This window comes from Oryctolagus cuniculus, unplaced genomic scaffold (assembly GCF_964237555.1).
Source record: "Oryctolagus cuniculus unplaced genomic scaffold, mOryCun1.1 SCAFFOLD_92, whole genome shotgun sequence".
Classification (NCBI taxonomy): Eukaryota; Metazoa; Chordata; class Mammalia; order Lagomorpha; family Leporidae; genus Oryctolagus; species Oryctolagus cuniculus.
The window spans coordinates 89146-337000 of record NW_027208381.1 but is presented as its reverse complement, the minus strand read 5'-3'; the positions used below and the strand labels follow the sequence as shown (position 1 = coordinate 337000).

At 47.1% G+C, this 247855-nt stretch overlaps 4 protein-coding genes across 27 annotated transcripts; 1 reads left to right on the top strand and 3 right to left on the bottom strand.

Annotated features, from left to right (window-relative positions):
* Positions 1-16288: 16288 nt before the first annotated feature.
* Positions 16289-52268, bottom strand: LOC127490054 (beta-microseminoprotein-like). Of its 2 annotated transcripts, XM_070067856.1 has the most exons (5): positions 51765-52268; positions 51034-51173; positions 26299-26404; positions 24239-24344; positions 16289-16501 (listed from the first exon to the last, which is right to left on the bottom strand). In XM_070067856.1, exons 1-5 carry the CDS (start codon positions 51886-51888, stop codon positions 16372-16374), a joined length of 606 nt encoding a protein of 201 aa, XP_069923957.1. In that variant the 5' UTR covers positions 51889-52268; the 3' UTR covers positions 16289-16371. The 2 variants fall into 2 exon arrangements, with proteins under 2 accessions (XP_069923957.1, XP_069923958.1); XM_070067857.1 differs by lacking the exons at positions 51034-51173; positions 51765-52268 and adding an exon at positions 30671-31306.
* Positions 52269-56534: 4266 nt separating this feature from the next.
* Positions 56535-68402, top strand: LOC138843250 (TBC1 domain family member 3D-like). Of its 2 annotated transcripts, XM_070067845.1 has the most exons (14): positions 56535-56664; positions 57247-57316; positions 57478-57563; positions 58618-58660; positions 59062-59142; positions 59555-59662; positions 60751-60860; positions 62120-62168; positions 62729-62849; positions 63409-63503; positions 63896-63961; positions 64495-64594; positions 65126-65278; positions 66439-68402. In XM_070067845.1, exons 1-14 carry the CDS (start codon positions 56648-56650, stop codon positions 67584-67586), a joined length of 2247 nt encoding a protein of 748 aa, XP_069923946.1. In that variant the 5' UTR covers positions 56535-56647; the 3' UTR covers positions 67587-68402. The 2 variants fall into 2 exon arrangements, with proteins under 2 accessions (XP_069923946.1, XP_069923945.1); XM_070067844.1 differs by having other exon boundaries at positions 56572-57316.
* LOC127485578 (uncharacterized) lies at positions 57013-147719 on the bottom strand. 21 transcript variants are annotated; one of them, XR_011386133.1, is made up of 8 exons: positions 147315-147670; positions 147004-147117; positions 124687-124730; positions 123775-124008; positions 122690-122765; positions 108984-113794; positions 103696-103816; positions 68423-75320 (listed from the first exon to the last, which is right to left on the bottom strand). XR_011386133.1 is itself a non-coding variant. In XM_070067846.1 (6 exons), exons 1-6 carry the CDS (start codon positions 147653-147655, stop codon positions 75152-75154), a joined length of 1023 nt encoding a protein of 340 aa, XP_069923947.1. In that variant the 5' UTR covers positions 147656-147670; the 3' UTR covers positions 68423-75151. The 21 variants fall into 21 exon arrangements, 10 of the variants coding, with proteins under 10 accessions (XP_069923947.1, XP_069923950.1, XP_069923951.1 ...); XR_011386129.1 differs by lacking the exons at positions 68423-75320; positions 108984-113794; positions 122690-122765 and adding exons at positions 57013-59085; positions 64560-65523 and having other exon boundaries at positions 147315-147693; XR_011386136.1 differs by lacking the exon at positions 108984-113794 and having other exon boundaries at positions 123775-124028; positions 147315-147706.
* A 79725-nt stretch (positions 147720-227444) lies between these two features.
* LOC127488798 (TBC1 domain family member 3D-like) lies at positions 227445-239326 on the bottom strand. 2 transcript variants are annotated; one of them, XM_070067843.1, is made up of 14 exons: positions 239191-239326; positions 238539-238608; positions 238292-238377; positions 237195-237237; positions 236713-236793; positions 236193-236300; positions 234995-235104; positions 233687-233735; positions 233006-233126; positions 232352-232446; positions 231887-231952; positions 231254-231353; positions 230570-230722; positions 227445-229408 (listed from the first exon to the last, which is right to left on the bottom strand). In XM_070067843.1, exons 1-14 carry the CDS (start codon positions 239205-239207, stop codon positions 228261-228263), a joined length of 2247 nt encoding a protein of 748 aa, XP_069923944.1. In that variant the 5' UTR covers positions 239208-239326; the 3' UTR covers positions 227445-228260. The 2 variants fall into 2 exon arrangements, with proteins under 2 accessions (XP_069923944.1, XP_069923943.1); XM_070067842.1 differs by lacking the exon at positions 239191-239326 and having other exon boundaries at positions 238539-238847.
* Between the last annotated feature and the right edge of the window lie 8529 nt (positions 239327-247855).

Here is a 247855-nt window from a genome sequence, read left to right as displayed (position 1 = left end):
AAAGAAAAAAAAAAAACAGAAAAGAAATCAAACCAAGGCATTCCAAAATGGAATGCAGACATCGAAGTGGTGTTAACACTACACTCACATGCTTCCTCTCCATCAGACATTTTAAAAAAGGCTAATTCTCTATGATCTATTCCAGAAGATAGTGGAAGGAATACTAATTCGATGATGCTAAAAATACTCTAATATCAAAACAAAGTAAAAACATATACCAAAAAACTCCAGACCAGTATCTCTCACGAACATGCATAGCAAGTCCTCACTAAAATATTCACAAATTGAAGCCAATAACATTTATAAAGAATCATACACCAAGGCTGGCACCACCGCTTGCAGTGCTGCCATCCCTTATGGGTGCCGGTTCGAGTCCCATTTGAATTGCTGCTCCGATTCTGATCCAGCTCTCTGCTATGGCCTGGGAAAGCAGTAGAAGATGGCCCAAATGCTGGGCCCCTGCACCCACATAGGAAACCCAGAAGAGGCACCTGGCTCCTGGTTTTGGATTGGCTCAGCTCCGGCTGTGGCAGGCAACTGGGGAGTGAACCAGTGGATGGAAGACCTCTCTCTCTATCTCTCTGCCTCTCCTTCTCTCTCTCTGTAATTCTGACTTTCAAATAAGCAAACCTTTTAAAAAAAAAAAGAATCATACACCACAACCAGCAGAGCTTATTCCAGGTATGCAAGGCTACATCAACGTGTCAAGTACCACTCAGTGAAGTACACCACATCAACAAGCTAAAGAATACCATCATCACATGGTGGGCTGAGGCAACATCAGACAACATCCAGCATTCTCTCATGACACAACCCTGAGCTAACTAGGAACAGCGTGGAACTTTCTCAATCTGATAGGGAATGTCTACAAAATGTAAATTTTACATTACACTTTCTAAAATCAGAACAAGGCAAGAATGTCATCTCTCACCACTGATTCAGCACCACCTGCTGGACACTCTACCTAATGCAATCTGAGAAGAACAGAAAATGAAAGCTGTATGAACTGGGGAGGAGAAACACAATGATCTTCGTTCACAGGTGAAATGATAGCATACACTATAAATCTGTAAGAATCAGAAAAGGAAGGAAGGAAGGGAGGGGAAAGGCAAAGAAACTCTTGGAATTAATATGCTATTCTAAGAAGGTGGCAGGGTACCAGGCTAGGAGGAAAAAGACAATTGTAGGGCCAGCTCTGTGGCGTACCAGGTAAAGTCGTGTCTGTAGTGCCAACTTCTCATAAAAGAACTGGTTCGAGTCCCAGCTGCTCCACTTCTAATCAAGCTCTCTGCTATGGCCTGAAAAGCAATAGAAGATGGCCCCAGTCCTTGGGCCCCTTCACCCACATCGGAGACCCAGAAGAAGCTCTTGGCTCCTGGCCTTGAATCTGCCCAGATTCCACCATTGCCGCCATTTGGGGAGTGACCCAGAAAATGGAAGACACCTCTTTCTCTCCCTCCCTCCTTCCTTCCCTCTGTAAATCTGCCTTTCAAATAAACAAATCAATCTTTTAAAAATAATAAAATATAAAGTCAATTTTCCATATTAACAACAATGAACAACGTCAGGTTCTGGTACACTGGGTTAAGTGGCTTAAGCCAGCACCCGTGATGTCGGCACCTCCCTATGAGTACTGGATTCGATCCCAGCTGCTCCACTTTTGATTCATCTCCCTTCAAATGTGCCTTGGAAAGCAGCAGAAGTTGATTCAAGCTCTTGGGCCCCTACCATTCATGAGGGAGACCAGGATGGAGTTTGGCCTAATAGATTTGGCCTGGACCAGTCCTGACTATTGTGACCACTTGGGACATGAACCAGCAGATGGACGATCAACCTCTCTCTATAACTCTGCCTTGCAAATAAACAAGAAAATCCTTAAAATCGACAGAACAACAGAAACAATGAACCATGAAAATGTGAAATCACTCTGTGAAGTTCTCATTTCTTCAACACTGACCTACGGGTTTACTCTAATCCTAACCAGTGTCAGCATGTTCTTCTGTGGATGTCAACAAAGTGACTGAATGTCAAACAGAAGGGCAAAGGATGCAGAAACCTGTATCACACTGCAGGCAAACCAAGAGTAAGAACTGAGACTACAGCTCCACAACCTACTGTCGAGGGTGGGTATCTCACCTGGCATTTGGTTAACAGGCTGGATAAGACAGCTGGCCCCATAGGGAAGTGCCTGGCTTGAAAACCTGGCTCCACCCTTGACTCCTAATTCCTGACAGTACAGATCCTGGGAGGCAGCAGTGATTGCTCAAGTGAATGCATTTCTGCCACCCAATGGGAGAGCTGGAGTGAGCTCCTACTTCCCAGCTTTGATCCAAATTCCAGACACTACAGGCAATGGAAGACTGACCCAGTGAAGGAATGAACTTGATCTCTCTCTCTCAGTATGTAGATAGAACACGAGGGGCAGGTGGTCAGCCTGGCAGGGAACTCACCAGTTCAGATGCCTGCATCCCAGATTGCAGCACTTATTTGATACCCGGCTCAGGCTCCTGACTTCTGGTACCTGTTCATGCAGGCCCTGGGGGGCACTGGTCATGGCTCAAATGACTGAGTTCCTGCCACCTTGGAGGACACCTGGATTCCTCTTCTGGCTCCCACTATTGGCATCAACCTGCCCAGCAAAATAAAAGGCAAGAGATATTAAACAGACAATACACAAACACAGACATTCAAACAGCAAATCAATTGTATACTATCATCAATGAACAAGTAGATACTGATAAAAAATTAAAATAGCATAACAAATGAAAACTCATAAGCTCTTTGAATAAAATACAAAATCTATTGGCTGAAGACTAAAATGCTGATGAAGGAAACGCAAGAGCTACATAACTACGCTGTGTGTAGGATTGCAAGATTGAATATTATTAATATACCATTTCTTCTAAAATGATTCTATTGGTTAACACAATCTAAATAAAAATTCCAGCAAGAGGTTTTTGAGAAATCAACAAAGCTTTCTGTAATTAGGGAAACCCAAGACAATCGACTATCAAGTCCATCATGAACAAAAAGGAACTGGGTGATATCCCAATAACTGTATTTCAAGACTTACAATAAACCTACAACAACCAAGACCGTTTGGGATTCATGAAAGAATAGAAGATCACATTTCAATGGAGTATGATAGTGAGTCCAAAAATAAAGCTCATGCCAAAATACATATACAACAATTGTTACAACTACAAAGAAAAATAAACAAATCCACCATTATACCCACAGGTGTAGAGACATCTCTCTCATTAACAGATCAGCAGTTAGAAAATCAGGAAGGATGTAGTTGACCAGAAAGGCACCTAAATCAACCAAGCGTCAAGTGGATCCTTAGAGGGTGCTCCACCCACAGTAATGGAATACACACTCTTCTCAGACCCACGCAGCACGTCCACTCTGACCATGTTTTTGGGTGTACATCAGATGTCAACCCATGAGGACAGGAACCACACAATGTAAGCTCTCAGATCACAATGCAAGTACCTGAGAAGTCAGTACCAAAAAGCTAGAAAATCCCAAACACTTGGAGAACAATGAACAAACCTCAAAATAACACATTTATAAAACTCAAATGAAAAATATTTCAAACTAAAGTAAAAATGTATCCTGCCAATTTATATCAATGCATACATATTTTAGAAAAGAAGAACCAAGGGGCTGGTGCTGTGGCTCACTTGGCTAATCCTCTGCCTGTGAAGCCAGTACCCCAGGTTCTAGTCCCGGTCGGGGCGCTAGATTCTGTTCCAGTTGCTCCTCTTCCAGTCCAGCTCTCTGCTGTGGCCCAGGAAGGCAGTGGAGGATGGCCCAAGTGTTTGGGCCCTGCACCCACATGGGAGACCAGGAGAGACACCTGCCTCCTGGCTTTGGATCGGCACAGCGCCGGCTGTAGCGGCCACTTGGAGGGTGAACCAACGGAAAAAGGAAGAACTTTCTCTCTGTCTCCTGTCTCTCTCTCTCTCACTGTCTAACTCTGTCAAAAAAAAAAAAAAAAAAAAAAAAACAAAAAAAAAAAAACAAGGCCAGTGAGTTACATTTTCACCCTAGGAAATCAGAGGAAGAAAAGCAATTTCAACACAGAAAGCAAGGTGAAATAAATCATGAAAGTTAGAAGTACAAGTCAATGGAACTGAACAAAGTACAACTCAGAGAAAATCAACACAACTAAAATTTGGTTCTTTGATAACATCAACCAAATTTGTGAACTTCTTACCAGGACCAACCAGGAAAAAAGGTGCAAATTACTAATGGAGCAGTGACACCAGGACTGACTTGATGGGTAAGAGAACTGTAAAGGAACACTATAAACTACTCTGTGACCAAACATTTCATAAGATAATGAACTGCATGAATTCCTTGAAGCATAGAATATACCAAAATTCACAAAGCACAAAATGGATAACTTGAATGGTTCCATAATTACTAAGTAAGTTATAGTTTATGATAATTATAGCAACAGAATTACAAAGTATAATAAAAATTATTAAAGTTACTAGTTATGGAATTTGCATATCCTGTTTCTGCTCAGCTAAAAATAAACAGTGGGAATAGAAGTATTTACAGGGACCTGCGTTGTGACATAGCAGGTTACAACACTGCCTGGGACAATGTCATTTCCCCATAGGTGCCAACTGGCTTCCTGCCTGTTCCACTTTTTTTTAAGATTTATTTATTTGAATGGCAGAATTACAGAGAGGCAAGGCAGAGGTGTGTGTGAGAAATAGAGAGGGGGAGAGGTGTCTTCCATCTGCTGGTTCACTCCCCAGATGGACCCAACAGCAGGAGATAAGCTGATCTGAAGCCAGGAGCCAGGATCTTCCTCCAGGACTCCCACACAGGTGCAGGGGCCCAAGCAATGGGCCATCTCCACTGCTTTCCCAGGACACAGCAGATTGCTGCATCAGAAGTGGAGCAGCTGGCACTGTAGGCGGCTTCTCTGCCTCTCTGTATGTGACTCTGAACTTCAAATCAATAATTAAAGCCTTTTTAAAGAAAGTAAAAAATAAAAAAGGAAGACATAGCTATAAATGAAGTACTACATCAAGGCCTACTACTAGAGTTTATTTAAAATTTGATACTATATACATAATATACACTGTTACCACAGATTTTTAAAAAGAATTTAACTCAGTCTTAGAAAACATTTTACTACCCATTCATTCTCTTCTTCCTTACAAACATTCTGTGTGGGATTATTTCTGACTTACACATGAAGAAATCTTTGTCATCTACTTATTCAAACACTTATGTACCCACTTGCACAAGGACCATAATTTACATAGGACAAATTGTGTGTCCCACAAACAAAATAGAACACATAAAGTTAGTATCTGGGGTCACTGTTGACATTTCCTATGTGGACTTTATATTGTTGGTATTTTTAATATCATTTCTCAGTGTTAAAATACAGGTTAATTTTGGTATAATAGAAGAAAATGGTTCATGTTTATACTGGAAGGTGGGGTTCTTTAGCTATTTAGACAGTTGGAAACTTCTAAAATTAAGGATTTTGTAATGTACATTAAACAGTTACATATGGTATCCTTAAAAATGTATTCCAAGAATGCTGGTATTAAAAACTTTTGTCCTAGGAATAATAAATAAATAAATAAATAAATAGGTAGGTATATACATGAAACACATGTGTACAGAAAAACACACATACAGACATAAGATTGTCCTCCCAAAACACTCCAGAGTTTGCTGGTCACCATCACTTGACCAGAAGGCTCAGGGAAGACCTGATGGAGGAGGAGGTCTTGGTCCCAAAGCAGGAGGTGAAACTGGATCCCCACAGATGGTTCGGCCTCAGCAGCTGGTCCTGGGCATGGGCAGCTAAATGGCGGCCCTAGGTACAGAATGTGCCAGCAGCTGAGACTGTGGCGCTACCAGAGCAGACCACTGCACAGAATGGCCAGGTCGTGATGAGGATCCCTGGGCATTTCTGTGCCAGCAGAGAGCTCAGGAGAGGGTCCCAGATGTCCTGGCCCAGGGCAAGCAGCATGGGCACCAGGGGGGACAGAGTCCCCCCACACAGGCATGAGGCTGTGATGGCCCTGGGCATCCCAGGGCCTCCAGGACACCTCCAGCATATATGATGGGCTGTTGATATGAGGAGCAGGTGTCCAAGGTGGGGAAGATAGATGGGGACAGAGGATCCCAGGTCTGATTGGATGCTGCTGTCCTGAGTCCCTTAATGGCGGGCCAGGCTCAGGGCATCCATGTGGTATCCAGGCGGCCATGTCTCCTTGGATAGAACATAGGGGCCCCTGCTCCCAAGAATTGGTGGGCACAGTCCATACCCACTCTCCCGACACCCACTTTCAGGAGGCCTGGGTGTCGGAGGTTCTTGCTGAGAGTCCAGCCACCCTTCTGACCCTGCTATCTCATCCCATGCCCTTGATACCTGTGGAGCTCATGGTGTGGGCATGCCTGTGCATCAACCTCAGTATCTTCATGGCCAGATGCCAAAAAAGAGCTAGTGTAGCCATCTTAATATCAGACAAAATAAACTTTAACAAAAAAACTATTAAGAGAGACAAAGAGAGGCACTATATAATGATTAAGGGATCAATTCAACAGGAAGATGTTACTATTATAAATGTGTATGCACCTAATTACAGCGCACTGGTTTATTTAAAAGATATGTTAAGGGACTTAAAGGGAGACTTAGACTCCAATACAATAGTAGTGGGGGACTTCAATACTCCACTCTCAGAAATAGATCAACCGGACATACGATTAAAAAGGAAACAGCAGATTTAATCAACACTATAGCCCAAATGGATCTAACAGATAGCTACAGAACTTTCAATCCTACGTTTAAAGAATTTACATTCTTCTCAACAGTGCATGGGACCTACTCTAGGATTGACCACATACTAGGCCATAAAGCAAGTCTCAGCAAATTCAAAAGAATTAGAATCATACCATGCAGCTTCTCAGACCACAGTGGAATGAAGTTAGAAATTAGCAACTCAGGAATCCCTAGAGCATATGCAAACACATGGAGACTGAGCAACATACTCCTGAATGAACACTGGGTCATAGAAGAAGTCAAAAGAGAAATCCAAAACTTTATGGAAGTAAATGAGGATAACAACACGACATATCAAAACTTATGGGATACAGCAAAAGCAGTGTTAAGAGGAAAGTTTATAGCAATGGGTGCCTACATCAAGAAATTGGAAAGGCACCAAATAAATGAGCTTTCAATGCAGCTCTAGGATCTAGAAAAACTGAAGCAAACCAGACCCAATTCTAGTAGAAGAGAAATAATTAAAATCAGAGAAGAAATCAACAGGATTGAATCCAAAATAACAGTACAAAAAAATCAGAAGAGCTGGTTTTTTGAAAAAATAAATAAAATTGACATCCCATTGGCCCAACTAACTAAAAAAAGAAAAGACCCAAATCAATAAAATCAGAGATGAAAAAGGAAACCTAACAACAGACACCACAGAAATAAAAAGAATCATCAGGAATTACTACAAAGAGTTGTATGCCAGCAAACAGGGAAATCTATAAGAAATGAATAGATTCCTGGACACATGCAACCTACCTAAATTGAACCATGAAGACATAGAAAACCTGAACAGACCCATAACTGAGACAGAAATTGAAACAGTAATAAAGACACTCCCATCAAAGAAAAGCCCAGGACCAGATGGATTCACTGCTGAAATCTACCAGACATTTAAAGAAGAACTAACTCCAATTCTTCTCAAACTATTCAGAACAATCAAAGAAGAGGGAATCCTCCAAAATCTTTCTATGAAGCCAGCATCACCTTAATCCCTAAGCTGGAGAAAGATGCAGCACTGAAAGAAAATTACAGACCAATATCCCTGATAAACATAGACACAAAGATCCTCAATAAAATTCTGGCCAATAGAATGCAACAACACATCTGAAAGATCATCCACCCAGACCAAGTGGGATTTATCCCTGGTATGCAGGGATGGTTCAGTGTTCACAAATCAATCAATGTGATACATCACATTAACAAACTGCAGAAGAAAAACCATATGATTATCTCAATAGATGCAGAGAAAACATGATAAAATACAACACCCTTTCATGATGAAAACTCTAAGCCAATTGGGTATAGAAGGAACATTCCTCAATACAACCAAAACAATTTATGAAAAACCCAAGGCCAGCATCCTATTGAATGGGGAAAAGTTGGAAGCATTTCCACTGAGATCTGGGACCAAACAGGGATGCCCACTCTCACCACTGCTATTCAGTGTAGTTCTGGAAGTTCTAGCCAGAGCTATTAGGTAAGAAAAAGAAATTAAAGGGATACAAATTGGGAAGGACGAAGTCAAACTATCCCTCTTTGCAGATAATATGATTCTTTATTTAGAGTATCCAAAGAACTCTAATAACAGACCATTGGAACTCATAGAAGAGTTTGGCAAAGTAGCAGGATATAAAATCAATGCACAAAAATCAACAGCCTTTGTATGCACAGGTAATGCCATGGCTGAGAAAGAACTTCTTTTTTTTTTTTTTTTTTAATTTTTTTTTGACAGGCAGAATTAGACAGTGACTTGGTTCACCCCCAAGTGGCTGCTATAGCTGGCGTGTTGTGGCCAGTGCACTGCACTGATCGAAAGCCAGGATCCAGGTGCTTTCTCCTGGTCTCCCATGTGGGTGCAGGTGCCCAAGGACCTGGGCCATCCTCCACTGCACTCCCGGGCTACAGCAGAGAGCTGGCCTGGAAGAGTGGCAGCCGGGACAGAATCCGGTGCCCCAACCAGGACTAGAACCCAGGGTGCCAATGCTGCAGGTGGAGGATTAGCCTAGTGAGCCACGGTGCTGGCCAGAGAAAGAACTTCTAAGATCAATCCCATTCATAATAGCCACAAAAACAATCCAATACCTTGGCATAAACTTAACCAAGGACGTTAAAGATCTCTCTGATGAGAATTACAAAATGTTAAAGAAAGAAATAGAAGAGGATACCAAAAAATGGAATCAATATCATCAAAATGTCCATTCTCCCAAAAGCAATTTATAGATTCAATGTGATACCAATCAAAATACCAAAGACATTCTTCTCAAATATGGAAAAAATGATGCTGGAAATTCATATGGAGACACAGGAGACCTAAAATAACTAAAGCAATCTTGTACAACAAAAACAAAGCCGGAGGCATCACAATACTAGATTTCAGGACATACTACAGGGCAGTTATAATCGAAACAGCATGGTACTGGTATAGAAACAGATGGGTAGACCCATGGAACAGAATAGAAACACCAGAAATCAATCCAAACATCTACAGCCAACATATATTTGATCAAGGAACTAAAACCAACCATTGCCTCAGCGAAACATTCAAAACCAGGAACTGGGGAGCTCCCACAGACACCAAGACAATGAAGACTCAGGACACTTTGTAACTTCCCCTCCTGAGTTCTGTGCCCTCAGCTTGTTTGCTCAGAAGGTCTATCGAGGACAGGGTTCCCTATTCGGCTCTGCTGGAAGCCCTGTGGAAATGTTTTCCAACCCCAGGCCACCCACACCAGCTGGGTGACTCGACAGCTTCCTTTTTCACACTGTCAGCGCCTGTTTTAAGCAGAAGGTGTCGCACGGGTGTGCACTGGGCACACACTACAGGGAGTCTGAACACCACCTGCACAACACAGGTGAGAGGCAGCCTCCGAGGTGCAGCAGGAGGGTCACCTCCTTGGGCAAGCTGCTTCCTCTGCACTCGCATCAGCCATGCAAGCTATGTCTAGGCATGGGTCAAACGTGTGAGCCAACCGTCTTCATCTACGACAGATTTCCCTTTCTTGGGTCTTCAGCATCTATGTGGAATGCCACAAAGGCTGACAGATGCAACATTTAACCAACAAAATCTGAGTGCTGCTTCACAATGTCAAGAAACCCAACGCATGGGGCCGGAGCTGTGGTGTAGTGGGAAAGCTGCCGCTGGCAGTGCCGGCAACCCATATGGGAGCCGGTTCTAGTCCCAGCTGCTCCACTTCTGATCCAGCTCTCTGCTATGGCCTGGGAAAGCAGTGGAAGGTGGCCCAGGTCCTTCCCTGCACGTGCGTGGGAGACCCAGAAGAGGCTCCTGGCTTTGTAAAGGCACAGCTCCGGCCACTGTGTCCAACTGGGGAGTGAACCAGCAGGTGGAAGACCTGTGTGTGTGTGTAATGCTGACCTTCAAGGAAATAAATAAATCTTAAAAAAAGAACCCCAGAGCTGTAGTATGGGAGCCAAACAGGCATACAGTGCCTATGCATTTCCAGGTCCCCAAAGAAGCCCTCTCCATTCAATCACAGGAACTCCACTCCACACTGGGAAGGGTAGAGCACGGCACACACACTGGCTTTCTCCCTTATCAGCTATCGACAGAATGTAGGATGAGATTAAAGTTACCCAACTGTTGTTTCCACAGAGTTAGCAAACATTTTTAAGCTGGAATGAGTGCTATCCTTCAAAACAGTCACATTGTTAGAATAAGGGTCTCTGGAATCCATTCAGTGTTTCTTCACGGCCAGTCCCATCTGCTTGGGTCTCCGCGGTTCTTGGCTTCCTCCTCCTTCCTTGCGGAGCAAAGAGGGCTCCACTTCCACAGCCCAGCTCCCGAGACCAGAGCTGTGTGTAGAGGCTGGCCCTCCTGTCCTGTGATGAGGAGGAAGCCTTCAGAGCTGGAGGCAAGAACCCCATCACACAGAAAAACTCCCAGGACAATGAGCTGCAGCTGAGTCCCTCTCTCAAGGAACTGGTTCACGTGACTGTTTGTGGCAGGCTCACAGCCAGCATGGCAGGCCTGGTGGTCAGGAGACCACTCTGGAGTCTGATAAGCCTGAGTTCTGTCTACGTCTGCAAGCTCGAGACTCCCTGAGCCAGTCAATTAACCTCTCTGGATCTCAACTTCTTCTGAACAATGGAGACAGGAGTAGTGCCAAAGGACCAAATTAGAACCATCTGAAGACCTTAATTAGATTCAGGCACCACTTCATCACATAAAGTGGAAGCTCTCTGATGGGCTGAGCAGAAGAGGTTGGTTTTATGGGCTGGGAAAGGCTGAAGACAGCAAACAGAAAAGAACAAAAAGACCGATCATTTCCAAGTTACTTTCCTTGTAGAAAAGGCAAGAGCGCTACGCCAGCAAGAAAACAATGGTTAGTTAACACCAGATTATTTCAGGCTACCTCTCTGGTCTAAGGATTCAAGCAGAGGGAACTTCACTACTGTACCAAAGAAACCTGGTCCATTTGGATGCTCCCTAACTCTCATTTCTTGGCAGGCCAAGCAACTTCCTTTCAGCCTGAGAACATGGAACTTTAGCAGGGATGACTACATGTTGATTTTTGGCCTTGTCTGTTGTGGCCTAGTGCTGGTGACTGGTCAAAAACAACGGCCTCCAGTGACTTTGACACAGCGGCGGCCACAGAGGGCTGCAGCGAGGGTGACGTGAGCCACTCCCCATCTAGGAGCACTTTGCCCAGCCTCTGAACACTGAGGGTTTGGGTCAACGATGGTGGCTTGGAATTTCCCCCTCAGGAGTATAAAACACAGCACAGAAACTGGGAGCAGGAGGTCAGGGGGTCTGCAACGAGAAAGCCATGAGTTAGCGTCCTTTAGTCACTACTTACTCAGAGCTCTGATGTTGGACCACCATTTGCTCCTGTTGATCCTAACTTCCGAATCCGTTCAGTGAGGATATTAATATAGACTCACACACTTATGGGGAAGAGGTGGTGCTTTGATAAATATCAGCTTTTTCTTCAATCTCCCACTTAACAATAAAAAACTCAATAGTCAAAACACTCTAATATAACCCAAGCATACATACTTTTGCCAGTTCTGCTACCTGTAAAATTGGACCAAATTGTATCTAAAAAACTCAAATTAATAAAAACTTACTCAAAGTTCTACTTATCTTCACATTTATAATCCAACCTATTCAGGGCCAGCACTGTGGCACAGTGGGTAAAGCTGCTACCTGCAGTGCCAGCATCCCTTGTGGGCACCTGTTCAAGTCCCAGATGCTCCACTTCTGTTCCAGTGCTCTGCTGTGGCCTGGGAAAGCAGTAGAAGATGGCCCAAGTCCTTGAGCCTCTGCACCCATGTGGGAGACCTATAAGAAGCTCCTGGCTCCTGGCTCCAGATCAGCACAGCTCCAGGCATTGCAGTCAACTGGGGAGTGAACCAGCAGATGGAAGACCTCCCTCTCTTTGCCTCTCCTTCTCTACATAACTCTGACTTTCAAATAAATAAGTAAATCTTTAAAAAATAATAATCCAAACTACTTCCTACCACCTCCAAGTGAGGGTTGTCTTAAATGTTTATTTTTTTTAGAAGAAATTAGAAAGTTTAGTGCTTTCTAAAACTTCCCTGCCTCTAGATCCATGATCATTGTTTAAGTGTGGGGCAGGGGGTGGTTGTTAAAAGGAGGGAGAGAGAACTCTGTCAAAAAAAAAAAAAGAGGGAGAGAAAAACACACACCCTCAAACAGAACCTAATATCTCCTCAAAGAGGAGTTCTATAAACAACATATACCATACTTATACTATGGTTTGCATGAATACAATTCCGAAGTTCAAACATCATGGAACCAAAATTGAGCAATTAACCACAAAGCAAGCTAAGTTATTATCATAGGGTTTAACCAAAAAATTTCCAAAGATCTCTAACCACCTGTGACCCACACACACCATAATTTGAAGTTGAAAACCTGAGTATCGGTTGATTACAGCACCCTCATTTTGTAAATGAAGCCACAAAGGCCCACACAGCTTAACTGACCGTTCTAAAGGGCCAGAGCTGCCACGGGGAACATTGGGGCTTTGAACTAAGGCTCCCAATGTCTAGTCCCAGGTTCTGTACCCAAGACCGGCGTGGTCTTCCTGTACTGTATTAATACATTTTCAGTTGCCAACACTCCATCTTAAAATGAACGTTCTAATGGAGTAACTTCCCTGAAGATCCTCAGTCCACATTCACACTCCTCAATAACTCACAAAGTATCAGAACCTTCTGTCTTGGATAACTCTAACAAGGGCCACTGAGCACCATGATAGGCTCAGAGAAAAGAACCATTGCCATTTACCAGTGCCAAGTGGTTAGGACAGGTGCAGGAGCCCACGATCCAGTATCGGCACTGTGGAATGAAGGCTTGGACTAGGTCATCTGTAGCTCCACCTTCCAGCTCTCACACTCTTTGTTGTATGTTCCTTCCCCACCAGCACCACCCCCCCCACCAAGATCTCCAATCTGTACTTCTTTTCCTGGCATCCAACTTACTGGTAAAAGGCCAAGTTGGTCAGAATCAATGTAGGACTTAGTAAACTCGAAATACTAACTGTCAATTTGGTTTTCTTTCATGCAACAACCTACACTAGGCAGTTTGTACAAATCTTCAGTAAAAGGAATTGTAAATTGGGGCCGGTGTTGTGGCAAAGCAGTTAAAGCACAGCCAGCTGCTCCACTTCTGAGCCAGCTCCCTGCTAATGTGCCTGGGAAAGCCATCCGGAGGATGGTCCAAGTGCTTGGGCCCCTGCGCCAGCATACAAGACCCGGTAGCAGCTCTGGGCTTGGGCCCAGATCAGGCCACTGTGGCCATATGGGAGTGAACCAGTGGATGGAATATCTCTCTCTCCCCCTCTCTGTAGCTCTGCCTTTCGAATAAAATAAAATAAATCTTCATTAAAAACATTACAAATGAAAAAAAAAAAAAACAAGAAATTGCACTTTCTTGAGACTTTTTTATTGCCCCCTTCTGCAATAATCGACATGTTGGGATGTAAGCAAAATTTCACGGGTCCCCACCAGTTATCACCCAGGCCCTATATAAAGGTGGTGACTACCAGGGCAGAAATGTGAGTAGCGTCAAGCTTTAGAATTTGTTGGGTTAAACTGAAGAGCGCCTGAGAAAACTGCCCATCCAAGAGCCCCAATACAGGCTGACAAGGTATGGGACCAAGTTTCCCAGTCTAAGACAGGCACGCTGGAGACAGAACCATCTGTGAAGCCAACGTCACACTGGGGGTGCATGGTCTGCCAAAGCAGTTCAATCTGTTTCTGATGTGAATCCAACCCCTGTTCCAAGGCCAGGATCGCTGTTTTGATCTGACTGGTGGCTTGGTTTTGGGTAAACAGGGGAGTGGCCGTTAGCTGAGTGACGTTGTTCACCAGTCAGCTGTTTGAACACTTTGGACGAGGGAAACGATGGCGACAGCCGCACCAGCTACCGCAGCGACAATGGGTATAACAGAGCGATGATCAGTCGAAGGGTCCTCTTAGTCCGCTCTACCAGCTGCCTGACTGCATCCTTGAAGGGCTGGTCCCAGGGTCCAGTCCAGTTACTGTGTGCCCGGACAGAAAGCCAAATCACTGGGCCCATCCTGGAACCCAGCCTGGTCACCGGCAGCCTGAGTTTAACGTCAGGGGCTGCACAGATCAGCACCACCAGCAGCAGGCCCATTGGACTAGGGGTCAGGGACAGGCGTTGTGCTTGGTCCACCAGACCCTTGAGGTCCTCCATGTCACCCGATGTTGGGAGGAGGCAGGCCTCTTCCTTGTCTCTTCATGGGCGGCTTGTTTAGGGAAAGGTGCTGAGGTTGGCTGTTAGAGGGTCAGCCTTTGGAGACTGGGGTCCAGGGTTTGACATTTCGGGCCGGTATACACACAGGCTGAGGAGCGATCCCTGGAAAGACTCAAGTGAAACCTCTTCCCATTGTTATAAGGGCATAGGGTAAATAGCTAATGTCAACCCAGATTCCAACCCCCTGGAACCACTCCCAAGGCACACTTAGCTGCTCCCTAAGGGCCATCTTGCACACCCTGCCTGCCCTGTGGTGCCTCCTCACACCAGCTTCCCAGGGTCGCGTTACCACGTTGGGATTCTGAGTGTGTTTGTAGCCAGATGCCTGAGGGGGCTCCACACTCACTGACAACTGCTTCCACTTTTCCCAGCCAAGTGGAAGATCGTAATAGGAGCTTTAAAACAATTAATTCATTTATTTGAAAGGCAGAGTTACAGAGAAAGAGAGAGAGAGAGAGAGAGAGAGAGAGAGAGAGAGGTCCACCACCTGCGGGTTCACTACCCAAATGGCCTCAATGGCTAAGGCTGGGCCAGGCTGAAACCAGGAGCCTGGATCTTCTGGGTCTCCCTAGTGGGTGCAGGGGCCCATGGACTTGGATCATTTTCTACTGCTTCCCCAGGACATAGCAGAGAGCTGGATAGGAAGTGGGGCAGCTGGGACTCGAACCAGCGCACCACAATGACGGCCCCCAAAAGGGGGTCTTATGGGTCCCACTCAAGGGCGGCTCCTACAAGGGGCAAGGCAGCCCGAGTAGAAAGTGGCGGAGGCACCAGCAGGGATACAGAAGGGGAGCTGTGGAGAGGGGCTCAGTAGGGGGATGTTCCAGAAGCCCACGGCTATGTCCGTGACGCAGGCGCGGAGTCTGCAGGGAGGCTTGGACATAACCGAAGTCACTATCTAGAGTGGACAAAGACGCCGAGGGGCCCGGCTGCACTGCTCAGCGTGTCCACGCGGCCCGTTTGCACAGATGGGGCCGGGCCAGAGGGGAGAGAATGCTCTTTATCAGCTGCCCACATGCTGTGAGGCCGATGGCCAGTGGCTTGTTGGTGACCTGTCACGTATACCCAGCCAGTGCCCCTTCACTGCCTGGCCCAGCTGAACAGAAGTTGACAGTGCATTTTTAAGTCACTGTTTTCAGTGGTCTGGGAGGGGAGCTGGCTGCCCCAGGCCACGCCCTTCAGCCCTCACTCCCCAGGCCATGCCCCTCAGCCCCAGCTGCTCCTAGGCCACACCCCTTCAGCCCTGGCTGCCCCAGGCCAGGTCCTCAGCCCAGGCTCCCCCAGGCCACAACCCATTGGCCCTGGCTCCCTCAGGCCACGCCCTCTCAGCCTTGGCCTCTTCAACCCTATGCTGCACCAGGACTTGGACACTTCTCCCGGCTGCCTTGCTCTGACCTGTTCTATCCTCAGGCAACCACTTCAGCCTGTGGGGAGCCACAGCAGAGAGAGAGGCCCCTCGCCCATGAAGGGGAAGGGAGGATAAACACGAACACCCCCAAACAGGGAAAGGATCCATCTCATCGCAAAGACGCATAGACTGTGTTCATTGCCCAGCAGAGAGCAGGCTGCGGGCAGAAACCACAGGGGTGGCCCAGCGCTGGGACGGGGGACGCAGGGTACGGGCACATGGGCATAACCTTTATTCCACTTTTCATCTCTTCAGTTCACATACTTTAAAATGTGCAATCAATGCATACACAGCCGAGTGATTGCTCCACACATGTTTTACTGATAAGCAGGGCTGTACATCGGGCTGTCCGGGCCCGCGGGAGGACCTGGGCCCGCTAGCTCTTCACAGGATCCACGAGCTGACTGGACATTCCTTGTCCGGGTTCTCCAGCTCCACCACGGAGTAGCTGCAAGTGTCCTTGTGGAAGATCGTCTTGCACTTTGTGGTATCAAAACCTCCGGGGATGGCAGCACTGTCATCGAGAAAAACCAAGCCCTGTTAGACAGGAAAAGACTCCCCCATGCTACCCCCACCCCAGCCCAGCCAGGGCCACACTGCAGCAGATCCTCTCCCCCCACCTTGCAACTGCCATCATCAACGGGATGGCACCCTTTGCTGTCAGCCCCACAGCGTGGCCCCCGGGGAACCTGCACCTGCCCATTCTGCAGAGTCATACAAACCATCCCTGCCATCCATCACACAGCCTGTCTGGCCTGCCCAGGATGGCCAGGAGTTCTGATAGCCCCAGAGGCAGGCCTGGGCTGCTCTGGGGCCAGGCAGGTGGCTCCAGCCTGGCTGTCCCTGGTGTCCCTGTTCAGGAAGTGGTCAGGTTGTCCCAAGCTTGGCAGGAAGGAAGTTAGAAGAGGAGCCATCTCAACCCACAGGAGCAAAGAGAGCCACTCCAGGCTGGGGTCATGGGGCCCAGGACGGAGTTGAAGACTGGGGACCATCTCCCTCAGAATATTCACCCCCACATTCAGTGGGGCAAATAATTTGGGGGCCCATTGGTCCCTTGAAGCTCATGCGTAAACCCTAAATTTAAACTGTCTCTGCCCAAAAGGTGCATACACACAGCCGCTCCCCACCACCCTCTGTGACAAAAGATGACCCTCACTTTCCTTTCAACTGGCCACCAACAAAGCCAGGGCCTTTCTTCTATCTCAACTGCCTGACTCCTCCCAAGACACCTGAGGATGGCGCTCCCTCTGGGCCAGTGGTGTCAGGGCACTCACACACCAATCTCCTGCTGGCTCATGCTGCACGCGAGTGGAAGCAAACGCTCGAGACTTGACTTCAGCGCTGGGGTTCAGCACTGAATCTGTTTGAAGACTAAGGAATGACTAGCAAGAGTTTTGATGAGGTGCGAGAGTGTTAATGCTAGACTATTGAGTGGAAAACCCAGACTACACAATTGCAACCTAGAGTTTGGTATCTGTCATGTAAAAAAAAAAAAAAGTGTAGAAAGGAGTTGGGGGGCTGGCGCTGTGACATAGCAGGTAAAGCCACCACCTGCAGGGCCGGCATCCCATATGGGTGCCGGATTGAGTCCTGGATGCTCTACTTCTTCTTCTTCTTCTTTTTTTTTTTTCTTGACAGGCAGAGTGGACAGTGAGAGAGAGAGACAGAAGGGTCTTCCTTTTCTGTTGGTTCGCCCTGCAATGGCCGCTGCAGCCGGTATGCTGCAGCTGGCGCACCATGCTGATCTGAAGCCAGGAGGCCTGGATGCTCTACTTCTGATCCAGCTCTCTGCTGTGGCCTTGGAAAGTAGTAGAAGATGCCAAGTCCTTGGGCCCCTGCACCCACGTGAGAGACCTGGAGGAAGCTCCTGGCTCCTGGCTTCGGATCAGCACAGCTCTGGCTGTTGTGGACATCTGGGGAGTGAACCAGTGGATGGTTGACCTCTCTCTCTCTCTCTTTCTCCTCTCCCTCCTCTCTCTCCATCTCTATAACTCTGACTTTCAGATAAATAAATATTTAAAACAAAACAAAAAAAGGAGTTAGAAGGAAATCAGGATAAGATACTAATCGTTGTTACCTTCAAGCAGTGAGATTATAAATATATTTTATTCCTGTACTTTCCAATAGTGCTATAATTACTATGTGTTATACTGAAAACTTGGGAAATTATTACTGAAACTTTTGATGTTAAAAATGGTTGTTTGGGCACCAGTGTTGTGGCGTAGAGGGTTAAACCGCTACCTGTGATGCCAGTATCCCATGTGGGCACCAGTTCAAAGTCCATTTCCAATCCAGCTTTCTTCTAATGCACTTGGGAAAGCAGTGGAAGATGACCTGAGTGCTGAAAGAAGCTCCTGGCTCCTGGCTTTGGTCTGGCCCAGCCTGGATGCTGTGGCCATTTGGGGAGTGAACCATTAGATGGAAGATCTCTCTTGCTCTCTCTCTCCCTCTCTCTCTGTAACTGCCTTTCAAATACATAAATAACTTTTTTAAAAGAATACTTACTGATAAAATTGAATCCAACAATATTTTAAGTTAAAAAATATGGTTGCTTACAGGATGGAATGTGAATGTTGTGACCACTGTGGAAAACAGATGGGCAGTTTCTCAAAGAGTTAAAAAAAATACACACTATGAGACCCAGCCACTCCACCCCAGGTACACGCTCCCAAAGAACTGACAGCAGGGACTCAACCATACTGTAGAGCAGGACCCACTACAGCCCAGAGGTGCAGGCAACCCACAGGTCCGTCAGCACAGGAACGGAAGTAAAATAGGCTATTCCGATAACACAGAATATTTTTCAGGCTTCAAAAGGAAGGGGTTACTGAAAGAGGCTGCAACACGGATGAACCCTGCAAACGTGCTGCTGAGCGAAATATGCAGAGTGCAAAAGATAAATGTGCAATTCAGTTCCAAGAAAGATCTACACTAGGCACATCCACAGAGACAGTAGATTAGTTGTTCTCAGGGACTGGGGGAGGAGGAGGGGGAGGTAGGACTGCATACACGGGGAGTTTTGGTTTGGAGTCCCTGGAAAGTTCTAGAAATGGCGGTGATGGGTGCCTCTGGCTGTGCATGAACTTCACGGCCCTGAACTGTATGCTTTGAAGTGGTGAAACTGGCAAATGTTTGGTCATATAGATTTTACCACAATAAAAAAAAAACATTAAAAAGAAAAGTGGTTGTTGTTCAAGAGATATTCTTAGTTTTTTTTTTTTTTTTTTTTTTTTTTTTTTTTTTTTTTTTTTTTTTTTAAAGTCTGTTGGTTTTCATCTACTTGAAAGGCAGAGCAACACAGAGAGAGAGATGTTCCATCTGCCGATTCACTGCCCCAGATGCCCCCACAGCCAGATCTGGGCCAGGCCAAAGCCAGGGGCCTGGAACTCCATTTGGGTCTCTCGCATGGGAGTCAGGACCCCAAGCACTTGCTCTGTTATCTGCTCTCTCCCAAGTGTACTGGAACTAGAGCAGCCAGGACTGGAAACAACACTCCAGTATGAAATGTGGTTGTCCCAAGTGGCAGTTTAACCTGCTGCATCTCAATGCTGGCCCCTAGGTGAGATTTTTTTTTTTACAAGTTTTTAGTAGGAAATGAAATTGTGTAATTCTGTTGTCTGCGTGCAGGTACAAGTTGCAGTGGCAAAGGGCATATTACTGGATGCATATTTTCATTTAAATCAGACCCAATTCTGTAGCTGAAACAGCTAAAGAGAGAATGAGAAGGGAAAACTGGAACATTAGGGGTGTCTCAGCGCTGGGGGCTGGATGACCTTGGGCCTTTGCCTCCACAGCTCACTCCCTCGCTGCGGTCAGAGAGCAGGGGCTGGGAGGTGGGGAGGCCAGATCTTCCACCCCCTGATGGGGGCAGCCTCTGCCTGGGCCTCCAGCCCCAGGCTCCACTGCTACTGCCACTTGGAAATCTACCTGTGTCTCAAGTAAGGTGCAAGGATCCAGGAAATTCTCCCAAAGAAAGGTTAATCAAAATCTGTATTTTGCTCTGGTCAGGAGAGGGAGAGAGAGGAGTTCATGAGAAAAATGAACTTGGTAAGCAATGGAGCAATTCCAGGGAAGGGGTTGATTCTGAGCAGTAGAGAGAAGTGAGCATACTTCCTGTGGACAGGCAACATAGCAGCAGAGAGGGAGAGGGTACCCTCACCCCAACCACGTGCTAGTTGCCATTCCAGGCTCAGGGCGCTCAGAACTGACACAGAGAAGGTCTGACGTGTTTGCTGAGCAAATGGATTTTTATCTTTTGAGAGGCAGAGATATGGGGGAAGGGAGCGATTCCACCTGCTGGTTCACTTCCCAAATGCATGCAACAAGCCAGAGCTGAGTAAGCTCACTGAGACTCCTGCATCGAGGCTCCTCCCACCTCACTGCCTGGGGCAGCCCTGGCTGCTTTCTACTCGGGGTCCATGGGAACCTTAGAAGAGGGTCCCATGGATGGGACGTGATGATACAGCACTGATGGGATGGGGATGCCACCACGGAGGTGCCCTCGGTGGGAGTAAGGCACAGTTCACCAGCCCTTAACCCAGCCAGGCACACCAGGGTCCCACTGACACTCGACACAAGGGAGAATTCAAGGTTCTGGGGCCACAACATCAAGATTCAAATGGAACACACAGTGCCCCAGCCAGTAGATGCCTGGGAGCCTGCTCTGGGCGGGCAGCCAGCTGGAGGCCCGGTTCCATATGCCTTTTGTTCCAGTAGGTACTTAGCATTGGCACCTGCTTCACAAATGTGAGTGGCACTTGCCAGCCACGCGAACTTCAATGAGATTCAAGTGTTCTGGTTTGGGTCAGAAGATCACTCCCCTACTCCCTGGAGTTGTCATCAGATTCTTGGAAGCCCTGGTTAAAATGCAGGTTCCTGGGCTGGTGCTGCAGCACAGTAGCCTAAACCTCTGCCTGTGGTGCCAGCATCCCATGTGGGCACCAGTTCAAGTCCCTGCTGCTCCACTTCTGATCCAGCTCCCTGCTAATATGCCTGGGAAAGCAAAAGAAGGTGGTCCAAGTGCTTAGACCCCTGCACCCATGTGGGAGACCTGGAAGAAGCTCCTGGCTCCTGGTTTCAGATCTGCCCAATCCTGGCCATTGTGGCCATCTGGGGAGTGAACCAGTGGATGGAAAACCTTTCTTTCTGTCTCTCCTTCTCTCTGTCTGTAGCTCCACCTCTCAAATAAATAAATAAAAATATTTTTTAAAAAATTCAGGTTCCGTGGTCTCTCCTCTATGGATTCTGATCAGAGGCTCTGGGGTAGGGCCCAGGAATCTGCATTTCACCTGGCCTCCCAGAGGACTCTGTGACCAGCAAGTGTGGGAAAGCTGCTTTACACACGTGCTCCCGTCAAGGCCACTCACGTGCTTGTGAAACACCACAGGCCAGAGCTGATGTGGATGGCAGATGGATTGGGGCAGGGGGCTAGGAGTAGGGTGGCTGGTGTGGACAGACCTGTGGGTATTTTGTGTTGTCTCCTCCCCAGTCTAGACTTTGGTGTCCACAGCACCCCAGCAGAACACATTTGCATGACCTTTGAGCTGACGTGGGTGGGTAGAACTCCCAGCAGCACAACATAGGGTTGACAGCACAAGGTACACACGCTGCGCCCTCATTCCTTACACCTCACATCCAGCACCGCCTGCTCCTCCTAGTGGCCAAGGCCAAGGCTGCACTGATGGCTGGGCCAGCTTCTCCAATAACATCGACCACTGCATAGGCTTTCCTGTCTCCAAGAACCCCTCTGGATACAGAGATTTAAGGCTAATGATACTGTGGCCAGCGCTGTGCTGCAGCAGGGAAAAGTGACACCTGCATATGGGCATCTGGTTCAAGTTCCGGCTGCTCCTCTTCCCATCCAGCTCTCTGCTAATGGCCTAGGAAAGCAGCAGAAGATGACCTGAGTGCTTGGGAGACCCAGATGAAGTTCCAGACACCTGGTTTTGGCCTGGCCCAGCCCTTGGTATTGTAATCATTTGGGGAGTGAACCAAGGGATGATTCTCTCTCTTTCTCTCTCTCTTCCCTCCCCTCTGTAACTCTGCCTCTCAAATAAATAAATATAATAATATAAATTATATTATATATTTTATATTTTAATAAATATTTTTTAAAATACTTATTTATTTGAGAGGCAGAGTTACAGGGAGAGACAGAGAGATCTTCCATCCATTGGTTCACTCCCCAAATGGCCGCAAGGGCTGGAGCTGGGCCAATCCAAAGCTAGGAACCAGGAGCTTCATTCAGGTCTCTCATGTGCGTGCAGGGGTCCAAGCACGTGGGTCATCCTCCACTACTTTCCCTGGCCATTAGCAGGAAGCTGGAACAGAAGTGTAATAGCTGGGACTTGAACTGGCGCCCATATGGAATGCCAGCATGGCAGGTGGAGACTTAACCTCCTACACCACAGAGTCAGCCCCAATAAATAAATCTTTTAAACAAAGAATAAGGAAACTGGGGTGGGCATTTGGGGGCTTAGAGGCTAAGCTGCTGGCTGAGTGGCCGCATCGCACATTTGAGTAGTGGGTTGAAGGCAGCTCTGCTCTCAATTCCAGCTTCCCGAGAATGGACACCCTGGGAGACAGCAGCGGTGGCTCAAGTGGTTGAGGCTTGCCACCAACATGGATTGGTTCCCACTCCCAGCATCTGTTGGCCTAATCCCAGACGTAGCAGACATCTGGGAAGTGAACCAGCAGGCAGCAGCTCGCCCTACCTGTCTCTCAAATAAATAAAACAGATACTTTTTAAAGAGAAGGCGTTGACCAAGTTCCAAAAGCAACATAAAGGAAATAAAACTGAAGCAGCCAAGTGTACACCAGCAGACGAATGGCTAAGCAAAATGTGCAGAATGAAGTGTTAGTCCACCTTCAAATAGGAAGGAAATTCTGATACCGGCCACAACATGGGTGAATTCGGAGGACACCACACTCTGTGAAGAAGCCAGTCTCAGGAGGACAAACAAACACGTGCATGATTCCACTTACATTTGGAGCCTGGAACAGTCAAATTCATAGAGACAGATGGTGTTTGCCAAGCCCCAAGGGCAGTGTTTTTTTTTTTAATTTAAGATTTATTTTATTTATTTGAAAGACAGAGTTACAGAGAGGTAGATACAGAGAGAGAGAGAGAGAGAGAGAGATCTTCCATCCACTGGTTCACTCCCCAGATGGCCGGCCACAACCACTGGAGTTGCGCCAATCTGAAGCCAGGAGCCAGGATCCTCCTCCAGGTCTCCCACATGGGTGCAGGGCCCCTAGGACTTGGGCCATCTTCTACTGCTCTCCCAGGCCATAGCAGAGAGCTGGATTGCAAGAGGAGCAGCCCAAATTAGAACTTGTGCCTATATGGGATGCCAGCGCTTCAGGTCAGGGTGTTAACCCGCTGCAGCACAGCACCAGCCCCTGCGAGGGCAGTGTTGACTGGGTGCAGAATCCCAGTTCTTCAGGATGAAGGGCATGGCAGGGGGGTGGCAGCCACATGAATTTATTTAACGCCACTGAAGTGTATACTTACAAATGGCTGAAACGGTACGTTTAATGTGCTACGTATTCCACCACAAGCCAAAGAAGGAAGAGAGGAGTGGGCATTCAGCCTAGTGGTTAAGATACCCCTGGGATTGCCTGCATTCCATGTTGGAGTCCCTGGGTTGGGGTCCCAGTTCAAGATTCCAGCTTCTTGCTAATACACACTCCGGGAAACAGCAAGTGAGAGCTCAAGTCCTTGGGTCCCTGCCACCCACATGGGAGTCTGGCAGATCTGGATTCAGTTCCTGGCTCCCTGACCCAGTCTTGGCAGGAAGGCATTTAGGGAGTGAACTGACACGTGGGAGATCTCGATCTCTCTTTCTGTCTCTCTCTCTGTCTCTCTCTGTGTGTGTGTGTGTGTGCAATTAATTACATAAAGAATAAAAGAAATAGGACTAAAAATGACTTCCATCCCTCAACCCCCACCACCACATCAAGAGTGAATGTGAACTGTGGCCATTGGGTGACAAGGATGAGTCCATGTGAGGTCAGTAACCAATGCACCGCTGGTGGAAGACACTGCTAACAGGGAGACAGTGCATGTATGGGGGCAGAGGTGTATGAGAAATCGCTCTAGCTCTGCTCAATTTTGCTGGGAATCCAAGAGGCTCTTTAAAAATGCCTATAAAAAAGCCTATTTAAAACAAACAAGGATGCCCCCAAAATACAGGGTTTTCAAAGAAGGAGCAGTGCTGTTCCTCTCTCCGCCACTACCCGTGTGACTCACGTGTTGCAGCAATGAATTCCAGTCTCATCACAACTACATGTGCAACAGTTCTCAGTCTTCCACTCCACGTTCAGCTTGTGTGTGACTCCATCAAGGTCCCTGCATTCTAAGACAACACAAGCGACATCATCGGGAGCATTGGCGGGAGCAGGGCACATGAGGACAGGAAGGCCAGCCCCCTGCCATGTGACCATGGTGTCCGGGAAAGGTGCTGCCGTGCAGAACCTGCCGTTGGTGACATTTTGTCACAAAGCTTGAATCCCTGCAGGTTTTATTTCCGGACAGACATTTGGAGATATAAAGCCCTCCTCTTTAATCAGACAGCTAGGACAAGCATGGGGCTCTGTGGGACCAAGTTCTCTCCTGCTGGCTTCTCTCTGCAGAAATACCTCAGCACAGCACCTCCCTGTGTTTTTCATCGGCGGTCCCTAACCCTGGGTGAACATGTGACACATACGGGGCACTTCAAAGCCACCTACAGGGACCTGTGAGAGGCCGGCATCCCACATGGGTGCCACTTTGAGTCCCAGCTGCTCTACTTCCTACCCAGTGCCCTCCTAATGTGCTTGGGGAAGCAGTGGAAGATGGCTCAGTTAGTTGGGCCCCTGGCACTCAACATGGGGAAACTCAGTGGATGGAACGTCTCTCTCTCCCCACTCTCATACTTTCTCTCTGTCCCTTCCTCTCTTTCTGTAACTCTGCCTTTAAAATACATAAGATAATTTTTTTTTAATTGAACACTTGGAGGTGGGCATTTGGGCTATCTCAGGAGTGGACCAGTCAGGGTTTGGAAGCTCATTGTTTCCGTCTCTTTCTCTCCCTGTTCCATTTCCTATCAAATAAACAAAATAGATAATGGAAAATTTGAAATAAAAAAATTTACATCTGGGACCCACCCCAGAGCAAGGAAATCAGAGTCTCTGGGTGTGAAGCCCAGGCCACCACATGTTTAAGAAACTCCCCGGGGCTGGCGCTGTGGTGCAGCGGGTTAATGTCCTGGCCTGAAGCGCCGGTATCCCATATGGGCACCAGTCTGAGTCCCAGCTGCTCCCCTTCCAATCCAGCTCTCTGCTGTGGCCAGGGAAAGCAGTGGAAGATGACCCAAGTCCCTGGGCCCCTGCACCCACGTGGGAGACCTGGAAGAAGCTCCTGGCTCCTGACTTTGGATCAGCCCAACTCCAGCCAGTTTAGCCATTGGGGAAGTGAACCAGCAGATGGAAGATTCTCTCTCTCTCTCTCTCTGCCTTTCCTCTCTGTGTAACTCTTTCAAATAAAATAAATAAATCTTAAAAAAAAAAAAAGAAACTCCCCAAGAATTCAAATGTTTAACCAAGGGTACAATCCTCTGCTTTGCATCCATGTGGTCCCAGTGTCCCGGAAGGACCAGTTGCAACATCACCTGGGGTGGCATGAGACATGCAGACTCCCACATCTGCCTGCAGAGCCACTGACCCAGGGCTGTGCCCCACTTCATAGTCAAATAAGGAGCTTTTATTCTATTTTATTTTTGAGCAACATATGGTGCTCCCATCTGCTGATTCACTCCCTAAATGCCCACAGCAACCTTGGTGTGGCCCAGGGCCAAAGCTGGGAGCCCAGAACTCCATCCAGGTCTCCCACATGAGCTGCAAGGACCCAATGAATTGAGCCGTCATCTGCTGCCTCCCAGGACGCACAACAGCAGGAAGCTAGAATTGGTAGCAGAGCTGGGACTTGAACCCAGGCACTTTAGTATGGGATACGGGGTCCCAAGCCACAGTGTAACTATTAAGCCAAATGCTCACCCCATCAAGGAGCTTTTAATGTGCAGCTCATACCCCAGTGATTCTCATTTGCCTACCTGGTTTTAGATTGGATGGGACTTGAGCGCTGGTAAGTTTCAAAAGAAGAACAAAGTCAACTCTCACCCAGCTAGGGTTAAGTTGGAATCCTTTTGACACCATCTCTATATTTGCCCTGACCCTCTTTCTTATGCAGATTCAAAGGTGTTCAGCACCAGTGCACAGGTCACATCTCCCAGGCTGCAGTGACATAATCAACGCTGGAGAATGGGGACTCACCATCAGGGGGATCCTCCGGGTTCTTGTCATAGAGTTCGACATAGCACTGCGTGTTGCACAACACCAAGAGGCTGGCGAAGACCACAAGGCTGCCCAGCAGAGTGTTCTGTAACATGAAGAGGAGTGAGGACGGAGCATGAATGAACCCAGAGGGTTGGGTCCTGGCAGGTGTGCAAAGATGGAGCTGCCACCCTCATGGAGCAAGACCTGTGCAAGTGCAGAGCATGAGCCAAAGAAAGACTGAGTTGTGAGTTCAAGGTCCTGGAGCTATGATGCCCATGTGCTACTTATCACAGAGCGGTCGGGGAAGCCTTTCTGGGTAGGGTCGTTTTTAGCAAGAATCTGCAAGAGTGAAGGGGTGGAGGAGTTTCAGGAAGAGATAAAGGGGAAGAGACTCTGGCTGGGGCTTTCTTGGGCTAGCTGGGTCAGCTGGGGGTCCCAGAGGAAAGACAGGTGCAAGCAAAGCTGTGAGCATGAGGATCAGATGATTTTTTTCATTTTCTAGATGACAAAGGCATCGCTGCCGACCATATGAACAGACCAAGGGATCTAGGCTGAAATCAAGGACAAGGAGAAGGATCAGGTTACGCTTGTCATCGTTCCTAGATAAACTGCACAAACTAACTTTAAAATGATAATCCCCAGGAATCTTCTAAAAACAAAGATGGGGTGAGAGTACTTAAGAATATTTATTTGAAAGGCAGAGTGACAGAGAGAGAGAGAGAGAGAGAGAGAGAGAGAGAGAGGGAGAGACCTTCCATCTGCTGGTTCACTCCTCACACGGCCCCAACAGCAGGGGCTGGGCCAGGCTGAAGCCAGGAGCCAGGAACTCCACCTGGGTCTCCCATATAGGTGGCAGGAGCCCAAGTACCTGAGCCACCTTCCACTGCCTTCCCAGGAGCGTTAGCAGGAAGCTGGGTCAGAAGCAGAGCAGCCTGGACCCGAGCCAGCACTGGACACGGGACACTGGCCTGGTAATCCACAGTTGAATCCTCTTGTGCCACAACTCCCACCTTGTACTTTCTCTTTTGGCACTAAAGTTATGTGTTTTAAAGGCTTTATATGTAATGTTCACACATAAAAAAACTTGAAGTGCTTTTCTGTAATTGAAAAATGCAAAGAATTAAAAAATAAGGTTTTCAATATTTGAAAAAAGTACAGATTGACAAAAATGTGTGTAGTCTGTCATGAGAACTACACCAACAAATACAAACAGGATACATGACAGAATTATCCTGCAATAACTTAGGTTACAAAGTACATTAACTAAAATGCACAAACTTCTGTGCATTCTAAACTACAGGTTTTTTTTTTTTTTTTTTTTTTTTTTTTTTTTTTTTTTGTTTCTGCAGAATCCTTAAAACCTGTGACACTTAAAAGTTGTTAGCCTGTGGCTGGCTCTGTGGCATAGCAGGTAAAGCCACCGCCTGCAGTGCTGGCATCCCATATGGAGGCCAATTTGAGTGCCAGCTGCCCCACTTCCAATCCAGCTCTCTGCTACGGCCTGAGAAAGCAGTAGAAGATGGCCCAAGTCCTTGAGCCCAACTTGGGCCCCTGCACCCACGTGGGAGACCTGGAAGAAGCTCCTGGCTTCAGATTGGCCTAGCTCCAGCTGTTGCAGCCATCTGGGAAGCGAACAAGCAGATGGAAGACCTCTCTCTCTCTCTCTCTCTCTCTCTCTCCCCATCTGCCTCTCTGTAACTCTGCCTTTCAAATAAATAAATAAATCTTAAAAAATAATAAAAATAAAAAATAAAATAAATTACAAAGAATAGAAGTGCAAATATACATAACCAAATAGAGAACCCAGAAAGTACTCATAAATCTGTATGAAAGTTTGTTACAAAATAAGCATGGTCTTTGAGGAGAGTAATGATTCATTAAATGGTTTTAGAACAAGTGAGGCACTGTGTGGGGAAGAAATAAGTTTCTTACTTTAGTTCCCACAATGTAAGAAGCTTGAAAAGGATTCAAGGCTCAAATGTTTACAAGATAATAAAATAACCACAGAAAACATTGGCAAATATTTATCTTATGCAGTATGAAAAAAATAGATTTGAGTATGTAAAAAATTGCAAAAATATAAATAAAATTAAAAAGATATCAGATTTGGAAAATAGTATCATTACAGGAAGACTGTCATCTCATAGAAAAAGAAAAACATTTTAGTATAAAAATGGCATTTTGGGGCCAGCACTGTGGCGTAGTGGGCTAAGCTTCGCCTGCAGTGCCAGCATCGCATATGGGCACCAGTCTGAGTCCCAGCTGCTCCTCTTATGATCCAGCTCTCTGCTGTGGCCTGGGAAAGAGTGGAGGATGGCCCAAATCTTTGGGCCCCTGCACCCATGTGAGAGACCTGGAAGAAGTTCCTGGCTCCTGGCTTCAGATCTGCCCAGTTCCAGCAGTTGCAGCCATTTGTGGTGAACCGGTGGATGGAATACCTCTCTCTCTGTCTCTCTCTCTCTCACTGTAACTCCACATCTCAAATAAATACATACATCTTTTTTTTTTTTTAAAAGGCATTTCACACCCATGCATAGACACAATGAAACATGATGAGCAAGCACGAAAAAAGTTCAACTTACTGAAAACAAAACAAATGTAAAATGTGTATAAAATAGAACCATAATGGTATGGCGAGAATAACCATTTAATTTATAACACCCGGAGGGAAACAGACACATGGGTGAGATGTGAGAGGCACAAGGGCCAGTCGGCTGGAACAATGGTTAGGGCATGCAATTTGAGAGCGTGCATCAAACTCCTTAACACCGTTTACAATGCCAATCTTCACTTCTTCACTTCCCAGACTTGATCTTCAGAAAAGACTCCTCCCCATAGCAGTGGGAAATGGAAAAACACTACTCGCCCAAGAACAGAGCTGGTTAAGAACCAGGGATGATTCAGAAAAGCACCTGGCAAGTGGGCGGGGCTGGTGGTGGCAGGACCTGGGGCACTCAGGGAGATGAAGACTTTGCAGGATGTGACTCCTGGGGGTGCTGGAGATGCACGAGACTGAATGACAGTGACCCATAGGAGATCACCTTACTAAGAGGGTGCATTACCCAGGTGACAGTGTCTCAGAAACAGCCCGCTCCCCGGCCCCACCCAAAAGTTAGTTTGTCTTGCATGCATGCTATGCTTTGAATGCCGTCACCCAAACTCCTGTAACAATTCAACCCAGATGGGAAGGCACTAACAGGTAGGACCCCCCCCCCCAGAGGTGATTAGGTCATGTGGGTGGAGCATTCATGAGTTCACAGACTAAGGGATCTGGGGGCTGGCACTGTGGTGCAGTAAGTTAAGGTGTTATTTGGGACATCCTCTATCAGAGTGCTGGTTTGAATCCCAGCTGCTCCACTTTTGATCCACCTCCCTGCTAATGTGCCTGGGTTCCTGCCACCCACATAGGTAGACCTAGATGAAGCTCCAGGCTCCTGGCTTTGCCTGGCCCAGCCTTGCCTGCTGCAGATATTTGGAGAGTGAGACAATGGATGGAAGAGCTCTTTCTGTCTCTCCACTTCTCTCTGTCACTCTGCCTTTCAAATTAATAAGATAGGAGCTGGTGTTGTGGGGCAGGGGGTTAAGCCTCCACCTGCAATATTGGCATCACATAGGGTCATGGTTTGAGTCCTGGCTGCTCCACTTCCAATCCATCTCCCTGCTAATGTGCTTGGGAAAGCAGCAGAGGGTGGCCCTTCAAGTAGTTGGGCACCTGCCACTCAATGGGAGAGCCGGATGAAGTTCCAGACTTCTGGCTTCAGCCTGGCCCAGTCCCTTTGGGGAGTGAAACAGCAGATGAAAGATTCTCTCTCTCTCTCCCTCTCCCTCTCTCTGTAGACCTTGACCTTTAAAATAAGTAAATAAATGTTAAAAAACAAAAACCCTGTTCTCACTGCAGACCAATTACATCTGAGTGTCTGGGAGCTCCTGTCAGTATTTTTCAAGGTTTCCCAGGCGATCCTGCTGCAGAGAGCAACCCCTGGCTTTGCACTCAGCTCCCTATAGGCTTGTAGTCTCTTCCAGTCCCCAGGCTCAGTTTATCTATAAAATGGTGCAATGATTGGTCCGGCATTGCATTCCATCTCACCAGCCACTCAAATAGGCCCCAAGAATCAGAGACACCAGAGACCTCACTGAACCCCAGAGTTTCTAGAGCAACTCAGATCTTAGGGAACTCGTTAGGATTTCCCAGAGTCCCCAGACCCTTTTTCTACTCTACACGTTGAACTGCAAGTCACATGCGGAAGATTCCTAACTAGATCCACTCACCATTAAATGCACCCCGTGAGCTCCAGTACAAGTAGAAGTGAAATAAGGAAGACACTTCCCCCCTCCTTTCTGGTCTCTATGTACCCACTCAGTTACCTACCATTGTGGTGAGCAGGGTTCCTTACAGACAGGTGCATCCAGGACAAGTCAGGCCACACTTTTATATAGGAAGGGACAATTATATACACACACACACACACACACACACACACACCTGCCGCCCCGCCACCAGCACCACGCAACATCATTCAAGAAAGTAACACGCCAAGAACACCTCAAGTGTTTGCAGAGGGCTGCGTTCAGCTGAGTTACGATGATTCATAAAGCAAGCCTCCACCCCAAATAAGTGTTTACCTTTGTCCCCACCCCAACTGCATTTCCCCTTGACCTGAAAGGGTGGGGGAGGAGAGCACTGCCCTTCACAGAGCCGTCACTCTGTGCTGGGCATGTGACACCTTCTTACTTGATTTTATGCACAAAGAAATGGAAGTCCAGAAATGCCAGCCCCGAGAGCCAGGTCATGAAGCTGGGTTTTGTGAAGGAGTAAGAACAGCCCAAGGAATCAACGCCATCCCCCACCCTGGCCCACCAGGCCTGCAGCTATGGTCCAGTTGGCACTGCCTTTAGAGTGTGGCAGGAGAGAGCAGCAGTGTTCCAGGGCCGGGAGCACAGCTTCCCCTTGACAAGCCATGTGGCTCTGTCCACTTGGCCTTGACCTTTCTAAAGTTCAAGTTTCTAAAGTTTTTTTTTTTTTTTTTAATTTTTGTACAGGCAGAGTGGACAGTAAGAGAGAGAGACAAAGGTCTTCCTTTTCTGTTGGTTCACCCCTCAATGGCCCCTGCAGCCGGTGTGCTGTGGCCAGCGCACCATGCTGATCCAGAGCCAGGAGCCAGGTGCTTCTCCTGGTCTCCCATGCGGGTGCACAGCCCAAGCACTTGGGCCATCCTCCACTGCGCTCCCTGGCCACAGCAGAGAGCTTGACTGAAAGAGGAGCAACCGGGACAGATTCTGGCGCCCCGACCGGGACTAGAACCCGAGGTGCTGGTGCCACAGGTGGAGGATTAGCCTATTGAGCCGTGGCACCAGCCTAGTCCATTTGAACTTTCTAAAGCTCTTGCTGAGTATTCTTTTTTTTTAAAAAAAAATTTATTATTTTTAATTTATTTTAAAAGCAGAGTTACAGAGAGGAGAAAGAGATTTTCCATGTGCTGGTTCACTCCCCTAAATGACCACACAATCAGGACTGAGCCAGGTCAAAGCCAGGGGCCTAGAACTCCATCTGTCCCTCCCATGTGGGTGGAAGGGGCCCAGCCCTTTCCAGGTGCATTAGCAGGGAGCTGGATCAGGAGTGGAGAAGCTGGGATTTGAACCAGTGCCCCTATGTGATGCTGGCATCACAGGCAGCAGCTTTGATGCTGAGCCACAATGCTGGCCCAGAGTCTTCAGTCTTGGCTCCCTGCTGTGTCATCCCAGCCTTCTTTCGCGCTGCTCAAGAATGATCTCCTTTGAAGAATCCCTGCTCACCCTCACGATGGCCTTTCAGGAGTGGCGACGGGCAGAACCACCTGGTGTATTAGCTATGTATTGCTCAGGCTGCCGGGACAGAATAGAATGGACTAGGCGGCTTGCACCACAGTCATTTATTTGCTCATGGTTTTGGGGACTGGGAATCAATCCAGAGTCAGGCAGTGAGGCAGATGCGGGTCTGTTCTTGGTCTGCAGAGGCTCGCCCTCTTGCTGTCTCTTCCCATGGTACCCATTCCCTCTTCCTATAGCAACCCTGGTCCTATCCAATTAGGGCCCACCCTGACTATCTCATCGCTCCTTAATCACCTGCTTAGAGGCAGCCATATGTCCAATGCAATCATATTCTGAGGTCCTGAGGGCTACTTTTCAATCCATGGATTTTGGGTGGACACAGTGGAGGCCATGATACCATGTGATCCCCCACCCCCACCCCTGGAGCTCCCTAGTGTCTGAGATCCAATCACTGGTTCCCCTCTGTCCACAGATGAGAGCTCAGACTCAGCCAGTGGCTCCACAGAGGTCTGTAGAGCTGGCCAGGCGATCTGCCCCAGTGCCAGCCTCAACTCCCCCCAAATCCAGGCTCAGCACCCAATGCAGGGTAGGTTCACTTCCTGCTCTCATGCAGAGCTGCAGAGTTGGCTGCCTCTGAGAAAGAGAGAGAGAGAGAGAGAGAGAGAGAAGGGAGAGGTGGGGAGGGGAGGAAAGGGGAGGGGAGCTGGTTGCCTCTGTAAAGATGGAAGTTGAGATAGGATCAAAGCTAAATGTGAGTGGAGCACTGGCTCCTCAAACAGGGGGTTTCTGGCACTCAGTTCGTTTGTGGGAGTCCAATGACGGACATGGTAGCAGGGTTGTACTGCCAGAGCCATGTGGCAGTGGGGTTTCAGTGATCTACCCGGCCTTCTGGCAACCAAACCAGGGTCTCCGGCCTTTCTCAGAGCCTGTGAGCTCCCTGGCATTCTTTAATAAAATTCCAGCAGGTTCTGTTGTGTGCAACCCTGTGACCATCAAGTTCTCCCTGCTGGTGTCCCTCCGGTAATTGGCACCTTGCCCAGTGAAGCACAGCTGTGTGGGATAGGCCGCCTTCTGGGTTAGTGCAGAGGTTCTCAAGCAGGAGAGAGGTCTCCAAGGCCCCATAGCCTTGCTACAAGGAGCCCATCTGCCTCTCAGCAGGCACTAGCAGGAAGGCAGTGGCCAGCTGCCCCAGAGCAGCCCAGGCAGGCACTTGTGAGGGGAGACGGATGTTGGAGCAGGGGTGTGCAGGTGCCCATGCAGGGTGGGGGGCAGGAAGATGGAATGAGGGCCACCGCCCAGTGTATGGCGGCTAGCTCTGCCTGACTGATGTGCAGCTTTTATCCCATCTCCACTGTCATCTTTACAAATAGACCAGGCCTTATTTTTTCCCATGAGTATATTCATGTATCATACATGTTTGCATGTATTGGCTGATGTTTAAGAAACTTAGCACCCACCCCAACCAATCCACCTTCATTGTAGAAAAAAAAAGGAACATGCAAAGAGGCAAAGAAAAAATATCATGGTCGGACTGTTCCAAGAGAGCTACTGTTAGCATTGTGGAGAATTTCCCTCGAGAGTGTTCTGGGTGTGTTTGCATTCAGGAGAAGTGGAAGTCGAGAGCTGTCTCTCCAAACGCGGGGTCTCACATGCACTGTTGTACAGTCTGCTCTTCCCATTCAGAAAAGCTCCTGGGGGTGGGCATTTGGCTTCATAGTTAAGATGCAGGTTAAGAAGCCCACATCCCACGTTGGAGTGCCTGGGTCCGATTCCCAGCTCCAGTTCCTGATTCCAGCCTCCTGCCGGCAGCAACCCTGGGAGGCAGCAGGGATGGCTCAAGTCACTGGGTTCCTGCCACCTACGGGGGAGATCTGGATTGAGTTCCTGGCTCCTGACATCTGCCCTCGACCAGCCCATCACCTGTCATTCTGATAGGTGGACACTATTTTGTTCTAGTAACTTTTCTTTGGTGGTTGGCAAGGTTCAGACAGTTTTGAGCACTTATTAACCAACTTTCGCAAGTTGCCTGTTTGTTGGTATTCATTACCCATTCTTCTGTTAGGAGGAAGCTGGAGTCAGGAGTTGGAGTGGCCGGATACTCAGACAGGCCTGCTCTTCCACCAGATCCTGGATGTACCCTCTTTTACATGCCTGTGCTCTTTGCAAGACAGCCCCTAGCACAATGCCCACGGTTCTGCACTTGCTCTCTCCACTGTGCTCCATCCTAGCTGCTCTAGGCCATTTTGCTGTCCCCAGAGAGCCGAGTTGCCCCGGAGTCATTTCCTCTGTGTGAACAGACCTTTCCCCAAGCCTCGGCCGGCATCACTCCCATGCTCCCCCAAGCTGCTACTGCAATGCCATCTTCTCAATACATCCTGCCTTGAACGACCTGAACAACCTCTCACCATGCACCTGCTCTCACAGTCCTTGCTTCCTGTCCTCTTTGCTTTTCTCTCTCTCTCTCTTTCTCTCTCTCTCTCGACACTAACCCTGGACTCACTGGAGGCACAGCTCCCCGTTCATTGTCTGCCTTCCCTTGACTACAATATCAGCTCTTTTAGGACAAGAACCTGTCTGTTTTCTTCTGGACTTTATTCCAGAAAGCTCTGGACCCATGGATGAGTCGCGACATATACAGTTACCACAATGTCCCAGGCAGCGATGGACCACACAAAGACAGCAGTCCCACAAGGCTATAATGGAGTACTGCCGGCATCTCACATGGGCACTGGTTCAAGTCCCGGCTGCTCTTCTTCCAATCTGGCTCTCTGCTGTGGCCTGGGAAAGCAGTAGAAGATGGCCCGAGTGTTGGGCCCCTGCACCCACGTGGGAGACCTGGAGGAGGCTCCTGGCTCCTGGCTTTGTATTGGCCCAGCTCCAGCCACTCCAGCCATTTAGAGTGATCCAGCGGATGGAAGAGTCTGTAACTCTGCCTCTCAAGTGAATAAATAAAATCTTTAAAATAAAAAGAAAACTAAACTGCATACAATTATGCACAGTACATAATACTTGATAATAAAATCAACACCTATGTTCCTGGTTTAGTGTTTACCATACTGACACGTCAGCCTTCTTTTACAGTGTACTCCTCCTTATGTAAAAGTTCACCATAAACCAGTATTTTGTGTGTAACGCTGGCAGCAAACCTCACCCATCCAGTGTCTGCTGCATCTCCTGGTCCCCTCAAAGGATCACATCAGTGACTGAGCCACACCATCCATGCTGGATCCATGTCACCCAGGTGCAGCAATGGGAAGGGGGACCACGGCAGGCATGGGGTAGCTGAGGAGGGAGGAATCTATTCAGGGTTTCCAGGCGGCGAGACAAAGGCAGGATTTGTACCCAGGCCTGTGCTTCTCTTAGGGCAGATGCTTCCTCCCTCACACACCTGCCCCTGCATCTGAATTCAAGCGAAGGGACCCAAGCACGGAGAACAGCAGCAGGAGGGCAGCCGCCACCCCGGCGGGGCCTTCGGAGCAGGGGACGTGCCTGCCCACCCTCTTCCTAGCCCTCCTTCCTAACCTCGACAACGCACTGGGAACATTCCCTCATGACCACTGTCACGAGGAAGCTCCAGCAGACGGTGGGTCCTTGACCTGCTGGTTAAGATGCCAGTTCAGATGCTGGGTCCCACATCACAGCGCCTGGGTTTGGTACCTGGCTCTGGCTCCTGACTCCAGCTTCCTGCTGATGCATTTTCAGCAGTGACAGCTCAAGTCACTGGGCTCCTGCCACCCACGTGAGAGGCCTGGTTGTGTTCCCAGCTCTGGACTTCAGCCTGGCCCAGGCCCTTCCCCATACTCCTGGGCATTTGGGGTACCTGCAGATTTCCATGCTGGTTCTCTCTTTCTCTCTCTCTCTCCTTCTTGTTCTACCTCTTAAATGAATAACATTTTTCAAAGAAAGAAATATGGCCTGAGAATGGACTGTGTCTGCAGCCTCAGACAGAGGATATGATGGCCATCTCCACCCTAGTCAACAACAGGCCTATGGCGGTGCAGGCTTGGCCTGCGGTCAGTTTACCCTGAGTGCTGGGAGACCCTGGGGGCTGCCACAGCCAATGCGCTTCAGCTCTGGGCTGTGGGGGTTTTCATGCAGTGTTTCCTGGACCACATCTGCAAGGGAGATGCAGAAGATCTGGCCAACTCCCCCAGAGTTCCCTAGGGGAAGCAGATGTCACTCTCAGTCATCCAAGCATCCCACTGATGTAGACGGCGCAGATTACACAAGCCTGGCAATGAAGAGGTGAAGAGTCTGCCTCCTCAGAGCCCCCAGAGAGTCCAGTGTCCCAGGAAGCCAGCAGAGACCAGCCTGGCCCTCGTGCTGAATGTCAAGGTGACCCAGCTCAGCATGGTGCAATTCTCATTTCAGGTCCAAGCAAAAACATGCATTTTATATTCCCTGATAGGCTGGGCCACAAACTCACAAGCTGTGCCCCAGCTTGGGAAAATTCAGCCATGAACTTTACAAGTAGACCCTCAGTTAACCCACGGATGACTTGATACAGACCCTGTTGCTGGCAAAGGGGCTCTGGAGAATGTGACCTTGACACACGTTATTCCCAGCCTGTTTTGCTTCATCCTGATTTGGATGGAGATGTATGTCCGAGAACCCTTAGGTAGGTAGTTGGTTGAGTGTGGAGGCAAATGCCTGCTGAATGCTGGGCCCAGCTGGGGAAGACAAGAGGCCCGGTAGGCAGCCCCTCAGCAGCCAATTGTTTCAAGGCCTCTGTCCCTGACAAGCAGGAAATGCAGATGCTTTGGAAGTCTTCCCACTAAAAGATAATAGCTGTTTAAAAAATCTCTTTTGAGATTTTTTTTTTTTGAAAGTCAGAGTTACACAGAGAGAGGAGAGGCAGAGAGAGAGAAAGGTCTTCTGTCCTATGGTTCATTCCCCAATTGGCCGCAACAACCAGAGCTGTGCCAATCTGGAGCCAGGAGCTTCTTCTGGATCTCTCACACGGGTGCAGGGGCCCAAGCACATCTCCTGCTGCCTTCCCAGGTGCATTAGCAGGGAGCTAGATCAGAAGTGGAGCAGCCTGGACTTGAACTGGTGCTCGTATGGAGTGCCAGCATCGCAGGCTGTGGCTTAACCCACTGCACCACAAGGTCAGCCCCATCTCTCTTGAATTAAATCAGATATGTCTGTAGGCTAAATCCTGCTTGGGAGGTGGTGACTTTGTGATCTTGCTCTTAGATAATCTCTAAGGCCCTGTCTGCCTGGTTCTTTAGAAATCAAAGAAAAAAAGGCTGTCATGTTCACATTTTCTTGGGGGTGCAATCCCAGGGAAATAAAAGAGTAGGGGGTACTGAAAGTGAGGCAGGCTGGGAAGAGGCGTGCAGGGCACAGGAGTGTGTTGTGAGCTGGCTGCTGCCCTGCAGGCAGTGAGGGTGTACTCCCATGGGATGTCTTCATGGAGGGTTTAGGAAACAGTCCTGTGCAGTGTTGAGAAGGAAGGCATGGGGGAAGGGTGAGTAATAGGAATAATGCCAGTTTCTTCCCATCTCTTCTATCCTACTGGTTCTGATCTACCCCATACCACAGTCAACCCCTGGGCTGCATCATTCATCCTGCCTAGGTAGCATCTGAGGAAGCCCAGGTCTCTATGGAGATACTGAGAGGGCCTGGCTCTCTCCTGGTAGAGGGTAACAGGCAACTCCTGGGGGCTGGTGGGAAAGCAGGTCAGGGCCCATGTGAACATGATGTCCACTTCAGCTATCAAACAATTCAGCATGAGACTGATCACTCCTCAGCATCAAAATTACAACTCTGCTCTTAAAAAAAGGCCATTTTCCTCTTCCTCGCCATCTGTTCATTGTGTTACCCCAGGATCCTTCGGATACACCTTTTCCTGTATACAAACAAGACACAAGAGAGCTGTGTGGTATCCAAGGGCTCACATTGGAGCATCAAGAAAGAAGAGGAGGAAGAAAAACTGGCCCTGCAGAGTGCCTGACCGCATGCAGAAAATCACAGGGGATCTGCCAACCATTCTCACTGGTATTAGTAAGAGAGCTGAGCAAGGTTCAGGATACAAAACCAATAAATAAAATCAATGAACAATCTGAAAATATAATCCAGGAAACAATTATATTCATTTAGGGATGACTTTAGCAAAATAAGGGCAGGATTTTACTCTGAAAACTACAAAATTTTGCTGAGGGAGATTAAAGAAGACCTAAATCAGGACAACAAACTACAGACTCTCGGACTAATCTGGCCCCCTGCATGCTTGGTAAATAAAGTTTTATTGGAACACAGCTATACTCACTTATTGGCATATTACTTACAATGGTAGATATGAATGGTTCAGGAAGCCAAAAATATTTATCCTCTGACCCTTTATAGAAACTTTGCCAACCCTTAATCTAAATACACCCACGTTCACTTTATAGTGCTAACATAACAGTTCTTCTCAAATTTAGCTACAAATCCAATGCCATTCCTAAAGAAAAGTCATTTGTAAAGAAAGAGTGCATCAGACTTCCTAGAGAAATTGGCAAACTTCGGCTAGCATTTATATAGAAATACAAGTAATTTAGAATAGCCAAAATACTTTCTAAACAGGACAAGATGAAAGAGGTTACACCAGCCAATTTCAAAAGTTAAATTCTGGGGCTGGCACTCTGGCTTAGCCGGTAAAGCTGCCGCCTGCAGTGCTGGCATCCCATATGGGCACCGGTTCAAGTCCCGGCTGCTCCACTTCCAATCCAGCTCTCTGCTATGGCCTGGGAAAACAGTAGAAGATGGCCCAAGTGTTTGGGCCCCTGCACCTGAATGAGAGACCCAGAAAAAGCTCCTGGCTCCTGGCTTTGGACCAGCACAGCACCAGCCATTGCGGCCAATTGAGGAGTGAACCAGCAAATGGAAGATCTCTCTCTCTCTCTCTCTCTCTCTCTGTCTCTCTCTCTCTCTGTCTCTCTGCCTTTCCTTCTCTCTTTGTGCAACTCTTTCAAATAAATAAATTTTGGAAAAAAAAGTTAAATTTTGTCCCAGGCACTTGTTAAAAAATGTCAAAGACAGGGCCCGGCGCTGTGGCTCAGCGGGTTAACGCCGTAGCCTGAAGCGCTGGTATCTGATATGGGTGCCCATTCTAGTCCCAGCTGCTCCTCTTCCAATCCAGCTCTCTGTAATGGCCTGAGAAAGCAGCAAAAGATGGCCCAAGTCCTTGGGCCCCTGCACCCGCATGGGAGACCTGGAAGAAGCTCCTGGATCCTGGCTTTGGATCAATGCAGCTCCGGCCATTGCGGCCAACTGGGGAGTGAACCATCGGACGGAAGACCTCTCTCTCTCTCTCTCTCTCTCTCTCTCTCTCTCTCTCTGCCTCTCTTCTCTGTGTAACTCTTTCAAAAAAATTCTTTAAAAAAATTTTCAAAGACAGATTGTATTCAGACTACCGGTGGTTGGAGAGGGACCCTGTGGTCTGAACTGGGCTCTACTCCACCCAAAGGCAGGAGACGTTTTAAACGCTGAGCCATGCCAAGGGAAGCGTGTTTGAGGACACTCTCTAGGGGGAGGCTGGGTAAAGGTAATCTTGGTATCCGGGTTTGCTAACCAGGTGGGGGCCTACCCTCCTATCAAGGGCTGGAAGACTGAGGGATGATTGCTTTTCAAAGGGATGTATCCAGCTCTGTACTGGCACGGACACATTTCAGAGAGACAAAGAAAGGAGTCCCAAGGACGAGTTTTCTAAGAACCGAAGGGAGGTTCGGGGCCCATGCTCCATGGCATTGAGCTCTCGTGGGCAGGGCCTTTATGGGGCTGAGGTCAGCATACAGCTCATCATCCTGAGTTCACGGCCATGAGCTGTGAGATGCTAGGCTAGTGTTTGTTGAAGCCTCTTTGTGTTTGTATGTGTGTGTGTGTGTGTGTGTAGGGGGACCTGGTGGTGGCCTTTTCATGCCCACTTCAAAACCTCTTGCTGTCAATTGTTTGCAGAACAGCCAGCACAGTCACCTTCACCGTGACCCCCATACACAGAGCAGGTGCACCTTTGCTATCCCCACCCTGCCCCCACCCACAGCTGCATACCACACTTGTAGAACAAAGCCCTCACCAAACTCTCGGGGAGCTGGCCTCCTGCTTACGCCCCATGTCCTGCTATATCTAGGTCCTAACATTGTCCCCTTCATTACTCAGAGAGGGTCACTTTGTCCTTTTTGCTATTCCTCACCACACCAGGAAAATCCTCCCACCCTGGCTGGTGCACCCACAGCTATCTGAGTGTCTGCAGATTGAGAGATTCATCCCCCACTCCAGGCCATCGCTCAGAGCGGCATCCATGCCCACACTCCCTTCCTTCCTGTTGCTTCTTACTCACAGCATTTGTCATCCCCCAAATTACTGTGCATATAGCAGGTACCCCCGTTTCCACAGGGGATCTGTTCCAAGATCCCTCAGCAGAGCCCTGAAACTGGAGATAATGTCAAACCCTGTGGGCACTTCTTCTTCCTATACGTACCTATGATGAAGTGTATCAGGCACAGTAGATTTACAACAACAACTTCACAACACAATAGAATGATTATGACGATTTAAAGTAATAAAAGTTATGCAAATGTGGCCTCTCCCTCTATTTCCCTCTCTCTAATTGCACCACACTCAGCCTTCTTGGACTGATGTGAGATAATGCCCCATTGTGAGGAGATGAGGGGAGGTTGAATGATGTAACTCCCTCTCTCTCTAACTTGGCCTCTTGAGTAAATAAATAAATCTTAGGAAAAAAAGAAATGAAAAAATAAAGCCCCCACCTCTCTGTGCTCCAGCTCTCCCCTCCCCAATGGCGCTGCTCTTACTGTTCATTCGTTCGTTCACCTACTGTGTGTTGGGCACTGGTTAGGGACTGGTTAGGTGCATGCCCCCCACCCCCAGCACAGACTGCTTGCTCGGCCTTGATTTGCAGCCAGCTGGAAAGGTTGTGGCTTTCTTTCCCCAGAGCCTCTCCATGGCCAGCGGGTTGGAGATGATTATGTGCAGGCCCTGCTGCAGTTGGAGCTCCTGACACACTTTGAATTCCTTTCAGTCACCAGGCCAGTAAGAAGTGGGCCGAGGAAGGGGAGGGGGTGATGCCCTTCTGCCCCTGGCGTTCAGTCTCAGGGTGGCGGCTTCGTAGCCCCCAGTAAATGAGCAGATCCCTAACTGGGGCACTAATCTTCCTGCAGAGCCCTTGACATTTTCCAGAACTTTCTTTTTAAATGTTTATTTATTTATTGTTTGAAAGGCAGATTTACAGAGAAGCAGAGGCAGAGAGAGAGGTCTTCCACCCACTTGTTCACTCCCCAAATGGTTGTGACAGCTAGAGCTGGGCCAATCTGAAGCCAGCAGCCAGGAACTTCTTCCAGGGGTCCAAGGACATGGGCTATCTTCCACTGCTTTCCCAGGCCATAACAGAGAGCTGGATCAGAAATGGAGCAGCCAGGACTTGAACTGGTGTCCATATGGGATGTCAGCACTGCAGGTGGCAGCTTTACCTGCTATGCCACAGCACTGGCCTCCAGAACTTTCTCTTAGCTACCCAGAGCAATCACACCTGCTCCCTCCTCCCAATCCAGTTTCTGACCTCAGAATTAATGTCTTTAAAAGAGGACCCATCAGGGCCCAGTGCTGTGGCACAGTGGATAAAGCTGTCGCCTGTGAAAGGGACATCCCATAGGGCCCTGGTTGGGGTCCTGGCTGCTCCACTTCTAACTGTGCTCCCTGCTAATGTACCTGAGAAATCAGCAGAGGATGGCCCAAATGGGATTAGGCCCCTGCCACCCATGTGGGACACTTGGAAGGAGCTCCTGGCTTTGGCCTGGCCAACCGTAGCCATTGCAGTCACTTGGGGAGTGAACCAGAGGATGGAAGGTCTCTGGGTGTGTGTGGGTCCCTCTGTAAACTCTGCCTTTGAAAAAAGTAAACAAAATCTTAAAAAAGAGGCGCCATCACACACCCTGGGAAACAGCAGGTGCTGGCATTAGTGCCTGGATCCCTGCCACCCATGTGGGAACCCCGGATGGAGTTCCTGGCTCCTGCCTTCAGTCTGGCCCAGCCCTACCTGTTGTGGGCATTTGGGGAGTGAACCAGCACATGGGAGGCCTCTGTCTGTTTCTTTCTCGTGTGTCTTTCAAATACTTTTTTTTTTAAACAGGAAACAGACACCAGACAACTCCTTCTCCTTCTCTATTTCCCATCTACTGCCTTCCCTTTCTTTAAATATTCTATTTATTTATTGAGCAGCAGAGTTACAGATAGAGAGAGGCAGAGAGAGAGAGAAAGGTCTTCCAGCTGCTGGTTTACTCCTCAAATGGCCACTACAGCTAGAGCTGAGCCAGTCCAAAGCCAGGAGCCAAGAGCTTTTTCCTGGTCTCCCATGCAGGTGCAGGGACCCAAGCACTTGGGCCATCTTCTACTGCTTTCCCAGCCCATAAGCAGAGAGCTGGCTGGGAAGAGGAGCAGCCAGGACTTGAATCAGTGCCTATATGGGATGCCGGCACCACAGACAGAGGCTTAGCCTACTATGCCACAGTCACGGCCCCCTGCCTGCTCTTTTCATGAGGAAGCTCTGTGAACACACAGGGAGGTGGCACTCACCACCTACAAACCCAGAGGAGGGATCTCAGGAGGAGCGGCCCCCTCAAGTCCCTTGATCAGAGACTCAGCCTTGGAGGCTGCCCATGTGCATTGCACTTGGCCATGGTGACCCCAGCACACACCACCACCACCACCACCAGGGAGAACACCAGTCCCCTAGCGTCCACAGGAAGTGGGCAGGTAAGCTTCCTGGACCGTTACTGCATCTGGCACAGCCCGCTTTTAAGATCCCAAGGCGGGTTTAGTTATGGCTGCTGGCAACCACGCAGCTTTCCTTTGTAGAGCACTTCTGACTTTCCCCCTGGGATGGCACGAAAATGGCACAGAGGGCGAGTGGCCGCTTCTGATGGGCCACTTGGGTGTAGTCTCCCTTGCTCCTGGTCTAGGGCTGCTGAGTTAGTGATGGAAACTTACTCTTAGCTTCCTGGGCTTTCAGTATTCTGAGTCCTCAGCAGGCAGGAGCGAGCCACAGTGTGGAACTTGAGGACAAATGCTTTCTGGTCCAGGAGATTTGCTTTATAGCATATTCTTTTATGGAAACTCTTTTTTCTTACAGAATTTTTTATTTTTAATTTTATGTGAAATGCAGAGAGCGAGAACAAGAGAGAGAGAGATTCTCCATCTACTACTGGTTCACTCCCCAAATGGCCTCAACACCAGGGCTGCACCAGGCTGAAGCCAGGGCCAGGAGCTTCTTCCAGGTCTCCCCCATGGGCTCAAGGGACAAGCACCTGGTCCATCATCCCCTGCTTTCCCAGGAGCCTTAGCGGGGAGCTGAATTGGAAGCAGCGCCTCTTGGTACTTGAACCATTCCCCCACCCCATGGGAGGCTGGCACTGCCAACAACAGCAGCTCACCCTGCTACACCACAGCGCTGGCCCCCAGCAGGGCGATTTCAATGAAAATGTAGACCGATTTCAACAATGGGAGGAAGAGGCACCCCTGTCACCCCTGTAATCCATTCCTTGAAGCTCCAGGCTGCATAAAGGAGACACCAGACAGATGTTTGCCAAATGAATGAGGCATTCATTTCTTTTTTTTTTTTTTAAGATTTATTTATTTGAAAGGCAGAGTTATAGAGAGGCAGAGGCAGAGGCAGAGAGAGAGAGAGAGAGAGAGAGGTGTCTTTCATCTGCTGGTTCACTCTGCAGATGGCCACAATGGCCAGAGCTGTGTGAAGAATTCATTTCTGCCACACTGGTTTGTCTGTGCTCCCCAAAGGCTCATGGGTTGAAATTTGATGCCCTTGTCAGGTGTTAGGAGGATGGAAATTCAATTTGACCCTGGTATTTAAAGGTCAGATCTTTGGAAGGTGACTAGGATTAAACAAAATCATAGAGCTACTAGGACTAAAATACTGGTGGATAATTGGTAGTGGGGTGGGGGAAGAAGAGGAGGGAAGAGGGAGAGGGAGAGGGAGAGGGAGAGGGAGAGGGAGAGGGAGAGGGAGAGGGAGATGCACAAGGAGGCAGCAGGTGCAGGTGCAGACATTCAGGTCTCCCTGCCTGGAAGAAATCTGTCACCAGACGCAGGCCCTTGAACTTCTACACCTGTGAGCTAAATAACCCCTTTCCTTTATAAAGTTATCCAGCCTTGGGTATTTTGTGATAGTAAGCAAAATAGACCAATATATGACATAATCCAGTTTTCTCTCTTGTGTCTCTAGAATTTCTTTGGATCCAGTAGATCCTGGGAATCCTCTGGGGGAGCATAATTAGAGACCCTGTGTGTTGCTTTCACATAAACCTGACTCCTTTGAGTCTCATATTGAAATGATTGCATTGGAGGGAAGGTATTACTGGTTTTTTTAAAAAGATTTATTTTTTTATTTATTTTGAAAGAGTTACAGGGAGAGAGGGAGAGAGAGTCTTCCATCTGCTAGTTCACTCCCCAAATGGCAGCAACAGTCAGGGCTGGACCAGGCCAAAGCTAGGAACCAGGAATTTCTTCTGGGTCTCCCATGTGGATACAGGGCCCAAGCACTTGGGCCATCTTCCTCTGCTTCCCCAGGCACATTAGCAGGGAGCTGGATCAGAAGTGGAGTATCCAGGACTTGAACCAGAGCCCATATGGGATGCTGGTGCCACAGGCAGAGGCTAAGCCTAGTATACCACAGCACCAGCCCTAGGTATTACTATTTTTGTAAGAAAATAGACATAGAGAGAAAATACAGCTTACTCTAAGTTAGATGTCTAGCTGGTCAGTGTTCAGAAGCTTAAAGAAAATGGCCTAGGTTTACTCTAAGTTTAGATGTCTAGCTGGTCAGTGTTCAGAAGCTTAAAGAAAATGGCCTAGGTTCATCAGACACAACTGGGATCAAAGTTCTTTTGGGGGGATGAACTGTCTCTTTTATTAATTTTTGATGTTTTATTTTTTTATTTGAAAGAGTGACAGAGAGGGGTGTGCGCGCGCGCACACACACACACACACACACACAGAGATCTTCCATTCACTGGGTTATTCCTCAAATGCTATGCATGGACCAGGCCAAAGCCAGGAGCCAGGAACTCCATCCGGGTTCCTACATAAGTGGCAGGAACCCAAGTACTTCAGCCATCAACTACTGTCTTCCCAGGCACATGCAGCAGGATTTGGATCAAAAGCAGAGGTGGAGGCCCGTGCTGTGGCACAGAAAGTTAAGCCTCTGCCTGCAGCACCCACATCCCAGGTGGGCGCCAGTTCGAATCCCAGCTGCTCCACTTCTGATCCAGCTCCCTGCTATGGCCTGGGAAAGCAGTGGATGATGGCCCAAGTCCTTGGGCCCTGCACCCATGTGGGAGACCTGGAAGAAACTCCCGGCTCCATTCTGCTGATGACCTTGGACTGTCCGAGCCACTGAGGGAATCCTGGGCAGCTGTCCTTTCTCCAGAGTGCCATCCTGCTTCTCATCTGCTACACCCGAGTGCCTGGAGATCACTTTCTGCGGACTGCATGGAGCCATGTCTCCAATCTCACGGTGCAAAAGTGAAGCCACCACAGTGGCTAGGACTCAGCCCGCACACCGGGGGTCTCTGAGACCGACCCACAGCATGCTGGGAGAAGCACAAATGGTGTTGGAAAGGAAACTTTGTCTGCTCAGAGACCAGCTCTCTGTTGCATCTTAAACAACCCTAGGTTGAGGTGAAGGTTAGACATGGCCCCTTCCCATACCCCTACCCCGTTACCTTCACGCGGCCCAGCCAGCACCTGTGCCATCCCCCACGCTGCCCGGAACATACCTTCCCTTCCCTGAAGCCCATGTGCACGCCCCAGGACAGGATCTAAGCTCCTACACCCTCTCCAATCATCTTGACCTTGTCTTTGTCTCCCTTCTCACCTGCTGCACTACCAAAAACAATCAGATTAAAAAAATCGACAAGAACTTGCCCTTATCTTGTTTGTCTTAAATTCAAAAGGATGAAGGATTAAGGTAGACAAATATTTAATTTGCCTCTTGGCCAAAACAGGGGAGACCAATGTAGAGAAATACTTAATAAATATTTAATCTGTCCTGTTTCCAAAGGAAGAATGATTAAGGTAGACAAAGAATGATAACATTTAAGGTAGGTCAACATTAAGTTCTTTTTTTTTTTTAAGATGTATTATTTATTTGAGAGTTAGAATTACAGAGAGATGGAGAAGAAATGTCTTCCATCCGCTGGTTTACTCCCCAGATGGCCACCATGACTGGAGCTGGGCCGATCTGAAGCCAGGAGCCTCCTCTGGGTCTCCCACGTGGTGCAAGGGCCCAAGGACTTGGGCCATCTCCTACTGCTTTCCCAGGCCATCAGCAGAGAGCTGGATTGGAAGAGGAGTAGCCGGGACTCGAACCAGTGCCCATATGGGATGCTGGGCCAATTCTGTGTTTTTTTCTTCCCAAATCACCTGTCCGACCATGGGAAGGCATTGGTAAGTATTAGCTAGGGAGGTGTGTTTCTCCCCCACCTTCCTCTTCTGCCTGGTACCCTGGGCTGAGGGATGGGGCTTTCTACAGCCATTGATTAAGAAAGGACTCAAGGCTCAGCCTTTAACTTCCAAACAGACTTTTCCCAGCTCATGGCAGGGATGGCAGCTTTTGAAGAAGATGGCATGAAAGAACAGCCACCATTCAACCAGACTCAACATCCAGCCCAGGGCCAGGGCAAAGGAGAGGCAGCTGGGGGAGTGGGTCCCAGAGACACAGTGCATGCCCTGCCTGTGACCACACCAGGGTGGTGCCCCAGGAAAGGGGGCAGGCAACAGAACCCCCAGGTAAGTAGGGGGGTCGTCGAGCAAGGAAAAGGACACTGTGCTCCCTTCTTGCGGTACCCAGGAAAGTGACTTCTCTGTGGGTCCCCCTACTGCCCACAGCTCACCGTGACAGCAACAGAGGAGACACCAGCGTTGTCTCCTGGGCTCCTAGGGGTGCATGTGTCCAAGAGGAAGGAGACCAAGTCCCTTAAGATTAGAGTGATGCATGTCTGGTTATGTATGTAGTCCTGAATTATGATTTAAAAGTGTGTTCCCCCTGCGTGGGAGACCCAGAAGAAGCTCCTGGCTCCTGGTTTCCGATCAGCACAGCTCTGGCCATTGTGGCCAATTGGGGAGTGAACCAGCGGATGGAAGACCTCTCTGTCTCTCTCTCTCTGTCTCTCCTCTTCTTCCTGTGTAACTCTGACTTTCAAGTAAACAAATAAATATATATTTTTTAAAAAAAGTGTGTGCCCTTTTCAACCCATTCTGAGTTTTTGTCAATGATGTGGACCTGGCTCTACACATTTGGCAAAACTCATCTAAGAGACACTTGGGTGAATTTTCTTCCATGTATCTCGCACCTCAGGTCTGATTTAAACACACACACACACACACACACACACACACACACACTATGCTGAACCTAGTGATAAGAAAAGGAGAGAGAGACACCTTCCATCTCCTCATTCTCTTCCCAAATACCCACATCAGCCAGGGCTGGACCAGGCCGAAGCTAAGAGCCTGCCACTCCATCTGGGTGTCCCCCATGGTGGCAGGGCCTCCAGTATTTCAGCCGTCATCCCCCTCTTCCCAGGAGCATTAGCAGAGAGCTGGATCAAAGCCGAGCAGCCGGAGGGGCACTCTGGTGTTGGATGCAGGGATCCCAAGCAGCAGCTGAACTCACTGCACCGCAACACCCACCCCCCAAACTTCTTATTAACTACAATAATTTTTTGTACTGCCTTTTGTCCTGGCTGCTTAACCCCTCAACCCATAGGCCGCACCTTAGCCAAGTGACAGAGCTGATCGCCAATGATGGGGCAGGAATGAGTCCCTGCCCACCATGCCTGGGAAGCACGTTTTGCCTGTTGTTCCTGAGTGTTAAACACGTGTGCTTTAATAGAGCCCCAGGGAAAAGCAGGCAAACTCTCCCAAACTGTCACGAAACAGCGGGCAACTCTTCTACCAAATCACGGTGCAAACTCTCCAGGACAGGCAAGGTCGTGCACCTGCCAAGGATGGGGTGAATGCTGTGGCGCTGCAGGTTACACCGCCACCCAGCACTCCCGCCTCCCATATCAGAGTGCCGACTTGAGTCCCGTCTCCTGGGCTTCCAATCCAGCCCCCTGCCAGTGCACCTGGGAGACAGCAGACAATGGCCCATGGGGGAGGTCCAGATGGAGTTCTGGGGTCCCGGCTTTGCCCCGGTCCAGCCTGGCAGTTGCAGGCATTTGGGGAGTGAACCCATGGATAGTAGCTCTGTCTTTCTGTCTTCTTCTCTTTCTCTGTCCATTGATCTCTCAAATAACTAATATTTCAAAAAATAATAAATATGATTAAGGAAATCTGATGAGCAAGCTGTGGGTCTAGCATATGGGGACGATTGATAAAGTCTAAACACAGATTGGATATTACTGGTTATCAATGCCGTGTGTTCTGATTTTGAGAAGTGTACTGAAATTACATGAAAAGAATCCGTGTTCTCAGAAAATCTATGCCAAAGTATTCATGGATAAAGGGACATGATGAGTCCAGCTACTTTCAGATTATTAAATAAAAATGTGTGTGTGTGTGTGTGTGTGTGTGTGTGTGTTTGTATGGATGTGTGTAGACAAAGACGAAGACCAGAGAGAGGGAAAAGGGAGAGAATACGAATGGGAATGCAACTCCAATAGGGCAAATGTTAATGTCTGGTGAGTCTGACTGAAGGAACTACAGGACTTTTTCAAACTATTCTGTAACTCCTCTGTAAGTGCAAAAACTATATCATAATCAAAAGGTTTTAAAGAGCCTTATTACTGGTCTGCAAGCACATGAAGAACTGTCCAGCACCATCAGACATTAGGGAAATGCAAAGCACAAGGGGACACCCTGTAAGAAGTCCATTGTCAAAAATATAGACAACCCTTGTCGATACAGTCTTGGAGAAACTGGACCTGCATGGCAGTTTCTTAAAAAGGTAGGCACCAAGTTATCATTTACCCCAGCAATTCCACTCCTAAATATACACCTACGAGAACTGAAAACAGATACCAAACATACCCTTCTGAAACACAAATGTTTATACTAGCATTATGCATATTAAGTAAAAGGTAGAAGCTAACCAGATGTCCATGGATGGCTAGGCAAAGTGCAACATATTCATACACTGTGGTATTCAGCAATAAAGAGAAGCACTGACACATTGCACAACACAGGCACACTTTGGAAACACCTCTGTAAGAAAGAAGCCAGGGGCCAGCATTGTGGAGTAGCAGGTAAAGCCACTGCCTGCAGTGCACACATCCCATGTGCACACTGGTTGGAGTCATGACTGCTCCACTTCCTATCCATCTTTCTGCTATGCCTCGGGAAAGCAGTGAAGGATGGCCTAAGTCCTTGGGCCTCTGCACCCGCATGGGAGACCCAGAAGAAGCTCCAGGCTCCTGCTTCGGATCACAGCAGCTCTGGCTATTGTGGCCAACTGGGGAGTGAACCAGTGGATGGAAGACCTTTCTCTCTCTCTCTCTCTCTCTGCCTCTACCTCTCTCTGTGTAACTCTGATTTTTAAATAAATAAATAAATCCTCCAAAAAATATTGGATGAGACCAGGCTGTGGTCCCTGGTGGCAGCACCTATGTATTCACCTACATCATCCAGAAATCCCCCCCACCATCAACACACGCTCTGAAATAATGTTCAGTAAGCTATCTAGTCACCCTTATCCAGCCTGAATGTCCACCAGAATTACACATCACAATCACATGTATATTGTCATATCTTTCATATTTTTATATTGACTTCTTCTTTTTTTGGACAGGCAGAGTGGACAGTGAGAGAGAGAGACAGAGAGAAAGGTCTTCCTTTACCATTGGTTCACCCTCCAATGGTCACCATGGCCAGGGCGCTGCGGCCAGTGCACCATGCTGATCTGACGGCAGGAGCCAGGTACTTATCCTGGTCTCCCATGGGGTGCAGGGCCCAAGTACTTGGGCCATCCTCCACTGCACTCCCTGGCCACAGCATAGAGCTGGCCTGGAAGAGGGGCAACCGGGACAAAATCCGGTGCCCCGACCGGGACTAGAACCTGGTGTGCCGGCGCCGCAAGGCGGAGGATTAGCCTAGTGAGCCACGGCACCGACCTTGACATCTTTTTCATACTCTGAAATTACAGATGATCTCCAAGGAATGGTAGGGACAAGTCCTGATCACTTCATGGGGGGAAACCTTCCTGTGTATGACACAATCGCACTGACACTGCTCGCCTCTTTGATAATCTGAAACTTGGTAGTGTTTGTACAGCAAATAATATCTAGAAGGTGCAGCAGGAGGGAGCTAAGATGTTCTGGCTGTCAGCACTGCACTCAGACACTGATGAGAACAGCTATTCCTACACCACACCACAGGATCTAAGGAAGCAGGTGAGTGACCACAGTGCCTGGCATGAGAACAAGAAGAAAAGACACTCTGAGGAATGCAGGAAGAAAAGAGGACAGCCATACCCACCTCTCAGATCCAAGTAGCAGGGAAAGGGGTGTCTGGTTTTCTGCTTGGAGGAGAGAGGAGGAATTGCACCCAGACCTTTGATGTTAAACCCAGTACCAGGCTCACTACTATGAAACATGGTGCCAGACAGGGCCCCAGGGCCATTGCTCCCAAGCCAGTGGCTACAGACTGAGCCCAAGTGTCCTCTTTAGCGAGGTGTCAAGGGGACTGCCTCAACCATCCCTTTCTCAATCTTGGAAAGAATACAGAACAAGACCCCAGCCACTGAGAAACAAAGTGATTTCAGGATTGTGCCCTGTGACTCAGTGCCCGTCTGATAAATACCTGACACTGTTCCTATCCCAACATTTCCCTTCCCCAAGCCCCTGCTTCTTGATTGACCCCAGTGCCAGGAGTGCCAGGTGGAGACCTGTGACCCACGTTAATCAGACTTACATTCCAAACAGCATCACTGATGGATGATGGAAGTGAGTCCACTTCAGGACCGGAAGCATGGGTCTTGGGCTCCAGAAGTGATTGCCATTTTGGCACTGGTGGCGTGGTACTTGGCATCTGGCTCAGCACCAGGAACAGGACTGCAATGATAGACTATCCCTACTTAGGCACTTCCTCAGTTAACTTTGAACAAAACACCAACCGCAGCATTAGGACAAACCTGGGCTTGGAGCACTCTCTAGTGCTAAAACAGTGACAACACATCAACAGCAGACTTATGTTGCAATCTAGAGCTGAAACAGCCCAAGTGTCCATATGCTCTGAAAATAGACTGCTTGGAATTTCTGGAAGGAAAGTTAAAAACAAAGCCACAATTTGAAGGCTCAAGGAAACAATCCCTAAAGTTGAAGATGATGTAGTGCACTTACAAGCATCAAGAACTTTCAAGTAACCACAACCTCACTTAAGGAACAAAGTAAGTTTTCAGAGGTCAGACAGACGGCAACTGACATGTACAGATTCTCAGATGTAGAATTAAAAAGAGCTGCTGTATTGCAACTCACTAAGCTTCAAGAGAAGATGGCACAACTATTCAATACTCAGAGGAGGAGGCTTACTAGAGATGAAGGTAGTTTTCTTTTTTTAAAAAGTATTTATTTATTTGAGAGGTAGAGTTACTGATAGTGAGAGGGAGAGACAGAGAGAAAGGTCTTCTTTCATTGGTCACTCACCAAATGGTTGCAATGGTGGGGCTGTGCCGATCCGAAGCCACGAATCAGGAACTTCTTCCAGGTCTCCCATGCAGGTGCTGGGGCTCAAGGATTTGCCCCATCTTCTACTGCTTTCCCAGGCCATAGCAGAGAGCTGGATGGGAAGAGGAGAAGCCAGAACTAGAACTGGCGCCCATATGGGATGCCAGCACCTCAGGCAGAGAATTAAACTACTGCACCACGGTGCCGGCCCTCAAGAAATGAAGGTAATTTTCAAAAACCAAACAGAAATCTTTAAGCTAAAATTATACTAACCAAAACTTAGAATATGATAGAATGTATCAATGGGAAACTATATCAAACAGAAGAAGCAGTAAACTCAAATATAGGCTATTTGAAAATGAACATATGGAGGAGCAAAAAATAAAAAAAATTCCAACAAGTATGAAAAGGCTTACGTGTATTTTAGGATTCTTTGAAAGGTACACACATCTGGTGTATCTCTTCAGTGCAGTGGTTAAGACACTGGTGAGGATACTCACATTTCATATTGCAGTGCCTGGGTTTGAGCACTAGCTCTGCTTCTGAATCCAATTTCCTGATAATGTACACCCTGGGAGGTGTCAGATGATAGCTGAAGTATTTGGGCCCTTGTCACCTATGTGAGGTACCTGGATTGAGCTCTGGGCTCCTGGCTTTCACTTGTCTCAGCTCCAGCTGTGTGGGCATCTGCAGAGTGGACCAGTTGATAAAAGATCTCTCTACCTTCAAACAATAAAAACAAACAAACATATCTACATTATTGTGGGTCAATAGGAACTGAGAATATTAAATTGGTAGTCAGTACACACAACTAGATAATACAGAACCATCCTGAAGTCTGCAGAAAGGTACAGTGATCCAAGTGACAGGAAGGCATGGGGTCACCAATTAGATTTGATTCAACCAAGTCCATCCCGGGATGTATTAAAATCAAATTTGTCTCCAGGGAAAAGATGAGGCTCAACATTGCAAGAGAAAGGAAGTGAATGACACACCAGACTGTCCCAGTTCACTTCTAGAGTGATAGGGCAGGATTTACAGATGGCACGAAAAGAGATGTGATTCTCACAATGTTCTTGGAGAACCTGCTGACCAGGGATATTGGATCTAGCAAAGTTATCATTCTGTTATGGAGGACAGATAATGTTATTCTCTGAAAAACAAGAGGTGAGAGAGGTTATTGTCTTATAGATCTGTCCTACAAGAAAGGAAGTTTTTTAAACTGGAAGAAAGAGATGCTAATGAGTAAGAAAAAATATTAGAATGTGGAAAACTCACTGGTACAAGTCACTAAATACACAAATTCAGAATGCTCCCATATTGTAAACAAGGACATCCACAATCCATATGTTTAGTATGAAGAATAACAAGCAAAAGAATTAAGAATAATAATTCCACTAAAAATAATAGATAATATAGATTTAAAAGTAGACTTCAAAAATTCAAAATGTAGGAAGGAAAGGAGTATAATTTTAGTGTTCTTTATTAGTATGTATCTCTTGTTTTTTTTTTGTTTGTTTTTGAAGAATTTATTTGAGAGGTAGAGTAAAAGACAGTGAGAGGAAGAGACAGAGGGAAAGGTCTTCTGTCCGTTGGTTCACTCCCCAGTGGCTGCACTGCAGAGCTGCGCGGATCTGAAGGCAGGAACCAGGTGCTTCCTGCCGGTCTCCCAAGTGGGTACAGAGGCCCAAGGACTTGGGCCATCTTCTACTGCTTTCCCAGACCATAGCAGAGAGCTGGATTGGAAGAGGAGCAACCGGGACCAGAACTGGCACCAATATGGGATGCTGGCACCGCAAGCAGAGGATTAACCTAACATGCCATGGACCAAGCCCCTTGTTTTTTCCTTATGCCAAGATGTCTACATGTCAAACAAGCTTTTGATAAGCCAAAAATGTTTTAGTAAGACTCATGGTAAACACAAAGCAAAACTCTATAATATAATAACCAAAGCCAATAAGTGGAAAATTAAAATACACAACTAGGTAAGATCATTTAGCCACAAAAAAGATTATAGAGAAGAAAAATGGTTCAAGTCCTTGGGCCCCTGCACCCACATGGGAGACCTGGAAGAAACTCCTGGTTCCTGGCTTCAGATAGGTGCAGCTGAGCCAATTGGGGAGTGAACCAGCAGATGGAAGACCTCTCTCTCTCTGCCTCTCCTCTCTCTGTGTAACTCTGAATTTCAAATAAATAAATATTTTTTTAAAAAAACCTTTCAAATTTGAACAAGTGGTATTAAGGCCCATGAGCAGTTTGTTTTGGTGAAGACTACAAGTGCTCACTAGAAAAAAAAAATGTGTACACAGTGTAACAGTGTAGTGATATATATATATATATATATATATATAGTAATAGAAAGGCTCTACAGCTCCACTAATTAATGTTTTTATATATGTACATATATATGATTTGTTTATTTGAGAGTAAGAGTTACATAAAGAGAGCAGTAGAGAGAGAGAAAGAGAGAGAGAGAGAGAATCGTCCATCTGGTTCATTCTCCAACTCTCCCGGATGCACAGCGTTGTGGGCCAGACAGCATCCACTCCCGAGTCTTGGCTCCTGCCCCTGAGCAGGGCCCCCAGGTGTGAGAGGTGTTTCCTGCTGGCTCAGTAACTCTTCTGTCCCCTGATAGCTGTGGAAGAGGAGGTCTGGGGATGAGCATTTATCACCCTCGGTCTCTTTCTGGACTAAACAGGCCATCAACTCCACACCGAATGTGTGAGAATCCCATGGTTTTCAACTTATTGGTATTTATTTGCATTCTATTGTTTGCTAGCAAGTCTGCAGGGCAGGGAGACTAAAGAGAAACTGCCCACGCCCGTGACCTTCAGGTGATGAGGCGAACAAGGCTGCCATGAGGACTGGGAAGAAACTGACAGGCAGGACAACGCCATGGCCGCATGGCTTTAAGGGGTGCAGGGAGGCCTCCTGCCCCCGTGTCTGGGGAGAAGTTTCTCCAGGGGTTGGTGAGTGCTGTGTCAAGGTAGGGCAGGACAGCAGAGGGGGACACCTGCATGGGTTCCTGGGCACAGGAGGGGCTCCTTACAACGAGGAAGTGGAACAGAGAGTGCTGTGGTGCATGTGCAGGGGATGGGGACGCTGGACTCTGTGGTACCAGGCAGGCTGCAGATGAGACTTGGGTTGTCACTGCCCTGACCATGATGGGGTGAGCAGGAGAGGCTGTCCTGGGGCCTGAGGCAGGGCAGGGAGGGGCTGGAGACAGGTGCATCTTTTGTTCCTCATCCACCTCCAGGGTCCTGACAGAGGAGGAGATGGCCAACAGGTGGGATCGTCACCTGACAGTAGGGGACAGAAGCCACGTTGCAGAGGTGAGTTCATCCCTCCCCCCGGGCGTCCTCCATGCTGGGCCAGGTTGGCAGGGGCTGTGCAGCCAGCTGCCTTGTCACCCAGAGCAGATTCATCCCGGGTGCCTCCTGAACCCATCAGCCTGGGGCCATCGTGTCAGCCTCACCAATGAGCACTGCTCTGAAGGCAACAAGAGTTCTTGAAGGAGTGCAGATTTCCGCCTTGCCATGGGGCTGTGCCCGCTGCAAGCCCACCTGACTGCACCAAAGCAGCCCAGCAAGGCGGGGTGGGAAAATGGGGGGACACTTGGTGCCATCTCAGTGTAGCCTGCATGCCATGAGGTGACAGTGACAAGGACCGGGTGCTTCAGGCGTGGAGCTTCTAGTCCTGGGGGAGGCCTGGAGCACACCCACCTTGGGCACACACGTATGATGCACATAGAGAAATACATGTGCACCCCACAGTAGAAGACAGCTCCCCCTCCCCGGAGTAAGCAGCGAGGAAGTAGCAGGAAGGCAGCCAAAGCTGGAAGCCTTGAGGCTGGGCCAACCCTGCTGGGGTCCCTGGGCTCTGCAGAGCCCGTGCTGACCACGAGCAGCCCAGGGGCTGGAAGGGCTGAGCTGCTGCTGGCAGTGACCCCTGCATCCCTCAGGGGTGGGTGTCCCGGTGATCAGCACCCCGGGAAACTGTGGGCCTGTGGCTGCTCCTGCCCGATGCATGCTGTCCCTGTCCTTATGGTCAGCAGCAGCCCGGTGTTACCAGCGTGCGGCTCAGGAGCTGGTGCCCAGGAGTTCTCAGTGCTCTGTGCCTGAAGCCATGGTCAGTGTCAGGACAGGGCCCTGGCTCCCGCTCTGGACAGTCTGGACCACGCTGGCTTGAGGTCCTATGCAGGTGGTGCTCAGCGGGCTGCTCCCCTCCCCCCATCCCAGGAGGATGCCGGTGTCCACCTCCTAAAACTCCTGGGAAGAAGGGCTGGAACAGAGCAGGAGGGGTCGGCAGGGGTTGGGAGTGCTAGGGTGGGGCCTGTGGTAGGACAGGAGGCTGCAGCCTTGGGAGTCTCCATTCAGGTCATTGCAAGGGCAGTCCCGAGTGTGGGGACCTCAGGGAGATGGACAGGCCATGATGGGGCTCCCTGTGCCACCTTGTATTCATAGAGAAAGGCTTTCACAGTTGTGCTGTAATAAAATTGCAGAGGAAGAAAGGAGGGGCAGGAGGTGCAGGTTGCCTGAGACTTGGGACCGTTACGGCAGGTGGCAGAGGGCCCTGGCACCCCTGGTTCTGGGGCAGTTCTGCCAGAGCCCTGCCCTCTTCACCTGGGCCCTGGGGAGAACACAGGCCCCACTTCTGGTGACTTTTTATGAAGCCGGGATGAGAACCCTGACCCCTTGCCAGAGCTGTGTGTCACTTGGGATTGGCTGGCAGGATTCTGTGACATCACAGTCACTGAGAACTGTGCACTCTGGGTTGTCGGCAACCAGCGGTCAGTAGTGCATCTACTGCCCAACTGACCAGATGTTGGTAGCGTAGGCAGGAGGCACTTTTGCTAGAATCCAATGGATTCGCGATGGAGGTGAGTGGGACTTGCTCTGTGCATGAGCTGTGACATGGGGAAGGTCACGCCAGGTGGGTGGCACTGGTCTCCCACGCCAGGTTCCATGAGTGATGTGGCTGAGCTCTCAGTGGGCCCCTGTGTGCAGAGCGTGTATACAGTCGTCTCATTCCTCCCACTCTGCTGGTCATCAGTGTCGAATGGGCCTTGGTGTGAGTCTGTGTCAGACACGGGTTCAAGACTAGGTGTTGGATCAGCTGGTATCAGGTGGGGCAGCGAGGCTGGCTCTGAGAGCCCTAGAGACGCGGGGGCTGGGAGAGGGCCAGGGAGACCCTTGGACTTGGGCTCCCTGGAGGACACATGGATGCCAGGCTGGGAGAGGAGCATCCTTTCCCAGGGCAGGGGAGGCAAGGTGGGGGCTGTCCTTCCCCAACTGTCCCTAGTCCCTGTGCTCTGGACAAGTCATCCTCCTGGGACCCGACCACCAGGTGCCCGCCCACCTGGCTGTGTGGCTGTCCCCCCTCTGACCAGGGGGACAGCCCTCAGGGCAGCAGTTCCCGTGGGCTCCCTGTGCTGGCTCACATGTGCGTGTGTGTCTTACAGATTGGATATGGACGCCCTGAGGTCCGGCAGGGCCCAGGAGCGAGCAGGGATCATCTTGAAATATGAGCAGGTACGGGCCAGGGTGCTGGGAGAGGAGGTAGGACCCTGCCTCAAGTACTGTGCCTGTGAGAGCCAGACCCCACCTCCCTGGGGACACAGTGGGGAGGGTGGCTCAGCTTCCCTCAGTGACTGAGACCCGGACTTCTCACCTGGGTCCCCTCTCCCCTGCAGGGTCCCCGTAAAGGGCCCCAGTTTCACCTGGGAGAAGAGGACAACGAGAGTGGAGCCCTTGTCCCAGACAAACTTGGCTTCCTGCGGTGAGTCCTCTGCACCCCGATCCACCCAGGGGAGGGACCAGGGTCAGAAACCCCACCATTAGGTAGCACACCTGTCCCCAGGCCCCCTCCTTGATCCAAGCTGTTGTCACAGTGCAGGCACAGGTCAGCGTGTGGCCAGAGCTGATGACCCAGTGAGTGAATCCAAACTGCAGGCAGGGACAGAACTGGACATGGGGCAAGCACGGGGCACACTGCCTCTGAGGCCTCTGTTCATGCTAAGTAGAGGGGGTGGCTTGAGGGTCTTGCCCTGCTCCTAGGGGACACAACCGGGCCATCAGCATTCCAGAGCTGTGGCCACAGGGTTGGGGCACCAGCCTAGAAGGTGGCAGTTGTCCAGGAGGTACCTGGGTCTCAGGGGCCAAGCTAAAGGCTTAAAGGCCTGGCCTGAGGGACGGCCAGGGATGTGACCTCAAGGCTCCGAACCTGCCTGCAGGCTTCCCCAGTACAGACCGGGACAGAGGGGTTTGCAGCGGAGGGCACTGTGCTGGGAGGAGTGGGACCTGAGGGCAAGAGACAGACTTGGAGGCCCCGTGGCTGGAGGGTGGGCTCCGGTGACCTAGAGGGATGGAGCCGTCTCGGCCACCTTAGCTCTCGGGGATGGGGGTTCTGGCTCCATGTTGTGCCAGAACCTGGAGAAAAAGCAGGAGCCGATTGGTGGAGAGATGGCCACGGTCCGGGCTGAGGAGGGTGAGGTGGGGAGCAGGCACCTCAGGCAGCCAGTGCATAGGGAGGAGGGTGGGCAGGGGGGTACCCAGGGAGGTGTGGTGGTCCCAGGTGCTTCGAGTCCCAGCTGCACACTCACAGCACTGGCAGCAAGGGCTCCTCCCTGGCCCTGGGCTCCCTATGCTCACGGTCACAGCCCCTGCTGGGTGTCTGCCTGCAGCATGGCTGCCCCCTCCCTGCCCTTCTCTGTGCCCTGGGCTGCACCTCAGCAGGGTGAGGAGGACACGGGTCCTGTCCCAGCCTTGCTGGGGAAGTGGACCATGCATGGTTCAGTGCCCATTCTCATGGTGTTGTCTCTCTTGCCTTTCAGTAAGCAGAAGCCGCCCAGGCATGGATGCCTGGCAGTGCAATGGGTAAGCTGACCTTGGCCATGGACTCTTCATCTAGGAGGCAGAACTAGCAGGCCTGTGGGTATAGGCAGTGCTTAGGGGAGTGCCATATGGTCCTCCAGGGACAGCAGTCCCCAGGAGATCTGTTGAGGCCCACATGCCCCAGAGCAGGCCTGCAGCTCTGAGGTCCCCACCTGTGGGCCACTGTGACCCACTTTCCTGGATGAGATGGGACTGGCTTGAGGATGGCTTGTCCTGTGGGCAGAGCCCAAGCCCCTGAGGCTCCCCTAGTTGGAAGGTCTGGGTGCTGTGGTCTGCCCCTTTGCTGGCTCCTCCCAGCTGAGTTGTCCACAGCCTCCTGAGCTGCATCCGTGGCTTCTCCAGAGGACACTGCTGGGCTCACACCATCCTGTCTCCATTCCCAGCATAAACATCAGGAGGGCCGCCGACTGCAAAAATGGAACAAGATGCTGCGAAATTTCACCAAGTACCGCAGCAGTGAGAAGGTACCTGGACCTGAGGGCCCCTGGGGACCACTGAGGGTGGAGTTGGGATGGACAGTGCCCATCGCTGTGCCTCTCAGACACAACTGTCCTGCCCTGAAAGGACACAGGTCATCTCAGCCCAATGCCCTTGCACCCAGGACACTGTCGCAGTAGAAGATCCAGTCTCCCCTGGGGCCACTCCCAGATGCAGGGCAGGCACAGTTCCTGGTGCCCTGTGTGGGCAGTGAGTGCACCACAGAGCCTGCACTGAGCCCTCGGCCCTCCTCTCACTGTTGGGTCAGGAGGCCCAGGTCCAGGCAGATCTGGGGACACAGCACAGAGCCCAGGGCTCCCCTTCCTGCTGTCTCACCCTACGCTCCCCCCCAACAGAGGGCCTGGGGCGGGTCTCACCAGAGCCTCCTCTCTCCTGTAGTTCCACCGGAGAATTGAGAAAGGCATCCCTGCCCAGGTGCGCGGCAAGGTGTGGGCCATGATGCTCTCCGTGGATACCAGGAAGGCCCAGAACCCTGGCAAATTCGAGGTATGGCTCTGCGTGCAATCTGAGGCAGGCCGACCCGCTTGGGCCTGCTCAGGAGCGCAAGGCTCCCGTGTGGTGGACAAGTAATGCCAAGGAGGAGTGGTCATTTGGTTGGGGCCCCCACCCGGCCCTCCCCTCTGCCTCATCCACGTCTCCCCAGAAGCCTCCTCCATGTCTCCCCACACACAAATGGGCCTGGACACAAGGATCCGGTCAGGGCCACAGCCCTCATCCCTGTGGTCCTGCCTTGCCTCTAGGCCCAGGACTGCCCAGTGCCATTGTGCTGGGTCCTGAATGGATAGAGACGGCCTGGAGTGAGGTGGAAGTCCTGTGTGCTAGGGCCCTCAGCTGGCTCTGTCCCTAACGGCCCTCCCCACACCTGACCCTGCTTGTGCGTTTCTTATGCTCGCTGGGCCCTGCCCTCACCTGGGCCTTCTCATGCCTGGCCTGGCCTCAGCTCACCCAGCCCCCACCTGGCCTGCTGGTTCCATCGGTCAGAGTCAGCTCTCAACTGCTTCTGGGAATGAGGGCTGATCCATCAGAGGGCTGGCCCCGGGCTGTCACCTCCCTGGCTGACATCAGGGAGCAAGGAGCAACTGAGCCGCCAGCCCCGCCCTCGCCCAAGTCTTCAAGTGGGGGCTGCCCCTGGGGCCAGCTCCAAGTCCAAGAAGGGTGTCCACTCTCTTGATGGAGCTGGGGCTCTCCTGCAGGGGGCAGCCCTGAAGGCTGGTCAGGGTGAGGCTGACTCCTGTCCTGTGGGGCCTGAGAGCCCAGTGAGGAGGCTCGGAGGCCTGATTCAGTCTCTCCTGCTCTGGGAAGGCAGAGGTAGCACAGAAGGACATTGGCAGAGCCCCTGGCCTCAGGCTGACTGTAGCGGGTCCACAGTGGCCCCTCTGCTGGGCACTGGGGGTGGCGTGGACACTAAGGTGAGTGGGGAACCCATGACCCTCCGTGGATCAGGGGAATGAGCTTCCCTCAAGGGGAACTCTCCCTGCCAACCAGAAGAGCTGATGTGGCTTTGGGGTGCTTGTGTGACAGTGGGGGTTGGCTCGTCCTGAGGCTGGCCCCTCCCCCTCGGCCCTGCCCTGCAGGAGATGAAGGAACGGGCCAGGTTGTGCTCAGATCAAGTCCAACAGATCGATGAAGATGTAGCACGCACGTTCAGAAGTCACATCATGTTTCGAGAGCGATACGGAGCCAAGTGAGGCCTCTGGGCTGGAGGGGCCCTGGGGGAGGGAGGTGCAAGGGTCCTGGGACACATGGGGTCCTAGGAGAGACGTGGGCTCACACCTAAAGCATAATTCCTGTAGGACAGAAAAAAATGGATCCATGGCCTTCTATTTATACTGAACAGTTTGCTTTCCCAAAGACACTTTGGTGGGAATGAAATGAAAAGGAACACAAGGGGAGACAGTATTTGCAAAATACAGAAAATGAAGTTTGTAAATCTCAATAACAACAAAGCAAATGAGGGTTCCCTGCCCTGACATGGGCCAAGGCTCAGGAGGGCCCCTGCATGATGGCACACACAACTCTCCTACTCAACGCGTGAAAACATGCTTAGCACCTAAACCACAACGGGGCACCAGCGCACAGCTGTGAGAATGGGGGAACTAAGACCACTGAACGCCGGGTGCTGGGGAAAACGTGAGGTGAGCGCAATTCCGGTTCGTTGCAGGAACAGAGCACAGCACCCAGGCCCCCAGCAGCACCCAGGGCCATTTCTCACAATGAGAGACACACACCTTCCACACGAACCCCAGCACACATGCACATTTACACAACCACCAGAACAGCTGAGTGCATAAAACCCTCACGCAAGATTCAGGGTTGCGTTCACAGTCACTGGACGCAGGACTAGCCTGCACGATGCTCAGTGGGGAAACGGATAAGCAACCCGTGTCACAGCTGAATCCGAGAACGGGATTCAGTGAGAGGCAGGACGAGGCTCGGCCCTGGGCTCACCTGGATGCATCTCAGGTGCATCCTGCTAAGAGAGAAAGCATCCCTCAAAGGCTACACGTGCTATGATCCACTCACAGGACGTCTGCAAGAGGCCAAACTCCAGGACACACAACAGGGCAGTGGTGGCCACGGGCTGGGGGAGGTGGGGAGTTTGGCCACAGAGGCTCATGGGGAACACATAGGCCACAGGAGCTGCTCCCTATCAGAATGAACGTGCATGGGAGGCTGACTCTCCATGGCTTAGACCCACGGGACTGCACTTCCCACAGTGGGACGCTCACCTCTGCAATGAACACCCACCTGGGGAAACGAAACTGCACATGACTGCACCCTGGGAGATGTGCATGTCCCTGCAGGCAGCACTCACCCACACGGTGGACTGCTCATGAGCAGAGTATCAAGGGCCCTGCGTGTGGCTGTCAGGCTCTGTTAGGCAGAGCCACACTGAGAGCCTCGGCAGCACTGGACGCACAGCCTCTGTCCTCTCTCTTCCAGACAACGCTCCTTATTTGAGGTGCTCCTCGCATACTCAATGTACAACCCCGTGAGTATTCTGCGATAACGTTCCAAGGTCATATCCAGAGCTGTCCATGCAGGGTGCCCCTGGTCACAGAAATCCTAGCCTGGGTTGAGGGGGCCTCTCTAATCCACAAGGCAGAGACTGAGGGGTAGAGTTCAAGCTCATGGCCTCCTTGGCCCCAACCTCAAGTTCTGGGGCAGAACGGAAGCCTTCTCCTGGGCTGGGCTCTGTTCTGGCCCAGGCAGGCCTTACTATGGTGCTTCTTCCTCACGTCTGCAGTGGGGCCCAGCAGGGCACCTGTGCAGCAGAGAGCTCCAGAGGCCATCACGGGTGTGCAGTCTGCACTCCCACAACAGTCTTCCCCTTCCTGACATCTGGGGTGGGGCTCATACCTCTTCTTAACCCTGCACAGCCTGCGCTCAGACCCTGCAGGATTCTCTCCAGGAACTTTGAGAGATCCTGACACCCAAGGGGCAGCAGTGGGGCCTGGTGGTAATGCTCAGCTCTCCCAGGAGAGGTCACCCTTGCCACGTGAGATCATCCCAGCCAGGGAGGTCCCTCTGATGTGTTTTGTGTTCTTCCAGGAATTGGGCTACAGCCAGGGCCTAAGCCACGTGGCAGCCCTGCTGCTGATGTGGCTGAGTGAAGAGGATGCTTTCTGGGCCCTAGTCCAGCTCATGGGGGACAGCCAGCACGCGATGCATGGTGGGTGATGGGTGTGGTGGGCGTGGTCCTGCAAGTGCAGGGATGGGCATGCAGACAAGTGACTGGGACATTGTCCCTCACTGGCTGCTGCGTGCATAGGGCAGTCTCCCTCAGAATGCTTTCTTAGAAGCCAGGGCCGGCAGAGGACCCAATACCAAGCCATACCCCTCACTTCCCATCACACAAAGGTCCTGTGCCTTGTCTTTGACAAATGACCCTTAGGTCTCTACTGGCCTTACTGATTCACATCTCTACTCAGACTCCCACCCACTGAGCCACACCCTTGCAGAAGGAGCATCCATTCTAGGGTGACCCCTCCTCACCCTGAGTGTCCAGATGGCCCTGAGGCACCCAGTGTGACTGCAGTCCGCCCAGAGGTCACCTTAGGCAGCCTGCCCTGGGCTGTCAGCTGTACCCCCCCCTTCCCCTGAGGCTCCCCTGCCTGTTAGAGCTTCCCCTGACCCTCCATGTTCAGAAAGAACCCGCCCCAAGCCTTTGACTTTCCAGCCTTCCCGGGAAGACACTCTGAAGTGAGGGCCGGGGGTTTGCTATTACTCAGATTTCTACACACCGGACTCCCCAAAACTGGAGCGATTCCAGCACCACCTGGGAGCTATCATGCGTCGCGTGCTCCCCTCCCTGGAGAAACACCTGGTAAGTAAACATCTCCTTTCTCCCCTCGGGGGCTCTGTGCTGAGGGAGGGGAGGACAGAGAGGGGTCCTGACTGCTTCCTGGGCCAGGGGAGGCTACGTCCTCACCAAGACTTTCCTTGTTACTGGGGTCTGTGGCAGCTTGGGTGTTGGTGTGTTTTCCACCACTTGTTCCCCCAGAGTTTGTGTAGATTGAAGGGAGATGCTGTCCCCAGGGTAGAGTGGACTGAGGGACCTGTGTCCTTTCAGGAATCTGCATCGCTGGGAGGGGGGATGCACCTGCTGCTGGGCTTCCTGCACCCAGGGGCTCTGCCACAGGGCTCAGATTAGAGGGAGTCAGGCCTGGGCCCTGGGCCCTGGGCCCTGGGCCCTGAGCCCCCTCTGCCTCTTCTCAGGAGAAGGAGGGTGTGTGCCTTGAGGACTACACCGCCCACTGGTACATCCAGTGCTTCCTGGATGGGGTAAGTGCCCCAGGGACCCCTTGCCCAGGGAAGCTCCTGCCCCAGTACCTGGCTCTCTTGACCTGGTGGCCTCTGACTCTGAGCTCCCCCAGCCCCAACAGACACAGGAGGGAGCCTGCTGTGCAGACCAGGCAGGCCCTGCTCTGCTGAGGGTGGTCCAAGCTGAGGCTGAGCCTCAGGGACAGCAAGGAGGGGACAGGTCCCACCAGGACCCATCCTGAGAGCCTGGCAAAGGCCAGAGCCCTACAGTGAGAGGCAGCAGATCCATAGACCCTGGGTGCCACAGGCTGGTTTCAGCACAGCCCAAGGGCTGACCCCTCCCCCAGGTCCCTGGGCTGTCTGGCATCTCCAGGGTGGCTTCCAAAGTGTGCAGAGCAGTCCGCGTGGCACCAGGGTCCTGGATAGGCCTTGGTGCTCTTTCTCTCTGGGCTTCTAGGGCACAGCTAGGATGCCCTATGACACTGCACACCCACCCACTGTGGGTCCTACTGAGGCCCTGACGCGCGGGGTCCTCCAATGCCTCTGTTCCCCAGGTGCCGTTCCCCCTGGCACTTCGGATGTTCGACATTTACATTCTTGAGGGCGCGCACGTACTCACCGGCATGGTGTACACCGTCCTCAAGGTCCACCGAAGTAAGTCCTCAGGGCCCACAGAGGCCTGGGTGCTGGGCATGGCGGAGTTGGGGGGGGTCCCATGCTTGGCCCGGGTGAGCAGAACCTAGGGGAGGGACGAGTTTTCTGAGTTCTTGGCCAGCTTAGGGGGCATTGCGAATCCCGTTTCATCCCCAACCCCCAAAAATGGCGCCTCCCAGCCTGACACCCACCCCCATGTCCAGAGCCCATGTTGAAGATGCCCCGGGACCACATCCAGGAGTTCCTGCATGCGCTCCTTCCCCACTGCCTGGCTCTCTTGACCTGGTGGCCTGTGACTCTGAGCAGAGCTGAGCTTCCCCAGGCCCAGCAGACACAGGAAGGAGCCTGCTGTGCAGACCAGGCAGGCCCTGTCCTGCTGAGGGTGGTCCAAGCTGAGGCTGAGCCTCAGGGCCAGCAAGTGGGGGACAGGGCCAGGGTCAGGGGTTGCAGCAGAAACAAGGGTTGGAGCAGCCATGGTGGCTATGCCATGCCTAGGGCTCCTCCTAGCCTGACACCCACCCCCATGTCTAGAGCGCCTGATGAAGATGTCCAGGGACCACATCCGGGAGTTCCTGCAGGTGACCCTGAAGCAGGCCTGGTCACTGAGCGAGGATGCAGTCATCAGGCAGCTGCGGGCCTCCATGCGTGAGCTGGGGAAGCTGCAGTGCCTCCTGCCTCCCGAAGGTGAGTCCAGCACATGGGCCCCGTCCCATGCTCCCTTGGGGGAGTCAGTAGTGGGAGTGCCAGGCCCTGGCAGCCCCACCCAGGGACTCACCTCTTCCTAGTCCTCCTTGTCCTCCCTGGGCTCAGCAGTTCTGCTTTCAGGAGCTTCTGACAGCATGGCCTGGCGGGGCCTCGGGCAGCTTCCCTGGATCCTCCTGCGGGGTGGTCCAGCCGGCACTGGATCTCCTTCAGCCATCTGAGGACCCCTGGAAGGCCCACGTGCCCTGAACCCAGTAGTGGGGGCCGAGTCCACTCCTGTGAGCAGGGTGGGCGCAGAGGCAGGCGCTGGGGGCCCCCACGGCAGAACCCAAGTTCAGCTGAGTGTGGGCTCTGCAGTCCTAGCCTTGGGCCAACAGAAGTCAGCAGGACCCGGAGCAGCAGTGGCCTCTGGGCTCTGGTGCAGAGGGGTCCCCGTTCTTGTCCCCTGCTGACAAGGACCTGAGCACCTGGGTCCCCATGTAGAGCACAGATGGCTTTGTCCCAGCTCTAGAGGCTGGCAGTGGGGGCCCAGGGGCAGCCTGTTCAGACACTGGGAAGTCCCCACTGTGCTTCCAGGTGCTGCCTCCCCTGGGTGCTCGTGAGACAGAAGCAATGACAGCCCAGTTTCACCGGGAAAGGGACTGTGGCCCAGGGGCAGAGGACACAGGGAACCCCTGCCACCTCTTTGGAAACCACATTCCCTGTCCCCGAGGGCCTGGCCAGACCCCATGTCTGCCACACACCCCCAGCTCTCACCGCCATCATCTTAGGCTCAGTTCCCTTCCTACAATTGAGGAGGGACTCAGATGCGGGTAACTCAGCCAATGCACTGTTAGGGCCCAGGATTTCAGGTGGGGTAGGTAATGGGGTCCTGAGTTGGTGCCAGCAGTCTCCAGAGATGAGAGAGTGAGGTGGGGGGGCTCAAGGCCTGTCCAGTCTGTGGGCTTTGAGGGGAGAACCAGAGGTGTCCCTGTCATTCCCATGGCCCAGGCTGCATGCACCATTCCTTCTGCGGCCAGCAGGCTGGAGGTGTCCTGAGCATCACACCGAGTAATGGGGACCCCAAGGGTCAGGTCAGGGCAGGCACCCTGCAGGCCAGATGGTGGCCGTGGAGAAATTAAACCCATCTGTTCTTTTTCCAGATAAGCCAACCGAAGATGGCAGCCCGGCCCTGCAGGTGCCGCCTGGCTCTCAGGAGCGCGCTCCCCCACCAGTGTCCATCAAGACCATCGTTGAGCGCAAAGGCTGTCACCCTGCTGCTGCAGCTCCCCAGGAGCCAGCGGGGGCTTCAGCTTCTGTCCCCGGGGAGACCGGTCCTCTCAGATCTGCCGTCCAGCCCGACTCCAAGCAACACACCAAGGAGGAGAAGGGCAGTCGTGGCGAGAGCAGCACCCAGCCCCGCGGCCAGGGCTCCTCCACGGGGGCCTCAGGGTCAGGGGGCGCCACCCACCTCTCGGGCCCACAGTGCTCCTGGCTGGACGAGCCAGGCCCCCTCCGGCGCTGGACTTCCCTGACCAAACTCAACGTGACCTTCCAAGATGACTCCGACTCCGAGGACGAGGAGTACTACAGCGGCCTGGAGAAGCAGGAAGAGGACGAAGAGGAGGAGGAAGGGGAGGAAGACCAGGCTGCTGAGTGTCCTGCGTCTCCCTGGCCAAAGCTGCTTCGGGACCTGAGATTCGTCCTGCCCGAGACAATTTTTGAAGAGGACGAGGAGGGAGGCTGTGAAGAGGGTGCCTCCCCAGAGCCCTCGTCCCCAGCCCTGTCTGTGAAGTCCTCAGAGTCTCTGCGTGGCCCAGGCCTCTTGGCCCCACAGAGCTTGCAGAGCAGGGGAGACCTGTCCCGATGGGGGGGCCTCCCAAATCTCAGCCCGCCTGTCAAAGGCGCTGATTTCTGGCCCCTGGAGCTGGGTGGCCAGCAGGGTCTCAGGACCCCTCCCCCACCTGCCTCAGAGCCCCTGGATCCCGGGCCCATGCAGCCTGTGCCAGCCCTGGGAGCAGGGCTGAAGACGCCCTCCCTGCATGGGAGCCCCATGCACTCTGGGGACACTCACGGGCTGGAGCCTGCAGGAGCCAGCTCTGCACTGGGAGACCAGGCCTGTGTGCCCTCCCTGGCTCGAGGCCTCCTTGCTGCCCATTCCATGGAGGAGCTGGATGTGTGTGGGCACCTGGAGGGGAAGAACAGCCCACCAGGTGTCCAGCTCAGACGGGCCAGAAGCTTAGGCTGTCTGAGCACAGTGGCCTCCCCGATGGACAAGGCTCCTCTCTGGAGCTCCTCTCCCCCATCCTGAGGCTTCACCCATGCTCATCTCGGCCAAGGAGGCTAGCTTGTCTATGCCCGCCGGCCTCCCTGATGGTCAAGGCTCCTCTCTGGAGCTCCTCTCTCCCTCCCTGAGCTGCCTCACCCTAGCTCAACTCGGCCAGCATCTAGCTTCTCTTTGCCAGGCATCCTCCCTGATTGACAAGGCTCCTCTCTGGAGCTCCTCTCCCCCACCCGAGCTTCCACACCCTAGCTCAACTCGGCCAGCATCTAGCTTCTCTATGCCCGCCGGCCTCCCTGATGGACAAGGCTCCTCTCTGGAGCTCCTCTCCCCCTCCCTGAGCTTCCTCACCCTAGCTCAACTCGGCCAGCATCTAGCTTCTCTTTGCCTGGCATCCTCCCTGATTGACAAGGCTCCTCTCTGGAGCTCCACTCCCTCACCATGAGGCCTTATCCTAGCTCAACTTGGCCAGAAGCCTAGCTTCTCTATGCCCAGCGCCTCCCGCCTGACAAGGCTCCTCTCTGCAGCTCCTCTCCCCTCCCTGAGCTTCCTCACCCTAGCTCAACTCGGCCAGCATCTAGCTTCTCTATGCCTGGTGGCCTCCCCAATTGACAAGGCTCCACTCTGGAGCTCCTCTCCCCCTCCCTGAGTGGCCTCACGCTGGCTCATCTCGGCCAAGGAGCCAGTCCACTGCCACAGTTGCTATGGGCACCCTCAGAGCAGGAGATGAGATAGGACATGAACCCAGGCACCTGTGGGCTGCCACATACCCCTCCCGCCTTTGTGAAGGAACCCTCGGGAACTTCTGCCCCTTGTTGATTGTGTATTAAATTGTTTCAGAATGCCTTTGATTTTGTGACCCCTGGAGCCGAGCTGCCACACAGGGTCCCTGAGTCCCTTGCAAGAGGCTGGAGGTGCCACAGCCTCCAGATGCAGTCAGAGACCCGGCTCAGGGTGCTCCATCACTTCCTGAGATTGACCTGTGCCCAGCGTGGACCAGGGGAAAACTGGAGGAGCAGCAGTGGCTGGGTACATGTGGTCTTTGGGACAGTTCAGGAGTGTGGGCCCAGCCAAGGGACCAGGCCCATGATCACCTCTGTGCACTGTCCTGGGTGTGTGGGCACCAGGTTCCCACTCTTCTTTCCTCCCTGCCCCATCTCACAATCCAGCATCTCATGGCCTGAGCCTGCAAGAGGACCCCAGGGCACTTCTGACCACAGACCAGGATGCCAGTGGGTGGAGGCAGCCCCAGAATGTCCAGGTGGTCCTGGTGGCACACCTGGCTGGCCAGATGCCCACATGCCCTCTAGCAGCTCAGGCCTCCTGGGCTGCTGTCACAGTGGGTTCAGCTTCTCCAGGTCATGCTGTCACTAGGGGTCATTAGCATGGAGAATGTGTCCCCTGACGTTGGGAGAAGAGACTCCTGGCTCAGAGGCTCCTGGCCTGGAGGCTCCACAGGGAAGGAGTCTGGAACCCTACCTTGGGCAGAGAGAGCATCCCAGTTCTCCAAGGGTCCCTGACACTTGTAGCCTCTTCCTCAACCCACACGACCTCCAAAAGGCGACTAGGCCCTGTTCATCAGAAGCCACCTGGGTCATCCCAATGGGGCAGGTTAGGCCATAGCCATTTTCCCCTGGGTCTGGAAGGCCCAGGATTCTCTAGCTGTTGAGTCTGGTTTGGAGTTGACCACTCTGTACTCCGTTCTTGAATGAGCCATGGCTGTGTCACTGGCAGGACCCCAAGGGCTCAGAATCGCTGGTCCCCACAGGGTGCTTTTTGCAGAATCACACTGAGGCCAGAAGCTGACGAGATAGAGGGTGACAAGTGGCTACTGTGCTGATGACTCATCTCTCCAGGGTGGGGAGCCACAGCCATGGGCCAGTCCTGAGCCTGCTCCTGTTCTCCAGTGCTCGAGGCTGGTCCTCTTGTTCCTGGGAACCATAAGGCCATATTTTGGACTCTTCACCTGCTTCTTCTGCTCCTTATCTGGGGGAAGATGTGAGCCTGATGATGAGCTTGCAGGCAAGGTTGCTACAGGGCAGGCAAAGTGGATGGGAAGGCCCCTGTCCAGGTCAAGCCTGTCCTGTGCTCCCTGCTCTGCCCTGGCTTCCTGGGTGGACCGCAGTGTACTCAGAGATGTGCAGGCATCCACCTGTCCAGGCGCATGCCCTAAACAGTGTTACTAATGGGAACGCACACCTAGAGACTTTCCTGGTGCCTATGGCCTCGAACCATCCTCCCCTGGTCAGCCATGTGCAGGGTGACCTGCAGACATCCGTCTCCATTGAAAGCCACCTGCCTTTGGTGACAGTCCTTTGCCCTCTCCTGGAATGGAGATTTCACAAACCTGGTGCTCTTTCTTAAGATTTTCTCCTTTGTATCACTTTGCTTTCTTGTCAAAGATCTGATAACTGTATTCCTGAAGGTCTCTTCCGGGGTTACCATTCTGACTCTCACCAGTCCCACATTGCCATGACTGGCTGTCTCTTAAGTTAGTGAAGCTGTGACACGTCAATCCTCCAATATGTTCATCTTCAATTATGGGTGGTGGGATCTTCGGCGTATCTTCATCCCCACATACATTTTAAAATCAGTTTGGTAATTGTAAAATATGTTGATAGGATTTTTTTTTAAGATTTATTTCAAAGAGTTACACAGAGAAGGAGAGGCAGAGAGAGAGAGAGAGAGAGAAAGAGGTCTTCCATCTGCTGGTTCACTCCCCAGTTGGCCACAACAGCTGGAACTGTGCTGATCTGAAGCCAGGAGCCCCAACCTTCATCTGATTCTCCCATACAGATGGTAGGGGCCCAAGCACTTGGGCCATCTTCTATTGCTTTCCCAGGCCATAGTAGAGAGCTAGATTGGAAGAGGAGCAGCCAGGACTTGAAGCAGCGCCTATATGGAATGCCAGCACCCGCTACGCCACAGCACTGGCCCTGTTGATAGGATTTTGATTAAGACTGTGTTGGTCTATCAAGTGAAGAAATACAGCTATCTGGGCTAGAATGAGTCTTCCAATCCATGACCATAGAATGTGTCTCCAAATGTTTAATTCTTCCTTGAGACTTTTTTAGGAGCTTTGTGGTGATCCTCATAGAGATTTTTCATATTTTGTTGCAAGTATACCTAGATGTTTCTTTTGTTTTGCTACAGAACCTTTTATTATTTCCATGCATAGTTTTCTCATCAGATTCATTTTCCAAGAGCCCTCATATGTAGTGCAGTTCTTTTCTTACGTGCTGCTCTACACATCTCTAGTTCTGACTTGGTCCTGCTCATGCACTTGCTCATCTTTTTCTCGACACACACACACACACACACACACACCCTCTTTCCTTCCTCTAGATTCATCATGGTGCCTCCCTGCATCGTAAGTAAAACAAAACAAAAAAACCACAAAAGTCAAAAACACACCCTCCTGTCTCCTGAGCAGACTAAAACATCTGTTTCAATACACATGATGCCAAGCAAGATTACAGAAGGAGTTTTCCAGGTGTGCTGAAGAATGAATCTTCTGTCTCCGACAGATGCTCAACAAGCAAGAAGTGGGGTAATGTTTTTAAGAGAAGGAGAGAGACTGAGAGACACCTTTCATCCACTGGTTCACTCCCCCAGTGGCTACAACGGCCAGAGCTGGGCCAATCCGAAGCCAAGAGCCTGGAGCTTCTTCTAGTCTCCCATGTGGGCGCAGGGGTCCAGGGACTTGGGTCATCTGCTGCTGCCTTCCCTGGTGCGTTAACAGGGAGCTGGATCAGAAGTGGAGAAGCTGGTATACAAACCGGCTCCCACATGGGATGCTGGCACCACAGATTGCAACTTAACTCTGTGCACCACAGTTTCAGCCTGGGTAATTAGTTGTTTTAAGCTATGACCACAAAAGGAGACTGCTGGCCATCCCACTTAGATGAATAGGAAATAGGAAATGTTCACCAAGTGTCCCTAGTGGCTACTACACTAGGTGTGTGACCCTGGGAAACTGAATGTTACCTGCCTGGGTATATAAAATGGGATGATAAACAGATTAATTGTAGGACCTTTATGAGAGTGAAATGGAAAAAGGCACCCATCCCCCCTTATTTTTTGTTAAGATGTATCTATACTTGAGAGGCAGAGTTACAAAGAGGCAGAGGCAGAGGCAGACAGAGACAGACAGAGAGAGCTCTTCCATCTGCTGGTTCACTCCCCAGATGGCTTCAATGGCCGGAGATGTGCCAATCCAAAGCCAGGATCCAGGAGCAGCTTCCTGGTCTCCCACACGGGTACAGGGGCCCAAGGACTTGGGCCATCTTTCTACTGCTTTCCCAGGCCCTAGCAGAGAGCTGGATCAGAAATGAAGCATCCAGGATATGAACTGGTACCTATATGGGATGCCCGCACTGCAGGCAGCACTGGCCCCAGCACCCATCCCGTGTACAGGTAGTGCTAGATGTCACGATTTTTGTTTCTGAGCTTAAAAGAATGCTGAGTTTACTGTTACAGGAAAAACGGAATCAACATATGTTTCACAATTTACATTGCAGATCTGCTGCTCTTTTGACAATGTGGTAATATTTCCAAGTGCAGGAATGTTGGCCCCTCTGGGTTTGCATGGGCATTCGCTTGAGGTGGTGAGGAGGGTTTTCCATTTCCCTAAGACAGCACAAGGGAGCCATGGGCCGCGTTCAACCTAATGCGTCGAGCAATCTGTCCTGTGCTTTACTCTTCTACAAAATGAAATGTGAATGCTTGAAAGATCATTTACATGTGGCCTACTAGTTATTTAAGAAAACAACCATTAAACATGTTGAGTTAATTAACAGTGCGCACACGATTAACAATGGTTTTTCAACACTAGACGTTAATGGAGTAGATGCCAAATAAATGTAATCCTGTACTTGAGTTAGAATTTCTTTGTTAATTATATTCATTTACAAATTTAAAACAATAATTGCATTCGTTTGAATAAAACAAGGGATTTTAAAAGCGGAAATAACCAAGGGGGTCTTGGCCCTAGGGACAGACTGTAATGGATTAACCTTATTTTCCATCCCCAACAGAGGCCAGAGTAATTACGGACAAGAAATGACCCGCTACACTCAGGGCTGTCCACAACGGACTCATCCAACCCTTCTGTAAGCATAACTTGCTTTCAGGCTAACTCGCCTGCTAGCATCCAACAGAATGGAGTCATTCTGCAGCTGTGACTCATGTGCCCTTCCCTGGATCCGAGTCCTGCGTTGATCCCATGATACAACACACACTCTAAATGAGACACATGGACACATCATATGAACCCTCTCCGGGCAGCCCTAGGCTATCTGGTCTCAGGTCACAGAACCCATACCCAAGGCAACATTTCCTCATCTCAGGACTGTTCCAAGATCATCGGAGTCTGTTTCCATGGGTGGTGACCCAGACACCACAGCAACTGGGGCATCTGAGGTCATATAGACGTCTCTGCAGTGTCTACTGAGCCACAGGCATAAGAAACATCCTCACTAAAAGCAGCCCAGTCCAGGGTAAACTTGGACAGATCAGTTCCAACACTTGGGAGCTGAGTGGTCTTGGGCAAGATTACATGCCTCAGTGTTTCTAAACTTGTAAAATGGGAATAGTATGCTATTACCTACTTCATAGAGCTATGCTGAGGGTTGAAAGGAGATAATCCCTTGAATGTTAATTCCTTGCATTCGTTCTGAATGTGTTTCAGCCCTCAGAATGCAGACAGCTGCAATGCGTTCATTTAATGTGGAAGGGAGCAAGGAAGGAAAGGAAGGAAGAGAGGGGGACATTTCAATGCTTTTGTTGACTGTCCCATGGATCTTCACCCAACAGTAAGAGAGGCTCTCACTAAAGACAAGAAGTCAAAGAGAAGCAAACAGTGCTAGTTACCACTGAAATCTGGGTTTGGCTCCCAGAGCGTTAGCACGGAAAGGGAGCTGTGGCCAGGAGGGGAATTGGCATTGATCACCTATATCAAACTTGGCCTTGTGTTTGGTGTTTTACTCAGACTTTTTCTCTTTCTCATGGTTGCTGGGTTTCAAGGCTCTGATATGAACCCATGTCTCTGACTCCATCTCTGATACAGAGCTCCAGAGACTGACATCTAGAGTGAGTCTAGTCCCTGTAAGGTCTCCTTTTGCCTTTTGGGTCTGTTTGCTTCCTGAGACATGGACTCTCCATCCTGTTGGCTATCAGCCTCCTCCATGTGTATCCCTATGTCACAAGGCTCCAGGGGCAGGTTGTTTGACTGCTTGTCCTGGGTGAAAAAATCAGAAGTGACCTTGAGTAGACCTCCATGTGCCAGGAGTCCCCAGACTCAAAACAGTGCATTCATTTGCTTTTTGCTTTGTGCTTTTCTGTTCAGACTGTAGCAGCCTTTAGGGTCTCTGTCCACACTGGAAATATTTTGGGCTTCAAGCCCAAAATTAAGCATAAATCACCCTCCTGACTCTCCACAAAAGAAAACAATTTGAGCTTCTAGGTCCAAAAAAAATTTTTTTTTTTACAAACCCTGAATATAAAAAAAGAGAAGCAAGATTTCCAGAAATTTCATGCCTCCAGACTTTGCTCTCTCTCTTCCCCTTGTCTGCTTAATGCCCCCTTGCCCTTTCTCATCCTCACAGCCTGGGGAGTTAACAGGAATGACTTGACATGATCCTGACAATCACCTTCTCTGACTGTGAACCTCCTCCGAATGTGGTCCTGGGGCTTTCCTTCTGGGGTTTCCACCACTCTCCTCATACTGGGCATTAAGTGTCTCTCAGAGCCTCTGTCCATCAAGTTTCTCCAAGGAGGCCCTCTTCATCTCTATACCCTAATGCCTTCTTAACCATGCCCGCAATAAGATCGGCTCACACAAATAAACGGCTACACACAACTGGATTAATGAATCTGGTTTATATGCTGCGGTGCCATGGACTCCACACAGCTTCAGCCATGCAGGCAAGACACTGCTGGAGAAATCCCAGCACGGCCACGTTAGGATGGGCACAGATGAGGCTCATTAGTATGTCCCATCCACACTCCAGGAAGGGAATGAGAACTGTTTTGAGCAGCCAGTTAACCCGGCTCCCATCACTGAGTTCATCTGTAGCCACGGGCACAGGGAGGAAGGTCGGCAATTAGCCCATGATTTGATCAATGCGGGAGCTCATCTTGACAATGCAGACAAAAGGAACCACCTGTTCATCAGCAGCCTTGTCTTTGGCTCTCGTTACAGTTGCTGTCTAAACCTGAAAATTTTCCTTTTGTTCTTGTTTTCTGCTCCTCAGCATTAAACCCTGCTGGAGAGCAGTACTTCTCAAACCCCCATGTGTCTAAGAATCAACCAGGGATGTTGTGAAAGTGCACTTCCCATGCAGGAAGCCCGAGGTAGGGCCTGGGATTTGGAGACTGTAGCAGTTCCTAGGTCATGCGCTGTTGCTGCTGGCCCAAAGAAGACACTTAGAATAACAAGGATTAGAGATGTAGCTCTCAGCCTCAGCTCTGCCCTTGAATTATCTGGAGAGTTCTAGTAAGTGTCCATTCCCAGTCCCCACCTTAGTCAATTTACATCAAAATCTGGACGAAACCAAGTGTATTTTTGTAAAGATTTATTTATTTATTCCAAAGGGTTACACAGAGAGAGGAGAGGCAGAGAGAGGTCTTCCATCCGATGGTTCACTTCCCATTTGGACACAATGGCCGAAGCTGAGCCGATCTGAAGCCAGGAGCCAGGAGCTTCTTCTGAACTCCCACGTGGATGCAGGGGCCCAAGGACTTGTGCCATCTTCCATTGCTTTCCTAAGCCATGGCAAAGAGCCGGATGGGAAGTAGAGCAGCCGGGTCACGAACCAGTGCCCAGCTGGGATGCTGGTGCACAGGCAGAGGCTTAACCTACTATGCCACAGCACAGGCCGGCAATGACCTTTTCAGATTAACTTTTTCCACTAGCCATAGTGCCCTTGAGATCTATGCACAGCCTGTCCCCTTTTCATTACTGCATAGTATTGCATGGTGTGAGTGTAGCATGGTTTAGCTATTCACCCGCCAAAGGGCATTTGGGCCCTTTCCAATATTTGGTTATCACAAATAAACTGCTTTGAACATTCCTTAGCTAGCAAGAGTGACCTTGTACATGTGATTTCAAGGTTAAAGACCTTGGGGCCTACGTAGTGGCAGCACAGTGGGTTAAGCTGCCATCTGTGATGTCAGCATCCCATATTGGAGTGTTGGTGCCAGTCCGGTTGTCCTGCTTCTGATCCAGCTCCCCCTTTCCCCCATGTGGGAGACCTGGATGAAGTTACAGGCTCCTGTCCTCAGCCTAGCCCCTCCTAGCCCAAGCAGTTGTGGCCATGTGGGGAGTAAACCAATGGATGGAAGATCTCTCTCTCTCTCTCTCTCTCTCTGCCACTTTGCTTATCAAACAAATCAATAAAATTCGTTTCAAAAATAATTAAAAACCTTGGTAAGCATATTATCCTGGATAATCCATTTCTTAATGCTTGAGTCCTCAGAAGCAAAGAATCTTTTCTGAGTATGGTGGGTGGGTGGGTGGGTGTGTGTGTGTGTGTGTGAGAGAGAGAGAGAGAGAGAGAGAGAGAGAGAGAGACTAGGGAGAAAACACGGGTTGGAGAGAGATGACATTATTGGCATTGAACATGGCTGAATGGAGTCATAATCCAAGGAAGACAGGTACTTCCTGTTGGAAAAGTCAAGGAAATAATTCTTACCTAGAGTCTCCAGAAAGAGCCCTACTGCCATTTCTTGTAGTCTGTGTGACCATTCACTGTGTTGGCCTGTGTGACCACTCTGGACCCATGAACACTAAGATGTCAAGAGAGTAAGTCTGCGGCATTTGAGTTTCTTAAGTTTGTTTTGGCAGGAATAGAAAACTAATGGAGCATATTTATAAACTAAGTATAGACACAGTAATCACGCCCCCATGTTGTGTTTTCCCATCCCATCATGTCTATAAAATGTCCATCTGTGTCTGTTACATGAGATACTCAACACTGTATGGTAAAACAGGACTTGTGTTTTTTTTTTTTTTTTTTTTTTTTTTTTTTTTTTTTTTTGGACAGGCAGAGTGGACAGTGAGAGAGACAGAGAGAAAGGTCCTCCCTTTGCCGTTGGTTCACCCTCCAATGGCCGCCTTTGCCGTTGGTTCACCCTCCAATGGCCGCCGCGGTCGGTGCGATGCAGCCAGCGCATCGCGCTGACCTGAAGCCAGGAGCCAGGCGGCCTTCCTGGTCTCCTATGCAGGTGCAGGGCCCAAGGACCTGGGCCATCCTCCCCTGCACTCCAGGGCCATAGCAGAGAGCTGGCCTGGAAGAGGGGCAACTGGGACAGAATCCAGCACCCTGACCAGGACTAGAACCCGGTGTGCCCACACCGCAGGTGGAGGATTAGCCTATTGAGCCGCGGCACCGGCCAGGACTTGTGTTTTTGTTCAACTGACAGCTCACATAGGTGTTTGGAGCATGTTTAAGACAGGCAAGGATGAGCTAGGCTGTTCTGTAGGGTAAATAGATTAAATGCATTTTCAACATGGTATTTTCAACTTATGATGTATGGGTTTATCCAGAGGTAACATCATAACCCAAACAGCATCTGTAGTCTAAGCATGAGTCCTTTGTGAGATCTCAGCTTTGCAGATTATTTCTCGGAGTATGTAGTCTGTCTTTCTAATCTTTTAACAGGGCCAATTGCAGACAAATGTTTCATTCTAATGAAGCCCATTTTAACACTATTTCCCTTTACAGTCATGCTTTTGGGGTGTATAGGATGTTTTTTTCTTGCCATGTGTCCTGAAGAGTTTCTCCTATGTTTTCCTTTAGAAGACTTTTTATGTTTTCTATTTAAATTTGTGATCCACTTGATTTAATTTGTAGATAGGATGTGAGTTTAGGTTAAGATTTTTTTTTTTTTTTTTTTTTTTTGCCTATGTCTGTCCAATTGTTCCAGCACCATTTGTTAAAAGGATGTCCTTCTGCCCTGAATTATTGTTTCTCCTTTGTCAAAAATCAGTTAGCCGTATTTGTGAGGAGCTATTTCTTGGATCTCTACTCTGTTCCCTTCATCTGTGTGCCTCCCTTTGCCAATACTATTCCATGCTGTCTTGATTTCCGTGGCTATATAACAAATTCTAAAACCAAGCAGACTGATGCTTCCCATTTTATTCTTCTTCCGAAGGAATCATGTGGGACAGGCATTTGGCCCAGCTGGTAAGTCACTGCATGCCCTCATCCCACATACGCGTGTCTGTGATGCAGTCACAGCTCCACTCTTGATGCACACCATGGAAGGCAGCAGGTAACGGCTCAAGAGTTTGGTTCACTGCCACCTACGTGAGAGCCTTGAACTGAATTCCTGCCTACTGGCTTTGGCTGGGTCACTTCCTGATATCTGGGACATTTCAGGAGTGAACCAGCAAAATGGGAGATTCTCTCTCTCTCTCTTTCTTCCTCTTTTTCTCCTCTCTCTTTCCCTCTCCCTCTCTCCAAATTTATAAACATGGAAAAAGGAGCAATGAGTGAATTCCAGCCTAATCAGACAGTAAAACGTGTCCTAAAACTTCTATGATTAAAACAGTGAGGTACTGGCAGGCCAGTGAAACAATAGGAAATATGTAAGTAGAAACAATTGCACATGGAAATCAAGTATATGATACAGGAATAATTTCCAAAATACAGAGAAAAGATTAAAATTTAAATTAGCAGCTTTGGTCCAGCTGGAGAATGATAACATTGGATCGTTCTTTGTAATTATCAGGTTTTCAAATGTATCTCAAATTTTAAATGAAATCATGCACCTACCAGAAGAATACATGGATAAATCCATCATAATCTGCGAGTTGGGAAATCTTACTATGTTACTCAAAATCCAGAAGCAGCAAATAAGGAATAAAGATAGATACATTTTTATATTTTTAAAAGATGTGTGATAAGAAACAAATACTACATGTAAGTTAAAGGGCACATTCCATATGGAAAATAAAGAGTCATACTAATAAGGCAAACAAATCTGAATTTTCTTAAAATAGAGATTCAAATATAGAAAAGAAAAAAGCCATCAACTTTGCAGAAACAGAGGCTAAAGAAATAAACAGAATTCACAGAAAAAGAAATGAAAATGACTTGTAATCATATGAAAAGATGCTCAAGCTTGTTTATACAGTGAGGGAAATGTAAATTAAAATTATAATGAGATATTATTTTCAACCACCAAAATGGCAAAAAAAAAAAAAAATCCTCCTAGTTGCCCAATATAGCCTGGTACGAATCTGTGTGGTGTAGGCACTCTCCTACAGCACCAGCAGAAAGCAAAGGGCTCATTCTCTTTGGAGGGGGACTTTGGCGATACCTAGAAAATTACATAGGCCCATTTACCCTCGGACCCAGCAATTCTACTTCTAGACTCTCTCCTGAAGGTACACACTACAGTAATTACAATTTTATAGCTTAAAGACTTGATCTTGTTATTGAATGGCCAAATAAAAAAGCAATCTACCATAATCTCACAAATTAGCTTTTTACAAATATTTTAATACCATCTTTCCTCATTATTTCAAATTCAGAATAAAACAAGTATCACTCCTAAGGGTGTATGTAGCTAGTGTACTTCTTAATATCTCTGACCCACATCAACCCACAAATACAGACATTTTGAGAATTCTTAGACTGCACGTGGGAATCTATCATCGTAGGGCAAGAGAAGGAATGATCTGGGTTATGCACCACAGAAAAGTACTGTAACCAGTGAGCTGAGGACCATGGGTAGAACTGAGGTTACAGGGTGGCTGGAGAACATTCACATAGCCTTTCTGAAGTGGAGGGAAAAGGCAGTATGCCCTTCTGTTAAAAGAAAAATGTATTTTTGGTCTCCATTATCAAGCATGGCTCTTATCCAAAATCAACTGAATACATTTAAATCTTATTTTGGTTGTGTGTTGTCCTAAGCATTAGTTTGGGTCATAAAAAGTTAATGCTAGGATTATGGAACCTACCTCCTTACTATATAGATGACTACAACCTGAACTTGGGCAAGTGAAGCCCTGGGGTGCAGCACTTAAGGAACCGGTGCTCACAGTATTATGAAGGTGCAGGGCCAGCCCCAAGGTGAGTGCCTTCTGTACTTCTGCGCCTTGAGCACTTTATTCATCTTGCCTTAGGGTGAGCTCTAAAACGGATGCCCACAGAGACAAAAGGCTTGCTCAGCTCATAGCTCATATGGTTAACTGGTGACAGCAGAATTAACACAAGTTCTCTAAAGAAGTCTGGAGTCTGCCACCTCCACCCTTGCCCCTGTTCCAAGGAAAAGCCTGTAAGACAGAGTGGTCAGCCCCTCCGTCTGCATCAGACCACAGGCTCCTACTTGGTATTGGCAGAGTGACCAACAAGAGCACACCAAGACTTCATCTGCAGCAAGACTGTCACTCCATTCCCGTAGTAGGACAATGTCCATCAGGTGAGTCAAGTAAGCCAAAAGAATATGTGTCATCTACATTGACAGCCAAGACACTTTTTAAAGTGCTAATGAAATTATTATGAACAGTGACTTTGCTAGTGAACAAAACATTCCTCTCACTGATCGAAACACATGGAAAAATCTCCTGGGAAGAAAGTACTTTCACCTTTGAATATGGCGTTTGTTATGAATTTAAAAGAAATAGTTGTGCATTTTCAAGTATATGCTAAAACTTGGAGTTTTCAAGCAAATAGATGCAGCAATCCTTATTTACCCAAGAGAAATGAAAACTCGTGTTCACACACAAAAAAATCTGTATATGAATACTTATAGGGTCTTTATTCTTAATCACCAAAAAGCCTGGAAGTAACGGAACTGCCCTTCAGGGAATGAACGGACAAGCAGATTCTGGCACATTGATATACTGGAATACCACACAGAAACAAAAAGGATTGAACTACTGATGCTATATGAGACAACCTGGATGAATCTTAAGTGCAACACACAGAGTAGAAGAAAACTGACCAAAAAGATGACATTGTAGAACAGAAAAAAATTCATAGGAGAAAAGATAGACCAGTGATCACCACGATTGGAAGTTGAGGGAAGGATTGACCACAAAGAGACTGGGGAAGTTCTTGCATTGATAGAACCGTTTCTTACATCTTGTCTATAGTGTTAGTCGATGGGCTGAATGTATTTGTCAAACATCACAGAATAACAAGGATACCTTTCATTGTAGGGCACATTTTGATAACTTCTTTAGTATAACTGCTTTCTTTTGTAGTTCTGTATATTTCATTTCAGACATGTAAAACAAAATACGGTGAGGGGCAGGTGTTTGGCACACTGTTTAAGAAGGTACTTGGAATGCCTACATTCCATCTTGAAGTGTGCGGGTTTGGCTCCTGGCTCCATGTGCAATTCCAGCTTCCTGCCATTTCAGACCCTGGGAGGCAGTAGTGGTAGCTCAAGGACTTGGGTCCCTGACACCCATGTGGGAGATCTGGGTTGGGTTCCTAGCTCCTGGCTTCAGTCTAGCCCAGCACTGGTTTTGTGGATATTTGTTCAGTGAAACAATAGGTTCTCTGTCTTTTGAACAAATAAATTTTTTTAAAAAAATAAAAATTTACTGTGAGAAGAGCTCCATGAAATTCACCAGACTTTCAAAAGGGTCCATGAGGGGAAGAAAAAAAAAAAAAAACACCAGAAAGAATCTCTATAAAATGAGGCATTGTCCTTGGCTGCTACCTTTGGTGGTGCTGAGCTCCACCTTCCACTCCTGTCAACTTTGCTCAAGCTGAGCCATTTCTTAAGAGATGCACAGAGGAGGAACATGACGTGTACATGGGTGTGTGCATGCATGTTGAGGTGGATTCATTCTGAGAGGAGAAGTGTGGTGGGGGCAAGAGGCACGGAGTCACCACATAGACCCTGGGAGTCGGGCGAAAGCAGGCCAGAGGAGAGCAGCTTGCACACTCGTTTACTTCAGTTGGTGCAGCAGCTTATATAGCCAACACAGCCAATCAATCCAGTCAAGGGGTGGTTTATGCCCTAACCAATCACTGCCTGTTGCCAGGCAGGCTCCTTTGCCAGGTGGGTTTCAAAGCCATTCCTGCGTAACTGATGCTCGCTCGCCAGTGGCCATCTTGGCATGGCCTTCTCATTCCACCACATTTCCCCCGTTTCGTTTATTTTTGAGCAATGGGAGGCATGATTCTTGGCCATACCATTGTTGACCCCGTTTCCATGTGGTCTCCGTATGCAGCTGTGCCTGTCTTAGGTTGTCCCCCAGGGGATCTTACCCGTCATTGACTAACCAGCGCTCAAAACAGGAGACCACAGGAGTGCTTGCTCAAAAGGGGGTAAGAATAAGGAACAATGGTAATCAGGAATAGCATGACTGCACACAGGCTATTGGCTGTTTGAATGACTGACCAGAGCTAAGTGGGATATAAAGCAGTAGTGGATGTGGCTATGGGCAGTCCCTCAGGGTAGGATGATAGGGCAGCAGCTTGACAATTGGTACAGGTGTGTCCACTAATAAAGCGGACTCTCAGTCTTGTTCAGCTGGTTCTGGTTGACTGTCAGTTGCAGGCTTGATGTTTCTGGCTGCTACCCAAATGGGCTGTCCCGCATTCTCTGGAAAGACACAAGCATATCCTCAGCCCTTGGTTAGCAGAAGCCTTTCTACAGGCACTGGAATCCAGGGCCTGAATTCTGCACCCGCTCCTACATTAACGGCAAACATGCGGGTGGGATGCGGTTTAGTGGCTGCCCTGAGGGCCTGGGGTGCCTGGGGACTGCCACAAACGTGGGAATCCTCACTGGGTACGGATGGGATGAGCTCATGTGGGTTATCATCTTGAGGTCGTCTAAGTTCATCCCACAGGTATTTGGGGGGTGGCTGACTAGGCATTGCTGCATTGTCTGCTGTCATGCCATTTTCACTGTCAGGGCTCTCTCTCCCTAAGTCAACTGTTGCCTGTGAGGCAGAGGCCTGGAGTGACAGGCTCTTATCAGTCTCCGATTCATTATGTTTGGTAATCTGTGTGGGCTTCTGAGAGGGGGGTATCTTTCCCATGTTTGAGCACTTAAGACTGGTGTGCCATGCCAATTCTAGCCAAAGGAAAGACACTCACAGCACTTCTGCCATAACTAAACAAATTCCTAGCACCTCAGATGCTGATGGCACTATGCAGGGGGTTCCCTACGTTAGACGAACAGACAGTGGTGTATCAGATCGTTGGTATGTCCTCTGCTTATGGGGGACCTCCTTGATTCATTAGGTCAAGGCCGTATGCCCACACGGTGTCTCTGGAGAGTCACCTCTCTCAAGTGAGGAAAGATGACTTGGTTCTGAATTCTGGGATGATCAGTCCCTTATGTGAATTTGTCAGGTGAACCAAAAGTAAAAGAAGGAACCGAGAAGCGGTGTTATGCTTCTGGGCGGTGTGTGCCTAACCTGGGTTCACTTCGACTGAGGATATATGAGATGCCGGCACTGCAGGTGGCAGTTTCACCCACTATGCCACAGCACTGGGCCCTCCAGTCTTTTGAGTTATTGTGAGAGAAAATTAATTTAAAACATGCAATCTGCCTTTGCATAACCATGTGTTAATGGTGTGTGAGACAATGCCACAGCTGAGAAAGATCTTCTAGGATCAGTCCCATTCATAATAGCTACAAAAAAATCAAATATCTTCAAATAAATTTAACCAAGGATGTCAAAGATCTCTATGATGAGAATTACAAAACATTAAAGAAAGAAATAGAAGAAGATCCAAAAAAAAAAAAAAAGGGAAAAATCTTCCATGTTCATGGATTGGCAGAATCAATATCATCAAAATGTCCATTCTTCCAAAAACAATTTACAGATTCAATGCAAAACCAATCAAAATACCAAATATATTCTTCTCAGATCTAGAAAAAATGGTGCTGAGGGGCCAGCCCTATGGCTCACTTGATTAATCCTCCACCTGCAGCGCCGGCATCCCATTTGGGCGCCGGGTTCTAGTCCTGGTTGCTCCTCTTCCAGTCCAGCTCTCTGTTGTGGCCCAGGAAGGCAGTGAAAGATGGCCCAAGTGCTTGGCCCCCTGCACCAATATCGGAGACCAGGAGGAAGCACTTGGCTCCTGGCTTCGGATTGGCGTAGCTCCGGCTGTAGCGACCATCTGGGGAGTGAACCGACAGAAGGAAGACCTTTCTCTCTGTCTCTCTCTCTCACTGTCTAACTCTATCTGTCAAATAAAAAAAAGATGCTGAAATTCATATGGCAGCACAGGAGACCTCAAATAGATAAAGCTGGGGTATCACAATACCAGATTTCAAGACATACTGGAGTAGTTATAATCAAAACAGCCTGATACAAAGTACAAAGACAGATACACAGACCAATGGAACAAAACAGAAACACCAGAAATCAATCCAAACATCTATAACCAACTTACATTTGATCAAGAAGCTAAATCAATCCCTGGAGCAAGGACAGTCTCTTCAACAAATGGTGCTGGGAAAACTGGATTTCCGAAATGCTGCTCTCTGTTCCTCCCATTAGTGGTCTCAAATGGCTTACAGACACTTGCTCGATAAAAGACGTGCCATGCTTATGGAAGTACCACCACTCAAATATAAATATTACTCCTGATATCAAAGAAGATGTCCCTGTAAGTGCCACATAGAATTTGGGTGTCAATGAATTTAAAAATACTGTCACCGCTGCCAAGTTCTCGCACAGCCTCAGCGGGACCCTCAGAGCGTAAAGCAGCCCCAACCCCGCCACGAACCACAGCGAGGCCCCAGTCCCCGCCAGCCCAGCCCACAGCCGCTCCTTCCAGCCCAGCGGCGGGCTCAGGCCGGGAGCGGCAGCAGGAGCAGTCGCCGCCGCAGCCCTGGCTTCACACGAGCCGTAACCGTCCCAACTCAAGGGGCTTCCATAGCCTTGGAAACTCATGACTGGTGCATAGGGAGATTACTGATGCCATAAACGGGAGTGTCAATTGGTAAAGTCAACAACAGGAGTCACTGTGCACTTACTCCTCATGTAGGATCTCTTTCCTTAATGTGCTGTACATTGAGACTTAATGCTATAACGAGTACTCAAACAGTATATTTCACTCTGTGTTTCTATGGGGGTGCAAACTGTTGAAATCTTTACTTAATGTATACTAAACTGATCTTCTGTTAAAAAAAAAAAAAGAAATTAGAAATTCCCAACTTGACTCTCACTGGGATTAAACATGACAATAGGTCTGATCTGATTTCATCATCATTTAAAAAATCATCTATTATTTTTCACTTTATGTTTCTGTGTGGGAGCAAACTGTTGAAATCTTTACTTAATATATGCTAAACTAATCTTCTGTATATAAAGAGAATTGAAAATGAATCCTCATGTGAATGGAAGGGGAGAGGGAATGGGAAAGGGGAGGGTTGCGGGTGGGAGGGACGTTATGGGGGGGAAGCCATTGTAATCCATAAGCCGTACTTTGGAAATTTATATTCATTAAATAAAAAAAATATTTTAAAAAAACTGGATTTCCACATGCAGAGGTATGAAGCAAAACCCCTACCTTACACCTTACACAAAAATCCACTCAACATGGATTAAAGATCTAAATCTATGACCTGACACCATCAAATTATTAGAGAACACTGGAGAAACCCTGCAAAACATGGGCATAGGCAAAGAGTTCTTGGAAAAGACCCCAGAGGTACAGGCAGTCAAAGCCAAAATTAACAAATGGGATTACTTCAAATCGAGAAGTTTCTGTACGGCAAAAGAAACAGCCAGGAAAATGAAGAGGCGATTGACAGAGTGGGAAAAATTATTTGCAAACTATACAACTGATAAAGGATTGATAACCAGAATCTACAAAGAGATCAAGAAACTCCACAACAACTAAACAACCCAGTTAAAGAGACAGGCCAAGGACTTAAACAGATGTTTTTCAAAAGAGGATATCCAAATGGCCAACAGACACATGAAAAAACGTTCAGGATCACTAGCCGTCAGGGAAATGCAAATCAAAACCACAATGAGGTTTCACCTCACCCCAGTTAAAATGGCTTTCATACAGAAATCAACAAACAACAAATGCTGGAGAGGATGTGGGGAAAAAGGTACCCTAATACACTGTTGGTGGGAATGCAAACTGATAAAGCCACTATGGAAGACAGTCTGGAGGTACCTCAGAACCCTGAACGTAGTCCTACCATACGACCCAGCCATGCTACTCCTTGGAATTGATCCAAGGGAAATGAAATCAGCAAATAAAAGAGCTATCTGCATCTCCATGTATTTTGCAGCTCAATTCACAATAGCTAAGACACGGAATCAACCTAAATGCCCATCAATGAATACTGGTTAAAGAAATCATGGGATATGGACTCTATGAAATACTACACATCAATAAAAAAAGATAAAATCCAGTCATTTGCAACAAAATGGATTAATCTAGAAAACATCATACTTAGTGAAATAAGCCAGTACCTAAGGGACAAAAATCACATGTTCCCCCTGATCTGTGACAACAGACCACCTAAAAGAAAACCTGAAGAAGTTACATTTACACTATGAGAAGCAGTGACTTGAACAGCCCTTGTCTTGACTGTTGAGAAACCGTTTATTATTTTTTTTACTAGTTTCTTTTTCTACTTAATACTATTGGTTGAACTATTATTTAACACAGAGGAGGAGGCCGGTGCCACGGCTCACTTGGCTAATCCTCTGCCTACGGTGCCGGCACACCGGGTTCTAGTCCTGGTCGGGGCGCATTGCCCCTCTTCTAGTCCAGCTCTCTGCTGTGGCCCAGGAGTGCAGTCGAGGATGGCCCAAGTCTTTGGGCCCTGCATCCTCATGGGAGACCAGGAGAAGCAACTGGCTCCTGGCTTCGGATCAGCGTGGTGCGCCGGCTGCAGCGGCCATTGGAGGGTGAGCCAACGGCAAAGGAAGACCTTTCTCTGTGTCTCTCTCTCTCTCTCACTGTCCACTCTACTTGTCCAAAACAACAACAACAACAACAACAACAAAAAGGCAGAGTTATACAGAGAGAAGGAGAGGCAGAGAGAAGAGAGAAAAAGAGAGGTCTTCCATCTGTTGTTTCACCCCCCAATTACCACAATGGCCAGAGCCATGACAATCCAGAAATGACTGCATCCCACTGGAACACGGGTCTTCACCTGATATCAGGGCAAGCCAACAGACTCCATCCATAGGCACCGGCCTGGCTTTCCAAGCTCTTTGGAGGGGCCTGGGTACATGAATAGCTGTCCAAATTGCTGTCTCTGCAAGGAGATTCTTGCTCAAGCATCTTATTCAGCCACCACCTTACTCCACCCTCCTAGAATTCCAAATTAACTGGTTTTTATTTTCTCTCTACACTTTCAACTGATGATTCTGCATTATCCTCTTTTCCATTATTTATGCTGGGACATTATCTGTTAGCCTTACTGTTGCTCCATTAATGAAAAGACTGCTATTGTAAAGATCAGTCTTTCCCATGGTTTCAGGGTGGGGTGAGGGGGCTCCACAGGGCATGGCTAAGGCAGTGAGATGCTGTGTGCTATAGCAGCAGTGCTTACCATACGTTATGTATTTGTCATAACTCAAAACTATACAAAGGGAAAACTCTAATTTAAACTATGGGCTTTCGGTCATAAAAATGTGTTGACATCTACCCACTGTTGTAACACACGTTCTACACAAATGCAAAATGTTAATCACAGGGGAACTGGAGGGAAGGAAGGGCAGTAAATGGGAACCTTGTACCTTCCGTATGATATTTCTGTAAACATAAATTTGCTCTGAAAAATATTTTTAGAGTGCACAAAAGACTTGACCAGACACTCCAATAAAGATGATATAAAGATGCTAAATAAATACACAAAACATGTTCACTGATATTAGCCATTAGGTAAATGCAAAATAAAACAATATAGACGTATAAAAATGTCTTTAAAAAAGATGTCTACTGTTCTATCTTGAAATAAGAAAAAGAAGAATCTGGAAACACGCAGGATAATGTGATCCCATCTTTTTAAAAATCTCTATAATTTATATTAATGTTATATAAGAATATACTTATAAGAATACACAATAAATTCAGCATTATCTCTGAATAGTAAATTTAAAAAAGTCTTTAGGAAAAAAAAATTACTGGCGATGGCAAGAGCTAACAAGGATGTGGAGCAACTGCCAGTATCACACATTGCTGATGAGCAGGTGAATGCAAAATGTTACCGGCCCTTTGAAAAGAGTTGGACAGTATTTACAAGGATAAACACACACAGTTTGTTCCCACAGCTCCCCTTCTAGGTACCAACTCTATGATAGTTTCTAAACATTTTTTAAAAACAACATTCATGTGTCTCTTTACAGAGCTTTGGTGATTATTCCCCCATGAAATTTAATACTACAGATGGACTGTGCATCAGTTTATGTACCTATACAAGGCACTTTATATATAGGAGGAGTATGATATTTTTTGCCTCCTAAAACCAATTTTCCACCTTGGGATTATCCCTTTCTTTGAGAACATGTGTTCTAGAAAAACACAAACCCATGTTTGTACAAAAAAAATCAGTTCATGGACAGTTGTAGTAGTTCTATTTATAACTCCTAAATAATGCAAATGCTCTTCCATGGATTAAAAAGAAGTTAGGGTACATCTGATACAACAGAAGGCTATTCAACAAGTAAAAGGAACAAGCCACTGATATCCAACATGTATTAATCTCAAGATACTATGCTGAGTGGACTAAATCAGACACAAGACTGAATCACGTATGAGTCTCTCTAGTGATCTCAGAAAGACAGAGTCACTGAGACAGAGGATGGAACACTAAGTGCCTGGGATTAGAAGTGGGGTTAAATGGACGTCCACCAAGGACACAGACACTTTGGGGTCAAGATTACCCTGCTTCCTCACCATGTTGGTGGCTTCTGTACACCACAAATCTTAGCATAGAGAAACTAAGAAAACATTTTCAACTGACGAAAACAAAAAGGATTCCACACAAATAAACCCAAGACAAAGCATTGTTAACAGGTCTAATCAACAAAAGATATTCACAGAAGTTTTTGAGACAAAAGGAAATATCACTGGGAAATTCAGGGATAGAAAAAATGAAAAATCATTGGACATGGAATGAATATCTGTAAAATATTTTCTACTTATTTTCAATTTAAAACTTTAATTCACTTAACTTTAATTGCTTTACTTTTACTTACTGTCATCTTAATTTATGTATATTTTTACTTTACTTTTATTTAATCATTCTAATTAATTTTAAAACATCAAAGATATCTGACATTCAAAGGTAGAAGCAGTATTAATGTAAATGTGGTTTTTTTTTTTTTGACAGGCAGAGTGGACAGTGAGAGAGACAGAGAGAAAGGTCTTCCTTTTCCGTTGGTTTACCTCCCCCCCACAATGGCCCAAGCACTTGGGCCATCCTCCTCTGCACTCCTGGGCCACAGCAGAGAGCTGGACAGGAAGAGGAGCGACGGGGACAGAATCCGGCACCCCGACTGGGACTAGAACCCAGTGTGCTGGCGCCGCAGGCGGAGGATTAGCCTAGCGAGCCATGATGCTGGCCATAAATGTGTTTGTAGTATGTAAAAAAGTAAAATATATGAAAACAATACCACAACGGGTGGTGGGGTATTGGGAATACCTAAGACCCCTGCTCTAGAGTGCAGTGGATATGTTATTTTAAGGTAGACTTAGATGCATTAAAAATATACATTTTAAATATTTGAGTAACTCTCAATATACCTTAAGTGGTATAAGTAGTAAGTCAACAGAGGACATGAAATCCTCAAACAACCCAAGAGAAGTTCAAAAAAGAGGAAAAAGGAAAAAGAACAAATGGCTAAAACAGCAGCAGGAGAATAGATATGAAGCCAACCACACCGGTAATCACATTGACGGTGATTAGGATATGTGAGTTACTTAAAAGAAGAGATTGTGAAGTTGAATATAAGGAAAAACCCAAGTACTGCTATCTGTACAAAGTCTAGTTTAAGTTGCCACACAAAAAAAGTTAGAAGTAAAAGGATGAAAAAATATGCACCATGGCAACAGGAACCAAAAGCAAGCTAGAGTATATACGGGGATTCAAGGAAAGCTTATTTAAAATCAAGGGATATTATCAAGGACAGAGATGAACATTAGTTAAAGGTATAAAAAAACCTTAATTCTCTAAGAAGACGTATGAACCCTAAAGGTATGTGCACCTAACAGAGGTCCAAACCGCACACAAACAAAAACTGGGAGAACCAACATGAGAGAGAGAAAAAGCAGCAGGACCTCAGTGGGAACACTGCTGGGACCCGAGTGAAGGCTGTGGCTGAGTTACGAATACTGGGCCCACACTGACTTAATGGTTTGGATCAGGGCACCACAGGTGGATGAAATAGCAGCATTAGGAGAAGGGAAGTGAAAGTTATGCAGAGAGAACATTTGCAGCTCTTCTGTTAAGTCTGAAATGATTTCAAAATGAATTAAAGAAAAAAACCAATACAGAATCTAATAGTATTCTATCCTGGAAAAAAAAAAGGCCCCTAGGTGGATGGCCTGTTTTGTCTTCCTGTGTTGCATTATCTCCAACCGTTCGTCAAACCTCCTGGCTTCAGTATTTGAAGATTACAGAAATCCTTCCCTCACTCTGAGTTCCTTTCTAGTAACTTCCCAGTTGGGCTAAATTCCATTTGTCAAAACTTTTACCCAGCTGCATCTAGTTGGGCTGCTGCAAACATGAATCCTAAGTCTCACCAATTTAAAAATAAAAAGTCAGCCTTGCAATGGTTTGTTACATCTGTCATGGCATTTGGGTGTCGCGCAAAACAGAGTGACTCTTTTTCCTCCTAAATCTTCCAATAGCCATTCCCTTTGTAATCCATCACACATGCCACACATGAGACACGAGTCTCATTAAAACAATTTTGTTTTGTACTACTGTGGGACGTCGTGTGACTTACGGCTTAAATGGTGTACATGTATTTACATACTGTCTTGTATACTTTATTGCATGTGTATGCTTTTTGCTTGACTTGTGATTAATCCTACAGTTAACATTTCCAAAACGCATGCAGACAAATTCAGTGGCCTTTCTCTGTCTCCGCTTTTGAGTCCATCCAGGTCCTAAACCCCATCTTTGTATGGTTGTAGAAAAGTTCTTCCAGCAAGGAACCTTATTCTCTGAAGAAGGTACCAGATTGAAGAAACCCATGATCAAAAGACTGAGGAAAACTAGTGCACTTTTATATTCGTTTCCTAGAGATTTTAAAGCACATTGAAGACCACAAAAAATCAACAGAAAATATGATTATTTAACAGAGATGCTCAACTTATTTTCCTCTTAACTGGGGAAGCCACTTTGGAGAATACACAATAAGGGCCAGACTGCAAAGGTACTATTTTAGGCTGGCTTGTGTGTACATAGTGACAGAAGAAGAGAAGAAGGGGCAGGCATTTGGTGCAGCACTTACAAGCCTGGCTGCTTCTGATTCTAGCAGTTGGCTAACGTGCATGCCTGTGGTGCCGGCATACCCTACGGGCACCAGGTTCTAGTCCTGGTTGCTCCTCTTCCAGTCCAGCTCTCTGCTGTGGCCAAGGAGGGCAGTGGAGGATGGAGCAAGTGCTTGGGCTCCTGCACCCGCATGGGAGACCAGGAAGAAGCACCTGGCTCCTGGCTTCGGATCGGCATAGCTCTGGCCGTAGCGGCCATTTGAGGGGTAAACCAACGGAAGGAAGACCTTTCCCTCTGTCTCTCTCTCTCACTGCCTAACTCTATCAAATAAATAAATAATAATAATAAATGTGCCTTTTATCCAAAACAAGGAGAAAGAGGAAACAGAGTAGGGGAAAAATCAGATGGGACATTTGAAAATGAATGGTATGGCAAATTTACACTGAAACATATCAATAAACACATTTGATATTAATGGTCTAAACCTGCAGCTTTCCCACACAAACAGAAAGCAGCACATACAAGATTGGAAAAAGCAAGATCAACATATAAGCTGACTACAAAAGAACTTTAAAAATACTGACCCAAATAGGTCAAAAGTAAAGGGTCAAAAAAATATGCCATGCTAAATAGAAGAAATAAAAGGAAGCCAGCTATATTAATATTGGGTAGATTTCACAGAAAAGAATTTTATCAGAGATAAATAAACTTCAATATGTTTCAGGGGTCAATTCATCAAGTATATATAAGTATATATATATATGTATATATATGAGTATATATATATATATGTGTGTGTGTGTGTATATATATATATATAAAGCTAAATACTTACACACCTAATAAAAGTGATCCAAAAGATGTGAAGCACAAAAGCCAATGTAAATGTAAAGACAGACAAATCCACAAGTGTAGTCAGAGCCTCCGTACCCTTCTGTTGACAATGGATGAAACAGCTGGAAGAAACTGAGTGTGGAAGACCAGGGCAGCCACACCAAGAGTCTGTCCTAGGTGCATCCGTCTGACACTCCAGCCCACAACAGCAATGCGTGATTTGTTTCCAGGCACATGGAACCTTTACCAAGATGGGACACAATCTTGGCCACAAAACTAGTCTTAAGACAATTAAAATGACCAAAGTCATGCAAAATGTGTTCTCTGAACACAACAAAATTATATTTGAAAACAATAATAAAAAATAAAATCCCCACATAGCTGAAAATGAAGGTCTAATTTCCCTCTAAGTAGTGAATGGGTGGAATGGAAATTCAAAGGGAAATTAGAGATCACTCCAAACTTAATGAGATGAGAATTTGATAAGTCAGAATGTATGGGGCATTGCAGGAGCTACTGTCATGGTATAGTGGGTCAGGCCTCTGCCTGCAGTGCCAGCATCCCATATAGGTGCCAGTTAAAGTTCAAGCTAGGCCCCTGCAACCTGTGGGAGACCCAGATGAAGCTTCTGGCTCCTGGCTTCAGCTTGACCTAGCCCTGGCTGTTGCAGCCATCTGGGGAGTGAACCAGTGGATGGAAGATCTCTTTCTTTCTCTCTCTCTCTCTCTTTCTGTAACTCTTCCAGATAAATCTTTAAAAAAAAAAAAAAAAGAAAGGATAGGATATTGCCAATGCTTACAGTGCTTACAGGGAAAATTGTAGCACTAAACATTTACATTAGAAATGAAGAAAGAGGGGCTGGCATTGTGGCGTAGCAGGTAAAGCTGCCGCCTGCAGTGCCAGCATCCCATATGAGCACCGGTTCGAGTCCCGGCTGTTCCAATTCCAATCCAGCTCTCTGCTAATGGCCTGGGAAAGCAGTGGAAGACAGCCCAAGGCCTTGGGTCCCTACACCCACATGGGAGACCTGTAGAAGCTCCTGGCTCCTGACTTCAGATCAGCACAGCCACAGCCATTGCAGCCAATTGGGGAGTGAACCAGCAGATGGAAGACCTCTCTCTCTCTCTGTCTCTCCTTCTCTCTCTGTGTAACTCTTTCAAAAATAAATAAATAAATAAATAAATCTTTGAAAGAGCTCAAACCAATGACTTCAATTTCTACTTTTGGAAACTAGAATAAGAAGGGGCTGGGGTTGTGGTAGAGTGAGTAAAGCCACCACTGGCAATGCCAGCATCCTATATGAGCATATATGACCTAGCTGATCCACTTCCAATCCAGCTCCCTGTTTATGGCCTGGGAAAAGCAGTGGAAGATGGACCAAGTGTTTGGGCTCTTGCCACCCATATGAGAGATCCAGATGAGGCTCCTGGCTCCTGGCTTCTGCCTGGCCCAATGTGGGCCATTGTAGCCATCTGGGGAGTGAACCAGCAAATGGAAGATCTCTCTCTCTCTGTCTCTACCTCTCTCTCTGTAACTGATTTCAAAATAAATAAAAATAAACAAATAAATACATGCTTTTAAAAAAGAAGAGAAACTAAAGTCCAAAATAAGTGGAAGAAACATTGGCAGTTTCTTAAAAAGTTACATATTCATATACATTTGCCACATGATCTAGCATTACATGAGCCACAACTTGCTCCCACCCAGAGTGTGCGTTAGTAGGAAACTGGATTCAGGACCCAGTCATTCTGACATGGCATATAGGTATCTGATCCACTAGGCCAAATCTTCCCCTAACAGTATTGGAAACATATGCTTTATTAATGAAAGCATTCATAGAAGCTTGGCTTGAAATAGCCAGAAAATAGGAACAATCCAAATGTCCACTCATAAGCTAAAAGATAAGAAGTATATAGATATCCATGTAATGGAATACCATGTAAGAAAATACATGCAATAAAATGAATTACCGAAACAGTTATAAAGCTTAGATAAATCCAAAATAATTATGCTGCAGGGATGGAGCCCAAAACATCCCTACCCTCCAGAAAATCTCCACCTACTGTATTATTCCATTTACAGGACATGTAACAAATGCTAAATGCATAAGCTAACAGTGACAGAAAATAGATCAGTGCTAGAGATAAATGGTGACAGATGGTGTAAGTAGTTGAGTGTGTCTGGGAAGGTTAACGAGGAACTCAGGAAGCCCCCGGAGGTGCTGACATGTTCAAGACCGTGACTGGGGTAGTTGGTTTCACAGGTGCACACATGTCGAACCTGGTCAAATGCTGCCCTATCAACAGGGACATTTTCTCATATGCCAACTAAGCCTCAAAAGGCCTGTTATTAATATTATAACAACTAGAAAACAGGGAAACATCTTCAAGACATGAAAGAAGCAAAAGTATTTTTAAGACACAACATAAATCAATAAGCTTTGGACAGAGTAAAGAGTAATAGGTAGAAGCCTCAGAGTGTAAGGAAATATCACACAACAAACACAGTAACCACAAAAAGTTTATAGAAAATGGAATTAAAAGATAAATATATTTCGGTTTTGAAATGTATTTTGGAATTAAAAGATAAATTTATTTTGAAATCCATGCCTCGTTTTTTATATAATTCATTTTCCATAAACCATTTGTGTGAAAATAACTTGCCTTTAAAAAAAAAAAAAATCATTTGCGTGGCAGAGAGAGAGAGAGAAGAGAGACGCACACATAGTGAGCTCCCATCATGCCCAAGCTGGGAGCCAGGAATTCAACCCAGATCTCACGTGTGTGTGGCAGGGACCCAACTGCTTCAACTGTCGCCTGCTGCCTCCTAGGATCTGCCTCAGCGGGAAGCTGGAATCAGGAGCCAGGACTCAAGCCCAGGCACTCTGACACGGGATGTGGCTCTCTTAGGTGCTATATTTAATTTTTAACGCCATTTTCCATGAACTTTTCAAAGCACCCTCCTCTAGTGAACAAACAGACATATCCAAAACACATGAAGAATTCCTTAAAATCTTTGAGAAAAACACTGACCATATAACAAAAATGGTGGCAAGAGGTAATTTTACTGATTCTGTGATGGCCATATAAGCTACTGCTGGAGTCACGCAGCCTGCAGATAACAAGTCTGCCTTCCTTGAAGCTTAATAGGAAAAACACAGAAACAAAATCACACAAAGGCACTGGAGAATGAAGAGAAATGCGCCGTATCTGGAAGGGACTTCAAAATTTGGGAAACAAAATAATACAACCAGAGGGAAGGGCAAAGTTGTGTGGGCAGCTAAAACTCTTAACAGTTAAGAGGATGTTTCTGTCCTACAAAGCCCAGGACAGATTGGAGTAACCACAGCCACTACGACTTGATTAGGAAAACCTACCCTCTCCCTCCACCAAAAAGAAAGCCAGAAGAGGGAGCACTTTTTCAAACAAAAAGCTAAAAAGAAGCAGTTTAAATGTTGCATGAACCAAACTCTCAACCCCAGAGGTAGAGAACAGACTCAAAGCCATACCGATAGAAAGTTTTAGAAACTGAACTGTTGGGGCTGGCACCGTGGCTCACTTGGTTAATCCTCGGCCTGCAGTGCCAGCATCCCATATGCCGGGGGTGCCGGGTTCTAGTCCGGTTGCTCTTCTTTCAGTCCAGCTCTCTGCTGTGGCCCGGGAGGTCAGTGGAGGATGGTCCAAGTGCTTGAGTCCTTGCACCCACATGGGAGACCAGGAAAAAGCACCTGGATCCTGGCTTCGGATTGGCGCAGCACTGGCCGTTGCGGCCATTTTGGGGGTGAAACAACGGAAGGAAGACCTTTCTCTCTGTCTCTCTCACTGTCTGTAACTCTACCTCTCAAACAAAAAAAGAAGAAAGAAAGGAACTGAACTCTTATTGGAGTCAACAAACAAAGAAACACAGTTATCAACTGAGGTACAACCTAGTTAATATTCCTCAGGGGAAAATCTAAAATCCAGCATCTCCATATTAGTACAGGATACCGTGAAAACAAAATGCAACAAAGATCAGTGAACAGTGACCTATTCTCAAGAGACAAAACAATCAGCTGAAACTTTCAGATCCCAAGATGATTTCGATACTGAAATTAGTAAACAAAGGTACCCAATTAGCTATGATAGTTATATTTCATAGATAAAGGAAAATGTGCTCATACAAGTAAAAGTTATGAAATGTAATCAGAAAATGGAAACTACACAAAGAATCTGAGAGGGCATTCTACAATAAAAATGCAGTATCTACCATTAGGGACACACTGTGTGTTTACATCAGAATAGAGATGAGGAGGACTAAGTGACCCTGAAGACAGGGTAATTGCAGCTATCAAATATCAGGGATGGGGGGAGATTTACAGGAGGGAGAGGTGGAGGCAGAAGTGTACACACACACACACACAGGAGAGAGAGAAGAGAGAGAACAGGGAGGGGAAGTTCAGAATAAAAAAAAATGTTGGAGATGAAGTTTTCTAAATGTTTCAAGTTTTACTGACATCTAATGAATTGTTTAATTCCATCTGTGATGTGTGATTGATACCTATTTTTAAGTCATCTTTCTTCTGTGTCCTACATCTGGACGAGCAAACAGGAAAGTCCACGTGTGCTCTCTTTTTGCACCAGGGAGTGTTCAATCCATGCAGGATCATTCATCCTGGCCTTAATCCCTCCACACAGTAAAATACCCAAGCCAATCCCTTGCCTTGCTCTTTCACGTCATTTCATATCTGCTTGGGAAACCTGCCCTACTCTCTCCAGAGAGTTGCATTAGATGAGTAATAAATTCAAACTCCACTGGTGTGTGTTTGGCATTATCAGACTTCATACATGCACTAGTTTTGTTTTTGTTTTCAGATGGAGACTTCATTCCACTTCTGTGGGGAATGACATCATGCATTTACAGAATTAATAAGCACATTTAAACCAATACAATTTAAACTCTCCCCCTCTCTCTCCCTTCTCTCTCTCTCTCTCTCTCTCTCTCTCTCTCTCACACACACACACACACACACACACACACAGACTCCTAGGAATACCAGCTAACATGCTGAAACAAAAAAAGGGAAAATTTTAAAGACATTCAGAGAAAAATAACACAGTACATATGGAGAATACTGATTTGATGACCACGATGGAGTTCAGAAGACAGTGTCAACACATTTTTAAATTTATGAGAGAAAAATATCAATACAGAATCCTACCACTTTAAGAGTAACTATAAAATACGCACATTTTCAGAGGAAAAGGTAACTAAGAAAATCCACTGGCACTGGATCCCAGCTAGAACAACTACCACAACTTTAATAGGTGTGCACCATCAACATTTAGTCTTTAGAATACCAGGGTGGTGCTAAACTCCCTACAAAGCACAGGACAGTCACAAACAAAGAATACCCATCCAAAATGCCAGTGGCAGAAACACTGGGTATCACTAAGTTGAAACCTTTGTGATGGTAGAGTGGTGGTATGAGCAATGACAGATCAATTATGTTAAATATTAGGCTTAGTATCCCACTAATCTCTATGTATGCTTTCACTGTCATGCAGTTAAAAATAGTTTCCAATGTCTTCAACATGACAAGTGGCTTCTATGGAAACCCTACTCCCCATATCATACTCAAGGATGGGAGACTGAATGTGGTCTCCCTAGGATCCACAGCAATGCATAGATTTCAGCTCTTGCCACTCTCATTCTACATTGTTCTAGAAATTATATCCAGTACTATCACACTGAAATAAGCTCTATTCACAGTGGAAAACAGATGTAAGGCTGTCTTTATTTGCATGTACAATCTCATATATGGAATGTTTTAAGAAACACAAAGTGACCAGAACTAAAAATAGAGATCAGCAAGGTCTCTGAGTTCCAAATCAGTATATAAAAATCAAGGTTAACTACATATGTGAACAATGAATAATCCAAGTGTGAAATTAAGAAAACGGTTCTGTTCACGACAGCACTGAAAAAAATATATGAGAAAAATAAATACATTCCTATACAGACATCCTTTAGTAACTGTGGGGCATTGTTTCCAGGACTTTCCGAGAATACTAAAACCGTGGCTGCTGAAGTCCTTCAGTACAAGGGCATAGTCTTTGCATACAACGTATGCACGTCCTCTTGTATACTTTGTCACTTCTAGATCTTATATTACCCAATACGATGTAAATGCTATGTAAACAGTTCTTGGACCATGCTGTTTAGGGAATAATATAAAGGAAAAACACTGGACATGTTCAATACAGTGCAATTTTGTTTTGGCAAATATTTTCAGGCCTTAATTGATTCAAGTCACAACTGCAGAATCCACAGAAGTTGGAGGACTGACATGGAAAACTAAAAACATGACCAAAGGAACCTAAGAAAGACATGAATAAACTAAGAGCCACTCCATGTTTATGGATTGGGAGACTCAATATTGTCCAGATGCCATTTTACCAAAAATGATCAAAGGATTCAAACAATCCCTAACCAAATCTAGCAGAACTTTTTTTCTTTTTTCTGGAAAACATGGCCAGTTTGTTGTAAAATCATACAGAAATGCAAAGAACCTAAATAGGCAAAATAGGCAAAGCAGCTTTGGAAAAAAGGAACAGTTCTATGCATATAATAGATCCTACTAAAATGTGTTCTAAATTGATAATGAATTTGGATGCATGCATACGAGTAGTCTTTCATAACAAAGAAACTAAAAATAAAACAAATTCACATTAAAATTCTCCAATTCCATATATGTCTTCTGGGAATCTGCTACATGCCAGTTCATCCAGGTGCTAGAGTTACAGCTGCGAACCACACAGACTAGGGCATGGTTAATAAGCAAATAAATACCCACCACGTCAGAATGTAGGAACAATAGGAAAAATAAAGCAGTGCAAGAGAGACTGGACATTATTTTAAAGTAATCACCTGGGAAAGGTTCTCTCACAGAGAAGTATTTGAGCAGAGAGTTGATGACAATGGGAAAAGGAGCCATTCAAGTGCAAGTACAAGGAATATTCAACAATTTCAGAGCAAGTGCCTATTTATGGTAAAATTATGCATGGGCTCCAAAAACTCTATGCACCAACATTAACTTTTCTTGCACTCCACTGCTCCAAGAACATTTTGAAGGACTCTGTCTGTATGGGGAGAAGAAGCATCCCAGGCAATAGAACAGCAAACAGCCAAACGCCAGAGGTGAGCCTGCCCCTGGGGAAGGACTGCCCTGACTCTGGAAGGAAGCAGGGAACAATGGTAGGACGCAGCAGAGGAGCACATCACGAGCCTTCTGAGCTAGAGCTGAATCAGTCTCTGAGAACAGGTTATAGGTGAAATAAAATGCAATCTAGAAACTCCGATGTGTCTGTCATCTAGAAGCCAAAACCCAAGAACTTCCACTATGCTTGGTTTTATGGAAAACATATTCATTGATGTAGGATCCTCAACTTGGATCTTATTCATTGGAAAGTCAGTAGTTTATTTATTCTAAAGACAGAGTTACAGAGAGAGAAGGAGAGGGAGCGGAAACAGGAGAGGGAGGGAGAGAGAGAGTGACTTTTCACCTGCTAGCTCACTCCCCAAATGACCACAACAGCTGGTGCTGGGCCAGGTCGAAGCCAGGAGCCTGTAACCCCATCCAGATCTTCCACGTGGGGGACAGCAGCCCAAGCACTTGGGCCATCCTCTGTTGCTTTTCTAGGTGTGTTAGCAGGGAGCTGGATCAGAAGTGGAGCATGTGGAACTCAGACCAACACGCATCTGGGATGCCAGCACTACAGGCAGAGGCTTAACCAGCTCTGCCACATACTGCCCTCCTCCCTTTCTCAACAGTCCACTCCCACCACTGCTTAGGGGAATAGGCCTAATTAATAATGCATCACAGATCTGCCCCTTGCATGGTCACTGGGGCTCTGTACAGAAACACAGGACAAAGGCAATCTCCATCAGAATATAGTACAATCATGTGTTGCTTAATGATGGGGATATACGCTGAGCAATGCATTATCAGGCATTTCTTCATTTTGCTGTCATCACAGAGGGTAATCACATGAACGTGGATGGGATAGGCCAACCACATAAAGTGATCTTTTGATGCAGTAAAGAGACGTGGTAACTACAAGATGTATGAAGCTGCAACAAGCCCAACACAGCATGCTATTTTAAAGATTCCTTTGCAAGTCAAAGGAGTACACTCTAAAACAGTGTATGACATAGTACATAAATCAGTAACATGGTCGCAAATTTTCATTATCAGTATTATGCACTGTAGGGACAGGTGGTTAGCACAGCATATCAGATGTCACTTGAAACTGCGTTTCATTTCTTATAATTGTACCTAGGAAACACATGAAATCTATTTTCTGTGTATTAAAAAACTTAAAAATCAGAAGAAATAAAAAGAATAAATAACTAAGTAAAAATGTAAGCCAAGGAAGGAAAAGATGGAGGGAGGGGGAATAAGCAGTGCCTGTATAATGCAATGAATCATTTGAAAAATGCTCTTGGAGAATAAAAGCAAGTCTTTAAAAGAGGATGTCCCTGGGAATGCCCACATCCCATATCACAGTGTCTGGGTTCAAGTCCCATCTCTACTCCTGATTCCAGCTTCTTTTAAATGTGCACCCTTAGAAGCAACGGGTGATGGCTCAACTGGTTGGGTCCCTGCCACCTACATGGGAGAGCCAGACTGAGTTCCCAGCTCTTTCCTTTGGCTCGGCCCAGCCTTGATGTTGCACACATTTGAGGAATGAAAGAAAGGAGGAGATAGCTCCCCCTCTCTCAAATAGAATGTTAAAAATTGTATATAATGTACACAATTGTGCTGTACAACTGGCAGTGCAGTAGGTTTAGCTATACTGGCATCATCACACACACACACGAGTAATGTGTTGCATTCCTATGCTACAATGGCTAAGACACCAACAGGTGATCAGAATTGTCGAGCTCCATTATAATCTTGTGAAATCCTGGTACATAATGTGGGACTAGAATTGCTTCAGACATGAGCAAGAAACTCAAGTCAGTACAACACGACACAGGGAACACACCTTACTTGTGTGAGTGTGTGTGTGTGTGTGTGTGTGTGTGTGTGAGAGAGAGAGAGAGAGAGAGAGAGAGAGAGAGAGAGCTGGCAATCACTGGGTCACTCCTCAGTGCCTGCAATAACCAGGGGGCTGATGCCAGGAACTGTAAACTGACACCCTTTGAAGTTCCCTGAGGAGGAAGGCCCAGAGCATGTGTTCTGCCTCAGGACCCAGGACCACATGTTGGAGAAGATGCCCATAAATGTCCTTTCCAGAGAAGAGCTGTTCTGGAAGGCAAGTTGGCAGCAGTGAGTAATTCTCAAACATGTCTGGAACCACTGCTCCCCTAACTTCACTGCTGAGGACTTACTGAAAGGAAATCACAAAACTCATCAACAGAGATGTATTTCAACATTGATCTTAACAGTGAAACCTCAGAAAGTAACTAGAAAGGACAGCAATGTGGGATTAGTTAAAGAAATTACAATGGGGATAATTGATTGAAAAACTATGGCCCCATCAAAAATGACGTTTACAAAGAATCTTTAACAACACAGGAAGATGTTGCTGATGGAATTTTAAACAAATCCCAGGACATGAATCTAAAAGCACAGAGAGATCTCAACTGTTTTATCTCCCAGTTGATGTCTTCATCTCACTTAAAAACTCATTGGAGATACCTAAAAGTTGTAAATAGTGGTTCTTGCTAGATTCTGAACGTTTGGTGAGTTGAGAAGCTCTTCCGTTATTTTATATACCTTGCACATGATCTGTAAAGGAAGTGCAATGCTTTGATAACCCGAGGGGAAAGCATGCATCCTTTGGAACAAGGCGTAGGTCTCTCTCCCCTGGTGCATCTCTCACGCCGAGTGGACTTTCCTCTGCAGCCAACGCTTTCCCCAGCTCTCAGAAAAAGGCATTTAGAGGCCCTATGATGTGGCTTCTCTGAGGTTCTTCAGGACCTGGCTCATGGATTGCTCTCTGCCTTCACATGGTCAGCTCACCTGCTCACTCAAAGCACTAGCTTGCAGCATGTTCAGAGCTACCAAGATGAGGCAGTGACACAAACCTTCTATTGAAAGTGGTCTTTAATCTCAAAATGGACACTGATGAGACAAGGGTTGCACCTCCAAGTGATGTCCTAAAAGCTAAAGTATATGAAGTGTCAAGCCTGGGTCCATGGCATCAGTATCACCCAGGAGCTACTGAAATGCAAGTTCATGGGCCTCACCCCAGACCTACTGCATGAATCTGCATTTAACAAGCTTCACAGGTGAATCTGCACACATTGAAGTCTGAGAAACAATGGAGGTGGCGGTAAGGCACAGAGGGTTAAGCCTTTGACACCTGCATCCTATATTAGAGTGCCGGTTAGAACACTGCTGCTCTGCTTCCACTCTAGCTCCCTGCTAATGTGCCTGGGGTGGCAGTGGAGAATGGCCCAAGTCCTTGAGCCCCTTTCATCCATGTGGGAGACACAGATGGAGTTCCAGGCTCCTAGTTTTAGCCTGGCCCAGCCTTGGGTGTTGTGGCGATTTGGGGAGTGAATCAGCAGATGGAAGACATGTCTTTATCTCTCTCTCTCCCTCTCTCTTTCTCTTTAATATCCTATCACTCTGCCCTTCAAATAAATAATAAATCTTTTCTTAAAAAAACTACAGTTTCAGAAACACTGCTCAGCGAGATAAGTGTGTAACAACCTAACATCCTAACACAAACACTGGGGAGATGCTAACAGCACACCTCACCGTTGATGCCAGCTCTGTAATCAAAAAGCTACACGACCTTGAAAAGTTGACCATCTTTGTCTAAGGGAGATAAACTAACTATCCAGCTTTTAAGCTTGTGCATCTGCAAAATGGGAACAATCAGATATCTCCATCCTAGGATTCATATGGATTAAGTTAGGCAGCCTAAAACCCCTAGGATACTCGGTGGAACAGAGTAAGAATTAAATGATTTTTATCATCATGGCAAAGATTACGTATGACAGCTGTAAGGATCAAATGAGCTCATGAGTACACAAGGCTGCAGATGAAGAAGATTCCTGCACAGATATGCAGAGAGATTGTCTTGCAGATGTGCAGAACCATTCTTTACCCAGAAAGCCAACTGTGAAATGACAGTTGGAATAAAGAGTGAAAATACAGGCTTCCAAGAGGATTTGGACTCCGTGAGCCTCACTCCATGGTATCAGCAAGGGCCGGAGTTCCGTTTCCCTCCTTATTCCACTTCTTCCCTCTCAGAGAGAAGGCAAAGGGATCCTTTGTTAGGAGACTTAGGGGAGGTGTGGTACATCTGCTCTGTCACTCCCCCAGGCATCATTACCAGGCAATCCCTCACCTACAGCAACTGCTGAGTCATTTTTGAAAAGTTTTCCCATTTCCAGATGTTAGGAGGCTCTGCTTTTGTGCCACTGACCTAGGAGGAAGGGAAGTCAGGGCTTTCTACCTGCAGCATCAGCTGTCAAGCAAAGTGACTGACAGCCTTTGATGGAGAAATAGGTAAGAGGAAAGCTTTCAGATGGTTCCCATCACCTTGGCCTTGAACAAATGCAGCAGGAAGATGTCCCAGGGAGACACAACTGAGCTTAAAAGGGGAAGAACAGAAGGGGCCCAGGGTGGGGAAACGTGAAGAGGGTCAGGGAAGGAGCAAGGAAGGAAACCCGTGGGGCAACAGGAACCTACTGTCCCCCTGTGGATTCGGTTCTTGACCATGTGAACAAAACTGCAGTTACGCTGATCCGAATTCTGATGATCACGAAGCAAACTGACTGTGACGTACATGGTCCTTAACTTTCCAAATTCTTAACAACATTCGGTTGTCTATTAGCCCATTTCTCATTGCTATACTGAACCACTGAGGTTGAGGAACCTTACAGAGAACAGAGAAGCACTCACGGTTCTGAGGTTCCAGGGGGCGGTGGCAGCACTGGCTTTGCTTCAGGGAGTCTCGTGGCAGATGGCATCACAATGCAGGGATGCTTGGCAGAGGGAGAAACCACATTGGGAGACAGGAAGCCTGAGAGAGAGTCAGAGGTCATGTCAGGCTTTAATGACAACTCATTCTCACAAGGACTCACTCCAGAAAACCAGCATCCTCAGGCCCTTCCATGTAGCCTCACCTGTTAAAATTCCATCGTACCCTGGGAGCTAAGCTCCTAACACATGAACACTTGGGGGAAAGCACAATCAAACCCGGGCTGACTGCTCTTCTGGTACATTCCCTAGACAGGGCCTGCTGTGGTCTCATTTAATGCAGCACACAACACAGGCTTTAAATGTACATCTGGGGGCCACGGTTGTGGCATAGCGGGGTAAGCTGCCACCTACGGCCACAGCATCCCATGTGGGTGCCAGCTCAAGCTTTGCTGCTCCACTTCCAACCCAGCTCCCTGCTAATGCACGTGGGAAAGCAGTGGAAGATGGCCCAAGTGCTCGGGCCCCTGCACCCACGGGGAAGACCTGAATGGCATCCAGGATCCTGCCTTTGGCCTGGCCCAGCCTTGGGCCTTGGCAGCCATTTGGGGGATGAGCCAGCAAATGCAAGATTCTTTCTAACTCTGCCTTTCAAATAAATAAATAATAAAAATCTTTTTAAAAGCAAACCAAAATAACAATAAGCGATGCAGATAGAATGTGGCTCTCAAAAGCCTAAAATATTTTATAACTGCTTCCTGCCTGATCTTCCTCTGACATGGAACCTACTCTTCATAGCTCCCTCTCCGCTTTGTCCTGGCTGCCCTCATATCCCTTCAACTGATCTTCCGTGGACTTTTTTTCATCTGGCCTTTGCTGAACTGGCCTGGAGCCTCCTAGAGTTTCATTATCTACTCTCTTCCAGAGGTCAGACACTCCAGGTCAGGAAAGGAAAATGAATGTGGGAACAGGTCAGAGGTCAATAGGGGTTGGTATGCAGCTTGGAAAACTGAGACTAGACGTTCTGCTAAAAATAGCTCAGGTTTCTTTTTTCTGGAGCCATGTTCTGGGCCAGATTTATTCATCCCCAAAGTCTAGCCTTTGTCCCTTCAAATGTCCAACCCCAGTGCCTGTGTCTCAAACAGGAAGCGAGCTTCAGTTTCTATGCAGGTCCTCAGGACCCCACGGGGCCTGCAGGTTGCACAGGAACAAGGCCACAGCTGTTAGATTTGTCTCCATTTTCTTTGGCCATTGGGCTGCACTGGATGAGGCCTCATCCCAGTTTCCTCTTCATCTCAGTTGGGCCTCCTGATCATGGTGGCAATCAAGGAGAATCTAGTCCCCGAGTCACACTGTGAGCCATGGATGGCAGATGCCTTGGGGTTCTGCACTGCCCCCTCTGGCCTGTCTCTCAGGCCAGCTACCGGGGTTGGCTTCCTGCAAGCTCGGCCTCACCTTGCAGAGCAGTGCTGTCCTTCACACAGGAGCCAGCACCTCTCAGCTCTGCTGCTCCGCCAGGGCCGTGCTGCATATCACAGTTCCCTGCTGCTCAGGCCCTGTGTGCTCAGCGCATGTGGGCACAGACAGAGGCACAGGGAAAGGCGCACTTTCCACCTCCGTCTCCTGATTCGTTTCCAGGTGTCACTCAGTCATACTTGAGACTCTCCTTGGCCCCTGGAATATCAAGTCTCAGAAGCTTGTGCTTTTACCTTCCTTTCTTCTTGGTCCACCTGGCTGATTCCAAGTCACTTCTCACACAATTCCCATCCAAAGCCTCTCCATTCTCGCACCTCCTTCTGCCATTCATGTTCGGTTCTGTCTTTGTGTATTCTTCCCTAGACTTTGCCAACAGCAATGCACTTTCTATTTTCTTCTCTTATAATCAATAATTTCTCATTTTCTCACACCCTATTAGAAGGTTTATAAGGGACAGAAAGCTTGCCAATCACCTCTGTATTTGCATTCCTAGTGTGACACAAACAGCGAACACAAACATTTGCTGAATGACTGAATGAAGGTACGAGTGGTTTGCAATTATGCTGAAATCCTGCTGTCACCAAATATATCATTTTGCATTCAAATATTAAAATTAGTAAATACTTTCTGAGAATTTATTTGCCACATAGAAATCATTCAATAAATGCTGAACCCTTATATAAACTTCAAAAAAGATAAATAATGGCACCAAGGGTGAAGCCACGGCTTGCGATGTCACATCTCATATTGGAGTTCTGGTTCCAACCTGGCTGGCCTGCTTCTGATCTAGCTCCCCGCTAATGTGCCTGGAAAAGCTGTGAAGATGTCCCAAGTACTTCAGTCCCTGCCACCCACGTGAAAGACCCAGGCGGAGTTCCTCATCCCTGGTTTTGGCCTGGCTCAAACCTGGTGGCTGTGGCCATTTGGGGAGTTAATCAGACCCCTTTTTCTGTCTCTCCTATCTCTGTCACACTGAATTTCAAATAAACAAATAAATAAAATATCTTTTTTAAAGCTACCCAAAGAAATCCCTCAAGAGAGTGAGGGAAATGAATACAAATGCAACAAACCTGACTGTAAGGGTTTTAATTATTTAAAAAGTCAGAGAGTGCTAAGTACGTGACTGATGGTTTCATGGAACCCATGGGGTTGTGGGGGAAAGACTGGAGTTGCCTAGAGACCAACTGTATTAATTTCAGGCATACTTATGGTGTGCCTGGTTAATGTCAGGTGAAGTATGTGATAAGACTGAGCTTAAATGATGAATATCTCAGTATTCATCAGGCAGTAATTATTTTGAAATCTATTCATTTGAATAGATTTTACAACTTGTGATCTCCTAAAGCTAAAATCTGAGTTCAGGGTAGTAGGAAATTCTAGCAATCAACGGTACCCAGTTCCATCTTGGGCTTGGGGTGAACACAGGCTGCTTAAGTCTGACTTCTCTCTGCTTCATCTGAACCTTAAGTCAGACCTCTAAGGATAATCCTGATAATTAACTAGTAGGACCAATACCAATTCTGTCTGTGAATATAGAAGGAACAGGGTTAAAGCACCTAAGAACTTTTTAATCCAAATCATGGATTTGTTACTACCTAGTCTGAGCCCTCAAATCATGTTTACAGAGGCGGATCTGCTCGTTTTCTATTTGTGATTTGGGGGAACTAGGCAGGAAGATTATGGAGAAATATGTGAGTGGGGCTTTCTGCCAGCCCTGCACTGTAACTCCATCCCTTCCCTGTCAATCTTGTACCCCACTTTCTCAGGATGCACCTGTGTCCCATCCAGAACCAGGAAGAAGACACTATGATGACCAGGTGGAAGTTAACCTACATGTGGAGGTACCAGCGAACTCTCAGAGAGCCTCACTCAAGCTAAACTCCACCAGCCCGATCTCGGGAAAGACACTGATACTGAGAGGGCTGCTGTTAGGCCTTTGACCGTGCCCGTGTCCTCTCTGAACTCCTCCTGCCCTCTCTCCTCATAGGCAGCTCTCTGCGTGACAGGTATCTGTGTGGAGTAACCACACTCACCTGTGAATGCACGCACTCTCTCTGTTAAAGGAATCCTGCTCTCACTGGGGCACTGTATATATGGCTCTTTATGACACTTGAGTCCTTATCTCTGTAGGGTCAAGAAACTGGAATAAAGATTAAGAGACCTAGGCCTGTAACATCTTCATCACCTGTCACCTTGGGCTATGTCTGCAGAGGCAGAATGTGTAAGGGGGAAGTCATAGGCTTGGGAGCCCAATGGAGTTGGACCTTCATTTGCGTGCTTAGCAAACTTGAATAAATTGCCTTTCCTTTTTGGAAGCCAGGTTTCTTTTACTGACATACAGAGGGAAAACTGCTGCTGCCACAGAATTGCAAGAGAAAACACAGAGTGGCTTGGATGGGGCCTTAGCAATGGGCCTGCCCAGTCACCCCATTTTCCCGTTCACAGAATCAAGATTCCTGTGATTGGGATCCTTTACACGGACTGCTGAAGTTCCTGGCATTTCTCCTCCCTTCTTTCTCCTCTGGCCAAAAGAGTGGGAGAATTAATGACACAGCAATGTGGAGCCAAGAATCCAAGAATGAGAATCCCTTGTCTCTTCCTCGTACTTCCCAGGTGCTCAGAGCTATGCAGTTACTTGTGTGAGCTAAATGTGGTTTGAATAAGAGGCTGGGTGTCCTGCAGAGACCTGGAGATTCTGGAATTTTCCCTTTGGGTTATATAAAATGAGATTTTTTATAATGGATGTATAAGTGTCCATTTGTTATTACAATCTTACACTTTATCTTCATTTCTGATTGCTGTTTAATCAGCAATAGCTTGGAACAACTGAACTTTTAGTTTCGTCCTCTGTTAAGCAAGTAATGATGTGTAAACAAACACTTAAGTAAGTGCTACTTCAAGGGACCTTTTTTCCCCTTTGTAATGTTAAGAATCCTTATCTGGGTAAATGAGTCCACCCTCTAATTTGCCAGTAGGATATTTCTGGACTCCATTTAGCTATTCTGTTTCAAATTTAATTACACATGAAGGTAAATGGTTTAGACTGGGCCAGACCAAAGCCAGGAGTCTGGAATAGTATCTGGGTCTCCTACAGGGGTGCAGTGGCCCAAGGACTTGGGACGTCTTCCACTCTATCCCAGGCATATTAACAGGAAACTAGGGGCCAGTGCCGTGGCCCAGTAGATTACTCCTCCACCTCTGGCGCCAGCATCCCGTATGGGCACCAGTTCTAGTCCCGGCTGCTCCTCTTCCAAACCAGCTCTCTGCGATGGCCTGGGAAAGCAGTAGAAGATGGCCCAAGTGCTTGGGCCCCTGCACCCACGTGGGAGACCGGGAAGAAGCTCCTGGCTTCAGATGGGCGCAGCTCCGGCGGTTGCGACCATTTGGGGAGTGAACCCGCGGATATCTCTCCCTCTCACTGTAACTCTACCTCTCAAATAAATACAATAAATTAAAAAAAAGAAAGAGGAAACCAGATGGGAAACAGAGCATCCAGGACTTGAACTGGCATCCATATATGATGCCAGCATTGCAGGCAATGGCTTAATACACCATACCACAACACCAGCCCCAGAAGTTTCTTAATTTAAACTGCTTATTTCTTTATATAGTTATTTATAAATTTATCTTACTTAGTTATATTTAAATATTTGCTACAGCGTGTGGTAGTTGTGTAGACAAAATCTCCACTACTCATTGCAATCATTCATTTTTGGGAAATACTGAGGGTTCATCATGTGCTCAACACCGATGTGACTATGAGAGAGGCAGCAGCAGACTAGCTGTGCCCGTACCTGTATTCACAGAATTTACACTCTCCAGCCCTGGAGAGTGGCTGGAGTGGCTGAGTGGCTGCACAGGTACAGATGTCCCAAGTGTGTGACCATCAGGAGTGATGCCCACGGCAGACAGCTGCTGGACACCATGGGGCAGGTCCAGAGTTAGGTCAGGGGAAGGTGAACGCTAGGGCATCACCCCTGCTTTCCCAGGGAAAGTGCTCTGCTGCTTTCCTCAAGCTTCAGGGTTCAGTGGAGCCAGCTCTGGGAAGACAGATAAATTTAAACAGGAAGATTTAACCAGAGACATCAAGTTTTATCTAGGGTGTATATGAGCTCCATATCATTTAAAATGCATAACAAAATTCTGTCATGCATAGGACTTTGAGTAGGCTACTGACTTGAGCACAGGGGTCAAATGCCTTTCTCTCCATTAGAAGGACTGATGGGACATAAACATGCAGAAAATTTTCATCAGCCCTGGGTTGCAATCAAAAGTGAAAAATCAACTTGAGAGATTTACAAGCTACACCTTATTGTCACTGAGGGGAAAATAAAGAGGCACGCCTGCATCTCCACAGGGGCATCACATGGCTGATACAGCATTAGTTAGAGTGAGTTGAGAACATCTTGGCTGCCTGGGATTTTCAGACTCCAAGAGAAGGGAGTCTCACACCAGAGGGAGAAGGGTAAAGAAAGGCCCCATGCCCAGAAATGAAGCACAACTGTCCTCATGAGGCTGGAGTATGTGCCCCTTACCACCTCAGAGAGAGGCAAGCCTAGGAGGCAGGAACAGCTAGAGGCAGCTCTCCTGTTCTGTTTCTTTTCTGTGCTATGCACCCCCAGGGCCATGAACTTGGAGAAAGCAGTCCGTATAGGCAGTGAGCAGCAGAACCAGCAAGGAGGACCCCCAGCCAGCACACACTCCATAGGGACTACCAGTGATGCAATTCAAGGGAAGCCGACTGAGGCACGGACTTAAGTAACTGCCCAGTGGTCTCTAGTGAGATATTCAAGGGGTCTTCAAAATTTTCATGGAAAGTAAGTTTCTAAAAAAAAACTGTGCCTAAGCTGCAAAATTTATTTGCACCAAAATAAATTCATACTAACTTATTATACTGTGCCTGAGTACAACCTAGTTTGAGGCCCTAGGAAAGATCAAACATCATTTGAATCAGGCACCGAATCAGAGCAGCATGGATTCTGCTAAAATTGAGGCAAGAACAAATGCCAAGTTTATGGAGGTTGGGGAGAATGGTGAAATTAAGACAATGCTCCAGTGGAATTAGCAATTTACAAATGGTAAATTATTTCAAAAAGGGACAAGAGGATGTTAAAGATAAGCCCACAGCAGAAGACTACGCACATCAATCTGCAAGGAAGCAATTAAACTTATTCAAGCCCTACTTGACGAAGACTCACAACTGACAGCAGAACCAGCAGCCACCACTGCAGACACCTCAACTCGTTCAGCTTAAACAGCTCTGGCCACAAAAAGAAAGTGCAGCAAACTTTCCACTCAACAGGTGCCAGAATGTGGCATCCAACTCGGCTGCAGACAAAAGCGGAACTTTCAGTGGAAACTTTAAATAAGCGACACCAAGATTCTGAAGCATTTCTTTGAAGAGTTATAACAGGAGATGAAACCTGGCTTTACCTGAAGGACTCTGAAGACAAAGCACAGCTAGAGAAGTGGCTACCAAGAGGTGGATGTGGTCCAGTCAAAGCCAAAGAAACCACTGTGTTCTGCATCTAACAGTCCACCTTGCATATGACCACGTTTTCTATTTCCAGTCATCAGCTGATGGACATCTTGGTTGAGTCCATTTCTTTGCTATTGTGAACTGATCTGCAATTAACATGGGAGTGCAAGAGTCTCTTTCATATGCCGACTTCTGGGTGGAACTGGAGATCATTATGTTAAGGAAATAATGCAGATGCAGAAAGACAAATATCACGTTTCCTCTCCTATGTAGAGGTTAATACACACACACACACACACACACACACACACACACATAGGAGAAAGAAACAATTAAAACTGTGTGGGTATCATATTGTTTGGTCCATAGTTATAAATATTATCTCCATTGAATTCAACCTCTACAATTTAATAATATACCATTATTGGGGCTGGAGCTGTGGTGCAGCATTTAAACACGCCACCTACAGTGCCAGCTGGTCTGAGTCCCAGCTGCTCCACTTCTGATCCAGCTCTCTGCTATGTCCTGAGAAAGCAGCAGAAGATGGCTTAAGTCCTTGGGCCCCTGCACCCAATGGGAGACCTGGAGGAAGCTCCTGGCTCCTGGCTTTGGATCAGCACAGCTTCAGCCATTGTGGCCATCTGGGGAGTAAACCTGCAGATAGAAGATTTCTCTCTCTCTCTCTCTCTCTCTCTCTCTCTCTCTCTCTCTCTGCCTCTCCGTATTTCAAGTAAATAAATAAATCTTTTTAAAAAAAGAAATAATAGACCATTATTTCCTCACTTGTGACAACTGTTATGAATCCTACATCATGTGATCCTTGTTTTCAAGAAAAATAGTAGGCATGTGTATGATCTCTACATACGAAGTGAACATGGAAAAATGTTGAAAAGATTAAATCTAAGAACATAAATATGATATTTAAAATACATAGACACTTGAATACATTATATAACTCAAAGTAATTCTGCACCAATGGAACATTACTTCCTATAGAAAGAAGGCTAAAAAGTAAATATTAAAAACATGAAATTCAGAAAAACAAGTGGACTGATCAAAAGCAAAGATCATGGCAACAGTATTGGAGGTGCTCAAGGCACTGTGCTGTTGACTTTTTAGGGAATAAAGCGGGGTGACATCTGCTTCTTACGAGGCTGTTTCGAGAAAGTCACCCAAAAGCTTAGCAGAAAAATGCCCAGGAAGCTTTACAAGAGAATCTTCCACGACGACAAAGCTCCTACTCATGCCTCTCATCAAAGAAGGTGATTTTGTGAGAGGTTCAGTGGAAAATAGCCCTGATTTGCTCCTTCTGAATTCTTTTTGTTTCCTAATTAAAAAAAAAAAAAAAACATTATGGAGCCGGTGCTATGGTGTAGTGGGTAAAGCCACTGCCTGCAGTACCAGCATCCCAAATGGGCGCCAGTTGAAGTCCCAGCTGCTCCACTTCCGATCCAGCTCTCTGCTGTGGTCCAAATCCTTGTGCCCCTGCGCCCACGTGGGAGACCCAGAAGAAGCTCCTGGTTCCTTGCTACACACTGGGGCAGCTCTGGCTGTTGCGGCCATCTGGGGAGTGAACCAGTGGATGTAAAACTCTCTCTCTCTCTCCTTCTCTGTAACTCTGGCCTTCTGGCCTTCAAGTAAACAAATAAATCTTTTAAAAACATTTAAAAGACACCAATGTTTCTTTGTTTAATAATTAAGTAAACTGAAAATAGATCTTTGTAAAAATTAAGAGTGGGAATGTGAGAAGGAAGGGTTGGAGCACAGGCAAGAGGAAGGTAGGGGGCGCAGTGTCACTACGTTCCTAAATCTGTATCTAGGAAATACACAAAATCTGTATAACTCAAATAATTTTTTAAAAAAAGATTTACTTATTTATTTGAAACTCAGAATTACAGATAGAGGGGGAACGACAGAGAGAGAGAGTCCATCTGCTGGTTCACTCCCTAAACAGCCAAGACAGCCAGGGCTGAGCCAGGCTGAAGCCAGGAGCCAGGGGCTTCTTCAGGGTCTCCCACATGGGTGCAGGGGTGCAAGCGTTTGGGCCATCCCCTCTGCCTTTCCAGGCACACTAGCAGGGAGCTGGATAGGAGGTGAAGCAGCCGGGACTCGAACCGGTGCCCTTATGGGATACTGGCACTGCAGAAGGTGGTTTAAACCCCGGTGCCACAATGCTAGCCTTCTGTGTTTCTTACACCACACTGTAAAGTCCAGTCTGCTAGTCCTCAAGGGCCAGATCAGTGCTGGCACACACAGATAATCAATGAATGTAAAGTTCCTTTGACCTCCTGTTATCAGCCCCCAGCCTCTCTCACAACTACAGCATCTCATTTCAGAAGATCTGAAATTCAGAGTTGAGTTTTCCTAACTGAAGGAGTCATACCACCCCATGCCACCCTGGCTCTTTTTAAATGCATGCATAATGTATACATTATTTAAATGTATGTATAATGCCTCTTTTTAAAATGTATGCATTTGCTGGCCAGCACCATGGCTCACTTGGTTAATCCTCTGCCTACAGTGCCAGCATTCCATATGGGCGCCGGGTTCTAGTCCCAGTTGCTCCTCTTCCAGTCCAGCTCTCTGCTATGATCCAGGAGGGCTGCGGAGGATGGCCCAAGTGCTTGGGCCCCTGCACCTGCATGGGAGACCGGGAGGAAGCACCTGGCTCCTGGCTTCGGATCGGCACAGTGTGCCGGCCGTGGTGGCCATTTGGGGGGTGAACCAACGGAAGGAAGACCTTTCTCTCTGTCTCTCTCACTGTCTAACTCTGTCAAATAAAAAAAAAAAATGTTTGCATTTGTTCAAAGAACTGGAGGGGAGGGACAGCATTTCACAGTTTTGTTCCAGCAAAGGCATGTTGGCTAGGTGTCTGAATGCCATACAACAACAAAACGCATGGGGCCAAAAACTGGGTTCTGTTCAAAACTAATGGATCCACTGTGCGATTCCAATTTTAGAACAAACTTGAAATGACAAAATTTTAATGATGGAGAACAGACCAGTGGTTGCCAGAGTTAGGGTCAGGGGGAAGGTGTCATTATACAGAGGTTGATTGAACGAGTTCCTTTGCAGTGATGGAGAGTTTTGTGTCTTGATTGTGGAGGTCTCAACACTGATTTACACCTGTGGAGAAACCCCACAGTATTACATACCAGCAGCAGCAACAACAAAAACTGATGAAAACCAAACAAGTGCCACAGTTTAACCAATAGTATTGTACCACTGCCAATTTCCTGACTTCGAAAATACGCTCAGGGATATAAGGTGTTGCTGGGAAAAGCTGTGTGAGGCACACATGTAAAATTCCTATGTGATTTTTGCCTCTTTAGTGGGCTTTAAATTAGCTCAAAATTTTAAAAAGTTTTAAAAATGCAAAACGGAAGTGCACTATTGGTACAAAGGTGAAGATGCTGCTTGGGATGTCCACACCCCTAGTCAGAGTGCCTGGGTCTGAGTGCAAGTTCTACTGCAATGCCAGTTCCTCGCTGATGTCCATCCTGAAGGGAGCGGGTGGTGGCTCAAAGCAGCTGGGCCCCTGCCACCGATGCGGCTGACCTGGATGGGGTTCCCAGCCCCAGCTTCAGGCTGGTACAGCCCTGGCTGCTGTGGACATTTGGGGAGTGAAGCAGCAGACGGGAGCTTTTTCTCTGTGTCTGCCTGTTTCTCTCCTCTCTCTCTCCCTCCCTCTCTCACAAATAAATAAAATAAATGAATTTAAAAATGTATATACTGTATCTGACAGACCATGAATTGAGCAAATAGGAAGAAAAGAAACTCCATAAAAGTATTCAACAACTCATGGACTCACCTTCAAGCTGGCCATGAAGGGATCTGATTCTGCTGAGTGTACAAGAGATTTAGAACTAAATCAACCAACGAATCATTGCCCAAGTCTCAGACTGACCACAAGGTGGCACACATGTGGGCTAAATCTGAATCACAGTCCAAAGAAAATGAGTTGAAGCTTGCGGTAGAAATGCAGCCTGGTTATCCGCCTTTAAAAACGACCCAGAGTACAAAATATAATATTTGTAATATTCAGGAAACAATCCTGGATTATGCAGCACTGGAGATTCAGGAAACTCTCAACCTGAGTGGGAAAAGACTATTATTAACAGGCACAGACGCCAAGATAACACAGATGTTAAAATGACTTGGTAGAGACAGTGGCACAGCTATTGTGCAAATGGCCCAACAAGCAATAGTAAACACTCTTGAAAAAAAAAATGACAAATCAGAAGGCTAGCAAATAAGAATGTGTAGGAAGAATCAAATAGGAGTTTTGGAACTGAAAAAAAATTAACAACCAAAATGTAAAATTCGTTGGATGAAGCAGAGAATGATAACAGAGAGAAAAGAAAAGAAAAAAAAAGAGTGGGAGGAAAAGATGAACAGAGTTTTGGTGATCTGCGTGACCACAATGAAGAATTCAGGCCACTAGAATTCTAGGAATAGACAACTGACAAATATAACAGGTTTTTACTTTACAAGATTTATTTATTTATTTGAGAGTTAGAGTTACAGACAGTGAGATGAAGAGACAGAGAGGAAGGTCTTCCATCCTCTGGTTAACTCCTCAAATGGCCACAATAGCCAGAGCTGTACTGATCTGAAGCCAGGAGCCAGGAGCTTCTTCCAGGTCTCCCACACGGGTGCAGGGGCCAAGGCACCTGGGTCATCTTCTGCTTTCCCAGGACACAGCAGAGAGCTGGACCGGAAGTGGAGCAGCCAGGACTCAAACTGGCACCCATATGGGATGCCAGCGCCTCAGGCAGAGACTTAACCCATTGCACCACAGTGCCGGCCCCAAGAGGTTTATAAAATGGATTCAATGGGGGCTGGAGCTGTGGCATAGCAGGTAAAGTTGCCACCTGCAGTGCCAGCATCCCATATGGGCACCGGTTTGAGACTCGGGTCTCACAGAGAACCCTGCCCTGGAGCAGGAGTATCACGGGGCATCATGGTCACTGAAAGGCCAGAGTGGCTGAAGCAGAAACTGCAGTGAAACTGTACAAAATGAGACTGGGAATTTAGAGCCAAATACAAAAGGAACTGCCTCTTTTTTAAGAATATTGGCAAGGCAGAAAGAGAGGGAAAGAGGGGAGAGAGAGAGATCTGAATTCTGAAAAAAAAAAAAAATTTTGGCTGCAGAGTGGCAGCCAGCTTGGCGAGGAGCAAGGGCAGGTGCAGGGGAGGCTGAGGCAGCTATGCCAATGTCCATGGTAGGAGAGGGGGATGATCTCTTGAGTCAGTGTGCTGGGACGAGAGACAAGGCAACAGGACGGTAAGTTATTTAGAAGATAAAGTCAGCCGTGTGCTGATGTGTTGACCACGGGAGACAATGGAGAGGAGGACCTCGAATCAGATCCCCACACAGATTCCTCCTCTTGTAATTCAGTGGGTGATGCGGCCATTCACTGACTCAGAGAGCAGGGGAAGGGTATGTGATGGAGAAGAGGGTGGAGGTCTGCTCTCAGGAGATTTTGATCTCAGTTCTGGACAGATTGGTTTGCAGGGACTTGCAGGCTTCTAAGAGGAGATATGTATTGCAAGTCTGAAACTCAGAGGAGAGATGTATGCTGTCTGCCTATTGATGATAACCAAAAGTCATGTTGTGTAAGAGAATGTCCAGGAAGAAAAATCTGAGTGAGTTGAGAAATGAGAGCCTGTGATTGAATTCTGAGAACGCCAACGTCCGCTTGCTGCGTAGAAAGAAGGAGTTCAGAGAATAAACAGAGAAGACGTGTCCAGAGAAGTAGAGGAAACGCCAGGAAAATGCTGTCGTGTGGAAGCCAAGGGAAGAGTGCTTCGAGAACCACGAGTGACCATTATACCAAAGATGTTGCTGAGAGTTTGAGAAGCAGAGCAGGTGGGCGTTCGATGGGCGGGTCAAGGCACTTCTTCAGGCTCCTGTGTGCCGTATCCGAGTGCCTGCTGCAAGTCTGACGATTCCACGTCCCACCCAGCTCCCTGCTAACACACACCCACACCCTGGGATGTGGCACATGATGGGTCATGTACTTGAGCCCCTGCTACCCCCCGCAAGGGAGACCCAGAGGAAGTCCCTGGATCCTGGACTTGGCCTGACCCAGCCCCAGCCCTGGCTGTTGTAGATATTTAGGAAAGTGAACCAGCAGATGGAAAATCTACATTTTTAACATTTAATAGAAGAAAGAGGGCACTAAGAAATATCTCTCTTCAGCAGAGTTAACTGGATGTGAAATTATGGGAACCAAAACCACACTGGAGTAGTTGAGGAATGAATGGGGGATGAATAAATGAGAACATTTTGAGAAGTTCAATGAACGAAGCAGGGAGACACCGCAATTGCTAGAAGGAATTTGTGGCTAGGATTTGACTTGTACTTAATGGAAGAGCTTGAACACAATTTTAAAAGCCAATGGGAAAATCTAGTTAACAGGATGAAGCTATGGATAAGAGAGAGTACATATAATTAATGTGTTCCAATGCTCCCAGGGAAGCAGAACTGAATAGAATCTATTATTCAATATGAGCTGTGGCTTTAGCTCCTGCGAGAGACGTCTCCCATACTGCAAGGAAATTGAGACACACACACACACACACACACAGAGAGAGAGAGAGAGAGAGAGAGAGAGAGAGAGAATGCAGATGCAAGTCACTGGCAGATCTGGGAAGACAAGCAAATTATACAGAAGCTATAATTTCAATGTGGTTTATTTCTGTGTAATGGATCCGGAATAAAACGACTTGAGCCAGGACTTCGGCTTCTACATGGCAGAGCAGATGTGCCTTCCCGCCCCCCAATGACAACTTGGAGCCCTGGATATCACATAGGGAAAATAGAAGACTCTGGAAGGTGGAGAGATGGAAGGAGACTGGCTGGACCTTAGGCTGTGAGGAACACATGTCAGATGAACCCCCCAGGTTTTCTATTTCTCTCTTATATCCTGGACTCGGAGCTGAAGAAGCACACAACTGGGCAACACCAAGGGGCACAGAGCAGCCCCTCCAGCAGAGTACTATTCTCTGTATCCAAAGTACTAGGAAACATGCAGTCTTGCAAGACAGAAAACTGGGTAATAACTGTTTCACTACGGCAAAAATTACAGAGAAAGGACCATGGTCCACCCTCACCTGCACCAACAAAAACCAAGAGGCAAGCTTAGACGTCCACCTTTGTGGCACTCAAGTGAGGCTTGTCTCCAACTAGGGCGCTCACAGAGAAGGGAAGGATGAAAATCAGCCCTCTCCATCCATAACTGCCAGGGCAGCGTCAGAGGCATCGTGGTGGGAAACCAGACTTTTATGACTACCCATCAGGGGTAATGAGCAACCCCCCTCCCCCTGCCCCACATCGTGGTGTCCGTTAGGACCCAGGGAGGAGCTGGAACTTCCATGTCCAAGCACAAGTAACAAAGAATTCACCAATTTTGGATCTCAATGGAGGCTGAGCAGGGAATGTGGACCTCTACCCCTTATGTAGCAGTAACTAGGCAGCATCTACACCTTTTCCGACCAGAGCAGAGAGGTCAACCACACAGAGGATTTCATAATCCAGGGCACGTTTATCGCACAGTGGGTTAAGGCACACTAGGGACACAGCCACCCCATATAAGAGGGCAGGCTTGCGTTCTGCCACCTGCACCTCCAGTCCAGCTTCCTAATGCAGCCTGGTTCAGGATGCAGTGCCCACATCCCGTATGGGCACCAGTTCGAGTCTCAGCTGCTCCACTTCTGACCCAGCTCCCTGCTGATGACCTAGGAAAGCAGTAGAAGATATCCCAGGTGTTTGGGTCCCTACACCCACATGGGAGACCCAGAGGAAGCTCCTGGCTTCTGCCTTCTGATCAGCCCAGCTCCACCCGTTGAGGCCATTTGGGGAGTGAACCAGCAGATGGAGGACCTCTCTGTCTGAAACTCTGCCTCTCAAATAAATCTTTCAAAACAAACAAACAAACAAACAAATAAATAAATAAATCTGGTTTCAAGAAACAGCTAAAGTAAGAAAACTGTGTGGTGTATGTAGATGGGTACGTGGATAGACGATGAGAAGAGAATAGGGAACTAAGAAATAAAGCAAAGATGTTCAACTTATTTTGACAAAAGTGAAGAGCAAGTCGACAGCAGAAAGGTCGACTTTTTACACTTGATCTCAGTGAAAAGGCCAAGAAGCGATAAAGGTAAGATTTTTAACAAATAGTCCTGGAGCAACAGGCTACCCAGAGGAAAACAATTAAACTCAACCTAAGTCTCACAGCTTGTTTAAAACGGAGCTCAAAATGAATCACAAACTTAAATATAAAATGACAAAATGTCCAGAAAACTATAAAGCAGTAAAGAATGAGGTAGGGGCCGGCACCATGGCTCACTGGGTTAATCCTCTGCCTGCAGCACCGGCATCCTGTATGGGTGCCGGGTTCCAGTCCCGGTTGCTCCTCTTCCAGTCCAGCTCTCTGCAGTGGCCTGGGAGTGCAGTGGAGGATGGCCTAAGTGCTTGGGCCCTGCACCCGCATGGGAGACCAGGAGGAAGCACCTGGCTCCTGGCTTCGGATCGGTGCAGCGCCGGCCGTAGTGGCCATTTGGGGAGTGAACCAACGGAAGGAGGATCTTTCTCTCTGTCTGTCTCACTCACTGTCTATAACTCTACCCGTCAAATAAATTTTAAAAAATGTAAAAAAAGAATGAGGTAAATACTTTAAGACATGTATTTACAAACAACACAGATGACAAAGGACTAGTATCTAGAAAATGTAAAAGACTCTCACAACTGAACAGTAAAATAGCAATCCAGTTAGAAAACACACATTCCACCTAAGAAGTATGCAGTCGGCATATATGCCCATGAAAAGATGTTCCATGTCATTACCCATGAGGGAAATGCAAGTACAAACCACCCTGGGATGTCAGTATAGACCTATCAAATTGGCTCAAATAAAAATCACTTAAAATATGCAATGCTAGCAAGGATGTGGAGAAACTGGATCAACCCTACCTTGCTAATGAGACTATGAAATGGTACAGCTACACGGGCAACCAGCTTGGTAGTCTCTCAACACTAAATTAATAATAAATTAAATTAAAGTGCCAGAGGTTTTTATCCCTCAAAAATTAATTCCTACATTCATGTAAAATACTTCATGTCTACAGCAGCTTAATTTTTAATAGGCAAGAACTGGAATCAACCCTGATGGACCTTAGTGGGCAATACCAGACCATCCATCCCACGGATGTTAATACAAAGGATGGAACTATGGGTACACACAGTGACCTATAGGAACTATGGGTATGCACAGTGACATATAGAAACTATGGATACACAGGGACCTATAGGAACTATGGATACACACAGGGACCTATAGGAACTATGGGTACACACAGGGACCTACAGGAACTATGGGTACACACGGTGACCTATAGGAACTATGGATATGCACAGTGACCTACAGGAACTATGGGTATGCACAGTGACCTATAGGAACTATGGGTATGCACAGTGACCTATAGGAACTATGGGTATGCACAGTGACCTATAGGAACTATGGATACACACACTGACCTACAGGAACTATGAATACACAGTGACCTATAGGAACTATGGGTACACACGGTGACCTACAGGAACTATGTGTACGCACAGTGGCCTATAGGAATCTCCAGAGACCCATGCTGACTGATAAAACCCAGTCCCTGGGGCACCTACTCTGTGTGACTGCACACAAATGACATTCAGGATGTGACTCAGTCATGGAGCTGTGGGACAGACTGGAGCCTGTCAGAGGAAATGGGTGTGGCTCTATGAGGATGACGTGAAGTCTTGTGAGGTCCAAAACATTCTCTCCCTTGGTTGTGCCCATTGTGGTCTCCTGGCTTTGGAACTGTACTGTAACTCTGCAAGAGGCTGGTTCTGCAGGAGACTGGATACAGGGTCCAGGGACCCTCTCTGTACTGGGTCTCACCCCATTACGTGAATTTATAGATACTGCAAAATAAACAGGAAAGTTCGACTTTAGAATTACTGAGTGAGGGAGAAGAGGCATGCTTCCGCACATTAAAAGTGTGAAAACTTTCTAGGGATAGTAAAGGAAAAGTCAGCCCACAAGTTCTGGTAGGACCCCTGCTGTCTTGGAGATTGGTGATCAGGAATTTAGAATGCGGCAATCTGCTCTGTTGTGCGAGTTTTCATCACCTGTGCTGTGCCGTCTGGGTATAGAAACAGAGAAAACAGGTGGTGGGGTTTGTTCAGGACAGGGGCATGACAACAAGGTGCAAGAACAATAAGCAACCAAGGACAATTTTTCTCAGATCCCTCTGTTCTCTCCATGCTGCTTGGGCTCAGAATCCTGTTTGCACTTCTTATATGGGCCGAGTGTATGCTCAGGGCCACACGGGTCCTTGGTCTCTGCCACACTGCACTGTCTGCCCTCAGCGACCGGAAACTAGCCTGGGCTCAGTCCTCCCGCCCTGTACTGCTACAGGTGCTGTGGTTAAGGATGAAGATGAAGGGGATCACAGCGACCCAGGTTGCAATGTGGACTGAAGCAGGGAACAGAAATTCTCCTAGTCTCTACTATCTGATTTCATGGTGTAGTGAGAACTAAATGATAAAACACACACACACACACACACACACACACACACACATGAACACAGAGCCAATCATTATTGAGTCAGCCCCCAGTATCTATTGACCCAAAGGGCTTGAATCTGGCCCCACCCCCACTGCCACACATCCCTCCTGGGTGGCCGTTCCCTGATTCAAGTTTTACAACCAGCATCTGCGTAAAACAAAGCCCTGGTTTATAGTGCCTGTGGATCTCCATGGTGTACGTGGCCCGTACAATGTACTAAAGTGACCACACATAAACACACCGTAGGCTCTTGTGAGTTGTTAGCAGCAGGTTCCAGCACTGACACTGGAGCTACCCTGGGCCACAGGTTAAGCCCTGCCTTGGCCCTTTCCTAAGAATTCCTTACTAGCCCATGCCCAAGAGGCCACCCGAACATGATCTGTTAGAAAGCTGCCCCCTTTTCTCTCCCAGGGATGACTCTGGGTAAAGGAGGCAGTAGTGTCATCTCTAGACACAAGAGAATGCCAACAATTCTGATGGACAGAGAAACACAACCTCAATTATAGCCAGGGGTCATCTCATTACTTGGATGGCCAACACTGCCCTCTGGGCTCTTTATACCACTTCTGTTTATCTCACAGTTGCTAGGAGCACCTGTCTGCAACTTTACTTCTCATAAGTTGTCCCAGGTCTTCCCTTTCTACTAAGACCAACATTTCCAAGAACAACAACCAGAAAAACTGCATGAAACAAAAGCATCTGGTTGCAGGTTATTTGGGAGCTACTGAAAGATCCAGGAGTTGAGGGCCACAGTCCCATGGAGAATGGTGTGAGGTGCTTCCCACTGGCAGTAGCCACTTTGGTCTGAAGCAAGGAGCTGAGAAGCCAGCCAGAGAATGGACCAGAAGCCAAGGGAAGATCATTACCCAGGCAGAGCTTTCCACATATCAGAACCAGGGGAACAAAAGGTGGAGTTTGGGCCAATGAAAACATCCAGATCTTTTCAATGGTGATGTTTACTTATTTCAGGGAGCTGGGAGAACTCCCACCCATTGGTTTATTCACCAAATGTCCACAGCAGCCAAGGATGAAGCTGGGAACCAGTATCTCCATCCAAGTCTCCCTTGTGAGTAGAAAAAAAAAAAAAACAATTATTTGAGCCATTATCACTGCCTCCCTGGGTCTGCCTTGAAAGGAAGCTGAAGCCAGGAGCCAGAGCCAGCAATCAAAACTAGATACCGTGACATGGGATGTGGGCATTTGAGCCACTAGGCTAACTGCCAGTTTCCAGCATCTAGACCTTGAGGGACCAAAATCCCGGAGAACAGCAGGTCACAGTAAAAGACAAGCAGACCAGATGCCAGTTTTCCTACTACAACATTAGGTTAACAGACTAAGAAGTAGAGGGGAAGAAAGAATGGGAAAGAGGAGTGCAGGTTTTGGTCATTTTAGTAAGAGGCCAACTTACGGTTCTGAGAATCAGCCATCAGGAGGCATTGGTAAACGTCGCTGATTTTCACTTGGGATCCCTGGAGGTCCACAGCCTAGGGGTGGAGACGAAGCCAGACTCTTCTAAGGAAGGAAATGCAGACTCGAGCCAGGGCCACCCCAAAAGATTGAGTTATGACCCTCATGCTATTTGCCTGGTCTATGATAGAGTGAATTATCTCTGGGCAATGAGATTATCATTCTGAGCCTTCATAAGTTTTTAATACAATGTCCAACTTTCAATAAGATGTTACCAGGCATGAACATAAAATAACCTCGCTGGCATCTAGTCCAGCACACTAAGGAGCTTGTAGATCATCAGTTCATATGCATAACAAGTGAAAAAACACTGCACAAACTCAAAACAAAAACAAAAACTTTTCCTAGCCTGGTCGGAGAAAAGAGCTCACAGGGTAAATCACTCCGGACCAAAATTTTAGACAAAGCAGCAGGGGCAGAGAATCCCAACCTCCATCAGGGGCTCTGGAGAGGAGCGGGATGGGAAAAGTCTCCTCACTCTTCATGAGCTTACTTCCCAGAGTTCTACTATGTGGGCCATGAACATATTAATGATTTTGAAGATTTATTTATTTACTTATTTGAAAGTCATGGTTAGAGAGGGAGAGACTGAGAGAAAGGTCTTCCACCTGCTGGTTCACTCCCCAGATGGCCAGAATGTCCAGGCCAGGGGCAAGGGCGAAGCCAGGAGCCTGTCTCTACCCCTGTCTCCTATGTGGGTGTAGTGGCCCAGGTACTGGGGCCATCCTCCGCTGCTTTCCCAGGGGCACTAGCAGGAGCTGGATAGGAAGTGGAGCAGCCGAGACTCGAACCAGAACCCAGATTATATTAAATTTGGTGCAGGCTCTTGTCTCCTTCCAAGACAGAAACACAAAATGCAGACCGGCCCCACGTGCAAATAGGAAGGAGGTTATGTAGCACCCAGGAAACACACACACACATTCAGGCCCAGGATGGGCTGCCCCGCACAGAGAAATGCTCAACAAGAGCGGGCCAAAGAACTGCCCGTGGACAAGAAAAAGAGAAAAAAACGAAAATGGTACCTACGGTTTGGTTGGTCCATGCACACGTCGGAGATAGAGAGCAGGAAAGCACCAAGGTGGACGGCTCTGCACAGGGAAAAGCACGCACAAGCGGTCCCTGGCTCCCGGTGTGCAGCGCTCCGCGGAGAAAGAGAGAAAACGGCAGCCTTCATCCGCGCTGGAGGTGCAGCTCCTTCCGGCTGGTGCGCCCTCCGAGTAGCTCCACGAATGTGTTGGGGTGCGAGCACGCATCCTGGACCTGGATGTGACAGGTGCATTCTGGGAAGGCGGATGTCATCACACTGACAGTTAAAGACACAGCCTTCCACTGCAGGAGAGGAAGAGTTCCAGGCCCTAACCCTGACTAGTGACACCGTCTCACCGCCACGTTCTCTGAGACTTAACCCACTGCACCACAGTGCCGGCCCCAATAGGTTTTTAAAATGGATTCAATGAGGGCCGGTGCTGTGGCATAGCAGATAAAGCTGCCTCCTACAGTGCCGGCATCCCATATGGGCACTGGTTTGAGACCCGGTTGTTCCACTTCCGACCAGCTTTCTACTATGACCTGGGAAAGCTGTAGGAGATGGCTCAAGTCCTTGGGCCCCGGCACCCATATGGGGGACCTGGAAGAAGCTCCTGGCTCTTGGCTTCAGATTGGGGCAGCTCTGGCCATTGCAGTCCTCGGGGAGTGAACCAGGGGATGGAAGGATGGAAGACCTCTCTCTCTCTCTCTCTCTCTCTCTCTGATCTCTCCTTCTCTCCCTCTGTGTAACTGTGACTTTCAAGTAAAATAAATAAATCTTTTAAAACAAAATTGATTCAATGATTGAACCAAAAATTATAACATTCACCTGATGAATTTTTAATGTGGATTGTTGGGATATGTGGAATATGTAAGAAAACTATGACATAGAAGAGAAAAGAAAGGACCTACCTGATGGTAAAATTTCTCCCTGATACGGCAAAACTGTTACGAGCCTATGAAAAAGAAAGTGTGTGTTATACTTCTGAGGGCAGTCACTAACAATCTATAGAAACAGATAATGTATACATCACAACTGATAAATTAAAATGGAATGAAAAACCATGCAAGTCACCTGACAGCAAGAAAGGAGAAACTGAAATAAAAGAGTTCAATGTCAAAAAACAGATGATGAAATTGGGCTAAATCCAAAACTATCAATGAGTATGTTGAATGCAGCTGGCCTAAACACAGCAAGTGAAGGAGAGAAATTTTCAGAAAGGATTTTATTTTAAATGACCCCTCCTGATGCTGTCTATGACAAACTTACTTCAAATACATCGAAATAGATAAAGTAGTAAAAGGGGTAAATAAATACATCCTGTGCAACATTAATCCAAAAAATCTGAACGACTGTATTAATACTAGAGAAAGTACAATTTGGAGCAGAGAAAATTAGAAGGAGTTAGAAGGGTCATGGCATGTTGCCCAAAGGTGCAATTAAAAAAAAAACAATAAAATGATTCTACATGCATATTACATAGCAACATAACTTCACTATGCAAAGTTGACGAAAATCGAAAGAGAAATAGAAATATTTACAATTTTATTTGTAATTGTTGACGCATCAGTTAGTAACAGATAGGACTAGAAGACAATCAGTTAAGGATATTGAAGAATTGCATCAAACTTTCAATCAAATGGGTATAACTGATGTTTTTAGAATACTGCACCCAAAAATAACAGAAGACCCATTTTTTAAGTCCGTAAGGAAATTCACCAATGTAGCCCATTTCTTCATCATAAAACAGACTTTCAATTTTTTTTTAAAGAAACTAAATGCTATAAAGAATGTTATTAGATGTAAATTTATTTAATTTATAAATTAATACTACAAAGATAGCTGGAAAACTTCCAATCTTGGAGTAAAACAACACACTTCCTTTTTTTTAAAGATTTATTTATTTTATTTGAAAGGCAGAGCTACATAGAGAGAGAAGGAGAGGCAGAGAGAGAGAGAGAGAGAGAGGTCTTCCATCTGCTGGTTCACTCCCCTATTGGCAGCAACAGCCAGAGCTGAGCCAATCTGAAGCCGGGAGCCAGGTCTCCCATGCGGTGCAGGGGCCCAAGGACATAGCCCATCTTTACTGTTTTCCCAGGCCAGAAAGCTGGATACGAAAAGGAGCAATCGGGACTCAAAGCGGTGCCCATATAGGATGCTGGCATTGCAGGTGGCAGCCTTACATGCTAGGCCACAGTGCTGGCCCCACGATACACTTCTAAATCCCTAAGTCAAAGAGGAAGTCTCAAGATAAATTAGAAAAGGATATAACTTTAAAAAATTTAAAATGCAGATGTATCAGAGTTATACAGATGCAACTTAAGCAGTATTTGGAGTAAAATTCATAGCAATAAAGGCATTTATTAGAAGAGAAGAAAGATATCTATTCAACAATAATTTTTAGTTTAAAAAAATAACAAAGAACAGCAAAATAAACTAAGCCAAGCATAAGGGAGCAACTAATATGTCAAAGAGTGAAACAGATTAAAATTGAAAACAAAACAAAAAACTAGTGAACACAAAAACTGCGTCAGCAAAACTGATATATCTTTATTGCAATGATAAAGAAAAAGAGAAGACAAATTATGGAGGTGCCACACACCACATATACATTAGAAGGATAGTAAGTGGGGCCAGTGCTGTGGTGTAGCAGGTAAAGCTGCCTGCAACACTGGCATCCCATATAGGTGATGGTTTGGGTCCCAGCTGCTCCTCTTCTGATCCAGCTCTCTGCTATGGCCTGGGAAAGCAGTGGAAGATGGCCCAAGTGCTTGCACCTCTGCACCCACGTGGGAGACCCAGAGGAAGCTCCTGGCTCAAGCCTGGTCCAGCCCTGGCCGTTGTGGCCATCTGGTGAGTAAACCAGCAGATGGAAGATCTCTCTGTAACTCTGAATTTCTAATAAATAAATAAATATTTTTAAGACAGACAGTGAGCTAAAATTCTGCTGAGCTTTATGTACTTAACACTTTATCTGAAATAATACATTTCCCTGAAAGCTATAAACTATAAGCTTAAACAAGATGAAATGAATTAATGATTCTTATAAATATCAAAGCAATAGAATTTTTAGTTTGGCAAAATCTTCTGAAAGATAGCTCTCTATTCCCTGATGGTTTTAGAGGTGAATTATGCCAAATATTCAAAGAAATGACAACAATTATACACACTGTCTTTCAGAAACTAAAAGAAACACTTTCTAAATCATTTTCTCCCACTCTGTGCAATAACTACACAGGCACAACAGAGAAAGGAATATATTTAAGAAGTGGCAGACAAGAATACTAACATGACTTTTAACTTCAATGCTTCAATGAAGGTGCTTGCATCTCTATGCAGCAGCTGCTTAAATCAAAGAGGTCAGGCCCACATATATGATTGTAGAATCGTTACCATAAATCAAATCTCCATTACTTTATATGTATGTTACTAAAAGCAAGGATATCATAAGTTATTTCCTGCAATCAATTTTCATGTATGGTTTCCACTCATCAAAACACAACTAAACGAAACCGCTGTCAGGGACACACATATTTACTACTCCCCGAGGTTATCATTTTCTGAAATCTTTGCGTAGCTACATTTGACAACTGAAATGTCATACTTTGAGGACACAGGCATCAGCCTCTCAAATCTAAGTTGTACAAACAAAAGGACAGCCCCAACTGTTTCAGTTTCATTAGGACAAGAAAGGCATCCACATTCACCTTGGAATCATATATTTGGCCAAATGTTCAGTGGAGTCACACTTTTCTTCTTTTATTAAATTTTAAAACCTTAACTGATTCCTTTCTTCCACTTTTTAACCTTTTTTATGGAAGAAATCTTGACAATTATTAGAATGATAGAATACAGCAGTAAAGTACTTGGCACATTACTGAGTTAGTAACTACAGGATGAAAATGTAAGGAACTCATTCCTTACAGGCATGCACTAAGGGGACAAAGAAGAGGGGAACCATCCTTGCAGCGGTTAGCCAAACAGTTAAGAGGCTAGGAAGAGGCCTATGTAGGTCCAATAAGACAATGCCTGGGTTTAATTCTGGGTTTCATCCTGGGATTCCAGCTTCCTACAAACATGGTTCCAGTGAGACAGCTGATGCTGACTCCAGTAGTTATCTCACATCTGCCCACTTGGGAGACCTGAACTGTGCTTCAAAGCCTTGGTTCTCAGATTCAGCCTGGTCATGTTCCAGGAGTTGCAGGAATACAGGGATTGATCCATCTATGGGATCTGTTCTTGTTTGAACTGGTACATGCCTGTTTTCTTCTTTCTCTTTTGAACAGTTTTTAAGACAGAAAAACAACCATTCCCTTCTCTGTTTTAACATCAACTAATGCTTATTTTTAAAAAATCACACACACACACACACACACACACAGAGAGAGAGAGAGAGAGAGAGAGAGATAAATAAATAAACATAGAGAGAGAGAGAGAGAGAGAGAGAGATAAATAAATAAACATAAGAGACCATACCTGCTGGTGGCCGTGGTCCCTCAGGAGCCCGTGAGGCTGTCTGCTCACTGATGGGAGGGGCGGTGTATTGCTGGAGATGCCACCATACACGGCTATGGGGGCACTGAGAAGGTGGACATGGCTGGGAGCCCACTGTTGACCTCAGCTCCATGCAGCTAGTAGTGCTTATGCTCCTAGTACATAATACCAAATGCACTGTGGCCTCAAAACCTACAACCACTGCCCATCCAGAGGGGTAGGTGGATGAGCTCCCACCCAGCAAGGGCCTGAAACCATCCTGGTCTGAGGGGCTCTAGAGCTCCAAGGAAGGGTGCAGGCTGGCCAGGTAGACAGCTGAGGAGCAGGTGCTACAGGGAGTCTTGGAAGATGGGTAGGCACAGGCATCCCTGCCTTAGTTGCCACCTAAGCTGGGATGGGGTGGGGGGTACAATGAGGAAGGAAGAACAAGTAGAATCTTCTGGACATTCTTGGGCTGTGAGCCCAGTGGCCACCTGAGGCTCTCCCCAAGGGTTCGAGGTTACGAGGAAAGTGAGTCCAACGTGGTGGGCCAGAAGGAATGGGAGGATATACAGAGAGGACAGAGTGGGAGGCAAGTATGTAGGCCCTCAAGTAGGTTGAAGCTAACATAGAGTAGGAGGGATGGTGGTGCAATGGTGGAAACTGGGTGGATGAGGGTCTCGTAGATGACTAGAAGTGTAAGGCTGCAACGGAGAAAACAGAAGGAGAATGAAGGCATACACAGATTACAACATTTTTAATGACAGATTAGAGTACGTGATGCAGTTGGGAACCAAATCCTGGTTTGAAATCCAAATTCCATACATGACCAAGCACCAGTTTCGATTCAATTTCCTGCTAATGCACACACATGGAGGCAGTAGATGTTGACTCAATCATCTGGTTCCCTTCCTCCAACGTGGGAGGCTTGGACTGAGTTCCCGGCTCCTAGCTTTGGCCTGGCCCAGTCCCAGCAGTTGCAGGCAGTCGAGCAGTGAAGCAGCAGAGGAAAGGAACTCTGTTGGGATTGCTTTACCGAGCAGGTCTGACCGAAGTGATCTTCCCAAAAGATCTCCAATGTTTTAGAAATGGGCCTGATATGACCTGGCACTATGGCACGGTCAGTTAAGCCGCAGCCCACAATGCCAGCATCCCATGTGAGCACAGGTTCGAGTCCCAATGCTCCACTTCATTCCATCTCCCAGCTAATCTGCCAGTGAAAGCAGTTGATGAGGCCTAAGTGTTTGGGTCCATGCACCACTTTGGGAGACCCGGATGCAGTTCCAGGCTTCTGCCTTTGGCCTGGCCTAACGCTTTCCATTGTGGACATTTGGGGAGTGAAATAGCAGATGGAAGATCTCCCTGTCAACTCTGCCTTTCAACTAAACAAATCTTTAATAAGATGGACCTACAAGACCTTGTTCCGCGGGACCAAAAGTTTCATGAGAAGCCAGTTTCAGTATTTCCCGATACCGATCAGCAAGTAAGTGGTATGTATGTTGAGGAAGTACTTAGTTCTATTTAATCACCTCCTTTCTGAGGATTTCATTAACAAAGACTTATACTATATCCTTCTAATAATACAAATAAAGAGAAGTTTTGTGCCAGCAGCACAAAATCAGTACTTACACATCCTTGAGCCTCCAGCATTAGATGTTGCCAAATCAGTACTTACACATCCTTGAGCCTCCAGCATTCACTTACGTGAATTTGACTGCTATTGAATTAATTTCTTCGACTGCTTCTAATTTGGGTGGAGTACAGTCTTACTATGAAGCAGCACAGACTATAATTATGTAAAACATAAAGTTATAAAGACTGTGTAGCAGTTGAATAGTTAATTTACAAGAGTGGAAAGGCAGTGAAATAGAGTAAACGACTGAAAACCAAAGCAGCTTTTACAAAAACATCTAACGTGTGTTGTCAAGTTTGAATCCTCACATGCTATCTATTCCTACAAACACGTTAACTATTCTGTTTTTAAAAACAAAGTATGAAACATCTGATATACCCAGAGTCCATTCTTTATCTCAACTTCCAAACAAATTCTCGGCTTTCCCAAATCTGTGTCACTTCCATGGGCCTTTTACTCACAACTGGGATTGTTGTCACTTCCCAGAGTTCATGACTGACATGAATAAGAAGCCCCATGACACGAAATTTGGGAAGTAAGAAACTGTCCTTTACAACTGTTTCCATAATGAAAGCAAAGTTTGGTTGCCCCACTGAAGGATCTTAAAGAGACCATCACTCTTTTCAGGCTCCTGATTCCATGCACGTCTCCATGAATGGACAACGACACTATAATACTTGGAATGACTCCTGCATCACAAATTGTCTCGAAATTTGAGTTACTAGGTTTTATAAAATACTCATTCTAAATGCTGCGTATCCTCATGAGTAATTTTCCCATCAGCAACACTGAAATGACTGTGAACGTTACTTTCAAAGCCTACACTAAGACCTTGCAGTCACATTTTTCTACCACTTCTTGTGGTAAGTTCCCACATGTGAATCTCTAGAGACAACTGTATCTGAGTACTCTGGTTGTGTTGTGTTCTATCAAAAGACTGTAATGCTCTTCATTCCACATTGGAAATACTATTCACAAGGCACCCATGGTGACCTGTGTGTACACAATTATCATTTAGATTCCTACCACTCCTCATGAATCTGGCCACAACAATGACTCTGGTCTGCTCATCCTCCTTGATGGTAACTCTCTTTAAAGGCAAAAAAATGTGGGTCAACACGGATACTGGGTGGAACGTATGGGGAGATGGGAGTAAGAACATTCACTGAGAAAGACTGAAAACAACTACAGCATTTAAAAGAACGAGGCGGGAGGAACAGAAATCACATCCTTGGTCTGAAAAACATTCACGACCAGGTGCAGAAAAGTCGATCTTCATCTCCTATAATATTCCCAGCACACCTTAAACATTTTGGAAGTCTACCTTCTTCAGAACTGGAAAACAACAACATCTATCTCCTTTCCATTGTTAAGAATGACTTGCACTTGAATGCTCTTATGAGTTTTTAAAACCTTTCATGGTTCCCTCATAATATGCCAAGAAGAAGGTGGAATACTGATGGTTATGTGAACAGACGATCTACAAGGTAGTACTAGAAAATGAAAACAGTCCTTTGATTTTTATTTCTGTGAGCCTCTTCTGACACTCCATCATTACAGAAGAATGTAGAGATAACAAGAAAAAAGATAAAAACACAATAACGCTCAACAATCAGAATGCCTTGCTGTCTAAGATCAAGTGAAATGAAGAGAAGGCAGATCTATTAACTACCTGACATAACCTTAGGACAAACAGAACTGATGCTTCAGCATAAGATTAGGAAATGGTCCCAAAAGCAATCTCCAAATTCTTCACTTTCACTTATCCAGAAGCCAATCAACGGACCCTGCCTGGCTTCATAAGAACAATAGGTACAGGTTCTAACTTTGAAAGCCTTTACATGGTTTGGCTTCCAAGAAACCAGCATTGATTCAGAAAACTCATTCAACGTTGCATCAGATGGCTAACAGGATGAATCTGGAGTGGTAGCAGAATTCATTGCAAAGAAGTAGAATTTTCTTCAGGCTCACTGAGGAGTACACTTCTAGCATTAAAGAACAGAGATCTAAATATCAGTAAGGACTGATCTGTAATAAATTTATCTAATAGTAAACTTCAAGAAAGTCAGGGATGGGATGATTTTGTAGCATTTTTGCACCATAATGCATGCACCCAAGGCCAAAGACAAGAAGGATCATCTCCCTACATTCCTAAAACTTAAGACCAACCAATCACTGGTTCATTCCACTTTTAGAGTTATTTAGTGGTCAAAGTGACAAGAAAAACAATATTCCAAATTAGTTTGATTATGTTAGCTTCCATGTTCCTTTTACAAAGAGTCTCAAAATGTTCCACCAAAACATGCCTAATGGCAGAATAATCTAACGATGCAATTTGAATGGGCTTATTCATTATTATGGGTGAGAAACTGAACCTGAAATGGCCAAGATGTGTCAAAGAGAACTGGTGTATGGTGAAGTCAGGGCTTGCCCAAGGCAACCTAACCAGACACACCGTTTCACTCTTAATTACCGTTCAACACTATTTGCTCCATATTTTCCATGGCATTCTGTTCAGAAGGTCACTTTGTCAATAACATCATGAGTTTAACATCCTGTGAGTAGATGAATCCTTTCCTTCCTGGAACATGCATAAATGATCTTAAGGCTTCTAAGGCAGCAAGACAGCTGCCACCTGGGCCTCTCCTAACACTGGCTCTATGGGGATCCAGCTATGGTGTAAGAAATCACTCCTACTGCCCATGTTGTGAGGAAGCAGAAGTGAGCCAAGTGGAGACACCACCTGGAGGAAGAAATGGTTACTTTCTGCCAGCTTTCAACAGCCTCATGATGAAGGAACCATCAGCCCAGCCACCACCAGACTATACACACAAGAACTCCAAGTAAGAACCACCCAGCCATCCCCCAAATACTGGGAAATTAATAAGTACCATTTAAACCACAACGTCTGGGATGACTTGTTACACGAGATTAGAAAATTGGAACAAATTTCTTTCTGCACCTAGGACTGCACTGTTTTTCAATATAGAACCATCTAACTAACTGTGTTTAACGCGAGGCTTGGGGCTAATTCTGTGTTTCAATAAAGCTGACAGATGTTTATGAGCACACACTATGTGCTAGGCACTTCTAACACCCTGTTGAACAAAACAAAATGTTCTGCCTTCTCAGAGAGCTTATGTTCCAACAAAGATTAAAACAATTAAAAGTACAAGAGTATTTGCTGAAGTTTGTGGAAAATGACATTTACATATTTACTTTGGTGCAATTTTTTTCACATATTGAAATATATTGCATGCTTCTGGTTTCATTCCTGAGCAATTCACCTTTTCGTTAATCAGTTTTGGACTAGGACTTGAGCTTAAATTGAGTCTTTTTCTTAACATGATTCTCTTGGGAGTTGATGTACGGCTGTTGGTGATGACATTTTGATTCAAACTTATATCTTGACTCTCCTGGTTGTTGCCAATCAGGTCATCACTTGGGGCCACTTGCAGGTGCAATTTATTTTTTAAATCCATGCATGTGAACTTCAGAAAGCTCATGGAAAAGCCCCTCATGAAAAACCCTTGCCAACAGACAACATGGAAGGGTTACTCCGTAACACATGGGCATACCTGTTGTCTGCTAATTCTACTTTCTTGCAGGATATAAATTATGGACCTGAGAAACAATCTTCTGATCCCTTGGCTCAATCTTCCTTTTGCACCTTGCATTCTTGAGATCTATTTCCATATTGCTTTCCAAACACCAATTTATCAGCATTTGCTGAGACATTACTAGTGCAAATGTTGTGTGAAAAGGAGATTAATGATCAGTAATACAAAGTAGATTCTGTCTGATACTGGATAAATCTGAGTGGATCTGGAGGTGTGGTTCAGAGGGTTAAGCTGCATTTGGGACACCAGCTTCCCATATGGGACTTAAGGTTTTGAATCCTGGCTCTTTGGCTTCTGATTCAGCTCCCTGCTAATGCACCTGGGAGGGCAGAAGACAACCCCAGTGCTTGGACTCCTGCCATCCATGTGGGAGATCTGGATTGGGTTCTTGGCTCCTAGCTTTGGCCTGGCCATTGTGGTCATCCAGCGAGTCAATCAGTGGATTAAAAACCTTGCTCTATTATTCATACACACACACAAACACACACACACACACACACACACACACACACACGTAATTCAAGAAACCATTCCCGGGGCCCGCGCTGTTTCAAAACTGGTAAAGCCGCCGCCTGCAGTGCTGGCATCCCCCACGGGTGCTGGTTTGAGTCCAGGCTGTCCCACTTCCAATCAAGCTCTATGCTATGACCTGGAAAAGCAGTATAAGATGGCTAAAATCCTCGGGGCCCTGCATCCACACGGGAGACCAGAAGAAACCCTGGATCCCAGCTTTGGACCGGCACAGCTCTGGCCACTGCAGCCCTTTGGGGAATGAACCAGCGTTCTCAATCTCTCTGCCTCTCTGTAATCCTCCCTTTCAAATGAATAAATCTTTTTTTTTTTTTAATTTTGTGACAGGCAGAGTGGACAGAGAGAGAGAGAGAGACAGAGAGAAAGGTCTTCCTTTGCCGTTGGTTCACCCTCCAATGGCTGCCGCGGCCGGCGCGCTGCGGCCAGCGCATCGCGCTGATCCGATGGCAGGAGCCAGGTACTTATCCTGGTCTCCCATGGGGTGTAGGGCCCAAGTACTTTGGGCCATCCTCCACTGCACTCCATGGCCACAGCAGAGAGCTGGCCTGGAAGAGGGGCAACCAGGACGGAATCCGGCGCCCTGACCGGGACTAGAACCCAGTGTGCCAGCGCCACAAGGCGGAGGATTAGCCTAGTGAGCCGCGGCGCTGGCCAAAATGAAGAAAATTTTAACAACAAGGAAGCCATTCTTCAGGCATGTCCCCCAATATAGCTTCAGTCAATGAGTGACAAAAAGTTACAAACACTTATGCAAACACAGAGGCAGGACACATAAAGCTTCGTAAGCAAAAAATGAAACCAAGTACATTAGAAAGTTTATTGTACTTGTAAGAAAAATGCAGATCAAGTAGAAGTCAATATAAAAGCTTTATATTACATATTTATTATATAGACTTTGACCAATGGGCAGAGATCTCTGTGCCATCTAAAGATGTGACTATTTTTCAAAACCTTTTAGTTTTCACAATTAAATTTCATTTTATCAGAGATAAAAAGAATATGATAATTGGGAAAAGCCATGAAATTAGATTTAACGAAAGTAGATCTGGGCTTAAATAGGAGACAAATTAAAACCTAAATTACATTTAGGCTTGGGTAACAAAATGACAACTCTGTGTGAGAATCTATGCACTGTGAACAAACTAGCAAAGCTTAAAAATTTACATGCGGGCATGTATAAAACTAGTCCAGATCCAATTAAATGGGACATTTGGAGGGCTAAAATATTAACTAAAGTCATACACACTCTATTTAAAACCCATGTGAAACTTAAATCAATAATCCTAGAGCTTTAAAAAGGGAAATTGCGTGCATGAACACTCGGTAGCCTTTGTCAATTCAGTGTCTCATGATAACAGATTCAGGTACTTGTGTATTCAGCCTTAAACACAAATGCTTTTGATTATCCAAGGGCCAAGAGACAGCAGGAACAGAAATGAGCAGAAAACCTCAGGAGAAGGCAGAAGGTCACAGAGAACCCTACTCCTTTCAACTTATCTCACTCTACATTCCTACTTCCCTAGCCATCCCAAACCAGAATGCATCTCTTCACAATCAACAGGTAGATACTTCCATGAACCCGGAAACTGTCTGCAAACCTGCTCCTCACTTGGGCTAGCACTGAGGCACAGCAGATGAACCGCCGCCTGTGAGGCCAGCATCCCATACGGGCACTGGTTCGAGTCCCAGCTGTTCCACTGCTGATCCAGCCTCCAGCTAATGTGCCCAGCAAGGCAGCAGATGTCTCTATAGTCGAGCTCTCCCACCAACACGGAAGACCTCAATGGAATTCCAGGCTCAAGGTTTTTGCTCTGGCGAGCCCTAGCAATGGCAATCATTTAGGGAGCGAACCAGTGGATGGAAGAACCCCAGGCCCCCGTCACTCTGTCACTATCTGTACTGTGCCTTTATGTCTTTTAAATAAATAAAACCAAAAAACCATTTTTCAAAACCCAACCATTAAGTGCAAAAAAGTTTTTTCATCACTTTGCATCCTATCCAAAACACCCCAGAGAAACATATTTTTACTAGTATTAGTCTGCTTTTTGACTATCAGCACTGCCCCCCCCCAGCACACACACCAAACTGTCGCTCCCCCTCTTCGTGGAGGAACGACACAGAACCCTGCCTAGGCTTCATATCCGAGTCACGGCACCATTATGTCGCTCCCCGTCTTCGTGGGGGAGCGGCACACCGCCGGCCGGTTCTCTCGGGGGCTGCACAGGTGTTCCCTCAGATGTTCCCCTTAGATGTTCCTGGTGCATGCCGTCTCTCTCCTCTTTTATAGTCCTCCTCCGCCAATCCCAACTCGGCTGCCCACACGCCAAGTACGCTGCTCTCCTCCAATCAGGAGCAGGATCAGCTCCTGGAGGTCATCACTCAAGTTGGCAAGAGGCAGCTGCGTAGAAGCTGTTTTCTCCTCTCCCAGCGCCATATTGTGGGAGAGCAGATGCATAGAATAAGTCTTAATTCCAGTAACTCAGTCCAGTCCGGGTTGCTCCCCACACCAAACAGACTGCAGAACAGGCCAGAACCTTGCAGAAGCTGCCAAGCGTCAGGTTGTTTCTGACATATTGTCATACAAACACTGAAGTAAAGACTAAACAGAGCAGTGCCTCCTCACACGGGCACCAAATGCAGGGGAAAGGGTGCAGATCCACAGCAGTCACAATACAAACTCACAGCCAGATCAAACTTAGTCAAAGAAAAGAAACTCCCAGAGTTGGACCAACTGCCAGCGAGCACACAGACTGAACACGTGGCAGAAGGCCCAGACCCCAGCAGGAAGGGCCTTTTTAAATCTTAGGTGGGCTAATGGTGGGTGTGGGTGGTAGCAGGTGGAGACGAGCATCTCTATGCAGGTTCTTCAAGTTTGGCCTCCTGGCTTCCAAACCTGGGGAGAATGCAGGCGGTGGGGGGTGGAGGGGAGAACAATAGGATGTGAGATGAAACTGGTCTCTTGAAAGAAGGCATGAGTAACCAGGAGTTTTTTAAAATGGCTGAGACATCTGTCCTTGTTCCATCAATCCTGATTTTGAGTATAGATAAGGAAGCGGGGCGCTGGTTTCTTTCTGGCTACTTCCTGCTGATACGGGGTGTAGACGTGGGGCAGGGTATCTATACGCTGGATCAGATTGATTGGAGAAGGAGAGAGCAAGCAGCCTTGTATTGCTCCTGCGTGACGGCTCGAGATACAGCAGTCACAGCCTCCTGTAAGGGCTTCTGAAACATGTACATGTTGTACATGGTAGGAATAGCAGCTAACGATTACGAGGATAAAAAGACAAATCAGAAACATTGCCCATGGTGGGAACGATGCCAAAATGAGGACAATGGGGGATATAGGAAAGAAAGAGTCCTGTCCAGTTAATGCGAAGACAGGTTTATGCCTGACCACTCCATGTGTAGGGTGTCTAACAAGCAGATTAGAAACACAAGGTGTAAGCCACAGGACACAGTCATTGTTACAGGATCTAAGAAAGGAGGGAGTTTTCCTACTGAGATGCAAATGGAAACTGACAGAAGGGGTTCAGTAATAAGCAGGTGTGTTTTAAGGCATGGCCAAGGAATCTGTGAGGTCCAGACCTGCCTGTCTCTTCACATGTAGCCCCGGATGAGACATAGCAAGGGAGATGGGAACCCCCTTGGGGAAGACACCCCGTTGACTTCCATTACCTTGTTGGCCGGGGAGGAGGGCTGGACTGAATAGGAAGTTAGTATTGAAGAGGTGGCATCTGCCTTGATTGGTGCTGACCCGAGGCTGTCCTCCTGATGGTGGTGGTTACTTTGGGAGCTGGGCAGAGGGAAACGCTTTTTAGCCTGGGGCCAACAGGGTCTGCGGTTCTGACCCAGGAGTCCTTCAACCCCGAGGGCAGTTCCGTTTTCCAGTGGCCTGGCTCTTGTCACAGCCGACAGGGCTCTTCATGACAGCTACTTGCCCAATGCCCTGACCCCTCATTTCCTAAACAGGTGCCATTCAAGGGTGGACTGGCCTGGCTGGGTCTCCTTGATGGCAGATCATGGTGTAAAGTGGCCATTAACTGGCCTGCCACCTAACTTTACATTGCTCTTGCTGCCTCACTCGCTCCTCTTTCTCCTGGTCTCTGTTAAAGTAGAACCCAGAAGCAGCCTTTAGGAATGGCAGCCAAGGGGGCGCTCAATCCCGTCGCTAATCTTTGGTGGCCTGAGCTAGCAATCTACGGTCACAGGCATATTACGACAATATTCTTCCTGTGAGGTAAGATGATGCCAATGAGGAGAGCTATGTTCTTCTATGTAAGATCAAAACCTTGAGACCACCCTATCGAAACTGTCTAATATAAGGTCTGAAGATCAAACTGTACACCCTGATGGGGAGTCCTGCAGAATAGAATCAGTTCCCCATCTTGAAGAGACTAGAGAAATGAGGGAACAAGTCAGATTTCCAGACTGCTTACTGTCAATAACTTAAAATCCCGTGAAAACTTAGCAAACATTTCAGCTGTCAAATAACTTATGAAAACATTTACCGAAAGGTCCAATGCCTTCAACCAATGTTAAGAGTACATATAGTTGGAAATACTTCTCAAATGTCTAACACAAGTGTAACCCAATTGAAACAGAGAGCTGTTAATAAATTTTCCCGTGTGGACATACAATACATGCACACATATGACACAGTACAGGAGAGTGACAGAACAGTTTGTTACTAGCAGAGAGATTTTTGTCTGCCACTAGACAAGGGAGGGGAAAAGATGGAAGGCGACTAGGCATGGAGCATTCTTTGGAACACAGTTGCTCAGGACTCACCCCTGCTCCTCAGTTTTTTTGTTTTTTGTTTTGTTTTGTTTTGTTTTGTTTTGATAGCTCTGCGAAACATATTATTAGAGATGGCTGGAAAAGAGGTTCTGTCTTTGTGCAAGAGAGAATTTAGATGTGAGAGCAGCAGTGTGAGATGCAGCTCCATTACATTAAGTTTCAGGATTTTCGGGTTCATAGGAGGAGGGAAGCAATGGGTAGAGAAGACTATTTTAATTAGGACAGAAAGGGGGGGGACCGTAAAGAGAGCAGGGGCTTAGCTTGTGGGACAGAGGGTGGCATGTGGGAGTGTGGGTGGTGGTGCTGAAGTCAGGCTGCATTGCATCTGAGCAGCAGGCAGAGTCCTTTCTTAAGCTCTTGTTGGGGGAGGTGCTGAGCACCACATGGACCCTGAGAAGGTGGGCACACGTGAGAAAGGCTCCTAGTTGAAGTTTACAGTGCATTGTCTTTGGAGCTTGGCATGTCTCAGGTGCAGAGCTTTCCAGAGCCAATACACATTCTGCTAGCCTTTACACTATCTTTCTACATCCAGGGGGAGGGACTGGCAGAGGAGACTGGAGAGGAGAGATCAGAAAGAGAGGAAAGAGCCAGTTTTGGCTGCCAGTGACAGGAGTGGGGAAGAGCCAGACAGGGGGAAGGGTAAGGAGAGGGTCATGGTCCAGAGGCTGCAGCATCCCTGAGAGAACAGTGGAAGGGAAAGTCGAGGGTTCTAGGGGAGATTCCAAGTGTTTCTCTGGTTTTTGGTCTTGGAATTAGAAAAGCTGACCTCAGGGGGGCTTAATGAAGGGGAATCAGGTGGGTTGGCCAGACAGGAATCACCAGATGGACGCTTGGGAGGACCCTGGGGTGGGCAGGGAGGAGGGTCACACTCCCGGGCCAGGATCTCAGAGAGGAGGATATGAGGGAGGGACGGAGAGCTTACAGAGAGTTTGATCTCCCTCAGGAAGAGCAGGATAAAGAGAATTCTGGGGAGAAGAGGCTGGAAGGGTGCTAACTTTCCTTGTTGCCAGTGGAGAGGGAAAAGGAGGCACCAGAGAAAGAGGGGGAATGGAGTGAGCAAAGGGTTGTGTTCCTGAAAGGCCAGCTTCTCAGGTGTGGGAGAAAGGAGGGGTGGGCAGGCTGACGATTTAAGGGGTGGCTCCAGGCCTTCTTCCTCCATGAGAAATTAGAGTGAGCAACGTTGACCCCAATGGAGGAAAAGGGCTTGGAATAGGAGCTTCTGACCATTTGCCTTTTCTCTGTGTGAAGTTATTAAAATCTTGGAGAATTTTGAGACAAAAAAAAAAAAAAAAAAACCACAACACCAAATTCGTGCTGAGGTGGAATAATCGCTTTGGCTTTGTCTCCCCCTTCAGGCCCAGCTTGTGCAAGTCTGCAGAGGCAGGCCAGAGGGGAGCTGAAATTTGGAACCCATGGATTAAGCAAACTACGGTCTGAGGGAAGAGGTTCTTCTAGCAGGGTTTCCCTGGGAAAAAAATCACCTCAACCGAGCACCTAAGTCCTGAGTCCTCTAACAGGAGGCAGCGATAGAAACCAACTAAACACCCAAGCCCTCCGAGGGGGGGATGAACTGGTCACGAGCATCGCCCCAGCATGCCTGAGGAGAGAGTGACCTCTCTTACCCATCTGATGGGCTGAGAAATAGGTCCGATGTGGGCATGCAGCGATGAGATCAGGCAAAGGCTCTGGCTGTGAATTCGCTCCAAATGAGAAGTGCAAGAGGGAGTGAGAAAATGTTCTGGAGAGGCGTCTCTCAGGGCCTTCCAGGTCAGAAGGGAAAAAGGAGATTGTAGGAAAGAGAAGGTTAGGGGTGGGTGGAGACACTAAAAAGGGGAAGGATTTGTCCAGATGAAGGGTGGGGGGGTCACAGCTCTCACCCAGAGAATACGAGATCAGCAGATTGGGACAAGATGCTGGCCCTTCCCTCTATTTCTCACACGGGGCACCAAATATAAGCAAAAGGGTGCAGATCAGAGAAAAGACAGAATACGAACTCACAGCCAGACAAAGCTTATCCAAAGAAAACAAATCCGCAGAGATGGGTGACCAACAGCTAGCACACAAGCACAAGCGCGCGCACACACACACACACACACACACATAACACACACACACACACACACAATACACAGCAGAGTGCCCAGACCCCAATAGGCTGGACCTTTTTATATCTTAGGTGCACTAGGGGTGGGGGGGGCAGTAAACAGAGGTAACCTTCTCCATACAAGTTTTTTCAAGTTTTGGCCCCCTGGCTTCCAAACATGGGGAATAATGCAGGGGGTGGGGTGGAGAACACCACATTGAGAGACTCAATTGGTCCCTTGAGAGAAGGTAAGGGTCACAGAAACCTAAAGTGGCTGAGGCGCCTGTCCTTGTTCCATCACTACGTACCTATGTCAAATATACACACACTGAATGTCTTGCTAACAGCAGGTAGAACCGTCTCTGCTGTCAAGCGTTAGTTCTACTGCTGGGCATTAGATGGCTGGGCCCCAGGGTGTTAACTCGACTACTTAATGTATATGCAAATCACACTACTTGTGGGTCTAGGGAGATGATGGTGAGGGAAACTAAGGTAGGAATTCAAGCCAGGTATACCACATATGTGGAAGTGATCCAACCTCACCCAGCATATGGGAGTGGAACCAGATCTTGCAAAATAGGCATTCCAATATTCCAAGATTGGGTGTCAGTGTCCCAAATAATGACAAATGACTGCTCCTTGACACTGCACATCCAGTTGAGTAAGAGTATATCTAATAATTTATGGCATTAATGACCAAGCATTTAACTAACTGCTTTAAAAGTATTATATATACAGGATGTCAGTCAAATCTGTAACACTCCCAAGAAAACATATACAAAAACGCAGGAGTGTGCCCAGTGTCGTCCAAGTAGAGGTACTCAAACTTAAACCTAACTAAAAGATTACATCACATATTAGTTAAGGGTAAAGGTAAGTATTACTATTCCCTGAACACTAAAAGTACTCCTGGTCAGTCCTCTCAGACTGACACTGTCAACATCAACCTTCTGCTGAATCCACTATGTAAATACTAAATACAAGTGTATAAAACAAGTTTTATAAAGTGATCTGGAAAGGTTTTATACAACCCTAGTACTTCATGGCATAAAAATTTCCTCCTGGGGAAAAGTAGCAATTGACTCAATGACCGGATTTGATGTAATTTGATTTTTCCTCCATTCCCTGTATTGTCCAAGTCTTCTATAATGAATGTGCACTTACAAAGAATAAAATTAAAACGAGCTGCACCCTATAACTCAAGGTCCCATCAATCCCGACCTTGCTTTGCATAAATAGAGTAGAGCAGAAATGAGGCACATGAAACTTTTTTTTATAGAACCACAAGGGAGTGGCTGATCTAGATAGTATACTCCAGCACTGTACTGGCCCAGCAGGTGGCCACTACCAATCCTGGGTGACATGCTGGACACACTACACGTGACTAGTCCAAGCTGAAATGGGCTGTAAATGCAAAATATACATTGGATTTTAAACACTTTGGTCCAAAAACACTAAAGAAATCTCTTAACAGTTTTCAGCATATCAATTAAATGTTGAAATGATAGTACTTTGGGTATATTAGGCTAAAAAAACACTGAGGTTGATTTCACATCATTGTCAAATGAGGCTACCAGAAATGAACTCACAGTTTACACTAATTCGTATATTCAAACGAAGCCAGCAGCATGGCCGTCACCTGGGATCTTGTTCAAAGGCAGAGTTTTGGGCCCCAGCCCTGGAGTGCTAAGCAGAATATGCATGTTAACAAGACCCTCAGTTGATCAACATACACACTGAATACTGAGATGCACAGTTAAAGAAAACTTGTATTTTCCCTAAGCGTGACAATCTCACTTTTCTTCAATTTACCCAATCATTAAAATGCTACAAGGCTTTTGTGACAATTCTAGACAACAAGAACCTAAGGTGCATAAAAAATGCAAAAGCGTATTTCACTACCTGTTTTGGTGGTTTCTATTCCACAGAAGATAACAAATTGAAAAATAACAATCCAGTTCTACTATGAACGCTTGTTTTTAAAAATGCAAATTTGCGCAAAAACAACTGATGCATCATGGACTTTCAAACCAACCTATTAATGCACCAAGAACATATCATAGTGTCTGTGCAAAACTGCCAGTGTCAATAGAAAAAAAGACTGAAAATCAATTAAAATACCATAGAGTGTCTATGGAGCCACAAGATGTTAGGAAAATCTAAAGGTGTCCACTTAATAATTTCACCAAAATAAGGAACTTAAAGAATACTAAAAAAATACAAGAAACATTTCAATTTAAAATGTAGGACGAATAGAAAAAAACAGCGTATGACAAAAGTAGTGTAAACTTAGTGCACAAGAATACTGTGCTGATACAAACAATGAACTCATTTAGAGGAAGACACTGTTCTGGTCTCCAAAGTCCTTTCCTGTATGCCACTGCACCTTTTGATTCTACAGAGATGCATTACTCAAAACTAAAGCAAGCAGTTGCTCACGTCCCCATGCTTCTGACTGATTATAATTTAATAAAATTCTGACTGATTATAATTTAATAAAAGGAAATGCGCCCACAGGAAACTGAAAAAGAATTGATTCTCTCTGCTCCACACTCCCACTTAGTTATCCGCCACCCAAGAAAATTTATACAGAGAATCCATACTTATTCACAAGACTATACCAAAAACATCGTTTTGTGTGATTCACCTGCAAAAATGTGAATTTCTGAAGAGCTACTAGTGGAAGTGGGGTACTTAGGCCCTCAAAGATTTGATGAATAAACGATAACGAGCCTGTGAGTTCACACATTGAAAGGAAAGCTTTATCTGATTAAATTCAGTGTAGGAAGTGCTGGTTTCCTTTTTTTAAATGAAATAAAAAATACAGCTAGTTTGAAGAATAGCTTGACGGTAAATCAGATTTTTTTAAATTTTTCAAATGCTGTTTGTATATCCTCTGTGTTTCTCCCCCATTTTTCACTGTCAAGAAGTAAGGTATAGACAAAGGGATCTGTAAGTTACATATAGGCCTTAATACTAAAGGTATACAAATACTAACACACTTTGAAAAAATAACCTCATTTCCAAGAAAATACAGAACAGATCCAACATGGCTGAATAGGGTATAGCAACAATAATATGTTGCACGTTGCGGCCATCTGGGGAGTGAACCAGGGAAAGGAAGACCTTTCTCGCTGTCTCTCCCTCTCACTGTCTGTAACTCTACCTCTCAAATAAGTAAAATCTTGAAAGAAAATTCATGTGGAATCACAAAAGGCCACAAACAGTTGGAGTGATCTGGAACAAGAAAACCCAACCTGGATGAATCATAATGCTCGATTTCAAAGTATTCTACAAAGTTACAGTAATTAACACAGCTTAGTAATGGCATAAAATCCAACACGTAGCTCAATGGGACAGACGAGAGAGCCCAGAATTTAATCTGCATACAGATAGCCAGCTGACTTCTGACAAAAGTGCTCAGACCACACAGTGGCGTTAAGGATAATATTTTCAAAATGGCGCTGGCAAAACTGAATGCATATACGTAGAAGAACCAAAGTAGATCCATATCTCTCTTCACATACAAAAATCAACTGAAGATACATCAAGGACCCAATTTAAGACCTGACATTATGGACATTATGAGGCTGCTAGAAGAAAACGTGGGGAAACACTCAAAGACGATGGTGTGGGAACAACTTCTTGGATGGGAACCCCCGAAGCACAGGCAGCAAAAGCAAAACTAAGGAAACAGGACTATATCAAACTCAGAAACAAAGCACATGACAATTAGAGTGGAGAGACGTACAGCAGAACGGAAAAAATAGTTGCAGGGGATTAATATCCCAAATACACATGCAACTTAAAAAAGTCAACAACAACAAAATCAATCCAGTTCGGAAATGGAAAAGGACTTCAAGAGACAATTCTCAGAAAGAAGAAATACAAATACAAATGGCAAACAACCATATGAAAAAATGCTCAACATCTCCAGGCTTCAGGGAAACTCACATCAAAACCACAATGAGGTATCTCCTTACCCCTATTAGAATGGCTGAAATCCAAACAACAGAGGAACAAGTGCTGGCATGGATGTGGGGAAAGGGGAACACTTAGACGCTGCTGGGAGGAATCTCAGGGAATCGAACAGAAAGAAATGTTTGTGTGTATCAGTACTGATGCGAATACAGTTTGTAAAACTTTGTTTTATGCCTTTGTGAAACCGATGGTTAAAAATGTTATCCTACCACAGTTTCAATGATCTACAGCTACTTAAAGATTTACCACAGAGGGATGAAACGCTCATTTCTCCGTTCAATTACTGTTTACACTCGGTGTCTATAGTCTCACTAAACTGGTATAATTTTGTTTTTTACTCGCTAAACTTATCTAGTGAAGTATTAAGCCTTTTTACTGTAATGTAATTTGAAAATTGGCTCAAAATCTAAACCAAAGACAGAAAGAAAAAGAAGAAGGAAACACAGTGGAAAGGAGAAAGGGGGAGGGAGGAAGGCAATATCATGGTGTTCTTACAGCTGTGTCTACAAAACACACTGAGTCTGCTAAACACTAATTAAAAGAAAAAAAGTAAAGACATACAAAGAAAACCGACGCACATCCATTTGTTCCCCACATCACCGCTTACCCATTTGCCAAACAAACTGCAAAAACGCAGTACAGAACTAAGAAAATAAGGTACATTCAATAAGTAAGAATTATTGAAATGTATTAACTATAAACAGGATATGGTAAAAAAAAAGCTACATCACGAAGCTCCACAGAGTACCAAAGTATTTACATAAAATGTGTGTACACATGAAAAAGGTAAAGAGTATATGCAGAGAAATAAATATATGAAGGAAATGAAATTAAAACACATTGTAAGTTCTTAATTTCCTTTTTTAAACTGTTGCTAAACTGTCATGGTTTTTCGAATTCAGAGGGACAAGGATTTGAAATCTTGGTTACCAAGCCAATTAAGGTCACCTGCATCCCAACCCTGAAGAACCCGGGTTCAGTATCCACCTCCAGCTCCTGACTCTAGCTTCCTGTTAAGGTGGATGGGGAAGGCAATTGTGATGGCTCAAGAAATCGGGGAGCTGTTTCTGGCTCCTGCGTCTACCTTCCTGTAATGTGGACCTGGAGGGCAGTGGATAGGACTCAGGCATTTGGGTACCCGTCACCCTTGCTGGGAACACGGAATGAGTTCTCCAGTCCTCAACTCAGCCAGGCTCAGGCCCAGTAGTTGTGGGAATTGGGAAGTCAACCAGCAGATGAGAATCCTCTTTATGGCTGTTTCTTGCCGTGTGTGTGTGTGTGTGCGCGCGTGTGTGCGTGTGTGCATGTACATGCATGGGTATGAATATCTGCCTCTGAAATAAATCTTAAGAATACATAGAAACCACCCACTTTGGAAGAATTTTAACTTTAGTTGGTTAAGAGGCAAAGAGATGGAGCTCTCCCATTTACTCCCCCACTCCTTAAATGCCTGCAGCAGCTAGGACTGGGTCAGGCTAAAGTTAAGAGCCAGGAACTCAGTCTCCCATGGGGCTGACAAGTACCCAGACACTTGCCATCACCTGCTATCTCCCCAGGACACACCTCAGCAGGAAAGCTGGAATTGGAAACGATCCAGAGTTCCAATCCAGACGCTGGAACACAGGCCACAGACACCCCAAGCAGAAACTGAACTCCCACATCAAACGTGCGCCCCCAAGCATCTGACAAATGACGCCCACAGGCTGTGAGCCTAAAGCCAGGGCAAGGGGCACTCTCCAAGCTAGAGAAAACCCCCTCGCAACTGCCTGCCTAGCTTCCTTCCCCTTCATTTAGTAGATTACGACTGCTGTGACGTGTCCGGACCCAACCTGTTAATCCGTACTGCCCACCTGATGCCCATGCCACGGCCAACTCAAGCCGCCACCGCGCCCTCTCTCTCTTCTGCTGCCCAACGCAGAGCCACAGCCGCCTGCTTCACTGCCGCCCCAGCGTCACTGAGGCCCCGCCGCCTTCGCCGCGGCTGCCCATCACGTCAGCACCGCCGCCCCTACCTGCTGCTTCCTTCCCGGCCGCCCGACGCTGCTGACCCCGGACTCTGCACCAGAGCCGCCCCGCGGTATCTTTCCGCTCCGCCCCGCCCGCCACCGACCTGCGCCATCCAGAGCACCACGTCCCACGGGACGCCCACACGACAGCAGCCGCTTCCTGGCTTCCTGGTTCACTGCCGCTGCAGCCGTTGCCAGCGAACACTGAGGCTTCCGGCCTAGGAAGTCCCAGGCTTCAGTTAGGCCGAGGCACAGCCGCACTTCCCCGCCCAGGACGTCCGACCCGGAGCCGCCACCGCCGCCTCTATCCCCGCCACGCCTCACCGCCGCCTCTATCCCCGCCACCCCTCACCGCCGCTGCCGCCGCCTCCTTCGCCGCACTTCCCAGGGCTACACTCACACCGTCCCCACCTACCTCTGCTTCCTCGCAGACCTCCGACTTCTCAGACCGCCGCCGCCACTTCCTTCCTCACCGCTGCCGCCGATGAACTTAGCTGCCACGCCCACGACGTCGAACGCGACCCCGACGCTACGCACGCTGGCGCCGACGCTGACGCCGACGCTACGCACGCTGACGCCGACGCCGACGCTGACGCCGACGCCGTACAGGACGCTTTGACGCTGACGCTCACTGACACTGCATCTGTGACAGCGTCTGCGTTGTAACGTCGTGTATGGCGTCGGTGTCGGCGTCGGCGCCAGCGTGCGTAGCGTCGGGGTCGCGTTCGACGTCGTGGGCGTGGCAGCTAAGTTCATCGGCGGCAGCGGTGAGGAAGGAAGTGGCGGCGGCGGTCTGAGAAGTCGGAGGTCTGCGAGGAAGCAGAGGTAGGTGGGGACGGTGTGAGTGTAGCCCTGGGAAGTGCGGCGAAGGAGGCGGCGGTGCGGGGTGGCAGGGATAGAGGCGGCAGTGGCTGCTCCGTGCGGGGCATCTTGGGTTGGGAAGTGCGGCTGTGCCTCGGCCTCACTGAAGCCTGGAACTTCCTAGGCCGGAAGCCTCAGTGTTCGCTGGAAGCGGTGAACCAGGAGGCCAGGAAGCAGTGGCTGTCGTGTGGGCGTCCCGTGGGACATGGTACTCTGGATGGCGCAGGTCGGTGGCGGGCGGCGGCGGCGGCGCGGAAAGACTGCCGCCTCTATCCCTGCCACCCCGCACCGCCGCCTCCTTCGCCGCACTTCCCAGGGCTACACTCACACTGTCCCCACCTACCTCTGCTTCCTCGCAGACCTCCGACATCTCAGACCGCCGCCGCCACTTCCTTCCTCACCGCTGCCGCCGATGAACTTAGCTGCCACGCCCACGACGTCGAACGCGACCCCGACGCTACGCACGCTGGCGCCGACGCCGACACCGACGCCATACACGACGTTACAACGCAGACGCTGTCACAGATGCAGTGTCAGTGAGCGTCAGCGTCAAAGCGTCCTGTACAGCGTCGGCGTCAGCGTCGGCGTCGGCGTCAGCGTGCGTAGCGTCGGCGTCAGCGTCGGCGCCAGCGTGCGTAGCGTCGGGGTCGCGTTCGACGTCGTGGGCGTGGCAGCTAAGTTCATCAGCGGCAGCGGTGAGGAAGGAAGTGGCGGCGGCGGTCTGAGAAGTCGGAGGTCTGCGAGGAAGCAGAGGTAGGTGGGGACGGTGTGAGTGTAGCCCTGGGAAGTGCGGCGAAGGAGGCGGCGGCAGCGGCGGTGAGGGGTGGCGGGGATAGAGGCGGCGGTGAGGCGTGGCGGGGATAGAGGCGGCGGTGGCGGCTCCGGGTCGGACGTCCTGGGCGGGGAAGTGCGGCTGTGCCTCGGCCTAACTGAAGCCTGGGACTTCCTAGGCCGGAAGCCTCAGTGTTCGCTGGCAACGGCTGCAGCGGCAGTGAACCAGGAAGCCAGGAAGCGGCTGCTGTCGTGTGGGCGTCCCGTGGGACGTGGTGCTCTGGATGGCGCAGGTCGGTGGCAGGCGGGGCGGAGCGGAAAGATACCGCGGGGCGGCTCTGGTGCAGAGTCCGGGGTCAGCAGCGTCGGGCGGCCGGGAAGGAAGCAGCAGGTAGGGGCGGCGGTGCTGACGTGATGGGCAGCCGCGGCGAAGGCGGCGGGGCCTCAGTGACGCTGGGGCGGCAGTGAAGCAGGCGGCTGTGGCTCTGCGTTGGGCAGCAGAAGAGAGAGAGGGCGCGGTGGCGGCTTGAGTTGGCCGTGGCGTGGGCATCAGGTGGGCAGTACGGATTAACAGGTTGGGTCCGGACACGTCACAGCAGTCGTAATCTACTAAATGAAGGGGAAGGAAGCTAGGCAGGCAGTTGCGAGGGGGTTTTCTCTAGCTTGGAGAGTGCCCCTTGCCCTGGCTTTAGGCTCACAGCCTGTGGGCGTCATTTGTCAGATGCTTGGGGGCGCACGTTTGATGTGGGAGTTCAGTTTCTGCTTGGGGTGTCTGTGGCCTGTGTTCCAGCGTCTGGATTGGAACTCTGGATCGTTTCCAATTCCAGCTTTCCTGCTGAGGTGTGTCCTGGGGAGATAGCAGGTGATGGCAAGTGTCTGGGTACTTGTCAGCCCCATGGGAGACTGAGTTCCTGGCTCTTAACTTTAGCCTGACCCAGTCCTAGCTGCTGCAGGCATTTAAGGAGTGGGGGAGTAAATGGGAGAGCTCCATCTCTTTGCCTCTTAACCAACTAAAGTTAAAATTCTTCCAAAGTGGGTGGTTTCTATGTATTCTTAAGATTTATTTCAGAGGCAGATATTCATACCCATGCATGTACATGCACACACGCACACACGCGCGCACACACACACACACACGGCAAGAAACAGCCATAAAGAGGATTCTCATCTGCTGGTTGACTTCCCAATTCCCACAACTACTGGGCCTGAGCCTGGCTGAGTTGAGGACTGGAGAACTCATTCCGTGTTCCCAGCAAGGGTGACGGGTACCCAAATGCCTGAGTCCTATCCACTGCCCTCCAGGTCCACATTACAGGAAGGTAGACGCAGGAGCCAGAAACAGCTCCCCGATTTCTTGAGCCATCACAATTGCCTTCCCCATCCACCTTAACAGGAAGCTAGAGTCAGGAGCCGGAGGTGGATACTGAACCCGGGTTCTTCAGGGTTGGGATGCAGGTGACCTTAATTGGCTTGGTAACCAAGATTTCAAATCCTTGTCCCTCTGAATTCGAAAAACCATGACAGTTTAGCAACAGTTTAAAAAAGGAAATTAAGAACTTACAATGTGTTTTAATTTCATTTCCTTCATATATTTATTTCTCTGCATATACTCTTTACCTTTTTCATGTGTACACACATTTTATGTAAATACTTTGGTACTCTGTGGAGCTTCGTGATGTAGCTTTTTTTTTTACCATATCCTGTTTATAGTTAATACATTTCAATAATTCTTACTTATTGAATGTACCTTATTTTCTTAGTTCTGTACTGCGTTTTTGCAGTTTGTTTGGCAAATGGGTAAGCGGTGATGTGGGGAACAAATGGATGTGCGTCGGTTTTCTTTGTATGTCTTTACTTTTTTTCTTTTAATTAGTGTTTAGCAGACTCAGTGTGTTTTGTAGGCACAGCTGTAAGAACACCATGATATTGCCTTCCTCCCTCCCCCTTTCTCCTTTCCACTGTGTTTCCTTCTTCTTTTTCTTTCTGTCTTTGGTTTAGATTTTGAGCCAATTTTCAAATTACATTACAGTAAAAAGGCTTAATACTTCACTAGATAAGTTTAGCGAGTAAAAAACAAAATTATACCAGTTTAGTGAGACTATAGACACCGAGTGTAAACAGTAATTGAACGGAGAAATGAGCGTTTCATCCCTCTGTGGTAAATCTTTAAGTAGCTGTAGATCATTGAAACTGTGGTAGGATAACATTTTTAACCATCGGTTTCACAAAGGCATAAAACAAAGTTTTACAAACTGTATTCGCATCAGTACTGATACACACAAACATTTCTTTCTGTTCGATTCCCTGAGATTCCTCCCAGCAGCGTCTAAGTGTTCCCCTTTCCCCACATCCATGCCAGCACTTGTTCCTCTGTTGTTTGGATTTCAGCCATTCTAATAGGGGTAAGGAGATACCTCATTGTGGTTTTGATGTGAGTTTCCCTGAAGCCTGGAGATGTTGAGCATTTTTTCATATGGTTGTTTGCCATTTGTATTTGTATTTCTTCTTTCTGAGAATTGTCTCTTGAAGTCCTTTTCCATTTCCGAACTGGATTGATTTTGTTGTTGTTGACTTTTTTAAGTTGCATGTGTATTTGGGATATTAATCCCCTGCAACTATTTTTTCCGTTCTGCTGTACGTCTCTCCACTCTAATTGTCATGTGCTTTGTTTCTGAGTTTGATATAGTCCTGTTTCCTTAGTTTTGCTTTTGCTGCCTGTGCTTCGGGGGTTCCCATCCAAGAAGTTGTTCCCACACCATCGTCTTTGAGTGTTTCCCCACGTTTTCTTCTAGCAGCCTCATAATGTCCATAATGTCAGGTCTTAAATTGGGTCCTTGATGTATCTTCAGTTGATTTTTGTATGTGAAGAGAGATATGGATCTACTTTGGTTCTTCTACGTATATGCATTCAGTTTTGCCAGCGCCATTTTGAAAATATTATCCTTAACGCCACTGTGTGGTCTGAGCACTTTTGTCAGAAGTCAGCTGGCTATCTGTATGCAGATTAAATTCTGGGCTCTCTCGTCTGTCCCATTGAGCTACGTGTTGGATTTTATGCCATTACTAAGCTGTGTTAATTACTGTAACTTTGTAGAATACTTTGAAATCGAGCATTATGATTCATCCAGGTTGGGTTTTCTTGTTCCAGATCACTCCAACTGTTTGTGGCCTTTTGTGATTCCACATGAATTTTCTTTCAAGATTTTACTTATTTGAGAGGTAGAGTTACAGACAGTGAGAGGGAGAGACAGAGAGAAAGGTCTTCCTTTCCCTGGTTCACTCCCCAGATGGCCGCAACGTGCAACATATTATTGTTGCTATACCCTATTCAGCCATGTTGGATCTGTTCTGTATTTTCTTGGAAATGAGGTTATTTTTTCAAAGTGTGTTAGTATTTGTATACCTTTAGTATTAAGGCCTATATGTAACTTACAGATCCCTTTGTCTATACCTTACTTCTTGACAGTGAAAAATGGGGGAGAAACACAGAGGATATACAAACAGCATTTGAAAAATTTAAAAAAATCTGATTTACCGTCAAGCTATTCTTCAAACTAGCTGTATTTTTTATTTCATTTAAAAAAAGGAAACCAGCACTTCCTACACTGAATTTAATCAGATAAAGCTTTCCTTTCATTGTGTGAACTCACAGGCTCGTTATCGTTTATTCATCAAATCTTTGAGGGCCTAAGTACCCCACTTCCACTAGTAGCTCTTCAGAAATTCACATTTTTGCAGGTGAATCACACAAAACGATGTTTTTGGTATAGTCTTGTGAATAAGTATGGATTCTCTGTATAAATTTTCTTGGGTGGCGGATAACTAAGTGGGAGTGTGGAGCAGAGAGAATCAATTCTTTTTCAGTTTCCTGTGGGCGCATTTCCTTTTATTAAATTATAATCAGTCAGAATTTTATTAAATTATAATCAGTCAGAAGCATGGGGACGTGAGCAACTGCTTGCTTTAGTTTTGAGTAATGCATCTCTGTAGAATCAACAGGTGCAGTGGCATACAGGAAAGGACTTTGGAGACCAGAACAGTGTCTTCCTCTAAATGAGTTCATTGTTTGTATCAGCACAGTATTCTTGTGCACTAAGTTTACACTACTTTTGTCATACGCTGTTTTTTTCTATTCGTCCTACATTTTAAATTGAAATGTTTCTTGTATTTTTTTAGTATTCTTTAAGTTCCTTATTTTGGTGAAATTATTAAGTGGACACCTTTAGATTTTCCTAACATCTTGTGGCTCCATAGACACTCTATGGTATTTTAATTGATTTTCAGTCTTTTTTTCTATTGACACTGGCAGTTTTGCACAGACACTATGATATGTTCTTGGTGCATTAATAGGTTGGTTTGAAAGTCCATGATGCATCAGTTGTTTTTGCGCAAATTTGCATTTTTAAAAACAAGCGTTCATAGTAGAACTGGATTGTTATTTTTCAATTTGTTATCTTCTGTGGAATAGAAACCACCAAAACAGGTAGTGAAATACGCTTTTGCATTTTTTATGCACCTTAGGTTCTTGTTGTCTAGAATTGTCACAAAAGCCTTGTAGCATTTTAATGATTGGGTAAATTGAAGAAAAGTGAGATTGTCACGCTTAGGGAAAATACAAGTTTTCTTTAACTGTGCATCTCAGTATTCAGTGTGTATGTTGATCAACTGAGGGTCTTGTTAACATGCATATTCTGCTTAGCACTCCAGGGCTGGGGCCCAAAACTCTGCCTTTGAACAAGATCCCAGGTGACGGCCATGCTGCTGGCTTCGTTTGAATATACGAATTAGTGTAAACTGTGAGTTCATTTCTGGTAGCCTCATTTGACAATGATGTGAAATCAACCTCAGTGTTTTTTTAGCCTAATATACCCAAAGTACTATCATTTCAACATTTAATTGATATGCTGAAAACTGTTAAGAGATTTCTTTAGTGTTTTTGGACCAAAGTGTTTAAAATCCAATGTATATTTTGCATTTACAGCCCATTTCAGCTTGGACTAGTCACGTGTAGTGTGTCCAGCATGTCACCCAGGATTGGTAGTGGCCACCTGCTGGGCCAGTACAGTGCTGGAGTATACTATCTAGATCAGCCACTCCCTTGTGGTTCTATAAAAAAAAGTTTCATGTGCCTCATTTCTGCTCTACTCTATTTATGCAAAGCAAGGTCGGGATTGATGGGACCTTGAGTTATAGGGTGCAGCTCGTTTTAATTTTATTCTTTGTAAGTGCACATTCATTATAGAAGACTTGGACAATACAGGGAATGGAGGAAAAATCAAATTACATCAAATCCGGTCATTGAGTCAATTGCTACTTTTCCCCAGGAGGAAATTTTTATGCCATGAAGTACTAGGGTTGTATAAAACCTTTCCAGATCACTTTATAAAACTTGTTTTATACACTTGTATTTAGTATTTACATAGTGGATTCAGCAGAAGGTTGATGTTGACAGTGTCAGTCTGAGAGGACTGACCAGGAGTACTTTTAGTGTTCAGGGAATAGTAATACTTACCTTTACCCTTAACTAATATGTGATGTAATCTTTTAGTTAGGTTTAAGTTTGAGTACCTCTACTTGGACGACACTGGGCACACTCCTGCGTTTTTGTATATGTTTTCTTGGGAGTGTTACAGATTTGACTGACATCCTGTATATATAATACTTTTAAAGCAGTTAGTTAAATGCTTGGTCATTAATGCCATAAATTATTAGATATACTCTTACTCAACTGGATGTGCAGTGTCAAGGAGCAGTCATTTGTCATTATTTGGGACACTGACACCCAATCTTGGAATATTGGAATGCCTATTTTGCAAGATCTGGTTCCACTCCCATATGCTGGGTGAGGTTGGATCACTTCCACATATGTGGTATACCTGGCTTGAATTCCTACCTTAGTTTCCCTCACCATCATCTCCCTAGACCCACAAGTAGTGTGATTTGCATATACATTAAGTAGTCGAGTTAACACCCTGGGGCCCAGCCATCTAATGCCCAGCAGTAGAACTAACGCTTGACAGCAGAGACGGTTCTACCTGCTGTTAGCAAGACATTCAGTGTGTGTATATTTGACATAGGTACGTAGTGATGGAACAAGGACAGGCGCCTCAGCCACTTTAGGTTTCTGTGACCCTTACCTTCTCTCAAGGGACCAATTGAGTCTCTCAATGTGGTGTTCTCCACCCCACCCCCTGCATTATTCCCCATGTTTGGAAGCCAGGGGGCCAAAACTTGAAAAAACTTGTATGGAGAAGGTTACCTCTGTTTACTGCCCCCCCCACCCCTAGTGCACCTAAGATATAAAAAGGTCCAGCCTATTGGGGTCTGGGCACTCTGCTGTGTATTGTGTGTGTGTGTGTGTGTGTGTTATGTGTGTGTGTGTGTGTGTGTGCGCGCGCGCTTGTGCTTGTGTGCTAGCTGTTGGTCACCCATCTCTGCGGATTTGTTTTCTTTGGATAAGCTTTGTCTGGCTGTGAGTTCGTATTCTGTCTTTTCTCTGATCTGCACCCTTTTGCTTATATTTGGTGCCCCGTGTGAGAAATAGAGGGAAGGGCCAGCATCTTGTCCCAATCTGCCGATCTCGTATTCTCTGGGTGAGAGCTGTGACCCCCCCACCCTTCATCTGGACAAATCCTTCCCCTTTTTAGTGTCTCCACCCACCCCTAACCTTCTCTTTCCTACAATCTCCTTTTTCCCTTCTGACCTGGAAGGCCCTGAGAGACGCCTCTCCAGAACATTTTCTCACTCCCTCTTGCACTTCTCATTTGGAGCGAATTCACAGCCAGAGCCTTTGCCTGATCTCATCGCTGCATGCCCACATCGGACCTATTTCTCAGCCCATCAGATGGGTAAGAGAGGTCACTCTCTCCTCAGGCATGCTGGGGCGATGCTCGTGACCAGTTCATCCCCCCCTCGGAGGGCTTGGGTGTTTAGTTGGTTTCTATCGCTGCCTCCTGTTAGAGGACTCAGGACTTAGGTGCTCGGTTGAGGTGATTTTTTTCCCAGGGAAACCCTGCTAGAAGAACCTCTTCCCTCAGACCGTAGTTTGCTTAATCCATGGGTTCCAAATTTCAGCTCCCCTCTGGCCTGCCTCTGCAGACTTGCACAAGCTGGGCCTGAAGGGGGAGACAAAGCCAAAGCGATTATTCCACCTCAGCACGAATTTGGTGTTGTGTGTTTTTTTTTTTTTTTGTCTCAAAATTCTCCAAGATTTTAATAACTTCACACAGAGAAAAGGCAAATGGTCAGAAGCTCCTATTCCAAGCCCTTTTCCTCCATTGGGGTCAACGTTGCTCACTCTAATTTCTCATGGAGGAAGAAGGCCTGGAGCCACCCCTTAAATCGTCAGCCTGCCCACCCCTCCTTTCTCCCACACCTGAGAAGCTGGCCTTTCAGGAACACAACCCTTTGCTCACTCCATTCCCCCTCTTTCTCTGGTGCCTCCTTTTCCCTCTCCACTGGCAACAAGGAAAGTTAGCACCCTTCCAGCCTCTTCTCCCCGGAATTCTCTTTATCCTGCTCTTCCTGAGGGAGATCAAACTCTCTGTAAGCTCTCCGCCCCTCCCTCATATCCTCCTCTCTGAGATCCTGGCCCGGGAGTGTGACCCTCCTCCCTGCCCACCCCAGGGTCCTCCCAAGCGTCCATCTGGTGATTCCTGTCTGGCCAACCCACCTGATTCCCCTTCATTAAGCCCCCCTGAGGTCAGCTTTTCTAATTCCAAGACCAAAAACCAGAGAAACACTTGGAATCTCCCCTAGAACCCTCGACTTTCCCTTCCACTGTTCTCTCAGGGATGCTGCAGCCTCTGGACCATGACCCTCTCCTTACCCTTCCCCCTGTCTGGCTCTTCCCCACTCCTGTCACTGGCAGCCAAAACTGGCTCTTTCCTCTCTTTCTGATCTCTCCTCTCCAGTCTCCTCTGCCAGTCCCTCCCCCTGGATGTAGAAAGATAGTGTAAAGGCTAGCAGAATGTGTATTGGCTCTGGAAAGCTCTGCACCTGAGACATGCCAAGCTCCAAAGACAATGCACTGTAAACTTCAACTAGGAGCCTTTCTCACGTGTGCCCACCTTCTCAGGGTCCATGTGGTGCTCAGCACCTCCCCCAACAAGAGCTTAAGAAAGGACTCTGCCTGCTGCTCAGATGCAATGAAGCCTGACCTCAGCACCACCACCCACACTCCCACATGCCACCCTCTGTCCCACAAGCTAAGCCCCTGCTCTCTTTACGGTCCCCCCCTTTCTGTCCTAATTAAAATAGTCTTCTCTACCCATTGCTTCCCTCCTCCTATGAACCCGAAAATCCTGAAACTTAATGTAATGGAGCTGCATCTCACACTGCTGCTCTCACATCTAAATTCTCTCTTGCACAAAGACAGAACCTCTTTTCCAGCCATCTCTAATAATATGTTTCGCAGAGCTATCAAAACAAAACAAAACAAAATAAAACAAAAAAAAAAAAACAAAAAAACTGAGGAGCAGGGGTGAGTCCTGAGCAACTGTGTTCCAAAGAATGCTCCATGCCTAGTCGCCTTCCATCTTTTCCCCTCCCTTGTCTAGTGGCAGACAAAAATCTCTCTGCTAGTAACAAACTGTTCTGTCACTCTCCTGTACTGTGTCATATGTGTGCATGTATTGTATGTCCACACGGGAAAATTTATTAACAGCTCTCTGTTTCAATTGGGTTACACTTGTGTTAGACATTTGAGAAGTATTTCCAACTATATGTACTCTTAACATTGGTTGAAGGCATTGGACCTTTCGGTAAATGTTTTCATAAGTTATTTGACAGCTGAAATGTTTGCTAAGTTTTCACGGGATTTTAAGTTATTGACAGTAAGCAGTCTGGAAATCTGACTTGTTCCCTCATTTCTCTAGTCTCTTCAAGATGGGGAACTGATTCTATTCTGCAGGACTCCCCATCAGGGTGTACAGTTTGATCTTCAGACCTTATATTAGACAGTTTCGATAGGGTGGTCTCAAGGTTTTGATCTTACATAGAAGAACATAGCTCTCCTCATTGGCATCATCTTACCTCACAGGAAGAATATTGTCGTAATATGCCTGTGACCGTAGATTGCTAGCTCAGGCCACCAAAGATTAGCGACGGGATTGAGCGCCCCCTTGGCTGCCATTCCTAAAGGCTGCTTCTGGGTTCTACTTTAACAGAGACCAGGAGAAAGAGGAGCGAGTGAGGCAGCAAGAGCAATGTAAAGTTAGGTGGCAGGCCAGTTAATGGCCACTTTACACCATGATCTGCCATCAAGGAGACCCAGCCAGGCCAGTCCACCCTTGAATGGCACCTGTTTAGGAAATGAGGGGTCAGGGCATTGGGCAAGTAGCTGTCATGAAGAGCCCTGTCGGCTGTGACAAGAGCCAGGCCACTGGAAAACGGAACTGCCCTCGGGGTTGAAGGACTCCTGGGTCAGAACCGCAGACCCTGTTGGCCCCAGGCTAAAAAGCGTTTCCCTCTGCCCAGCTCCCAAAGTAACCACCACCATCAGGAGGACAGCCTCGGGTCAGCACCAATCAAGGCAGATGCCACCTCTTCAATACTAACTTCCTATTCAGTCCAGCCCTCCTCCCCGGCCAACAAGGTAATGGAAGTCAACGGGGTGTCTTCCCCAAGGGGGTTCCCATCTCCCTTGCTATGTCTCATCCGGGGCTACATGTGAAGAGACAGGCAGGTCTGGACCTCACAGATTCCTTGGCCATGCCTTAAAACACACCTGCTTATTACTGAACCCCTTCTGTCAGTTTCCATTTGCATCTCAGTAGGAAAACTCCCTCCTTTCTTAGATCCTGTAACAATGACTGTGTCCTGTGGCTTACACCTTGTGTTTCTAATCTGCTTGTTAGACACCCTACACATGGAGTGGTCAGGCATAAACCTGTCTTCGCATTAACTGGACAGGACTCTTTCTTTCCTATATCCCCCATTGTCCTCATTTTGGCATCGTTCCCACCATGGGCAATGTTTCTGATTTGTCTTTTTATCCTCGTAATCGTTAGCTGCTATTCCTACCATGTACAACATGTACATGTTTCAGAAGCCCTTACAGGAGGCTGTGACTGCTGTATCTCGAGCCGTCACGCAGGAGCAATACAAGGCTGCTTGCTCTCTCCTTCTCCAATCAATCTGATCCAGCGTATAGATACCCTGCCCCACGTCTACACCCCGTATCAGCAGGAAGTAGCCAGAAAGAAACCAGCGCCCCGCTTCCTTATCTATACTCAAAATCAGGATTGATGGAACAAGGACAGATGTCTCAGCCATTTTAAAAAACTCCTGGTTACTCATGCCTTCTTTCAAGAGACCAGTTTCATCTCACATCCTATTGTTCTCCCCTCCACCCCCCACCGCCTGCATTCTCCCCAGGTTTGGAAGCCAGGAGGCCAAACTTGAAGAACCTGCATAGAGATGCTCGTCTCCACCTGCTACCACCCACACCCACCATTAGCCCACCTAAGATTTAAAAAGGCCCTTCCTGCTGGGGTCTGGGCCTTCTGCCACGTGTTCAGTCTGTGTGCTCGCTGGCAGTTGGTCCAACTCTGGGAGTTTCTTTTCTTTGACTAAGTTTGATCTGGCTGTGAGTTTGTATTGTGACTGCTGTGGATCTGCACCCTTTCCCCTGCATTTGGTGCCCGTGTGAGGAGGCACTGCTCTGTTTAGTCTTTACTTCAGTGTTTGTATGACAATATGTCAGAAACAACCTGACGCTTGGCAGCTTCTGCAAGGTTCTGGCCTGTTCTGCAGTCTGTTTGGTGTGGGGAGCAACCCGGACTGGACTGAGTTACTGGAATTAAGACTTATTCTATGCATCTGCTCTCCCACAATATGGCGCTGGGAGAGGAGAAAACAGCTTCTACGCAGCTGCCTCTTGCCAACTTGAGTGATGACCTCCAGGAGCTGATCCTGCTCCTGATTGGAGGAGAGCAGCGTACTTGGCGTGTGGGCAGCCGAGTTGGGATTGGCGGAGGAGGACTATAAAAGAGGAGAGAGACGGCATGCACCAGGAACATCTAAGGGGAACATCTGAGGGAACACCTGTGCAGCCCCCGAGAGAGCCGGCCGGCGGTGTGCCGCTCCCCCACGAAGACGGGGAGCGACATAATGGTGCCGTGACTCGGATATGAAGCCTAGGCAGGGTTCTGTGTCGTTCCTCCACGAAGAGGGGGAGCGACAGTTTGGTGTGTGTGCTGGGGGGGGGCAGTGCTGATAGTCAAAAAGCAGACTAATACTAGTAAAAATATGTTTCTCTGGGGTGTTTTGGATAGGATGCAAAGTGATGAAAAAACTTTTTTGCACTTAATGGTTGGGTTTTGAAAAATGGTTTTTTGGTTTTATTTATTTAAAAGACATAAAGGCACAGTACAGATAGTGACAGAGTGACGGGGGCCTGGGGTTCTTCCATCCACTGGTTCGCTCCCTAAATGATTGCCATTGCTAGGGCTCGCCAGAGCAAAAACCTTGAGCCTGGAATTCCATTGAGGTCTTCCGTGTTGGTGGGAGAGCTCGACTATAGAGACATCTGCTGCCTTGCTGGGCACATTAGCTGGAGGCTGGATCAGCAGTGGAACAGCTGGGACTCGAACCAGTGCCCGTATGGGATGCTGGCCTCACAGGCGGCGGTTCATCTGCTGTGCCTCAGTGCTAGCCCAAGTGAGGAGCAGGTTTGCAGACAGTTTCCGGGTTCATGGAAGTATCTACCTGTTGATTGTGAAGAGATGCATTCTGGTTTGGGATGGCTAGGGAAGTAGGAATGTAGAGTGAGATAAGTTGAAAGGAGTAGGGTTCTCTGTGACCTTCTGCCTTCTCCTGAGGTTTTCTGCTCATTTCTGTTCCTGCTGTCTCTTGGCCCTTGGATAATCAAAAGCATTTGTGTTTAAGGCTGAATACACAAGTACCTGAATCTGTTATCATGAGACACTGAATTGACAAAGGCTACCGAGTGTTCATGCACGCAATTTCCCTTTTTAAAGCTCTAGGATTATTGATTTAAGTTTCACATGGGTTTTAAATAGAGTGTGTATGACTTTAGTTAATATTTTAGCCCTCCAAATGTCCCATTTAATTGGATCTGGACTAGTTTTATACATGCCCGCATGTAAATTTTTAAGCTTTGCTAGTTTGTTCACAGTGCATAGATTCTCACACAGAGTTGTCATTTTGTTACCCAAGCCTAAATGTAATTTAGGTTTTAATTTGTCTCCTATTTAAGCCCAGATCTACTTTCGTTAAATCTAATTTCATGGCTTTTCCCAATTATCATATTCTTTTTATCTCTGATAAAATGAAATTTAATTGTGAAAACTAAAAGGTTTTGAAAAATAGTCACATCTTTAGATGGCACAGAGATCTCTGCCCATTGGTCAAAGTCTATATAATAAATATGTAATATAAAGCTTTTATATTGACTTCTACTTGATCTGCATTTTTCTTACAAGTACAATAAACTTTCTAATGTACTTGGTTTCATTTTTTGCTTACGAAGCTTTATGTGTCCTGCCTCTGTGTTTGCATAAGTGTTTGTAACTTTTTGTCACTCATTGACTGAAGCTATATTGGGGGACATGCCTGAAGAATGGCTTCCTTGTTGTTAAAATTTTCTTCATTTTGGCCAGCGCCGCGGCTCACTAGGCTAATCCTCCGCCTTGTGGCGCTGGCACACTGGGTTCTAGTCCCGGTCGGGGCGCCGGATTCCGTCCTGGTTGCCCCTCTTCCAGGCCAGCTCTCTGCTGTGGCCATGGAGTGCAGTGGAGGATGGCCCAAAGTACTTGGGCCCTACACCCCATGGGAGACCAGGATAAGTACCTGGCTCCTGCCATCGGATCAGCGCGATGCGCTGGCCGCAGCGCGCCGGCCGCGGCAGCCATTGGAGGGTGAACCAACGGCAAAGGAAGACCTTTCTCTCTGTCTCTCTCTCTCTCTCTGTCCACTCTGCCTGTCACAAAATTAAAAAAAAAAAAAGATTTATTCATTTGAAAGGGAGGATTACAGAGAGGCAGAGAGATTGAGAACGCTGGTTCATTCCCCAAAGGGCTGCAGTGGCCAGAGCTGTGCCGGTCCAAAGCTGGGATCCAGGGTTTCTTCTGGTCTCCCGTGTGGATGCAGGGCCCCGAGGATTTTAGCCATCTTATACTGCTTTTCCAGGTCATAGCATAGAGCTTGATTGGAAGTGGGACAGCCTGGACTCAAACCAGCACCCGTGGGGGATGCCAGCACTGCAGGCGGCGGCTTTACCAGTTTTGAAACAGCGCGGGCCCCGGGAATGGTTTCTTGAATTACGTGTGTGTGTGTGTGTGTGTGTGTGTGTGTGTGTTTGTGTGTGTGTATGAATAATAGAGCAAGGTTTTTAATCCACTGATTGACTCGCTGGATGACCACAATGGCCAGGCCAAAGCTAGGAGCCAAGAACCCAATCCAGATCTCCCACATGGATGGCAGGAGTCCAAGCACTGGGGTTGTCTTCTGCCCTCCCAGGTGCATTAGCAGGGAGCTGAATCAGAAGCCAAAGAGCCAGGATTCAAAACCTTAAGTCCCATATGGGAAGCTGGTGTCCCAAATGCAGCTTAACCCTCTGAACCACACCTCCAGATCCACTCAGATTTATCCAGTATCAGACAGAATCTACTTTGTATTACTGATCATTAATCTCCTTTTCACACAACATTTGCACTAGTAATGTCTCAGCAAATGCTGATAAATTGGTGTTTGGAAAGCAATATGGAAATAGATCTCAAGAATGCAAGGTGCAAAAGGAAGATTGAGCCAAGGGATCAGAAGATTGTTTCTCAGGTCCATAATTTATATCCTGCAAGAAAGTAGAATTAGCAGACAACAGGTATGCCCATGTGTTACGGAGTAACCCTTCCATGTTGTCTGTTGGCAAGGGTTTTTCATGAGGGGCTTTTCCATGAGCTTTCTGAAGTTCACATGCATGGATTTAAAAAATAAATTGCACCTGCAAGTGGCCCCAAGTGATGACCTGATTGGCAACAACCAGGAGAGTCAAGATATAAGTTTGAATCAAAATGTCATCACCAACAGCCGTACATCAACTCCCAAGAGAATCATGTTAAGAAAAAGACTCAATTTAAGCTCAAGTCCTAGTCCAAAACTGATTAACGAAAAGGTGAATTGCTCAGGAATGAAACCAGAAGCATGCAATATATTTCAATATGTGAAAAAAATTGCACCAAAGTAAATATGTAAATGTCATTTTCCACAAACTTCAGCAAATACTCTTGTACTTTTAATTGTTTTAATCTTTGTTGGAACATAAGCTCTCTGAGAAGGCAGAACATTTTGTTTTGTTCAACAGGGTGTTAGAAGTGCCTAGCACATAGTGTGTGCTCATAAACATCTGTCAGCTTTATTGAAACACAGAATTAGCCCCAAGCCTCGCGTTAAACACAGTTAGTTAGATGGTTCTATATTGAAAAACAGTGCAGTCCTAGGTGCAGAAAGAAATTTGTTCCAATTTTCTAATCTCGTGTAACAAGTCATCCCAGACGTTGTGGTTTAAATGGTACTTATTAATTTCCCAGTATTTGGGGGATGGCTGGGTGGTTCTTACTTGGAGTTCTTGTGTGTATAGTCTGGTGGTGGCTGGGCTGATGGTTCCTTCATCATGAGGCTGTTGAAAGCTGGCAGAAAGTAACCATTTCTTCCTCCAGGTGGTGTCTCCACTTGGCTCACTTCTGCTTCCTCACAACATGGGCAGTAGGAGTGATTTCTTACACCATAGCTGGATCCCCATAGAGCCAGTGTTAGGAGAGGCCCAGGTGGCAGCTGTCTTGCTGCCTTAGAAGCCTTAAGATCATTTATGCATGTTCCAGGAAGGAAAGGATTCATCTACTCACAGGATGTTAAACTCATGATGTTATTGACAAAGTGACCTTCTGAACAGAATGCCATGGAAAATATGGAGCAAATAGTGTTGAACGGTAATTAAGAGTGAAACGGTGTGTCTGGTTAGGTTGCCTTGGGCAAGCCCTGACTTCACCATACACCAGTTCTCTTTGACACATCTTGGCCATTTCAGGTTCAGTTTCTCACCCATAATAATGAATAAGCCCATTCAAATTGCATCGTTAGATTATTCTGCCATTAGGCATGTTTTGGTGGAACATTTTGAGACTCTTTGTAAAAGGAACATGGAAGCTAACATAATCAAACTAATTTGGAATATTGTTTTTCTTGTCACTTTGACCACTAAATAACTCTAAAAGTGGAATGAACCAGTGATTGGTTGGTCTTAAGTTTTAGGAATGTAGGGAGATGATCCTTCTTGTCTTTGGCCTTGGGTGCATGCATTATGGTGCAAAAATGCTACAAAATCATCCCATCCCTGACTTTCTTGAAGTTTACTATTAGATAAATTTATTACAGATCAGTCCTTACTGATATTTAGATCTCTGTTCTTTAATGCTAGAAGTGTACTCCTCAGTGAGCCTGAAGAAAATTCTACTTCTTTGCAATGAATTCTGCTACCACTCCAGATTCATCCTGTTAGCCATCTGATGCAACGTTGAATGAGTTTTCTGAATCAATGCTGGTTTCTTGGAAGCCAAACCATGTAAAGGCTTTCAAAGTTAGAACCTGTACCTATTGTTCTTATGAAGCCAGGCAGGGTCCGTTGATTGGCTTCTGGATAAGTGAAAGTGAAGAATTTGGAGATTGCTTTTGGGACCATTTCCTAATCTTATGCTGAAGCATCAGTTCTGTTTGTCCTAAGGTTATGTCAGGTAGTTAATAGATCTGCCTTCTCTTCATTTCACTTGATCTTAGACAGCAAGGCATTCTGATTGTTGAGCGTTATTGTGTTTTTATCTTTTTTCTTGTTATCTCTACATTCTTCTGTAATGATGGAGTGTCAGAAGAGGCTCACAGAAATAAAAATCAAAGGACTGTTTTCATTTTCTAGTACTACCTTGTAGATCGTCTGTTCACATAACCATCAGTATTCCACCTTCTTCTTGGCATATTATGAGGGAACCATGAAAGGTTTTAAAAACTCATAAGAGCATTCAAGTGCAAGTCATTCTTAACAATGGAAAGGAGATAGATGTTGTTGTTTTCCAGTTCTGAAGAAGGTAGACTTCCAAAATGTTTAAGGTGTGCTGGGAATATTATAGGAGATGAAGATCGACTTTTCTGCACCTGGTCGTGAATGTTTTTCAGACCAAGGATGTGATTTCTGTTCCTCCCGCCTCGTTCTTTTAAATGCTGTAGTTGTTTTCAGTCTTTCTCAGTGAATGTTCTTACTCCCATCTCCCCATACGTTCCACCCAGTATCCGTGTTGACCCACATTTTTTTGCCTTTAAAGAGAGTTACCATCAAGGAGGATGAGCAGACCAGAGTCATTGTTGTGGCCAGATTCATGAGGAGTGGTAGGAATCTAAATGATAATTGTGTACACACAGGTCACCATGGGTGCCTTGTGAATAGTATTTCCAATGTGGAATGAAGAGCATTACAGTCTTTTGATAGAACACAACACAACCAGAGTACTCAGATACAGTTGTCTCTAGAGATTCACATGTGGGAACTTACCACAAGAAGTGGTAGAAAAATGTGACTGCAAGGTCTTAGTGTAGGCTTTGAAAGTAACGTTCACAGTCATTTCAGTGTTGCTGATGGGAAAATTACTCATGAGGATACGCAGCATTTAGAATGAGTATTTTATAAAACCTAGTAACTCAAATTTCGAGACAATTTGTGATGCAGGAGTCATTCCAAGTATTATAGTGTCGTTGTCCATTCATGGAGACGTGCATGGAATCAGGAGCCTGAAAAGAGTGATGGTCTCTTTAAGATCCTTCAGTGGGGCAACCAAACTTTGCTTTCATTATGGAAACAGTTGTAAAGGACAGTTTCTTACTTCCCAAATTTCGTGTCATGGGGCTTCTTATTCATGTCAGTCATGAACTCTGGGAAGTGACAACAATCCCAGTTGTGAGTAAAAGGCCCATGGAAGTGACACAGATTTGGGAAAGCCGAGAATTTGTTTGGAAGTTGAGATAAAGAATGGACTCTGGGTATATCAGATGTTTCATACTTTGTTTTTAAAAACAGAATAGTTAACGTGTTTGTAGGAATAGATAGCATGTGAGGATTCAAACTTGACAACACACGTTAGATGTTTTTGTAAAAGCTGCTTTGGTTTTCAGTCGTTTACTCTATTTCACTGCCTTTCCACTCTTGTAAATTAACTATTCAACTGCTACACAGTCTTTATAACTTTATGTTTTACATAATTATAGTCTGTGCTGCTTCATAGTAAGACTGTACTCCACCCAAATTAGAAGCAGTCGAAGAAATTAATTCAATAGCAGTCAAATTCACGTAAGTGAATGCTGGAGGCTCAAGGATGTGTAAGTACTGATTTGGCAACATCTAATGCTGGAGGCTCAAGGATGTGTAAGTACTGATTTTGTGCTGCTGGCACAAAACTTCTCTTTATTTGTATTATTAGAAGGATATAGTATAAGTCTTTGTTAATGAAATCCTCAGAAAGGAGGTGATTAAATAGAACTAAGTACTTCCTCAACATACATACCACTTACTTGCTGATCGGTATCGGGAAATACTGAAACTGGCTTCTCATGAAACTTTTGGTCCCGCGGAACAAGGTCTTGTAGGTCCATCTTATTAAAGATTTGTTTAGTTGAAAGGCAGAGTTGACAGGGAGATCTTCCATCTGCTATTTCACTCCCCAAATGTCCACAATGGAAAGCGTTAGGCCAGGCCAAAGGCAGAAGCCTGGAACTGCATCCGGGTCTCCCAAAGTGGTGCATGGACCCAAACACTTAGGCCTCATCAACTGCTTTCACTGGCAGATTAGCTGGGAGATGGAATGAAGTGGAGCATTGGGACTCGAACCTGTGCTCACATGGGATGCTGGCATTGTGGGCTGCGGCTTAACTGACCGTGCCATAGTGCCAGGTCATATCAGGCCCATTTCTAAAACATTGGAGATCTTTTGGGAAGATCACTTCGGTCAGACCTGCTCGGTAAAGCAATCCCAACAGAGTTCCTTTCCTCTGCTGCTTCACTGCTCGACTGCCTGCAACTGCTGGGGCTGGGCCAGGCCAAAGCTAGGAGCCGGGAACTCAGTCCAAGCCTCCCACGTTGGAGGAAGGGAACCAGATGATTGAGTCAACATCTACTGCCTCCATGTGTGTGCATTAGCAGGAAATTGAATCGAAACTGGTGCTTGGTCATGTATGGAATTTGGATTTCAAACCAGGATTTGGTTCCCAACTGCATCACGTACTCTAATCTGTCATTAAAAATGTTGTAATCTGTGTATGCCTTCATTCTCCTTCTGTTTTCTCCGTTGCAGCCTTACACTTCTAGTCATCTACGAGACCCTCATCCACCCAGTTTCCACCATTGCACCACCATCCCTCCTACTCTACGTTAGCTTCAACCTACTTGAGGGCCTACATACTTGCCTCCCACTCTGTCCTCTCTGTATATCCTCCCATTCCTTCTGGCCCACCACGTTGGACTCACTTTCCTCGTAACCTCGAACCCTTGGGGAGAGCCTCAGGTGGCCACTGGGCTCACAGCCCAAGAATGTCCAGAAGATTCTACTTGTTCTTCCTTCCTCATTGTACCCCCCACCCCATCCCAGCTTAGGTGGCAACTAAGGCAGGGATGCCTGTGCCTACCCATCTTCCAAGACTCCCTGTAGCACCTGCTCCTCAGCTGTCTACCTGGCCAGCCTGCACCCTTCCTTGGAGCTCTAGAGCCCCTCAGACCAGGATGGTTTCAGGCCCTTGCTGGGTGGGAGCTCATCCACCTACCCCTCTGGATGGGCAGTGGTTGTAGGTTTTGAGGCCACAGTGCATTTGGTATTATGTACTAGGAGCATAAGCACTACTAGCTGCATGGAGCTGAGGTCAACAGTGGGCTCCCAGCCATGTCCACCTTCTCAGTGCCCCCATAGCCGTGTATGGTGGCATCTCCAGCAATACACCGCCCCTCCCATCAGTGAGCAGACAGCCTCACGGGCTCCTGAGGGACCACGGCCACCAGCAGGTATGGTCTCTTATGTTTATTTATTTATCTCTCTCTCTCTCTCTCTCTCTCTCTATGTTTATTTATTTATCTCTCTCTCTCTCTCTCTCTCTCTCTCTGTGTGTGTGTGTGTGTGTGTGTGATTTTTTAAAAATAAGCATTAGTTGATGTTAAAACAGAGAAGGGAATGGTTGTTTTTCTGTCTTAAAAACTGTTCAAAAGAGAAAGAAGAAAACAGGCATGTACCAGTTCAAACAAGAACAGATCCCATAGATGGATCAATCCCTGTATTCCTGCAACTCCTGGAACATGACCAGGCTGAATCTGAGAACCAAGGCTTTGAAGCACAGTTCAGGTCTCCCAAGTGGGCAGATGTGAGATAACTACTGGAGTCAGCATCAGCTGTCTCACTGGAACCATGTTTGTAGGAAGCTGGAATCCCAGGATGAAACCCAGAATTAAACCCAGGCATTGTCTTATTGGACCTACATAGGCCTCTTCCTAGCCTCTTAACTGTTTGGCTAACCGCTGCAAGGATGGTTCCCCTCTTCTTTGTCCCCTTAGTGCATGCCTGTAAGGAATGAGTTCCTTACATTTTCATCCTGTAGTTACTAACTCAGTAATGTGCCAAGTACTTTACTGCTGTATTCTATCATTCTAATAATTGTCAAGATTTCTTCCATAAAAAAGGTTAAAAAGTGGAAGAAAGGAATCAGTTAAGGTTTTAAAATTTAATAAAAGAAGAAAAGTGTGACTCCACTGAACATTTGGCCAAATATATGATTCCAAGGTGAATGTGGATGCCTTTCTTGTCCTAATGAAACTGAAACAGTTGGGGCTGTCCTTTTGTTTGTACAACTTAGATTTGAGAGGCTGATGCCTGTGTCCTCAAAGTATGACATTTCAGTTGTCAAATGTAGCTACGCAAAGATTTCAGAAAATGATAACCTCGGGGAGTAGTAAATATGTGTGTCCCTGACAGCGGTTTCGTTTAGTTGTGTTTTGATGAGTGGAAACCATACATGAAAATTGATTGCAGGAAATAACTTATGATATCCTTGCTTTTAGTAACATACATATAAAGTAATGGAGATTTGATTTATGGTAACGATTCTACAATCATATATGTGGGCCTGACCTCTTTGATTTAAGCAGCTGCTGCATAGAGATGCAAGCACCTTCATTGAAGCATTGAAGTTAAAAGTCATGTTAGTATTCTTGTCTGCCACTTCTTAAATATATTCCTTTCTCTGTTGTGCCTGTGTAGTTATTGCACAGAGTGGGAGAAAATGATTTAGAAAGTGTTTCTTTTAGTTTCTGAAAGACAGTGTGTATAATTGTTGTCATTTCTTTGAATATTTGGCATAATTCACCTCTAAAACCATCAGGGAATAGAGAGCTATCTTTCAGAAGATTTTGCCAAACTAAAAATTCTATTGCTTTGATATTTATAAGAATCATTAATTCATTTCATCTTGTTTAAGCTTATAGTTTATAGCTTTCAGGGAAATGTATTATTTCAGATAAAGTGTTAAGTACATAAAGCTCAGCAGAATTTTAGCTCACTGTCTGTCTTAAAAATATTTATTTATTTATTAGCAAGTCAGAGTTACAGAGAGATCTTCCATCTGCTGGTTTACTCACCAGATGGCCACAACGGCCAGGGCTGGACCAGGCTTGAGCCAGGAGCTTCCTCTGGGTCTCCCACGTGGGTGCAGAGGTGCAAGCACTTGGGCCATCTTCCACTGCTTTCCCAGGCCATAGCAGAGAGCTGGATCAGAAGAGGAGCAGCTGGGACCCAAACCATCACCTATATGGGATGCCAGTGTTGCAGGCAGCTTTACCTGCTACACCACAGCACTGGCCCCACTTACTATCCTTCTAATGTATATGTGGTGTGTGGCACCTCCATAATTTGTCTTCTCTTTTTCTTTATCATTGCAATAAAGATATATCAGTTTTGCTGACGCAGTTTTTGTGTTCACTAGTTTTTTGTTTTGTTTTCAATTTTAATCTGTTTCACTCTTTGACATATTAGTTGCTCCCTTATGCTTGGCTTAGTTTATTTTGCTGTTCTTTGTTATTTTTTTAAACTAAAAATTATTGTTGAATAGATATCTTTCTTCTCTTCTAATAAATGCCTTTATTGCTATGAATTTTACTCCAAATACTGCTTAAGTTGCATCTGTATAACTCTGATACATCTGCATTTTAAATTTTTTAAAGTTATATCCTTTTCTAATTTATCTTGAGACTTCCTCTTTGACTTAGGGATTTAGAAGTGTATCGTGGGGCCAGCACTGTGGCCTAGCATGTAAGGCTGCCACCTGCAATGCCAGCATCCTATATGGGCACCGCTTTGAGTCCCGATTGCTCCTTTTCGTATCCAGCTTTCTGGCCTGGGAAAACAGTAAAGATGGGCTATGTCCTTGGGCCCCTGCACCGCATGGGAGACCTGGCTCCCGGCTTCAGATTGGCTCAGCTCTGGCTGTTGCTGCCAATAGGGGAGTGAACCAGCAGATGGAAGACCTCTCTCTCTCTCTCTCTCTCTGCCTCTCCTTCTCTCTCTATGTAGCTCTGCCTTTCAAATAAAATAAATAAATCTTTAAAAAAAAGGAAGTGTGTTGTTTTACTCCAAGATTGGAAGTTTTCCAGCTATCTTTGTAGTATTAATTTATAAATTAAATAAATTTACATCTAATAACATTCTTTATAGCATTTAGTTTCTTTAAAAAAAAATTGAAAGTCTGTTTTATGATGAAGAAATGGGCTACATTGGTGAATTTCCTTACGGACTTAAAAAATGGGTCTTCTGTTATTTTTGGGTGCAGTATTCTAAAAACATCAGTTATACCCATTTGATTGAAAGTTTGATGCAATTCTTCAATATCCTTAACTGATTGTCTTCTAGTCCTATCTGTTACTAACTGATGCGTCAACAATTACAAATAAAATTGTAAATATTTCTATTTCTCTTTCGATTTTCGTCAACTTTGCATAGTGAAGTTATGTTGCTATGTAATATGCATGTAGAATCATTTTATTGTTTTTTTTTTAATTGCACCTTTGGGCAACATGCCATGACCCTTCTAACTCCTTCTAATTTTCTCTGCTCCAAATTGTACTTTCTCTAGTATTAATACAGTCGTTCAGATTTTTTGGATTAATGTTGCACAGGATGTATTTATTTACCCCTTTTACTACTTTATCTATTTCGATGTATTTGAAGTAAGTTTGTCATAGACAGCATCAGGAGGGGTCATTTAAAATAAAATCCTTTCTGAAAATTTCTCTCCTTCACTTGCTGTGTTTAGGCCAGCTGCATTCAACATACTCATTGATAGTTTTGGATTTAGCCCAATTTCATCATCTGTTTTTTGACATTGAACTCTTTTATTTCAGTTTCTCCTTTCTTGCTGTCAGGTGACTTGCATGGTTTTTCATTCCATTTTAATTTATCAGTTGTGATGTATACATTATCTGTTTCTATAGATTGTTAGTGACTGCCCTCAGAAGTATAACACACACTTTCTTTTTCATAGGCTCGTAACAGTTTTGCCGTATCAGGGAGAAATTTTACCATCAGGTAGGTCCTTTCTTTTCTCTTCTATGTCATAGTTTTCTTACATATTCCACATATCCCAACAATCCACATTAAAAATTCATCAGGTGAATGTTATAATTTTTGGTTCAATCATTGAATCAATTTTGTTTTAAAAGATTTATTTATTTTACTTGAAAGTCACAGTTACACAGAGGGAGAGAAGGAGAGATCAGAGAGAGAGAGAGAGAGAGAGAGAGAGGTCTTCCATCCTTCCATCCCCTGGTTCACTCCCCGAGGACTGCAATGGCCAGAGCTGCCCCAATCTGAAGCCAAGAGCCAGGAGCTTCTTCCAGGTCCCCCATATGGGTGCCGGGGCCCAAGGACTTGAGCCATCTCCTACAGCTTTCCCAGGTCATAGTAGAAAGCTGGTCGGAAGTGGAACAACCGGGTCTCAAACCAGTGCCCATATGGGATGCCGGCACTGTAGGAGGCAGCTTTATCTGCTATGCCACAGCACCGGCCCTCATTGAATCCATTTTAAAAACCTATTGGGGCCGGCACTGTGGTGCAGTGGGTTAAGTCTCAGAGAACGTGGCGGTGAGACGGTGTCACTAGTCAGGGTTAGGGCCTGGAACTCTTCCTCTCCTGCAGTGGAAGGCTGTGTCTTTAACTGTCAGTGTGATGACATCCGCCTTCCCAGAATGCACCTGTCACATCCAGGTCCAGGATGCGTGCTCGCACCCCAACACATTCGTGGAGCTACTCGGAGGGCGCACCAGCCGGAAGGAGCTGCACCTCCAGCGCGGATGAAGGCTGCCGTTTTCTCTCTTTCTCCGCGGAGCGCTGCACACCGGGAGCCAGGGACCGCTTGTGCGTGCTTTTCCCTGTGCAGAGCCGTCCACCTTGGTGCTTTCCTGCTCTCTATCTCCGACGTGTGCATGGACCAACCAAACCGTAGGTACCATTTTCGTTTTTTTCTCTTTTTCTTGTCCACGGGCAGTTCTTTGGCCCGCTCTTGTTGAGCATTTCTCTGTGCGGGGCAGCCCATCCTGGGCCTGAATGTGTGTGTGTGTTTCCTGGGTGCTACATAACCTCCTTCCTATTTGCACGTGGGGCCGGTCTGCATTTTGTGTTTCTGTCTTGGAAGGAGACAAGAGCCTGCACCAAATTTAATATAATCTGGGTTCTGGTTCGAGTCTCGGCTGCTCCACTTCCTATCCAGCTCCTGCTAGTGCCCCTGGGAAAGCAGCGGAGGATGGCCCCAGTACCTGGGCCACTACACCCACATAGGAGACAGGGGTAGAGACAGGCTCCTGGCTTCGCCCTTGCCCCTGGCCTGGACATTCTGGCCATCTGGGGAGTGAACCAGCAGGTGGAAGACCTTTCTCTCAGTCTCTCCCTCTCTAACCATGACTTTCAAATAAGTAAATAAATAAATCTTCAAAATCATTAATATGTTCATGGCCCACATAGTAGAACTCTGGGAAGTAAGCTCATGAAGAGTGAGGAGACTTTTCCCATCCCGCTCCTCTCCAGAGCCCCTGATGGAGGTTGGGATTCTCTGCCCCTGCTGCTTTGTCTAAAATTTTGGTCCGGAGTGATTTACCCTGTGAGCTCTTTTCTCCGACCAGGCTAGGAAAAGTTTTTGTTTTTGTTTTGAGTTTGTGCAGTGTTTTTTCACTTGTTATGCATATGAACTGATGATCTACAAGCTCCTTAGTGTGCTGGACTAGATGCCAGCGAGGTTATTTTATGTTCATGCCTGGTAACATCTTATTGAAAGTTGGACATTGTATTAAAAACTTATGAAGGCTCAGAATGATAATCTCATTGCCCAGAGATAATTCACTCTATCATAGACCAGGCAAATAGCATGAGGGTCATAACTCAATCTTTTGGGGTGGCCCTGGCTCGAGTCTGCATTTCCTTCCTTAGAAGAGTCTGGCTTCGTCTCCACCCCTAGGCTGTGGACCTCCAGGGATCCCAAGTGAAAATCAGCGACGTTTACCAATGCCTCCTGATGGCTGATTCTCAGAACCGTAAGTTGGCCTCTTACTAAAATGACCAAAACCTGCACTCCTCTTTCCCATTCTTTCTTCCCCTCTACTTCTTAGTCTGTTAACCTAATGTTGTAGTAGGAAAACTGGCATCTGGTCTGCTTGTCTTTTACTGTGACCTGCTGTTCTCCGGGATTTTGGTCCCTCAAGGTCTAGATGCTGGAAACTGGCAGTTAGCCTAGTGGCTCAAATGCCCACATCCCATGTCACGGTATCTAGTTTTGATTGCTGGCTCTGGCTCCTGGCTTCAGCTTCCTTTCAAGGCAGACCCAGGGAGGCAGTGATAATGGCTCAAATAATTGTTTTTTTTTTTTTCTACTCACAAGGGAGACTTGGATGGAGATACTGGTTCCCAGCTTCATCCTTGGCTGCTGTGGACATTTGGTGAATAAACCAATGGGTGGGAGTTCTCCCAGCTCCCTGAAATAAGTAAACATCACCATTGAAAAGATCTGGATGTTTTCATTGGCCCAAACTCCACCTTTTGTTCCCCTGGTTCTGATATGTGGAAAGCTCTGCCTGGGTAATGATCTTCCCTTGGCTTCTGGTCCATTCTCTGGCTGGCTTCTCAGCTCCTTGCTTCAGACCAAAGTGGCTACTGCCAGTGGGAAGCACCTCACACCATTCTCCATGGGACTGTGGCCCTCAACTCCTGGATCTTTCAGTAGCTCCCAAATAACCTGCAACCAGATGCTTTTGTTTCATGCAGTTTTTCTGGTTGTTGTTCTTGGAAATGTTGGTCTTAGTAGAAAGGGAAGACCTGGGACAACTTATGAGAAGTAAAGTTGCAGACAGGTGCTCCTAGCAACTGTGAGATAAACAGAAGTGGTATAAAGAGCCCAGAGGGCAGTGTTGGCCATCCAAGTAATGAGATGACCCCTGGCTATAATTGAGGTTGTGTTTCTCTGTCCATCAGAATTGTTGGCATTCTCTTGTGTCTAGAGATGACACTACTGCCTCCTTTACCCAGAGTCATCCCTGGGAGAGAAAAGGGGGCAGCTTTCTAACAGATCATGTTCGGGTGGCCTCTTGGGCATGGGCTAGTAAGGAATTCTTAGGAAAGGGCCAAGGCAGGGCTTAACCTGTGGCCCAGGGTAGCTCCAGTGTCAGTGCTGGAACCTGCTGCTAACAACTCACAAGAGCCTACGGTGTGTTTATGTGTGGTCACTTTAGTACATTGTACGGGCCACGTACACCATGGAGATCCACAGGCACTATAAACCAGGGCTTTGTTTTACGCAGATGCTGGTTGTAAAACTTGAATCAGGGAACGGCCACCCAGGAGGGATGTGTGGCAGTGGGGGTGGGGCCAGATTCAAGCCCTTTGGGTCAATAGATACTGGGGGCTGACTCAATAATGATTGGCTCTGTGTTCATGTGTGTGTGTGTGTGTGTGTGTGCGTGTGTGTTTTATCATTTAGTTCTCACTACACCATGAAATCAGATAGTAGAGACTAGGAGAATTTCTGTTCCCTGCTTCAGTCCACATTGCAACCTGGGTCGCTGTGATCCCCTTCATCTTCATCCTTAACCACAGCACCTGTAGCAGTACAGGGCGGGAGGACTGAGCCCAGGCTAGTTTCCGGTCGCTGAGGGCAGACAGTGCAGTGTGGCAGAGACCAAGGACCCGTGTGGCCCTGAGCACACACTCGGCCCATATAAGAAGTGCAAACAGGATTCTGAGCCCAAGCAGCATGGAGAGAACAGAGGGATCTGAGAAAAATTGTCCTTGGTTGCTTATTGTTCTTGCACCTTGTTGTCATGCCCCTGTCCTGAACAAACCCCACCACCTGTTTTCTCTGTTTCTATACCCAGACGGCACAGCACAGGTGATGAAAACTCGCACAACAGAGCAGATTGCCGCATTCTAAATTCCTGATCACCAATCTCCAAGACAGCAGGGGTCCTACCAGAACTTGTGGGCTGACTTTTCCTTTACTATCCCTAGAAAGTTTTCACACTTTTAATGTGCGGAAGCATGCCTCTTCTCCCTCACTCAGTAATTCTAAAGTCGAACTTTCCTGTTTATTTTGCAGTATCTATAAATTCACGTAATGGGGTGAGACCCAGTACAGAGAGGGTCCCTGGACCCTGTATCCAGTCTCCTGCAGAACCAGCCTCTTGCAGAGTTACAGTACAGTTCCAAAGCCAGGAGACCACAATGGGCACAACCAAGGGAGAGAATGTTTTGGACCTCACAAGACTTCACGTCATCCTCATAGAGCCACACCCATTTCCTCTGACAGGCTCCAGTCTGTCCCACAGCTCCATGACTGAGTCACATCCTGAATGTCATTTGTGTGCAGTCACACAGAGTAGGTGCCCCAGGGACTGGGTTTTATCAGTCAGCATGGGTCTCTGGAGATTCCTATAGGCCACTGTGCGTACACATAGTTCCTGTAGGTCACCGTGTGTACCCATAGTTCCTATAGGTCACTGTGTATTCATAGTTCCTGTAGGTCAGTGTGTGTATCCATAGTTCCTATAGGTCACTGTGCATACCCATAGTTCCTGTAGGTCACTGTGCATACCCATAGTTCCTATAGGTCACTGTGCATACCCATAGTTCCTATAGGTCACTGTGCATACCCATAGTTCCTGTAGGTCACTGTGCATATCCATAGTTCCTATAGGTCACCGTGTGTACCCATAGTTCCTGTAGGTCCCTGTGTGTACCCATAGTTCCTATAGGTCCCTGTGTGTATCCATAGTTCCTATAGGTCCCTGTGTATCCATAGTTTCTATATGTCACTGTGCATACCCATAGTTCCTATAGGTCACTGTGTGTACCCATAGTTCCATCCTTTGTATTAACATCCGTGGGATGGATGGTCTGGTATTGCCCACTAAGGTCCATCAGGGTTGATTCCAGTTCTTGCCTATTAAAAATTAAGCTGCTGTAGACATGAAGTATTTTACATGAATGTAGGAATTAATTTTTGAGGGATAAAAACCTCTGGCACTTTAATTTAATTTATTATTAATTTAGTGTTGAGAGACTACCAAGCTGGTTGCCCGTGTAGCTGTACCATTTCATAGTCTCATTAGCAAGGTAGGGTTGATCCAGTTTCTCCACATCCTTGCTAGCATTGCATATTTTAAGTGATTTTTATTTGAGCCAATTTGATAGGTCTATACTGACATCCCAGGGTGGTTTGTACTTGCATTTCCCTCATGGGTAATGACATGGAACATCTTTTCATGGGCATATATGCCGACTGCATACTTCTTAGGTGGAATGTGTGTTTTCTAACTGGATTGCTATTTTACTGTTCAGTTGTGAGAGTCTTTTACATTTTCTAGATACTAGTCCTTTGTCATCTGTGTTGTTTGTAAATACATGTCTTAAAGTATTTACCTCATTCTTTTTTTACATTTTTTAAAATTTATTTGACGGGTAGAGTTATAGACAGTGAGTGAGACAGACAGAGAGAAAGATCCTCCTTCCGTTGGTTCACTCCCCAAATGGCCACTACGGCCGGCGCTGCACCGATCCGAAGCCAGGAGCCAGGTGCTTCCTCCTGGTCTCCCATGCGGGTGCAGGGCCCAAGCACTTAGGCCATCCTCCACTGCACTCCCAGGCCACTGCAGAGAGCTGGACTGGAAGAGGAGCAACCGGGACTGGAACCCGGCACCCATACAGGATGCCGGTGCTGCAGGCAGAGGATTAACCCAGTGAGCCATGGTGCCGGCCCCTACCTCATTCTTTACTGCTTTATAGTTTTCTGGACATTTTGTCATTTTATATTTAAGTTTGTGATTCATTTTGAGCTCCGTTTTAAACAAGCTGTGAGACTTAGGTTGAGTTTAATTGTTTTCCTCTGGGTAGCCTGTTGCTCCAGGACTATTTGTTAAAAATCTTACCTTTATCGCTTCTTGGCCTTTTCACTGAGATCAAGTGTAAAAAGTCGACCTTTCTGCTGTCGACTTGCTCTTCACTTTTGTCAAAATAAGTTGAACATCTTTGCTTTATTTCTTAGTTCCCTATTCTCTTCTCATCGTCTATCCACGTACCCATCTACATACACCACACAGTTTTCTTACTTTAGCTGTTTCTTGAAACCAGATTTATTTATTTATTTGTTTGTTTGTTTGTTTGTTTTGAAAGATTTATTTGAGAGGCAGAGTTTCAGACAGAGAGGTCCTCCATCTGCTGGTTCACTCCCCAAATGGCCTCAACGGGTGGAGCTGGGCTGATCAGAAGGCAGAAGCCAGGAGCTTCCTCTGGGTCTCCCATGTGGGTGTAGGGACCCAAACACCTGGGATATCTTCTACTGCTTTCCTAGGTCATCAGCAGGGAGCTGGGTCAGAAGTGGAGCAGCTGAGACTCGAACTGGTGCCCATACGGGATGTGGGCACTGCATCCTGAACCAGGCTGCATTAGGAAGCTGGACTGGAGGTGCAGGTGGCAGAACGCAAGCCTGCCCTCTTATATGGGGTGGCTGTGTCCCTAGTGTGCCTTAACCCACTGTGCGATAAACGTGCCCTGGATTATGAAATCCTCTGTGTGGTTGACCTCTCTGCTCTGGTCGGAAAAGGTGTAGATGCTGCCTGGTTACTGCTACATAAGGGGTAGAGGTCCACATTCCCTGCTCAGCCTCCATTGAGATCCAAAATTGGTGAATTCTTTGTTACTTGTGCTTGGACATGGAAGTTCCAGCTCCTCCCTGGGTCCTAACGGACACCACGATGTGGGGCAGGGGGAGGGGGGTTGCTCATTACCCCTGATGGGTAGTCATAAAAGTCTGGTTTCCCACCACGATGCCTCTGACGCTGCCCTGGCAGTTATGGATGGAGAGGGCTGATTTTCATCCTTCCCTTCTCTGTGAGCGCCCTAGTTGGAGACAAGCCTCACTTGAGTGCCACAAAGGTGGACGTCTAAGCTTGCCTCTTGGTTTTTGTTGGTGCAGGTGAGGGTGGACCATGGTCCTTTCTCTGTAATTTTTGCCGTAGTGAAACAGTTATTACCCAGTTTTCTGTCTTGCAAGACTGCATGTTTCCTAGTACTTTGGATACAGAGAATAGTACTCTGCTGGAGGGGCTGCTCTGTGCCCCTTGGTGTTGCCCAGTTGTGTGCTTCTTCAGCTCCGAGTCCAGGATATAAGAGAGAAATAGAAAACCTGGGGGGTTCATCTGACATGTGTTCCTCACAGCCTAAGGTCCAGCCAGTCTCCTTCCATCTCTCCACCTTCCAGAGTCTTCTATTTTCCCTATGTGATATCCAGGGCTCCAAGTTGTCATTGGGGGGCGGGAAGGCACATCTGCTCTGCCATGTAGAAGCCGAAGTCCTGGCTCAAGTCGTTTTATTCCGGATCCATTACACAGAAATAAACCACATTGAAATTATAGCTTCTGTATAATTTGCTTGTCTTCCCAGATCTGCCAGTGACTTGCATCTGCATTCTCTCTCTCTCTCTCTCTCTCTCTCTCTCTGTGTGTGTGTGTGTGTGTGTGTGTCTCAATTTCCTTGCAGTATGGGAGACGTCTCTCGCAGGAGCTAAAGCCACAGCTCATATTGAATAATAGATTCTATTCAGTTCTGCTTCCCTGGGAGCATTGGAACACATTAATTATATGTACTCTCTCTTATCCATAGCTTCATCCTGTTAACTAGATTTTCCCATTGGCTTTTAAAATTGTGTTCAAGCTCTTCCATTAAGTACAAGTCAAATCCTAGCCACAAATTCCTTCTAGCAATTGCGGTGTCTCCCTGCTTCGTTCATTGAACTTCTCAAAATGTTCTCATTTATTCATCCCCCATTCATTCCTCAACTACTCCAGTGTGGTTTTGGTTCCCATAATTTCACATCCAGTTAACTCTGCTGAAGAGAGATATTTCTTAGTGCCCTCTTTCTTCTATTAAATGTTAAAAATGTAGATTTTCCATCTGCTGGTTCACTTTCCTAAATATCTACAACAGCCAGGGCTGGGGCTGGGTCAGGCCAAGTCCAGGATCCAGGGACTTCCTCTGGGTCTCCCTTGCGGGGGGTAGCAGGGGCTCAAGTACATGACCCATCATGTGCCACATCCCAGGGTGTGGGTGTGTGTTAGCAGGGAGCTGGGTGGGACGTGGAATCGTCAGACTTGCAGCAGGCACTCGGATACGGCACACAGGAGCCTGAAGAAGTGCCTTGACCCGCCCATCGAACGCCCACCTGCTCTGCTTCTCAAACTCTCAGCAACATCTTTGGTATAATGGTCACTCGTGGTTCTCGAAGCACTCTTCCCTTGGCTTCCACACGACAGCATTTTCCTGGCGTTTCCTCTACTTCTCTGGACACGTCTTCTCTGTTTATTCTCTGAACTCCTTCTTTCTACGCAGCAAGCGGACGTTGGCGTTCTCAGAATTCAATCACAGGCTCTCATTTCTCAACTCACTCAGATTTTTCTTCCTGGACATTCTCTTACACAACATGACTTTTGGTTATCATCAATAGGCAGACAGCATACATCTCTCCTCTGAGTTTCAGACTTGCAATACATATCTCCTCTTAGAAGCCTGCAAGTCCCTGCAAACCAATCTGTCCAGAACTGAGATCAAAATCTCCTGAGAGCAGACCTCCACCCTCTTCTCCATCACATACCCTTCCCCTGCTCTCTGAGTCAGTGAATGGCCGCATCACCCACTGAATTACAAGAGGAGGAATCTGTGTGGGGATCTGATTCGAGGTCCTCCTCTCCATTGTCTCCCGTGGTCAACACATCAGCACACGGCTGACTTTATCTTCTAAATAACTTACCGTCCTGTTGCCTTGTCTCTCGTCCCAGCACACTGACTCAAGAGATCATCCCCCTCTCCTACCATGGACATTGGCATAGCTGCCTCAGCCTCCCCTGCACCTGCCCTTGCTCCTCGCCAAGCTGGCTGCCACTCTGCAGCCAAAATTTTTTTTTTTTTTCAGAATTCAGATCTCTCTCTCTCCCCTCTTTCCCTCTCTTTCTGCCTTGCCAATATTCTTAAAAAAGAGGCAGTTCCTTTTGTATTTGGCTCTAAATTCCCAGTCTCATTTTGTACAGTTTCACTGCAGTTTCTGCTTCAGCCACTCTGGCCTTTCAGTGACCATGATGCCCCGTGATACTCCTGCTCCAGGGCAGGGTTCTCTGTGAGACCCGAGTCTCAAACCGGTGCCCATATGGGATGCTGGCACTGCAGGTGGCAACTTTACCTGCTATGCCACAGCTCCAGCCCCCATTGAATCCATTTTATAAACCTCTTGGGGCCGGCACTGTGGTGCAATGGGTTAAGTCTCTGCCTGAGGCGCTGGCATCCCATATGGGTGCCAGTTTGAGTCCTGGCTGCTCCACTTCCGGTCCAGCTCTCTGCTGTGTCCTGGGAAAGCAGAAGATGACCCAGGTGCCTTGGCCCCTGCACCCGTGTGGGAGACCTGGAAGAAGCTCCTGGCTCCTGGCTTCAGATCAGTACAGCTCTGGCTATTGTGGCCATTTGAGGAGTTAACCAGAGGATGGAAGACCTTCCTCTCTGTCTCTTCATCTCACTGTCTGTAACTCTAACTCTCAAATAAATAAATAAATCTTGTAAAGTAAAAACCTGTTATATTTGTCAGTTGTCTATTCCTAGAATTCTAGTGGCCTGAATTCTTCATTGTGGTCACGCAGATCACCAAAACTCTGTTCATCTTTTCCTCCCACTCTTTTTTTTTCTTTTCTTTTCTCTCTGTTATCATTCTCTGCTTCATCCAACGAATTTTACATTTTGGTTGTTAATTTTTTTTCAGTTCCAAAACTCCTATTTGATTCTTCCTACACATTCTTATTTGCTAGCCTTCTGATTTGTCATTTTTTTTTTCAAGAGTGTTTACTATTGCTTGTTGGGCCATTTGCACAATAGCTGTGCCACTGTCTCTACCAAGTCATTTTAACATCTGTGTTATCTTGGCGTCTGTGCCTGTTAATAATAGTCTTTTCCCACTCAGGTTGAGAGTTTCCTGAATCTCCAGTGCTGCATAATCCAGGATTGTTTCCTGAATATTACAAATATTATATTTTGTACTCTGGGTCGTTTTTAAAGGCGGATAACCAGGCTGCATTTCTACCGCAAGCTTCAACTCATTTTCTTTGGACTGTGATTCAGATTTAGCCCACATGTGTGCCACCTTGTGGTCAGTCTGAGACTTGGGCAATGATTCGTTGGTTGATTTAGTTCTAAATCTCTTGTACACTCAGCAGAATCAGATCCCTTCATGGCCAGCTTGAAGGTGAGTCCATGAGTTGTTGAATACTTTTATGGAGTTTCTTTTCTTCCTATTTGCTCAATTCATGGTCTGTCAGATACAGTATATACATTTTTAAATTCATTTATTTTATTTATTTGTGAGAGAGGGAGGGAGAGAGAGAGGAGAGAAACAGGCAGACACAGAGAAAAAGCTCCCGTCTGCTGCTTCACTCCCCAAATGTCCACAGCAGCCAGGGCTGTACCAGCCTGAAGCTGGGGCTGGGAACCCCATCCAGGTCAGCCGCATCGGTGGCAGGGGCCCAGCTGCTTTGAGCCACCACCCGCTCCCTTCAGGATGGACATCAGCGAGGAACTGGCATTGCAGTAGAACTTGCACTCAGACCCAGGCACTCTGACTAGGGGTGTGGACATCCCAAGCAGCATCTTCACCTTTGTACCAATAGTGCACTTCCGTTTTGCATTTTTAAAACTTTTTAAAATTTTGAGCTAATTTAAAGCCCACTAAAGAGGCAAAAATCACATAGGAATTTTACATGTGTGCCTCACACAGCTTTTCCCAGCAACACCTTATATCCCTGAGCGTATTTTCGAAGTCAGGAAATTGGCAGTGGTACAATACTATTGGTTAAACTGTGGCACTTGTTTGGTTTTCATCAGTTTTTGTTGTTGCTGCTGCTGGTATGTAATACTGTGGGGTTTCTCCACAGGTGTAAATCAGTGTTGAGACCTCCACAATCAAGACACAAAACTCTCCATCACTGCAAAGGAACTCGTTCAATCAACCTCTGTATAATGACACCTTCCCCCTGACCCTAACTCTGGCAACCACTGGTCTGTTCTCCATCATTAAAATTTTGTCATTTCAAGTTTGTTCTAAAATTGGAATCGCACAGTGGATCCATTAGTTTTGAACAGAACCCAGTTTTTGGCCCCATGCGTTTTGTTGTTGTATGGCATTCAGACACCTAGCCAACATGCCTTTGCTGGAACAAAACTGTGAAATGCTGTCCCTCCCCTCCAGTTCTTTGAACAAATGCAAACATTTTTTTTTTTATTTGACAGAGTTAGACAGTGAGAGAGACAGAGAGAAAGGTCTTCCTTCCGTTGGTTCACCCCCCAAATGGCCACCACGGCCGGCACACTGTGCCGATCCGAAGCCAGGAGCCAGGTGCTTCCTCCCGGTCTCCCATGCAGGTGCAGGGGCCCAAGCACTTGGGCCATCCTCCGCAGCCCTCCTGGATCATAGCAGAGAGCTGGACTGGAAGAGGAGCAACTGGGACTAGAACCCGGCGCCCATATGGAATGCTGGCACTGTAGGCAGAGGATTAACCAAGTGAGCCATGGTGCTGGCCAGCAAATGCATACATTTTAAAAAGAGGCATTATACATACATTTAAATAATGTATATATTATGCATGCATTTAAAAAGAGCCAGGGTGGCATGGGGTGGTATGACTCCTTCAGTTAGGAAAACTCAACTCTGAATTTCAGATCTTCTGAAATGAGATGCTGTAGTTGTGAGAGAGGCTGGGGGCTGATAACAGGAGGTCAAAGGAACTTTACATTCATTGATTATCTGTGTGTGCCAGCACTGATCTGGCCCTTGAGGACTAGCAGACTGGACTTTACAGTGTGGTGTAAGAAACACAGAAGGCTAGCATTGTGGCACCGGGGTTTAAACCACCTTCTGCAGTGCCAGTATCCCATAAGGGCACCGGTTCGAGTCCCGGCTGCTTCACCTCCTATCCAGCTCCCTGCTAGTGTGCCTGGAAAGGCAGAGGGGATGGCCCAAACGCTTGCACCCCTGCACCCATGTGGGAGACCCTGAAGAAGCCCCTGGCTCCTGGCTTCAGCCTGGCTCAGCCCTGGCTGTCTTGGCTGTTTAGGGAGTGAACCAGCAGATGGACTCTCTCTCTCTGTCGTTCCCCCTCTATCTGTAATTCTGAGTTTCAAATAAATAAGTAAATCTTTTTTTAAAAAATTATTTGAGTTATACAGATTTTGTGTATTTCCTAGATACAGATTTAGGAACGTAGTGACACTGCGCCCCCTACCTTCCTCTTGCCTGTGCTCCAACCCTTCCTTCTCACATTCCCACTCTTAATTTTTACAAAGATCTATTTTCAGTTTACTTAATTATTAAACAAAGAAACATTGGTGTCTTTTAAATGTTTTTAAAAGATTTATTTGTTTACTTGAAGGCCAGAAGGCCAGAGTTACAGAGAAGGAGAGAGAGAGAGAGTTTTACATCCACTGGTTCACTCCCCAGATGGCCGCAACAGCCAGAGCTGCCCCAGTGTGTAGCAAGGAACCAGGAGCTTCTTCTGGGTCTCCCACGTGGGCGCAGGGGCACAAGGATTTGGACCACAGCAGAGAGCTGGATCGGAAGTGGAGCAGCTGGGACTTCAACTGGCGCCCATTTGGGATGCTGGTACTGCAGGCAGTGGCTTTACCCACTACACCATAGCACCGGCTCCATAATGTTTTTTTTTTTTTTTTAATTAGGAAACAAAAAGAATTCAGAAGGAGCAAATCAGGGCTATTTTCCACTGAACCTCTCACAAAATCACCTTCTTTGATGAGAGGCATGAGTAGGAGCTTTGTCGTCGTGGAAGATTCTCTTGTAAAGCTTCCTGGGCATTTTTCTGCTAAGCTTTTGGGTGACTTTCTCGAAACAGCCTCGTAAGAAGCAGATGTCACCCCGCTTTATTCCCTAAAAAGTCAACAGCACAGTGCCTTGAGCACCTCCAATACTGTTGCCATGATCTTTGCTTTTGATCAGTCCACTTGTTTTTCTGAATTTCATGTTTTTAATATTTACTTTTTAGCCTTCTTTCTATAGGAAGTAATGTTCCATTGGTGCAGAATTACTTTGAGTTATATAATGTATTCAAGTGTCTATGTATTTTAAATATCATATTTATGTTCTTAGATTTAATCTTTTCAACATTTTTCCATGTTCACTTCGTATGTAGAGATCATACACATGCCTACTATTTTTCTTGAAAACAAGGATCACATGATGTAGGATTCATAACAGTTGTCACAAGTGAGGAAATAATGGTCTATTATTTCTTTTTTTAAAAAGATTTATTTATTTACTTGAAATACGGAGAGGCAGAGAGAGAGAGAGAGAGAGAGAGAGAGAGAGAGAAATCTTCTATCTGCAGGTTTACTCCCCAGATGGCCACAATGGCTGAAGCTGTGCTGATCCAAAGCCAGGAGCCAGGAGCTTCCTCCAGGTCTCCCATTGGGTGCAGGGGCCCAAGGACTTAAGCCATCTTCTGCTGCTTTCTCAGGACATAGCAGAGAGCTGGATCAGAAGTGGAGCAGCTGGGACTCAGACCAGCTGGCACTGTAGGTGGCGTGTTTAAATGCTGCACCACAGCTCCAGCCCCAATAATGGTATATTATTAAATTGTAGAGGTTGAATTCAATGGAGATAATATTTATAACTATGGACCAAACAATATGATACCCACACAGTTTTAATTGTTTCTTTCTCCTATGTGTGTGTGTGTGTGTGTGTGTGTGTGTATTAACCTCTACATAGGAGAGGAAACGTGATATTTGTCTTTCTGCATCTGCATTATTTCCTTAACATAATGATCTCCAGTTCCACCCAGAAGTCGGCATATGAAAGAGACTCTTGCACTCCCATGTTAATTGCAGATCAGTTCACAATAGCAAAGAAATGGACTCAACCAAGATGTCCATCAGCTGATGACTGGAAATAGAAAACGTGGTCATATGCAAGGTGGACTGTTAGATGCAGAACACAGTGGTTTCTTTGGCTTTGACTGGACCACATCCACCTCTTGGTAGCCACTTCTCTAGCTGTGCTTTGTCTTCAGAGTCCTTCAGGTAAAGCCAGGTTTCATCTCCTGTTATAACTCTTCAAAGAAATGCTTCAGAATCTTGGTGTCGCTTATTTAAAGTTTCCACTGAAAGTTCCGCTTTTGTCTGCAGCCGAGTTGGATGCCACATTCTGGCACCTGTTGAGTGGAAAGTTTGCTGCACTTTCTTTTTGTGGCCAGAGCTGTTTAAGCTGAACGAGTTGAGGTGTCTGCAGTGGTGGCTGCTGGTTCTGCTGTCAGTTGTGAGTCTTCGTCAAGTAGGGCTTGAATAAGTTTAATTGCTTCCTTGCAGATTGATGTGCGTAGTCTTCTGCTGTGGGCTTATCTTTAACATCCTCTTGTCCCTTTTTGAAATAATTTACCATTTGTAAATTGCTAATTCCACTGGAGCATTGTCTTAATTTCACCATTCTCCCCAACCTTCATAAACTTGGCATTTGTTCTTGCCTCAATTTTAGCAGAATCCATGCTGCTCTGATTCGGTGCCTGATTCAAATGATGTTTGATCTTTCCTAGGGCCTCAAACTAGGTTGTACTCAGGCACAGTATAATAAGTTAGTATGAATTTATTTTGGTGCAAATAAATTTTGCAGCTTAGGCACAGTTTTTTTTTAGAAACTTACTTTCCATGAAAATTTTGAAGACCCCTTGAATATCTCACTAGAGACCACTGGGCAGTTACTTAAGTCCGTGCCTCAGTCGGCTTCCCTTGAATTGCATCACTGGTAGTCCCTATGGAGTGTGTGCTGGCTGGGGGTCCTCCTTGCTGGTTCTGCTGCTCACTGCCTATACGGACTGCTTTCTCCAAGTTCATGGCCCTGGGGGTGCATAGCACAGAAAAGAAACAGAACAGGAGAGCTGCCTCTAGCTGTTCCTGCCTCCTAGGCTTGCCTCTCTCTGAGGTGGTAAGGGGCACATACTCCAGCCTCATGAGGACAGTTGTGCTTCATTTCTGGGCATGGGGCCTTTCTTTACCCTTCTCCCTCTGGTGTGAGACTCCCTTCTCTTGGAGTCTGAAAATCCCAGGCAGCCAAGATGTTCTCAACTCACTCTAACTAATGCTGTATCAGCCATGTGATGCCCCTGTGGAGATGCAGGCGTGCCTCTTTATTTTCCCCTCAGTGACAATAAGGTGTAGCTTGTAAATCTCTCAAGTTGATTTTTCACTTTTGATTGCAACCCAGGGCTGATGAAAATTTTCTGCATGTTTATGTCCCATCAGTCCTTCTAATGGAGAGAAAGGCATTTGACCCCTGTGCTCAAGTCAGTAGCCTACTCAAAGTCCTATGCATGACAGAATTTTGTTATGCATTTTAAATGATATGGAGCTCATATACACCCTAGATAAAACTTGATGTCTCTGGTTAAATCTTCCTGTTTAAATTTATCTGTCTTCCCAGAGCTGGCTCCACTGAACCCTGAAGCTTGAGGAAAGCAGCAGAGCACTTTCCCTGGGAAAGCAGGGGTGATGCCCTAGCGTTCACCTTCCCCTGACCTAACTCTGGACCTGCCCCATGGTGTCCAGCAGCTGTCTGCCGTGGGCATCACTCCTGATGGTCACACACTTGGGACATCTGTACCTGTGCAGCCACTCAGCCACTCCAGCCACTCTCCAGGGCTGGAGAGTGTAAATTCTGTGAATACAGGTACGGGCACAGCTAGTCTGCTGCTGCCTCTCTCATAGTCACATCGGTGTTGAGCACATGATGAACCCTCAGTATTTCCCAAAAATGAATGATTGCAATGAGTAGTGGAGATTTTGTCTACACAACTACCACACGCTGTAGCAAATATTTAAATATAACTAAGTAAGATAAATTTATAAATAACTATATAAAGAAATAAGCAGTTTAAATTAAGAAACTTCTGGGGCTGGTGTTGTGGTATGGTGTATTAAGCCATTGCCTGCAATGCTGGCATCATATATGGATGCCAGTTCAAGTCCTGGATGCTCTGTTTCCCATCTGGTTTCCTCTTTCTTTTTTTTAATTTATTGTATTTATTTGAGAGGTAGAGTTACAGTGAGAGGGAGAGATATCCGCGGGTTCACTCCCCAAATGGTCGCAACCGCCGGAGCTGCGCCCATCTGAAGCCAGGAGCTTCTTCCCGGTCTCCCACGTGGGTGCAGGGGCCCAAGCACTTGGGCCATCTTCTACTGCTTTCCCAGGCCATCGCAGAGAGCTGGTTTGGAAGAGGAGCAGCCGGGACTAGAACTGGTGCCCATACGGGATGCTGGCGCCAGAGGTGGAGGAGTAATCTACTGGGCCACGGCACTGGCCCCTAGTTTCCTGTTAATATGCCTGGGATAGAGTGGAAGACGTCCCAAGTCCTTGGGCCACTGCACCCCTGTAGGAGACCCAGATACTATTCCAGACTCCTGGCTTTGGTCTGGCCCAGTCTAAACCATTTACCTTCATGTGTAATTAAATTTGAAACAGAATAGCTAAATGGAGTCCAGAAATATCCTACTGGCAAATTAGAGGGTGGACTCATTTACCCAGATAAGGATTCTTAACATTACAAAGGGGAAAAAAGGTCCCTTGAAGTAGCACTTACTTAAGTGTTTGTTTACACATCATTACTTGCTTAACAGAGGACGAAACTAAAAGTTCAGTTGTTCCAAGCTATTGCTGATTAAACAGCAATCAGAAATGAAGATAAAGTGTAAGATTGTAATAACAAATGGACACTTATACATCCATTATAAAAAATCTCATTTTATATAACCCAAAGGGAAAATTCCAGAATCTCCAGGTCTCTGCAGGACACCCAGCCTCTTATTCAAACCACATTTAGCTCACACAAGTAACTGCATAGCTCTGAGCACCTGGGAAGTACGAGGAAGAGACAAGGGATTCTCATTCTTGGATTCTTGGCTCCACATTGCTGTGTCATTAATTCTCCCACTCTTTTGGCCAGAGGAGAAAGAAGGGAGGAGAAATGCCAGGAACTTCAGCAGTCCGTGTAAAGGATCCCAATCACAGGAATCTTGATTCTGTGAACGGGAAAATGGGGTGACTGGGCAGGCCCATTGCTAAGGCCCCATCCAAGCCACTCTGTGTTTTCTCTTGCAATTCTGTGGCAGCAGCAGTTTTCCCTCTGTATGTCAGTAAAAGAAACCTGGCTTCCAAAAAGGAAAGGCAATTTATTCAAGTTTGCTAAGCACGCAAATGAAGGTCCAACTCCATTGGGCTCCCAAGCCTATGACTTCCCCCTTACACATTCTGCCTCTGCAGACATAGCCCAAGGTGACAGGTGATGAAGATGTTACAGGCCTAGGTCTCTTAATCTTTATTCCAGTTTCTTGACCCTACAGAGATAAGGACTCAAGTGTCATAAAGAGCCATATATACAGTGCCCCAGTGAGAGCAGGATTCCTTTAACAGAGAGAGTGCGTGCATTCACAGGTGAGTGTGGTTACTCCACACAGATACCTGTCACGCAGAGAGCTGCCTATGAGGAGAGAGGGCGGGAGGAGTTCAGAGAGGACACGGGCACGGTCAAAGGCCTAACAGCAGCCCTCTCAGTATCAGTGTCTTTCCCGAGATCGGGCTGGTGGAGTTTAGCTTGAGTGAGGCTCTCTGAGAGTTCGCTGGTACCTCCACATGTAGGTTAACTTCCACCTGGTCATCATAGTGTCTTCTTCCTGGTTCTGGATGGGACACAGGTGCATCCTGAGAAAGTGGGGTACAAGATTGACAGGGAAGGGATGGAGTTACAGTGCAGGGCTGGCAGAAAGCCCCACTCACATATTTCTCCATAATCTTCCTGCCTAGTTCCCCCAAATCACAAATAGAAAACGAGCAGATCCGCCTCTGTAAACATGATTTGAGGGCTCAGACTAGGTAGTAACAAATCCATGATTTGGATTAAAAAGTTCTTAGGTGCTTTAACCCTGTTCCTTCTATATTCACAGACAGAATTGGTATTGGTCCTACTAGTTAATTATCAGGATTATCCTTAGAGGTCTGACTTAAGGTTCAGATGAAGCAGAGAGAAGTCAGACTTAAGCAGCCTGTGTTCACCCCAAGCCCAAGATGGAACTGGGTACCGTTGATTGCTAGAATTTCCTACTACCCTGAACTCAGATTTTAGCTTTAGGAGATCACAAGTTGTAAAATCTATTCAAATGAATAGATTTCAAAATAATTACTGCCTGATGAATACTGAGATATTCATCATTTAAGCTCAGTCTTATCACATACTTCACCTGACATTAACCAGGCACACCATAAGTATGCCTGAAATTAATACAGTTGGTCTCTAGGCAACTCCAGTCTTTCCCCCACAACCCCATGGGTTCCATGAAACCATCAGTCACGTACTTAGCACTCTCTGACTTTTTAAATAATTAAAACCCTTACAGTCAGGTTTGTTGCATTTGTATTCATTTCCCTCACTCTCTTGAGGGATTTCTTTGGGTAGCTTTAAAAAAGATATTTTATTTATTTGTTTATTTGAAATTCAGTGTGACAGAGATAGGAGAGACAGAAAAAGGGGTCTGATTAACTCCCCAAATGGCCACAGCCACCAGGTTTGAGCCAGGCCAAAACCAGGGATGAGGAACTCCGCCTGGGTCTTTCACGTGGGTGGCAGGGACTGAAGTACTTGGGACATCTTCACAGCTTTTCCAGGCACATTAGCGGGGAGCTAGATCAGAAGCAGGCCAGCCAGGTTGGAACCAGAACTCCAATATGAGATGTGACATCGCAAGCCGTGGCTTCACCCTTGGTGCCATTATTTATCTTTTTTGAAGTTTATATAAGGGTTCAGCATTTATTGAATGATTTCTATGTGGCAAATAAATTCTCAGAAAGTATTTACTAATTTTAATATTTGAATGCAAAATGATATATTTGGTGACAGCAGGATTTCAGCATAATTGCAAACCACTCGTACCTTCATTCAGTCATTCAGCAAATGTTTGTGTTCGCTGTTTGTGTCACACTAGGAATGCAAATACAGAGGTGATTGGCAAGCTTTCTGTCCCTTATAAACCTTCTAATAGGGTGTGAGAAAATGAGAAATTATTGATTATAAGAGAAGAAAATAGAAAGTGCATTGCTGTTGGCAAAGTCTAGGGAAGAATACACAAAGACAGAACCGAACATGAATGGCAGAAGGAGGTGCGAGAATGGAGAGGCTTTGGATGGGAATTGTGTGAGAAGTGACTTGGAATCAGCCAGGTGGACCAAGAAGAAAGGAAGGTAAAAGCACAAGCTTCTGAGACTTGATATTCCAGGGGCCAAGGAGAGTCTCAAGTATGACTGAGTGACACCTGGAAACGAATCAGGAGACGGAGGTGGAAAGTGCGCCTTTCCCTGTGCCTCTGTCTGTGCCCACATGCGCTGAGCACACAGGGCCTGAGCAGCAGGGAACTGTGATATGCAGCACGGCCCTGGCGGAGCAGCAGAGCTGAGAGGTGCTGGCTCCTGTGTGAAGGACAGCACTGCTCTGCAAGGTGAGGCCGAGCTTGCAGGAAGCCAACCCCGGTAGCTGGCCTGAGAGACAGGCCAGAGGGGGCAGTGCAGAACCCCAAGGCATCTGCCATCCATGGCTCACAGTGTGACTCGGGGACTAGATTCTCCTTGATTGCCACCATGATCAGGAGGCCCAACTGAGATGAAGAGGAAACTGGGATGAGGCCTCATCCAGTGCAGCCCAATGGCCAAAGAAAATGGAGACAAATCTAACAGCTGTGGCCTTGTTCCTGTGCAACCTGCAGGCCCCGTGGGGTCCTGAGGACCTGCATAGAAACCGAAGCTCGCTTCCTGTTTGAGACACAGGCACTGGGGTTGGACATTTGAAGGGACAAAGGCTAGACTTTGGGGATGAATAAATCTGGCCCAGAACATGGCTCCAGAAAAAAGAAACCTGAGCTATTTTTAGCAGAACGTCTAGTCTCAGTTTTCCAAGCTGCATACCAACCCCTATTGACCTCTGACCTGTTCCCACATTCATTTTCCTTTCCTGACCTGGAGTGTCTGACCTCTGGAAGAGAGTAGATAATGAAACTCTAGGAGGCTCCAGGCCAGTTCAGCAAAGGCCAGATGAAAAAAAGTCCACGGAAGATCAGTTGAAGGGATATGAGGGCAGCCAGGACAAAGCGGAGAGGGAGCTATGAAGAGTAGGTTCCATGTCAGAGGAAGATCAGGCAGGAAGCAGTTATAAAATATTTTAGGCTTTTGAGAGCCACATTCTATCTGCATCGCTTATTGTTATTTTGGTTTGCTTTTAAAAAGATTTTTATTATTTATTTATTTGAAAGGCAGAGTTAGAAAGAATCTTGCATTTGCTGGCTCATCCCCCAAATGGCTGCCAAGGCCCAAGGCTGGGCCAGGCCAAAGGCAGGATCCTGGATGCCATTCAGGTCTTCCCCGTGGGTGCAGGGGCCCGAGCACTTGGGCCATCTTCCACTGCTTTCCCACGTGCATTAGCAGGGAGCTGGGTTGGAAGTGGAGCAGCAAAGCTTGAGCTGGCACCCACATGGGATGCTGTGGCCGTAGGTGGCAGCTTACCCCGCTATGCCACAACCGTGGCCCCCAGATGTACATTTAAAGCCTGTGTTGTGTGCTGCATTAAATGAGACCACAGCAGGCCCTGTCTAGGGAATGTACCAGAAGAGCAGTCAGCCCGGGTTTGATTGTGCTTTCCCCCAAGTGTTCATGTGTTAGGAGCTTAGCTCCCAGGGTACGATGGAATTTTAACAGGTGAGGCTACATGGAAGGGCCTGAGGATGCTGGTTTTCTGGAGTGAGTCCTTGTGAGAATGAGTTGTCATTAAAGCCTGACATGACCTCTGACTCTCTCTCAGGCTTCCTGTCTCCCAATGTGGTTTCTCCCTCTGCCAAGCATCCCTGCATTGTGATGCCATCTGCCACGAGACTCCCTGAAGCAAAGCCAGTGCTGCCACCGCCCCCTGGAACCTCAGAACCGTGAGTGCTTCTCTGTTCTCTGTAAGGTTCCTCAACCTCAGTGGTTCAGTATAGCAATGAGAAATGGGCTAATAGACAACCGAATGTTGTTAAGAATTTGGAAAGTTAAGGACCATGTACGTCACAGTCAGTTTGCTTCGTGATCATCAGAATTCGGATCAGCGTAACTGCAGTTTTGTTCACATGGTCAAGAACCGAATCCACAGGGGGACAGTAGGTTCCTGTTGCCCCACGGGTTTCCTTCCTTGCTCCTTCCCTGACCCTCTTCACGTTTCCCCACCCTGGGCCCCTTCTGTTCTTCCCCTTTTAAGCTCAGTTGTGTCTCCCTGGGACATCTTCCTGCTGCATTTGTTCAAGGCCAAGGTGATGGGAACCATCTGAAAGCTTTCCTCTTACCTATTTCTCCATCAAAGGCTGTCAGTCACTTTGCTTGACAGCTGATGCTGCAGGTAGAAAGCCCTGACTTCCCTTCCTCCTAGGTCAGTGGCACAAAAGCAGAGCCTCCTAACATCTGGAAATGGGAAAACTTTTCAAAAATGACTCAGCAGTTGCTGTAGGTGAGGGATTGCCTGGTAATGATGCCTGGGGGAGTGACAGAGCAGATGTACCACACCTCCCCTAAGTCTCCTAACAAAGGATCCCTTTGCCTTCTCTCTGAGAGGGAAGAAGTGGAATAAGGAGGGAAACGGAACTCCGGCCCTTGCTGATACCATGGAGTGAGGCTCACGGAGTCCAAATCCTCTTGGAAGCCTGTATTTTCACTCTTTATTCCAACTGTCATTTCACAGTTGGCTTTCTGGGTAAAGAATGGTTCTGCACATCTGCAAGACAATCTCTCTGCATATCTGTGCAGGAATCTTCTTCATCTGCAGCCTTGTGTACTCATGAGCTCATTTGATCCTTACAGCTGTCATACGTAATCTTTGCCATGATGATAAAAATCATTTAATTCTTACTCTGTTCCACCGAGTATCCTAGGGGTTTTAGGCTGCCTAACTTAATCCATATGAATCCTAGGATGGAGATATCTGATTGTTCCCATTTTGCAGATGCACAAGCTTAAAAGCTGGATAGTTAGTTTATCTCCCTTAGACAAAGATGGTCAACTTTTCAAGGTCGTGTAGCTTTTTGATTACAGAGCTGGCATCAACGGTGAGGTGTGCTGTTAGCATCTCCCCAGTGTTTGTGTTAGGATGTTAGGTTGTTACACACTTATCTCGCTGAGCAGTGTTTCTGAAACTGTAGTTTTTTTAAGAAAAGATTTATTATTTATTTGAAGGGCAGAGTGATAGGATATTAAAGAGAAAGAGAGAGGGAGAGAGAGAGATAAAGACATGTCTTCCATCTGCTGATTCACTCCCCAAATCGCCACAACACCCAAGGCTGGGCCAGGCTAAAACTAGGAGCCTGGAACTCCATCTGTGTCTCCCACATGGATGAAAGGGGCTCAAGGACTTGGGCCATTCTCCACTGCCACCCCAGGCACATTAGCAGGGAGCTAGAGTGGAAGCAGAGCAGCAGTGTTCTAACCGGCACTCTAATATAGGATGCAGGTGTCAAAGGCTTAACCCTCTGTGCCTTACCGCCACCTCCATTGTTTCTCAGACTTCAATGTGTGCAGATTCACCTGTGAAGCTTGTTAAATGCAGATTCATGCAGTAGGTCTGGGGTGAGGCCCATGAACTTGCATTTCAGTAGCTCCTGGGTGATACTGATGCCATGGACCCAGGCTTGACACTTCATATACTTTAGCTTTTAGGACATCACTTGGAGGTGCAACCCTTGTCTCATCAGTGTCCATTTTGAGATTAAAGACCACTTTCAATAGAAGGTTTGTGTCACTGCCTCATCTTGGTAGCTCTGAACATGCTGCAAGCTAGTGCTTTGAGTGAGCAGGTGAGCTGACCATGTGAAGGCAGAGAGCAATCCATGAGCCAGGTCCTGAAGAACCTCAGAGAAGCCACATCATAGGGCCTCTAAATGCCTTTTTCTGAGAGCTGGGGAAAGCGTTGGCTGCAGAGGAAAGTCCACTCGGCGTGAGAGATGCACCAGGGGAGAGAGACCTACGCCTTGTTCCAAAGGATGCATGCTTTCCCCTCGGGTTATCAAAGCATTGCACTTCCTTTACAGATCATGTGCAAGGTATATAAAATAACGGAAGAGCTTCTCAACTCACCAAACGTTCAGAATCTAGCAAGAACCACTATTTACAACTTTTAGGTATCTCCAATGAGTTTTTAAGTGAGATGAAGACATCAACTGGGAGATAAAACAGTTGAGATCTCTCTGTGCTTTTAGATTCATGTCCTGGGATTTGTTTAAAATTCCATCAGCAACATCTTCCTGTGTTGTTAAAGATTCTTTGTAAACGTCATTTTTGATGGGGCCATAGTTTTTCAATCAATTATCCCCATTGTAATTTCTTTAACTAATCCCACATTGCTGTCCTTTCTAGTTACTTTCTGAGGTTTCACTGTTAAGATCAATGTTGAAATACATCTCTGTTGATGAGTTTTGTGATTTCCTTTCAGTAAGTCCTCAGCAGTGAAGTTAGGGGAGCAGTGGTTCCAGACATGTTTGAGAATTACTCACTGCTGCCAACTTGCCTTCCAGAACAGCTCTTCTCTGGAAAGGACATTTATGGGCATCTTCTCCAACATGTGGTCCTGGGTCCTGAGGCAGAACACATGCTCTGGGCCTTCCTCCTCAGGGAACTTCAAAGGGTGTCAGTTTACAGTTCCTGGCATCAGCCCCCTGGTTATTGCAGGCACTGAGGAGTGACCCAGTGATTGCCAGCTCTCTCTCTCTCTCTCTCTCTCTCTCTCTCTCTCTCACACACACACACACACACACACACACACACTCACACAAGTAAGGTGTGTTCCCTGTGTCGTGTTGTACTGACTTGAGTTTCTTGCTCATGTCTGAAGCAATTCTAGTCCCACATTATGTACCAGGATTTCACAAGATTATAATGGAGCTCGACAATTCTGATCACCTGTTGGTGTCTTAGCCATTGTAGCATAGGAATGCAACACATTACTCGTGTGTGTGTGTGATGATGCCAGTATAGCTAAACCTACTGCACTGCCAGTTGTACAGCACAATTGTGTACATTATATACAATTTTTAACATTCTATTTGAGAGAGGGGGAGCTATCTCCTCCTTTCTTTCATTCCTCAAATGTGTGCAACATCAAGGCTGGGCCGAGCCAAAGGAAAGAGCTGGGAACTCAGTCTGGCTCTCCCATGTAGGTGGCAGGGACCCAACCAGTTGAGCCATCACCCGTTGCTTCTAAGGGTGCACATTTAAAAGAAGCTGGAATCAGGAGTAGAGATGGGACTTGAACCCAGACACTGTGATATGGGATGTGGGCATTCCCAGGGACATCCTCTTTTAAAGACTTGCTTTTATTCTCCAAGAGCATTTTTCAAATGATTCATTGCATTATACAGGCACTGCTTATTCCCCCTCCCTCCATCTTTTCCTTCCTTGGCTTACATTTTTACTTAGTTATTTATTCTTTTTATTTCTTCTGATTTTTAAGTTTTTTAATACACAGAAAATAGATTTCATGTGTTTCCTAGGTACAATTATAAGAAATGAAACGCAGTTTCAAGTGACATCTGATATGCTGTGCTAACCACCTGTCCCTACAGTGCATAATACTGATAATGAAAATTTGCGACCATGTTACTGATTTATGTACTATGTCATACACTGTTTTAGAGTGTACTCCTTTGACTTGCAAAGGAATCTTTAAAATAGCATGCTGTGTTGGGCTTGTTGCAGCTTCATACATCTTGTAGTTACCACGTCTCTTTACTGCATCAAAAGATCACTTTATGTGGTTGGCCTATCCCATCCACGTTCATGTGATTACCCTCTGTGATGACAGCAAAATGAAGAAATGCCTGATAATGCATTGCTCAGCGTATATCCCCATCATTAAGCAACACATGATTGTACTATATTCTGATGGAGATTGCCTTTGTCCTGTGTTTCTGTACAGAGCCCCAGTGACCATGCAAGGGGCAGATCTGTGATGCATTATTAATTAGGCCTATTCCCCTAAGCAGTGGTGGGAGTGGACTGTTGAGAAAGGGAGGAGGGCAGTATGTGGCAGAGCTGGTTAAGCCTCTGCCTGTAGTGCTGGCATCCCAGATGCGTGTTGGTCTGAGTTCCACATGCTCCACTTCTGATCCAGCTCCCTGCTAACACACCTAGAAAAGCAACAGAGGATGGCCCAAGTGCTTGGGCTGCTGTCCCCCACGTGGAAGATCTGGATGGGGTTACAGGCTCCTGGCTTCGACCTGGCCCAGCACCAGCTGTTGTGGTCATTTGGGGAGTGAGCTAGCAGGTGAAAAGTCACTCTCTCTCTCCCTCCCTCTCCTGTTTCCGCTCCCTCTCCTTCTCTCTCTGTAACTCTGTCTTTAGAATAAATAAACTACTGACTTTCCAATGAATAAGATCCAAGTTGAGGATCCTACATCAATGAATATGTTTTCCATAAAACCAAGCATAGTGGAAGTTCTTGGGTTTTGGCTTCTAGATGACAGACACATCGGAGTTTCTAGATTGCATTTTATTTCACCTATAACCTGTTCTCAGAGACTGATTCAGCTCTAGCTCAGAAGGCTCGTGATGTGCTCCTCTGCTGCGTCCTACCATTGTTCCCTGCTTCCTTCCAGAGTCAGGGCAGTCCTTCCCCAGGGGCAGGCTCACCTCTGGCGTTTGGCTGTTTGCTGTTCTATTGCCTGGGATGCTTCTTCTCCCCATACAGACAGAGTCCTTCAAAATGTTCTTGGAGCAGTGGAGTGCAAGAAAAGTTAATGTTGGTGCATAGAGTTTTTGGAGCCCATGCATAATTTTACCATAAATAGGCACTTGCTCTGAAATTGTTGAATATTCCTTGTACTTGCACTTGAATGGCTCCTTTTCCCATTGTCATCAACTCTCTGCTCAAATACTTCTCTGTGAGAGAACCTTTCCCAGGTGATTACTTTAAAATAATGTCCAGTCTCTCTTGCACTGCTTTATTTTTCCTATTGTTCCTACATTCTGACGTGGTGGGTATTTATTTGCTTATTAACCATGCCCTAGTCTGTGTGGTTCGCAGCTGTAACTCTAGCACCTGGATGAACTGGCATGTAGCAGATTCCCAGAAGACATATATGGAATTGGAGAATTTTAATGTGAATTTGTTTTATTTTTAGTTTCTTTGTTATGAAAGACTACTCGTATGCATGCATCCAAATTCATTATCAATTTAGAACACATTTTAGTAGGATCTATTATATGCATAGAACTGTTCCTTTTTTCCAAAGCTGCTTTGCCTATTTTGCCTATTTAGGTTCTTTGCATTTCTGTATGATTTTACAACAAACTGGCCATGTTTTCCAGAAAAAAGAAAAAAAGTTCTGCTAGATTTGGTTAGGGATTGTTTGAATCCTTTGATCATTTTTGGTAAAATGGCATCTGGACAATATTGAGTCTCCCAATCCATAAACATGGAGTGGCTCTTAGTTTATTCATGTCTTTCTTAGGTTCCTTTGGTCATGTTTTTAGTTTTCCATGTCAGCCCTCCAACTTCTGTGGATTCTGCAGTTGTGACTTGAATCAATTAAGGCCTGAAAATATTTGCCAAAACAAAATTGCACTGTATTGAACATGTCCAGTGTTTTTCCTTTATATTATTCCCTAAACAGCATGGTCCAAGAACTGTTTACATAGCATTTACATCGTATTGGGTAATATAAGATCTAGAAGTGACAAAGTATACAAGAGGACGTGCATACGTTGTATGCAAAGACTATGCCCTTGTACTGAAGGACTTCAGCAGCCACGGTTTTAGTATTCTCGGGAAGTCCTGGAAACAATGCCCCACAGTTACTAAAGGATGTCTGTATAGGAATGTATTTATTTTTCTCATATATTTTTTTCAGTGCTGTCGTGAACAGAACCGTTTTCTTAATTTCACACTTGGATTATTCATTGTTCACATATGTAGTTAACCTTGATTTTTATATACTGATTTGGAACTCAGAGACCTTGCTGATCTCTATTTTTAGTTCTGGTCACTTTGTGTTTCTTAAAACATTCCATATATGAGATTGTACATGCAAATAAAGACAGCCTTACATCTGTTTTCCACTGTGAATAGAGCTTATTTCAGTGTGATAGTACTGGATATAATTTCTAGAACAATGTAGAATGAGAGTGGCAAGAGCTGAAATCTATGCATTGCTGTGGATCCTAGGGAGACCACATTCAGTCTCCCATCCTTGAGTATGATATGGGGAGTAGGGTTTCCATAGAAGCCACTTGTCATGTTGAAGACATTGGAAACTATTTTTAACTGCATGACAGTGAAAGCATACATAGAGATTAGTGGGATACTAAGCCTAATATTTAACATAATTGATCTGTCATTGCTCATACCACCACTCTACCATCACAAAGGTTTCAACTTAGTGATACCCAGTGTTTCTGCCACTGGCATTTTGGATGGGTATTCTTTGTTTGTGACTGTCCTGTGCTTTGTAGGGAGTTTAGCACCACCCTGGTATTCTAAAGACTAAATGTTGATGGTGCACACCTATTAAAGTTGTGGTAGTTGTTCTAGCTGGGATCCAGTGCCAGTGGATTTTCTTAGTTACCTTTTCCTCTGAAAATGTGCGTATTTTATAGTTACTCTTAAAGTGGTAGGATTCTGTATTGATATTTTTCTCTCATAAATTTAAAAATGTGTTGACACTGTCTTCTGAACTCCATCGTGGTCATCAAATCAGTATTCTCCATATGTACTGTGTTATTTTTCTCTGAATGTCTTTAAAATTTTCCCTTTTTTTGTTTCAGCATGTTAGCTGGTATTCCTAGGAGTCTGTGTGTGTGTGTGTGTGTGTGTGTGTGTGTGAGAGAGAGAGAGAGAGAGAGAGAGAGAGAGAGAAGGGAGAGAGAGGGGGAGAGTTTAAATTGTATTGGTTTAAATGTGCTTATTAATTCTGTAAATGCATGATGTCATTCCCCACAGAAGTGGAATGAAGTCTCCATCTGAAAACAAAAACAAAACTAGTGCATGTATGAAGTCTGATAATGCCAAACACACACCAGTGGAGTTTGAATTTATTACTCATCTAATGCAACTCTCTGGAGAGAGTAGGGCAGGTTTCCCAAGCAGATATGAAATGACGTGAAAGAGCAAGGCAAGGGATTGGCTTGGGTATTTTACTGTGTGGAGGGATTAAGGCCAGGATGAATGATCCTGCATGGATTGAACACTCCCTGGTGCAAAAAGAGAGCACACGTGGACTTTCCTGTTTGCTCGTCCAGATGTAGGACACAGAAGAAAGATGACTTAAAAATAGGTATCAATCACACATCACAGATGGAATTAAACAATTCATTAGATGTCAGTAAAACTTGAAACATTTAGAAAACTTCATCTCCAACATTTTTTTTTATTCTGAACTTCCCCTCCCTGTTCTCTCTCTTCTCTCTCTCCTGTGTGTGTGTGTGTGTACACTTCTGCCTCCACCTCTCCCTCCTGTAAATCTCCCCCCATCCCTGATATTTGATAGCTGCAATTACCCTGTCTTCAGGGTCACTTAGTCCTCCTCATCTCTATTCTGATGTAAACACACAGTGTGTCCCTAATGGTAGATACTGCATTTTTATTGTAGAATGCCCTCTCAGATTCTTTGTGTAGTTTCCATTTTCTGATTACATTTCATAACTTTTACTTGTATGAGCACATTTTCCTTTATCTATGAAATATAACTATCATAGCTAATTGGGTACCTTTGTTTACTAATTTCAGTATCGAAATCATCTTGGGATCTGAAAGTTTCAGCTGATTGTTTTGTCTCTTGAGAATAGGTCACTGTTCACTGATCTTTGTTGCATTTTGTTTTCACGGTATCCTGTACTAATATGGAGATGCTGGATTTTAGATTTTCCCCTGAGGAATATTAACTAGGTTGTACCTCAGTTGATAACTGTGTTTCTTTGTTTGTTGACTCCAATAAGAGTTCAGTTCCTTTCTTTCTTCTTTTTTTGTTTGAGAGGTAGAGTTACAGACAGTGAGAGAGACAGAGAGAAAGGTCTTCCTTCCGTTGTTTCACCCCCAAAATGGCCGCAACGGCCAGTGCTGCGCCAATCCGAAGCCAGGATCCAGGTGCTTTTTCCTGGTCTCCCATGTGGGTGCAAGGACTCAAGCACTTGGACCATCCTCCACTGACCTCCCGGGCCACAGCAGAGAGCTGGACTGAAAGAAGAGCAACCGGACTAGAACCCGGCACCCCCGGCATATGGGATGCTGGCACTGCAGGCCGAGGATTAACCAAGTGAGCCACGGTGCCAGCCCCAACAGTTCAGTTTCTAAAACTTTCTATCGGTATGGCTTTGAGTCTGTTCTCTACCTCTGGGGTTGAGAGTTTGGTTCATGCAACATTTAAACTGCTTCTTTTTAGCTTTTTGTTTGAAAAAGTGCTCCCTCTTCTGGCTTTCTTTTTGGTGGAGGGAGAGGGTAGGTTTTCCTAATCAAGTCGTAGTGGCTGTGGTTACTCCAATCTGTCCTGGGCTTTGTAGGACAGAAACATCCTCTTAACTGTTAAGAGTTTTAGCTGCCCACACAACTTTGCCCTTCCCTCTGGTTGTATTATTTTGTTTCCCAAATTTTGAAGTCCCTTCCAGATACGGCGCATTTCTCTTCATTCTCCAGTGCCTTTGTGTGATTTTGTTTCTGTGTTTTTCCTATTAAGCTTCAAGGAAGGCAGACTTGTTATCTGCAGGCTGCGTGACTCCAGCAGTAGCTTATATGGCCATCACAGAATCAGTAAAATTACCTCTTGCCACCATTTTTGTTATATGGTCAGTGTTTTTCTCAAAGATTTTAAGGAATTCTTCATGTGTTTTGGATATGTCTGTTTGTTCACTAGAGGAGGGTGCTTTGAAAAGTTCATGGAAAATGGCGTTAAAAATTAAATATAGCACCTAAGAGAGCCACATCCCGTGTCAGAGTGCCTGGGCTTGAGTCCTGGCTCCTGATTCCAGCTTCCCGCTGAGGCAGATCCTAGGAGGCAGCAGGCGACAGTTGAAGCAGTTGGGTCCCTGCCACACACACGTGAGATCTGGGTTGAATTCCTGGCTCCCAGCTTGGGCATGATGGGAGCTCACTATGTGTGCGTCTCTCTTCTCTCTCTCTCTCTGCCACGCAAATGATTTTTTTTTTTTTTAAAGGCAAGTTATTTTCACACAAATGGTTTATGGAAAATGAATTATATAAAAAACGAGGCATGGATTTCAAAATAAATTTATCTTTTAATTCCAAAATACATTTCAAAACCGAAATATATTTATCTTTTAATTCCATTTTCTATAAACTTTTTGTGGTTACTGTGTTTGTTGTGTGATATTTCCTTACACTCTGAGGCTTCTACCTATTACTCTTTACTCTGTCCAAAGCTTATTGATTTATGTTGTGTCTTAAAAATACTTTTGCTTCTTTCATGTCTTGAAGATGTTTCCCTGTTTTCTAGTTGTTATAATATTAATAACAGGCCTTTTGAGGCTTAGTTGGCATATGAGAAAATGTCCCTGTTGATAGGGCAGCATTTGACCAGGTTCGACATGTGTGCACCTGTGAAACCAACTACCCCAGTCACGGTCTTGAACATGTCAGCACCTCCGGGGGCTTCCTGAGTTCCTCGTTAACCTTCCCAGACACACTCAACTACTTACACCATCTGTCACCATTTATCTCTAGCACTGATCTATTTTCTGTCACTGTTAGCTTATGCATTTAGCATTTGTTACATGTCCTGTAAATGGAATAATACAGTAGGTGGAGATTTTCTGGAGGGTAGGGATGTTTTGGGCTCCATCCCTGCAGCATAATTATTTTGGATTTATCTAAGCTTTATAACTGTTTCGGTAATTCATTTTATTGCATGTATTTTCTTACATGGTATTCCATTACATGGATATCTATATACTTCTTATCTTTTAGCTTATGAGTGGACATTTGGATTGTTCCTATTTTCTGGCTATTTCAAGCCAAGCTTCTATGAATGCTTTCATTAATAAAGCATATGTTTCCAATACTGTTAGGGGAAGATTTGGCCTAGTGGATCAGATACCTATATGCCATGTCAGAATGACTGGGTCCTGAATCCAGTTTCCTACTAACGCACACTCTGGGTGGGAGCAAGTTGTGGCTCATGTAATGCTAGATCATGTGGCAAATGTATATGAATATGTAACTTTTTAAGAAACTGCCAATGTTTCTTCCACTTATTTTGGACTTTAGTTTCTCTTCTTTTTTAAAAGCATGTATTTATTTGTTTATTTTTATTTATTTTGAAATCAGTTACAGAGAGAGAGGTAGAGACAGAGAGAGAGAGATCTTCCATTTGCTGGTTCACTCCCCAGATGGCTACAATGGCCCACATTGGGCCAGGCAGAAGCCAGGAGCCAGGAGCCTCATCTGGATCTCTCATATGGGTGGCAAGAGCCCAAACACTTGGTCCATCTTCCACTGCTTTTCCCAGGCCATAAACAGGGAGCTGGATTGGAAGTGGATCAGCTAGGTCATATATGCTCATATAGGATGCTGGCATTGCCAGTGGTGGCTTTACTCACTCTACCACAACCCCAGCCCCTTCTTATTCTAGTTTCCAAAAGTAGAAATTGAAGTCATTGGTTTGAGCTCTTTCAAAGATTTATTTATTTATTTATTTATTTTTGAAAGAGTTACACAGAGAGAGAAGGAGAGACAGAGAGAGAGAGAGGTCTTCCATCTGCTGGTTCACTCCCCAATTGGCTGCAATGGCTGTGGCTGTGCTGATCTGAAGTCAGGAGCCAGGAGCTTCTACAGGTCTCCCATGTGGGTGTAGGGACCCAAGGCCTTGGGCTGTCTTCCACTGCTTTCCCAGGCCATTAGCAGAGAGCTGGATTGGAATTGGAACAGCCGGGACTCGAACCGGTGCTCATATGGGATGCTGGCACTGCAGGCGGCAGCTTTACCTGCTACGCCACAATGCCAGCCCCTCTTTCTTCATTTCTAATGTAAATGTTTAGTGCTACAATTTTCCCTGTAAGCACTGTAAGCATTGGCAATATCCTATCCTTTCTTTTTTTTTTTTTTTTAAAGATTTATCTGGAAGAGTTACAGAAAGAGAGAGAGAGAGAGAAAGAAAGAGATCTTCCATCCACTGGTTCACTCCCCAGATGGCTGCAACAGCCAGGGCTAGGTCAAGCTGAAGCCAGGAGCCAGAAGCTTCATCTGGGTCTCCCACAGGTTGCAGGGGCCTAGCTTGAACTTTAACTGGCACCTATATGGGATGCTGGCACTGCAGGCAGAGGCCTGACCCACTATACCATGACAGTAGCTCCTGCAATGCCCCATACATTCTGACTTATCAAATTCTCATCTCATTAAGTTTGGAGTGATCTCTAATTTCCCTTTGAATTTCCATTCCACCCATTCACTACTTAGAGGGAAATTAGACCTTCATTTTCAGCTATGTGGGGATTTTATTTTTTATTATTGTTTTCAAATATAATTTTGTTGTGTTCAGAGAACACATTTTGCATGACTTTGGTCATTTTAATTGTCTTAAGACTAGTTTTGTGGCCAAGATTGTGTCCCATCTTGGTAAAGGTTCCATGTGCCTGGAAACAAATCACGCATTGCTGTTGTGGGCTGGAGTGTCAGACGGATGCACCTAGGACAGACTCTTGGTGTGGCTGCCCTGGTCTTCCACACTCAGTTTCTTCCAGCTGTTTCATCCATTGTCAACAGAAGGGTACGGAGGCTCTGACTACACTTGTGGATTTGTCTGTCTTTACATTTACATTGGCTTTTGTGCTTCACATCTTTTGGATCACTTTTATTAGGTGTGTAAGTATTTAGCTTTATATATATATATATACACACACACACACATATATATATATATACTCATATATATACATATATATATATACTTATATATACTTGATGAATTGACCCCTGAAACATATTGAAGTTTATTTATCTCTGATAAAATTCTTTTCTGTGAAATCTACCCAATATTAATATAGCTGGCTTCCTTTTATTTCTTCTATTTAGCATGGCATATTTTTTTGACCCTTTACTTTTGACCTATTTGGGTCAGTATTTTTAAAGTTCTTTTGTAGTCAGCTTATATGTTGATCTTGCTTTTTCCAATCTTGTATGTGCTGCTTTCTGTTTGTGTGGGAAAGCTGCAGGTTTAGACCATTAATATCAAATGTGTTTATTGATATGTTTCAGTGTAAATTTGCCATACCATTCATTTTCAAATGTCCCATCTGATTTTTCCCCTACTCTGTTTCCTCTTTCTCCTTGTTTTGGATAAAAGGCACATTTATTATTATTATTTATTTATTTGATAGAGTTAGGCAGTGAGAGAGAGAGACAGAGGGAAAGGTCTTCCTTCCGTTGGTTTACCCCTCAAATGGCCGCTACGGCCAGAGCTATGCCGATCCGAAGCCAGGAGCCAGGTGCTTCTTCCTGGTCTCCCATGCGGGTGCAGGAGCCCAAGCACTTGCTCCATCCTCCACTGCCCTCCTTGGCCACAGCAGAGAGCTGGACTGGAAGAGGAGCAACCAGGACTAGAACCTGGTGCCCGTAGGGTATGCCGGCACCACAGGCATGCACGTTAGCCAACTGCTAGAATCAGAAGCAGCCAGGCTTGTAAGTGCTGCACCAAATGCCTGCCCCTTCTTCTCTTCTTCTGTCACTATGTACACACAAGCCAGCCTAAAATAGTACCTTTGCAGTCTGGCCCTTATTGTGTATTCTCCAAAGTGGCTTCCCCAGTTAAGAGGAAAATAAGTTGAGCATCTCTGTTAAATAATCATATTTTCTGTTGATTTTTTGTGGTCTTCAATGTGCTTTAAAATCTCTAGGAAACGAATATAAAAGTGCACTAGTTTTCCTCAGTCTTTTGATCATGGGTTTCTTCAATCTGGTACCTTCTTCAGAGAATAAGGTTCCTTGCTGGAAGAACTTTTCTACAACCATACAAAGATGGGGTTTAGGACCTGGATGGACTCAAAAGCGGAGACAGAGAAAGGCCACTGAATTTGTCTGCATGCGTTTTGGAAATGTTAACTGTAGGATTAATCACAAGTCAAGCAAAAAGCATACACATGCAATAAAGTATACAAGACAGTATGTAAATACATGTACACCATTTAAGCCGTAAGTCACACGACGTCCCACAGTAGTACAAAACAAAATTGTTTTAATGAGACTCGTGTCTCATGTGTGGCATGTGTGATGGATTACAAAGGGAATGGCTATTGGAAGATTTAGGAGGAAAAAGAGTCACTCTGTTTTGCGCGACACCCAAATGCCATGACAGATGTAACAAACCATTGCAAGGCTGACTTTTTATTTTTAAATTGGTGAGACTTAGGATTCATGTTTGCAGCAGCCCAACTAGATGCAGCTGGGTAAAAGTTTTGACAAATGGAATTTAGCCCAACTGGGAAGTTACTAGAAAGGAACTCAGAGTGAGGGAAGGATTTCTGTAATCTTCAAATACTGAAGCCAGGAGGTTTGACGAACGGTTGGAGATAATGCAACACAGGAAGACAAAACAGGCCATCCACCTAGGGGCCTTTTTTTTTTCCAGGATAGAATACTATTAGATTCTGTATTGGTTTTTTTCTTTAATTCATTTTGAAATCATTTCAGACTTAACAGAAGAGCTGCAAATGTTCTCTCTGCATAACTTTCACTTCCCTTCTCCTAATGCTGCTATTTCATCCACCTGTGGTGCCCTGATCCAAACCATTAAGTCAGTGTGGGCCCAGTATTCGTAACTCAGCCACAGCCTTCACTCGGGTCCCAGCAGTGTTCCCACTGAGGTCCTGCTGCTTTTTCTCTCTCTCATGTTGGTTCTCCCAGTTTTTGTTTGTGTGCGGTTTGGACCTCTGTTAGGTGCACATACCTTTAGGGTTCATACGTCTTCTTAGAGAATTAAGGTTTTTTTATACCTTTAACTAATGTTCATCTCTGTCCTTGATAATATCCCTTGATTTTAAATAAGCTTTCCTTGAATCCCCGTATATACTCTAGCTTGCTTTTGGTTCCTGTTGCCATGGTGCATATTTTTTCATCCTTTTACTTCTAACTTTTTTTGTGTGGCAACTTAAACTAGACTTTGTACAGATAGCAGTACTTGGGTTTTTCCTTATATTCAACTTCACAATCTCTTCTTTTAAGTAACTCACATATCCTAATCACCGTCAATGTGATTACCGGTGTGGTTGGCTTCATATCTATTCTCCTGCTGCTGTTTTAGCCATTTGTTCTTTTTCCTTTTTCCTCTTTTTTGAACTTCTCTTGGGTTGTTTGAGGATTTCATGTCCTCTGTTGACTTACTACTTATACCACTTAAGGTATATTGAGAGTTACTCAAATATTTAAAATGTATATTTTTAATGCATCTAAGTCTACCTTAAAATAACATATCCACTGCACTCTAGAGCAGGGGTCTTAGGTATTCCCAATACCCCACCACCCGTTGTGGTATTGTTTTCATATATTTTACTTTTTTACATACTACAAACACATTTATGGCCAGCATCATGGCTCGCTAGGCTAATCCTCCGCCTGCGGCGCCAGCACACTGGGTTCTAGTCCCAGTCGGGGTGCCGGATTCTGTCCCCGTCGCTCCTCTTCCTGTCCAGCTCTCTGCTGTGGCCCAGGAGTGCAGAGGAGGATGGCCCAAGTGCTTGGGCCATTGTGGGGGGGAGGTAAACCAACGGAAAAGGAAGACCTTTCTCTCTGTCTCTCTCACTGTCCACTCTGCCTGTCAAAAAAAAAAAAACCACATTTACATTAATACTGCTTCTACCTTTGAATGTCAGATATCTTTGATGTTTTAAAATTAATTAGAATGATTAAATAAAAGTAAAGTAAAAATATACATAAATTAAGATGACAGTAAGTAAAAGTAAAGCAATTAAAGTTAAGTGAATTAAAGTTTTAAATTGAAAATAAGTAGAAAATATTTTACAGATATTCATTCCATGTCCAATGATTTTTCATTTTTTCTATCCCTGAATTTCCCAGTGATATTTCCTTTTGTCTCAAAAACTTCTGTGAATATCTTTTGTTGATTAGACCTGTTAACAATGCTTTGTCTTGGGTTTATTTGTGTGGAATCCTTTTTGTTTTCGTCAGTTGAAAATGTTTTCTTAGTTTCTCTATGCTAAGATTTGTGGTGTACAGAAGCCACCAACATGGTGAGGAAGCAGGGTAATCTTGACCCCAAAGTGTCTGTGTCCTTGGTGGACGTCCATTTAACCCCACTTCTAATCCCAGGCACTTAGTGTTCCATCCTCTGTCTCAGTGACTCTGTCTTTCTGAGATCACTAGAGAGACTCATACGTGATTCAGTCTTGTGTCTGATTTAGTCCACTCAGCATAGTATCTTGAGATTAATACATGTTGGATATCAGTGGCTTGTTCCTTTTACTTGTTGAATAGCCTTCTGTTGTATCAGATGTACCCTAACTTCTTTTTAATCCATGGAAGAGCATTTGCATTATTTAGGAGTTATAAATAGAACTACTACAACTGTCCATGAACTGATTTTTTTTGTACAAACATGGGTTTGTGTTTTTCTAGAACACATGTTCTCAAAGAAAGGGATAATCCCAAGGTGGAAAATTGGTTTTAGGAGGCAAAAAATATCATACTCCTCCTATATATAAAGTGCCTTGTATAGGTACATAAACTGATGCACAGTCCATCTGTAGTATTAAATTTCATGGGGGAATAATCACCAAAGCTCTGTAAAGAGACACATGAATGTTGTTTTTAAAAAATGTTTAGAAACTATCATAGAGTTGGTACCTAGAAGGGGAGCTGTGGGAACAAACTGTGTGTGTTTATCCTTGTAAATACTGTCCAACTCTTTTCAAAGGGCCGGTAACATTTTGCATTCACCTGCTCATCAGCAATGTGTGATACTGGCAGTTGCTCCACATCCTTGTTAGCTCTTGCCATCGCCAGTAATTTTTTTTTCCTAAAGACTTTTTTAAATTTACTATTCAGAGATAATGCTGAATTTATTGTGTATTCTTATAAGTATATTCTTATATAACATTAATATAAATTATAGAGATTTTTAAAAAGATGGGATCACGTTATCCTGCGTGTTTCCAGATTCTTCTTTTTCTTATTTCAAGATAGAACAGTAGACATCTTTTTTAAAGACATTTTTATACGTCTATATTGTTTTATTTTGCATTTACCTAATGGCTAATATCAGTGAACATGTTTTGTGTATTTATTTAGCATCTTTATATCATCTTTATTGGAGTGTCTGGTCAAGTCTTTTGTGCACTCTAAAAATATTTTTCAGAGCAAATTTATGTTTACAGAAATATCATACGGAAGGTACAAGGTTCCCATTTACTGCCCTTCCTTCCCTCCAGTTCCCCTGTGATTAACATTTTGCATTTGTGTAGAACGTGTGTTACAACAGTGGGTAGATGTCAACACATTTTTATGACCGAAAGCCCATAGTTTAAATTAGAGTTTTCCCTTTGTATAGTTTTGAGTTATGACAAATACATAACGTATGGTAAGCACTGCTGCTATAGCACACAGCATCTCACTGCCTTAGCCATGCCCTGTGGAGCCCCCTCACCCCACCCTGAAACCATGGGAAAGACTGATCTTTACAATAGCAGTCTTTTCATTAATGGAGCAACAGTAAGGCTAACAGATAATGTCCCAGCATAAATAATGGAAAAGAGGATAATGCAGAATCATCAGTTGAAAGTGTAGAGAGAAAATAAAAACCAGTTAATTTGGAATTCTAGGAGGGTGGAGTAAGGTGGTGGCTGAATAAGATGCTTGAGCAAGAATCTCCTTGCAGAGACAGCAATTTGGACAGCTATTCATGTACCCAGGCCCCTCCAAAGAGCTTGGAAAGCCAGGCCGGTGCCTATGGATGGAGTCTGTTGGCTTGCCCTGATATCAGGTGAAGACCCGTGTTCCAGTGGGATGCAGTCATTTCTGGATTGTCATGGCTCTGGCCATTGTGGTAATTGGGGGGTGAAACAACAGATGGAAGACCTCTCTTTTTCTCTCTTCTCTCTGCCTCTCCTTCTCTCTGTATAACTCTGCCTTTTTGTTGTTGTTGTTGTTGTTGTTGTTTTGGACAAGTAGAGTGGACAGTGAGAGAGAGAGAGAGACACAGAGAAAGGTCTTCCTTTGCCGTTGGCTCACCCTCCAATGGCCGCTGCAGCCGGCGCACCACGCTGATCCGAAGCCAGGAGCCAGTTGCTTCTCCTGGTCTCCCATGAGGATGCAGGGCCCAAAGACTTGGGCCATCCTCGACTGCACTCCTGGGCCACAGCAGAGAGCTGGACTAGAAGAGGGGCAATGCGCCCCGACCAGGACTAGAACCCGGTGTGCCGGCACCGTAGGCAGAGGATTAGCCAAGTGAGCCGTGGCACCGGCCTCCTCCTCTGTGTTAAATAATAGTTCAACCAATAGTATTAAGTAGAAAAAGAAACTAGTAAAAAAAATAATAAACGGTTTCTCAACAGTCAAGACAAGGGCTGTTCAAGTCACTGCTTCTCATAGTGTAAATGTAACTTCTTCAGGTTTTCTTTTAGGTGGTCTGTTGTCACAGATCAGGGGGAACATGTGATTTTTGTCCCTTAGGTACTGGCTTATTTCACTAAGTATGATGTTTTCTAGATTAATCCATTTTGTTGCAAATGACTGGATTTTATCTTTTTTTATTGATGTGTAGTATTTCATAGAGTCCATATCCCATGATTTCTTTAACCAGTATTCATTGATGGGCATTTAGGTTGATTCCGTGTCTTAGCTATTGTGAATTGAGCTGCAAAATACATGGAGATGCAGATAGCTCTTTTATTTGCTGATTTCATTTCCCTTGGATCAATTCCAAGGAGTAGCATGGCTGGGTCGTATGGTAGGACTACGTTCAGGGTTCTGAGGTACCTCCAGACTGTCTTCCATAGTGGCTTTATCAGTTTGCATTCCCACCAACAGTGTATTAGGGTACCTTTTTCCCCACATCCTCTCCAGCATTTGTTGTTTGTTGATTTCTGTATGAAAGCCATTTTAACTGGGGTGAGGTGAAACCTCATTGTGGTTTTGATTTGCATTTCCCTGACGGCTAGTGATCCTGAACGTTTTTTCATGTGTCTGTTGGCCATTTGGATATCCTCTTTTGAAAAACATCTGTTTAAGTCCTTGGCCTGTCTCTTTAACTGGGTTGTTTAGTTGTTGTGGAGTTTCTTGATCTCTTTGTAGATTCTGGTTATCAATCCTTTATCAGTTGTATAGTTTGCAAATAATTTTTCCCACTCTGTCAATCGCCTCTTCATTTTCCTGGCTGTTTCTTTTGCCGTACAGAAACTTCTCGATTTGAAGTAATCCCATTTGTTAATTTTGGCTTTGACTGCCTGTACCTCTGGGGTCTTTTCCAAGAACTCTTTGCCTATGCCCATGTTTTGCAGGGTTTCTCCAGTGTTCTCTAATAATTTGATGGTGTCAGGTCATAGATTTAGATCTTTAATCCATGTTGAGTGGATTTTTGTGTAAGGTGTAAGGTAGGGGTTTTGCTTCATACCTCTGCATGTGGAAATCCAGTTTTTTTAAAATATTTTTTTTATTTAATGAATATAAATTTCCAAAGTACGGCTTATGGATTACAATGGCTTCCCCCCCATAACGTCCCTCCCACCCGCAACCCTCCCCTTTCCCATTCCCTCTCCCCTTCCATTCACATGAGGATTCATTTTCAATTCTCTTTATATACAGAAGATTAGTTTAGCATATATTAAGTAAAGATTTCAACAGTTTGCTCCCACACAGAAACATAAAGTGAAAAATAATAGATGATTTTTTAAATGATGATGAAATCAGATCAGACCTATTGTCATGTTTAATCCCAGTGAGAGTCAAGTTGGGAATTTCTAATTTCTTTTTTTTTTTTTAACAGAAGATCAGTTTAGTATACATTAAGTAAAGATTTCAACAGTTTGCACCCCCATAGAAACACAGAGTGAAATATACTGTTTGAGTACTCGTTATAGCATTAAGTCTCAATGTACAGCACATTAAGGAAAGAGATCCTACATGAGGAGTAAGTGCACAGTGACTCCTGTTGTTGACTTTACCAATTGACACTCCCGTTTATGGCATCAGTAATCTCCCTATGCACCAGTCATGAGTTTCCAAGGCTATGGAAGCCCCTTGAGTTGGGACGGTTACGGCTCGTGTGAAGCCAGGGCTGCGGCGGCGACTGCTCCTGCTGCCGCTCCCGGCCTGAGCCCGCCGCTGGGCTGGAAGGAGCGGCTGTGGGCTGGGCTGGCGGGGACTGGGGCCTCGCTGTGGTTCGTGGCGGGGTTGGGGCTGCTTTACGCTCTGAGGGTCCCGCTGAGGCTGTGCGAGAACTTGGCAGCGGTGACAGTATTTTTAAATTCATTGACACCCAAATTCTATGTGGCACTTACAGGGACATCTTCTTTGATATCAGGAGTAATATTTATATTTGAGTGGTGGTACTTCCATAAGCATGGCACGTCTTTTATCGAGCAAGTGTCTGTAAGCCATTTGAGACCACTAATGGGAGGAACAGAGAGCAGCATTTCGGAAATCCAGTTTTCCCAGCACCATTTGTTGAAGAGACTGTCCTTGCTCCAGGGATTGATTTAGCTTCTTGATCAAATGTAAGTTGGTTATAGATGTTTGGATTGATTTCTGGTGTTTCTGTTTTGTTCCATTGGTCTGTGTATCTGTCTTTGTACTTTGTATCAGGCTGTTTTGATTATAACTACTCCAGTATGTCTTGAAATCTGGTATTGTGATACCCCAGCTTTATCTATTTGAGGTCTCCTGTGCTGCCATATGAATTTCAGCATCTTTTTTTTATTTGACAGATAGAGTTAGACAGTGAGAGAGAGAGACAGAGAGAAAGGTCTTCCTTCTGTCGGTTCACTCCCCAGATGGTCGCTACAGCCGGAGCTACGCCAATCCGAAGCCAGGAGCCAAGTGCTTCCTCCTGGTCTCCGATATTGGTGCAGGGGGCCAAGCACTTGGGCCATCTTTCACTGCCTTCCTGGGCCACAACAGAGAGCTGGACTGGAAGAGGAGCAACCAGGACTAGAACCCGGCGCCCAAATGGGATGCCGGCGCTGCAGGTGGAGGATTAATCAAGTGAGCCATAGGGCTGGCCCCTCAGCACCATTTTTTCTAGATCTGAGAAGAATATATTTGGTATTTTGATTGGTTTTGCATTGAATCTGTAAATTGTTTTTGGAAGAATGGACATTTTGATGATATTGATTCTGCCAATCCATGAACATGGAAGATTTTTCCCTTTTTTTTTTTTTTTGGATCTTCTTCTATTTCTTTCTTTAATGTTTTGTAATTCTCATCATAGAGATCTTTGACATCCTTGGTTAAATTTATTTGAAGATATTTGATTTTTTTGTAGCTATTATGAATGGGACTGATCCTAGAAGATCTTTCTCAGCTGTGGCATTGTCTCACACACCATTAACACATGGTTATGCAAAGGCAGATTGCATGTTTTAAATTAATTTTCTCTCACAATAACTCAAAAGACTGGAGGGCCCAGTGCTGTGGCATAGTGGGTGAAACTGCCACCTGCAGTGCCGGCATCTCATATATCCTCAGTCGAAGTGAACCCAGGTTAGGCACACACCGCCCAGAAGCATAACACCGCTTCTCGGTTCCTTCTTTTACTTTTGGTTCACCTGACAAATTCACATAAGGGACTGATCATCCCAGAATTCAGAACCAAGTCATCTTTCCTCACTTGAGAGAGGTGACTCTCCAGAGACACCGTGTGGGCATACGGCCTTGACCTAATGAATCAAGGAGGTCCCCCATAAGCAGAGGACATACCAACGATCTGATACACCACTGTCTGTTCGTCTAACGTAGGGAACCCCCTGCATAGTGCCATCAGCATCTGAGGTGCTAGGAATTTGTTTAGTTATGGCAGAAGTGCTGTGAGTGTCTTTCCTTTGGCTAGAATTGGCATGGCACACCAGTCTTAAGTGCTCAAACATGGGAAAGATACCCCCCTCTCAGAAGCCCACACAGATTACCAAACATAATGAATCGGAGACTGATAAGAGCCTGTCACTCCAGGCCTCTGCCTCACAGGCAACAGTTGACTTAGGGAGAGAGAGCCCTGACAGTGAAAATGGCATGACAGCAGACAATGCAGCAATGCCTAGTCAGCCACCCCCCAAATACCTGTGGGATGAACTTAGACGACCTCAAGATGATAACCCACATGAGCTCATCCCATCCGTACCCAGTGAGGATTCCCACGTTTGTGGCAGTCCCCAGGCACCCCAGGCCCTCAGGGCAGCCACTAAACCGCATCCCACCCGCATGTTTGCCGTTAATGTAGGAGCGGGTGCAGAATTCAGGCCCTGGATTCCAGTGCCTGTAGAAAGGCTTCTGCTAACCAAGGGCTGAGGATATGCTTGTGTCTTTCCAGAGAATGCGGGACAGCCCATTTGGGTAGCAGCCAGAAACATCAAGCCTGCAACTGACAGTCAACCAGAACCAGCTGAACAAGACTGAGAGTCCGCTTTATTAGTGGACACACCTGTACCAATTGTCAAGCTGCTGCCCTATCATCCTACCCTGAGGGACTGCCCATAGCCACATCCACTACTGCTTTATATCCCACTTAGCTCTGGTCAGTCATTCAAACAGCCAATAGCCTGTGTGCAGTCATGCTATTCCTGATTACCATTGTTCCTTATTCTTACCCCCTTTTGAGCAAGCACTCCTGTGGTCTCCTGTTTTGAGCGCTGGTTAGTCAATGACGGGTAAGATCCCCTGGGGGACAACCTAAGACAGGCACAGCTGCATACGGAGACCACATGGAAACGGGGTCAACAATGGTATGGCCAAGAATCATGCCTCCCATTGCTCAAAAATAAACGAAACGGGGGAAATGTGGTGGAATGAGAAGGCCATGCCAAGATGGCCACTGGCGAGCGAGCATCAGTTACGCAGGAATGGCTTTGAAACCCACCTGGCAAAGGAGCCTGCCTGGCAACAGGCAGTGATTGGTTAGGGCATAAACCACCCCTTGACTGGATTGATTGGCTGTGTTGGCTATATAAGCTGCTGCACCAACTGAAGTAAACGAGTGTGCAAGCTGCTCTCCTCTGGCCTGCTTTCGCCCGACTCCCAGGGTCTATGTGGTGACTCCGTGCCTCTTGCCCCCACCACACTTCTCCTCTCAGAATGAATCCACCTCAACATGCATGCACACACCCATGTACACGTCATGTTCCTCCTCTGTGCATCTCTTAAGAAATGGCTCAGCTTGAGCAAAGTTGACAGGAGTGGAAGGTGGAGCTCAGCACCACCAAAGGTAGCAGCCAAGGACAATGCCTCATTTTATAGAGATTCTTTCTGGTGTTTTTTTTTTTTTTTCTTCCCCTCATGGACCCTTTTGAAAGTCTGGTGAATTTCATGGAGCTCTTCTCACAGTAAATTTTTATTTTTTTAAAAAAATTTATTTGTTCAAAAGACAGAGAACCTATTGTTTCACTGAACAAATATCCACAAAACCAGTGCTGGGCTAGACTGAAGCCAGGAGCTAGGAACCCAACCCAGATCTCCCACATGGGTGTCAGGGACCCAAGTCCTTGAGCTACCACTACTGCCTCCCAGGGTCTGAAATGGCAGGAAGCTGGAATTGCACATGGAGCCAGGAGCCAAACCCGCACACTTCAAGATGGAATGTAGGCATTCCAAGTACCTTCTTAAACAGTGTGCCAAACACCTGCCCCTCACCGTATTTTGTTTTACATGTCTGAAATGAAATATACAGAACTACAAAAGAAAGCAGTTATACTAAAGAAGTTATCAAAATGTGCCCTACAATGAAAGGTATCCTTGTTATTCTGTGATGTTTGACAAATACATTCAGCCCATCGACTAACACTATAGACAAGATGTAAGAAACGGTTCTATCAATGCAAGAACTTCCCCAGTCTCTTTGTGGTCAATCCTTCCCTCAACTTCCAATCGTGGTGATCACTGGTCTATCTTTTCTCCTATGAATTTTTTTCTGTTCTACAATGTCATCTTTTTGGTCAGTTTTCTTCTACTCTGTGTGTTGCACTTAAGATTCATCCAGGTTGTCTCATATAGCATCAGTAGTTCAATCCTTTTTGTTTCTGTGTGGTATTCCAGTATATCAATGTGCCAGAATCTGCTTGTCCGTTCATTCCCTGAAGGGCAGTTCCGTTACTTCCAGGCTTTTTGGTGATTAAGAATAAAGACCCTATAAGTATTCATATACAGATTTTTTTGTGTGTGAACACGAGTTTTCATTTCTCTTGGGTAAATAAGGATTGCTGCATCTATTTGCTTGAAAACTCCAAGTTTTAGCATATACTTGAAAATGCACAACTATTTCTTTTAAATTCATAACAAACGCCATATTCAAAGGTGAAAGTACTTTCTTCCCAGGAGATTTTTCCATGTGTTTCGATCAGTGAGAGGAATGTTTTGTTCACTAGCAAAGTCACTGTTCATAATAATTTCATTAGCACTTTAAAAAGTGTCTTGGCTGTCAATGTAGATGACACATATTCTTTTGGCTTACTTGACTCACCTGATGGACATTGTCCTACTACGGGAATGGAGTGACAGTCTTGCTGCAGATGAAGTCTTGGTGTGCTCTTGTTGGTCACTCTGCCAATACCAAGTAGGAGCCTGTGGTCTGATGCAGACGGAGGGGCTGACCACTCTGTCTTACAGGCTTTTCCTTGGAACAGGGGCAAGGGTGGAGGTGGCAGACTCCAGACTTCTTTAGAGAACTTGTGTTAATTCTGCTGTCACCAGTTAACCATATGAGCTATGAGCTGAGCAAGCCTTTTGTCTCTGTGGGCATCCGTTTTAGAGCTCACCCTAAGGCAAGATGAATAAAGTGCTCAAGGCGCAGAAGTACAGAAGGCACTCACCTTGGGGCTGGCCCTGCACCTTCATAATACTGTGAGCACCGGTTCCTTAAGTGCTGCACCCCAGGGCTTCACTTGCCCAAGTTCAGGTTGTAGTCATCTATATAGTAAGGAGGTAGGTTCCATAATCCTAGCATTAACTTTTTATGACCCAAACTAATGCTTAGGACAACACACAACCAAAATAAGATTTAAATGTATTCAGTTGATTTTGGATAAGAGCCATGCTTGATAATGGAGACCAAAAATACATTTTTCTTTTAACAGAAGGGCATACTGCCTTTTCCCTCCACTTCAGAAAGGCTATGTGAATGTTCTCCAGCCACCCTGTAACCTCAGTTCTACCCATGGTCCTCAGCTCACTGGTTACAGTACTTTTCTGTGGTGCATAACCCAGATCATTCCTTCTCTTGCCCTACGATGATAGATTCCCACGTGCAGTCTAAGAATTCTCAAAATGTCTGTATTTGTGGGTTGATGTGGGTCAGAGATATTAAGAAGTACACTAGCTACATACACCCTTAGGAGTGATACTTGTTTTATTCTGAATTTGAAATAATGAGGAAAGATGGTATTAAAATATTTGTAAAAAGCTAATTTGTGAGATTATGGTAGATTGCTTTTTTATTTGGCCATTCAATAACAAGATCAAGTCTTTAAGCTATAAAATTGTAATTACTGTAGTGTGTACCTTCAGGAGAGAGTCTAGAAGTAGAATTGCTGGGTCCGAGGGTAAATGGGCCTATGTAATTTTCTAGGTATCGCCAAAGTCCCCCTCCAAAGAGAATGAGCCCTTTGCTTTCTGCTGGTGCTGTAGGAGAGTGCCTACACCACACAGATTCGTACCAGGCTATATTGGGCAACTAGGAGGATTTTTTTTTTTTTTTGCCATTTTGGTGGTTGAAAATAATATCTCATTATAATTTTAATTTACATTTCCCTCACTGTATAAACAAGCTTGAGCATCTTTTCATATGATTACAAGTCATTTTCATTTCTTTTTCTGTGAATTCTGTTTATTTCTTTAGCCTCTGTTTCTGCAAAGTTGATGGCTTTTTTCTTTTCTATATTTGAATCTCTATTTTAAGAAAATTCAGATTTGTTTGCCTTATTAGTATGACTCTTTATTTTCCATATGGAATGTGCCCTTTAACTTACATGTAGTATTTGTTTCTTATCACACATCTTTTAAAAATATAAAAATGTATCTATCTTTATTCCTTATTTGCTGCTTCTGGATTTTGAGTAACATAGTAAGATTTCCCAACTCGCAGATTATGATGGATTTATCCATGTATTCTTCTGGTAGGTGCATGATTTCATTTAAAATTTGAGATACATTTGAAAACCTGATAATTACAAAGAACGATCCAATGTTATCATTCTCCAGCTGGACCAAAGCTGCTAATTTAAATTTTAATCTTTTCTCTGTATTTTGGAAATTATTCCTGTATCATATACTTGATTTCCATGTGCAATTGTTTCTACTTACATATTTCCTATTGTTTCACTGGCCTGCCAGTACCTCACTGTTTTAATCATAGAAGTTTTAGGACACGTTTTACTGTCTGATTAGGCTGGAATTCACTCATTGCTCCTTTTTCCATGTTTATAAATTTGGAGAGAGGGAGAGGGAAAGAGAGAGGAGAAAAAGAGGAAGAAAGAGAGAGAGAGAGAATCTCCCATTTTGCTGGTTCACTCCTGAAATGTCCCAGATATCAGGAAGTGACCCAGCCAAAGCCAGTAGGCAGGAATTCAGTTCAAGGCTCTCACGTAGGTGGCAGTGAACCAAACTCTTGAGCCGTTACCTGCTGCCTTCCATGGTGTGCATCAAGAGTGGAGCTGTGACTGCATCACAGACACGCGTATGTGGGATGAGGGCATGCAGTGACTTACCAGCTGGGCCAAATGCCTGTCCCACATGATTCCTTCGGAAGAAGAATAAAATGGGAAGCATCAGTCTGCTTGGTTTTAGAATTTGTTATATAGCCACGGAAATCAAGACAGCATGGAATAGTATTGGCAAAGGGAGGCACACAGATGAAGGGAACAGAGTAGAGATCCAAGAAATAGCTCCTCACAAATACGGCTAACTGATTTTTGACAAAGGAGAAACAATAATTCAGGGCAGAAGGACATCCTTTTAACAAATGGTGCTGGAACAATTGGACAGACATAGGCAAAAAAAAAAAAAAAAAAAAAAAAATCTTAACCTAAACTCACATCCTATCTACAAATTAAATCAAGTGGATCACAAATTTAAATAGAAAACATAAAAAGTCTTCTAAAGGAAAACATAAGAGAAACTCTTCAGGACACATGGCAAGAAAAAAACATCCTATACACCCCAAAAGCATGACTGTAAAGGGAAATAGTGTTAAAATGGGCTTCATTAGAATGAAACATTTGTCTGCAATTGGCCCTGTTAAAAGATTAGAAAGACAGACTACATACTCCGAGAAATAATCTGCAAAGCTGAGATCTCACAAAGGACTCATGCTTAGACTACAGATGCTGTTTGGGTTATGATGTTACCTCTGGATAAACCCATACATCATAAGTTGAAAATACCATGTTGAAAATGCATTTAATCTATTTACCCTACAGAACAGCCTAGCTCATCCTTGCCTGTCTTAAACATGCTCCAAACACCTATGTGAGCTGTCAGTTGAACAAAAACACAAGTCCTGGCCGGTGCCGCGGCTCAATAGGCTAATCCTCCACCTGCGGTGTGGGCACACCGGGTTCTAGTCCTGGTCAGGGTGCTGGATTCTGTCCCAGTTGCCCCTCTTCCAGGCCAGCTCTCTGCTATGGCCCTGGAGTGCAGGGGAGGATGGCCCAGGTCCTTGGGCCCTGCACCTGCATAGGAGACCAGGAAGGCCGCCTGGCTCCTGGCTTCAGGTCAGCGCGATGCGCTGGCTGCATCGCACCGACCGCGGCGGCCATTGGAGGGTGAACCAACGGCAAAGGCGGCCATTGGAGGGTGAACCAACGGCAAAGGGAGGACCTTTCTCTCTGTCTCTCTCACTGTCCACTCTGCCTGTCCAAAAAAAAAAAAAAAAAAAAAAAAAAAAAAAAAAAAAAAACACAAGTCCTGTTTTACCATACAGTGTTGAGTATCTCATGTAACAGACACAGATGGACATTTTATAGACATGATGGGATGGGAAAACACAACATGGGGGCGTGATTACTGTGTCTATACTTAGTTTATAAATATGCTCCATTAGTTTTCTATTCCTGCCAAAACAAACTTAAGAAACTCAAATGCCGCAGACTTACTCTCTTGACATCTTAGTGTTCATGGGTCCAGAGTGGTCACACAGGCCAACACAGTGAATGGTCACACAGACTACAAGAAATGGCAGTAGGGCTCTTTCTGGAGACTCTAGGTAAGAATTATTTCCTTGACTTTTCCAACAGGAAGTACCTGTCTTCCTTGGATTATGACTCCATTCAGCCATGTTCAATGCCAATAATGTCATCTCTCTCCAACCCGTGTTTTCTCCCTAGTCTCTCTCTCTCTCTCTCTCTCTCTCTCTCTCTCTCACACACACACACACACACCCACCCACCCACCCACCATACTCAGAAAAGATTCTTTGCTTCTGAGGACTCAAGCATTAAGAAATGGATTATCCAGGATAATATGCTTACCAAGGTTTTTAATTATTTTTGAAACGAATTTTATTGATTTGTTTGATAAGCAAAGTGGCAGAGAGAGAGAGAGAGAGAGAGAGATCTTCCATCCATTGGTTTACTCCCCACATGGCCACAACTGCTTGGGCTAGGAGGGGCTAGGCTGAGGACAGGAGCCTGTAACTTCATCCAGGTCTCCCACATGGGGGAAAGGGGGAGCTGGATCAGAAGCAGGACAACCGGACTGGCACCAACACTCCAATATGGGATGCTGACATCACAGATGGCAGCTTAACCCACTGTGCTGCCACTACGTAGGCCCCAAGGTCTTTAACCTTGAAATCACATGTACAAGGTCACTCTTGCTAGCTAAGGAATGTTCAAAGCAGTTTATTTGTGATAACCAAATATTGGAAAGGGCCCAAATGCCCTTTGGCGGGTGAATAGCTAAACCATGCTACACTCACACCATGCAATACTATGCAGTAATGAAAAGGGGACAGGCTGTGCATAGATCTCAAGGGCACTATGGCTAGTGGAAAAAGTTAATCTGAAAAGGTCATTGCCGGCCTGTGCTGTGGCATAGTAGGTTAAGCCTCTGCCTGTGCACCAGCATCCCAGCTGGGCACTGGTTCGTGACCCGGCTGCTCTACTTCCCATCCGGCTCTTTGCCATGGCTTAGGAAAGCAATGGAAGATGGCACAAGTCCTTGGGCCCCTGCATCCACGTGGGAGTTCAGAAGAAGCTCCTGGCTCCTGGCTTCAGATCGGCTCAGCTTCGGCCATTGTGTCCAAATGGGAAGTGAACCATCGGATGGAAGACCTCTCTCTGCCTCTCCTCTCTCTGTGTAACCCTTTGGAATAAATAAATAAATCTTTACAAAAATACACTTGGTTTCGTCCAGATTTTGATGTAAATTGACTAAGGTGGGGACTGGGAATGGACACTTACTAGAACTCTCCAGATAATTCAAGGGCAGAGCTGAGGCTGAGAGCTACATCTCTAATCCTTGTTATTCTAAGTGTCTTCTTTGGGCCAGCAGCAACAGCGCATGACCTAGGAACTGCTACAGTCTCCAAATCCCAGGCCCTACCTCGGGCTTCCTGCATGGGAAGTGCACTTTCACAACATCCCTGGTTGATTCTTAGACACATGGGGGTTTGAGAAGTACTGCTCTCCAGCAGGGTTTAATGCTGAGGAGCAGAAAACAAGAACAAAAGGAAAATTTTCAGGTTTAGACAGCAACTGTAACGAGAGCCAAAGACAAGGCTGCTGATGAACAGGTGGTTCCTTTTGTCTGCATTGTCAAGATGAGCTCCCGCATTGATCAAATCATGGGCTAATTGCCGACCTTCCTCCCTGTGCCCGTGGCTACAGATGAACTCAGTGATGGGAGCCGGGTTAACTGGCTGCTCAAAACAGTTCTCATTCCCTTCCTGGAGTGTGGATGGGACATACTAATGAGCCTCATCTGTGCCCATCCTAACGTGGCCGTGCTGGGATTTCTCCAGCAGTGTCTTGCCTGCATGGCTGAAGCTGTGTGGAGTCCATGGCACCGCAGCATATAAACCAGATTCATTAATCCAGTTGTGTGTAGCCGTTTATTTGTGTGAGCCGATCTTATTGCGGGCATGGTTAAGAAGGCATTAGGGTATAGAGATGAAGAGGGCCTCCTTGGAGAAACTTGATGGACAGAGGCTCTGAGAGACACTTAATGCCCAGTATGAGGAGAGTGGTGGAAACCCCAGAAGGAAAGCCCCAGGACCACATTCGGAGGAGGTTCACAGTCAGAGAAGGTGATTGTCAGGATCATGTCAAGTCATTCCTGTTAACTCCCCAGGCTGTGAGGATGAGAAAGGGCAAGGGGGCATTAAGCAGACAAGGGGAAGAGAGAGAGCAAAGTCTGGAGGCATGAAATTTCTGGAAATCTTGCTTCTCTTTTTTTATATTCAGGGTTTGTAAAAAAAAAAATTTTTTTTGGACCTAGAAGCTCAAATTGTTTTCTTTTGTGGAGAGTCAGGAGGGTGATTTATGCTTAATTTTGGGCTTGAAGCCCAAAATATTTCCAGTGTGGACAGAGACCCTAAAGGCTGCTACAGTCTGAACAGAAAAGCACAAAGCAAAAAGCAAATGAATGCACTGTTTTGAGTCTGGGGACTCCTGGCACATGGAGGTCTACTCAAGGTCACTTCTGATTTTTTCACCCAGGACAAGCAGTCAAACAACCTGCCCCTGGAGCCTTGTGACATAGGGATACACATGGAGGAGGCTGATAGCCAACAGGATGGAGAGTCCATGTCTCAGGAAGCAAACAGACCCAAAAGGCAAAAGGAGACCTTACAGGGACTAGACTCACTCTAGATGTCAGTCTCTGGAGCTCTGTATCAGAGATGGAGTCAGAGACATGGGTTCATATCAGAGCCTTGAAACCCAGCAACCATGAGAAAGAGAAAAAGTCTGAGTAAAACACCAAACACAAGGCCAAGTTTGATATAGGTGATCAATGCCAATTCCCCTCCTGGCCACAGCTCCCTTTCCGTGCTAACGCTCTGGGAGCCAAACCCAGATTTCAGTGGTAACTAGCACTGTTTGCTTCTCTTTGACTTCTTGTCTTTAGTGAGAGCCTCTCTTACTGTTGGGTGAAGATCCATGGGACAGTCAACAAAAGCATTGAAATGTCCCCCTCTCTTCCTTCCTTTCCTTCCTTGCTCCCTTCCACATTAAATGAACGCATTGCAGCTGTCTGCATTCTGAGGGCTGAAACACATTCAGAACGAATGCAAGGAATTAACATTCAAGGGATTATCTCCTTTCAACCCTCAGCATAGCTCTATGAAGTAGGTAATAGCATACTATTCCCATTTTACAAGTTTAGAAACACTGAGGCATGTAATCTTGCCCAAGACCACTCAGCTCCCAAGTGTTGGAACTGATCTGTCCAAGTTTACCCTGGACTGGGCTGCTTTTAGTGAGGATGTTTCTTATGCCTGTGGCTCAGTAGACACTGCAGAGACGTCTATATGACCTCAGATGCCCCAGTTGCTGTGGTGTCTGGGTCACCACCCATGGAAACAGACTCCGATGATCTTGGAACAGTCCTGAGATGAGGAAATGTTGCCTTGGGTATGGGTTCTGTGACCTGAGACCAGATAGCCTAGGGCTGCCCGGAGAGGGTTCATATGATGTGTCCATGTGTCTCATTTAGAGTGTGTGTTGTATCATGGGATCAACGCAGGACTCGGATCCAGGGAAGGGCACATGAGTCACAGCTGCAGAATGACTCCATTCTGTTGGATGCTAGCAGGCGAGTTAGCCTGAAAGCAAGTTATGCTTACAGAAGGGTTGGATGAGTCCGTTGTGGACAGCCCTGAGTGTAGCGGGTCATTTCTTGTCCGTAATTACTCTGGCCTCTGTTGGGGATGGAAAATAAGGTTAATCCATTACAGTCTGTCCCTAGGGCCAAGACCCCCTTGGTTATTTCCGCTTTTAAAATCCCTTGTTTTATTCAAACGAATGCAATTATTGTTTTAAATTTGTAAATGAATATAATTAACAAAGAAATTCTAACTCAAGTACAGGATTACATTTATTTGGCATCTACTCCATTAACGTCTAGTGTTGAAAAACCATTGTTAATCGTGTGCGCACTGTTAATTAACTCAACATGTTTAATGGTTGTTTTCTTAAATAACTAGTAGGCCACATGTAAATGATCTTTCAAGCATTCACATTTCATTTTGTAGAAGAGTAAAGCACAGGACAGATTGCTCGACGCATTAGGTTGAACGCGGCCCATGGCTCCCTTGTGCTGTCTTAGGGAAATGGAAAACCCTCCTCACCACCTCAAGCGAATGCCCATGCAAACCCAGAGGGGCCAACATTCCTGCACTTGGAAATATTACCACATTGTCAAAAGAGCAGCAGATCTGCAATGTAAATTGTGAAACATATGTTGATTCCGTTTTTCCTGTAACAGTAAACTCAGCATTCTTTTAAGCTCAGAAACAAAAATCGTGACATCTAGCACTACCTGTACACGGGATGGGTGCTGGGGCCAGTGCTGCCTGCAGTGCGGGCATCCCATATAGGTACCAGTTCATATCCTGGATGCTTCATTTCTGATCCAGCTCTCTGCTAGGGCCTGGGAAAGCAGTAGAAAGATGGCCCAAGTCCTTGGGCCCCTGTACCCGTGTGGGAGACCAGGAAGCTGCTCCTGGATCCTGGCTTTGGATTGGCACATCTCCGGCCATTGAAGCCATCTGGGGAGTGAACCAGCAGATGGAAGAGCTCTCTCTGTCTGTCTCTGTCTGCCTCTGCCTCTGCCTCTTTGTAACTCTGCCTCTCAAGTATAGATACATCTTAACAAAAAATAAGGGGGGATGGGTGCCTTTTTCCATTTCACTCTCATAAAGGTCCTACAATTAATCTGTTTATCATCCCATTTTATATACCCAGGCAGGTAACATTCAGTTTCCCAGGGTCACACACCTAGTGTAGTAGCCACTAGGGACACTTGGTGAACATTTCCTATTTCCTATTCATCTAAGTGGGATGGCCAGCAGTCTCCTTTTGTGGTCATAGCTTAAAACAACTAATTACCCAGGCTGAAACTGTGGTGCACAGAGTTAAGTTGCAATCTGTGGTGCCAGCATCCCATGTGGGAGCCGGTTTGTATACCAGCTTCTCCACTTCTGATCCAGCTCCCTGTTAACGCACCAGGGAAGGCAGCAGCAGATGACCCAAGTCCCTGGACCCCTGCGCCCACATGGGAGACTAGAAGAAGCTCCAGGCTCTTGGCTTCGGATTGGCCCAGCTCTGGCCGTTGTAGCCACTGGGGGAGTGAACCAGTGGATGAAAGGTGTCTCTCAGTCTCTCTCCTTCTCTTAAAAACATTACCCCACTTCTTGCTTGTTGAGCATCTGTCGGAGACAGAAGATTCATTCTTCAGCACACCTGGAAAACTCCTTCTGTAATCTTGCTTGGCATCATGTGTATTGAAACAGATGTTTTAGTCTGCTCAGGAGACAGGAGGGTGTGTTTTTGACTTTTGTGGTTTTTTTGTTTTGTTTTACTTACGATGCAGGGAGGCACCATGATGAATCTAGAGGAAGGAAAGAGGGTGTGTGTGTGTGTGTGTGTGTGTGTCGAGAAAAAGATGAGCAAGTGCATGAGCAGGACCAAGTCAGAACTAGAGATGTGTAGAGCAGCACGTAAGAAAAGAACTGCACTACATATGAGGGCTCTTGGAAAATGAATCTGATGAGAAAACTATGCATGGAAATAATAAAAGGTTCTGTAGCAAAACAAAAGAAACATCTAGGTATACTTGCAACAAAATATGCAAAATCTCTATGAGGATCACCACAAAGCTCCTAAAAAAGTCTCAAGGAAGAATTAAACATTTGGAGACACATTCTATGGTCATGGATTGGAAGACTCATTCTAGCCCAGATAGCTGTATTTCTTCACTTGATAGACCAACACAGTCTTAATCAAAATCCTATCAACAGGGCCAGTGCTGTGGCGTAGCGGGTGCTGGCATTCCATATAGGCGCTGCTTCAAGTCCTGGCTGCTCCTCTTCCAATCTAGCTCTCTACTATGGCCTGGGAAAGCAATAGAAGATGGCCCAAGTGCTTGGGCCCCTACCATCTGTATGGGAGAATCAGATGAAGGTTGGGGCTCCTGGCTTCAGATCAGCACAGTTCCAGCTGTTGTGGCCAACTGGGGAGTGAACCAGCAGATGGAAGACCTCTTTCTCTCTCTCTCTCTCTCTCTGCCTCTCCTTCTCTGTGTAACTCTTTGAAATAAATCTTAAAAAAAAATCCTATCAACATATTTTACAATTACCAAACTGATTTTAAAATGTATGTGGGGATGAAGATACGCCGAAGATCCCACCACCCATAATTGAAGATGAACATATTGGAGGATTGACGTGTCACAGCTTCACTAACTTAAGAGACAGCCAGTCATGGCAATGTGGGACTGGTGAGAGTCAGAATGGTAACCCCGGAAGAGACCTTCAGGAATACAGTTATCAGATCTTTGACAAGAAAGCAAAGTGATACAAAGGAGAAAATCTTAAGAAAGAGCACCAGGTTTGTGAAATCTCCATTCCAGGAGAGGGCAAAGGACTGTCACCAAAGGCAGGTGGCTTTCAATGGAGACGGATGTCTGCAGGTCACCCTGCACATGGCTGACCAGGGGAGGATGGTTCGAGGCCATAGGCACCAGGAAAGTCTCTAGGTGTGCGTTCCCATTAGTAACACTGTTTAGGGCATGCGCCTGGACAGGTGGATGCCTGCACATCTCTGAGTACACTGCGGTCCACCCAGGAAGCCAGGGCAGAGCAGGGAGCACAGGACAGGCTTGACCTGGACAGGGGCCTTCCCATCCACTTTGCCTGCCCTGTAGCAACCTTGCCTGCAAGCTCATCATCAGGCTCACATCTTCCCCCAGATAAGGAGCAGAAGAAGCAGGTGAAGAGTCCAAAATATGGCCTTATGGTTCCCAGGAACAAGAGGACCAGCCTCGAGCACTGGAGAACAGGAGCAGGCTCAGGACTGGCCCATGGCTGTGGCTCCCCACCCTGGAGAGATGAGTCATCAGCACAGTAGCCACTTGTCACCCTCTATCTCGTCAGCTTCTGGCCTCAGTGTGATTCTGCAAAAAGCACCCTGTGGGGACCAGCGATTCTGAGCCCTTGGGGTCCTGCCAGTGACACAGCCATGGCTCATTCAAGAACGGAGTACAGAGTGGTCAACTCCAAACCAGACTCAACAGCTAGAGAATCCTGGGCCTTCCAGACCCAGGGGAAAATGGCTATGGCCTAACCTGCCCCATTGGGATGACCCAGGTGGCTTCTGATGAACAGGGCCTAGTCGCCTTTTGGAGGTCGTGTGGGTTGAGGAAGAGGCTACAAGTGTCAGGGACCCTTGGAGAACTGGGATGCTCTCTCTGCCCAAGGTAGGGTTCCAGACTCCTTCCCTGTGGAGCCTCCAGGCCAGGAGCCTCTGAGCCAGGAGTCTCTTCTCCCAACGTCAGGGGACACATTCTCCATGCTAATGACCCCTAGTGACAGCATGACCTGGAGAAGCTGAACCCACTGTGACAGCAGCCCAGGAGGCCTGAGCTGCTAGAGGGCATGTGGGCATCTGGCCAGCCAGGTGTGCCACCAGGACCACCTGGACATTCTGGGGCTGCCTCCACCCACTGGCATCCTGGTCTGTGGTCAGAAGTGCCCTGGGGTCCTCTTGCAGGCTCAGGCCATGAGATGCTGGATTGTGAGATGGGGCAGGGAGGAAAGAAGAGTGGGAACCTGGTGCCCACACACCCAGGACAGTGCACAGAGGTGATCATGGGCCTGGTCCCTTGGCTGGGCCCACACTCCTGAACTGTCCCAAAGACCACATGTACCCAGCCACTGCTGCTCCTCCAGTTTTCCCCTGGTCCACGCTGGGCACAGGTCAATCTCAGGAAGTGATGGAGCACCCTGAGCCGGGTCTCTGACTGCATCTGGAGGCTGTGGCACCTCCAGCCTCTTGCAAGGGACTCAGGGACCCTGTGTGGCAGCTCGGCTCCAGGGGTCACAAAATCAAAGGCATTCTGAAACAATTTAATACACAATCAACAAGGGGCAGAAGTTCCCGAGGGTTCCTTCACAAAGGCGGGAGGGGTATGTGGCAGCCCACAGGTGCCTGGGTTCATGTCCTATCTCATCTCCTGCTCTGAGGGTGCCCATAGCAACTGTGGCAGTGGACTGGCTCCTTGGCCGAGATGAGCCAGCGTGAGGCCACTCAGGGAGGGGGAGAGGAGCTCCAGAGTGGAGCCTTGTCAATTGGGGAGGCCACCAGGCATAGAGAAGCTAGATGCTGGCCGAGTTGAGCTAGGGTGAGGAAGCTCAGGGAGGGGAGAGGAGCTGCAGAGAGGAGCCTTGTCAGGCGGGAGGCGCTGGGCATAGAGAAGCTAGGCTTCTGGCCAAGTTGAGCTAGGATAAGGCCTCATGGTGAGGGAGTGGAGCTCCAGAGAGGAGCCTTGTCAATCAGGGAGGATGCCAGGCAAAGAGAAGCTAGATGCTGGCCGAGTTGAGCTAGGGTGAGGAAGCTCAGGGAGGGGGAGAGGAGCTCCAGAGAGGAGCCTTGTCCATCAGGGAGGCCGGCGGGCATAGAGAAGCTAGATGCTGGCCGAGTTGAGCTAGGGTGTGGAAGCTCGGGTGGGGGAGAGGAGCTCCAGAGAGGAGCCTTGTCAATCAGGGAGGATGCCTGGCAAAGAGAAGCTAGATGCTGGCCGAGTTGAGCTAGGGTGAGGCAGCTCAGGGAGGGAGAGAGGAGCTCCAGAGAGGAGCCTTGACCATCAGGGAGGCCGGCGGGCATAGACAAGCTAGCCTCCTTGGCCGAGATGAGCATGGGTGAAGCCTCAGGATGGGGGAGAGGAGCTCCAGAGAGGAGCCTTGTCCATCGGGGAGGCCACTGTGCTCAGACAGCCTAAGCTTCTGGCCCGTCTGAGCTGGACACCTGGTGGGCTGTTCTTCCCCTCCAGGTGCCCACACACATCCAGCTCCTCCATGGAATGGGCAGCAAGGAGGCCTCGAGCCAGGGAGGGCACACAGGCCTGGTCTCCCAGTGCAGAGCTGGCTCCTGCAGGCTCCAGCCCGTGAGTGTCCCCAGAGTGCATGGGGCTCCCATGCAGGGAGGGCGTCTTCAGCCCTGCTCCCAGGGCTGGCACAGCCTGCATGGGCCCGGGATCCAGGGGCTCTGAGGCAGGTGGGGGAGGGGTCCTGAGACCCTGCTGGCCACCCAGCTCCAGGGGCCAGAAATCAGCGCCTTTGACAGGCGGGCTGAGATTTGGGAGGCCCCCCCATCGGGACAGGTCTCCCCTGCTCTGCAAGCTCTGTGGGGCCAAGAGGCCTGGGCCACGCAGAGACTCTGAGGACTTCACAGACAGGGCTGGGGACGAGGGCTCTGGGGAGGCACCCTCTTCACAGCCTCCCTCCTCGTCCTCTTCAAAAATTGTCTCGGGCAGGACGAATCTCAGGTCCCGAAGCAGCTTTGGCCAGGGAGACGCAGGACACTCAGCAGCCTGGTCTTCCTCCCCTTCCTCCTCCTCTTCGTCCTCTTCCTGCTTCTCCAGGCCGCTGTAGTACTCCTCGTCCTCGGAGTCGGAGTCATCTTGGAAGGTCACGTTGAGTTTGGTCAGGGAAGTCCAGCGCCGGAGGGGGCCTGGCTCGTCCAGCCAGGAGCACTGTGGGCCCGAGAGGTGGGTGGCGCCCCCTGACCCTGAGGCCCCCGTGGAGGAGCCCTGGCCGCGGGGCTGGGTGCTGCTCTCGCCACGACTGCCCTTCTCCTCCTTGGTGTGTTGCTTGGAGTCGGGCTGGACGGCAGATCTGAGAGGACCGGTCTCCCCGGGGACAGAAGCTGAAGCCCCCGCTGGCTCCTGGGGAGCTGCAGCAGCAGGGTGACAGCCTTTGCGCTCAACGATGGTCTTGATGGACACTGGTGGGGGAGCGCGCTCCTGAGAGCCAGGCGGCACCTGCAGGGCTGGGCTGCCATCTTCGGTTGGCTTATCTGGAAAAAGAACAGATGGGTTTAATTTCTCCACGGCCACCATCTGGCCTGCAGGGTGCCTGCCCTGACCTGACCCTTGGGGTCCCCATTACTCGGTGTGATGCTCAGGACACCTCCAGCCTGCTGGCCGCAGAAGGAATGGTGCATGCAGCCTGGGCCATGGGAATGACAGGGACACCTCTGGTTCTCCCCTCAAAGCCCACAGACTGGACAGGCCTTGAGCCCCCCCCACCTCACTCTCTCATCTCTGGAGACTGCTGGCACCAACTCAGGACCCCATTACCTACCCCACCTGAAATCCTGGGCCCTAACAGTGCATTGGCTGAGTTACCCGCATCTGAGTCCCTCCTCAATTGTAGGAAGGGAACTGAGCCTAAGATGATGGCGGTGAGAGCTGGGGGTGTGTGGCAGACATGGGGTCTGGCCAGGCCCTCGGGGACAGGGAATGTGGTTTCCAAAGAGGTGGCAGGGGTTCCCTGTGTCCTCTGCCCCTGGGCCACAGTCCCTTTCCCGGTGAAACTGGGCTGTCATTGCTTCTGTCTCACGAGCACCCAGGGGAGGCAGCACCTGGAAGCACAGTGGGGACTTCCCAGTGTCTGAACAGGCTGCCCCTGGGCCCCCACTGCCAGCCTCTAGAGCTGGGACAAAGCCATCTGTGCTCTACATGGGGACCCAGGTGCTCAGGTCCTTGTCAGCAGGGGACAAGAACGGGGACCCCTCTGCACCAGAGCCCAGAGGCCACTGCTGCTCCGGGTCCTGCTGACTTCTGTTGGCCCAAGGCTAGGACTGCAGAGCCCACACTCAGCTGAACTTGGGTTCTGCCGTGGGGGCCCCCAGCGCCTGCCTCTGCGCCCACCCTGCTCACAGGAGTGGACTCGGCCCCCACTACTGGGTTCAGGGCACGTGGGCCTTCCAGGGGTCCTCAGATGGCTGAAGGAGATCCAGTGCCGGCTGGACCACCCCGCAGGAGGATCCAGGGAAGCTGCCCGAGGCCCCGCCAGGCCATGCTGTCAGAAGCTCCTGAAAGCAGAACTGCTGAGCCCAGGGAGGACAAGGAGGACTAGGAAGAGGTGAGTCCCTGGGTGGGGCTGCCAGGGCCTGGCACTCCCACTACTGACTCCCCCAAGGGAGCATGGGACGGGGCCCATGTGCTGGACTCACCTTCGGGAGGCAGGAGGCACTGCAGCTTCCCCAGCTCACGCATGGAGGCCCGCAGCTGCCTGATGACTGCATCCTCGCTCAGTGACCAGGCCTGCTTCAGGGTCACCTGCAGGAACTCCCGGATGTGGTCCCTGGACATCTTCATCAGGCGCTCTAGACATGGGGGTGGGTGTCAGGCTAGGAGGAGCCCTAGGCATGGCATAGCCACCATGGCTGCTCCAACCCTTGTTTCTGCTGCAACCCCTGACCCTGGCCCTGTCCCCCACTTGCTGGCCCTGAGGCTCAGCCTCAGCTTGGACCACCCTCAGCAGGACAGGGCCTGCCTGGTCTGCACAGCAGGCTCCTTCCTGTGTCTGCTGGGCCTGGGGAAGCTCAGCTCTGCTCAGAGTCACAGGCCACCAGGTCAAGAGAGCCAGGCAGTGGGGAAGGAGCGCATGCAGGAACTCCTGGATGTGGTCCCGGGGCATCTTCAACATGGGCTCTGGACATGGGGGTGGGTGTCAGGCTGGGAGGCGCCATTTTTGGGGGTTGGGGATGAAACGGGATTCGCAATGCCCCCTAAGCTGGCCAAGAACTCAGAAAACTCGTCCCTCCCCTAGGTTCTGCTCACCCGGGCCAAGCATGGGACCCCCCCCAACTCCTCCATGCCCAGCACCCAGGCCTCTGTGGGCCCTGAGGACTTACTTCGGTGGACCTTGAGGACGGTGTACACCATGCCGGTGAGTACGTGCGCGCCCTCAAGGATGTAAATGTCGAACATCCGAAGTGCCAGGGGGAACGGCACCTGGGGAACAGAGGCATTGGAGGACCCCGCGCGTCAGGGCCTCAGTAGGACCCACAGTGGGTGGGTGTGCAGTGTCATAGGGCATCCTAGCTGTGCCCTAGAAGCCCAGAGAGAAAGAGCACCAAGGCCTATCCAGGACCCTGGTGCCACGCGGACTGCTCTGCACACTTTGGAAGCCACCCTGGAGATGCCAGACAGCCCAGGGACCTGGGGGAGGGGTCAGCCCTTGGGCTGTGCTGAAACCAGCCTGTGGCACCCAGGGTCTATGGATCTGCTGCCTCTCACTGTAGGGCTCTGGCCTTTGCCAGGCTCTCAGGATGGGTCCTGGTGGGACCTGTCCCCTCCTTGCTGTCCCTGAGGCTCAGCCTCAGCTTGGACCACCCTCAGCAGAGCAGGGCCTGCCTGGTCTGCACAGCAGGCTCCCTCCTGTGTCTGTTGGGGCTGGGGGAGCTCAGAGTCAGAGGCCACCAGGTCAAGAGAGCCAGGTACTGGGGCAGGAGCTTCCCTGGGCAAGGGGTCCCTGGGGCACTTACCCCATCCAGGAAGCACTGGATGTACCAGTGGGCGGTGTAGTCCTCAAGGCACACACCCTCCTTCTCCTGAGAAGAGGCAGAGGGGGCTCAGGGCCCAGGGCCCAGGGCCCAGGGCCCAGGGCCCAGGCCTGACTCCCTCTAATCTGAGCCCTGTGGCAGAGCCCCTGGGTGCAGGAAGCCCAGCAGCAGGTGCATCCCCCCTCCCAGCGATGCAGATTCCTGAAAGGACACAGGTCCCTCAGTCCACTCTACCCTGGGGACAGCATCTCCCTTCAATCTACACAAACTCTGGGGGAACAAGTGGTGGAAAACACACCAACACCCAAGCTGCCACAGACCCCAGTAACAAGGAAAGTCTTGGTGAGGACGTAGCCTCCCCTGGCCCAGGAAGCAGTCAGGACCCCTCTCTGTCCTCCCCTCCCTCAGCACAGAGCCCCCGAGGGGAGAAAGGAGATGTTTACTTACCAGGTGTTTCTCCAGGGAGGGGAGCACGCGACGCATGATAGCTCCCAGGTGGTGCTGGAATCGCTCCAGTTTTGGGGAGTCCGGTGTGTAGAAATCTGAGTAATAGCAAACCCCCGGCCCTCACTTCAGAGTGTCTTCCCGGGAAGGCTGGAAAGTCAAAGGCTTGGGGCGGGTTCTTTCTGAACATGGAGGGTCAGGGGAAGCTCTAACAGGCAGGGGAGCCTCAGGGGAAGGGGGGGGTACAGCTGACAGCCCAGGGCAGGCTGCCTAAGGTGACCTCTGGGCGGACTGCAGTCACACTGGGTGCCTCAGGGCCATCTGGACACTCAGGGTGAGGAGGGGTCACCCTAGAATGGATGCTCCTTCTGCAAGGGTGTGGCTCAGTGGGTGGGAGTCTGAGTAGAGATGTGAATCAGTAAGGCCAGTAGAGACCTAAGGGTCATTTGTCAAAGACAAGGCACAGGACCTTTGTGTGATGGGAAGTGAGGGGTATGGCTTGGTATTGGGTCCTCTGCCGGCCCTGGCTTCTAAGAAAGCATTCTGAGGGAGACTGCCCTATGCACGCAGCAGCCAGTGAGGGACAATGTCCCAGTCACTTGTCTGCATGCCCATCCCTGCACTTGCAGGACCACGCCCACCACACCCATCACCCACCATGCATCGCGTGCTGGCTGTCCCCCATGAGCTGGACTAGGGCCCAGAAAGCATCCTCTTCACTCAGCCACATCAGCAGCAGGGCTGCCACGTGGCTTAGGCCCTGGCTGTAGCCCAATTCCTGGAAGAACACAAAACACATCAGAGGGACCTCCCTGGCTGGGATGATCTCACGTGGCAAGGGTGACCTCTCCTGGGAGAGCTGAGCATTACCACCAGGCCCCACTGCTGCCCCTTGGGTGTCAGGATCTCTCAAAGTTCCTGGAGAGAATCCTGCAGGGTCTGAGCGCAGGCTGTGCAGGGTTAAGAAGAGGTATGAGCCCCACCCCAGATGTCAGGAAGGGGAAGACTGTTGTGGGAGTGCAGACTGCACACCCGTGATGGCCTCTGGAGCTCTCTGCTGCACAGGTGCCCTGCTGGGCCCCACTGCAGACGTGAGGAAGAAGCACCATAGTAAGGCCTGCCTGGGCCAGAACAGAGCCCAGCCCAGGAGAAGGCTTCCGTTCTGCCCCAGAACTTGAGGTTGGGGCCAAGGAGGCCATGAGCTTGAACTCTACCCCTCAGTCTCTGCCTTGTGGATTAGAGAGGCCCCCTCAACCCAGGCTAGGATTTCTGTGACCAGGGGCACCCTGCATGGACAGCTCTGGATATGACCTTGGAACGTTATCGCAGAATACTCACGGGGTTGTACATTGAGTATGCGAGGAGCACCTCAAATAAGGAGCGTTGTCTGGAAGAGAGAGGACAGAGGCTGTGCGTCCAGTGCTGCCGAGGCTCTCAGTGTGGCTCTGCCTAACAGAGCCTGACAGCCACACGCAGGGCCCTTGATACTCTGCTCATGAGCAGTCCACCGTGTGGGTGAGTGCTGCCTGCAGGGACATGCACATCTCCCAGGGTGCAGTCATGTGCAGTTTCGTTTCCCCAGGTGGGTGTTCATTGCAGAGGTGAGCGTCCCACTGTGGGAAGTGCAGTCCCGTGGGTCTAAGCCATGGAGAGTCAGCCTCCCATGCACGTTCATTCTGATAGGGAGCAGCTCCTGTGGCCTATGTGTTCCCCATGAGCCTCTGTGGCCAAACTCCCCACCTCCCCCAGCCCGTGGCCACCACTGCCCTGTTGTGTGTCCTGGAGTTTGGCCTCTTGCAGACGTCCTGTGAGTGGATCATAGCACGTGTAGCCTTTGAGGGATGCTTCCTCTCTTAGCAGGATGCACCTGAGATGCATCCAGGTGAGCCCAGGGCCGAGCCTCGTCCTGCCTCTCACTGAATCCCGTTCTCGGATTCAGCTGTGACACGGGTTGCTTATCCGTTTCCCCACTGAGCATCGTGCAGGCTAGTCCTGCGTCCAGTGACTGTGAACGCAACCCTGAATCTTGCGTGAGGGTTTTATGCACTCAGCTGTTCTGGTGGTTGTGTAAATGTGCATGTGTGCTGGGGTTCGTGTGGAAGGTGTGTGTCTCTCATTGTGAGAAATGGCCCTGGGTGCTGCTGGGGGCCTGGGTGCTGTGCTCTGTTCCTGCAACGAACCGGAATTGCGCTCACCTCACGTTTTCCCCAGCACCCGGCGTTCAGTGGTCTTAGTTCCCCCATTCTCACAGCTGTGCGCTGGTGCCCCGTTGTGGTTTAGGTGCTAAGCATGTTTTCACGCGTTGAGTAGGAGAGTTGTGTGTGCCATCATGCAGGGGCCCTCCTGAGCCTTGGCCCATGTCAGGGCAGGGAACCCTCATTTGCTTTGTTGTTATTGAGATTTACAAACTTCATTTTCTGTATTTTGCAAATACTGTCTCCCCTTGTGTTCCTTTTCATTTCATTCCCACCAAAGTGTCTTTGGGAAAGCAAACTGTTCAGTATAAATAGAAGGCCATGGATCCATTTTTTTCTGTCCTACAGGAATTATGCTTTAGGTGTGAGCCCACGTCTCTCCTAGGACCCCATGTGTCCCAGGACCCTTGCACCTCCCTCCCCCAGGGCCCCTCCAGCCCAGAGGCCTCACTTGGCTCCGTATCGCTCTCGAAACATGATGTGACTTCTGAACGTGCGTGCTACATCTTCATCGATCTGTTGGACTTGATCTGAGCACAACCTGGCCCGTTCCTTCATCTCCTGCAGGGCAGGGCCGAGGGGGAGGGGCCAGCCTCAGGACGAGCCAACCCCCACTGTCACACAAGCACCCCAAAGCCACATCAGCTCTTCTGGTTGGCAGGGAGAGTTCCCCTTGAGGGAAGCTCATTCCCCTGATCCACGGAGGGTCATGGGTTCCCCACTCACCTTAGTGTCCACGCCACCCCCAGTGCCCAGCAGAGGGGCCACTGTGGACCCGCTACAGTCAGCCTGAGGCCAGGGGCTCTGCCAATGTCCTTCTGTGCTACCTCTGCCTTCCCAGAGCAGGAGAGACTGAATCAGGCCTCCGAGCCTCCTCACTGGGCTCTCAGGCCCCACAGGACAGGAGTCAGCCTCACCCTGACCAGCCTTCAGGGCTGCCCCCTGCAGGAGAGCCCCAGCTCCATCAAGAGAGTGGACACCCTTCTTGGACTTGGAGCTGGCCCCAGGGGCAGCCCCCACTTGAAGACTTGGGCGAGGGCGGGGCTGGCGGCTCAGTTGCTCCTTGCTCCCTGATGTCAGCCAGGGAGGTGACAGCCCGGGGCCAGCCCTCTGATGGATCAGCCCTCATTCCCAGAAGCAGTTGAGAGCTGACTCTGACCGATGGAACCAGCAGGCCAGGTGGGGGCTGGGTGAGCTGAGGCCAGGCCAGGCATGAGAAGGCCCAGGTGAGGGCAGGGCCCAGCGAGCATAAGAAACGCACAAGCAGGGTCAGGTGTGGGGAGGGCCGTTAGGGACAGAGCCAGCTGAGGGCCCTAGCACACAGGACTTCCACCTCACTCCAGGCCGTCTCTATCCATTCAGGACCCAGCACAATGGCACTGGGCAGTCCTGGGCCTAGAGGCAAGGCAGGACCACAGGGATGAGGGCTGTGGCCCTGACCGGATCCTTGTGTCCAGGCCCATTTGTGTGTGGGGAGACATGGAGGAGGCTTCTGGGGAGACGTGGATGAGGCAGAGGGGAGGGCCGGGTGGGGGCCCCAACCAAATGACCACTCCTCCTTGGCATTACTTGTCCACCACACGGGAGCCTTGCGCTCCTGAGCAGGCCCAAGCGGGTCGGCCTGCCTCAGATTGCACGCAGAGCCATACCTCGAATTTGCCAGGGTTCTGGGCCTTCCTGGTATCCACGGAGAGCATCATGGCCCACACCTTGCCGCGCACCTGGGCAGGGATGCCTTTCTCAATTCTCCGGTGGAACTACAGGAGAGAGGAGGCTCTGGTGAGACCCGCCCCAGGCCCTCTGTTGGGGGGGAGCGTAGGGTGAGACAGCAGGAAGGGGAGCCCTGGGCTCTGTGCTGTGTCCCCAGATCTGCCTGGACCTGGGCCTCCTGACCCAACAGTGAGAGGAGGGCCGAGGGCTCAGTGCAGGCTCTGTGGTGCACTCACTGCCCACACAGGGCACCAGGAACTGTGCCTGCCCTGCATCTGGGAGTGGCCCCAGGGGAGACTGGATCTTCTACTGCGACAGTGTCCTGGGTGCAAGGGCATTGGGCTGAGATGACCTGTGTCCTTTCAGGGCAGGACAGTTGTGTCTGAGAGGCACAGCGATGGGCACTGTCCATCCCAACTCCACCCTCAGTGGTCCCCAGGGGCCCTCAGGTCCAGGTACCTTCTCACTGCTGCGGTACTTGGTGAAATTTCGCAGCATCTTGTTCCATTTTTGCAGTCGGCGGCCCTCCTGATGTTTATGCTGGGAATGGAGACAGGATGGTGTGAGCCCAGCAGTGTCCTCTGGAGAAGCCACGGATGCAGCTCAGGAGGCTGTGGACAACTCAGCTGGGAGGAGCCAGCAAAGGGGCAGACCACAGCACCCAGACCTTCCAACTAGGGGAGCCTCAGGGGCTTGGGCTCTGCCCACAGGACAAGCCATCCTCAAGCCAGTCCCATCTCATCCAGGAAAGTGGGTCACAGTGGCCCACAGGTGGGGACCTCAGAGCTGCAGGCCTGCTCTGGGGCATGTGGGCCTCAACAGATCTCCTGGGGACTGCTGTCCCTGGAGGACCATATGGCACTCCCCTAAGCACTGCCTATACCCACAGGCCTGCTAGTTCTGCCTCCTAGATGAAGAGTCCATGGCCAAGGTCAGCTTACCCATTGCACTGCCAGGCATCCATGCCTGGGCGGCTTCTGCTTACTGAAAGGCAAGAGAGACAACACCATGAGAATGGGCACTGAACCACGCATGGTCCACTTCCCCAGCAAGGCTGGGACAGGACCCGTGTCCTCCTCACCCTGCTGAGGTGCAGCCCAGGGCACAGAGAAGGGCAGGGAGGGGGCAGCCATGCTGCAGGCAGACACCCAGCAGGGGCTGTGACCGTGAGCATAGGGAGCCCAGGGCCAGGGAGGAGCCCTTGCTGCCAGTGCTGTGAGTGTGCAGCTGGGACTCGAAGCACCTGGGACCACCACACCTCCCTGGGTACCCCCCTGCCCACCCTCCTCCCTATGCACTGGCTGCCTGAGGTGCCTGCTCCCCACCTCACCCTCCTCAGCCCGGACCGTGGCCATCTCTCCACCAATCGGCTCCTGCTTTTTCTCCAGGTTCTGGCACAACATGGAGCCAGAACCCCCATCCCCGAGAGCTAAGGTGGCCGAGACGGCTCCATCCCTCTAGGTCACCGGAGCCCACCCTCCAGCCACGGGGCCTCCAAGTCTGTCTCTTGCCCTCAGGTCCCACTCCTCCCAGCACAGTGCCCTCCGCTGCAAACCCCTCTGTCCCGGTCTGTACTGGGGAAGCCTGCAGGCAGGTTCGGAGCCTTGAGGTCACATCCCTGGCCGTCCCTCAGGCCAGGCCTTTAAGCCTTTAGCTTGGCCCCTGAGACCCAGGTACCTCCTGGACAACTGCCACCTTCTAGGCTGGTGCCCCAACCCTGTGGCCACAGCTCTGGAATGCTGATGGCCCGGTTGTGTCCCCTAGGAGCAGGGCAAGACCCTCAAGCCACCCCCTCTACTTAGCATGAACAGAGGCCTCAGAGGCAGTGTGCCCCGTGCTTGCCCCATGTCCAGTTCTGTCCCTGCCTGCAGTTTGGATTCACTCACTGGGTCATCAGCTCTGGCCACACGCTGACCTGTGCCTGCACTGTGACAACAGCTTGGATCAAGGAGGGGGCCTGGGGACAGGTGTGCTACCTAATGGTGGGGTTTCTGACCCTGGTCCCTCCCCTGGGTGGATCGGGGTGCAGAGGACTCACCGCAGGAAGCCAAGTTTGTCTGGGACAAGGGCTCCACTCTCGTTGTCCTCTTCTCCCAGGTGAAACTGGGGCCCTTTACGGGGACCCTGCAGGGGAGAGGGGACCCAGGTGAGAAGTCCGGGTCTCAGTCACTGAGGGAAGCTGAGCCACCCTCCCCACTGTGTCCCCAGGGAGGTGGGGTCTGGCTCTCACAGGCACAGTACTTGAGGCAGGGTCCTACCTCCTCTCCCAGCACCCTGGCCCGTACCTGCTCATATTTCAAGATGATCCCTGCTCGCTCCTGGGCCCTGCCGGACCTCAGGGCGTCCATATCCAATCTGTAAGACACACACGCACATGTGAGCCAGCACAGGGAGCCCACGGGAACTGCTGCCCTGAGGGCTGTCCCCCTGGTCAGAGGGGGGACAGCCACACAGCCAGGTGGGCGGGCACCTGGTGGTCGGGTCCCAGGAGGATGACTTGTCCAGAGCACAGGGACTAGGGACAGTTGGGGAAGGACAGCCCCCACCTTGCCTCCCCTGCCCTGGGAAAGGATGCTCCTCTCCCAGCCTGGCATCCACGTGTCCTCCAGGGAGCCCAAGTCCAAGGGTCTCCCTGGCCCTCTCCCAGCCCCCGCGTCTCTAGGGCTCTCAGAGCCAGCCTCGCTGCCCCACCTGATACCAGCTGATCCAACACCTAGTCTTGAACCCGTGTCTGACACAGACTCACACCAAGGCCCATTCGACACTGATGACCAGCAGAGTGGGAGGAATGAGACGACTGTATACACGCTCTGCACACAGGGGCCGACTGAGAGCTCAGCCACATCACTCATGGAACCTGGCGTGGGAGACCAGTGCCACCCACCTGGCGTGACCTTCCCCATGTCACAGCTCATGCACAGAGCAAGTCCCACTCACCTCCATCGCGAATCCATTGGATTCTAGCAAAAGTGCCTCCTGCCTACGCTACCAACATCTGGTCAGTTGGGCAGTAGATGCACTACTGACCGCTGGTTGCCGACAACCCAGAGTGCACAGTTCTCAGTGACTGTGATGTCACAGAATCCTGCCAGCCAATCCCAAGTGACACACAGCTCTGGCAAGGGGTCAGGGTTCTCATCCCGGCTTCATAAAAAGTCACCAGAAGTGGGGCCTGTGTTCTCCCCAGGGCCCAGGTGAAGAGGGCAGGGCTCTGGCAGAACTGCCCCAGAACCAGGGGTGCCAGGGCCCTCTGCCACCTGCCGTAACGGTCCCAAGTCTCAGGCAACCTGCACCTCCTGCCCCTCCTTTCTTCCTCTGCAATTTTATTACAGCACAACTGTGAAAGCCTTTCTCTATGAATACAAGGTGGCACAGGGAGCCCCATCATGGCCTGTCCATCTCCCTGAGGTCCCCACACTCGGGACTGCCCTTGCAATGACCTGAATGGAGACTCCCAAGGCTGCAGCCTCCTGTCCTACCACAGGCCCCACCCTAGCACTCCCAACCCCTGCCGACCCCTCCTGCTCTGTTCCAGCCCTTCTTCCCAGGAGTTTTAGGAGGTGGACACCGGCATCCTCCTGGGATGGGGGGAGGGGAGCAGCCCGCTGAGCACCACCTGCATAGGACCTCAAGCCAGCGTGGTCCAGACTGTCCAGAGCGGGAGCCAGGGCCCTGTCCTGACACTGACCATGGCTTCAGGCACAGAGCACTGAGAACTCCTGGGCACCAGCTCCTGAGCCGCACGCTGGTAACACCGGGCTGCTGCTGACCATAAGGACAGGGACAGCATGCATCGGGCAGGAGCAGCCACAGGCCCACAGTTTCCCGGGGTGCTGATCACCGGGACACCCACCCCTGAGGGATGCAGGGGTCACTGCCAGCAGCAGCTCAGCCCTTCCAGCCCCTGGGCTGCTCGTGGTCAGCACGGGCTCTGCAGAGCCCAGGGACCCCAGCAGGGTTGGCCCAGCCTCAAGGCTTCCAGCTTTGGCTGCCTTCCTGCTACTTCCTCGCTGCTTACTCCGGGGAGGGGGAGCTGTCTTCTACTGTGGGGTGCACATGTATTTCTCTATGTGCATCATACGTGTGTGCCCAAGGTGGGTGTGCTCCAGGCCTCCCCCAGGACTAGAAGCTCCACGCCTGAAGCACCCGGTCCTTGTCACTGTCACCTCATGGCATGCAGGCTACACTGAGATGGCACCAAGTGTCCCCCCATTTTCCCACCCCGCCTTGCTGGGCTGCTTTGGTGCAGTCAGGTGGGCTTGCAGCGGGCACAGCCCCATGGCAAGGCGGAAATCTGCACTCCTTCAAGAACTCTTGTTGCCTTCAGAGCAGTGCTCATTGGTGAGGCTGACACGATGGCCCCAGGCTGATGGGTTCAGGAGGCACCCGGGATGAATCTGCTCTGGGTGACAAGGCAGCTGGCTGCACAGCCCCTGCCAACCTGGCCCAGCATGGAGGACGCCCGGGGGGAGGGATGAACTCACCTCTGCAACGTGGCTTCTGTCCCCTACTGTCAGGTGACGATCCCACCTGTTGGCCATCTCCTCCTCTGTCAGGACCCTGGAGGTGGATGAGGAACAAAAGATGCACCTGTCTCCAGCCCCTCCCTGCCCTGCCTCAGGCCCCAGGACAGCCTCTCCTGCTCACCCCATCATGGTCAGGGCAGTGACAACCCAAGTCTCATCTGCAGCCTGCCTGGTACCACAGAGTCCAGCGTCCCCATCCCCTGCACATGCACCACAGCACTCTCTGTTCCACTTCCTCGTTGTAAGGAGCCCCTCCTGTGCCCAGGAACCCATGCAGGTGTCCCCCTCTGCTGTCCTGCCCTACCTTGACACAGCACTCACCAACCCCTGGAGAAACTTCTCCCCAGACACGGGGGCAGGAGGCCTCCCTGCACCCCTTAAAGCCATGCGGCCATGGCGTTGTCCTGCCTGTCAGTTTCTTCCCAGTCCTCATGGCAGCCTTGTTCGCCTCATCACCTGAAGGTCACGGGCGTGGGCAGTTTCTCTTTAGTCTCCCTGCCCTGCAGACTTGCTAGCAAACAATAGAATGCAAATAAATACCAATAAGTTGAAAACCATGGGATTCTCACACATTCGGTGTGGAGTTGATGGCCTGTTTAGTCCAGAAAGAGACCGAGGGTGATAAATGCTCATCCCCAGACCTCCTCTTCCACAGCTATCAGGGGACAGAAGAGTTACTGAGCCAGCAGGAAACACCTCTCACACCTGGGGGCCCTGCTCAGGGGCAGGAGCCAAGACTCGGGAGTGGATGCTGTCTGGCCCACAACGCTGTGCATCCGGGAGAGTTGGAGAATGAACCAGATGGACGATTCTCTCTCTCTCTCTCTTTCTCTCTCTCTACTGCTCTCTTTATGTAACTCTTACTCTCAAATAAACAAATCATATATATGTACATATATAAAAACATTAATTAGTGGAGCTGTAGAGCCTTTCTATTACTATATATATATATATATATATATATATATCACTACACTGTTACACTGTGTACACATTTTTTTTTTCTAGTGAGCACTTGTAGTCTTCACCAAAACAAACTGCTCATGGGCCTTAATACCACTTGTTCAAATTTGAAAGGTTTTTTTAAAAAAATATTTATTTATTTGAAATTCAGAGTTACACAGAGAGAGGAGAGGCAGAGAGAGAGAGGTCTTCCATCTGCTGGTTCACTCCCCAATTGGCTCAGCTGCACCTATCTGAAGCCAGGAACCAGGAGTTTCTTCCAGGTCTCCCATGTGGGTGCAGGGGCCCAAGGACTTGAACCATTTTTCTTCTCTATAATCTTTTTTGTGGCTAAATGATCTTACCTAGTTGTGTATTTTAATTTTCCACTTATTGGCTTTGGTTATTATATTATAGAGTTTTGCTTTGTGTTTACCATGAGTCTTACTAAAACATTTTTGGCTTATCAAAAGCTTGTTTGACATGTAGACATCTTGGCATAAGGAAAAAACAAGGGGCTTGGTCCATGGCATGTTAGGTTAATCCTCTGCTTGCGGTGCCAGCATCCCATATTGGTGCCAGTTCTGGTCCCGGTTGCTCCTCTTCCAATCCAGCTCTCTGCTATGGTCTGGGAAAGCAGTAGAAGATGGCCCAAGTCCTTGGGCCTCTGTACCCACTTGGGAGACCGGCAGGAAGCACCTGGTTCCTGCCTTCAGATCCGCGCAGCTCTGCAGTGCAGCCACTGGGGAGTGAACCAACGGACAGAAGACCTTTCCCTCTGTCTCTTCCTCTCACTGTCTTTTACTCTACCTCTCAAATAAATTCTTCAAAAACAAACAAAAAAAAAACAAGAGATACATACTAATAAAGAACACTAAAATTATACTCCTTTCCTTCCTACATTTTGAATTTTTGAAGTCTACTTTTAAATCTATATTATCTATTATTTTTAGTGGAATTATTATTCTTAATTCTTTTGCTTGTTATTCTTCATACTAAACATATGGATTGTGGATGTCCTTGTTTACAATATGGGAGCATTCTGAATTTGTGTATTTAGTGACTTGTACCAGTGAGTTTTCCACATTCTAATATTTTTTCTTACTCATTAGCATCTCTTTCTTCCAGTTTAAAAAACTTCCTTTCTTGTAGGACAGATCTATAAGACAATAACCTCTCTCACCTCTTGTTTTTCAGAGAATAACATTATCTGTCCTCCATAACAGAATGATAACTTTGCTAGATCCAATATCCCTGGTCAGCAGGTTCTCCAAGAACATTGTGAGAATCACATCTCTTTTCGTGCCATCTGTAAATCCTGCCCTATCACTCTAGAAGTGAACTGGGACAGTCTGGTGTGTCATTCACTTCCTTTCTCTTGCAATGTTGAGCCTCATCTTTTCCCTGGAGACAAATTTGATTTTAATACATCCCGGGATGGACTTGGTTGAATCAAATCTAATTGGTGACCCCATGCCTTCCTGTCACTTGGATCACTGTACCTTTCTGCAGACTTCAGGATGGTTCTGTATTATCTAGTTGTGTGTACTGACTACCAATTTAATATTCTCAGTTCCTCTTGACCCACAATAATGTAGATATGTTTGTTTGTTTTTATTGTTTGAAGGTAGAGAGATCTTTTATCAACTGGTCCACTCTGCAGATGCCCACACAGCTGGAGCTGAGACAAGTGAAAGCCAGGAGCCCAGAGCTCAATCCAGGTACCTCACATAGGTGACAAGGGCCCAAATACTTCAGCTATCATCTGACACCTCCCAGGGTGTACATTATCAGGAAATTGGATTCAGAAGCAGAGCTAGTGCTCAAACCCAGGCACTGCAATATGAAATGTGAGTATCCTCACCAGTGTCTTAACCACTGCACTGAAGAGATACACCAGATGTGTGTACCTTTCAAAGAATCCTAAAATACACGTAAGCCTTTTCATACTTGTTGGAATTTTTTTTATTTTTTGCTCCTCCATATGTTCATTTTCAAATAGCCTATATTTGAGTTTACTGCTTCTTCTGTTTGATATAGTTTCCCATTGATACATTCTATCATATTCTAAGTTTTGGTTAGTATAATTTTAGCTTAAAGATTTCTGTTTGGTTTTTGAAAATTACCTTCATTTCTTGAGGGCCGGCACCGTGGTGCAGTAGTTTAATTCTCTGCCTGAGGTGCTGGCATCCCATATGGGCGCCAGTTCTAGTTCTGGCTTCTCCTCTTCCCATCCAGCTCTCTGCTATGGCCTGGGAAAGCAGTAGAAGATGGGGCAAATCCTTGAGCCCCAGCACCTGCATGGGAGACCTGGAAGAAGTTCCTGATTCGTGGCTTCGGATCGGCACAGCCCCACCATTGCAACCATTTGGTGAGTGACCAATGAAAGAAGACCTTTCTCTCTGTCTCTCCCTCTCACTATCAGTAACTCTACCTCTCAAATAAATAAATACTTTTTAAAAAAAGAAAACTACCTTCATCTCTAGTAAGCCTCCTCCTCTGAGTATTGAATAGTTGTGCCATCTTCTCTTGAAGCTTAGTGAGTTGCAATACAGCAGCTCTTTTTAATTCTACATCTGAGAATCTGTACATGTCAGTTGCCGTCTGTCTGACCTCTGAAAACTTACTTTGTTCCTTAAGTGAGGTTGTGGTTACTTGAAAGTTCTTGATGCTTGTAAGTGCACTACATCATCTTCAACTTTAGGGATTGTTTCCTTGAGCCTTCAAATTGTGGCTTTGTTTTTAACTTTCCTTCCAGAAATTCCAAGCAGTCTATTTTCAGAGCATATGGACACTTGGGCTGTTTCAGCTCTAGATTGCAACATAAGTCTGCTGTTGATGTGTTGTCACTGTTTTAGCACTAGAGAGTGCTCCAAGCCCAGGTTTGTCCTAATGCTGCGGTTGGTGTTTTGTTCAAAGTTAACTGAGGAAGTGCCTAAGTAGGGATAGTCTATCATTGCAGTCCTGTTCCTGGTGCTGAGCCAGATGCCAAGTACCACGCCACCAGTGCCAAAATGGCAATCACTTCTGGAGCCCAAGACCCATGCTTCCGGTCCTGAAGTGGACTCACTTCCATCATCCATCAGTGATGCTGTTTGGAATGTAAGTCTGATTAACGTGGGTCACAGGTCTCCACCTGGCACTCCTGGCACTGGGGTCAATCAAGAAGCAGGGGCTTGGGGAAGGGAAATGTTGGGATAGGAACAGTGTCAGGTATTTATCAGACGGGCACTGAGTCACAGGGCACAATCCTGAAATCACTTTGTTTCTCAGTGGCTGGGGTCTTGTTCTGTATTCTTTCCAAGATTGAGAAAGGGATGGTTGAGGCAGTCCCCTTGACACCTCGCTAAAGAGGACACTTGGGCTCAGTCTGTAGCCACTGGCTTGGGAGCAATGGCCCTGGGGCCCTGTCTGGCACCATGTTTCATAGTAGTGAGCCTGGTACTGGGTTTAACATCAAAGGTCTGGGTGCAATTCCTCCTCTCTCCTCCAAGCAGAAAACCAGACACCCCTTTCCCTGCTACTTGGATCTGAGAGGTGGGTATGGCTGTCCTCTTTTCTTCCTGCATTCCTCAGAGTGTCTTTTCTTCTTGTTCTCATGCCAGGCACTGTGGTCACTCACCTGCTTCCTTAGATCCTGTGGTGTGGTGTAGGAATAGCTGTTCTCATCAGTGTCTGAGTGCAGTGCTGACAGCCAGAACATCTTAGCTCCCTCCTGCTGCACCTTCTAGATATTATTTGCTGTACAAACACTACCAAGTTTCAGTTTATCAAAGAGGCGAGCAGTGTCAGTGCGATTGTGTCATACACAGGAAGGTTTCCCCCCATGAAGTGATCAGGACTTGTCCCTACCATTCCTTGGAGATCATCTGTAATTTCAGAGTATGAAAAAGATGTCAAGGTCGGTGCCGTGGCTCACTAGGCTAATCCTCCGCCTTGCGGCGCCGGCACACCAGGTTCTAGTCCCGGTCGGGGCACCGGATTTTGTCCCGGTTGCCCCTCTTCCAGGCCAGCTCTATGCTGTGGCCAGGGAGTGCAGTGGAGGATGGCCCAAGTACTTGGGCCCTGCACCCCATGGGAGACCAGGATAAGTACCTGGCTCCTGCCGTCAGATCAGCATGGTGCACTGGCCGCAGCGCCCTGGCCATGGTGACCATTGGAGGGTGAACCAATGGTAAAGGAAGACCTTTCTCTCTGTCTCTCTCTCTCACTGTCCACTCTGCCTGTCCAAAAAAAGAAGAAGTCAATATAAAAATATGAAAGATATGACAATATACATGTGATTGTGATGTGTAATTCTGGTGGACATTCAGGCTGGATAAGGGTGACTAGATAGCTTACTGAACATTATTTCAGAGCGTGTGTTGATGGTGGGGGGGATTTCTGGATGATGTAGGTGAATACATAGGTGCTGCCACCAGGGACCACAGCCTGGTCTCATCCAATATTTTTTGGAGGATTTATTTATTTATTTAAAAATCAGAGTTACACAGAGAGAGGTAGAGGCAGAGAGAGAGAGAGAGAGAAAGGTCTTCCATCCACTGGTTCACTCCCCAGTTGGCCACAATAGCCAGAGCTGCTGTGATCCGAAGCAGGAGCCTGGAGCTTCTTCTGGGTCTCCCATGCGGGTGCAGAGGCCCAAGGACTTAGGCCATCCTTCACTGCTTTCCCGAGCCATAGCAGAAAGATGGATAGGAAGTGGAGCAGTCATGACTCCAACCAGTGTGCACATGGGATGTGTGCACTGCAGGCAGTGGCTTTACCTGCTACTCCACAATGCTGGCCCCTGGCTTCTTTCTTACAGAGGTGTTTCCAAAGTGTGCCTGTGTTGTGCAATGTGTCAGTGCTTCTCTTTATTGCTGAATACCACAGTGTATGAATATGTTGCACTTTGCCTAGCCATCCATGGACATCTGGTTAGCTTCTACCTTTTACTTAATATGCATAATGCTAGTATAAACATTTGTGTTTCAGAAGGGTATGTTTGGTATCTGTTTTCAGTTCTCGTAGGTGTATATTTAGGAGTGGAATTGCTGGGGTAAATGATAACTTGGTGCCTACCTTTTTAAGAAACTGCCATGCAGGTCCAGTTTCTCCAAGACTGTATCGACAAGGGTTGTCTATATTTTTGACAATGGACTTCTTACAGGGTGTCCCCTTGTGCTTTGCATTTCCCTAATGTCTGATGGTGCTGGACAGTTCTTCATGTGCTTGCAGACCAGTAATAAGGCTCTTTAAAACCTTTTGATTATGATATAGTTTTTGCACTTACAGAGGAGTTACAGAATAGTTTGAAAAAGTCCTGTAGTTCCTTCAGTCAGACTCACCAGACATTAACATTTGCCCTATTGGAGTTGCATTCCCATTCGTATTCTCTCCCTTTTCCCTCTCTCTGGTCTTCGTCTTTGTCTACACACATCCATACAAACACACACACACACACACACACACACACATTTTTATTTAATAATCTGAAAGTAGCTGGACTCATCATGTCCCTTTATCCATGAATACTTTGGCATAGATTTTCTGAGAACACGGATTCTTTTCATGTAATTTCAGTACACTTCTCAAAATCAGAACACACGGCATTGATAACCAGTAATATCCAATCTGTGTTTAGACTTTATCAATCGTCCCCATATGCTAGACCCACAGCTTGCTCATCAGATTTCCTTAATCATATTTATTATTTTTTGAAATATTAGTTATTTGAGAGATCAATGGACAGAGAAAGAGAAGAAGACAGAAAGACAGAGCTACTATCCATGGGTTCACTCCCCAAATGCCTGCAACTGCCAGGCTGGACCGGGGCAAAGCCGGGACCCCAGAACTCCATCTGGACCTCCCCCATGGGCCATTGTCTGCTGTCTCCCAGGTGCACTGGCAGGGGCCTGGATTGGAAGCCCAGGAGACGGGACTCAAGTCGGCACTCTGATATGGGAGGCGGGAGTGCTGGGTGGCGGTGTAACCTGCAGCGCCACAGCATTCACCCCATCCTTGGCAGGTGCACGACCTTGCCTGTCCTGGAGAGTTTGCACCGTGATTTGGTAGAAGAATTGCCCGCTGTTTCGTGACAGTTTGGGAGAGTTTGCCTGCTTTTCCCTGGGGCTCTATTAAAGCACACGTGTTTA

Coding starts and splice junctions, on each gene's coding strand:
- LOC127490054 (XM_070067856.1), bottom strand. CDS start 51,888: ATGGCCTGGGAAAGCAGTAGAAGATGGGGCAAATCCTTGAGCCCCAGC. Junction 24,345..26,298: donor CCCGGAGGATCCCCCTGATG/GTGAGTCCCCAT, acceptor GTGTTGTCTTAG/AATGCAGGGACCTTGATGGA. Junction 16,502..24,238: donor GGAATTCATTGCTGCAACAC/GTGAGTCACACG, acceptor TCTCGATGACAG/TGCTGCCATCCCCGGAGGTT.
- LOC138843250 (XM_070067844.1), top strand. CDS start 56,687: ATGAGCTGTGACATGGGGAAGGTCACGCCAGGTGGGTGGCACTGGTCT. Junction 62,850..63,408: donor CAGCCAGCACGCGATGCATG/GTGGGTGATGGG, acceptor GCTATTACTCAG/ATTTCTACACACCGGACTCC. Junction 65,279..66,438: donor GTGCCTCCTGCCTCCCGAAG/GTGAGTCCAGCA, acceptor TTCTTTTTCCAG/ATAAGCCAACCGAAGATGGC.
- LOC127485578 (XM_070067846.1), bottom strand. CDS start 147,655: ATGAACTTAGCTGCCACGCCCACGACGTCGAACGCGACCCCGACGCTA. Junction 124,731..147,003: donor TGGTGCTCTGGATGGCGCAG/GTCGGTGGCGGG, acceptor TCTTTTTCATAG/GCTCGTAACAGTTTTGCCGT. Junction 75,321..103,695: donor CCCCCTGGAACCTCAGAACC/GTGAGTGCTTCT, acceptor GCCATGGCTTAG/GAAAGCAATGGAAGATGGCA.
- LOC127488798 (XM_070067842.1), bottom strand. CDS start 238,847: ATGCCAGGCTGGGAGAGGAGCATCCTTTCCCAGGGCAGGGGAGGCAAG. Junction 236,794..237,194: donor GATGCCTGGCAGTGCAATGG/GTAAGCTGACCT, acceptor CTCCATTCCCAG/CATAAACATCAGGAGGGCCG. Junction 233,736..234,994: donor CGAGAGCGATACGGAGCCAA/GTGAGGCCTCTG, acceptor TCTCTCTTCCAG/ACAACGCTCCTTATTTGAGG.